This window comes from Hyperolius riggenbachi, chromosome 1 (genome assembly GCF_040937935.1).
Source record: "Hyperolius riggenbachi isolate aHypRig1 chromosome 1, aHypRig1.pri, whole genome shotgun sequence".
Classification (NCBI taxonomy): Eukaryota; Metazoa; Chordata; class Amphibia; order Anura; family Hyperoliidae; genus Hyperolius; species Hyperolius riggenbachi.
In genome coordinates, this window is record NC_090646.1 from 493757619 (window position 1) to 494045976 (window position 288358).

At 45.5% G+C, this 288358-nt stretch overlaps 3 protein-coding genes across 9 annotated transcripts in view; all 3 read left to right on the top strand.

Moving 5' to 3' along the window:
• Positions 1–9094, top strand: part of LOC137522986 (septin-2A) — a 186784-nt gene extending 177690 nt beyond the window's left edge. For both annotated transcript variants that reach the window (XM_068243170.1, XM_068243163.1), the window contains one exon: positions 7332–9094. The gene's annotated coding sequence lies outside the window, so the exon portion shown is untranslated. The remainder of the gene's footprint in view (positions 1–7331) is intronic.
• Positions 9095–64359: 55265 nt separating this feature from the next.
• SEPTIN5 (septin 5) lies at positions 64360–144453 on the top strand. Of its 6 annotated transcripts, XM_068243181.1 has the most exons (14): positions 64360–64528; positions 64650–64660; positions 106729–106803; positions 120450–120546; positions 120962–121048; positions 124374–124497; positions 124577–124711; positions 126008–126125; positions 128438–128539; positions 130131–130227; positions 132863–132998; positions 136181–136210; positions 137236–137338; positions 141638–144453. In XM_068243181.1, exons 1-14 carry the CDS (start codon positions 64486–64488, stop codon positions 141692–141694), a joined length of 1215 nt encoding a protein of 404 aa, XP_068099282.1. In that variant the 5' UTR covers positions 64360–64485; the 3' UTR covers positions 141695–144453. The 6 variants fall into 6 exon arrangements, with proteins under 6 accessions (XP_068099282.1, XP_068099315.1, XP_068099290.1 ...); XM_068243214.1 differs by lacking the exon at positions 106729–106803 and having other exon boundaries at positions 64361–64528; XM_068243189.1 differs by lacking the exon at positions 136181–136210 and having other exon boundaries at positions 64363–64528.
• Positions 144454–153293: 8840 nt separating this feature from the next.
• GP1BB (glycoprotein Ib platelet subunit beta) lies at positions 153294–187050 on the top strand. Its single transcript, XM_068271574.1, has 2 exons — positions 153294–153457; positions 186417–187050. Exon 2 carries the CDS (start codon positions 186425–186427, stop codon positions 187043–187045), a length of 621 nt encoding a protein of 206 aa, XP_068127675.1. The 5' UTR covers positions 153294–153457; positions 186417–186424; the 3' UTR covers positions 187046–187050.
• The last annotated feature ends 101308 nt before the right edge of the window (positions 187051–288358 follow it).

Genomic DNA, 288358 nt, shown 5'->3' on the forward strand with positions numbered 1-288358 from the left:
CAGTAAATCGCAGATTGTTGAGGTTTTCAATACGGTCCATTTTCATTACATGCGATTTTGCGTGCAGTTTCCGCACTGTGGCAAAACACGTGCGATTCATACCAGTGTGCTTCTAGCCTTAGGCTATTAGTTTATAGCATGCTTGGTGGAAGCCCATTTGAATGTGGAACTCTAGCATTGAAAGGAAGAAATAACAACTTACTCATTCCACTCTGGCCATTGTCATGAACGCCCATTTACAGTTGCAGGTCTGGGATTTATAATAAATAGAGCAGTTTGTATACTTGTTACCACAGATCGATACATTGTCTTGTTTTGTGATGTTATCTCGGTGTTAACTAGAGCAGGATCATCCAGAAGGCAACCTAGGCAGGTGCCTGGGGCCCAGTGAGTGTCAGGGAGCCCAACTGTCACTTTCTCTGACCCTTCTCCCATCTTAGAACCATAAGAACCGAAAGGAGGAGCCAAAGCTACTACCTTGCCTGGGGACCCATTTCATATTAATATGTCTCTGGTGTTAATTCCTTACAAGTGACAAGAGCTGCTTGCAATTTATAATAATAATAATAATAATAATCCGAACATTTATATAGCGCTTTTCTCCTATCGGACTCAAAGCGCTCAAGAGCTACAGCCACTGGGACGCGCTCAGGAGGCCACCCTGCAGTGTTAGGGAGTCTTGCCTTGAACTCCTTACTGAATAGGTACTGACCCTAGCCAGGATTCGAACCCTGGTCTCCCATGCCAAAGGCAGTGCCCTTAACCAGTACTCTATTCAGCCATCTCCCTACCCATAGCTACTTAGAACGTTCTGTTTTGGATGGAGATGGTCAATGAGGAAATCATTCTGTGTTGAAGCCAATTTGATGTTGTTTTATTTTTTAAATGTAGGCAGCTTGGAATTGGACCAGTCAGAATCATCAGCAACTGAAGTTGATTGGTCCAGTTTCAAGCTGCATATATTTGCATATAATTAACATAAAGACTGCATCAGCTAGAAATGATCAGTATCTCATTGAGTATGTCTAGTGTAGGAATGCTGAATTGGGGCAGACTTCTGGTCCTCATCACTGATGTAAGGGATGGCAGTAGATTACTATTCTTCATACACTGTGTACATGAAGCCTCTGTATAGGAGAAGTGTCTGCATAACGGTTTCATGACATAAAAATATGATTATGCTTGTGATGAGCGTTGTACATTGGAGAAGTCCCAGAATAGTCTCAGCATTATTCCTTTCCAGCTCAGTCTACAGCTGATGGTTCTTTTGTTCTGCTCAGACAAGTTAGTAAACTCTCCTGCACTTCATGGCAGGCACAGAGAGTGTATGGCTGCTGTTTGTATACCTTGTTTCCATGTCCTCTAATTTATGTTATAAATTTAACCCAAATATTGACTTAACCATGATGGATCAGCGGCTGCTCATTTGGTCCCGAAACCATATGGGGATTAAGGCGAGCATGAAAGGTATGCGCATTCTGTGAGCTGCATATAGTGACTAATAGTATGCAGACCTCGGGCTGCAGGGCTGACAGTCTATCCAGCTGTACATTGTGCAGGTTTTTGAAGTATAGTAAGTGGCTTGTGAAAAACCCATTAGACCAATATAGACACAACAAGTGTGTTTATCTGCCCTTTCACCACAGCTGGGGAGTTTAACCCTGAAGTGCCCTGCAGGCTACTGTGCACGATACAGAAGGTAGATTCATCATGCAAGCCTGCACAGCTGTATTGGGTGACTCACTAGCATGACTGGTGTCTCCGCTAGATTACTGGCTTTATAAACTTCCATTAGATCTACAAATAACAAGTAACACGTGGGTTGTTTTCCCCTGCAGTCTTACCAATGAAGAGAGAGTTGTATTTGGCAGTGCTGCCTGTTTTGTTTTTCAGACATCCTTATGTAGATGCCAGTATATTGTAGGATTGGCTAATTCGCAGAAAAGTGTTCCTGCTAACTCCTCTAATTCCTTCTCTTCCTCTTCTTATCCTGCAGCTTAGCTTCTCTTCAAGTGAACCCAAGGTGAGAATGATATGGAGGCTGCCATATTTATTTCCCCTTAAAAAATACCAGTTGCCTGCCAGTCCTGTGGATCTATTTGGTTTTAGTAGTGTTTGAATCACACCAGAAACAAGCATGCAGCTTGTGAGACCTGACAATATTATCCGAAACAACTGATCTGCTGCATGCTTGTTCAGGGTCACTGGCTAAAAGTATCAGAGGCAGAGGTTCAGCAGGACTGCCAGGCAATTTGTATTGCTTAACCCTCTGGGGGATAATCCCGAGCTGAGCTCGGGGTAAGCCGCCACAGAGGATTTCTCAGGCCCTGGTGGGCCGATTTGCATAATTTTTTTTGTTGCACGCAGCTAGCACTTTGCTAGCTGTGTGTATATACCGATCGCCGCCGCTCCGCGCTGATTCGCCGCTACCCGCCGTGCCGCGCCGCTCCCCCCCCCCCCCCAAGACCCCGTGCGCAGCCTGGCCAATCAGTGCAAGGCAGCGCTGAGGGGTGGATCGGGACTCCCTCTGACGTCACGACGTCGTTGACGTCGATGACGTCATCCCGATCGTCGCCGTGGCGACGGGGGAAGCCAAACAGGAAATCCCGTTCTGAACGGGATTTCCTGTTTGCTTTGATTGCCGGAGGCGATCGGAGGGGGTGGGGGGATGCCGCTGCACAGCGGCTATCATGTAGCGAGCCCTGGGCTCGCTACATGATTTAAAAAATAAAAAAATTTAAAAAATAGTGCTGAGCCACCTCCTGGGCGATATAATTGTAGCCCCCAGGAGGTTAAAAGGAAATAATTAAATAATCACTCCTTATCACTCTCACGTCGGGTTCACCTTAAAGAGAAACTGTGACCGAGGATTGAACTTAATCCCAGTGACCCAGTCAGTAGCTGATACCCCATTTCCCATGAGAAATATATTCCTTTTCTCAAACGGATCATCAGGGGGCTCTGTATGGCTGATTTTGTGGTGAAACCCCTCTCACAGTGTGATGTCAGCGCCTCACAACTCTGAGGTCCTGACATCACACTGTGGGAGCCTTGTTGCATTGTTGCAATAACAGCTATTTCCAACTGCCAAAATTCCCCCCCAAAAAACAAGCAGCATCTCCTTCCATTGACATCACCTGCCAGCAATACAATTGTCACCATGTGATAAATGTCTGATTGTAAATCAGGGAGAGGAAAGATTTTACAATGAACAAACACTGACTAAATCATTTATACATGATTATTGTAAAAATTAAACACTTTTTTTTATTACATTGTCACTGGAGTTCCTCTTTAATGCCAGGCTCTGGACACACCAGCTATTGGAAGATGTCCAGGCCTCATACATCACAGCACACACTGTCCTTCCCCTGGCACGCTGTGGATTGGATTAGACTCTTGTGATGTCACAGCTACTGAACACTGGTATAGACAGGAAGAGAGGACATTCTTTTTTGCAATTTTATGGTCAGATCGACGGGTCATCATTTTTGGCATGTCCTATCTGCTCCTGAACGAGAGAGGTTTCAAATCAGTACTGCACAAAATCGATGCCTTTCCAGATCGGGAGCAGGTGAGACATGCCAGAAATTATCGTTCAAACCGTCGATCACATAGTAAAATTGCATTGTGTGTATCTAGTGTTAGGTAGGCTTTCAGTAGAGCCGATTGTCCCTCTCCAAGTGCCACACGGGACCTGTGATTATGCGAATCCACATCCAAAGGTTGCATTAGGCTGCGATTCCGCTTCAGAATACACATACGGCTTTACAGAGGGGATGGAGGCCACTGGAAACAGGCTGTAGTGTTTTCCTGGACTTTAGCTACTGTATCATGGCTTTTCATGCTTGTGCCCAGAGGCAACTACATGTTAATGCTGAGCAGACATCTGAATACACAATCGTAACACTTGAACTATTTAACCTGTCTAAGGACTAGCGAGTTCTGTTTTGCTAACACCTCAGCAACGCAAAACAGCAGATCAGATGACAGTCACAGTTTGCCTTTCATTATTTGTAATCTGCATCTATACAGCACTTCAAATTCTTTGGAAGAGCAAAACAATTGTTTTGATTAGTGTGCTTAGCTGTTGGCTCAGCTTTTTCCTAACTCTAATATCCACAAAAGAACTTTCTTTCTTTCCTTCCCCGCCACAGCTGAAGACTTTAAAGATCCACCCCACAAAGTGTCAGCAGTGATGTTCTGTGTTGCTTCTTGCCAGTATACCAATAGATTCTTAAGGAGAGCAAACAACATCTTGTGTCAGTACCTACCACTAGGTGGCATGGATTTCGTGCCCTCTTCCCCTTCAAAATACCATTGTTGATATTGAAAAGGGGAGTGGCATTAATATCATAGCATCCCTCTTGGTTGAGGTTTAATCAATAGGAACAAAATGGTAGGCACCAGTAAATTCATGTCCATTTATTAAAGAGACACTGAGGTGAAAAAAAAATTGATATAATGATTTGTATGTGTAGTACAGCTAAGAAATAAAACATTAGCAACAGATATGAGTCTAATATTGTTTCTAGTACAGGAGGAGTTAAGAAACTCCAGTTGTTATCTATGCAATGAGCTCCACGACTTTCAAAGTCGAAGAGAGCTCTGTCTTCTGAAGCTTATTTCAACTGTCAGTCACTGTATTTTGTTTTTCTATCCAGATGACCGGTAAATAGTTCACTGGCCTGCTCTGTAAAAACATTTGGAATGCTGAGTAGTGTGTAAACTGCAAATATAAGAGAATGATGCAATTAAAAACACTATAAAACTGAAAATAAAAATATGATCTTTTCTTTGCTACTAATCTTCTAGTAAATATGCATACTACACAACCAATTCATTATATCATAATATTTTTTTCGCTTCAGTGTCTCTTTAAGCAGAATTATGCAGAGATGTCTCCTGGGCAGTTAGCACTACCCCTATCTTCCATTATTCCAGGGATAACCTCCCTGCATCATCAGAGGTCTGATGGGAGGATGCAGGTAGGGAGGCCAGATGCCTAGGTGGAGGTGTCTGTGGTTGATTTGAGAACATACTTCTCTACTCAAGGCAGCAGTTATATTTGTGAGGTACTGTCTTAGACCCATATTCACTGCACCTATACAAACTACTAAAGAACTAAAATACAATTTCATGTCCTAAAGTAAACCTGAGAGGAAGGGAACAAGAGGATTTTTACTTACCTGGGGCTTGTGCCCTTTGTAGCCTGCCAGCTCCTTTGATGTCCTTTTGGTGCGATCCACTGTGCTGATGTCAAGTCCGCTATCCAGCTAGGTTGCAAGCCTCTGTGCTGTTCCAGGCTGCGTGCCTCCTCCATTGCGCTCCAGTGGTCAGGAGCCTTCTGTGCAAGCGCAGTTCCAAGTCTTATGCACTGTGCATGCGCAGAGCACTCCCGCCAATGGTAGTGCAACCGGGGAGGCACATGGACAGGACTACGCATGCGCAGTAGTACATGATTGAGCCTAGTTGCAGGCTTTAAATGGGGTTGATAGTACATCTTGGGTGCACTGTTAAATTGTCAAAGTACAACTGTAGTGAGAGGTATATGGAGACTGCCATATTTATTTCCCTTTAAACAATACTAGTTGCCTGGCTATCATGTTTATTCTCTGCCTCTAATGCTTTTAGCCTTAGACACTGAACAAGCATATGCAGATCAGGTGGTACTTATCCGTTAGCCTGGCGCATCTGGCAGGTGGCGCTAATTACTATTCCCCCTCCAGGCCGACATGGATAGTAGGGAAAGATGTAACTCTGGTGGAGTTTTGTCGCCACCTGCTGGATGCGCCCGGCTAACGGATAAGTACCGATCAGGTGTTTCTGACATTTTTGTCAGATCTGACAAGATTAGCTGCATGCTTGTTTATGGTGTAATTAACCACCTGGGCGTTATGGAAGAGCTCAGCTCATCCAGTAACGCCGCGGTGCATTTCTCAGGCCCTGGTGGGCTGATTTGCATAATTTTTTTTTTTAATACACGCAGATAGTACTTTGCTAGCTGCGTGTCTTACCCGATCGCCGCCGATCCACCGCGAAAGAGGGCCTCCCCCGTAGACCCCTTGTGCAGCCTGGCCAATCACCGCCATGCTGCGCTATGGGGTGGATCGGGACTCGATGACGTCACTCCGTTCATCGCCATGGCGACAGGGGAAGCCCTGCAGGAAATCCCGTTCAGAACGGGATTTTCTGATAGGTATTCACGCCGGCGGCGATCGGAAGGGTGGGAGGGAGGGAGCAATCATGTAGCTAGCGATAGTCTAGCTACATGAAAAAAAAAAATCTGGTAAAAAAAAAAAAAAACTCCTGTGGCCGTGCACTGCTCGGAATCAAAACGCCAGGGAGGTTAAGACACTGCTGCAGCCAAATAGATCAGTAGGGCTACCAGGCAACTGGTATTGTTTAAAAGAAAATAAATATGGCAGCCTCCATATTCTTCTCACTTCAGTTGTCCTTTAAAATCAGTGGAAGACTTTGGTTACTGCAGGTAACACAGACATATTTCATGCATTCCAGTTGTCCTTTTTGCTTCAGTTGTCCTTTAAAGGGCAATGGAAGCGTGAGAGATATGAAGGCTGCCATATTTATTTCCTCTTAATGCTGGGCATACACGGCTCGATTTTGCTGCTCGATTCTCCCGCTCGATCGATTCCCCGCTCAATTCCGCAGCCGATTATATTATCTTCCGCTCGTTTTTTTTTTTAATCTTTTTGCATCGACCTCAATGCGGGATCAAGCAGCAAAACGATCGGGTCGGAGATCAGACATGTCGGAAATTATCTATCGAGCAATCTAAATGGCTCAGAATCGAGCCGTGTATTCCCAGCATAAGAAATACCAGTTGCCTGGCTATCGTGCTAATCCTTTGCCTCTAATACTTTTAGCCATAAACCCTGAACAAGCATGCAGTAGATCAGGTGTTTCTGACATTGTCAGATCTGAAACTTCATGCTTGTTTATGACATTATTCAGACACTACTGAATCTTAAGAGACCTGCAGGACTGCCAGGCAACTGGTATTGTATAAAAGGAAATAAATATGGCAGCCTCCATATATTTCTCACTTCAGTTGTCCTTTAAATGAGGGATATTTATAAAACCCTTCCATGTGAGTGGTATTCACAGGTTGGAAAGACCTGAGTGACCTGTAAAGGTAGTGAGCAGGAAATGGTTGTTTTCCTAGGATTCCCAGTACCTCTTTGGAAACTTTTGCTGCGGTTTGGTGTTTGCACAAATTGCCTGTAATATTTTCTGTAACTGCTGCTCAGCCAGAGACACTGTGTACCTGTTCTTCTCTCACATGTGCTTTTATGTCTCTCTTTGCACAGGTTCCTGGAGCAGCAAGGAGCCTCCTGCCACAGATGGAAAGCTGGTCCCAAATGCTGTGCAGCTGGTCCGGCCCTTCACCCGTTTCCCTTCACTTTTTTCTATCTTTGCTTATTACTTTGATAACCATGTAACTTGTCTGTGTATTTTTATATTTACCTATTTGATATTAATCCCCAGCATGTGCAGAGAGGCCTGTGCTTGCAGTGTTTGTTAGAGACAGGAAGATGGAAGTCTAGCTGCCAGCTGTGTGTATTTGCACTGTCATTATCGCTAGGTCTATAAATGTGCACTTTCTTTGCACTTTTCTTCTTCAAGATCACCTCTTACTACCTTTTTGTGCCAGAGACCCTGACTAGGCTATTCAGGAGGGCTGTTTAAAAGCAACAGTATGCTGCAAACTATATCACAGACATAAAAGCATGCCAGCAGTGCATGTAAGGTACGAGAACAGTTTAGCTCAGGTCTTCCCTTATTGACTGTTGCAAAGGTCCTTATATTAACGGTACTCCACCCATCAGATGTGCCTTCAGCAGCTCCTGGATGTGACACGCCACAAGAATGTGTATGACATTAACAAGCTATTCCTGTTAAACCAACTTGTGCCTTAATTACGTTGGGACTGGTTAAGTTTATCTCCTTTAAACAGAGGAAGGTTTGCTACCTTTTCCTGTTCTTGTGTACAACAGTTAATGTAATCACTGAGGATTATCTACAAAAGAGAAGCTTCTAGCCACAGGCACTGAATGATTACAGCGAGGGCAGTATGTGCTGAGCTGAGAAATAACCCAACAGGCCGGTCTCATGCTGCATTTAGAATAGAAGCTGCAGACTGGTTATGACTGAAGATATGGATCAGACATGCCACTGAGATGCTGCAGGTTCCTAGAAGCTGGATAGAGAGTAGGTAGCGAGCCTTGATCAGGACTTTTCCTCTAGATGGATTTCTGCAAGCTTAAAGCGGACCTGAACTCAGGACCTCCTCTCTGCTCTAAAAGATAAGCAACAGCATAAAAACCTTTAAAGAAAAACATTTCTTTATTACAGCTTACAGAACTCGTGCAAGAAATGTGCAGTGTGTCTACTTCCTGCCTTCATGGAAGCAGACACAGGGTTAACATCCTGTGTTTATATAAGCTGTGTCTGCCCAGGACTGCCACATTTCTGTGCTGGCACAGCTGAAAGATTAAATTACCTTTGGGATTACTTGAAGATGAGAGGGATTAGGCTTTTCTCTCTAAAAACACACAGGTGCATTTCTCTCTGTTTTCCTCGTGTTCTGTGTAAGAGTTCACGTCCACTTCACCATTTAGCTGGAATGTGAAGTATTAAATAGAGCAACTGGCAGTAAGAGACACACATGAAAGTGCTGCACTTTGTTATGTAAAGAGTTGGCAAAGAATTGCAGTTTGGACAGATATGCTGAAAAGGGTCATTTAGTTCTGTTTTTCTAATAGGGCAAGCCTCAGTCTAGCTTTCTACACACTCCATAACTGAATGTGAAGATTTTCCAGCCATCTACTCTGGGTTTCACTAATAACTTGATATTTTGGAAGAAGGATCGGCTACTCTCCTAGTAGTCTCGCATCTTGAGAGGAGAGGGTTAAACCTGGCGAGCTCGGACTTGCTGTATATTAAGTTATGTAGAGCACATTCCATCTACGTAGATTTTTTTTTTAACAGGTGCAATACCTTTATGCATGACCTCTCTGCTGTCCTATTTTAAACCCCAACAGAATACTAATAAACTGTACAGATGATCCAATCTCTGTGTGGTGCATGTATTTTGATGCTGACTCTTGGAGTGTAATGGAATGTAGACTGACTGAGACAACATTATCCCAGGAACATTTCCCTGTTTGGTCAGCTTGAACCAGCTCTTTAGTACATTTGGCTATCTTCACTTAATCAAAATATAAAAAATAAAACAAAGCGCTCGCTATAATTCACATATACAAAGTGTATGAACAAATAAAAGTGTATCCTATAGTAGTCTCTTAAGATATATCTTAAACACCTGTTAAGACAATGCACCAACTTGTATGCAAAATTATTGTAAGAAAGAATCCAAGTTCAGCAAACACAGTCCAGGGTTTTGCTGGTAATTAACAATGCATATTCAAGGTTTGCGCTTTCGGACTCTTCAATCTGTCTATGCAGAACACAATGCAGGCCCCCTTCAGGGTATGACCGACCAAATCACTCCTCCGGGGTGTGTGGCCACCACGTCGCTTCTCTGGCAAGCTGCTTTCTTCCTCTGTATTTCCTCGTTTTCCCAGTTTAGATCACCACCATGTACATCCGCATGTGAATCAAAAAGAAGGAAGGGAAAGGGGGAAACCGCTTCCAATTGTGCAGATCGTTTATTATAAGATTTTAAAAATCTTCAATAAAAACTTTACAGCAAGTTTGGCAAGCATCTCATAGGCGTACAAAAAGGTGCACAGTCCCCGAGTGGCCGCTCTATAACCATCTGCTGCCTAAATCGCTGCTGTCAGCCAAAACATTAAAACCAGCAAGGTATGCTGGCACGCTGGACGCTGCTCGTTCGCTCTTTAACTCCTTAAACAGTGACGTCACTCTGCTGGCTCTGCCCTATGCATTTCGTTGCTTAGCAACTCATCAGGGGCTATCATCAGTTAGGATGATGGCCCCTGATGAACGAGCAGCATGCCAGCATATCTTACTATCATCAGATAGTAAGGTATGCTTACTATAGAGCGGCCACTCAGGGACTGGGCACCTTTTTTTACGCCTATGAGACTCTTGCCAAACTTGCTATAAAGTTTTTATTGAAGATTTTTTAAATTTTATAATAAAATATCTGCACAATTGGAAGCGGTTTCCCCCTTTACCTTCCTTCTTTTTGATTCACATTTGGATGTACATGGTTGTGATCTGAACTGGGAAATACAGAGGAAGAAAGCAGCCTGCCAGAGAGGCGACACATGGGGTTGGGGGTCGCGGGGGGGAGGGGGGGGGGGCATACACCCCAGAGGCGTGATTTGGTCAGTCAGACCAGAGGATCTGGTGAGTCATACCCTGAAGGGGGGGCTGCATTGTGTTGTGCATAGAAAGATTGAAGAGTCCAAGAGCGCAAACCTTGAATATGTATCTTCACGTACTTCTATTAAATATATGTATTCTCCTGTCATTCCATGACCACCTAAGCCCAGGTTTTCAGATTGTAACTCCAACTAATGCATAGAGATTACTGTCACCTAAACAGGTGAGTTGTCTACACAGATGCATATCTTGTTCTGTTCAGCTGATCCAGCTTGGAGAAGTAGTAGTTTGCCATGTTATATTCTTGTTTTCTGCTAATATAAAGTATAATTTCCCCTGCATGGGGAATTGCTGTTCAACCCCCTTCCCCCCTCACCGCCACCTTTCCCCAGTACAGTACATCAGTACATTACATACCATTCATTCAAGCCAAGCATTTATTTCTGCACAGACAGCGGTGAGGCTACATTAATCAGAATGCTGAATGTACCTGTAACTGTAGTAACACATAGCATTATTAGATGATGTATACGGTATGTATGTGTGTGTATAAACAAACCAAGGTGAGATAGAAAAATGAGGTGGGTATGACCTGGGCAAACAAAAAATCCAATAGTCACCAATATAATCAAAATACAAAAACTTTATTATTAATCCAAAAAAAACATAGCATCAATTAAAAGTCTGCCGCCCTGCCACCCCCACAGCCCCCTCCCCCCTGCCTCAGATGTTACCACAAACCAGTCAAACCCAGCGTGCACATACAAACTCAGCAACATACATACCGATCTGTATGGCCATACAGTCAAAAACAGAACCAAGTTGTGTAAGTATCTAAATAACGAAATCCAGCAAAAATGCATGCATGCAGGCCAGTCCTGGGTATATTGTAATAGGCAGAGTCTGATTGTTGTAAGAAAAAAGATGATCCGTCCGGAAACATGCACTATAGCACAGCAAGAAGTTAGTCAAGCCACTGGTTATATGTCATACTCCGATGCAGCATGCAGGCAGAGCTCGGCCAAACATTTAATATAGATTGTCATAAGCAGAAGTTCAAGCCTCAGCAAAGCATTGATCACCTTCCAGCAGTAAAATCCAGATTCAAAACATCCTGTATACACTATATAGTTAGGACCAATGCTCACAGCATCAGCTCGATGTAACAGTCCACATACACAAACAAAAGTCATGCCCGTGGGGCTGCTTACGTATCCGGGATGAAGATGATGGATAGCAGTATAGCCATGCAGGCTGAGCGTGGTGTGGCCAGGGCTGCTGTCTGCGATGGATGGATTGTCCAGATGGGAGGTAAAAGCCAGGGGCTTGATGCGTGCTCAGTAGTGTCCAGATTTGTTCACGCCTGGTTGGCTGGAGAGAAGGGAGCGAACTCCCGAACGGGCTGGAGAGGAGACGGTGTGGCGGCAGGGACGCAGTCAAGGCGTCCTCTACCGGTTTCGCCGGACTTCCGGCTTCCTCTGGAGGTTCGTCAGCTTCCTGTGTCCCGCTGATTTTATTCCCCCATCAGCGAGACGCACCCAGCCGGCCGGCCACGCCCACCCCCACCAGAGGCCAATGCCGGGCAAGGGGGCGGGGCGGGCGGACACAGCGGACAGGCGCAAAGGCAACCTGTCCGATACGTCCGCCAAGCCCCGCCCCACCGCCCGCCGCGCCGCCGGAGGGGGCAGGCGAGGCCAGAGCCCACAGCAAAGCGCATCAGCGGAGGGGGGAACAAAAGTATAAACCAGAGGGAAAATACATAAAATATCTAACCACTTTTTATTACCACAATACTTAAACACACCATACTCCCAAAAAAAAAAAAAAATTATATATGTATACTCAAATACGATGTGGTAAATAATAAACAAAAACCAAAGCAACCAACATGGGGAAGATAGCCTAACCCCATGTGAGAGTGTATATAATACCTCCTCATCAAATATATTAATGGGTATAACAGGCATTGGCAATGAGCGGCGGGGTCACCGCCATGGGAACAGAAAAAGCACAGGTAGTGCAGCATCACCAAGAAGGCAGGGAAAAAGTCAGCCAGACATCAGAGGGGCAGAAAAGAAGCATAGCTGGTATTCTCATTCAAACCTGGGGGCTCCGTTGCCCTCAGGTCAAAGATCCAACGGGATTCTTTCTGTAGCAACAGCCGATCCATGTCCCCACCTCTGGCGGAGGCATGGATACGGTCCAAGCCCACAAAACGCATCTTATTGGGGCTGCCAGCATGTGCTGTCTTAAAGTGCCTGGCCACGGGTGTCAGGTTAGATGTGTTAGTACTCTTAATGTTGGTGACATGGTCAGATATACGTGCTCGAAATTCACGTTTAGTCTTACCGACATAAAACGCCCCACAAGGGCATAAAAGTAAGTACACGACTAGAACAGTACTGCAATTAACGTAGTGTCCCAGTTCCCAATTCCTGCCATCGGGCAGTCTGACCTGTCTCCCCACTTGTACGTACCTGCACATTGTGCAGCCACCGCAGGTGTAAGTACCCATAACCTTGCAATGCCTACCACTTGTGGAGACATCAACAAAGTGGCTACTCACAAGTTTATCCCTTAAGGATGGAGCTTTCCGAAAAGAGAACAAAGGTTTGTTGGTAATATGTCTATTTAGTTTGGAATCATTGGCAAGAATATGCCAATGTTTTTCAATAATATTTTTAACCCTCCTATGCTGCGCCGAGTAGCGAGTGCAGAAACGCACCGAGCCCTCCTCACTGCGATCATGGTGAGGGCCAGTGGCCAACAAAGACGTACGGCCACTCCCATCCGCTCTTCTGTATGCACGTCTAAGTACCCCCTCGGTGTATCCCCTCTCCTTGAATCTCTTTCTTAAATGACCGGCTTCGGTTCTGAATAAAGTATCATCCGAACAATTTCGTCTTACACGTAAATATTGGCCCACCGGTATCCCCCTCACAGTATGTGCGGGGTGAAAGCTGTCTGCTCTCAATAGGGAGTTGGTGGATGTCTCCTTTCTATATAGACTGGTCGATAATTGACCATCTTCGTCCAAATAGATTGAGATATCAAGGAAGGGGATCACAGAAGGACTGCAGTGCATAGTGAACCTGAGGTTAATAGAGTTTCCGTTGATGCACTTGACAAATCCCTCAAGTAGGGTCCGTCCACCTGTCCAAAAAATGATGATGTCATCGATGTACCTGTGCCACGCCAGTATGTGGCAGAGGTACATCGAGAGACCATCACTTGAAAATAGTTTGCGTTCCCACTCCCCCAGGAACAGGTTGGCATAGGAGGGGGCACATGTGGTCCCCATCGCCGCCCCCTGCACCTGGAGGTAGTGGGAACCCTCAAAGATAAAAATGTTGTTCACCAACAGAAACTCGAGCAGAGTGAGGAGAAACCCATTGTGCGCAATGCACTGTACACCTAGCTCACCAAGGAACGTACCAACCGCTCGGATGCCAAGGTCGTGCGGAATGCTTGAATACAGGGCCTCCACGTCCAGAGCCACCAACAGAGTGCCAGATGGTAACTGCAGCCCATCAAGGATACGCAAGAGATGCGATGTATCCTTGATGTATGAAGGTAACGCTTGTACATGGGGTTGTAAAAACCTATCCACATAAATACTGATTTTTTCTGTCAGCGAGCCCCGTCCCGAAACAATTGGACGGCCAGGTGGCCTATCCAGTTTCTTATGTACCTTCGGTAAGGCATAAAAAGTCGGGAGGATGGGCTTATTCACTTTCAAAAATTTCGCAGTGTCCTCATCTATCACCGACCTGGTGGTCGCATCGTCAATGATAGTGAACAGGTCCCGTTGGCATCGGGTGGCCCTAGACGCGGAGACCCTCACGTAGCACTCCCGCCTCTGCAAAATATCCAAACACATTCTCCTATAATTCTCCGTCGACATGATGACCACATTGCCCCCCTTATCGGAGGGCTTGATAACCCACCTCTTGGTCTCTACCAATTTATGCATTGTCTCACGTTCATCACGACTGAGATTGTCTGTAGAAGTTTTCTGGCCTCGCAGTTTAATCAAATCCCTTTCAACCACGTCGATAAATGTTTTCAAATTTGGACACAGGGAAAAAGGAGGAAATTTAATCGATTTATTTCGCAAGCCAATTTCATCCAGTCGAGGAAGAAAGAAACGGGGTCCCGAACCAAAGGATTCCATAGTGGTGTCTGTCTCATCCTGGGGCGAGTTTTCCAACGCCAGGGCCTGTAAATCATGTAACGCCGACATATCCTCTTCCGACCAGGGTCTATCATTAGACATTGTCTTCGGCCAGTTGGGAGAATCCGCACATAAAGATCGCAAGAGAATCTTGCGACCAAACAAATGCAGATCTACCACTGTTTCAAAGATGTCGGCGTTATGGGTAGGGCAAAAGCCCAAACCCTTAGATAACAAGGTTAGATACGGTTGAGGGATGGACTCTCCTGTGAGATTAATTACCCTAAGGTTCTCATCAATCATATGTTCAGTGGCCGTCTGTTGCCCGTTCCCTATCTCCCCGACTGGGTGTTGGCTAAAAAAGAAGAGGACAAAGAGGAAGAGGAGGACGCGGCAGTGGGTCCCAAGGTGGATGACACCATGGGACCCATAGGAGGCTGCGGGCCTTGGCCCGAAGCTCCTGGTGCCGCGCCCGTCCCCATACCCGTCGCGTCCGATTCGTCTGAACATGATTGTATTTGTTTTTTAGTTTTTTTATCCTTATCTCTTTGTTTTATTTGTTTGGAGGGATCACGTCCTGAACGTGTATCGTGTCTCCTAGGGCCCTCACCTGCAGACAGGGAGCTGTCTGAGATGGAACTTACAGGTACCACCGACGAATCCGATTCCTCGGTATCGGGTGGTTGAGGTTTATTCTCCACTGGCAACTTGGGTCTAGGCTTATTTCTTGGAAATTTAGGAGGGGGATTGTCCCACCTATAGGCAGTACCAACTTTATAAGCTGTCCTGTCCCTTAATACCTTCTGGTCTCTCTGAATTACCAAATTCTTATTAAATTGAGTAATATGTTTCTCCAATTCTTCACTCCTAACTTTAAAGAGGGCCTCACCTTTGAATGCATCCAAGGACTCAGATATCTTAGTGATCTCCTTATCTAAACTGGCCAGATCCTCCGTATCCAACTCACTCATGAGTGTGAGACAAATTTTAGCACAACATTCGAAGTTTTTCTCCCAACGCTTCTTAAAGTCCTCACTGAGGTTGCGTCTGTGTGGAAACACTTGAAAGCGCAACCAAAGGGGGGCAAACTGGTCATCAAGATAAACTTTGTTGTATTTTAAATTCCACCATAATCTAGATTTCCTTTCGTATAATTTAGTCAATTTCCTGAACCCCCCGTTTATGAGCTGCCGAGCATCCCTGCCTCCCTGAGTCTGCAAACACTCCCGCTCCACCTGCTCCAGGAGGGTATCCCACCGCAACATTGCCAACCACCAACCACATCAAAAGAAAGGGTAACCAAATATTAAACCCCTGACTCTAAGAGTCACCCTTAACCCACCAAACTGGGTATTAATCTCCGTGAGGTTTTGGTTTACCCTTGATAATTTTGTTATAAACACCAGGTCATCCCACCTCCTGAAATTATAAACAAACCAAGGTGAGATAGAAAAATGAGGTGGGTATGACCTGGGCAAACAAAAAATCCAATAGTCACCAATATAATCAAAATACAAAAACTTTATTATTAATCCAAAAAAAACATAGCATCAATTAAAAGTCTGCCACCCCCACAGCCCCCTCCCCCCTGCCTCAGATGTTACCACAAACCAGTCAAACCCAGCGTGCACATACAAACTCAGCAACATACATACCGATCTGTATGGCCATACAGTCAAAAACAGAACCAAGTTGTGTAAGTATCTAAATAACGAAATCCAGCAAAAATGCATGCATGCAGGCCAGTCCTGGGTATATTGTAATAGGCAGAGTCTGATTGTTGTAAGAAAAAAGATGATCCGTCCGGAAACATGCACTATAGCACAGCAAGAAGTTAGTCAAGCCACTGGTTATATGTCATACTCCGATGCAGCATGCAGGCAGAGCTCGGCCAAACATTTAATATAGATTGTCATAAGCAGAAGTTCAAGCCTCAGCAAAGCATTGATCACCTTCCAGCAGTAAAATCCAGATTCAAAACATCCTGTATACACTATATAGTTAGGACCAATGCTCACAGCATCAGCTCGATGTAACAGTCCACATACACAAACAAAAGTCATGCCCGTGGGGCTGCTTACGTATCCGGGATGAAGATGATGGATAGCAGTATAGCCATGCAGGCTGAGCGTGGTGTGGCCAGGGCTGCTGTCTGCGATGGATGGATTGTCCAGATGGGAGGTAAAAGCCAGGGGCTTGATGCGTGCTCAGTAGTGTCCAGATTTGTTCACGCCTGGTTGGCTGGAGAGAAGGGAGCGAACTCCCGAACGGGCTGGAGAGGAGACGGTGTGGCGGCAGGGACGCAGTCAAGGCGTCCTCTACCGGTTTCGCCGGACTTCCGGCTTCCTCTGGAGGTTCGTCAGCTTCCTGTGTCCCGCTGATTTTATTCCCCCATCAGCGAGACGCACCCAGCCGGCCGGCCACGCCCACCCCCACCAGAGGCCAATGCCGGGCAAGGGGGCGGGGCGGGCGGACACAGCGGACAGGCGCAAAGGCAACCTGTCCGATACGTCCGCCAAGCCCCGCCCCACCGCCCGCCGCGCCGCCGGAGGGGGCAGGCGAGGCCAGAGCCCACAGCAAAGCGCATCAGCGGAGGGGGGAACAAAAGTATAAACCAGAGGGAAAATACATAAAATATCTAACCACTTTTTATTACCACAATACTTAAACACACCATACTCCCAAAAAAAAAAAAAAATTATATATGTATACTCAAATACGATGTGGTAAATAATAAACAAAAACCAAAGCAACCAACATGGGGAAGATAGCCTAACCCCATGTGAGAGTGTATATAATACCTCCTCATCAAATATATTAATGGGTATAACAGGCATTGGCAATGAGCGGCGGGGTCACCGCCATGGGAACAGAAAAAGCACAGGTAGTGCAGCATCACCAAGAAGGCAGGGAAAAAGTCAGCCAGACATCAGAGGGGCAGAAAAGAAGCATAGCTGGTATTCTCATTCAAACCTGGGGGCTCCGTTGCCCTCAGGTCAAAGATCCAACGGGATTCTTTCTGTAGCAACAGCCGATCCATGTCCCCACCTCTGGCGGAGGCATGGATACGGTCCAAGCCCACAAAACGCATCTTATTGGGGCTGCCAGCATGTGCTGTCTTAAAGTGCCTGGCCACGGGTGTCAGGTTAGATGTGTTAGTACTCTTAATGTTGGTGACATGGTCAGATATACGTGCTCGAAATTCACGTTTAGTCTTACCGACATAAAACGCCCCACAAGGGCATAAAAGTAAGTACACGACTAGAACAGTACTGCAATTAACGTAGTGTCCCAGTTCCCAATTCCTGCCATCGGGCAGTCTGACCTGTCTCCCCACTTGTACGTACCTGCACATTGTGCAGCCACCGCAGGTGTAAGTACCCATAACCTTGCAATGCCTACCACTTGTGGAGACATCAACAAAGTGGCTACTCACAAGTTTATCCCTTAAGGATGGAGCTTTCCGAAAAGAGAACAAAGGTTTGTTGGTAATATGTCTATTTAGTTTGGAATCATTGGCAAGAATATGCCAATGTTTTTCAATAATATTTTTAACCCTCCTATGCTGCGCCGAGTAGCGAGTGCAGAAACGCACCGAGCCCTCCTCACTGCGATCATGGTGAGGGCCAGTGGCCAACAAAGACGTACGGCCACTCCCATCCGCTCTTCTGTATGCACGTCTAAGTACCCCCTCGGTGTATCCCCTCTCCTTGAATCTCTTTCTTAAATGACCGGCTTCGGTTCTGAATAAAGTATCATCCGAACAATTTCGTCTTACACGTAAATATTGGCCCACCGGTATCCCCCTCACAGTATGTGCGGGGTGAAAGCTGTCTGCTCTCAATAGGGAGTTGGTGGAAGTCTCCTTTCTATATAGACTGGTCGATAATTGACCATCTTCGTCCAAATAGATTGAGATATCAAGGAAGGGGATCACAGAAGGACTGCAGTGCATAGTGAACCTGAGGTTAATAGAGTTTCCGTTGATGCACTTGACAAATCCCTCAAGTAGGGTCCGTCCACCTGTCCAAAAAATGATGATGTCATCGATGTACCTGTGCCACGCCAGTATGTGGCAGAGGTACATCGAGAGACCATCACTTGAAAATAGTTTGCGTTCCCACTCCCCCAGGAACAGGTTGGCATAGGAGGGGGCACATGTGGTCCCCATCGCCGCCCCCTGCACCTGGAGGTAGTGGGAACCCTCAAAGATAAAAATGTTGTTCACCAACAGAAACTCGAGCAGAGTGAGGAGAAACCCATTGTGCGCAATGCACTGTACACCTAGCTCACCAAGGAACGTACCAACCGCTCGGATGCCAAGGTCGTGCGGAATGCTTGAATACAGGGCCTCCACGTCCAGAGCCACCAACAGAGTGCCAGATGGTAACTGCAGCCCATCAAGGATACGCAAGAGATGCGATGTATCCTTGATGTATGAAGGTAACGCTTGTACATGGGGTTGTAAAAACCTATCCACATAAATACTGATTTTTTCTGTCAGCGAGCCCCGTCCCGAAACAATTGGACGGCCAGGTGGCCTATCCAGTTTCTTATGTACCTTCGGTAAGGCATAAAAAGTCGGGAGGATGGGCTTATTCACTTTCAAAAATTTCGCAGTGTCCTCATCTATCACCGACCTGGTGGTCGCATCGTCAATGATAGTGAACAGGTCCCGTTGGCATCGGGTGGCCCTAGACGCGGAGACCCTCACGTAGCACTCCCGCCTCTGCAAAATATCCAAACACATTCTCCTATAATTCTCCGTCGACATGATGACCACATTGCCCCCCTTATCGGAGGGCTTGATAACCCACCTCTTGGTCTCTACCAATTTATGCATTGTCTCACGTTCATCACGACTGAGATTGTCTGTAGAAGTTTTCTGGCCTCGCAGTTTAATCAAATCCCTTTCAACCACGTCGATAAATGTTTTCAAATTTGGACACAGGGAAAAAGGAGGAAATTTAATCGATTTATTTCGCAAGCCAATTTCATCCAGTCGAGGAAGAAAGAAACGGGGTCCCGAACCAAAGGATTCCATAGTGGTGTCTGTCTCATCCTGGGGCGAGTTTTCCAACGCCAGGGCCTGTAAATCATGTAACGCCGACATATCCTCTTCCGACCAGGGTCTATCATTAGACATTGTCTTCGGCCAGTTGGGAGAATCCGCACATAAAGATCGCAAGAGAATCTTGCGACCAAACAAATGCAGATCTACCACTGTTTCAAAGATGTCGGCGTTATGGGTAGGGCAAAAGCCCAAACCCTTAGATAACAAGGTTAGATACGGTTGAGGGATGGACTCTCCTGTGAGATTAATTACCCTAAGGTTCTCATCAATCATATGTTCAGTGGCCGTCTGTTGCCCGTTCCCTATCTCCCCGACTGGGTGTTGGCTAAAAAAGAAGAGGACAAAGAGGAAGAGGAGGACGCGGCAGTGGGTCCCAAGGTGGATGACACCATGGGACCCATAGGAGGCTGCGGGCCTTGGCCCGAAGCTCCTGGTGCCGCGCCCGTCCCCATACCCGTCGCGTCCGATTCGTCTGAACATGATTGTATTTGTTTTTTAGTTTTTTTATCCTTATCTCTTTGTTTTATTTGTTTGGAGGGATCACGTCCTGAACGTGTATCGTGTCTCCTAGGGCCCTCACCTGCAGACAGGGAGCTGTCTGAGATGGAACTTACAGGTACCACCGACGAATCCGATTCCTCGGTATCGGGTGGTTGAGGTTTATTCTCCACTGGCAACTTGGGTCTAGGCTTATTTCTTGGAAATTTAGGAGGGGGATTGTCCCACCTATAGGCAGTACCAACTTTATAAGCTGTCCTGTCCCTTAATACCTTCTGGTCTCTCTGAATTACCAAATTCTTATTAAATTGAGTAATATGTTTCTCCAATTCTTCACTCCTAACTTTAAAGAGGGCCTCACCTTTGAATGCATCCAAGGACTCAGATATCTTAGTGATCTCCTTATCTAAACTGGCCAGATCCTCCGTATCCAACTCACTCATGAGTGTGAGACAAATTTTAGCACAACATTCGAAGTTTTTCTCCCAACGCTTCTTAAAGTCCTCACTGAGGTTGCGTCTGTGTGGAAACACTTGAAAGCGCAACCAAAGGGGGGCAAACTGGTCATCAAGATAAACTTTGTTGTATTTTAAATTCCACCATAATCTAGATTTCCTTTCGTATAATTTAGTCAATTTCCTGAACCCCCCGTTTATGAGCTGCCGAGCATCCCTGCCTCCCTGAGTCTGCAAACACTCCCGCTCCACCTGCTCCAGGAGGGTATCCCACCGCAACATTGCCAACCACCAACCACATCAAAAGAAAGGGTAACCAAATATTAAACCCCTGACTCTAAGAGTCACCCTTAACCCACCAAACTGGGTATTAATCTCCGTGAGGTTTTGGTTTACCCTTGATAATTTTGTTATAAACACCAGGTCATCCCACCTCCTGAAATTATAAACAAACCAAGGTGAGATAGAAAAATGAGGTGGGTATGACCTGGGCAAACAAAAAATCCAATAGTCACCAATATAATCAAAATACAAAAACTTTATTATTAATCCAAAAAAAACATAGCATCAATTAAAAGTCTGCCGCCCTGCCACCCCCACAGCCCCCTCCCCCCTGCCTCAGATGTTACCACAAACCAGTCAAACCCAGCGTGCACATACAAACTCAGCAACATACATACCGATCTGTATGGCCATACAGTCAAAAACAGAACCAAGTTGTGTAAGTATCTAAATAACGAAATCCAGCAAAAATGCATGCATGCAGGCCAGTCCTGGGTATATTGTAATAGGCAGAGTCTGATTGTTGTAAGAAAAAAGATGATCCGTCCGGAAACATGCACTATAGCACAGCAAGAAGTTAGTCAAGCCACTGGTTATATGTCATACTCCGATGCAGCATGCAGGCAGAGCTCGGCCAAACATTTAATATAGATTGTCATAAGCAGAAGTTCAAGCCTCAGCAAAGCATTGATCACCTTCCAGCAGTAAAATCCAGATTCAAAACATCCTGTATACACTATATAGTTAGGACCAATGCTCACAGCATCAGCTCGATGTAACAGTCCACATACACAAACAAAAGTCATGCCCGTGGGGCTGCTTACGTATCCGGGATGAAGATGATGGATAGCAGTATAGCCATGCAGGCTGAGCGTGGTGTGGCCAGGGCTGCTGTCTGCGATGGATGGATTGTCCAGATGGGAGGTAAAAGCCAGGGGCTTGATGCGTGCTCAGTAGTGTCCAGATTTGTTCACGCCTGGTTGGCTGGAGAGAAGGGAGCGAACTCCCGAACGGGCTGGAGAGGAGACGGTGTGGCGGCAGGGACGCAGTCAAGGCGTCCTCTACCGGTTTCGCCGGACTTCCGGCTTCCTCTGGAGGTTCGTCAGCTTCCTGTGTCCCGCTGATTTTATTCCCCCATCAGCGAGACGCACCCAGCCGGCCGGCCACGCCCACCCCCACCAGAGGCCAATGCCGGGCAAGGGGGCGGGGCGGGCGGACACAGCGGACAGGCGCAAAGGCAACCTGTCCGATACGTCCGCCAAGCCCCGCCCCACCGCCCGCCGCGCCGCCGGAGGGGGCAGGCGAGGCCAGAGCCCACAGCAAAGCGCATCAGCGGAGGGGGGAACAAAAGTATAAACCAGAGGGAAAATACATAAAATATCTAACCACTTTTTATTACCACAATACTTAAACACACCATACTCCCAAAAAAAAAAAAAAATTATATATGTATACTCAAATACGATGTGGTAAATAATAAACAAAAACCAAAGCAACCAACATGGGGAAGATAGCCTAACCCCATGTGAGAGTGTATATAATACCTCCTCATCAAATATATTAATGGGTATAACAGGCATTGGCAATGAGCGGCGGGGTCACCGCCATGGGAACAGAAAAAGCACAGGTAGTGCAGCATCACCAAGAAGGCAGGGAAAAAGTCAGCCAGACATCAGAGGGGCAGAAAAGAAGCATAGCTGGTATTCTCATTCAAACCTGGGGGCTCCGTTGCCCTCAGGTCAAAGATCCAACGGGATTCTTTCTGTAGCAACAGCCGATCCATGTCCCCACCTCTGGCGGAGGCATGGATACGGTCCAAGCCCACAAAACGCATCTTATTGGGGCTGCCAGCATGTGCTGTCTTAAAGTGCCTGGCCACGGGTGTCAGGTTAGATGTGTTAGTACTCTTAATGTTGGTGACATGGTCAGATATACGTGCTCGAAATTCACGTTTAGTCTTACCGACATAAAACGCCCCACAAGGGCATAAAAGTAAGTACACGACTAGAACAGTACTGCAATTAACGTAGTGTCCCAGTTCCCAATTCCTGCCATCGGGCAGTCTGACCTGTCTCCCCACTTGTACGTACCTGCACATTGTGCAGCCACCGCAGGTGTAAGTACCCATAACCTTGCAATGCCTACCACTTGTGGAGACATCAACAAAGTGGCTACTCACAAGTTTATCCCTTAAGGATGGAGCTTTCCGAAAAGAGAACAAAGGTTTGTTGGTAATATGTCTATTTAGTTTGGAATCATTGGCAAGAATATGCCAATGTTTTTCAATAATATTTTTAACCCTCCTATGCTGCGCCGAGTAGCGAGTGCAGAAACGCACCGAGCCCTCCTCACTGCGATCATGGTGAGGGCCAGTGGCCAACAAAGACGTACGGCCACTCCCATCCGCTCTTCTGTATGCACGTCTAAGTACCCCCTCGGTGTATCCCCTCTCCTTGAATCTCTTTCTTAAATGACCGGCTTCGGTTCTGAATAAAGTATCATCCGAACAATTTCGTCTTACACGTAAATATTGGCCCACCGGTATCCCCCTCACAGTATGTGCGGGGTGAAAGCTGTCTGCTCTCAATAGGGAGTTGGTGGATGTCTCCTTTCTATATAGACTGGTCGATAATTGACCATCTTCGTCCAAATAGATTGAGATATCAAGGAAGGGGATCACAGAAGGACTGCAGTGCATAGTGAACCTGAGGTTAATAGAGTTTCCGTTGATGCACTTGACAAATCCCTCAAGTAGGGTCCGTCCACCTGTCCAAAAAATGATGATGTCATCGATGTACCTGTGCCACGCCAGTATGTGGCAGAGGTACATCGAGAGACCATCACTTGAAAATAGTTTGCGTTCCCACTCCCCCAGGAACAGGTTGGCATAGGAGGGGGCACATGTGGTCCCCATCGCCGCCCCCTGCACCTGGAGGTAGTGGGAACCCTCAAAGATAAAAATGTTGTTCACCAACAGAAACTCGAGCAGAGTGAGGAGAAACCCATTGTGCGCAATGCACTGTACACCTAGCTCACCAAGGAACGTACCAACCGCTCGGATGCCAAGGTCGTGCGGAATGCTTGAATACAGGGCCTCCACGTCCAGAGCCACCAACAGAGTGCCAGATGGTAACTGCAGCCCATCAAGGATACGCAAGAGATGCGATGTATCCTTGATGTATGAAGGTAACGCTTGTACATGGGGTTGTAAAAACCTATCCACATAAATACTGATTTTTTCTGTCAGCGAGCCCCGTCCCGAAACAATTGGACGGCCAGGTGGCCTATCCAGTTTCTTATGTACCTTCGGTAAGGCATAAAAAGTCGGGAGGATGGGCTTATTCACTTTCAAAAATTTCGCAGTGTCCTCATCTATCACCGACCTGGTGGTCGCATCGTCAATGATAGTGAACAGGTCCCGTTGGCATCGGGTGGCCCTAGACGCGGAGACCCTCACGTAGCACTCCCGCCTCTGCAAAATATCCAAACACATTCTCCTATAATTCTCCGTCGACATGATGACCACATTGCCCCCCTTATCGGAGGGCTTGATAACCCACCTCTTGGTCTCTACCAATTTATGCATTGTCTCACGTTCATCACGACTGAGATTGTCTGTAGAAGTTTTCTGGCCTCGCAGTTTAATCAAATCCCTTTCAACCACGTCGATAAATGTTTTCAAATTTGGACACAGGGAAAAAGGAGGAAATTTAATCGATTTATTTCGCAAGCCAATTTCATCCAGTCGAGGAAGAAAGAAACGGGGTCCCGAACCAAAGGATTCCATAGTGGTGTCTGTCTCATCCTGGGGCGAGTTTTCCAACGCCAGGGCCTGTAAATCATGTAACGCCGACATATCCTCTTCCGACCAGGGTCTATCATTAGACATTGTCTTCGGCCAGTTGGGAGAATCCGCACATAAAGATCGCAAGAGAATCTTGCGACCAAACAAATGCAGATCTACCACTGTTTCAAAGATGTCGGCGTTATGGGTAGGGCAAAAGCCCAAACCCTTAGATAACAAGGTTAGATACGGTTGAGGGATGGACTCTCCTGTGAGATTAATTACCCTAAGGTTCTCATCAATCATATGTTCAGTGGCCGTCTGTTGCCCGTTCCCTATCTCCCCGACTGGGTGTTGGCTAAAAAAGAAGAGGACAAAGAGGAAGAGGAGGACGCGGCAGTGGGTCCCAAGGTGGATGACACCATGGGACCCATAGGAGGCTGCGGGCCTTGGCCCGAAGCTCCTGGTGCCGCGCCCGTCCCCATACCCGTCGCGTCCGATTCGTCTGAACATGATTGTATTTGTTTTTTAGTTTTTTTATCCTTATCTCTTTGTTTTATTTGTTTGGAGGGATCACGTCCTGAACGTGTATCGTGTCTCCTAGGGCCCTCACCTGCAGACAGGGAGCTGTCTGAGATGGAACTTACAGGTACCACCGACGAATCCGATTCCTCGGTATCGGGTGGTTGAGGTTTATTCTCCACTGGCAACTTGGGTCTAGGCTTATTTCTTGGAAATTTAGGAGGGGGATTGTCCCACCTATAGGCAGTACCAACTTTATAAGCTGTCCTGTCCCTTAATACCTTCTGGTCTCTCTGAATTACCAAATTCTTATTAAATTGAGTAATATGTTTCTCCAATTCTGTGTGTGTATATATGTATGTGTGTGTATATATGTGTGTGTGTGTATATATATATATATATATATATATATATATATATTTATATATATATTTATATATATTTATATATATATATACACACACACACACACACACACACACACACACACACACACACACACACACACACACACACACACACACACACACACACACACACACACACACACACACACACACTGGGTTGCAAAAGTATTCAGCCCCCTTGAAGTTTTCCACATTTTGTCACATTACTGACACAAACATGCATCAATTTTATTGGAATTCCACAAGAAAGACCAACACAAACTGGTGTACACGTGAGAAGTGGAACGAAAATCATACATGATTCCAAACAATTTTTACAAATCAATAACTGCAAAGTGGTGTGTGCATAATTGTTCGGCCCCTTTGATCTGAGTGCAGTCAGTTGCCTATAGACATTGCCTGATCAGTGCTAATGACTAAATAGAGTGCACCTGTGTGTAATCTAATGTCAGTACAAATACAGCTGCTCTGTGAGGGCCTCAGAGGTTGCCTAAGAGAATATTGGGAGCAACAACACCGTGAAGTCCAAAGAACACACAAGACAGGTCAGGGATTAATTTATTGAGAAATTTAAAGCAGGCTTAGGCTACAAAAAGATTTCTAAAGCCTTGAACATCCCACTGAGCACTGTTCAAGCGATCATTCAGAAATGGAAGGAGTATGGCACAACTGTAAACCTACCAAGACAAGGCTATCCACCTAAACTCACAGGCCGAACAAGGAGAGCAATGATCAGAAATGCAGTCAAGAGGCCCATGGTGACTCTAGGTGAGCTGCAGAGATCTACTGCTCAGGTGGGAGACTCTGTCCATAGGACAACTATTAGTCATGCACTGTACAAAGTTGGCCTTTATGGAAGAGTGGCAAGAAGAAAGGCATTGTTATTAACAGAAAGCATAAGAAGTCCCATTTGCAGTTTGCCACAAGCCATGTGGGGGACACAGCAACCATGTGGAAGAAGTTGCTCTGGTCAGATGAGACTAAAATGGAACTTTTTGGCCAAAATGCAAAACGCTATGTGTGGCGGAAAACTAACACTGCACATCACTCTGAACACACAATCCCCACTGTCAAATATGGTGGTGGCAGCATCATGCTCGGAGGGTGCATCTCTTCAGCAGGGACAGGGAAGCTGGTCAGAGTTGATGGGAAGATGGATGGAGCTAAATACAGGGCAAACTTGGACGAAAACCTCTTGGAGACTGCAAAAGGACTTGAGACTGGGGTGGAGGTTCACCTTCCAGCAGGACAATGACCCTAAACATAAAGCCAGGGCAACAATGGAATGGTTTAAAACAAAAACATCTATGTGTTAGAATGGCCCAGTCAAAGTCCAGATCTTCGATCCGCTTCTCACGTGGAATTCCAATAAAACTGATGCATGTTTGTGGCAGTAATGTGACAAAATGTGGAAACCGTCAAGGGGGCCGAATACTTTTGCAACCCACTGTATATATACATATATATATACATATATATTGCACAGTGGCTTGCAAAAGTATTCGGCCCCCTTGAAGTTTTCCACATTTTGTCACACTAGTGCCACAAACATGAATCAATTTTTATTGGAATTTCACGTGAAAGACCAATACAAAGTGGTGTACACGTGAGAAGTGGAACGAAAATCATACATGATTCCAAACATTTTTTACAAATAAATAACTGCAAAGTGGGGTGTGCGTAATTATTCAGCCCCCTGAGTCAATACTTTGTAGAACCACCTTTTTCTGCAATTACAGCTGCCAGTCTTTTAGGGGATGTCTCTACCAGCTTTATACATCTAGAGACTGAAATCCTTGCCCATTCTTCTTTGCAGAACAGCTCCAGCTGAGTCAGATTAGATAGTCAGCGTTTGTGAACAGCAGTTTTCAGATCTTGCCACAGATTCTCGATTGGATTTAGATCTGGACTTTGATTGGGCCATTCTAACACATGGATATGTTTTGTTTTAAACTATTCCATTGTTGCCCTGGCTTTATGTTTAGGGTCATTGTCCTGCTGGAAGGTGAACCTCCGCCCCAGTCTCAAGTCTTTTGCAGACTCCAAGAGGTTTTCTTTCAAGATTGCCCTGTATTTGGCTCCATTCGTCTTCCAGTCAACTCTGACCAGCTTCCCTGTCCCTGCTGGAGAGAAGCACCCCCAGAGCATAATGCTGCCTCCACTATATTTGACAGTGGGGATGGATTGTTCAGAGTGATGTGCAGTGTTAGCTTTCCGCCACACACGCATTTTGGCCAAAAAGTTCCATTTTGGTCTCATCTGACCAGAGCACATTCTTCCACATGTTTGCTGTGTCCCCCCACATGGCTTGTGGCAAACTGCAAACGGGACTTCTTATGCTTTTCTGTTAACAATGGCTTTCTTCTTGCCACTCTTCCATAAAGGCCAACTTTGTGCAGTGCTTGACTAATAGTTGTCCTATGGATAGATTCCCCCACCTGAGCTGTAGATCTCTGCAGCCCGTCCAGAGTCACCATGGGCCACTTGACTGCATTTCTAATCCGCGTTCTCCTTGTTTGGAATCATGTATGATTTTCGTTCCACTTCTCACGTGTGCACCACTTTGTATTGGACTTTTACGTGGAATTCCAATATATATATATTCGGTGCATTTACCATTTTTGAGGCGATTTTGCCTCAATGGAAGGTATAGGAAAAAACGCTAAACGCTCACAAAATCGTTTTGTGCAGCGATTGTGTTTGGGTTTTTAAGAATAAATACAATGGCCTCAATTCACTAAGATCATGCTGGAGATAATAAGGCAAGAGAAAACTTACCTCCACACAGTGAGAGAGTTATTTTATCTCTTCATTCCTTAAGTTACCTCCTCTGTAGTGAATTTACCTCCTCTGTAGTTAATTTACCTCCTCTGTAGTTATTTTCACACACAGTTAATTAACAGCCTGTCTTTAACTTTAGAGTTATTTTAAGGATTGGAGAGTTAACTTAAAGACATAAGAGTTAACTTTAGGCTTGCCTGAGGTAAAATGTTTCCTGAATACTACATGCCTTATCACCATGGTAACAACTCTAGAAGAGTTATTAAAGACAGGAGATAAGCTTAGTGAACTGAGGCCATTATATTTATTCTTTTCCGGGTCAAAAAGTGAACTTCCTGACTTGTGGAACGCAATGTGAACAAGGCCTAAAACTCATAGAAACGTGTAAAAATGCATGGAATCGCTCAATGCAATGCACAAAAAAACTTATTGACAAAAACATGCAATGTATTGCAGCTCAGATGAGTGGCAGGAGATGCCCATGGAATGGTTACATTTTCAGAACTGGATTTTCAACCCAACCTCCCTAGCGGTATTGACGGTTATAAATGTCAATACAAAAGATGCTGTAAACAATATTGTCATGCATACACACCAATACTCTCCTGCACTGTATACTAGACCAGTGTTTCTCAACATTTTATTGGTATGTACCCCTTTTAAAACCCGTGTACTCACCAAGTACCCCCAAGCATAGTAACCATTATGACAAGTACCCCTTAAATATATATTGAATCGTAGTGCATGATAATAGTTCTAAACAACTTCCAAGAATTTACTATTGCTTTTAATTAGCTAAAATACTAATTTGGTGTTTAAACAAGATTCATAATTTTCTAAAACTCTAAATTTGTTATTCCAAGCCCGAGTACCCCCTAGAACCATCAGAAGTACCCCCTGGGGTACGCATACCGCATGTTGAGAACCTAGGTACTAGACCCTTGCTTGACACATTTTGGCAAGTTACAGAAAAAAAAGGTTATGAAAATTAATGTGCCACCTTTTACACAGAAATCCTGGGGAAATTGAACGCCAGGGAGGTTAAAAAAACAAAATAAGAATATGGGTTCCCTGGAAAGTCCTTTTTAGGATAATATACTGTATATATACTAGCTGAAGACCCAGGGTTGCCCGGGTATGTATATGGTTGTTGTTGGTTCCAGCCACTTTTTGTAACCTTGACACACAGTCAAGTTTGAAAGCTTTGAGGTCCTTGGCACCAATAATGTGAATATGGAAGCAGTTTAACAACTGAAGTGTGAAAGGCGGGAGTGCAGTGCAAAGCGCATGCATGCGCAGACTGAGGGGAATCCCGGTGAGATACTTTCTGCTCAGCAGGGATATGTCATGAGGGGAGGGGGGGGGGGGGGGCTATGCATATGACGGCTTTGCTGCACTGTAGCGCAGGGTCATATGGATATGGATTTCTGCAGTCCGGTGATGTGGTGGCAGGCTCAACCAGCCTGAAGGTTTGCATATGATTTATGGTAGTATTTAGCTTAATCTCCTAATTGCACTTTACCAAACTCCATCTCTTACATGGTTATTGTTAGCCAGCCTTTGAACCATCTAGACTAGAGTAACAGTCCTCCTTTTACCCAGTTATACACAGTTGCTGCATATTACTGACCCCCAAGTACATGCATTTTAGTTGTATATTGCTGACTCCTCTTTCTTGTTACGCATTGTGAAGTCACTCCTGCCTGGCACAGGGGCCGGTTCTCTCATGAAGCTAGGTGAAACATTTGCATCAGGCGCAGAGATTTCTGGGGCAGCATTTTTGTACTGTGTGTACCTTCCTGAGGAGGAATGGAGTGGCTGAGGGTGAGCAGCTTGTTTGTCACAGACTCACAGCCAGCCAGTGTGCTATTGTGTTGAGCTGCAGCATGTCATGTGAGAACATTGAATGAAGCCGAGTAACTTGTGGGTTGCTGTACGATTGTTCCAATTCGGGGTGGGGGTGCGCATCCTCACATGTTTGCCTCGGGCACAAAACGTCTAGAACTGGCCCTGTCTTGCACCAGGAACATGTTTGTTTTTAAATAATTCAGTTATGTTTCCAACTTTTTGTTATGTCACTTATTTTAATGTCAGCTTGCCAGTATGCTATGCACACCTTCCCTATGGATTCTTGAAGATTGTATTGCAACACCTTCATATGCATCAAGCCCTATATTGCACGTTCTGTTATACTTGCTCAGAAGTAACCATGTTCACACTCTTCACTACTCTGTGTGGGAATATTCAATCTGACAGTAAATCTGTCAGAAAATTGCATTGTGGGTACCTAGCATAACAGTTTGCTGTCTGTGAATCTTGTTGCATTGTGGAAAATAACGTTTTTTTCCAACTGCCAAGCAAGCAATATCTCCCTCTGTGCATAAAACTCTCAGTAACAAACATTCTGCACAGATCACCTGGCAGGACTAAAGATGATGCCACCTTTCAATGTAAATCGGGGAGAGGAGAGATTTTACAATGGGCTAACACTGGCACTGGCCATTGCAAGAGGCTCCCTCCAGTGGGGTCCTAGCATGACATTGTTGGAAATCGTCTGGCTTAAAGAGACTCTGTAACAAAAATTTCATCCTTTTTTGTACCATTGTACGAGTTCCTAAACCTATTGTAATGTGCTCTGGCTTACTGCAGCACTTTATACCAGAGCACCCAACCGCCCCATTTTTGGCGGGACGGTCCCAATTTTGGGGGGCCGTCCCGCGCTGCCCCCCCCCCCCCCCCCCCCTTGTCCCGGCCACTGGGGAGAGAGGGGGGAAAAATCCGATCAAGGCACCAGCCCGGGATGCGTACACGGCATCGATGGCCGCCACCATTAAACTTCTCCCTCCCTCCTAATGTGCCACCAGTGTCTCCTCCCCCCCGCAGAGTAAAATGCGCTGCGGAGCGGGCTGTAACTCCATTGCCTCTCCGCTGCCTACCGGGATCCCATCTGGTCTTCTCGCTTCCTGTGACAGGAAGCTGAGAAGACCAGATGGGCTCCCGGTACGTAGTGGAGAGGCAATGAAGAGTTACAGCCCGCTGCGCATTTTTTACTTTGCGGGGGGGAAGGGGACCCTGGGGGCACATTGGTGGGTGTGACTAGGGGGTTGGGGGTGTGGCCAGGGTTGTGGCCTAAGTGTCCCGCTTTCAACACTTAAAATGTTGGGAGGTATGCTTTATACTATCACTGTCTCTGTAATAAATCAATGTATCTTTCCCCTGTCAGACTTGTCAAGTCCCCCTGTGTCTGGAAGGCTGCCAACTCTTCCGTGCTGATCTGTTATGCACACCCCTCTCCAGGCCCCTCTATGCACACTCCAGTGTGTGTGTTATTTACATAAGCCAGCAGCGTCTCTGCTCTCTTATCAGTGAGAGAACAGAGAGAGCTGGATGTGAAAGGAGCTGGCTGACACATACTGAGGAATTACAGACACCAGCAGAGCTGTCTGCAGGCAGAAACAATCAGCCTGTCACTCTTTAGTGGGTGAGAGCTGCAGGGGGAAGAAGGTAAACACACAAATGACCTCTTGAGATTCAAAAGGAAAGCTGTATACAGCCTGCTTGTGTATGGATGTATTTTCTATGTGTGGACATACTGTACATCAACCTACTTCCTGTTTTGGTGGCCATTTTGTTTGTTTATAAACAAACTTTTTAAAACTGTTTTTGACCACTTTTAATGCGGCGGGACCAGCAAAATTGTGACAAATGGTAATAGGAGATGTCCCCTAACACACTGGTATCTTTACTTTTGTGCGATTTTAACAATACAGATTCTCTTTAAAGGCATGCCCATGAGAGGTGCTCGGAGTCCCTTTAAAGAACAAGCGACACCCATGTTAACCTAGAAATAGAAAAACGTATTTATAAGTAGATAAATACTACTTCTACTTACATAACAGATGTATTGTGCGATCCACGTAATGATTCCTCTGAATTTTATAAAGAAAAAGCAGAAAATCCTATTCTAGGTAGTGGCCATTTTGCCAAGCTAATGCTAACATCATATCCTCCCTGACTCTTGTTTCCCCCCCCTCCCTTCTCTTGCTCATTCTGTATTCATTAGCTGCCCTCCTCCCAAAGTCTTCAGACACTCCCACTGAGGTGTATACTAGGAACTGCCTTTGTCTTTTTTTAATTTACACATCCAATCGCTGAGTCACCTCAGCCTTGCTTGTAAACTTAAGTAATCAGAGGGTGTTTCTGATAAGGAGCTAGGTAGGGAAATAAATGGAAGAGGAGGAATATATTATAGATAAAAAGAACTCCCAGCATTCAACTCTTTGGCACTGACTACTAAAGGGCCAGTGCTCCTAAAGTATTTGATAACTCCAAACCATAACAGCAGAAAAAGTTTTGCAAGTTTTAAATGCAGGATTAGCATCTTTATCACTTAATACACTCAGACCAGTTGCTGTTGAAATTTGATTTTTATGGTGACAATACCGCTTTAAAGGATATAAAGGGGTAGCCAGTGATTAAGCTTGCCAGATAGAAATAAAAAATAAGAATAAGTTGGGTCACAGCAATCCGGTTAGCACAAACAGCAGATTTTTTTTTGCGAAGGATTATCTCTGTAAGTAATTTTTTTTTCTACTGAGCTGTATTGCACTAATTATGGCAGGCGGTTGGCAGCAATACATTTTCACAGTCAGCTGTTTACAATGTGTGCAATCATTTTAAATGTTATTCACTTGCAAACTCTGCGCTCACTGTGCAAGCTGCTCACACACATTCCGCAATATCGTTATATAATTTCTAAGAGTGCTTGAACTCACATCTGCTAATTCTGTGGTCTGCGGCTCTCACCACTAGAAGACATGGGTGCATACTCTGTGCTCATTCTGCCAGTACTTGTTAATAATGAACTTCTGCAAAAGTAAAGATCCTGTCTGTTTTGTTTCAGTGCTAAACAAGATACTTAGTTTGGTGAACTGAATCCGTGTGAATGTAATTCTATCCTCCACCAGCCACAGAGCAGAGGGACGTAACAGTGTTTGGTGCACCGGTTTAAGGCAGAAATACACCAAGCTGTCTGTTAATTACACTTCATCAAAAAGAGTTTTGTGTAAATAATTTAAAGAGTAGCAACGTAGTGGTTAAAGACAACACTGACTGTACTAGTCATAGCAGCCAACTTGACCACATCTCCCCTGTGTATAATGTCTAATGTGTATATCCTACAGATGGAACATTGAGGATTCAATTCACAGAATGAAGTGCAGTAGAAAAACTAGGTATTTTACTGAATGCTGTATTTTTACATTTCTTTATTTTGTTTGGTAAACGTTCGGTAGTTACGTGATAGTTATGCGGTAATCCTGAATTTATATATACAAACACACGTGTGTGTGTATGTATGTATATACTTTTTTCCCTCTGTGAATTGCATTTGTGTCAAAATTTACCCATTCCGTTCCGCATTTCTACCTCACATTTACCAAACATTTATCAACCATTCCCCGAATGGTCGTAAACTTGTTTGATACTTTTCTGTGAATTCTGCTTTTGAAATACAGAACTGAAATTATTACCGAACGTGCGGTAATACGTTCGGTAACATTCTGTGAATTGAATCCTGAGGGCTTGATTCACAAAGCTCTTTCACCTGTTTTCATCTTATCTGTTACTTTTTTAAGCTCCCAAAGAGCAAAAATATAATATAATATAATTAAGGTAAGAAAAGTAATATTGAAATGAAGTTAATCAGGAACAACTTACTTGTGAATAGAGCCCTGTGACTAAATAATATGCCTTAATTCTATACTTTTTTGCCTCCCAACCCCAATGGGAGATTTTTTTTTGCAGCTTTTCAACACTTAGAGCTCAGACACACTCACTATAAGCGCTTTTCTGAGCGTTTTCGATTGTTGAGTGCTTTTAAAAAATCTCTCCCATTCACTTGCATTAAAATTGCGTATAAATAGCCACGTTCGTGTAAAATCACGGACGTGTAAAAATGGTGATTTTTACTGCAATTTTAATGCTAGTGAATGTGAGCAATTTTTTTTTTTAAGTCGCTCAGTATTGAAAACGCTCAGAAAAGTACTTGTAGTGTGTCTGAGCAAGCAAGAAAAGTGTTCATAATAAATTGGTACAAATTAAAGCTTGATAACACTGTAAAGTGTTCATGCTCGTGCATTGTCCACTGCCGGAACATCAGTCTTTAATCGTGTCAGTCAAGAATAAGGTCTTAAAGAACAACTGTAATTAGTGGAATATGGAGGTTGCCATATTTATTTCCTTTAAACCAATACCAGTTGCCTGACTTTCCTGATTATTCTCTGTCTCTAATACTTTTAGCCATAGACCCTAAACAAGCATGCAGCATATCAGGTCAGTGTTTCCAACATTATTGTCACATCTGCCAAGATTAGCTGCTTGCTTGTTTCTGGTGGTGTTCTAACACTACTGTAGGCAAATAGATCAGCAGGGCTGCCAGGCAACTTGTATTGTTTAAAAGGAAATAAATATGGCAGCCTGAATATTCATCTCAGTCTAGTTGTCCTTTTAAGTGGGTGCACTCTCACTAAGACTGGATTGGAAAATGAAGCATGGTTTGTATGATGTCCATTTCTGCAAAAACATATCTAAGGACTCGTTCACAGTTATCTAAGGGCTCGTTCACAGTAGAGGTGTTTTTGGCCAATTTTAAGCATGGGCATTTTTTCAAAATGCTCTGAAAGCAGTTACACCATGCTTCTCTATGGTGTAGTTCAGATTGGAGCGTTCAGGTAAAAAAAAGCGGTGCCTGAGCCATTTTTTAGGTGATTTTGCCTCAATGGAAGGTATAGGAAAAATGCAAATGCTCACAAAATCGGTTTGTGCAGCGATTGCGTTCGTGATTTTAAGCATAAATACATTGTATGTATTATTTTCCGGGTAAGAGAGTTCACTTCCTGACGTCAGGAAGTGAAAAACCGCAATCGCTCGGCAAAACCGCTTAGAAAAGCTTTTAAAAAAAAATCGGAAAAAAAGCTTTAAAAATCGGCCAACGCAGAAGGAACGCAATGTGAACAAGGCCTAAAGGAGGTATGAAGACACCTGAGGCTTAAAACTAATGTATACAATTAAAATAATTAAAAAAGGAAGGTAAGTGGTATACTTGCCTACTGTGATGAGCATGGTAATAGTGTATATGGCTCTAAGTTTTACTGGCACATAATGCATTTTGCTGAACTTTGCTGCCACTTCCTCAGGTACTGTCAACTGGCTGACTTAAGCAAGTATCTGCCTCTGAATTAAGGTAGCCATTAACGATACAATTCTTTGAACATTCAATTCTCCAATTTTATCGTAATATCGATCAAATGTATCTAATTTTCAGATGGATTCCATTAATCTGATGAAATTGGATTGCAGCTTTACTTCTGGTAGTGGGCCCAAACAATCGATATTCTGATCGAATCGGAGAATTGAAAGTCCTAAGACTCATATTGTTAATGGCCACCTTTACTCAGATTGATTGTACTACTTGACTACATTGTATATTGCCAGCCTAATGCTGGGAATACACGGTTAGGTAGTTGCGCCGGATCGAGCCGCTGGCTCGATCACGGCGCATCCCCGCCGACGCCTGGATTTATCGCCGCTCGTCCCCGCGGGCACTCCTTATCTTCTGCTCGTTTTCTGCCCATTGTCCGCTCGCGGGGAAACGAGCTCCTAGCTGATAGGACCTGTTGGAAATTATCAATCGAGCCGTCAGCGGCTCGATTGATAAGAAACTATCTGACCGTGTATTCCCAGCATAATGCCTAGTACACACCATACAATTTTCTGTTAGATTTACCTGCCAGATAGATCATTTCCAACATGTTGGAAATTATCTATCTAACCATCTATCTATCTGCCTAACAATTAAGCATTGTTCTACTCAACAGGAGATAACCAGAAGACAATGCACCAGAGATAATGACCAGTCTCTACCAGTACTTTGCAGATCATAATCTAATTACAGAAAATCTAACAGAAACATCTAAAGGGGCCCATACACTCAGCCAATTTTTGGCCGGTCGATTGCAAATAGATTGACCAATCGACCGATTTGCGGCCGATTTTAATCGATCTGGCAGGCTGGAAAATCTAGGTCGATCTGTTGAGATTGTTTATCATTTTGCATTGGCCCTAATGGAATTCTGATGGCAAAAAAATGCCATCAGATCGATTTTCAAAAGATTTCGAACTGAAATCTATTGGAAATCTGTTCCTAGTAAAAAATGTTCCTAAACACATCAGATAGATCAGAAATCTATCTGATGATCTATCTGCTGCTAATCTAACGAGTGTATGGCCACCTTAACAGAAAATAGTATGATGTGTACTAGGCATAAGATCTTGTACGCCTGTTAAGGTGCGTACACACGCACTACAAAAGGAAACGACGGGACTGCTGGACCCTCCCGCTGGCGGTCTTTAGCCGACGCACCTTAAGACTGAACTCAGCCAAGGCGAACGTTTGGAACCATCTTGACCAAGAATCTTGTATGTACAGGTGTCCCCAATGGTGCTTAAAGATCTGGCACAATGGATGGCAACAACTGAGCACACTGTTCCTCTTATTACCAACTTGCTGGAAGCCACACCATCATCTGTCATTCCTCCTTACCTCCTGTTTGCATAGTAACAGTATGTGTTATTCAGCTGTAGCCAAGGGATGCGTCTGTATGAGCTAACTGCCAAACTGTTGCTTTTATGGATCAAGTCCTAGTTATGTTTGTGTGTGTGTGTGTGTGTGTGTGTGTATATTCACCTCTATACTGATCACTGATAGGGGGACACAGGAAAAAAACAATAATTCCACTCACCCCATAGGGGAACACAGGCAGGCGACATGGGAGCAGCCAGTCCATACACTGACCACATAGGGGGACACATGTAGTCCGTATGCCTTATGTCATCATCTGACATACTGTACTGTGCAGAGTGTACAAAACTGTAGTGGTATTTGAGCTCAGCTGTAGAATTTAGGAATATACCATTTAGATGAGATCATCACAGCCACTGCTGAAATAGAACATTAGGGTGTGAGCAATTTCTGAAGTGTCCCTTAACAAAGAGATTGATTCATTATTGTAAAGTAAGGATGTCATAACCTGTGTGCAAATTACTGCAGTGTGCTGTGACTGGATATAAACATGAGTCTCCTAACATTCTAATAAGCTTTCCATGTGGCTGCCTCCTTATTACAAACATCTAATGAGGCAGAGCAGAAGCTTTCCAAGGTGCTGAAGATGGGATGGTCAATAAGATGCAAATCATTTTCAGTTGGTGCAGGTTTATGCAAATGTGTGCAACTTCATATCATAAGTAAAGATGGCCCGAACGGTTCCCGGCGAACTTCCGGGGTTCGCGATCGCGGAGAACCGCGAACTTTACCGGAAGTTCGATTTGCCCCTATAGTGCATCATGAGGGTCCACTTTGACCCTTTACATCACAGTCAGCAGGCACATTTTAGCCAATCAGGCTACACTCCCTCCTGGAGGCCCTCCCCCCCCTTATAAAAGGCAGGCAGAGTCAGGCTTTTCACTCACTCGAGTGCCTGCAGTAATTAGAGAAGGGAAAGCTGCTGCAGACTCTCATAGGGAAAGATTAGTTAGGCTCTTGTAGGCTTCTTAGCTTGATCCTTGCTGATTCTTATTGCTAAAAAAGCACCCCTCAACAGCTCTTTTAAAAGCTAATCTCGTTCTTGTGATCTATTTGTGTGTGTGTGTGTGTGTGTGTGTGTGTGTGTGTGTGTGTGTGTGTGTGTGTGTCCCACTGACACTTGTGTTGCATAGACAGCCTTGGTAATTCATACTGTGTGTGCCACTGCCAGGCCCAGCACATTCAGTGACTACCTGTGTGTGTGCCAGGTGCACATTGTAATACCCATCACTGCATATACCTACCTACCTGTTGTTCACAGTGCACCCACCTACCTACGTGAGCTGAGCACACGCAGTGTCACTGCCTGTCCGGTATCTGTCTGTGTGTGACAGGTGCACATTGTAATACCCACTGCATATACCTACCTGTTGTTCACTGTGCACCCACCCACCTACGTGAGCGCACGCAGTGTCACTGTGCCAGTCCGGTACCTGTCTGTGTGTGACAGGTGCACATTGTAATGCCCACTGCATATACCTATGTGTTGTTCACTGTGCACCCACCCACCTATGTGAGCGCACGCAGTGTGATATACCACTTTGTGCATACCTGTTAACTGCACCTGTGTGACTGCACATTGTATTAGTCAAGTCAGTGCATACCTTTCACTTCATCCCCCCCCGATATGGACAAAACAGGTAGAGGTAGAGGCAGACCCAGAGGAAGGCCACCCGGCAGGTCTATATGAGGTTGTGTTGATGTGATTTCGTGCAGCCCTGGCCCAAAGTATAGTGCTCAGAAGAAGGCACGTCCCATCAACTCCCAAGATTGTCAGGACGTGGTTGACTATGTAACACAGAACACCTCATCTTTCGCAGCCACCAGCGCTACTACAAGCACCACAGCCGCTGCATTTGACACTTCGCAGGAGTTAAGTGGTGGAGAATTAACCGATTCACAGCCATTATTGTTACAACCAGATGAAGGCGCTAGGCAAGTTACAACACCTCATATGTCTAAGTTAGGCGGCGACACTATGGACATAACGTGTGAGGAGGAGGATGATGAAGTACCTGCTGTTGGTGCAGTTTTGGAGGTGTCTGAGGCAAGCGAAGCTGGGCAGGATGATTTTGATGATGACGATGATACCATGTGGGATCCTAAGAGACAAGATGACCAAGGGGACAGTTCAGAGGGGGAGCCATAGAGGAGTAGGAGGACACGAGTTGCTGAAAGAAGCAGGGGGAGCTCGTCGTCAGAAACAGCTGCTGGCAGTGTCCGGCGCCAGCCAACATGCCCTTCGTCAGCTGCTGATGCCACCATAGTGCCATCACCCCAGGGGGGCTCAGCGGTTTGGAAATTTTTTAGTGTGTCGTCCGTAGATCAGAGCAATGCCATCTGTTCTCTCTGCCTCCAAAAATTCAGCCGTGGAAAGGCCAACACCCACGTAGGGACAACTGCCTTACGAAGGCACCTGCAGAAAAGGCACAAACTGCAATCGGAAGAGCAGCTGAGCAAAAGCAGCACACAAAAGCAAAGCCACCCTCCTTCTCCTCTTCCTCCTTCAGGTGCAGCATCTTCAGCCGCTTTCTCCCTTGAACCTTCACAGCCACCCTCCTTCACTCCGCCTCTGCCCTTGAGCGGTTCCTGCTCCTCTGCCCACAGCAGCCAGGTGTCCGTGAAGGTAATCTTTGAGCGGAAGAAGCCAATTTCTGCCAGTCACCCCCTTGCCCGGTGTCTGACAGCTGGCTTGGCAGGACTGTTAGCTCGCCAGCTGTTACCATACCAGCTGGTGGACTCTGAGGCCTTCTGTAAATTTGTGGCCATTGGGACACCGCAGTGGAAGATACCAGGCCGCAATTATTTCTCTAAAAAGGCGATACCCAAACTGTACCGTGAAGTTGAGAGGCAAGTGGTGTCATCTCTGGCACACAACGTTGGGTCAAGGGTCCACCTGACCACGGATGCCTGGTCTGCCAAGCACGGTCAGGGCAGGTACATTACTTGCACAGCCCATTGGGTCAACCTGGTGACCGATGGCAAGCAGGGAGTACAGGGCTGTGCAGCGGACCAACTTGTGACACCTCCACGGCTTGCAGGCAGGCCTCCTGCCACCTCCTCTCCATCTCCTCCTCCTGCTACATTCTCTTCGCTATCGTCCTCCTCCTTGGCTGAGTGGCAGTTCAAATCTACTGGTGCTGTGATCTCCTCTCCAACTACACAGCCCCATCTCCCTAGGGCCTATGCTGCATGCCAGGTACGACGGTGTCACACCATCTTAGACATGTCTTGCCTCAGAGGAGAGTCACACTGGACCAGCTCTTCTGGCTGCTCTTAAAAAACAGGTGGATCAGTGGCTAACCCCGCACCAGCTGGAGATCAGCAACGTGGTGTGTGACAACGGCAGCAATCTCATTTTCGCTTTGAATTTTGGAAAGTTGACACATGTACCCTGCATGGCACATGTGCTGAATCTAGTCATTCAAAGATTTGTGTCAAAGTACCCAGGCTTAGAGGACGTCCTGAAGCAAGCCAGGAAGTTGTGTGGGCATTTCAGGCGGTCTTACACGGCCATGGCACACTTTGCGGACATTGAGAAGAAACAACTTGTTGGTGAGACGCTTGATATGTGAGCCCGACTCACTGGAATTCGACCCTGGTCATGTTCTTTCGCCTGCTAGAACAGGAGAAAGCCGTCACCCAGTACCTGTACAATTATAGTAAAAGGACACAATCTGGGGAGATGGGGATGTTCTGGCCCAACAACTGGACACTGATGCAAAATGCATGCAGGCTCATGTGGCCGTTTGAGGAGGTGACCAACCTGGTGAGTTGCAGTGAAGGCACCATCAGCGACTTGATCCCGTATGCTTACTTCCTGGAGCATGCCGTGCGTAGAGTGGTGGATCAAGCTGTGGAGGAGCGTGAACAGGAACAGTTACGGAGGAACAGTTGTGGGAGCAATTTTCATCAGAACCAGTTGTTTCCTCAACACCTGCGGCAGCACAGAGGGGAGAAGGAAGAAGAGTCGTGTGGGGAAGAGGAGTCAGACTCGGATGATGAGGAAGGTGTTTCTTTGGAGGAGGAGGAGGCGGCGGCAGAAGAACAACCACAGCAGGCGTCGCAGGGGGCCTTTGCTGCTCGACGTTCCCGTGGTATTGTTCGTGGCTGGGGGGAGGAGGAGGACTTACCTGACGTCACTGAGGAAGAGCAAGAGGAGATAGTACTTCTGGATCCAACTTTGTGCAGATGGCATCTTTCATGCTGTCCAGCCTGTTGAGGGACCCCCGTATAAAAAAACTCAAGGGGAATGAGCTGTACTGGGTGGCCACGCTACTAGACCCTCGGTATAGGCACAAAGTGGCGGACATGTTACCAACTCACCAGAAGGCAGAAAGGATGCAGCACATGCAGAACAAGCTGGCAACTATGCTTTACAATGTGTTTAAGGGTGATGTCACAGCACCACGGAATAAAGATACCACTGCCAGTAATCCTCCTCCCATGTCCATGCAGGCAAGGACAGGACGCTCCAGCGATCTCATGGTGATGTCGGACATGCGGACATTCTTTAGTCTAAAGCCTCGCCTTAGCCCTTCCGGATCCCCCCTCCACCAACGCCTGGACCGGCAGGTAGCCGACTACCTGGCCTTAAGTGTGGATGTAGACACTGTGAGCAGCGGTGAACCCTTGGACTACTGTGTGCGCAGGCTTGACCTGTGGCGAGAGCTGTCCCAATTTGCCATCCAACTTCTGTCTTGCCCTGCCTCAAGCGTCCTGTCAGAAAGGACCTTCAGCGCAGCTGGAGGCATTGTCACTGAGAAGAGAAGTCACCTAAGTCACAAAAGTGTTCAGTACCTCACCTTTAGCAAAATGAATGAGGCATGGATCCCAGAGGGCTACTGCCCACCCGAAGACCCCACACACTGCATCTCTGCCTGCACGCCATGTGACTGCCTGCCCCAAGACTAAGTCACTCCCCACACAGCACCTCTGCCCGCAGGCCGCTTGACTGCCTTCTCTGCCACCACCAACAGGGTCCAGGACTCAAGGTGAATTCCTAAATTTTTAAGGCCGCTGCTAGCAGCAGCCGCTATACAAATTTTTCTGGTGCGTGTACATGCCTGCCTAATTTTTCTGGCTGCACTGCTGCTGCAACAACAAAACAAAGGCATGTACATGTGCCAATTCCTCTTCGTTATCATTACCTTGCCGCAGTGAAGGGGCTTGCGTATCACAATGAAGCAATGACAGACGGCTATATGAGTGTCTCGGGGGGGGGGGGGGGCGGCACACCCAAGATGCGAAGGTCGTTGCTTCATTGTGGACAGACCAAATTTGATCAGCTGGACAGTCACTGTTGTTCTATCATTGAGCTACCACAGCCCGGCGACCATATGGGCTTGAAAACCGACACAGCCTGCACTCTGACCATGGTGCGCACCAGTCCAGCACGACCGTCACTACACAAACAGCTGTTTGCGGTGCGTTACACAGTGAGTTTGGTGTGTCAGTGTGAAGCAGTACCTTAATTACACTCCCTGATTGATGTATACACGTGCAAGATGTTTTAAAGCACTTTTGGCCTTCAATTTAGCATTCAATGTGATTTCTGCCCTTAAAATGCTGCTTTGCGTCGAATCCAGATTTTTCCCCGGGACTTTTGGCGGCAATCCCACCCCGCCATGCCCCCCTCCAGGTGTTAGACCCCTTGATGAAACATCTTTTCCATCACTTTTGTGGCCAGCATAAATGTTTCTAGTTTTCAAAGTTCGCCTTCCCATTGAAGTCTATTGCGGTTCGCAAAAGTTCGCGCGAATCGAACGTTTGGCGAAGGTTTGCGAACCTAAAATCGGAGGTTTGGGCCATCTCTAATCATAATAGGTTCTCAAGTATATCAAAAGATATTTTCAGCGAGCTCCACACTACAACCTAAGGTTATCCATGGGTATGCTGCAAAGTCAGTGTTACACCAACATATAGTAAAATGAAATAAATAAGACCTTGCGCTGCCTCACAGTCCACTACAATACATATAAAGTCCCAGCAGTTCACTTTGCGAGCTATACTCTGCTTCAGTCTTTCCGTTCGGCAACCTCAGAAGGGAGACATAAAACAGAAAAAAAACCGATCCTCATCGCATAGACTGTCAGACCAAATAATCTTCCACCAATTCTAACCCGTGCAGCATCCTACTCTATATCACCACCTTCTTATGCTCCACCACCCGTAGGGGTTGCTCTCACCTTTTATAATGGCTGCCTAGACCCCACAGACAGCTCAAATAGCATGAGATTCCATATGGCAGTTTTCAGCTTCCTTGTACATTCCACTTACAGTGTGTCCCCAAACACCTGTCAGGACCGTACTCACCTGTAAGCAAGGCTGCCCAAATCACTGACAGCGCCACAGTATATGTTTGCATGATCCCTTTTACTTCCTCTATCACTGTTAGGCAGTTCCACCACAGCAACAAACAAAGAAAAAAATGCATAATCCTGCATCAACTCTGAATTATTTGCATCTCATTGACTATCCCTACTGAAGATGTTCAGCTCAGGAAAAAAATCAAGCAAAAACAAACAAACAAAAAACTAAAAAGCACAAGAGTTTACTGCAGAGCTTATTCAGTCCCACCCCCATTGTATTAAAATGGACCAATCAAATTCTGCTTCTGCATCATCTGGATCATTTTCAACCTGCACATACTTATAGATTAGAATAAGCATTTACATCAACTTAATTATTTGTTATCTCACTCATTGAGATGGTATTTGGGATACTAATAATTCTGGTTTTCATGCACAATACTGATGTGGGAAACCCCTCTGCACTCTACTTGTTAGCCAGCTGTGCTTGTATTACAGCACATAGACACACTACGCACATCCCCGGTAATGCACTGCAGTCGGGACTCGTGTTACATGTGCAGCACATTTCGACGTGATCATTTTGTCCGTTGTATTGCAGCGTCAGGAGTTAAAGTGAGTCAGTGAATCAGACAGGTTGCTATATTTTTTTTGTTTATACTGACAATGGCCTTCAGTAGGTATAGTCAATTTGATGCAAATTGTTCCAAGGTCATACACGATTATGCAAATTGTGTATGGAAATGTATGCACTGAACTCGCCCTCGGCAGAATTCGATAGGGACATTTTTAAGCCACATACATTTGCAAACAAGATCTGCATAATCCTGCATCAACCCGGAATTATTTGCATCTCATTAACCATCCCTAGTCTTCAGGGAACTTTTTTTGTTTCTTTATCTGCTCCTTCTCCATTGGAATGTTGCTAGAAGTTGTCTTCTGTGTTGCTTGAAGAATCTTTGCTTCTTGGTTGTAGCCACTGTCCTTGTGTTGCTTATATTTGTGACAACTTGCCTATATTTATAGACTTGCCAAGATGATGGGACTGGTCAGACTTATTTGAATTCTCCGACACAACTTACATAACCCAGCTGCATTATCATGCTGCATCATCCAACTAAACCTATTAACATAGGTGGGCCCAGTGGGATTACATTAGTTGAGTGTTGGAGTTTGAAAACGTAACCTAAACCTAACCCGTCCTAACCTAGCCTTATTCTTTATTTTCTAATAGAGTTGCAATGTACGCAAATCAACTGCTTTGACCCAACAGGGTTTGAAGCTCTAACTGCAACAAAGACTGGGAGAAATGTGTCAACTATTGGTTGAAGTTCTATGGTCCCCCTTAGATGGAGAACACTGAAACATTTAAAGAGGAACTATAGTAAAGAAAAAAACAACAACATTAATACAAATGCTTATTTTTTACAATGTGGAATCCAACACACCCAGTTACATGGCTATTTGGGTAGCTGGACCAACATTCCACTCCAAAAATTAGCAGCAGAAACCATGCTCGCAGGACATGAGGACAATTTAGGTAGTGCCAAATGAAACTTGGAATGGAAAAGCCAAAGGACAAGACAAGGGATGTGCAGATTGCAATAACTCACTGCACAGAAAACTGAGATATCAGCAGGGATTACTCCAGATGATGGACATCAGTGAAGGAGAGGCCTAGAAAGATTCATCCACAGTTCAATGCTGCAATAGGCAATTTCATGCATAATGTATGAGCACATTTCCATTAGTAATATGTGTAGTACTACATTATTATTATTTTTTTACTTAAATTAGTCTATATAAAGCTATAGACCATTGCATCCAGTTGCAAGGGAAGACATGAGAATGTAGACTTTAAAGGACACCTGAAGTGAGAGGGATATGGAGGCTCCCATATTGATTTCCTTTTAAACCATGCAAATTGCCTGGCTATCCTGTTGATCATCTGTCTCTAATACCTTTAGCCATGTGCTTGGTTCAGGTGTGTGATTCAGACGCTACTGCAGAGATCAGCAGGGTGCCAGGGAAGTTCAGGTGTCCTTTCATACTAGTCACTACAGGGACTTGGATAAGTACTAAGCTTTTTTCTGTATCTGGCTTTTCTCTCTGCTTTAAAGAGAATCTGTACTCTAATATTCTTACACAAAAGCATACCATTCTATTCATTATGTTCTCCTGGGCCCCTCTGTGCTGTTCCTGCCACTATCTGCTGCAATTCTGGCTTGTAATTGCCAGTTTTAGGCAGTGTTTACAAACAAACTAACCAGCTTGTGATAGGCTCACATAAACAGTGTGTGTGAGTCATACAGAGTGTGCAGGGAGCCTGCAGAGGGTGTGTATCGCTTCTATCCAATCACAAGCAGCCCTGCACATTCCACACATTCAAGCCTTAAGGTGGCCACACACCATACAATTTTAAAAATATCTGTTCAATTTAAGAATTGCAATCAATTTTTCTGACTGATTGTAACAAATTAAAAAATATGACCAATGTACCACACACCTATGTAAAACTTTTCCCCAATTATGATAAAAATGATTGGAAACTCTGAGAAAATTGCTAGGGTATGTATATTAATAAACTTACAATCCAACACACACCATACAATCTTTAGAGAAATTGAACAGAAATATCTGGCATTCCGGATCGATTTAAATCGAAAAAAACGGGAATTCCGATCGGATTTTTCAGTCGAATGAAAAAAAAAGCTTTCGATTTTTCCGAGAGATACGATCGTTTTCATCGAATTGCTGTAAAATCGGATCATTTTATTGTATCGTGTGTGGCCACCTTTAGCTGGACAGACACGACAGAGGAAAGGAGATACAATTTATTGTGTGTTAAGATAATTGGCTGAGCATTAATGATCTTTTTATAGGTGTTAAGTCATTTGCATTGCTTTTGCCTAGCTACGTTAAGCACAATGCATCACTTCTCGCTTGTTTCTTTACTATCTCTGTAACCGTTTTTGTTTATGGTTCAAAATATTCATTTTTTTTTTTTTAAGCAGTTTGATTAAAATATTTTTTTTTCAAGAATCAGCATGCCTCTCTCCTCCCATGCGTCCATGCCTCTTATTGGTCTGTATTACCAGAATGACTGAACCAGCCAAAGTGTGGGTACTCTGCAACAGGGGGACTGAAATCTCTCGCCTTTTGCAAAGCAACTCTGTCCATGTTAAGGACAAGGAGCTGATCCCCATCTCAGTTCCCAGGAGAGGTAGGAGTAACTACCCCCACATACATGCCTCTGGGGGGTAACTTATGGTGGTATTTGTGTTTTGCAAAGTGATACATATATTGTTTTTTTGGGGGGGATAATCTAGGCTTTCTTTAGGTAATATTTTTTTCCAAGGATGGTTAAAGGCATTTCTCAGAGGGGAAAAAAGCGCAAATGCAGAAAATTTTTTTTTTTATTTGCCACAATTATAAAACACCTTTAAATACATTTTTCTGTTGCTTGGCCAGCAGGTGGATTTCCTTAGTTTTTCCACAACCCACTCAGATACGGGTAGCATACCATTATAGGCAGCCTGTGCATCTGTAGCAAAACAAGAAATGTGGATGTTCAGAGGCAGTTGTGTTGTATCTCAGGGACAGATAGACAGGGCTGTGTGGCGATGTAAAATTTGGTGTTCATTCTTTCTGCTGTGGTTAGCTAATCTGTGGCAGGACAGGAGGAGTGCATTCAGTGGCATAGCTAAGGAGCTGTGGGCCCCAATGCAAGTTTTACAATGGGGCCCCCCAAGCAGGGCCGCCATCAGAAATTTTGGGGCCCCTCACAAATCATCAGTCCGGACCCCCCCACAAACTGAGAAATGTGCGTAGCCTTTACATGTTGGCAGAGCTAGTTGGAGGCTTGCTGTCCACAGATTAATCACGAATAACCTCGGTGGATACTCGTCATTCAAATTAGCTCTAATTGCCACAGCTGAGCGGCTAGATGCGGCGGGGTTCATTACCCAGAACGCCGCTCTCCGCCCAGCGTTTCAATGAGGTGCAAGTGTCCGAATGGACGCGTTGCAAGCCTCGATATCGAGCACTTCCTCCTAGCCGGAAGGAGGAAGTGCTCCATCATTTTTTTTATAACCTCCCAGTTTTATTTTCGGTTTAAAAAAGCTAAAAAAGTAGGTTTAATGCTATTGTCTCATATGGTAATGATTCAGCTTTTCCCATAGTCTCGCAGTTAGCAATCATGTGACCCCCAACAAGACAAATTTAGCAATCATGAGGCCCCCAACAATCCATGAGGCCCCCAACAAGACAATTTCAGCAATCATGAGGCCCCCAACAAGACAAATTCAGCAATCATGAGGCCCTTAACAAATCATGAGGCCCCCAACAAGACAAATTCAGCAATCTTAAGGCTCCCAACAAGTCATGAGGCCCCCAACAAGTAAAAATTCAATCATTAGGCCCCCAACAAGACAAATTCAGCAGTCATGAGGCACATAAATAGACAGCATTTCACATAAATAGGCAGAATGTCCCCTTATTATGGTAGACACCTCTCACCTGAATTCTCACAGGGACCCCCAGATTAGGTAGTGAGTGACATGGAGCCCTTTAGGCAGTGAGCGACAGGGAGCCCTTTAGGTAGTGAGTGAGTGACAGGGAGCCCCTTTAGGTAGTGAGTGAGTGACAGGGAGCCCCTTTAGGTAGTGAGTGAGTGACAGGGAGCCCCTTTAGGTAGTGAGTGAGCGACAGGGAGCCCCTTTAAGTAGTGAGTGAGTGACAGGGAGCCCCTTTAGGTAGTGAGTGAGCGACAGGGAGCCCCTTTAGGTAGTGAGTGAGCGACAGGGAGCCCCTTTAGGTAGTGAGTGAGCGACAGGGAGTCCCTTTAGGTAGTGAGTGAGCGACAGGAAGTCCCTTTAGGTAGTGAGTGAGCGACAGGGAGCCCCTTTAGGTAGTGAGTGAGTGACAGGGAGCCCCTTTAGGTAGTGAGTGAGCGACAGGGAGCCCCTTTAGGTAGTGAGTGAGTGACAGGGAGGCCCTTTAGCTAGTGAGTGAGTGACAGGGAGCCCCTTTAGGGAGTGAGTGAGTGAGTGAGTGAGTGACAGGGAGGCCCTTTAGCTAGTAAGTGAGTGACAGGGAGCCCCTTTAGGTAGTGAGTGAGTGACAGGGAGGCCCTTTAGCTAGTGAGTGAGTGACAGGGAGGCCCTTTTGCTAGTGAGTGACAGGGAGCCCTTTAGGCAGTGAGAGACAGGGAGCCCCTTTAGGCAGTGAGAGACAGGGAGCCCCTTTAGCTAGTGAGTGACAGGGAGCCCCCCCAGCCGCCGCCGCTTCCCCTACCTTGCAGCCAGCTGCCCAGCGTCAGACCTCAAGATCAGCGGCGACCCGACCAGTAAGAGCGGGCGCCGGACGCACCCGCTCTATATGCGGAAGTGATGTCACTTCCGCATATCAGTGCGGGCGCTGGGTCCTAGCGCCCGCATTATTGTCGCCGCCTGATCGAGATCTGATGCGGCGTAGGCGGCGGCTAGAGGGATGGAGGGAGGGAGCAGCGGCCAGAGGGGTTGAGCGGCGGCCGGGCGGCGCCTGCATGCACCCGCAGCACCCGCCAGGGCCATGCCTGGGTGGCGGGGATGGGGCCCCCCTGCAGGCCCCGGGCCCGTGACGGGACTCATGGATGTCCCCCCCTGATGGCGGGCCTGCCCCCAAGCACTCTATACATAGCAATTGATACGGCACACCAAAACCTGCCAATGGCAACTACAGTGTCAGAGGTGCAAGAAGGGGATGGGGAGCAGTTTGTTTGTTTGTCTGGGAACAGAGGCGCTATTCGTGCTACTGACGCGCTACTGTTTGTCCCCTATCTTATTGCCTGATGAAGCGGGCTGTGCCTGCGAAACGCGTTGCATCTACTGGGGTACCAAAAATAAATTTATTTGTTTAATTCAGACAGTATTTTGAGTCTGCTTTCCGGAGGTAAGTCCACCACTGCCTCCCAGCAAATTTTAAAATTTTTATTACCTTTTATCCTGCTGGCGCCTCTGTTCTCTTACGATAATTTGTAATTCGATGTCCAACTATCATCAGGAGGTGTGCAATAATTAGATGCCCTTCCTCACTCAGGGCTCAGCCACACTTAAAGGACTTCCGAGGCCAAAATCTGCGACCAAAATGTAAAAAAAGTTAACTACCTGCATGACTTTCTATGGCACGAGGACGCCGTCCGCGCCCTCCGTGCCGTTCCGCCGGGTCCCCGCCTCTCAATATGACCCCGAATGGCTCCCAACCCCACGGGTCGGGCTCTGCTGCCTCTATAAAGATGGCCGCCGGCCCTGGCCGCGGCTGCGCAGCACTAGGGCCAACCCCACAATCCACGCAGCAGGCTGTTTCCTGTTGCGTGGATTGGGGGGTTGGCCCTAGTGCTGCGCAGCCACAGTAGCGCCCATGCGGAGTGCGCAGCCGCGGCCAGGGCCGGCGGCCATCTTTATACAGGCAGCAAAGCCCGACCCTGGCCGTGGGGTCGGGAGCCATTCGGGGTCATATTGAGAGGCGGGGACCCGGCGGAACGGCACGGAGGGCGCGGATGGCGTCCTCCGTGCCATAGAAAGTCATGCAGGTAGTTAACTTTTTTTACATTTTGGGGGCAGATTTTCTGAGCGCTTGTGATTGATTAAAAGTGAAATCGCTCCCATTCACTTTTATTAAAATCGCGGTAAAAATCGTTGCAATTGCGTACGTGAAAAATTTCAGTGATTTTTCTGCGATTTTAATGAAAGTGTATGGGAGCTAATCAATTGCAAGCGCTTATAGTGTGGCTGAGCCTTAAGGGCATAAAAATAGATATATCTGCCTGCATGACGTCTCTGATGTGTGAAGAAGTCTAACTTTAAAGCGAAGCATTCCACATTATGATAAACTCATTATTGTGAGATATCTGGTGTGTTTAACGGGAAGGTCCAGGATAAATAAAAAGTAAAAATCTACTTACCTGGAGCTTCCTCCAGCCACTGGCAGCCGTCCTGTGCCCTCGCTGCAGCTCCGGTGGCTCCCGTTCCCCTCCGGGGCAGATGCCAACCTCCCCAGGTCAGCATCTGCTTGCGCTTCACCATATAATTTTCTCTGTTCTGTGAACGTGAAAAGTGTGCTCGCCTTCGTCACTTCTCTGCTGGGGTACACACCTTGCAATTACCACACAGTGCTTGGGGTAATGGAACTCTATTGCCAACAAATATTTGTAAACAATGGAGCGCAGAGCGTCATGGCGCACATGCGTGGACCAACAGGAATCCCGGTGATGTAATTCCTGCCCAGCTGGGAGTAAGTCACTGAGCAGGGGGCGGCGCTCTGCATACAACCCTGTTGGCACACTCTGCCGCAGGGACATATATTTCTCATTTTGTACGATGTGGCGGAGCACCATTACATCCCACCACAATGCAAAAAAAAAAAAAACTGGTGTAAAACTGGCCTAAAACAGCCACTCACCAATTTTCGCCTGCTCTATTGACTGGCATTGCATTTGCTAAACATTCTATTAAAAAAATTGCAAATCGGGTATTCACTATTTCATGTTTACCAAGGCAAACCCAGTTTATTCAGTCATGTTTTCAGACTGGTTTATTTTTATTGTCTAGGGCAAGTCTATTTAAATAGTAGTGGAAGCTGTAAAGATTATAGTCACATCACGTTAAGCATTTACTGTAAACAAAAGTACAAATTGTTTCAGACTTGGCGGAGGAGTCCGTGCTGTGTGACAGGCTTCAAGATTGCCCAGAGAAGTCTGGAAAATGTATTTTACTTCTTGAGGTCCTGAGGGCCTTACCAGTCAGCAGTGTACAGTGTGAGGCTGGAGAGCAGCAAATGCTAAAAGGTTTTGCTAAGAGCATGATTGGCCTTGCCCTATTGTGGGAATACAGGAGCGCATACTTACTGTATGGAATATATTACTCATTTCAGGCTGATGATATTAGGATGCTTGTGGTTTCGCAGTTTGTGAGCAGCAGCTCAGTCGTAGCTACAAACGCTTCCACAGGATATATATACTTTATGCAGGCAGGCATATGTTATTGCAATAGACATAAACCAAATTCATTTTTTACTGTCTGCAGCTTGATACATTTTTGTGTGAATACTGACATAATGATGAAGATTAATAGACCTTTATCTGTATATGCTATAAAACTTTGGCACGACGACTCTGTAGACCACAAACAAGGGAAAAAGAAAAAGCAGGAAAGGCCAGTGTTAAATAAGAGCTCCAGTCAGGATGTATAATGTGAGCAGCGGTTTGACTAGAAAACACTGGCCCCACAGCATAAAGGGCCTCCAAAACTATGCTTTTGTGGTTGTCAGTTATATATACTGTATTACATAATTTTGTATTATAATTTGTTTTAACTAATGTGGAGTTTTCCTCTAGAGAGAACTTACCTGAATAGTGGAACTGTTCGTAAAGGACAACTGTAGTGAGAGGTACCATATTTTTCGGACAATAAGACGCTCCTGACCATTAGACACACCTAGGTTTAGGGGAAAAATATATATACTAAACATGGTGCATCCATGGTGAAGGGGCATCTTGTGGATTATGCCCCCCCCCTTTGTACCTCGTGTCTCCCTGTGTCATCCTCTGTCCCCCTTCTGTCCCCCTTCTGTCCTCCTTTGTCCTCTTTGTGTCCTTCTCTTTGCCCCTTTGTGTCCTCCTCTATGCCCCTGTTTTGTCCCTTTGTGTCCTTTGTTTGTCCTCGTGTCCTCCTCTGCATGGGCACAGTACAGGAAGTTCCCGACAGGAGGTTCGTATTGGTAGGCGTTCACAAGTCAGGAACTCCCTGCATTTGCACTATAAGACGCAGTGACATTTTTTCCCCACTTTTGGGGGGGAAAAAGTGAGTCTTCTAGTCCAAAAAATACAGTATATGGAGGTATATGGAGGCTGCCATATTTCTTTCCTCTCAAACAATACCAGTTGCCTGGCAGCCTTACCGGTTGGCTGCAGTAGTGTCTGAATCACACCACAAACAACCATGCAGCTTATCCTCTCAGATCTGACAATAATATCAGAAACACAAACACTGGTTCGCACGGCAGCCGGGGGCCCCAGTCTCTCTCACTTACCGGGGCCCCCAAACCACCATGTGATACCTAGAGGGAAATGTGGACGAGCCCTGGCTCTCTCACTTCCAGGGACTTCACCCCCATCACCTCTAAACTGAATGCAAATTGCAACACACAAAATTGCTCACTACCAGTTCAGGCAATTTCCTACCTTTATCTGGCCAGCAGGCGCCAGTCAGCCAATCAGGTGTACGGTCATACACCCTTTGCCTGCCATACCAATCTAGCAGGATCTGCATAAATTAGCATTCAGGTGGGAGGCTCAGTTGGACGGAATCGTTGATTACATCTTTTACAGGGACCGCCGCGTGTAGGCATCTCCCACACAGTCCCCTCCCTAACCACTCACCTGTCAACCGCATCCTGGAAGCTGCAAAACAAAAATTTAAAATCACAAACACTGGTTCGCACGACAGCCGTGGGCACCAGTCTCTCTCACTTACTGGGGCCCACAAACCACCATGCGATACCCAGAGGGAAATGTGGACGAGCCCTGGCTCTCCCACTTCCAGGGACTTCACCCCCATCACCTCTAAACTGAATGCAAACTGCAACACACAAAATTGCTCAATACCAGTTCAGGCAATTTCCTACCTCTATCTGGCCAGCAGGCGCCAGTCAGCCAATCAGGTGTACGGTCATACACCCTTTGCCTGCCATACCGATCTAGCAGGATCTGCATAAATTAGCATTCAGGTGGGAGGCTCGGTTGGACGTAATCGTTGATTACATCTTTTACAGGGACCGCCGCGTGTAGGCATCTCCCACACAGTCCCCCAATAATATCAGAAACACCTGATCTGCTGCATGCTTGTTCGGGGTTTATGGCTAAAAGTGATAGAGGCAGAGGAACAGCAGGACAGCCAGGCAACTTTTATTGTTTAAAAGGAAATAAATATAGCAGTCTCAATATGTTTCTCATTGCAGTTATCCTTTAAAAAGGTATTGCCTGCATATTGTGGCTGGATAGTGTAATGTCAGTTCAGTAAACCAGCATCTATTCAGTGAGGAAACCTTGGGCAAGACTCCCTAACACTGCTACTGCCTATAGAGTGCGTCATAGTGGCTGCAGCTCTGGTGCTTTCAGTCCTCCAGGAGAAAAGAGAAACATAAATGTTTTACCGGTATGTTTTGTCTTGCAGTTGTTCTGCCTGCACTCTTCCTTAGTGTACCTGGGTATGTAAAGACATACTTATCTGAGAAGAGGGAAGTATCTGGACCCTAGAGAGGCTTCCCAAATTGTCCTCTGGATTCTCCATCACTGAGTGCAAACCCCTTGAAAATTACCAACAAGGGCTTGTCCGTAATCACATTGGGGCCACGCTCCTCTTGAGGCACTAGCGCGGATGTACTACACCTGTGCGACTAGTACTACAGCTGCGCCTGCGCAGTAAGCCAGAGCCGCTCATGCATTGACAGAACATTTGGATTGATGGAGCAATTAATAGAATGGTCGTTCGTTGCTGATCGGCACCATTAGCAGTACTCAATCTGATCGTACGGTCGATCGCTTGGGAGATTTTACCAGTAATGGGCACCTTTCCAGGCTCATTCTCACTGAGAAATTGATGAAATGCCATGCATAAGAAAGGCCTGGCTTATAAAGCATTGGTGATGGGAGCACTCATAGGATTAAATAGACGCAATAACAAAAGCTTCAGAATACTGGTAAGAGTTGACCATTTTTCAATACGTATAAGTGAATAGGTTTATTGTGTAATGCTTAGCATTTTTTAAATGCCTAGGTATGAGCGAGCCCTTAACTTTGTCTAAATTAACTGCATGCTTGTTCCAGGTGTGTCACCCAGGAAATACTGATGTTTTAAAGGTCATCATGACAGCCATAATCCCTCAGTATATAGGAAGTTCGCTGTGACAAGTCACTTCTGTCATTTCTGTCCAGAAAAATGTGGCATTATAACCAACTGGCCCTAGCTGATGTCACACTACACTGGTGGATCTCTATATATTGCAGACAGTGGCGTAGCTAGAGATAATTGAGCCCCTTAGCAAAACTTTCATGTGGCCCTCAGATGTAGCCATTCATGAGCAATGCCACCTGGTGACCTGCCCCTACCCTATGGATAAGGATTAACTGGGAAATTTACATTCTCATGTAATCAACACTTCAAATAGTTCATGGGCACTGAGAAAAAGTCAGACGGTGGAGAAACAAAATAATAGTCAATGGTGAATACATGAAGTACCATCTGAGCCCCCTATGCTCCAGGGCCCATAGCAACTGCTATGGCTATTGCTACACCTCTAAATGCAGACAACAAATTCTAGCTTAAAGAGACTCTGTAACAAAATGTTCAGCCTTATTTATTTTATCCTATAAGTTCCTATACATGTTCTAATGTGGTCTGGCTTACTGCAGCCTTTCCTAGTTGCACAGTGGCTGTATTATCTCTGTTATATGATCTAATCTTCTTTCCTCTGACGGCTTTGTTGGGCTTAGGCACTCAGGCTGGAATGTGCAGCTCTGCTTGTGATAGGATAGAAGCTATACACACCCTCTCCACGCCTCCTGCAGGCTCTGTGTAACAGCTATGTCTTTTGTTTGTAAACACTGCCTAAAACTGGCAATTACAAGCCAGGATTGCAGCAGGAAGTGGCAGAAACAGCACAGAAGGGCCCAGGAGAACATAGTGAATAGAATGGTATGCTTTTTATTGTAAGAATATTAGAGTACAGATTCTCTTTAAATTACGGCTATAGAAATACATGAAAATGGGTGGTGAAAAGTGTTTCTACACATGATCATTGATGACTTGGTGGAAATGTTAAGTGATGAACAACAACCTCTGGCTACTTTCACAGTGATGCATTGCGATGGACAAAATCATTGTGTAGCAAACATGATGCAATTATATTGTAATGGTGCGTTCGCATGGTCAGAAAGACAAGCAACGTGCTGTGCGTTAGCAGGTGATGTGCATGTTTACAGTTGCAGTGGAGCATACTTTTATGTACTATATGCTTCACTGTATGTGCCACAACCAGGGATGTAGCAATAGTCATAGAAGCTGCTATACCCTGGAGCAGAGGGAGCCCAGGTGGTACTATGAACTTCCTGTTGTTCTTTCACCCTTTATCAGTGTCCATAGATTGCACGAGAATGTAGATTGCCAATTAAATCATTTCCATAGGGTAGGGGCAGGTGGCATAACTAGAAAGTGCCTACATTGGAGGGCTCCATGAAAGTTTTGCTATGGGGCCCCATATTCTCTAGCCACAATGCACACATTCTGCACAATGCTTTTTTTCTCAGTTGGGTTGCGATCCTGTTGTGGTACGCAACACCTTAGTGTGACGCTAACCTTCAAACCTTTTGTGTACCATCATAGCTAAAAACAAATAATGCTAGAATAGATTCCATAGCATGAATATACCAATGTAATAATGAAATGATGAGGAATGGGACAGTGGTTCTTGATCACTTTTCATTGTGTAGGAATGACGATCCTGACACAAGTGAAGCGTTGCCTTGCTGACAAGGACTCGGTGGCACTGCGAGATTTGCCATCTAATGAGGCGCCTACATGTCATTGGTGGTTAGCTTCTCCCAAACACAGAGAGCTGATGTGTCCAGACAGAACTTAAAACATCTTACATAACACTTACACATCTCAATAATCTTTATCCAATAGGGTTGTTAAAATGTAACATTACAGCTCAGCTGCATGTACTTTTACAAGAAACACAACAAATTCAAGCTGCACTTGTGATCCAGTAATGTGCTGGTGGCGACAGTCTATGACTAATAAAATCTATTAGAGATACTTGCATAAAACCCTGAACACTCTTCTTATGTTGTAATGTTATTTTGAGCAATAGCATTCAGGTTGCAGCAGTTTTGTTGAGTAGGGGTGAGCTCTGCTGAGAGTGTGACCCATCCTACGTCTGCCGAAAGGACCTTCTTTAAGGATTTCTTCTCTTGCTATGTGGTTTATGATCAAGTCCCCCTGCGACCTGGTTTAGCTGGAACTCAATGGCAGTGCTTTTCTACGCCTTTCAAAAAAATCACATCCCTCAAGTGGGATCACACACATAGCATTACATCGACAAGAGCTTTTCAAATCACAAGTGCTTAGAAAAGTGCTGCTAGTGGGTCCCAGGCCTTATGTAGGGTGCTGCTAGTGGGTCCCCAGCCATATGTAGGTCAGACTGTGAGGAAAGCCAAGATCAATATTAGCAAGCATAAGTAATCAAGTACATCACCAGTATGTGTCATGAATGGTAAATGTCTGAACAGTGATACACTCACATTGCATCAAACTGTCGCGATGTACAATATACAGTGGGATGCAAAAGTTTGGGCAACCTTGTTAATTGTCTTTATTTTCCTGTATAAATCGTTGGTTGTTACAATAAAAAATGTCAGTTAAATATATCATATAGGAAACACACACAGTGATATTTGAGAAGTGAAATTAAGTTTATTAGATTTACAGAAAATAATTGTTTAAATAAAATTAGGCAGGTGCATAAATGTTGGCACTGTTGTCAATTTTTTGATTCCAAAACCTTTAGAACTAATTATTGGAACTCAAATTGGCTTGGTAAGCTCAGTGACCCCTGACCTACATACACAGGTGAATCAAATTATGAAAAAGAATATTTAAGGGGGTCAATTGTAAGTTTCCTTCCTCTTTTAACTTTCTCTGAAGAGTAGCAACATGGGAGTCTCAAAACAACTCTCAAATGACCTGAAGACAAAGATTGGTCACCATCATGGTTTAGGGGAAGGATACAGAAAGCTGTCTGAGATTTAAGCTGTCGGTTTCCACAGTTAGGAACATATTGAGGAAATGGAAGACCACAGGCTCCGTTCAAGTTAAGGCTCGAAGTGGCAGACCAAGAAAAATCTTGAATAGACAGACCAACACCAATAACCTACAATATCATCTTGCTGCAGATGGAGTCACTGTGCACCATTCAACCATTCTGCACACTTTACACAAGGAGATGCTGTATGCAAGAGTGATGCAGAGGAAGCCTTTTCTCCGCCCACAGCACAAACAGAGCCGCTTGAGGTATGCTAAAGCACATTTGGACAAGCCAGCTTCAGTTTGGAATAAGGTGCTGTGGACTATTTGGGCACAACAAGGGGCGTTATGCATGGAGAAAAAAGAACATAGCTTTCCAAGAAAAACACCTGCTACCTACAGTAAGATATGATGGTGGTTCCATCATGCTGTGGGGCTGTGTGGCCAGTGCAGGGACTGGGAATCTTGTCAAAGTTGGACACATGGATTACACTCAGTATCAGCAGATTCTGGAGACCAATGTTCAGGAATCAGTGACAAATCTGAAGCTGCGCCGGAGCTGGATCTTTGAACAAGACAACGACCCTAAACACTGCTCAAAATCCACTAAGGCATTCATGCAGAGGAACAAGTACAACGTTCTGGAATGGGCATCTCAGTCCCCAGAGGTGAATATAATTGAAAATCTGTGGTGTGAGTTAAAAAGAGCTGTCCATGCTCGGAAGCCATCAAACCTGAATGAACTAGAGATGTTTTGTAAAGAGGAATGGTCCAAAATACCTTCAACCAGAATCCAGACTCTCATTGGAACCTACAGGAATTGTTTAGAGGCTGTAATTTCTGCAAAAGGAGGAGCTACTAAATATTGATTGATTCATTTCACTTCTCAAATATCACTTTGTGTGTCTCCTATTAGATATAGTTAACTGACATTTTTTATCGTAACAACCAACGATTTATACAGGAAAATCATGATGATTAACAAAGTTGCCCAAACTTTCGCATCCCACTGTATTACATAGGAGAGTGTGTCACTGCTCAGACATTTACCATTCATGATACACACTGATGTACTTGATTTCCTCATAATAATTATTGGTTTCTATTTTTTGGTATCTCTGATGGTTTTAACCACCTGTGAAGAAGTGGATGCGTGTTAGGCCTTGTTTCAATACAACACTAGATATAAGGATTCTCTAATTAATGAGGACTATTGGATTGGATTTTTTATTCGTGTATATTGTAATTAAAAGTTATGTTTTACATCAGTGTATGGCTGTTAAAACCCTCACTTTCTGTTTTCTTTCTTCTCTAAATATACTGCTCAATATAAATATACTACTTTTAGCCATAGACCTGACCAAGCATGCAGACCAGATGCTCTGACTGAAGTCTGACTAGATTAGCCATATGCTTGTTTCAGGTGTGATTCAGACACTACACCAGCCAAAGTGATCAGTAGGGTGCCAGTCAACTGGTATTGTTTAAAAGGAAATATATATGGCAGCCATCATATCCCTCTCACTTCAGGTTCCCTTTCAGCTGCCAACTCAGAATCAAAATCAGCTTTATTCGACAAGTTTGACAGTTGTCACGCTGGGAATTATTAGTTGTACACATGGCATTGGTAATAGTAGAATTTACAGACGCTAAGTGGGGGATAGGTTCAGTGGTGGCAGTCAATAACCTGGTCATCCTTTTCCAGTGACACCCCCAACTTCCTCAGTTGTCTCAAGAAGAACAACCTTTGCTGAGCCTTCTTCTGGGCATAGGTGATATTTTCTAACCACCTCAAATCGTTAGTGATGGTGCTGCCTAAGAACCAAATACTTGACACCCTGGAGACGTCAGTGCCTTTGATGGAGACCAGGTTGAGAGTGGAAGGGCGCCTTCTGAAGTCCACTATCAATTCAACTGTTTTTGCTGCATTAAGTACAATTGTGTTGTCCTAGCGCCATTTGTGAATTGGGGACAGCACACACCCTTGCAAGGCGCCTGTGTTGGTGGTTCTCTGCTGGGAGGAGCAGCTGCCAAGCTTGACTAGTTGTGTCTGTTGGTAAGAAAGTCCTTGGTCCATGCATATGAAGTGAGGTTGAGACCAAGTTGTGCAAGGTTGTCATGCAGGTTGTTATGCCGGATGTTCAGACTAATGGTATTGATGGTGTCTTCTATGGACCTGTTTGCCCTGCATTCAAATTGGAGTGAGTCCAGGAGGGGATTGGTGGAGCACTTTAATTGGGTGAAAACCGGTCTTTCAAAGATCTTCATGATGGTGGGAGTTAGATCTGTCATCCCTGACTTTTTGGGGATTGGAATGATTGTGGACTTTGTAAGGTAGGAAAGTACTTTGCCCTACCCCAGAGATTTGTTCAGTTACTGCTCACTATCATAGCTTTATGTTCTCCGTGGGGCATATTTTACTACATTACTACATTAGTGTTAGCGTTCCTGCAGGGTCTTTTTTGTTAAAGCATTTCTGAGCCGAGGACAAAAATCTATGTTTACTCACCTGGGGCTTTTTTCAGCCCCTAGCAGCTGTTTCAGTCTCTCACTGCAGCCCCAGTCCTCCTCTGTGTCCCGCTGGCTGCCAACAATGATTGGCGACCCACCGGCAGGTTGACTCTTCTGCACCTTTGTGGGAACTCGTGCCCGCGCATCCATGTAATCTGGCGCGTACTGCGTCTGGGCACAACTACTGCGCAGGTGCAGGACGCCCCAGATGACATGGACGTGCAGGCATGAGTGCCCATGCAGGTGCCGATCATTACGAGTGGCCAGCGGGACACCAAGGAGGACTGGAGCTCCGGCAAGGGATTGAAATGGCTGCTAGGGCTGGAAGAAGCCCCAGTTGATTAAACATAGATTTTTGTCCTCTCCTTGGAAATCCTTTAAGTATGAAATATTACAGCATATATAAATATATGAGAAAATATTGTGGGAAAGTGAATATTTGTGCTTTCCCCATTTACTAACATTTTCAACACTTGCTGTTATTTATTAGGAAACAATTTGTGCCATATAACAGTAAGCAAAACCTTCCTGCACCCCATTTCCTTGTGGAAACTGAAATACACTGAGGTCTATTTTCCACTAGGGACTGCAATGAAAATTACTAAAAGGCTGCGCCAACCTAAATAATCACCAATTAATGCCTCCAAAGTCCCAATACACTTATCAGGTTCCCCAGTTCGTATGACAGATCGTGGGTGTGCTGTTCCAGTTCAAACTTCCAAATGCCAATATTCAGACTGGGCTCTCCACCTGCTACCACTAAGGACTACCAGGATTTTTGTGTGATCTGATGGGTGTACAGTGGTATTTCAGTGCATTTGTGATTTGAGCTGGGAGAACGGGCGGGGGAAAAGTTGTTGAATTTTTATAGAAACTCAAGCGCAGGAAAAATCAGCAGGACCAATGTTTGTAATGGTTATGGGTAAAATCCCATCACAAACGCATCGCACAAATGGAAATGTTCCTGGGTGATTTTAGTCTGGAAAGTACCTGGCGTTTTGCATCTGCAAACAATCAGAATCGGATTCAAAACGCTTCTAGTGGAAAAGAACCCTGATGTTTATGAGATATCATTTCTGCAATTAGGCCCTTATGAAGGGCAGTTGGGGCATATTGATCAAGAGCCTGTTTACCTGTGGTTCTGAGCCCTGATTGTTCTTCCTTCTGCCTTGGCAATTGTGAGATACTGCTACAGTGGCTAAGGCTAAAGTGGGGCTCTAACTGCATACCTCATAGGATAGGTATGAGGAGACCACAAGAAGCCCCATTGCCAGTTAAGCACTTCTGGTGCCTATTTCATTTGGATAGTGAAGAGTCCTGGCATGATAAAACACATCTGTATAATGGATTGTTTGCACAGATTGTGCCTTTTGGGGGGTAGCAAAGCATTTCTGAGGGAAATCACTGGTGCCCTTATGTTTGTCTTAGCTAACCCTGTCTTTCAAAGGCCAAGGAGCCACAGATTAGACAGCCATTCGACATCTGGCCAACACTCCAGCAACATGCGGTAATCTTCTACATGTAGCTGGGGTTTGTACTAGTCAGGGTTTTATTTTTCTGCCTTCAAGTAGCTATATAGGACTGAGTTAGTGATTTGTTATGTAGAGCTTTCTATCACTTATTCTGACCAGTGTAAAGCACTGAACTGATCATGCATCAGGTCCAAAATGAAAGCAGAATAGGCTAATGGTGCAAACACAACTGCAACTTTGTTTGATTGACATGATTGTTTGTGACTGAAATGAGGACAGGATTGCAGGATTTGTATCAACTGTAACAAAGAAATGTTTTTCTTTAAAGGTTATTACGCTGTTACTCATCTGAGCAGAGAGGAAGTTCTGCGTTCAGGTCCGCTTTAAAGGATACCCCAACTGAAATGTGACATAATGAGACAGACCTGTGTATGTACAGTGCCTAGCACACAGATAACTATGCTGTGTTCCTTTTTTTCTTTCTCTGCCTGAAAGAGTTAAATATCAGGTATGTGAGTGGCTGACTCAGTCCTGACTCAGACAGGAAGTGACTACAGTGTGACCCTCACTGATAAGAAATTCCCCTTTTTTACCTCTTTCTTGCTCTCAGAAGCCATTTTCTGCTAGTAGAGTGTTTTATAGTTGGAATTTCTTATCAGTGAGGGTCACACTGTAGTCACTTCCTGTCTGAGTCAGGACTGAGTCAGCCACTTGCATACCTTATATTCAACTCTTTCAGGCAGAAAAATAAAAAAAGGAACACAGCATAGTTATCTGTGTGCTAGGCACTGTACATACACATGTCTATCTCATCATGTCACATTTCAGTTGGGGTATCCTTTAAGACTACGTTCACAGTGGCCGCTTTGTAACGCGCCTTGGCTAACTGCAATACACCATCTCTGTGATGTTCACTGTGCAGTGGGCAGGCCTGGATTTACCTTGCAGGAGCCTATAGGCAGATATCATGGCACCTTAGACTTTGCCCTACAGGAACCCACAAACCCCCACCAACCTGCACCACAAGTGTGCTGGCTGGCCCAGATGTCACTTCTCCTTTACTTCCCTTGCCCTTAATAGATAGCTACGGGTGCCCCTTAATATTAGGTAGCCCTCAGTATTAAGTGGCTAGTGGTGCCACCAAGTATTAGGTAGCTAGAAGAACCTCAGTATTAAGTAGTTAGAGGTGTGCCTGACTGAAGGGAGATCTCATCAATGGAATGCTGAGACCCAGGTGAGTAACCTCTCATTTACACTCATCAGGACTCTGTATAGGGAAGGAGGGAGGGAGGTGCTTGAGGAGGGGACTGAGCCACCTTTCCATCATCATGTGTCTGTAGGCGTGTGCCTATAGTCAGTGGCGTAGCTAAGGAGCTGTGGGCCCCAATGCAAGTTTTACAATGGGGCCCCCCATGCACTCTATACATAACAATTTATACGGCGCACCAAAACTTGCCAATGGCAACTACAGTGTCAGAGGTGCAAGAAGGGGATGTGGAACAGTTTCTTAATGATTATCACTATTCAAAGTATCTATGGAAGTCATTATTATGAGCACAGGACCAATGTAGAGCTAATACTGTAGTTGAGGGAGGGCCCCTCTGGTCCAAGGGCCCCGATGCGGTCGCTACCTCTGCACCCCCTATTGCTACGCCCCTGCCTATAGTGCCTTATGGTAAATCCGGCCCTGGCAGTGGGTGTGTTGCGACATAATGATGTGCACCATGGTAACACACTGCATTCATGTGTTAACGCAAAACATGTGCGCCAACAGGCACAGTAAAGCATACTTTTCATTGACTGTATTATTCACTGTATACTCCACAACCTGCGGATAATGTGGAGCGTACTTTTCCGATCCGTTGCGTTCCTGCTGTCACAGTAAACGCAGCATTAATAAACTTTACAATTGCACACCAGGACCCTTGCCTATGGCACAACTAGAGGGGAGCAGGCATTGCACCCATGGGGAGAGCTGTAAGGGGGTCCCAACCACTACTTCACAACATTTGATAAAGGGGTCCTGTCTTCAGATCCGGGTGTTTTTGTGGCTACACTTGTTATGGGTGTGAAGATAATGACATCCACACTTGTTTTATGTACCTTGCAAGATGGGCCCCAGGCTGTGTGGGCCACCTCTGGAAAGAATGTGAACATTGGGGCCCCCATCAAAGGTTTGTAGGGGACCCGATGATTGGTAGTTACACCACTGCCAGTGGCCTTTAGCTTCCTAAACCTATTTGGTTGGAGGTGTGGATCATGTTTCCTGCAGGGTCACCTATTTCCTCCAAATTAGTGGTTGCAACCAAATTGCTGCGACTGCAAGCAGGGTTAGTCTATGACAGTGATCGGAGCAGTGCTTTTCAGCGCTAGTAGATTTGGGCGCATCCAGCGCCGCCATAGACTGTAACGGTAATCAGTCTATAGCGGCGCTCAGTGAGTAACGACGGCTCCGTCAGAAGACTGAGCTGTAGTTGCTTAAAAAACACAATAATTCGGCCTCCAGCAATCGCTGGAAGCCGAATTATTTTATTCCCCCACTATCCATGGCGGCCTGGAGGGGGAATAGTAATTAATACGGCCCGGACTTGTGCAGAAGCAAGATCAGCCATATACCGGCTGTATCCTGCGCCGATTTCAAATGTACGCGACAGTGATGGCTAACCTTGGCACTCCAGCTGTGACAAAACTCCTAATCCCATCATGCCTCTGCCTCCCCAAATTATGCTTAGAGCTGTCAGAGTGTTGCAATGCCTCATGGGACTTGTAGTTCCGCCACAGCTGGAGTGCCAAGGTTAGCCTTTACTGGTCTATGAGGTTTCCAGCTGTATCACCTTAATGGCCAAAAGACTGTTAAATTAGTAAATCACCGCCATACATTTGATACCAAAGATTACTCCTACTCTAAAGTGCTCCAAAAATAGTCTGATAGCAGCCTAGCAGGTGTATGAAAGACGTGCCACCAGCTGTGTGTGTGTGTGTCCCTATGGAAACAGAGCAGTGACATGACGAGATCATTGCTGAAGCACACATGCTAGTGGGGCACATGCACTGCTTAATGTAGTGCATGCATGGATAGTGCCTGTGTGTATGTAGGTATGTGTACGGTGGGATATAAGCAGCATGTGACAGGACAGGCAGTGCGGACACTGACACAACCCCGTACAATAAAGGCAGAGACAGCGAGGGGCGGTCTCAGGCAGTGTACTAGCTCCATCTCATTGGCTGCACTCTGTAGGCTGGAAAAGGCGCTGCCAATGGTAGCTGTCCGTGGGCTGTGTAATGCAGCAGAGCCTAGTCTCCCCATCCCTAGGAGTGTATTGTAAGGGAGCAGCACAAAGGACAGCCTGCACTGCTCCGCACACTGCCCGGTCCCTGCTCGTCACACTGCTGCACCATGAGCACCAGCATCAGGTACAAGAGCAAGCTGCTGAAAACAGGTGAGAGAGGGGGTGCCCCGGCTGTCTGTGGGGGGGACCATTGCATCATCACATGCCTGACCTGTCTCTTTCCTCTCTCCCCTCCTCCTGGATTCCGTGCGGCCTCTGGGGACCCCCACAGACGAGAAGGAGGTAAGGAGCCCATCATCTCTGCTCTGTGCATGCAGGTTATTGTAGTGATCGCAGGCCTCTGGCTCCTTCATGTATACCGTATACCTGGAGGATAGCCATTATACCACATTAATACAGGCAGCTACCCTCACACCACATTGCAGTATGCATGTCACTGATGGCTGTTATTTTCCTACTAGATCCTCACCTTGCAGCCTGACACCATCATTAGGGTACGATGCATCATGCAAAATGTATCTGTTCCCCCATTTGTGTATTGCTCCAGCCATCCCTGCAAGAACAACATAGGCACGTCTCTAGGCGATTAGACACAGTGACCCGCACAGCACTGCAAAATAGAGCAGAATATTGCAAGTGGTGACATCAGTGTATCCATCATGTGGGTTATGTAGGGTTATGTGACCTCATTCCGGTTTTGCATGGCTTTCCTAATAACAAGCTGTATAGGTGGAAGCAAGATGCCATCTGTATAAGGGTTTAACTAGTTCTCTGCCTGTAGGAGAGATGGTATCAGCCTAGGAGGATTTAGAAGCACAGAAGCCAGGTATTGCTTCATGTAATTGCAATGTGCAATACTACAACAACACTCCTTGCTGAAAGCAAGAGCTACATTTCTTCAAGCATGTGGACTTTGTTGTCCTTATATGGGTTGATAATGGCCTGATATGGCAAGGGATCAATCACCCCCAAAGTCAGAGATCAATTGGGTACTAGTGATCAGTGCTACCACCTTGTTCGCCTGATCTCTATTAGATTGCGACAGAAATCGAATTGGCTGAATAGTTAGTTTTGTATTGCTAGATCAACGCTTTGTGGCCAATTATCATCTGTCATTCTGGTCTGCTTGAAGCTTTTACATCATGCCTGATCGGTCTTTCGATCTATTTCTCGCCCCAAAATCAACTGAAACTCCATTGACCTGGCATATTGATGACAATAGATTCCATGCTGACAAAATTGATCAAAGTGTTTAGATTGGCCAGAAAAGTCGATACGTTTATTAGGGTTGTTTTATTTTACATGCAATTTCGTATGCAAATAGAAAAATGCAACATCTGCAAAATAGTGAAATCACAGGCACCATTTTTTATATTAGTGCGATGCAATTTTGCCTGATGGCAAAAATCCTGCATGCTGCATTTTTATACCTTTTTATCCTTGTGTTTATCATCCAGTGAATATTGCAGCAAAATTGTATCATTGTAAAATTGCAACAAAATCGCATTGAAATTGCATTGCGATTTGCCATGTCAGCTCCTTTTTACTAGAAGCGATTCAATCGGCATTACAAAACGCATGCAATTTGCATATTGCAAACGTATTCATTCTAAAATTGAAATCGCGAATAACATATTCCATTATTACAATTTTATTTTTGTAGAAATGCAAACGCATCTTTGCGCACTTCTGATCACGATTCCGATTGTACTAGCCTTTCTAAATTCCTGAATCGCAAGCGGAAATTCTTTCAAAAACGCAATTGCATTGCATGCATTTGCGATTAGCAGTGGAAAAGGGCCCTCAAGTTGCCCATAATGTATAGAGCACCTTTAGGGTCCATTCACACCTAAAATCGCTAACCACTAGCGATTTGCGGTAGTGTTTTCTTTAGGTGGTTATTTCCCCGATTTAACGCAGAAAAATCACTGTACAAATTCACGTTTTTGGAGCGATCGCGATTAGCTTTTCTATATATGCTAATGGCAATCGCTCCTGAATCGCCAGAAAAATGCTACATGCAACACGTTTGCGATTAGCGATAATTGCGTAACACCCGCGATTATCGCTAATTGCTCAAATGTGAACACTGCCATAGACTAATAAAGCACTAGCGTTTTTGAAAAACGCTAGCGCTTTAGCGGGAATCGCACGATTCCCGCTTAGGTGTAAAAGGGCCCTTAGTGTAAATTATACATTCAATCAATCATCTCATAAAAAGTCATAACTGCCTGCTGTGTCTTTTTCTTCCGAATCTCCCCTGAAGCCCCATGTCTGCCGCCTTCCGCTGCGTAGCCCCGCCCCTTGCAGAAAAGTTCCTTGGCGCTTTCTGTAGCCGGTGGACACGGGGCTGTGGGAGGGATTTGGAAGAAAAAGACCCTGCAGGTAGTTATAACTTTATATTAGAAGAAGATCAATTGAATGTTTAATTTACATTGATGGTCCTCTCTAAACAGCTTCTGCATAGGAGTATTTTGAAATAAATACAGTTTGCAGAACATACACAGCAAATTTCATGACAGTTACACAGGGCTGTCATCAAAGCGTTTTTAGCTGAGCAGATGAGTTTGCCTGTTGGTTATAGTGGTCAGTTCTGTTTAGAGATTCTATCATTTGAATTAAAATGTGCGGAGAATTCATCTCAAATCACATGTTTGAAAAAAAATGCTAGACAATTTATCATGTGGTGGAATGCAGGCCCTTTAGCCAAATCACTCATAGCTTTTCTGAATGGAGAAGGGGATGTCTGGTAGTAAACCCCCAACAGCAAAAGCACACACTGGAGTTTTACCTCAGAGGTTCCTTATCACAAAAATAAGCCTGGGAGGCCCTATTGTACAAATTCTTCATTATTTATTATTATTGCTGTCCCTGTAATATGTAACAAGATGTATTCTTAAGTGGTAATAATTAACAGTGCGTGTGTGAGAACCCATTTCATGCTGGAATGAGTGGGCGGCTGAATAAATGAATGTGAATGTAATGTAAGTTATTTATTTTCAAAATTGGGTAGATATTGGCTAGGCTGTCACTTTCCCTTGTTGGGAATGGTGATTGATATTGGTTGCACGGGGCTGCTGTAAGATACACCATCACTTTCCTCTGAATGGCTTGGGTTGGTGTTGGATATTGCTTTTTTGGCAGTTGTTGTAGATTTGTTCCACTGTCATTTGTATCTGTGTGGGCTAGTGATGAATATTGGTTGTGCTGTCACTTTTTGCTGCCTGAGTTAGTAAGCTGGATATTGGTTACATACACTGTCACTTTCTCTGTTTGGGTTAGTGATGAATATTGGCTCTGTTGTCAGTTTTCTCTGTTTGGGTTGGTGATAAATATTGTCTCTGCTGTCATTTTTATCTATGTGGGTCGGTGATGCATATCGGCTGTGCTGTCACTTTTTGCTGCTATAGTTATTGTTGGATATTGGTTACACTCTCACTTTTTCTTTGTTTGGGTTGGTGATGGATATTTGCTCCACTGTCACAGTTCTCTGATGGATATTGGCTAAACTCACTTCTCTGTTTGTCTTGGCTTTGGATTTTGCACCACTGTCACTTTTCTCTGTTTGGGATGGTGATGATATTTGGTACAGTGTCACTTTTCTCTGTTTGGGATGGTGATGGATATTTGGTACAGTGTCACTTTTCTCTGTTTGGGATGGTGATGGATATTTGGTACAGTGTCACTTTTCTCTGTTTGGGATGGTGATGGATATTTGGTACAGTGTCACTTTTCTCTGTTTGTGCTAGAGTTGGATAATGGATACACTGTTACTTTCTGTGTTTGTGTTGGGTAAACTTTCATATTTAGGCAGCACGGTGGTATAGTGGTTAGCGCTCTCACCTTGCATCGCTGGGTCCCCGGTTCGAATCCCAGCCAGGTCAACATCTGCAAGGAGTTTGTATGTTCTCCTCGTGTCTGCGTGGGTTTCCTCCGGGCACTCCGGGCTCCTCCCACATCCCAAAAACATACAGATAAGTTAATTGGCTTCCCCCTAAATTGGCCCTAGACTACAATACATACACTACACAATACATTCATAGACATATGACTATGGTAGAGACTAGATTGTGAGCTCCCCCGAGGGACAGTTAGTGACAAGATTATATATACTCTGTACAGCGCTGCGGAAGATGTCGGTGCTATATAAATACTAAATAATAATAATATTTTGTCATTTGTATCATTGTTAGATATTGAATACACTATCATTCTTTTGTTGTTTGTTAGTTGGGGATAATGGTTATGGTGCCCATACATGGTACAATTTTTTTCATCCAATCTTACCATTTCTATATAGTATAAGTGCAAATTAAGTGAATATACTGAAAGGATAATTTAGGCATTTCTCTTATATTACATAGAAATGGTAAGATTGGAGGAAAACATTTGTACCATGTATGGGCACCATTACACTTTAACTCTCTGCTGTTGTCTGGTGTGTTAGGACAGATGCCTGAATACATAAAGCAGAATTCGAATGATGTGGCATTTGACTCCAGGCTGGGCCCACTATAAATTGTGAAATGCAATTGCTAAGTGGTTTTTGTAGTGATTTTAGCAATGTGTTCCAGAGCAATTTCTGGTGATTTGTAAGCACTTTTGAATTTTATGCTATTGATTTCCTTTTTTTTTGATTTTGAGTGATTGAAAAACAATTTTGCATTGATCCTGTATTTCATATTGAAGCGCAGCCACCCCAAAAATACCACTGGATCTGCAATTGAGATTTGGAGAAATTGCAATCACTCCTTTGGAATCCCCTCCATTGACCTTAATTAGCCCAACGCTTTTGGAATCGCCGGCGATTCTAGCTGAAACAACTCCTGCGGGTCTAACGTTTGTAATTCATACCTTTTAACTGTTTTTGTCCTTCAAAAGTTATCAGCTACAAGACCTCTGTAGACAGTTTATTTTCTCTTTAGACACTTATCTGACTAAAGCTTGTAAATTAGTTGGAGGAATAATTAGAGGAACACATAGCTTAACTGACAGATCCAACAAATACAGAGTCACCTGGAGGAACAATAGACTGTGCCTGGGAGGAGAACCGCAAGAGCTATAGAAATGTATTATTGCAGATCATTTAGGCTTGGGAGGAGGACACATTACCTTATAAAGGACAGAAAAGTGATTTCATTGAGCTTTCAAAGCAGATTATGAGTTAGGGGGAAAAACCTTTTTGAAAATAAATTGCCACTGGTGTAAAGGTGCCCATACACTCGTCAGATTGGCAGCAGATAGATAAGAAATGCATCTGATGATCTATCTGATGCGTTTTTTGGACCATTTTTTACCAGGATAGAATTCCAATAGATTTCAGTTTGAAATCTATTGAAATTTGATCTGATGGCATTTTTTTTTGCCATCAGATTTCCATTAAGGCCAATGCAAACTGATAAGCAATCTCATCAGATCGACCTGAATTTTCCACCCTGCCAGTTCGATGGAAATCCATCGAAATCGATCGAAATCGGCCATCGATTGGTCGATTGGCCAACCGATTTGCAAACGATCGATCGATCGATTGGGATCGATCGGTCGGCCAGAAAATCGGCTGAGTGTATGGGCCCCTTAAGTTGGAGTCTGGGCTGTGTTTACTTATCAGAAACCTATAGACCCCCCCAAAAAAAGTCTTGCAACTTAATCCCACCTGTAAGTGCATGCCACAAACAAGACATGCCCCATTACACAGCAGCCAAACTAGACACTAGCTCATATTTGTGATCCTTTCTTTATTAAAATGTAGTAGCACACCAATGAACAAGTATAAAGATCCACATGTGTGAATTATAGAATGTCGCACAACAACCGGTACCCCTCCAGCAATGGTACCACTGGGCATGTGCCTAATGGGAAAACTGGCCCTGTTCGGTAGCCTGATTACTTTTCCTGCCTGTGTTATTTTCCAGCATACAGGATGACAATCTTATGAGGGATGACAGTGTTTTTATGCAGTTGCCAGTGATTGAATGTTGTGTCTACTTGTCAATAACAAAGAGCTGTTATTATTGGACTGCTTACTGTATATTTTCCAGAGATTCCAAGTGGCTTTTCCTGATTTTCCAGCCAATGATTGTTGTCTGACACACCTGATTGCATTTCTCTTATGTTTCTCACATTATAGCACCATGACATCATCTGGGAAAGGGTCGTGTCACACGGGTGACACAACTAATGTGACATGTTCCATAATATGTCTTCAGAGGCTGCACAATGTCGCAGGGAAATTAAGTTAACTTATTTTGCATCGTTTTTGTAGCAATTTCATCTCCAGTTGCTGAACATCTGAAGTTTGGCATATTTTTGTGAAGCAACACTATTTCCTAAAGGGAGTCTCTTCCTAGCCACGTGTCACAGACTCCAGAGACATATTACGGTGACATACCAGAGCAGAGGAGACATCTGTGTAACAAGGTGTAAAGCAGGATGTCATATGAGGTCTCTCCTGTTGCAGGGACGTGTGGCTATAACACTTTTTATTATCATTTTAGCAAATACTGTCCCTCTGGCATGTTTGTTGCTGGCTACATGTCACAGCTGCTGGAAACACGTCGCTGTAGCAGTGTCTCCTGAATGGGACTTAGCCCTAACTTAAGTGAAAGAAAATGGCTGCAGTGTGTCTAAAATTATACTGCAAACTGTGACTCAAAATCTTAAAGTTAAGGTTGCAAGTTGTCATTGGTGGCAGCTCCCTGACTTCCCTCCAGGACTTCCTGGCATCTGTAAGTTCATCTGTTTTTGGCAATGATGTGTGTGACATCACAGAGGGGTGGGGCTAACTGTTGTAGCCAAAGAAGCCACAGCTCCCTAGTGCTGCCTGTAAGTTGGCCTGTTTCTGGCAATGATGTGTGTGACATCACAGAGGAGTGGGGCTACCTGTTGTAGCCAAAGAAGCCACCGCTCCCTAGTGCTGCCTGTAAGTTCACCTGTTTCTGGCAATGATGTGTGTGACATCACAGAGGGGTGGGGCTAACTGTTGTAGCCAAAGAAGCCACAGCTCCCTAGTGCTGCCTGTAAGTTGGCCTGTTTCTGGCAATGATGTGTGTGACATCACAGAGGAGTGGGGCTACCTGTTGTAGCCAAAGAAGCCACCGCTCCCTAGTGCTGCCTGTAAGTTCACCTGTTTCTGGCAATGATGTGTGTGACATCACAGAGGGGTGGGGCTAACTGTTGTAGCCAAAGAAGCCACCGCTCCCTAGTGCTGCCTGTAAGTTCACCTGTTTCTGGCAATGATGTGTGTGACATCACAGAGGGGTGGGGCTAACTGTTGTAGCCAAAGAAGCCACAGCTCCCTAGTGCTGCCTGTAAGTTCACCTGTTTCTGGCAAATTAACAGAACAATTGTTCATCTCCACTGTCATCTGATCAATCATACAGTTGATCGGGAAATTGGATCATTAGTTGTCACCTTTAGTTTTTTGTTTGTACAAGGCAGGCCAAAGCTTCTCCTGATAAATTATATGTGGTTATCCACGTGCAGAGCCTGAACTATTGTAAAGCTGTTGTTTCGTGTATTTTGTTTTCTATGATTCTTTGTTGTTCTGTATCAAGGTGTACTGTAATGTATAGGTCTTCTTGAGGCATCAGATAGCCCACTCCCGTAATGTAGGGGCAGATGTGATTGGATTTGTAACCTCTGAACATGCTTGCTCTGTCTGAAGTCAGAAATAAGAAACAGTCATTGATACATTATTATTATGATGAGAGAGAAGATGTGTCGCACTGTCGCTACATCACTGCTAACACCCTCTGCTCCACATGAGTAGATACAAGCCCTGTCTATATTCAACTAATGAACTAACGTTAAGAATAGTTCATGTTAAAAGGATTATTGTTTCACACTTCTCTGCTGCTCAGCCAATCAACAGATAAACACAGACTGGTTTAACAGGTGACTGTTCTATAAAAACGAATGTATGGGCATGCTGGAGACTGCTGATAAAACAGTAGAATCCCTTTCACAGGTGATTGTGTGCTGCATATTGAGGCCTGGGCCTTCTGCCATTGGTGCGCCCATGGTTTGTACAATGCCTTCGGTGACAACTACAGGGTGCTTTCAGCAGGACAGCCAGGTAACTGGTATCACTTAAAAGGAAATACATATGGCAGATCTGACAATATTGTATTAAATACCTGATCTGCTGCATGCTTGTTCAGAGTCTATGGCTAAAAGTATTAGGGGCAGAGGATCAACAGGACAGCCAGGTAACTGGTATTGCTTAAAAGGAAATACATATGGCAGCCTCTCACTTCAGCTAAATTAACACCTAATTAATTGTACCAGTCATTGTAACTAACTTTAGAATATATTTTTTTCATGTGCTTATAATTTAATTTGAAAGGCTGGAAGCTCTATAGAAAGAAAGCTGAGCTGAGTTTTAAGTGGTGCTGTTACACGTGTACCTCTCAGCAGTTCCACTAAGCTCTCCTCCAGCAGCAGCTGCCCTGTTACATGTGTACCCCTCAGCAGCTCGACTAAACTCTCCTTCAGCAGCAGCTGCCCTGTTACATGTGTACCTCTCAGCAGTTCCACTAAGCTCTCCTCCAGCAGCAGCTGCCCTGTTACATGTGTACCCCTCAGCAGCTCGACTAAGCTCTCCTCCAGCAGCAGCTGCCCTGTTACATGTGTACCTCTCAGCAGTTCCACTAAGCTCTCCTCCAGCAGCAGCTGCCCTGTTACATGTGTACCCCTCAGCAGCTCGACTAAACTCTCCTCCAGCAGCAGCTGCCCTGTTACACGTGTACCTCTCAGCAGTTCCACTAAGCTCTCCTCCAGCAGCAGCTGCCCTGTTACATGTGTACCCCTCAGCAGCTCGACTAAGCTCTCCTCCAGCAGCAGCTGCCCTGTTACACGTGTACCTCTCAGCAGTTCAACTAAGCTCTCCTCCAGCAGCAGCTGCCCTGTTACATGTGTACCCCTCAGCAGCTCCACTAAGCTCTCCTCCAGCAGCAGCTGCCCTGTTACATGTGTACCCCTCAGCAGCTCCACTAAGCTCTCCTCCAGCAGCAGCTGCCCTGTTACATGTGTACCCCTCAGCAGTTCCACTAAGCTCTCCTCCAGCAGCAGCTGCCCTGTTGCATGTGTACCCCTCAACAGCTCGACTAAACTCTCCTCCAGCAGCAGCTGCCCTGTTACATGTGTATCCCTCAACAGCTCCACTAAGCTCTCCTCCAGCAGCAGCTTCCCTGTTACGTGTGTACCCCTCAGCAGTTCCACTAAGCTCTCCTCCAGCAGCAGCTGCTCTGTTACATGTGTACCCCTCAGCAGCTTCACTAAGCTCTCCTCCAGCAGAAGCTGCCCTGTTACATGTGTACCCCTCAACAGCTCCACTAAGCTCTCCTCCAGCAGCAGCTGCCCTGTTACATGTGTACCCCTCAGCAGTTCCACTAAGCTCTCCTCCAGCAGCAGCTGCCCTGTTACATGTGTACCCCTCAGCAGCTCCACTAAGCTCTCCTCCAGCAGCAGCTGCCCTGTTACATGTGTACCCCTCAGCAGTTCCACTAAGCTCTCCTCCAGCAGCAGCTGCCCTGTTACATGTGTATCCCTCAGCAGCTCGACTAAACTCTCCTCCAGCAGCAGCTGCCCTGTTACATGTGTAACTCTCAGCAGTTCCACTAAGCTCTCCTCCAGCAGCAGCTGCCCTGTTACACGTGTACCTCTCAGCAGTTCCACTAAGCTCTCCTCCAGCAGCAGCTGCCCTGTTACATGTGTACCCCTCAGAAGCGCCACTAAGCTCTCCTCCAGCAGCAGCTGCTCTGTTACATGTGTACCCCTCAGCAGCTTCACTAAGCTCTCCTCCAGCAGCAGCTGCCCTGTAACATGGGTACACCTCAGCAGCTCCACTAAGCTCTCACCAAGCAGCATCTGCCCTGTTACATGTGTATCCCTCAGCAGCTCCACTAAGCTCTCCTCCAGCAGCAGCTGCCCTGTTACATGTGTACCCCTCAGCAGCTCCACTAAGCTCTCCTCCAGCAGCAGCTGCCCTGTTACATGTGTATCCCTCAGCAGCTCCACTAAGCTCTCCTCCAGCAGCAGCTGCCCTGTTAAGTGTGTACCCCTCAGCAGCTTCACTAAGCTCTCCTCCAGCAGCAGCTGCCCTGTTACATGTGTACCCCTCAGCAGCTTCACTAAGCTCTCCTCCAGCAGAAGCTGCCCTGTTACATGTGTACCCCTCAGCAGCTCCACTAAGCTCTCCTCCAGCAGCAGCTGCCCTGTTAAGTGTGTACCCCTCAGCAGCTCGACTAAGCTCTCTTCCAGCAGCAGCTGCCCTGTTACATGTGTACCCCTCAGCAGCTCCACTAAGCTCTCCTCCAGCAGCAGCTGCCCTGTTACATGTGTACCCCTCAGCAGCTCCACTAAGCTCTCCTCCAGCAGAAGCTGCCCTGTTACAGGTGTACCCCTCAGCAGCTTCACTAAGCTCTACTCCAGCAGCAGCTGCCCTGTTACACATGTAATCCTCAGCAGCTCCACTAAGCTCTCCTCCAGCAGAAGCTGCCCTGTTACATGTGTACCCCTCAGCAGCTTCACTAAGCTCTACTCCAGCAGCAGCTGCCCTGTTACACATGTACCCCTCAGCAGCTTCACTAAGCAGTAATACTGTTTGTTACATATTGTACCCCTCAGCAGCTCCACTAAGCTCTCCTACAGCAGCAGTAATACTGTGACATGTGTACCCCTCAGTCAGCAGCTCCACTAAGCTCTCCTCCAGCAGCAGCTGCCCTGTTACATGTGTACCCCTTAGCAGCCCAATCAGCCTTTCTCCAAAAGCAGCTTCCCTGATACTATAAGTGTGAACCCCTAGCAGCAAGTCTGTACACATCTGGTGATGTACAGTTAATATGGCTGCAAATGCACTTATGTTCCACAGTCACACTAAATGGAGATAAAAATTGTGAGTACAGTAGGATCCCTTTATAGTAAACTCCAAGGGACCTGGAAAAGTAGTTTAATATATCAGAATTGGTCATACATTGTCTGTTCATACAGATGTTTTTGCTGGGACCTGAGGAGTGAGTTTACTATAGCCAGAGGTTTACTATATCAGAGTTTACTATAACGAGATTCTACTTCACTACTATTATGCATAAATAGATCTGGCTTCATTTTGTTCCAAAGAAGTCAGTACAAATGACATAGTAGCAACAGTATTTTTAAAATCTAATTTTAGCACATTTGCTGAAGTTTCGTGATATTAAAAAAAATAAATATTGATGTCTGGGTAGGAGGCCCTAAATATGTTTTCCCTGGACAAGGTCCCTGCTGAGCAGTTATGTTCCCTGACAGCCATTTCCCATTACTTGTGTAAACATCTTCGTGTGATTTAGAACTTGCCATTTTCCAAAGATACAGTCCCCAACACACATGCATCAATTTTATAGATGTAGAACCTTCAGAGCACAAGCTGCAGTGTGTTAGAAAAATGATGTTGCTATATATAGAAGCAACGTATCACCACGATTTGGTGGCTTTTAACTTTGGAAGGTTGACATTGCTCCAAAATTGGCTTATCTAGCTATAGAGGGGCTACATATATTCCAGCCCCCCCCCCCCCCCCCCTCCCCAATGGCTGATGGCGCAACCATAATTTATCGTTCCACTTCCATTGTGGCTGTTACATTTGGCTAGCTCAAGAGGTGACCATCAGATGTACTGTAATGCTTCAGCTGTTATAGCTCCTGGCATAAATGGCTGCCATGCCTGGTGTGGACACTCCAGGGTTGAGCATGTTTTTCTTATCAGGCCATTTACTTCAGCACAGGCTTTCACAGATGCAGACCGCATTTTTCTCTGTCTGTACCCCACCGTCCCCACTGTCTGAATAATGAGGTGCTGAGTCCAGAAACTCTTCCTGCAGAGCTTGCTGCTAACTCCTGCTCATGTGCTGCTTTCAATCACACTACAGGATTTTTAGCTGCAAAAGCCTCTTTTTTTCTGAACAAGAAATAACACTTAGTGCATTTTGCGGGTCAGCCAGGAGAAGGGAGGACACATCTACAGCAATACGTGTATTACGTTTTAAGCATATAATAACAAACAATTTCTAAAAATACCTGAGATATACTATAACTAAACCCTATTAAATCCACCTATGTATTCATTAAATAAACATTAAGTACATTTTTAGGTACAGCTGGTATAATTATACAAGTTTTTTTTTTTTATTAGACTCCTGTAATCCCCAAGTCAGCAGCGCTCACACTGGAGACGGAGGGACCAGCCTTGTGAGCCAATCATGCTTTCCTGCATTGCATGTGCCACGCTAGAAGCTTTCTTTACAGGGATAGAAGCCATAGTGTTGGCCTCACTGCTACTCGTAGTCCAGTCAGTAGACTGGGTGTGTCTCTGACCTGTCTGTATTTACTGAAGCGCAGTGGGAAAAAACGTGGTCAGAGAGACAACTGTGAGAGAGCAACTATCTCAAACACAGCATTTGAAAGCATTCGGGGAGGTAATGCCATGCACCCACATGCTAGGTTACGGTTGCCTGGTGACAGTTTAATAACAGTTGTGATACAGACCCATTGCTTCGATCAGCCTTTTGCATTTTATGGAGGGGGTAGGACCAGCAGGAAGGGCCCTGTTATGGCAACTATAATATTTATCATGGTGGGTCCCTGGAGTGGAGGCCAGCGATGTAGGTTAGACACCTGAACTCATGCTAGATTTTCACCCGATTTCACCCGAAATTATTGCTCTAGCATGTGTATGTAGTTGTAGATGTTTTCCTGTACACTGTGTTTCAGATGTCCAAGTATTCTTATGTAAAGTGTGTAAATAGCCAGGGCTGGAGTCGGTACAAAAATCATCCGACTCCTCAATTTATGAAACTACCAACTCCAGGTACCCAAAATTGCTCCGACCCAACACCCCTTGCAGGGCTATGGAGTGGATACAAAAATACTCTGATTCCAACTCCTCAGCTTATGAAGCCATTAATCCCGACTCCAAGTACCCAAAATTTGCTCCGACTCCAACTCTTTAATTAACTAAGGTGACATACAAACAAATTCTTTACTATTCTGCTGAATTTCTTACTTTGGTGAAATGTCTCCAAATGACTCCAAATCATCAGTCTTGTACACACATACGAGCACTAGGAATCACTCAGGACTCAACCCCTCAAGTGACAGTTTGGTTCCAAGGGCAGTCTAGCAAACCGTTCTGTTGCTGTGGAGGGAGGAGGAGGGGTCATTGAAGCTGCACATGACAGAGTGGGTAAGGTGAACTGGAGAGCAGTGCCCTTGGCCTGCGGGCATCCATGATAATCTGCCAGGCTAATCATTCGCCGATGCATCTAGGGGTATCGAGGGTCACTGTACACACACTAGATTATCAGCTGAGGTGGCCCTGACCAGCTGCCGTGACCAAGATCATCTAATATGTATACAAAACTTAAATCCAATAAACCTAAAACTTAAAGTGGTGTTTGGCAGTTCAAATGCTATTCCAGCCGTTTTCGTTGTTCCTTTCATTGTCATACCAGTCACTGGTTCTAGATATATTTGGCCTATTGCTTGTGTCATCCATCTAACAGAGGATTCCAGGGTTTAACTGGTGTAAAAGTAAAACTATTCTATGTATGCAGTACCGATGTTCATTTTAAAGGATATCAGAGGATCCAAACTGAAGAGAGTTGTAAGCACATATAAGACTTTTTTAAACATTAGCAGGGAAAAAAAAGGCTGGTCTACAGAATAATTCTGAATCATAGTATATTTTTTGGGATAAAGTGCATATCTGTTAATGCCAGATGCTTGATCTCAGGTCCAACTTCTGGTTCTGGGGTCCAGCTTTAGTCTGGTCTGGGCTCTTCTGCATTATTAATAGCTAGGTTTGCTGTAGCTCTGCCAGTGCCTCCCCCCCCCCCCCCCCCCGTTTCCTTCGCCCCCATGCAGCTAGATCCCTGGCATCCGTCTCCAGCCATTCTAGCTTACAAGCCAGAGAACACTGCAAACATACAGGATGAACTTCAGCATGTAAGTTTATCCAACATCTGTATTGTAGTCACGTTTCATGGTTGAATCATCTCCTTTTTTTGTTTGAAGAATTTAATGAGTAAACAAATTGATGGACAACGTTGCAAACAGATGTATTACAGTGCGTTGCATTCAGTATTTATGTGTTCAGTCACATCCACTTGGGGTACAGGGACAGTAAGAGAGTTTGTGGAGCTATAGAGGACAGGGGTTCAAGAAATGCTGGAGGTAAGCGTGTGCTAGCTTTAAGTATACATGCGGTGACATTTGACATGATGAGACAGACATATGTACGGTGTTTCCCCGACAATACGAGAGTGTCTTATATTAATTTTTGCACCAAAAGATGTGCTAAGACTTATTTTCAGAGGATGTCTTATATTTCTATTAACACACTAGTTTCTGTGCTGTGTGTCCTCCTGCCTTCCCTATTATGCCGACTCTTTCTCTGCTGGATCCACCTCTGGTGTGTCCCTGTGTTCCCCTCGTGCCTTTAGTGTTCTCTTCCATCCCCTGTCCTCCTGTGTCTGTTGTGTCTTCCACTTTCCCCCGTGTCCTCTGATATCTCCCTGCATCCTCTTTCCCCTAGCTCCATGCCGCTGTGTCCCCCGAGCTTCAGCCTATGGTGAAGAAGTATGACAACTTGTGTTTCTGGGCTCCAGTAATAACACCAGTTGCCATACTTTTTTCCCTTACTGCAGCTAGGGCTTACTTTCGGGGTAGGGCTTATATTTTAAGCCTGCTCGAAATTCTTGCTAGGGCTTACTTTCTAGGGATGTCTTAATTTCAGGGAAAGAGGGTATATGTACAGTGCCAAGCACACAAATAACTGTTGTGTTCCTTTTTTTAATTTCTCTGTCTGAAAGAGTTAAAAATCATATATGCAAGGGACAATTTCTGTCCAGGGTGGAACCTGGTTGGACTATAATGTAACCCTCATTGATAAGGAATTACAACCACAATACGCTTTCCTAGCAAAAAAAGCTTCTGGGAGCAGGAAAGAGATAAAAAGGGTCAATAGTGCATAGATTTTAGCTCTGGCATACCTCAGTGAACATATCATTGAGCAAGGATGATGAATCAGTAGAAACTTAAAAAGTAGATTTAAATATAAAATAAAACTGTTGGTTATCTAAAAAAATAAATACCGGTAAATCATTTTTAGGAGCATGAGGATTGAACATTGGACTGAAGAGTTTTGGGTGACAGGCTATGGTGGTTGAAGTGCTGTAGAGAAATAAACGTGGAGGTTGAAGTGTCATGTTATACTACAGAGTGGGTAGTAAAAAGGGTTTTTGGGTAGCGAGAGAAAAGCAAGAACGCACTAAAAATATATTTGTGTTTCATCATCTGGTGAATTTTCCTAGGCAATAGTTTCAAGGCCTGCCTCACAGGAACTGGGAGAGGCATATACCGGTAATCTGTAACATGTATGCAGAGACAAGGAACCTGGGTGCATGGGCGGTGTATATCACCTGGAGGAGTATGTGGTCCAGTATGAGCTATAAAACTGTTATGGCTGTTCCTGTCATTGATTAGAAGTAAGCAGTATATTTTGGTGTGTGCAGGGCTCAATGGAGGTTATTTAATGGACTCATAGGATATTTTGTATGAATGTGTTTGTAACAGAATAGTGGAGTTGGTACAAAAATCATTTGACTCCGACTCCTCAGTTTATGAAACCTCTGACTCCGACTCCAGGTACTCAAAATTGCTCCGACTCTTCGACTCCGTCTCCTTAGTCTCATACTTACCAGCAGGGCTGTGGAGTCAGAGTCGGAGCAATTTTGGGTAGTTGGAGTCGGAGGTTTCATAAACTGAGGAGTCTGAGTCGGATGATTTTTGTGCCAAAGCCCTGGTAAGTATTAGACTAAGGAGTCTGAGCAATTTTGGGTACCTGGAGTCGGTAGTTTCATAAACTGAGGGGTCGGAGTCGGATGATATTTGTACCAAAGCCCTGGTTAGTATTAAGGTGGCCACACATCATACAATTTTTTAAATATCTGTTCAATTTAAGAATTGCAATCAATTTTTCTGACGGATTGTAACATTTCAAAAATGACCAATGTACCACACACCTATGTTTAATGATTCCCCAATTATGATAAAATGATTGGAATCTCTGAGAAAATTGCTATGGTGTGTATATTAATAAACTGACAATCTAACACACACCATACAATCTTTAGAGAAATTAAAGAGAAATATCTGGCATTCCGGATAGATAAAAATCGAAAAACCGGGAAATCCGATCGGATTTTTGAGTCGAATGAAAAAGCTTTTGATTTTTTGGGGAGATCCGATCGTTTTTATCGAATTGCCGTAAAATCGGATCATTTTATTGTATCGTGTGTGGCCACCTTTAGGCTAGTTACACACCAGGACTTTGCGTTTAGGGGACGTTGTAGGGCACATAACGTGCCCCTAATGCAACGCCTGGTGCTCTCTGATGTGGACGTCAGAGTGAGCCGCGTTGTGCAGCTCACTCTGGCGTCCGTGATGCGTACTCTTGGACGCATGCGGCATCACGTGGTCCCACCCAGCCAATCGTCGCACAGAGCGGCCGCTCCAGGAAGTAAACACTGCACGTCACTGAGTGCAGTGAATATTAATTAGCCATGTGCCCAGCCGCTCTCCCCTCCTCCCCAACATGACTGAGCATGTGAAAACAGTCTAACGTAGAATGCACAGCATGCTGCACTTTCACTACAACCTGCAGCGTTACATGTAACGCAACGTGGGCAGTGTGAACAGCCCACTTGTGTTACATTTCTGTGCGTTGGGGGAGCGTTACAGGCTGCACTAACGTGCGCCTGTAACGTCCCTGTGTGGAAGCAGCCTTAGACTAAGGAGTCAGAGCCATTTTAGGTGCCTGGAGTCGGACTCGGTAGTTTCATAAACTGAGGAGTTGTGGAGTTGGTACAAAAATCATACAGCTCTGACTCCTGTTAATGAAACCTCTGACTCAGGCTCCAGGTACCCAAAAATTGTTCTGACTCTTCAACTGGCTTTTAAGTTTACCTGATACTATACAGTAAATGCCTACTTTAAGTTGGTGGCCATCACGCAGAGTTAAGTCAGTATGGTGCTGTGCTGTTCATGCAGTACATCCGGGAACTGACTACAAGTATTGGTAGGAGAGTTGGGAACTGAATCTAGAGCCTGGGAAATCCTAACTGGCTGTCAGTTTGATCAATGATATTTGATATTCATATTTCCCTTTTTATCTGCACCCCCACCCCAGGCTTGTTTCACAGTGGAAAGCACAGTCGGCATGCCGTCATTTCACAGTTGAAAGCACAGTCGGCATGGCAATCGCATTGCGATGGGATTGTGTTTTTTTTTTACTTACAGCTGGGCACTGCCTGCCAGGCCCCCCCATGTCTACCCATCTCTCCATGTAGAGTGTAGGCAGCAGAGCTTACACTCCTGTCCGCTGGCGCGTGGGTTTTCTCCTCTCCATTGCTGCAGGTACTCCTCCCTGTCTCTTCTCTCCCAGGGTGTCTGTGGCACGTGACAATCTCTAGAGAAGGGGTCCTCAAACATTTTGGGTCGAGGGCCAAGTCAACATACTTTAGACTGCTAGGGGCCGGAGTATACATAAACTGTTTGCGGGCCAGACAGTAAAGCATATCCAGGTGACAACCTGCAGTCCAATTGGTCACCTGATGTAGAATTTGATTGGAAACCAGCAAAATTACTGCTTTGTGGCTTCCATGTGGATGGGTGGTGCCAGCACTGCTATTGTATATGCGAACCAACAATATTTAAAGATGTAGCTGACCGCGTCTATAAGTAATACATTTTGCGAGTGGGCCACCTTAAGGGGAGAACCGTGCTTTTGCTTTTTCGTGTTGCTTAAAGTGTACCTGAGGTGCCATGTGACATGCTCAGATGAACGTGTGTATGTACAGTGCAAAAGATATTAATAACCAGGCTTTTGTTATATTGATGCCTGAAAGAGTTAATTTTTAGCCATGCAAGTGACAGCTTTTGTCTTGTTGGGAATATGGTACTCATTACTGATAAGCAAATTACAGCCATAAAAGTTTTCCTAGCTGAGTAAACCTTCTCAGGGCAGGGGAGAGATAGAAAAATGTTTTAATTGTAGGACTCTTAATAGACTGTCATTGAGCAGAGACAACAAAACATTAAATCTACTTTGTAAATGTTTAAATATAAAAAAAGCCACGAGATTGAATGCTAGATCTTTAAGGGACCTATTCAGCCACCTATACAAATGCTGAATTCTTGGCTAAGATGGCCCTGAATCTCCACCTTGGCTGAATTCTGTCTAGCGTGCATAAGAAGCTTTAACCAAAGGTTCTGGATGTGTGCCTGGTTTACAAGAGCAAAAAGGAATACATTGCATGGCTCTGCCTACTGGATTATTTGTTTCTGCGTTTTAGACACATGGATAGAGCATTTGTCAGAAACTTCTAGTTAGAGATGGCAGTGCAGTCTTTTCACTTATAAATGCTTTCCATTCTGTAATAGGAGCAAAGGACAGCTGTAATGTAGGACTTTGAATGTATTTGTGTGTAAAGTGTAAAAATCTTGTTGTGTCTTTGCGTGCAGAGTAATATAATCCTATGAAGATGATGCGTAAGGGTTCACATGAAGGTCCTATTTCCCCCACACAACCTGCACAGGATTCCTGTGTATGAATATGAGAAGTATTTTGCCATGTCATGGTGTTACAGTGCAGATGTTCACACAAAATCATGTGCATTTATTATCACCGTTCTGACAGTCATTTGCTTGGGGCTGCCAGGGATGCCAGCAGGGACATGCAAGAGGGGGCTGAAGACCGTCTGAGCTCAGCTGCAAACCAAATCTGACAGCTCAGCAATAAATGTTTCTGAAATTTTACTTCAAAGGATCTTTTTGATTAACTGGAAAATGTTACTGAGTTATGTTGTTTTCATTGAAAGTCTAATTATTATTAGTTCTTTGCAGCGATATGCAATATTTTATAGGCATAGCCAATGTCTAGTCCATTTCATGGCAATTGGGGGTGAGGTAAATTTGAACTGAAAGTAGGAATGCTTCACTGTATGAAAAGTGTGTGTTTGAGTGAGTGACTGTGTGTGGATGTTTGTGGCGTGTGTGTATGTGTCTGAGTGTGTGTTTGTATATGTGTGTGTGTGAGTGACTGACTGTGTATGTGTGTATGTATGTGTCTGAGTGAGTGAGGTGTGTGTGTCTGAGTGAGTGAGTGGCTGTGGTGTGTGTGTATGTGTCTGAGTAAGTGACTGTGTGTATGTATAATGTGTATGTGTCTGAGTGAGTGACTGTGTGTGTGTGTGTGTATGTGTGTGTTGACTCTCTTCAAGCGATTATGGCTGCCTTGTACACTGAACGCAAATCTCGATAATGTGCTGGGATCTAAACTGTAATGGAGACCCAAATATAATAGTTACCGGTACTCCTTGTTTTTATTTCTACTTCTTAAAATGAAAGTCTAGCTTGGTTAAGATATAAGACATGCTTTCAGTCCAGCTTGACAGATTGGTGGGATTTTTTGGCATATATTATTTGAAATTTCTTACTTTGAATTCAGGTGGCCAGTTACACCACACTGCTCATATGGGATATGTCAAGAATGGGAGTGTCAGAGCTTTCTGATCTTGTCACTCAGTTTTGTGCAAGTGTGGAAAACAAGCAACAATTGGTGCTGGATTGTGCATCTATTTACTCCTGCAGGAAGGAGGATATAGTTGGTCTGTCTGTACTGAAAATGAATGCAACTCAAAGTTAAGATTCCACACTAGAAATGTAGCACCACCTGGGGTTACTGTCAGTTTTGGACGTTCATAGCAGGCTGCAAACTAAAATAAACATTACATTACTGAAACCTTTGTGCAATACTGTTTATAGAAACAACTTTATAGAAACCACTTAGCACATTAACCCTTGGTTATAATATAAATAGGTAGAAGGGCATCTAGAGTACTCTTTATTATGAAAGGGTGAGCTCAGATTCTGCTATAAGTTCCCCTCCAGGCCTACTGCCGCATGGATGGGGTTGTCACCCACACCTTACTGAGAAAGAGGGGGGGGGGGGGCATTATTTGTCTATAACATTAGGCAAAGGTGTTTTTTGTCAATGGCAGGTGAGGCTTTGTCCCCCTACCCTCCTTTTATCAACTATGTAGACTGGTATTGTTTAGGGGTTGGAGCCCCACACTTGTGGCCTCATTATTCAGTGAAGGCTGCTTGAGGACAAGGGGTCCTCAAACTGGGATTACCAAATTGGGAAAAATGTATAATTGGCATTTCTAAAAGAAGTGCTAGAATTTCAGCATAATTGGCATTCTGAAAGAAGCCACAAAACACAGCAGCATTTGGCCACATGCACGACATTGCTGGGTATTTTGATTCATACTTACAATGTACAGGGCTGGATCAGCGACACACTCTTGTAAGAGTGTTAGCTCATAAGAGCAGGGCCCTCTAAGTTCTATTGTAACTGTTGTATCTTGTGTTTTCTGTACTGGTGCTATCAAAACAACATGTGCTTGTATTGTTGTATTTTCTTATTGTAGTAGCCATGAATTATTACGTATTACTATTCTCTATGTATTAGTTACCTAGTATTGTCTGTATTGAATTGGGTACAGTGTTATAGAAGATGATTTCACTAAATAAATGAATAACAATGAAAATATTGATAATTTCAGTAAATCAATCCAACCAAAACTAATATGTGGAAGAATTAGAATTACCTTATATAGTCGCGTATAAGCCTAATTTTTCAGCACAAAAAAAGTGCTGAAAAGTTACCTTCCTCGGCTTATATGCGAGTTATTGGAGCAGAAGGGATGGTGGAGCAGGTTTTGTTACTGGCAGAGGAGCGTAAGGATCTTGCACTATAGGCCTGAACGATTTTAGGAAAAAATTGAATTGAGCGATTTCTGTCCAAAATCACAATTTCGATTTGATTCAGGATTTCCTTCAAATCAAGCATTGTTCCCCTCCTCTGTACGCCTCTGTCCCCCTCTCTCTTTGTGCACAATCTGGGTCTCTCTTTGTGCCCACTCTGGGTCTCTTTCTTACCCCCTTTGTGTCTTTGTGCCCCTTTTGTGTCTCTGTGCTTGCCCTGTGCCCCTCTCCCTGCCCCCAAGCTGCGGCAGTGCTGGACATACCTTCCATCAATGCTAGTCTATCCACTTCGCCTCCTGCAGGCTCTAATGCACGGCATACTTCTTGTATGTCATGTGACATACAGGAACCAGGAAATATGCACAAGAGTCGGCAAATGGCAAGAGAGGACGGACAGCGTTGGTTTTGTGTGGAAGGTATGTCCAACACTGCCGATGATGTGGGCCGCACGCGCCCGGACTTTGGGTAATTTTGAAGCTGCTTCTTCAAACCTCCCCATGCGGAAATGACGTCATTGCGAAACTCGCCGCTTTGACGATTCCGAAATTGTGATCTTGGTGATCGCGATTTCGGTTTAAATTCGATTTATCTTTCAGGCCTATTGCACTAGTCGTGATCTCTTGCCAGCTGGCGTTCTGCTCTGTCTATGTCCCCCATCCCCTGCAACATGGTGTGCAGAGTGCTCTGCTCAAGACTACCTGTGCCCCCTAGCTTGTGGTGCAGAGCCTGAAAGCAACGTGTCAGAGGTGCAATGGGGGAATCAAGGATTCTTCCTGTCTGGCAATCGCTGTGTCTCATATCTATGACACCATCTAGTGGCATCTTGAGACACTGTTGTATCATCCTTGGGGCACATGTGGCTATGGGGAGGGTGGCTGATTTATACTGGGAGCACATCTGGCTACTGTGGAGGGGGCTATACTGGGGAGGGGGCTTACACAGGTGCGAATCATTTTTTCCTGGTTTCTGAGGGAAGAGTGGGTACCTCGGCTTATACGCGGGTAGGTTTATATGCTAGTATATACGGGTAGCTCAGGGAACAGCAGTATTCAGGTTGTGGGTGAGTAATGCCAAACATCCAAGTTGTCTCAGGTGACCACAGGTTTGGTTATCTACCCCATCCAAATGGGACCATAAGTTGTCTTGTCACTATAAGTTGTATTTATACCCATAAGCCCCATAATCCCATGCATGTGGAATTGCATATTCCTGTAACACTTTCCTGATGTGTTGTGTAAAGTATTGCAGAAAACATGTCATTGTTATCTGGGGTACACCAAGCTTATCTGGGGTAAATACCCAGTGATGAAAAATAATAATCAACTCCTCTCACACAGGCATGAGGTCAAGAGTTGTTCCTAAATTTTCTTAACAAGCTAACTAATCATAAAAAGCCAAATGATTCAAGTTAGCATATGTGCTGAATTACCCTGTACTGGGCATACAAACAAACCTGGAAGGAAGATAAACTAATTAGATAGTTGTATCTGTAGTCTTTCTCCTAAGGAGAACTTTTTTTTCTAGAATCCCATAGGGGTTTTTGTGTGTTTAAAAGCAAAAAAGTGTTGATATTTTTAGTCTCTTAGCTGAATTAATGTCATATAGCTTCCATTGTGAACTACTGATCTTCTTGTATATATTCCCTGCACACAGAACTGTTTCTCAGTCATGCAAGAGGTTTTTTTTTGGGCTAACTAGTTATCAACGAAACTCTAGACTGAAGAGCTTTTATTTGCATACCGTTTTTTTTAACCCTTACAGTAAGGAAAAAGGAACACCGCCTACTTCAATGTAGACTTGGGACTGTACATACACATGTTTATCTCATCATGACACGTCAGTCCAGGTACCCTTTAAAATGTACCCAAATCACATGCATCATGATGAGATAAACGTGTATGTACAGTCCCAATCCTACATAGAACTATTACATAGAACTAGACTAGTTACTTTTTTTTTTACAAGCTAAGCATATAGGGCTGCAAATTACACTTTCTTTGCAGTCAGACTAAAATCAGGCTACTCTCATTAGTTAATTTTTCACTTCAGATTTACTTTAAACATTGCATTAACTGCATGAGCCTGTGAATCAAAAGTCTGTATTGTCTGGAAATCACATGGTGTGTGGCTAGGAACGTCACAACTGCATACTCTGTTGTTCACATAGGATTCTGCCTTGAGAAAAAAAAATGTGTTGCTGAGAAGTAGGTTGTCTGTGGTATTAGTATTACAGCAAGGTGAAACGTGGGCTGCGCTCATCATGGGCGGTAGAGAGCGCAGGCCAGGAAAGTACATGTGGGAGAGGAGTCTGGTTCCAGCCAGTGCATGTATTGCAGATAAAGATGTCTTCATTGTGTAATTTTAAATATTTGTTCTAAAAAAAAAAAAAAAAAAATAGGTTTGCACTGCCAGATACAGTGTAGCAGACAGTTTAGAGAAGTATTCATTGGTCTTAAATACATCCAATATACAGTATAGTGTACACATACAGTATATATTGACAGACATTACTTTGTTTCTCACTTTTATTCAATTCACTTTTTCTCTTGGGTAATAATATTTTATTTCATCTTCTTTTTAAAATAACTTTTCAGCACTTTGCAATTGAAAAGTCACCCAAAAGTAGCATATATGGTTGCCCGTGTCACTGTTTCCCTGATTTGAAAAAGATGTATACAGTATCGCTAACACCTGTGCAGCTTTTGTTCACATTTTTCACACATATTCTAGCAAGCACTATTAGGTCATGTGACTTGTGTTTGTGTTGTGGTATGTGTCCCTCTCTCAGCTCTGCAGTAGCACAGGAGACTAGACACTGGGAAAGTGGGAAGTGGGTGTGTCTGTAAACAGTCGGCCAAAATCTGGAATTCTGACAACCTTCTAGATGTGGATACTCCCCATAAGCTGAACAGTCACTGCATAAACCCTAGGATTGTTTTGCTTGGGATGCTACATGTTTTCTTTTAAGTAAAAGCACACCTGAACTGGGACAAAAAAGATGACCTTTATTTACCCGAGGCTTCTTCTAGCCCCTCAGTATCTTTGGGGTCCTATCTATTGTGCTTTTGTTACCCTCCAAACTTCTGACCTGGCTTGGTTGTGGGCTGCTGGCCAATCGTAGTCCCGGCCACGTTCCTCCATCAATCCCGTCACTTGCGTTCTATGCATGCGTGGTATTATTATTATTGAGTTATAATGCACCAACAAATTCTGTGTATTGCCAATAACCACAGGGTTAAAAGGTTGCACTTCTAGCACACCAGTCGATAGGGAAATCAGTTACAAAGTAAGGGGACAATGTCACCGTAATTCCAAGAAGGGGTGTGCTTGCTCAAAAAGATCACATATATCTTCTCTCCCACTTGTTTCCAACAAAGCAGCGCTCCAATCCAGCGTCCTTATATCCAATAGATAAGGAAATGGATCACCCTATAGAGAAAAACAACTAATAGTGCAATACTGTACGGATACGCAACACCCTAGTGACCACTGCAGGACAAAAGCAATAGTGCCTTCACCATGGAAACAGTGGGGTTACACTCCCCCAAGTGGGTTACACTCACTGTGTGCCCACTTGCTATTTCAGCAAGTGATGAGTCATTCTGACAAAACGCATAGGGCGGAGCTTGGAGCCACGCAGGACGCTAACTAGGAATGCAGGACGCTGACTAGGAAGTGAGACGAGCGGAGGCTAGTGGCTGAAGGCGTGCAGCGGGATCCGACCGCGGCGGATGCTGCCAATATCCGATAAGCTCTCTGACTCTTTTATATTTGGTACACACAATGATTATGGATTTTAGCGATTAAATGTATCTACAGTTTTACACCATGGAGGCTTTTGAATCCTTCTTTTAAAGGCTAATTTTTAAGGTCCATTGCCCAGATCACAGGAGGGCTAAAACGCAGAACTAGCAAGTGGGCACACAGTGAGTGTAACCCACTTGGGGGAGTGTTACCCCACTAAGTGTTTCCATGGTGAAGGCACTATTGCTTTACAATTTTTTTTGTTGGAAACAAATTCCGTGTATTACAATTTTTTTTTGTGTGACGGGAATGCAATTGATGGAGTCGCACAGACAGGACTGTACATGCACAGTAGGTGGCTACCAAGCCAGGTCAGGAGATTTTTCTGAAGGGCACAGTGGAAGGGACCCTGAAGACACTGAGGGGCCTTAAAGACCACAGGGGCCTGGAAGATGCCCCAGGTAAGGGCATCTTTTTTTGGCCCAGTGCTTTAAATCACACCTGGAATGAGAGTAATATGCAGCCTGACATATTTATTTCCTTTTAAACATTGCAGATTGCCTAGCTGTCTTGCTTATCTTCCTCTAATACTTTTAGCCATATACCCTGAACAAGCATTCAGAACTGATATTTCTGACTGAAGATTGACTGGATTAGTTGCATGCTTGTTTCATTTGTGTGATTCGGACACTTTTACAGCCAAATAAATCAGCAGAACCAACAGGTAAGTCATTTGATTTAAAAGGAAATACATATGGCAGTCACTGTGTGCTTCTCAGTTCAGGTGCACTTTAAATAGTCAATCACAGAAAAAGAGGAATTAATAGACGGCTCTTTGGTCCACCAAATGATGACGGTCTGTTGCCATGGTTACAGTTCTGAATCATACAGCATGTCTGCAAAGTTGTGTCAGGTTGCTGAATGAAATGGAAATGTGATCTTTATAACATTAAACAAAAGTGGAATTACACTTTACAGAAAATTAGTTGCAGTGGTCCTCTGAGAAGAGCAGCACTGTGCAGTATGCTTAGGCATCCAGCTTCACTACCCTGAAAATAAAACGCAGCTTTCAGTCAGGGATCGCTTGTCTCCCATGGAAGTTCTGCTGAGTTCCTTTGCAGTGTGTGATATTAGATTTAGTTTTTTCATTGGCACATACAGGATCTTCTCAAAAAAATAGCATATTGTGATAAAGTTCATTATTTTCTGTAATGTACTGATAAACTTTAGACTTTCATTTTTTGAGAAGATCCTGTAAATGCATTGACTAAGCAAAGGCAGCGCCCCTTCTAATGCTGGCCGTCAGAAAGTCTATTAGGATGGATTCTTCCAACAACTAAAAGATAATCAGGAGCAATAGAAGAAATGCCAGGCATCACATACATTTTGCACATTGCATTCCACAGATATAATATTTCAGTAAACAATTTAAAGCAGAACAAAGAAATATCCTACCAAGCCCTCTTCAGTGCACACCAATGTTTATTGTGCCTGCAGATTGCTAGCTCAGAGTATACCATCCAATGAGAGAAGTGCTAATCTATGGCAATCTAGCCATGTGACTCTCCACAGTCATCTGCTCCTCAATGGTGGTTTGAGCTGCATATCCTGGCAGCTTCCCTTTGTTCATAATTCACAAAGTTAAAGGGCCACTATCACAAAAAATTGTAAAAGTTAAAACACGTGTTTACATATTTATAAACACTTGTCGCTTACAGTGGGCAATAAAACTTGGATGGGTCTGACAGGTTTTGGACTAGACCATCTCCTCTTAGGGTTTCTCAGTATTTCCTTTATTCTTTACAAAAGTAATCCCTGGAAATGATCAGATGCTGGCCAGCTTCCCTACTCATTTGCTCAATAATTTGGCAGTTGGACTGAGCAACTGCTGATCAATAAGTGCTTTTGAAAATTAAGAAAACCCTGAGAATTCCCCGTAAGGAGATGAATTAGTCCAAAACCTGTCAGAATTTTTACTGCTTCCTGTAAGCGACAGGATCTATGGAGAAAAGTAATTTATAGAGCATTTAATCTGGGAGAAATGTTCTTCTTGTACACAAGTACGTATTTTACTTGTTACTTTTTTTTTTTTTTTTGCAATAGTGGACCTTTAATGCAAGTTGTCTGCAGGTTTAAGAGGAATGGTTTGCATAATCACTCACTGACCAGGGGTGTTTTTGGGAAGACAGTGTTGTACTTCTCATGTGGAATCAGGTATTCTGCTGAAGGAATCAGTGATTGGCCAGTGATTGGTGGATTGAATCAAATGTGAGGAGGAGGAACTGCAGCCAATACCAGGAAAGCAGCGTGTAGCTATAGATATGGAGTGTTCTCCCCAGGCTCTTTTAGCCGGGTCCTCCACCTGGCTAATTTTGGTGAGCACCTGGCTGTCATCAGCGTGCTTCCTCCTATGCTGTAAGCAGACTTGCACCAGCCCTGCATACCTACCGTGGCGCACCACCCGGCTACTTTTTCATGCCACCCGGCTGGAAACAATTTCTGCGGAGAACACTGGATATGTATAGATATTAGAGAAGGATGTAGCAGATTACTCTCATAATAAAAATGTATGGGATGCCAACCCTAGTGGTTGTTTCATGATATGGCAGTTATGGTATTTTCCAGCCATTTGATAGTGCTTATTAGGAGACATATTGAGGCGCATAAGCAAAGGCCTTAGGCAGTGATTTTATTGCTCATTTAATGCAACCCAGCATTTAGTTTGACTTTTGACAGTAATTACTGTTGTTCAGTTTCTGCTTACAGGCACACACAGATCCTTACCCATTTCAGGTTCACCTGTCGTTATTTCATGAGATTGCCTCTAGAATGAGTAGTAAATGTCTTTGGTTATAGTGAACAATTATGACCAGTGGAGCTGGGTTGAAAGTCTGACCTAAGCACCAGTTAATCATGCCACTTTGCTATAGTGCCCTTCAGTGATGATGCCCTCTAATTCCACCAAATTCAACAGAATGACAACTGGCTACCCCCCCCCCCCCCCCCCCAGCATTGCATCCTCCCCTCCAAAGATATGCCATCCCTGGCACCGGCCTCTAAATGCCTATTGGTAAATATTGCCTCTAGCCGAGCACCATATATATAAAACGATTTGGGATAAACTTTCACCCGAAACAATCGGGAATGATTACTTTGGTCTGCAGAAACGTAACTTTAGGCCCTGAAGACATTAGGATTTTGCCTGCACCTCCATCTGTTTTCTGTCAATGTCAAGCTTTTGTATCCATCTAATGCCTTGTGCACACGCTAGAATACTGTCATCCTTAGCAATCATTAATCGATCATTTTAGGGTGGCAAATCTGGGAAAGAGCACAGTACAGACACACAGCTATACCCAAGCAGTGTGTGCTGTTCAATAGAAGGCGAGAAGAAATGACAGGCAATGAATGAGTGAGCGGTGTCCTGCGGCTGAAAAGACAATAGGAGATAATAGGACTGTTTGTTGTTGCGGCAACTGTACACACACTAGATTCCTGGGTGAGAATGAACTAGTAAGTGTTTTAGTCAAACTTAGACTAAGTAATGTACCAAGGATGAGAGGCTTGTTACCTGCTATATTGGGAAATCCCTATATCTAATAATGAGTATGTGCTACATCCATTATCTTACCCATGTAGAAGAACACTATTAGGCCTAGTTCACATTGGTACCAAAAACGGTCAGCTAAACTGACTGGATCCTAACCAAGGTGAATGGATCCTATGTTAATCAGTAGGATCCGTCACATGGCTCCATTAGAACGTATTCGTTCTGCACAACGGACTGCAGGTTTGGGGAGGCTGCGATAATTCTGGAGTGACGTACGCAATGCATTGACTGCACACAGGAAAGAGCAGAAACTGATGCCAAATAACAACTGATCTGTTTTATCAATCAGATTTTACACATATCAGTTTTTGATCCCTCCAGTGTGAACCAGGCCTTATGCATGGTAAGCACTTAAGAACACACATCTATTAGTGTAAATAGAGAGGCTCAGGGAACAAATGGAGCGCTTATCGAGGAGAGTTTTAACTATGCAGATAATTGCTAGGAGACTGAATCTCTAATAGTTTCACAGAAGGAAGCACTCCTGTTAAACAAAAATACCTAAAATACCTCTTTTATGTGGCAGAAGACCCAACCAGACACAGCTTACCACAAGACTTGTTTCCCTCCTGATCTTATATTTTAAGCCTGACAGCAGATTCTGGTGTGAGGAGAACTTGCTGCTGTAGTGCCGTACCTGCGTGGAGGGTCACATGATCACCTGAGCAGCCACACTGTAGGGGGAAGGGACAGGCACCCCAGAATTTTCGATTACATCTGTTGGTTGAATTTGGAATTGGAGTCTCTGAGATTTTGGTGCAGAGAAGAAATCGTTTAACCGAATTAAGTTAGTCCCAGGATATGGTTGTTGTGATGGTCAGAGTTGGTTAGGTGTAGGCAGGCTGTAGGTGTAAAAGTGAACCCGAGGTGATGGGGAAAAAAGTTAGAAAGTTACAGAGATGGAGGGATGACACTAGAGGTATGACTCTGGATAGTCCAGAAGATTCCCATGTCCTCCTGGATACCACTATTGCCAGGGACCCTCTAAACCAGGGGTCAGGAACCTTTTTGGCTGAGAGAGCCATAAATGCCACATATTTTAAAATGTAATTCGGTGAGAGCCACACAATATGTTTCAAACTCGGACAGTAGGGCTCACGTCCCTGTTGCCATGGTGATGTGTATACAGTTGATCCACCGGGCTCTGGAAGTGTCAGACACGTCTTCAGCTTCTCTTGGGTTTTAGAAAGATTAGCAATTTCCCTGAGAGCCAGACAGGAGAAATACTGACTAACAGCTTGTACAATTAGCCAGCTGACTTGGGGGTTGATTCACTTTGTAGCACGAGATCCCCACGCTTTGGCCCAATAGGCTGCCTGTCATGTGACAGGCAGCCTATTAGGCCAATCAAGGTGCGGGGATCTCGTTCTACAAAGTCACAGGACCTGACAGGGTCCAGAGTGGGACAATTGGAGCAGCTGTTCGTTTTGACGTAGTGCGAGTAAGTTAGTAGTGCATGCTACAGCAGTATTGTGCACTACTTTGAAAATTTTACTTGCGGTGCCACATTAAAGGAAAACTTAAGTCAATATAGCGTATATATAGACGCTATAGCAGCATAGAGGGTGATAGCAGCGGCTGGGAACGCGGTGAAATCAGCCGCGTTCCCAGCCTGTCGGCGGCTGTCGCCGAACCGGAAGTAGCCGCCGGCGGGGACAGGACGATCGGAGCGGGGCTGCGAGGGCACCATCCAGCTTCGGGGTGCTGAGGGATGCCCCAGGTGAGTAAATGTCATTTTTTTTATTTGACTTAAGTTTTCCTTTAAGGTGTGCTGCTTGAGCAGTGTACTTTAGTGAATCAACCCATACTGATTTGTCTGTGAGCCAGATGTAGCCATCAAAAGAGCCACATCTGGCTCCCGAGCCACAGGTTCCATATCCCTGCTCTAAACATATCTGACAAGAGCTTGTCTGACATATTCTCGTGGCCTCACTCCACATTGTACATGAGCATGGCCCTACTGCGCCTGTGCAAGTACAAATGTTCCTGCGCAGTAAGCCGAGCGGCTGCTTGCTGCTGTGCAGGCCGGACCGTAATTGCACAGGCGCAGTATGACTGTGCTCATGCACAACTTTTTCATACAATCTTACCATTTTTATGTAATATAAGGGAACTGCATAAATTATCCTTTCAGTATATTCACTTAATTTACCCTAATACTACATAGAAATTGTAAGATTGTTTGAAAATATTGTACCATGTATGGCCACCATTACTTTTGCTTTTTTAGCCGACTCTAACAATCACAACCACCTTACCCTGAGACTAAAGCCTCATACACACTCTTGACTAAAGTTGGCTGAGGCAGCCGATAACGATCGCTTCAGCCAATAGTTGCTATGCCATATAACACTATAGCCCGCCCACGGCTTAGTGCCGCAGTAGAGGAAATCTTGCATGATTATGCCGCGGCTTCAGAGCTGGGGGTAAGCTACAGAGCTGGAGGCTGGGCTGTGGATGAGGTAACCCAACCTCCAGACAAAACACCACGGCATTATTCTGTAATGGGGCGGGACCTTATATGGTGTAGCATTTGTGGAACGAGTGAGTAAATAGACTTGCGGCTATCGTAATTCATGATAACATATCGAGTTAGTGTCCCTGACACTTACGTTAAATTACACTGGATTTCCGCTTTAACCCCTTGGGACATAGAGATCACTCCTTCAGCTTGCTTGAAATTAAGAGATTTGGCTCCTTGTTTACCCAATAATAATTGGGGTAAGGCTGAGGCTTGAGCTTCGGCACACTTTAGGAGGACTGCCAGCTGACAGCAGGTGACTGTCGGCAATAGGGAATCGCATACAGTGTGCAAAAAACCCCAAGATGGCTGGTATTTTTTTTCTCCTGCAGTGGGAAAACCCACATTACCTCCACTTCCTTGTGATTCTTCATAGGGAACCTTGCGCATTTTCAAGTGTGTTTTTTTTTTGTAGTGCGAAAAACACATGCAAATTTGTGTAAGTGTGACTCCCTGCCTAAATGAAGCAAATGCCGAAAAGGTGTTAAGTCTGTTGATCTCAAGCCAATTATTTTGGTCATGTAGACATAGCCCAGCCTTAACCCTAACATTAACCTAAGCCGCCTTGGCCTACTCCTTAAGCTAGTGATTACTTGCCTGGCAGCCTGGGAAGGTATCAGCAGAGGAAATCATAGTCCTCAAATCATACAGCGCTGTGGTGACCTCATTCACTGTGTAGATGCCTTTCATGTGTCCCTGTTATTTCCTTCACCAGTACAAAGAAATGTCTGAGTAACACAGAGAGCCTGATTTATGTGGGATCACGAGAAACCATAACTGTCCCTGTAATACTTCCCTACTTCTCCTGCAATATTTGTCTGGAAAGAATTGCAATTGCCTGTATTGGTGGCAAATGTTTGGAAACCTTGCCCATGCTATAGTGAGGGATCCTGAAAAGTAAGTAGAGGAGCCATTGTATGATAGCAGCCACCTGCTGACCCACTGCGACAACTTGTTGTTTTTTTAAATTATAAGTTTTCAAATGATCTCTAGTCTGGAGAGCCTCAGTAAATCAAGGCTGGTGTATAATTACTGTAGGTGTGATTCTTATTTACCTAGCACTGACCAGTGGTGAGGTATTTGTGGAAAGTAATCTGTCTGTCCTACTTTTTCAACAAATGACTGTTAAACCTGACCTCTGAGATGAAGCTTCCTGACCTTACAGCCTAGCGTTGGCCAACTGCAGTCCTCAAGGGTTGAGATCCTCACTTTTGGTACAACTCAAATGAATTGATGGGAATAAATCAGGAAAGGCGTGGTTCATCGAGTAGATCGAGTCTCCATTTCTCGATCCACCCTAAACACTGGCATGGATATGGTCCTCAAAGACTTGAGTTGCACAACCGTGTTATATCCTGGATCTGCACTCAGTTGACAGAGTTTGGGATGGTCAGCGGGAGAGCCAGTCCTGAGTTGTAAGTTATGCCTGCCCCTTCCCCTTTTCACTAATCTGCTCCCATTAGTCAGTTGTCACCATCTTTAGTCATGTTATATTTATAACAGGATAAGTGGGTAGCAGTCTAACTACAGATGGCCTATAAGCGCAGCATAGTGTAAACAGTTGGACACAGGTTAAAGTTAAAGCCTCGGGAGTAGTGATTGAGTCTAATCAATCAGTGTATGTTAATTAAATTGTCTATATGTATTTACGTCAATAGGTCATTGGCTTGGAGGCTTTTTGCTGATCACTTTTTGCAGTTAAATCCTCCTGTGTATGGTATGCTTGTGGATGGACACATGCCTCAGCATCCATCTTTGGGAGAGAAAAGTCCTCTACCACATGTAATACCACAATCTATTGCTGAGCATTGCATTGTGAATTTTTCCCTTTCCCCTAATTACTTTGCCATTGTTTTAAGCTTTGCAGTTGTCACTCTTCTCTCAGTGTCTATTTGTTGTCAAGGTCAAGTTTAATATTACAGAGGTTGCACAGGAAAGCTTCTGTAAGAGTCCAGGAATTTGCATTTAAAGGGACTTGCTCTAAGTAACAGAGAGTAGGATTTCCTGTCTTTTGTCCTGGCATTGTGTGTTACTATGTCTGCTGTGCATTAACTGAACCAAGGCTTCCGTGACATCATCTACCCTAAAGAAGCTATTTCCCGACAGACAGCGTAGGCACGTATGGGTGTATAGGATTAGAGTGGACTTCTAGCCAAAAATCAGCCATTATTTGGAGTTTAAATTTCCTCTTTATTTTTATCAGTAAAACATGGCTTCCATACTCCTGCTACATTTATATTTGCTTCAGAATAGAAAGTAGAGGTGGGAGCAGTGATAGCTTTAGATGGTTCTTGACTGAGGTGAGCAGACTGACGCGAATCTAGTATCCGATGCTTTGCCGAGGTCTGAACTGGCCACCTGGTGGATTTGTGTGCAGGCCAAGTCTATTGTTCTCCTGCTCCATGCCTTCCACCATTCCCCCCCCTCCATAGCAACAGTGTGTGTCACTAGCCTAGATATAGAAGTATTATTCAGGTAGTAGCTTATCTCCTGACTCATTGGCCCAATATGCAATTAACTTTTTCTCCTTAGTTTTCTCCTAGGTGATATTTTCAAAATTGGCAATAAAATGCTTTTTAAACCACCAGCAAGCTAGAAAATACTCAAAATAATTTTGATAGTACTTTCTCACCTACTTTTTGGCACTTTTTCAATTGAAAAGTGCTGGAAAGATATTTTAAATCCAAAATGAAAAATTATCTCCTAGGAGAAAACTCAGGTGAAAAAGTGGATTGCATATGGCCCTTTGACTTAGAAGCTTATCTCCTGATTCATTCAGGTAATAGGGTATCTACTCACTCATTGAGGCAGTAGCTAATCTCCTGACTCGTTCAGGCAGTAGCTTATTTCCTACTCATTCCGGTCATAGCTTTTCTCCTGACTCATTCAGGTATTAGCTTATCTCCTGACTCATTCAGGTAATAGCATATCTCCTGACTCATTCAGGTAATAGCATATCTCCTGACTCATTCAGGTAATAGCATATCTCCTGACTCATTCAGGTCATAGCTTTTCTCTGGACTCATTCAGGCAGTAGCTTATCTCCTGACTTATTCAGGTAGTAGCTTATCTCCTGACTCATTCAGGTAATAGCATATCTCCTGACTCATTCAGGTAATAGCATATCTCCTGACTCATTCAGGTAATAGCTTATCTCCTGACTCATTCAGGTAATAGCTTATCTCCTGACTCATTCAGGTAATAGCTTATCTCCTGACTCATTCAGGTAATAGCTTATCTCTTGACTCATTCAGGTAATAGCATATCTCCTGACTCATTCAGGTAATAGCTTATCTCCTGACTCATTCAGGTAATAGCTTATCTCCTGACTCATTCAGGCAGTAGCTTATCTCCTGACTCATTCAGGTAATAGCATATCTCCTGACTCATTCAGGTAATAGCTTATCTCCTGACTCATTCAGGTAATAGCATATCTTCTGACTCATTCAGGTAATAGCATATCTCCTGACTCATTCAGGTAATAGCATATCTCCTGACTCATTCAGGTAATAGCTTATCTACTGACTCATTCAGGTAATAGCATATTTCCTGACTCATTCAGGTAGTAGCTTATCTCCTGACTCATTCAGGTAATAGCTTATCTCCTGACTCATTCAGGTAATAGCTTATCTCCTGACTCATTCAGGTAATAGCTTATCTCCTGACTCATTCAGGTAATAGCTTATCTCTTGACTCATTCAGGTAATAGCATATCTCCTGACTCATTCAGGTAATAGCTTATCTCCTGACTCATTCAGGTAATAGCTTATCTCCTGACTCATTCAGGCAGTAGCTTATCTCCTGACTCATTCAGGTAATAGCATATCTCCTGACTCATTCAGGTAATAGCTTATCTCCTGACTCATTCAGGTAATAGCATATCTTCTGACTCATTCAGGTAATAGCATATCTCCTGACTCATTCAGGTAATAGCATATCTCCTGACTCATTCAGGTAATAGCATATCTCCTGACTCATTCAGGTAATAGCTTATCTCCTGACTCATTCAGGTAATAGCTTATCTACTGACTCATTCAGGTAATAGCATATCTCCTGACTCATCCAGGTAATAGCTTATCTCCTGACTCATTCAGGTAATAGCTTATCTCCTGACTCATTCAGGTAATAGCTTATCTCCTGACTCATTCAGGTAATAGCATATCTCCTGACTCATCCAGGTAATCGCTTATCTCCTGACTCATTCAGGCAGTAGCTTATCTCCTGACTCATTCAGGTAATAGCATATCTCCTGACTCATTCAGGTAATAGCTTATCTCCTGACTCATTCAGGTAATAGCGTATCTCCTGACTCATTCAGGCAGTAGCTTATCTCCTGACTCATTCAGGTAATAGCATATCTCCTGACTCATTCAGGTAATAGCTTATCTCCTGACTTATTCAGGTAGTAGCTTATCTCCTGACTCATTCAGGTGATAGTTTTATCTCCTGACTCATTCAGGTAATAGCATATCTCCTGACTCATTCAGGTAATAGCATATCTCCTGACTCATTCAGGTAGTAGCTTATCTCCTGACTCATTCAGGTAATAGCTTATCTCCTGACTCATTCAGGCAGTAGCTTATCTCCTGACTCATTCAGGTAATAGCATATCTCCTGACTCATCCAGGTAATAGCATATTTCCTGACTCTTTCAGGTAATAGCTTATCTCCTGACTCATTCAGGTAATAGCTTATTTCCTGACTCATTCAGGTAATAGCATATTTCCTGACTCATTCAGGTAATAGCATATTTCCTGACTCATCCAGGTAATAGCTCATCTTCTGACTCTTTCAGGTAATAGCATATCTCCTGACTCATCCAGGTAATAGCTTATCTCCTGACTCTTTCAGGTAATAGCTTATCTCCTGACTCATTCAGGTAATAGCTTATTTCCTGACTCATTCAGGTAATAGCATATTTCCTGACTCATTCAGATAGGTGAGTTCACCCACTTGCCATAGAGATTGTTGAAAACTTCTACCGCTATCTTTTGAAGGACACACATTTTTAAAAGCTATAGATCACAGGTGTCAAACACAAGGCCCGCGGGCCAAATGTGGCCCTCCTTGTCACTTTGTGTTGTCCTCGAGAGCTTCAAACGTGCATCATTGTGAGCAGCAAAAGAACAACAGTGCACTGCCTTCCCCACCAAGAGGATGACAGTGTCTCTGGTGAAAACATTGTCAGTTTAAGCCCGGGGCAGCAACAACCTTCAGGACCCCTCCTTGGATACCAAGTCCCCACCTCAGTGTGTATTAAAACGCACACCTTTACCCCCTTGACACCATCCACCCACATAGCAGAGTAGAGCAGCAGAACAGTGCAATATTTAGACAGATAAGATTTCCACAGAAACAGCTCCCAGGTGTACACTACTAGGAATAAGCCGGTGCCAAGCCTCGACCAGATTGCTCTGACGGTCCAGGTACAACCAAAGTAAAAAAGGAGGCGGCACACCACTGGCTGCAAAAGGTGCTTGTATTGTGAAACAGGCACTACAGGTTACGGACACACAGGTCCTTAATCAGGTGCATGCACCTCATGAAGGATCTGTGTGTCCATAACATGTAGTGTTTGTTCCGCAATACAAGCACCTTTTGCAGCCAGTGCAGTGTTCTCCCCAGAATTTTTTTTCCAGCTGGGTGGCATGAAAAAGTAGCCGGGTGGCAAGAAAAAGTAGCCGGGTGGGGCGTGATAACAGAATGCAGGGCCAGCTCTTCTCTGCATACAGCAGAGGAGAAGATGAGCCGATGACAGCCGGGTGGCCACCAAAACTAGCCGGGTGGAGCACCCGGCTAAAAGAGCCTGGGGAGAACACAGCAGTGGTGTGCCGCCTCCTTTTTTACTTTGGTAGTGCAATATTTACCTTCTCCAGCGCTGCATCGTGTCTCTTCTATTCTTCCTGGCAGCTGCACGCTCTATGCTTTCTCAACCTCTAGCTTCTGATCACATGACATACATTCGGAGCCAGAGGTATGCAGTATAGAGCATGTGTCTGCCAGGAAGGTTAGAAAAGACCCCAACCAGCACTGCCACAGGTAAATATTAAACTGCAAATTTAAAAAAGGGGAGATTCAATAAATGTTAAATATTAATAAACAATTTGGCCAATGACTTAGTTCTGTGCAGCGAGTGTGAGGAACTAGGAATATTTCCCACCTAGGACCAGTCTGTTATGGGACAGTCCCTGGACGTGAGAGGGCATGGAGAGCGAAGTCCCTCATTGAAAAGCATGTGCTGTATGCATGTGCATTCCTATTATACTCCGTCATTGTTTATATGACAGGACTTTGGTGGAATAAGCATTGGACTGGAGTGACTGAGGTGGTGCTGCTCTCCAGTCTCTTGCTGACCCTGGCTGGGCCTATTATTTCCTTTGTACATTCTGCAGCCAACTCCCAGGCTTTTCTCTCTCTCTGCTTGCTGTTGATACCGTGATTAGTGGCTGCAGTCTGCCTATCAGTGCTGAACCTCTTCCTAAAATATCAGATCACACCCACTAATTAATGCAGCCACATGACTTCAGCACATTCTGCTTTGAAGATTTTCTGTGTTATTAATTTTTGGAAGCCATTGTTTTTCTGTCTGTGGAGGAAATGAGAAATAACTGTGCTCTCATCTCACAAGTAATACTGCCCTGAAGGGGAGGTAAGGCCTGAATTCTGCAGGTTCGGCAGATCTATTGTCCTGCCTTAGGAGATCATCTTTTTCTCTGTCAGACAGAGCCTTCGTGGCAGCTCTGCACTGGGGTATGTGTGCATGTCTAGGAAAGAAAACATTACATGGGAACGTCAAATGGTGGGAAAATGAAGAGCTGCACTCAGATCTGGACCCACAGAGACATTCATATTTCTCTTCTCACAGTCAGTAATTAACAGACCACTTATGAAAACTGCTCTCTAAACTGCTTCTCTAAAAGAGAAAAACACACACACACCCACACACCCACACACTATACACACACTCAAGCACACACTCAAGCACTCACACTGCACATGTACACACACACACACACACACACACACATACTATTCACACACAATATGCACACACACCGTGTGTGCAGAGTCTGCAGACACACATGTACACACTCACATACAGACAAAAACACATTGTAATGTACATACATGCGCACACACAAACTGCACTCGCACACACACACACACACACACACACACACACACACACACACACACACACACACACACACACACACACACACACACACACACACACACACACACACACACACACACACACACACACACACACACACACACACATTTACAGTCTGATGATGTTTGCTTAGAACCGTCTACTGTAATTAACATCATCTCAAGTACCCCTTGACATTGTTGGAAGTATGTCATAATCATCTAGAAATGCTTTGCAAACATTTCTTTATTCTTTTAATGAAATCAAAATACATTTTTCAGGCTTGATTTTAAATGATTCATCATTTTAATCTCAAAACATAATGAATTTTTGACAAGTTCAATTACCAACATAAATACCCCCTGCGATCCATGTACCGTGTGTTGAAACCTTGGCAGTGGTGTATAGCATGACCTAACTTAGGAATAATACCATGCTCTGATCTCAGAATGTAAAATGCAATGGCCTTGCCAAAATGTGCTATACAGCCCTCTTGGCCTTTATACGAAGCATGCACGAATGTGATTTTGTGTGCGCTTTTCCTGAACATGGCATGCACAGGAAGGAACTTTATAATGCGGACATTAGCGGGTGGAATACAATACAGCCGGACAGGAAAGAATGTGTGCCATCCACTAAAATGTTCCCAGATGCCTTACATCACAATGCATGTGAACACGCTCTGTACTGTGAATGGTAATATGAAAGTATATGGACCTTTATGTTACCATGCAGACAGCACTGCACATAGTGGGAATGAGTCCTTAGGCCCCTTTTGCACTTAATCAGTTGCTCTCAGTTATAACTGAAAGAGAACTGATTATTAAAATAATGCCCATGTTTTCCTATGGCTCAGTTCCCACTGTACGCGTTTTAACTGAAAGCTTTTTCACAATGCACTGCTATGGAAAAAATACATACTAATGCATACCAACGCATTAAGTGTAAAAGGACCCTTAGTGTTAAATGTTTGTATTTTTATATTTGATAATACATTATGATTTTATTTAATACGAGTGATCTGTATGTGTAGGCGGTACTAAGTGACAGTGCTGTTTGCTCTTTGCTTCTAAATGAGGGCTTAAAAATAATTAAAGCCCTGCTTGAGTTGAGTACAAGATGGTTGGTCAGGTGCACGCCTATGGCTGGATGCTAGACTGTAGGGCGGAGGATCTCATTCAAATGGAAACAGGCAGTAGTTGTTGCAGACCGCACATCAGAAGCTTACCGTATATCCAGTTCCGTTATCCAGAAGTCAGGTAACTATTGAGTCAGGCACCATCTTTAACATTTGTCTCAGGGCCACAATGGGTCAAACTATGATGAACCAAACAGAACTCTACTGGATATACAAAGATACTGCAGTCCTGAAGGTTTGTTCATTTCAATTGATATCACTACAAAAATCACTCCTGAAAGAGTCTTTATGCATTTTTAGTACAATATGTAGTGAAATAAGAGCCCCTTGTATGACATGTGTAAGAACTTTGTTCCATAGTAACTCAGTACTGATATCACGGCAATAAACTTTTCCTGTAAGTGCAGATTATCCATTAGACTGTTACTGCTGTCTTTCTCACTTGTTGCTGAGATTTTGCTTCACTTCCTGTTCCTGGGACAACCAAGTTAATAGTCTGAGCCCACGGTGTCACCTGGACAGGAAGTGTGTGACAGCAATATAAATGTGTGTATGCGTATATATAAAATATGTAAGTACTACCATGCTTTACGTTAGTGATGGTCAAGTAGGCGCAAATAACTTCGAGTTGATGCAATTTTTTTATGCAAATTTATGCAGCTTGAAAATGAACCAATCAAATCCTGCAGAGGTAAAATTCGATTGGTTCATTTTCAAGCTGCATAAATGTGCATTAAATTTGCATACATTTACATCAACTCTAAGTTATTTGCATCTACTTGACAATCACTGTTTTAAACGACACAGCGCTCACCACCTCACACAAAGTCCAGTCCACTGCTTGCTGTTATAAAATCAGAGATAATTCTCCTCACATACAATTCAAGTGTTTACAGCTGCGCCTCTGGAAATTCTTCTTAATTTAAACATACAGTAATTCCATGTCCTAAAGAAAGCAATTGTACAACATAGCGGGTAATCTTCCAACAACAGTACACCCAATGCACTTTTTACACACACTGTGCAGGAATATTCCACCACATGCAGGACGGGGATCAGCTTCCCCCCCTTAGTTTTCCAAGCTCACCATAGTTTCTTGATAGTAAGTGTATCAGCTGTAAGCTTTTCACTCCAGCTCTAAGAATAAAGCATAAGAAACGCTTCTCATAGCGTAAACAACGTCTTTTAATATGGCTAGTAGCCCCAATAAAAACATGCGTACAGATAAAATCAGTAAAACAGCATATCTCACATCTCCATATAGATGGCGTCCAGGTCTCTCCGCATCAGCGCCGGCAAACCCGACCGTCTGGTTCAAGTCGGGAAGCGTACGTATCTACTACAAGTCAGGAAGCGTACTTGACCACCACTACTTTACGCATCCTTAGGGCCCGTACACACTGATAATCGCCAATAACAATGCCATCTTGTTTTTTTAATCAAAATGCTACTTGCGATTTTTGTGCGTTTGCGATTGTGATTTTGCTGAGTCTATCTTTTCCTGTTGCTAGGTCTCCGGAGTCCTAGGATTGTTGACCTAAAAACGCAATGTAAATCGCATACATTGTGTTTTTACTGCTCTTCATAAACACAAACCTACAATATGTGCTTCAATCACTGCAATTGTGATTTCCTAAAATAGCACCGCACCACTGTGTAGGGCGCCTGGCGATTTGCATTATTTTTTCAGAGACCTTGTACATGCGATTGTAAAATCACAGCTCAGCCAGCATGTACAGTCCCATTTATGTTACGTATCTACTGTAACTAGTGGAAAGTTTACCCCATCTAAAATAGCATTAGCCAGAAATTTGCTGCATTTCATGTACTGTTATTATATGCATGCCTACACTAAAAAGTAATGTCTTTTTAAGAGTATCTACAGCAGTGAGTACTGCCCCATAGGGTACTGCAGTGCACCTGGGCTGGGCTGTGAAGCTGCTTTGTATTTGGTTTCTGTGTGTCAATGACTGCAGCTGCTCTCTTGTCACACGCAGTGCCTGTCACCCCTTTCCCCAACCCCATAATGCTCCAGTGTTACAGTCTCTGGCATTTGTTGTGCAGACACATTTGATTTATATGTTCCCTTTAAGTCAGTATAATTTTAGCATTGTGGTACAGCAGAAAAAAAAAAGATCTGTGGAAATACACAATTAACTCTATAAACAAATACAAGCAATAGCGGTTCATAAAACTAGCACATTGGTCCTAAAGCTGTAATAGTATGAGCTGTATAATCATCACAATCTAGCCACACGTTCTTCATTTTGCTGCTGAAAATTGTCAGAGGAATGTTGTTTTTGTCTCTAGGCTTTGGGATTCTGGTGCATGTGGAGTAATAGGATTAGGAAGGATATATTCCTTGGCGTTTTACTGGTAAACAATTCAAAGTATAATGAGCACCCTGTGTTTCAGAACTAAGCAAGGAGTAAATGCATGATGCTACCACTCTCCAGGTATATAATATATATTTATACACCAACAATGGCCTTCTTTATCAGAGCTCCCCAACACATTATTAGCACATAGCTGTACCCCACTTTCCACACACAAAGTGCATGCTTGTCTGCCTGTCACCTCTGTATCACCTGAAGCCAGCTATGATTTACTACTCATGCCTTGCCCATACTCCCATTTCTGTGACGGAGGCCACAAGCCTTCATTTAGGTGTGCCCAGATGCCTGAGGTCAGGGAGGCAATTGTTCCGCACTGAGTAACAACATCACTGGGTTCAGGTCTGTGGGTGACATTCATAGAAAAAACAAAGTGCTGCGGCACGATTGAGAAAGTCAGAGCATTACTATTAAGTAAAGGTGTGCTCAGAAATAAAGCCTGTAGAGCCTGCTGGAGTACTATTACAGCACAGGAATTTCACATGGTGCGCTGGCCCACAGATTTGCCTATGGAACACATTTGCAGAGCATGGGTGCTCATTGCCTCTTCATGAATGGAAAACAGAACGTGTGCCTCATCCCACATACATGAAAGGCATCCAGCCCTGAGCCTCATTCTTTGCATATGGCATACACTTACAAACACCATATATTTCTTGTTTATTGCCTAGGTCTGCAGAGATCTCTTCCCTTTGTAATCCAGCCCTGGCCTCAATAATCTCCTGAAATATTTCACTACTCTATTTTTTATTGCTGAGAGTTAAGCACGGTTGTATTGTAGTCCAGGCTTACTGTGATGGATAGTCGTGTGCACTATTGTTCAGCTAAACATATTTTTATAGCCTGCTTTTTAAGGTGGATGCCTTGCATCACTTTTACTTTGTCTGCAGTCCATGAAAAGTTATGTCATTTTATCTCTTCCAGACAGCAGGGTTTGATGGCTTCAGAAGTGGTTTGACATTGGGCCCCCATGAGGGCCGCCCTCAGTCCCTAGCCACGGTAAGAAGACCTGTCTGCTCCTGCTCCCTGCCTATGGCTTGTTGTAGAGAACCCCTTCTTTGTAGCACCTAGCACCCTGTCCTGCCTGTTTCTCTCTCCTCTTCTACCCTTTATTGCAACCACTCCCTATAGATGGCCTTGCTGTAGACCCCACATATCTCATCTTTTACCTTGTATTGCAACCACTCCCTCTAGATTACCTTGTAGTAGACCATCATAGTCTCTCCCTCATCAACCCTGTACTGTAACCACTACCTCTAGATCACCCTGTAGTAGACTATCATAGTCTGTCCCTCTTCTACCCTGTATTGCAACCACTCCCTCTAGATTACCTTGTAGTAGACTATTATATTCTTTCCCTTTTCTACCCTGTATTGTAACCACTTCCTATAGATGGCCTTGCTGTAGACCACCAGATCTCTCCCTTTTTTCACCCTGTATTGTAACCACTCCCCATAGATGTCCTTGAAGTAGACCACCGCAGTCTTTCCCTCTTCTACCCTGTATTGTAACCACTCTTTATAGATGGCCTTGCTGTTGTCCACTATAATCTCTCCCTCTTCTACCCTGAATTATTACCACTTCCTATAGATGGCCTTGCTGTAGACCGCCACATCTCTCCCTTTTTTACCCTGTATTGTAACCACTCCCTATAGATTCAGTACACACCATGGGCTCGATTCACAAAAGGGTGCTAACTCAGTTTGGGCATGCTAACTACGGTGCTAAGCAGTTATCACGCCCAAAGCTTTTATTGATCGCGCGCAAAGTTTAGCGCTGCACGGTGTGCATGAAATGTTGCACCGAGTGAGAACCAAAATGTTGCACCGGGTGCCCCTAAAACGTCGCACCGGGTGCACCCAAAACGGCGCACTGAGTGACATTTCGGGCGCACCCGGTGCAACGTTTTAGGGGCACTCGGTGCAACGTTTTAGCTGCACCTGGTGCGACGTTTCACGCGCAGCGCTTAAACTTTGCTTAAAGGAGAACTGTAGTGAGAGGTATATGGATGCTGCCATATTTATTTCCTTTTAAGCAAAACCAGTTGCCTGGCTGCCCTGCTGGTCTATTTGGCTTCAGTAGTGTTTGAATAAGAAACAAGCATGCAGCTAATCTTGTCATATTTGTCAAAATTGTCAGAAACACCTGATCTGCTGCATGCTTGTTCAGGGTCTATGTCTGAAAGTATTAGAGGCAGAGGACTAGCAGGATAGCCAGGCAACTGGTATTGCTTAAATGGAAACAAATATGGCAGCCTCCATATCCCTCTCACTACAGTTCTCCTTTAAGGGCGTGCTAAGGGGCTTTTAGGCGTGCTAAGTAAGTTAGCACCCTTTTGTGAATCAAGCCCCATATTTCTCTCTCTTTTACCCTGTATTATAATTGCTCCCTATAGGTGGTCTTTCTGTAGACCACCATAGTCTTTTCCTTTCCTATCCTGTTTTGTAACCTTGTCCTATAGTTGATGACCTTGTATTAGATCACCATACTCTATCTCTCTTCTACCTTGTGTTATAACCACTTCCTATAGATGACCTTGCAGTAGACCAGCACAGTTTCTTCCTCCTTTGGCCTGGTCTAAATCTCACAACCTCCATGACCCTTGTTGACCTTCCTATATTTAAACTTTGTTTTGCAATTCTTGCCCTCTGTAACTGTACAATCCCCCCACTGTCCTTTTCATAGGTGCAAGTAAAGTTGTCTGTTGCAAGTACTGATTTTAGTGCTAAGTCTGCACCTCCTATTTTCAGCTGTTGCTTGTGAATGTATTCTTCTCTCTAGGATGCTAACATTCCAATCACCTCCGCTCTAGCAACTGTGCTTCCAGACCTTTCATTTTCTCACACACTGTGATCAATGAGATTATGTGATGGTGGTAACATGTATGGCATTATGCAACTATTCAAATAGGTGGTGGCAAATATTTTTTTTATTATTTTCCATGCTTCTGTTACCATTTTTGTCTCTGCATTTTCCACCACTTTTTTTCAGCACTGAGGCCTCTTTTCCATGACTGCACTGTGGGCGATGCAGGTGGCCGTCACAACACAAGGCACTGCATTGCTCTGCAACTTTCTCCAATGCCATTGTGAGCCTATTCAATTATAATGAATGGAATGGCACTGCGAAGGAACAGAAATGCATGCTGGGGACATCAGACAGTGCAATCTATGCACTTCAGATGTCAACCAAACTGGTTGATTAACTTTACCGGGGCCCAGTGGTGGAACAAGGGGTGGATAGAAGACCGAGAAGGCTCCATGGGATCCAAAGCATTCCCTTGCCATGGGAAACGATCTTATTTTTTTTTTTTTTTGATTGCTTCAGTTTTGCTTTAGCCTCGCACAGAAAATGGAGACTTGGGAACATAGCACATTCTTATTTTCCACATAAAAACAAACCACAAATACTAGGCACACATTAAAAATAACAAACAACACCACCCCAGTTAAAGAACACTCCTTCCGTGTTGTGGTTTGGATTTTGTTGCCACCTCCTATACGCTTGTGTTTTCTCACCAGGGCACAGAGCGTGGGTGCCAGTACTGGAAATATGGCTACAGGGGGCATACATACCACACATCTCACCTTCCACCCACTCTCAACAACCACAGGATCACTTCTACCAGGGCTTGAATGCTTTAGAGGGCCACACTGTTTCAAATCAAACAGAACTTGGTGCTGCAAAAACACATTCAACTCAGCAGAGCAAATTCATGTGAAAGAACAAGCTGCTGTACCTAGCCTCTCACAGCTCTCTGCATTGCATTCATCAGCCTGTAAATGTAGCACTGATACACCTAGTGATTGCTAACCAACCAACCACCATGACAAGGGTGCACTGGTGCTGCACAGGTGGTTAACTAGATAAAATGCAAACTAGATTTGTGCTGACCAAAACAATTATTGTGATTATTTTGAGTGAATATTTAGTATTATAGTACATATATAGTATGTACTATATATACGGTAGTACAGGTGTTCCCAGAAATTGTTGACATGATGAGTGATCAATTGTGATGTCACCCCCTTCCCACCATCCACCCTTCATGACACAGAAAGGGACACTCTGCAAAGAGCTAAGCAGAGTGTCTGATCACTAGTTGCTTCTAAAGACCACTGCTTACCACTTTAAATGACAGTTATTGCAAGTGTGTCAGAAGTTTTAAAGTGCCCCATTATCAGTAAAATATTTGTCTCAGATGCAATCGTTCTATCAGATTTTGCGGGATCTTAAGCAATCAGAATGTAATTATTGATTGTTCCCAGGTCGATTAGGGAACTTTAGATACAATTGTAAAATCTAACATTCCAGTCAACAAAATTCTATATTTCAATGGACTATAGAATTGTTTTACGTCGATTTCCGCCCCATATTGCATTTGATCATAAAAGTCTGATTGAATGATTGAATTTGCGGAAAATATTGGCCCATAATTGGGCACCTTTAGTCCCAGAATCTCTCCAGTAGCTGAAGGCTATCAACAGGTAGTAGGTGCCAAAGAAATGCAACTTACTGGCTTTGGGCAGTTCTTGGACTATTGGTACAGAAGCTTGGACTATTAAAGTACCCCTAACCTCAGATTCAAATAAAAATACTTGCCGCCCCCCGTTCTGCTTAGCCAAAATCTTCAACTGGAGCAGAGCGTCGATGATGGGCAGGGTGGAAGTGTCAGTACTTCCTCCTCTTTGCCCGTCATCAGGAACGCCCCCTCCACTTACCGCTATTAGTTTCTGTCTGCACAGCGTGCTGTGGAGCTGCGCTGTGTGCGGTCTCGAGGTAATTTAGCTCAGAATGATTGTGTACTAATACAGCTATTAGTTCACTATCGTTCTGAGCTAAATTAGCTCAAGACCGCACACAGCGCAGTTCCCCCGCAACCAAACCTGTTGATTCTGTAATATTTTAACTTCTTACTGTTTTCGCTGGAGTGGTTCTTTAATCGTAACTATGGAAAGGTTTCTATAAGCTGCAGCAGAATGGCCATATGGACCATTAGATGTAAACACAGCAACATGCGCTAAATCTGTCCTCAGTACTGGGTCTATAAGCATAACTCTAGATGAATTGAAATAGATAGCAATAACTTCAAGCTTCAAATTACACAGCCCAAAAAGGCCTTAAAAATTAATATTTATATAAATTATAGCCATGTATGCTTTTTAATTGCAAGTATAAATCAGCATTCAAACTGTATGCGGCAATAGTGGTACTTTATCGATTCATAAAGGATTTATGGTCTAAGGGCTGGTTCAGACGGATGCTTGCAGAGCGTTTACAGCGCAGCGTTCGGGGCTTGGCGTTAAACGCTCCCATTCAAGTGAATGGGAGCGTTTGTACCAAGCTTTCACGCGCGTTTGTACGAACGCGGCGTTCGGGTCCCGATTTTCCCTGGCGTTCGAGGAGCCCCTGGAAGCTACATGTAGCTTCCAGGGGCGGTTAACCGCGACGGGTAATGTCCCCCTAGGGCAAGAAAAAACACGACCGCATCCGAACGCAACGTAAACGCTGCTGAAAGCCCGAACGCATTGCCGCCGCGACGCCAACGAACGCAACGCCTCCAAACGTCCGTCTGAACCAGCCCTTACTGTAACAGCTGTGAAAGAAGGTAACCACATCCTAAAAGCACCCTTTTCACATAAATGTTTTATATATGTGCTCAAATATACCAGAAAAATATGACGCTTGGTACAAGTGTATGATGTAAATGAACAGATTGTTTTTCAGCCTGTTCAATTTACAGACTACTGCTGCCCTCTGGTGTTCGAATACATTCGCTGCATATGACAATTCTATTTTGCTTGTTATTTAGACCACAGATAGGAAAGCTTGACGTGGGGTTATTCAGGCAGTTATTTGCCTGGTGAGGTCTTTGTCAGACCATCACTTGAACATCTCCTGCACAGGCATTTTTTCAATGTCCTAACGGGGGAAGTTACTGCAAGAACTGCAGCATGCTTTGCCTCGCAGGTGGCTTCTCAGGTCACCTGTTACGGGTGCAGCTAGAAATCATTACGCCCCATAGCAAGGCTTTGATTGCCCCCCCCCCCCCCCCTTCCACCTCCAAAATAATTACAACATTTTCGTCACAATTCTGCTCCGTTACCTTGGCAAAGGGGACAGCCGTGGCCCCATAACGGTCATTAGTTGATTGATTGTTCTGTTGTTACAATTAGTAAATATACAAGGATTTATTTTACTATTGAGTGTGTGGACCCTCTGGATTGTTCTATTTACTTTAATGGTCTGCACCTTGCGGATGGTATGCGACTTCAAATCTGCCATTCAAAAAAATGTTAAGGCTTCACCCACACACACCACTTTTATGAAGCCAGAGAGGGACGTCCATTATTATGTAGCTCTCCAGTAAAAGGCATTATATATTATTATTATTAGTATTAGATAGCCCCAGGTAGTCCTTAGTATAGGTAGCCAGAAGGAGCCCCCAGTAGCAAGATGTAGCATAGCAATCCCCGCATTCTCAGATCCACAGGTTCTAATAATCTAGTCATACCCAGAGTCCACTTGGAAACTTTTGGTTCCAAAGCCTTCTGTCATGCTGCCCCTACGTTTTGGAACTCCTTACCTCAACAGATCAGGACAGCTCCATCCCTGGACGTATTTAAATCCAGACTGAAAACCCACCTGTTCTGTTTGGCATTTCCAGAAATATAACTTTTCCTGTGTGAATACTTCATCCTACTACCTATTACTGAATCTGAGAGAGCCTAAGCGCTTTGAGTCCTATGAAAGAAAAACACTATAGAAATGTTATTGTATTATTGTATCCCCCTCACTGTCATGCAGAGTATTGGCATAGAGGAAGTGACTCTCCTCTCTGGACTCCACCAAAGATCTATCCAGGCATCCTCGTAACGTGACAGTGAGGGCGCTGTTGTTATGGAGACAGTGATGCCTGGAGCATGGTGAAGCCTGGAGAGGCGTGCCACTTCTCCTATGCTCCGCTGCCAATAGGTCTCCATGAGGCCTTCCATGTACCTCCATTTCACCGCGGACACCGAGCTCCCAGTGGCTACAAGCCCCATAGGAGACACTATGGATGCCATGGTGATCTCTATGTCATCCATCATTACAGACTTGTTTGGGGACACTACCTACATCCTTCTAAAATGTGCCTGCTTGCTTTTCCTTTTTTTGTGCTGCTGAGGTTTTTGCTTGCTTTACATTACATACAAACTTTCTGGATGCTTTAAAAGACACCTGTAATGAGAGATATATGGAGGCTGCCAGAGACTCTCTGGAGAGAGTGAGTAGATCCCTGTAGCTTTGATGTGGGTGGGTGGGTGTTAGGGAAGTGGGTAGATCCTAGTAGCTCTTGTGTAGGGGAGCAGGGAGATCCCTGTAGTTCTGACATCCGTGAGTGCAAGGAGAGCATGTAGATCTATGTTGCTCTGATGTGGGTGCGTTTAGGGGGAGTTGGTAAACCTCTGTAGCTTTGATGTGTTTGGGTGTAAGGAGAGTGGGTGGATCCCTGTAGATTTGACATGGGTGGGTGTAGGGGGAGTGGGTAGATCCCTGTTGCTCTGATGTGGGTGGATGTAGAGGGAGTGGGTAGATCCCTATAGCTATGATGTGGGTGGATTTAGGGGGAGTGGGTAGATCCCTGTAGCTCTGATGTGGGTCGGTCTAGGGAGAGCAGGTAGATCCCTGTAGATCCTGGGTGTAGAGGATGCGGGTAGATCCCTGTAGCTCTGATGTGTGTGGGTTTTAGGGGAGTGGATAGATCCCTGTAGCTCTGATGTGGGTGGGTGTTGGGGGAGTGGGTAAATCCCCATAGCTCTGATGTGGGTGGGTGGGTGTAGAGGGAGTGGGTAGATCCCTGTAGCTGTGATGTGAGTGGGTTTAGAGGGAATGGGTAGATCCTGGTAGCTCTGATGTGGGTGGGTGTAGGGGGAGTGGGTTGGTCCCTTTACCTCTGATTTAGAGGAGTGTAGGGGGAGTAGGTAGATCCCTGTAGATCTAATGTGGGTTGGTGCAACGAGAGCAGGTAGATCCTTGTAGCTCTGTTGTGAGTGAGTGTAGGGAAAGTGGGTAGACCTTTGTAGCTCTGATATGGGTGGATTTAGTGGCAGTGCGTAGATCCCTGTAGTTTTATTGTGTATTGGTGTAGGGGGGGAGCGAGAAGATCCCTGTAGCACTGATGTGAGTGGATGTAGGGGGGGGCAGGTACATCCCTGTAGATCAAACATGGGTGGGTTTAGGGGGAGTGGGTAGATCCCTGTAGCTCTGATGTGGGTGGGTGTAGGGAGAGCAGTTGATCCATGAAGCTCTGACATGGGTTTTGGGGAGCAGGTAGATCCCTGAAGCTCTGACGTGGGTGGGTGTTGGGGAGCAAGTAGATCCCTGAAGCTCTGACGTGGGTGGGTGTTGGGGAGCAAGTAGATCCCTGTAGCACTGATGTGGGTGGGTGTAGGGAGAGCAGGTAGATCTATGTAGCACTGACATGGGTAGGTGTTGGGCAGCGGGTAGATTCCTGTAGATCTGACATGGGTGGTGTAGGTGGAGTGGGTAGTTCTCTGTAACTTTGTACTGCTTGATGCGAGTGGTGACACTAGTAAGATCAGCATTGCTTTCATCTGATGTAATATCGTGTGCCTGGCAGTATCCTGGTAATCTACTGATATCAGTCAGATGTACCGGTAGATAGTTTACCTAATAAGAGGCCACATCTAATATAGCCGAAGTAGCCGATGGAAACCCACACAGACATGGGGAGAGCATACAAACTCTGTGCAAAGAGTGTCCTGGCTGATGTTTGAACCTGAGCCTGGAAGGCCGGACTCCTAATCCCTTGGCCAATATGTTGTCCAAGTATATGGGAATGCCTGCCAAGCACTTAAAAAGCTGCCAAACGTTTATGACGAAAAAAAATGAAAGAAAATAGAGTGTGTTAATCCCCATAACCACCAGTCAGACTCATACTGCATTGTTTCTAGTCAGTTAAGAAGAAACATGAGTTGTTGCTGTGAACCAGTCTCATTCTTTTTGCTAAACTTGAGGTCGCCATACATCTAGCGATTTTGATTCATTCGACTTAGCAATCGACTTTCTTAGGCATACAACTTCAGTGGGGTTGATCGAAAGTTGATTGAGAAGTGGCCCACACACTACAAGCAATATCCTGTGATTTAGCTTCACTAACTGATCTGATCTGATCAATGTTGTGCCTCCATGCTCTGTATGCTAAAAATTGATTCAGTATTGATCGAATGATATGTGAACAGTAGCTGATTTCTGTGCAATTGACCGATAACTTCCATCTTCCTCAGTTGACTAGGTCGGTCCTTTTCGACATGATATCGGCCACTTTTAATCTATCGCGCATACTAGAATCTCTCAATTCGATAAAATGATTAAATTGAATGGTCAATCGTACAGCCAAATTGCTAGATCTATGGCCACCTTTAAGATGTTGCCTACAGGGATACATTTTAATTTTCTTCTTCAGTGTATATTAAGTACACTGACATACAAGAGTGTTGGCTGTCCGCAGCTGAAGAACACTTCTTTTGTTGCTTGCAGCTATCAGATGAAGGCAATGAAAGACACTGGGCAGAGTACTGAATGCCTGGCTTCCTGCAGCTGTTTAACTCATGTACTGCTGTGATTTGTTTGTCTGATTATACAGGGTTAACGGTCCTTCCTTCCCTATCTCTCCCCTTATCCTCCTCCCTTGCTCTTAAACATAATCTTCTTTCCAATGGGAAGCTACAGGAAATTCCAGGGCAGTGGCTGGGGAGGGCAGTCACACATTCTCTCCGTTTAGCACACATACACACACATATGGATGTGGTCAGTGGTGGGAGGGGATGGATGGATGGGTGTGTGTGCTTGGCGAGGTAACACTGTGCTAGCGGCTGTTGCTTTGTGGGTATGGATGCCATCATAATTCAGGAACTTCTGGCCGAGAGATTATTGTCTCCTAGAACTCTGACACAGAGAACCTATCCTATGAAGCTGAAGGTAACTTGGTATGGAACCTAACTAGCAGAAGCGGGGCAGTGGGGGAAAGAGGAAATGGGAGACTGGGATACTTTATAGGCATGCTTGTGAGTTCATGTGTATACTCATACTTGTGAGAAATATCCTGCAAGCGTCATTCGGCCTACAGGTCACATAAGTACTGAGTCTTTCTGTGCTCATCTGTGAGGGAATGCAGAAAATACAATTACACGTTTCAGTTTGCTGTTTGAGTTTGTTAATGGTTAACCCTGTGAAAGAGAAGGATTGTTAAAGCAATGCACAGGAAGAAGTGGTGGGAGTAATTGCAGATGTATAGCAACTGAAATAAGAGGAACAAAAGAAGAATATGATGCAGTAAATGAATGATGAGACAGAATGTATTTATAGACACATATGTGGGAGATAGTAGGCAATAATTGCCTGTAGTTGTGTGTAAATCCTTATATTGGGCCTAGCTCACTATTAAAACGGTGGGCCATGAATACTTAGTGCACATATGTGCCTCTGCTTCTGCTTATACATGTCTTCTGTGCTGTGTGGTGGTCCTGTGGCTGTGACAGAACAAAGTCATTGCTGAGATTGTGCATGTGAAACTAACTGGTCAGCACAGTGCCTGACAATGAACAAATAGATGTCACACAACAAATGATTATAGGTCAGAGTCCAGTCCACTAAGCAATCTGGCTGGTGTTTCCACGACCACTATAAACTGTGATTTTTAAGGTACATACATATTTTCCGAAGTACTGGGCCCACATATTTCGAAGGCTGTAGTTCTAGCGCCCCTCATACTATTAATGAACTCTGAAATTACTGACAGGATGTGTGTGTCTCACAGTCCTGCTGGTGCTTTAGGGCACTCACAGAAGTGCTGGTAAGAGCTGCTCTTGAAACACATTAAACACTTATCTCAAGTCTGTTGTTATTACACTCTGAAGCAGATTCATCAAAGCCAGGGGAAGGGAAATAGATGCCAACTGCATCATATGCCACATTAATTAGTTGCAGATTTATAAAAAAAAATGTGAAAAGAAAATTAGAGCAAAATTGATGCCGTTGCTTCTAGCAACCTGAATTCTTCACCTGGGAATCTGCTTTCATTTATGTACTTGTTTTGCTCTGACTTTCCTTGCATTGTTTTTGATAAATCTTCCCCCTCCCCATGTGGTAAGCTATTCTTTGTTCTGTGGTGTGGAGTAGACACTGCAGGTCAATGAGATTGCATGATAATAATTCCAGTCTGCATCCAATTTCATTGGCCAAATTCCAAGCTGCATGCACTTTGCATGCAACCTGGAATTATTAGCATATGATTAAAGAACAACTGAAGCGAGAGGGATATGGAGGCTGCCATATTTATTCCCTTTTTAAGCAATACCTGTTGCTTGGCTGCCTTGCCGATCCTCTGCCTCTAATACTTTTAGCCGTAGCTCCTGAACAAGCATGCAGCAGATCAGGTGTTTCTGACATTATTGTCAGATCTGACAAGATTGGCTGCATGCTTGTTTCTGGTGTTATTCAGACACTACTGCAACCAATAGATCAGCAGGGCTACCAGGAAACTGGTATTGTTTAAAAGGAAATAAACATGGCAGACTCCATATGCCTTTATTTATTTATTATTATTTATTATTATTTATTTGTTGTATTTATAAAGCGCCAACATATTACGCAGCGCTGGACATTAATTTAGGTTACAGACAATATTTAGGGGTGACAAACCGCAATATGACAATACAGGAATACAAGAAAACCAGATCACACAGCACAGTATGAGTACAAGGTAATGCTTAGTCAGTAACTGGAGGGGAGCATGGAGATTAGGCAAGTTAGGTTCACTCAAATGCATAGCATGGGTGCACAGTAATGGAGGTGCATGATCAGGTAGGACACAAAAGGAGTGAGGACCCTGCCCAAAGGCTTACAATCTAGAGCCTTTCACTTCAGTTGTCCTTTAAATCTACACATCTGCCTGGTCCAGTTAAATAAATGGCACAGACTTGAAAACCGGGGCATGGAAAACTGTTGGAAACCTGGTACAGATTGGAACAGATACCCAGGGCAAGGATTCTGCTTGCCCTGAGCAACTGCTCCACTTTTTCCCCAGCTTTCCTTTCACTGTTATAGATAAAACTACCTCAATGTCCTTTAACAATTGTAATGCTACAGAAAGCCATTATTCTTCTAGATTAAACGGCTCACTCCTTGTGTTGTCAACCTAAAGAGTAGACAATGCACAGTTTTTATGCCAACTCATGCAGAGTGGACATGGACCAATGAAATGCAATCATTATCATATTGTCCACGTAGATAGGTGCCTGGCTCACCTTTGCTGCATGCTCAGACCTGTGGGGTTGGAGAGGGTAGGAGGAGGGGGATACCATAGCAATAAAGTGGTAAAATCTAAAAATTCTTCAAGCAAAGATGAAATCAGACATAGAGTTAGAGGGTACAGACATAAAACTGTCACCTGATGCAACTACAAATCGTTATATTGGACAACAACCATATAAAGTCTGTACTTAGCAGAAAATTGAACTTTATATACTTGATTGCCTTTGCAAACCTCGGCACGGTGTCAAGCTAAAGGGCCCTAATCGGGTTGTCTAATATGATGCTTTACTGGAGCCTGGATGGGTGTTAGTGGAAGCAATGCGTTATTTACCACTGCAACAATGGCTGCCTTCCAGTCAGTAGTCAGAATCTGCTGATACTCTGATCAGCATGAGATTGTGCTAGGCAGTACAATCATTGATATTCGGCAATTGATTTTTGATTGGAAATATTGATCATTTGTTAGATCGGGTTTGAGTCCCATAGTATAAGTCTAGTTTTAGGTGTCAATAATAGATGCTCATCTTGGCTGTCCTTAATAAAAATGATAGTTTAAAAATATTTGATTAACGTATGAATGGTCAGTGAGATGCTAATAAGTTTGAGTTGATCAAAAGTTTACTCTAATTTTATGCACTTTTATGCACCTTGGTAATGCTCCAGTCAAATGTAGCAAACTCTGGTCAGCTGTACTGCTGCAGTGCAGGCTATGGAGAGTTTATCTCTAAGCAGTGTAAGGATGTGGGGTGGATGATGGGAGATCTAGGCTCACAAGGACAGACTGGCTTCTGCCCCCTCCCAGAAAATGTGGGACATGCAGGTGATGATGGGATAGGGGGAGACGTATGGACAGCTGTGTGTCCATTAGAATTTCACTGTCATCTAAACAGCCAATGGAACCATCATTGGGCCCAGCAACCATGTATTATTAATACACGTACAGGCAAGCAATGCATAAAATTACATGTGTTGCAAAATAATGCAAATAAGCGAACGCATGCATTAAAAATGGAAGACTCAACCAATTGATTATTTTTTTTATATGTTGCTAAACATTTAAACATGTTTTACTGAAGCAGACTTTAGAATTGTAGATGAACACAATACAGACTTCGCTCAAGAGTTCATTAACAATCACAATAAACCGATATAACATTAACAATTAGGAAATCAGCTGTGGTTACAAAACAGGACTTATTATTACTTAGAATGGTCCAATATGTCCTAATAAAATAAACAGTTCAGTATAGAGCTAATATGGTTTGATAGAGCAGCTAATATGTGAGCATTGCTTCTTCTGCTGGTTTCCTGTTGTGACCCATCTAGTTACTGACTCTCCTTATCCACTGCCTGCCCTGAGCTGCAGCTTGTGTCCTGACGCCGATTGTTAGCTGCCTGTCCTGCCATTTAGCTTGTATCATGATTTGTTTCCTGTCCACTGCCTGCCCTGATCTCAGCTAGTTCCCGATTACATCTCGTCCATACACCAGTCTGCACCTTGGTCAGTCCTCCAACATGGAGAGAAACGGCTCTTTCTGTCTCCATGGGGTGGGATAACTGGAGTTACAGAAAAGTAGTCCATCACCCACTAGTGGTCATCCCTTGGTGTGCTCTGGTGAAGTCCCGTGGCCACTCCGTGCCCTGAAAGAGCCTAGGTTAACCACTGGTGGCAGGATCAACAGTGCCCTACTGTAACATCAACATGTCCCCTTCCATAGCACTTCTTAAGCATTTGTAAATCTGGCAGACTAGATTAGATTTATTTTTTATTGCAAAAAGGTGAGTTCTGTCTATTTCTCTAACGCAGCCTGGAATTTTGTCAGGTGGGCTCTTTGTGGTAATCGTTGGTAATGTTTGATTTACTTTGGATCCAGTCCTGTCTTGATGGTAGGTGGTTCTGTCCATTTCCCCTGCACAACCTGGAGTTTTGTCAGGTGGGCTCTTTGTAGGTAAACCATTGTAATCAATGGTAATGTTTTATTTACATTGGATCCAGTCCTGTCTTGTTGGAGATGGGGATGGCATATATAGTTTTCCTGATTAACAGAAGACCCTCTCTAAACGTAGTTTTCTTGTAATTTGTATATTGAGGAACATGCACGATCCCCACTAGAGACATTCTGAGCAAACATACGATCCTTTTATCAAGCATTTCAGAAAATTTGGACTACCTGTTCCCAGAAGCCCTCATTTTCTTACACTTCACTGTCAGGGTTGGCTTGCATATGATTTCAATCTAGCAATTTTGACTGACATTGTAGTATGGTATGTGTACTTATCTTTGTGAACATTCTTCATTAATTATAGCTAATTATTTTCTTCCACAGGACCAAGAAAAACAATATGTTGGGTTTGCAACGTTACCCAACCAAGTGCATCGGAAATCTGTGAAGAAAGGATTTGACTTCACCCTCATGGTTGCAGGTGAGGGAGAATACAGTATATATTTCAGATTTATGTTCTGGGTACCGCTGACTGGCCTAGTGGTGTCTGTTAAAGCCAGGCTCCAGTCAAAAATTATTTTTTTTTAACTTTTTAAGGCAGTGGGTTTGGTTTTGTAGTTGTTTTAGGCCACTTCTGTCTGTATCCCCATTGAGGTTAACAATCTACAGTTGCAATCACTATGATATCCAGGGTTCTACTCATTATTTGTTTTTATCCCTAGCTCTGTGTTGAGGTTTACCTCATTGTTTCTCTGTGACATGTGTCCATCTGAATTTGTAGAATGTGAACCATAGGATCTGCCTAGGTCTTTTAGCAAGAAAGCCTTCAGGGCTTTCCCACTCTGGTCCCGTTGAGTTATGTTAGTTGGATTACACTTGTCCTTTCATCCTTACAGGAGAGTCGGGCCTAGGAAAGTCCACCCTGGTAAACAGCCTTTTTCTGACAGATCTCTACAAGGACAGAAAGTTGTTAAACGCAGAAGGTAAAGGGTTTATTTTTTTTTAATTTGTGATTATGTGGTTTATTTTATGTAATATGTGAAAATTAAATTCATATTAAATCATCATATTTAAGAAATGTTTGTCTTGAGTATACAGCAGATCAGGGTTGCCAACCCAATTTCTAATTTTTCCTGGACAAAACGGTCAAAAAATCTGGACACCCCAAGTTTTGGACGGACAGAGGGCGGAGTTATGGGTGGAGTCAATAGCGGGCTTTTTAGGGAACTTCTTGTGAATTTCAGGGAGGAAAGAAACATTGCTGAAGCCGTTGATTACTGTATAAGGCTCATGTAAAACAGAGCTCCTGAACTGAGAAGACTTGTTTCCCCATAAAAATAAACAATGTCAGTGCTATATAAATACATCATAATAATATGGTAGGACATTAGACTATGGCTATGGTAGGATTAGATTGTGAGCTCCTCTGAGGACAGTCAGTGACATGACTATGTACTCTGTAAAGTGCTGCAGAATATGTCAGTGCTATATGAATACATAATAATAATATGGTAGGACATTAGACTATGGCTATGGTAGGATTAGATTGTGAGCTCCTCTGAGGACAGTCAGTGACATGACTATGTACTCTGTAAAGTGCTGCAGGAGATGTCAGTGCTATATAAAAGCATAATAATAATATGGTAGGACATTAGACTATGACTATGGTGGTACTAGGATTAGATTGTGAGCTCCTCAGTGACATGACTATGCACTCTGTAAAATGATGCAGAGGGTGTCAGTGCTACCATAAGCAACAGCATAATAACCTTTTAAGAAATACATTTCTCTCAGAGTCTGTCAGAATCACTTAACACTCACCCCTCACTAGGCCTTGGCTTGGAATGCTGTTGCCTGTGCGGCTGTGGTGTGCCTGGCCTTGTCTCTCTCTGGCTGGCCTGGAGTCTGGTGGTCGGATGGATGGCGGCAGCTGGCCTGGCCCCTGTTCGTTGTTTCTCTCGCTGCCTGGCTGCTGGAGCTGGCAGGGCCTATGGCTTGCCGACGCTGCTCGTCCGAGTCTCCGACTCTGTCTCCCTCCTCCTCGCTAGGCATCGCGGTGGACAGGGTTTCCCTTGGTGGCTCGTGGCTGCTGGGCTGGCCTGGGCTGCTTGGTTTGCTGGCGCTGCTCGTCCTCTCTGTGTCTTCCTCGCTCGTGACTGGCTGCTGAGCCGGGCTGCTCAGCCCTCTTATTGGGCAGCAGAGAAAGGCGATCAGTCATTGGGCCGGAGGGGGAGAGGAGGGAGGCTGAGGGAGGGGGGAACGAAGCGCAGCATGGCGCGGCACACATGCGCAAAAGAGATTATTTAAATTTATGACTTTTTTGACGGACACGTGCCCAGGAAATAAATACGGATGCTTGGCAACCCTGCAGCAGATTTGGCTTGGAATTATTATTATATAATAAATTATGGGCATAATTAACTATAGGTGCTATTAGGAATAGTGATACCAAACAGATTGCAAGCAACAAACAAAATACAAAGGATTAGGTATGGACGCCCAAAATCCCCTATAATTCAGCATTTCAAGGGTTAAGCCCCCCCCCCCCCCCCCCCTTGCAATGGAGTACCAGTAGCATCCATCTCAAGCTTCTAATCTACAACAAGGATGTTGGGTAGCAGCACCATAGTCTTAGGTTCATTTCCCAACCAGGACACAGTCTGCATGGAGTTTGCATATTTACCCCAGGTTTGTGCAGGTTTCCTGTAGGTACTCCAGGTTTCCTCCACCCGCATTCTTAAAGTATTCCTGTTTTTGCAGTCATCATTCAGGTTATTTGGAAGTGACAATATGCTAGGCTAGGGAATTATTCTGCCATCTAGTGGCTGGTGTCTAACACAAACTACTAAACCAACCTGGCAGCTAATAATGAGTAAAAATAAAATCTTTTGTCAAGCAAATCTTCACTGATTAAGAGAAGTAATTAAATCTAGCCAATGAATGCCTCTATCTGCTGGCTAGTTAACAAACTGGCTGCTAATGTTTGGCCACGTCTGTGTTCCCCTTCTTGAGTCAGTGGAAATTTACATACATGTAAAAATGTTTGGTCATCAGTACTAGCAACTTGAACACCTCAGATACAGATAATACCTGCTGCAGAACACTCCCAGTTTTATGAATGCTATACCTCTTGCAGTATGCTGTTGTTGGACTTATTTCAGATAAATAATGCTAACAACTCTGCCAATCACAAGAATAAGTGTGGCATTAAAGCAAATTTGAAGTGAAAATAAACTTATGATATAATGAATTGTATGTGTAGTACAGCTAAGAAATAGCACATTAGTAGCAAAGAAACACGTATCCTGTTGTTTTCCAGTACAGGAAGAGTTCAAAAACTTCAGATATCTATGCAAAAGAGCTTCTCTGAGCTATTTGAGTCCTGTTTTCTGTGAAGCACGTAAACCGTCACGAAACGGTGAGAGGCAGATTGAGATACTGCAGGACAGTTCAAAGGGTAATTATTTCTGCTCTGTTTTATAGCTTAAAAGACAGGGGGCTTGATTCACTAACTGGCGCTAAGCCGGTTACTGAGCCCTAACAGTTAATGGGCGCAAACCTGGGCGTTAGGTGGTTTGCGCCTAAACCTTGAATAAAGTCCTGCTCAGTGCGCACGCAGCTTGCATCGCGGGTAATAGTGCGCAATAACGTTGCACCCGCTGCTCTGATAAAGTCGCACCCGCTGTGACGAAAACGGCACATTGGGTGCCCCGTTTCGAGGGCACCCGATGCGCCGTTTTCGGGCAGCGGGTGCGACGTTACTGACGCACCGCGCACTATTACCCACGCTGCACACGCACTGAGCTGAGCTGTGCGCGAAGTAGCTTTGCACGTCTCTTAGTACACGCAAAGCTGCTTAGGGGGCACAAAGTGGCTTTTCACACCGGCGCTAACACTTAGTGCCGGTTAGTGAATCAAACCCAGAGTGTGGTTTTAAATCTGCGACTGTGACCGTATGATGCAATGTTATAAAAAGAAAAAAGATGTATAGCTGAAAATAAAAACATGAGACTTTTCTTTGCTACTAATGTTCTATTAATTATCCGTACTACACATACAATTCATTATATCATACGTTTTTTTCTCTTCAGGTTTGTTTTAAATGTATTTGTTTATAAATTCTGACATGCCACATGGCTCTATTCAAGTATAATGCAGTGAAAGGCAGTTACTTTTTGGTGATGAATACAATATAGTTCATGTAAAATTACAAAATTCACAGAACTGCTTTTGCTTTGCCTACAGTGGCTGATAATGTATCACATACAGTTCTATGTTATGACTGTTGTGCTGTTTGTTCCACCTCAGAACGGATCAGTCAGACAGTGGAGATTTTAAAGCACACGGTGGACATAGAGGAGAAGGGAGTGAAGCTGAAGCTGACTATAGTGGACACGCCAGGCTTTGGAGATGCTGTGAATAACACAGAATGGTAAGTGCCATTCTCACACCAGTGCACATCACGTGCTGCTAAGCGTGGCTCTGTTCACTGACTCCTATCCCTGCTGCAGCTGGAAGCCCATTACTGACTATGTAGACCAGCAGTTTGAGCAGTATTTCCGGGATGAGAGCGGACTGAACCGGAAAAACATTCAGGATAACAGAGTACACTGCTGCTTGTACTTCATCTCACCATTTGGGCACGGGTGAGTATAATACACCGTGACTGTCTGTTTAGTCATTACGCTGGCTTGTCTGTGTTTCAGATCTGTTTTTACACCTAATATGTGGCATAGAGCATGAAAACATCGGGATCCATATCTGCAGTTATTAATATTTGCTTGATAGGTAGGTAGGAATATGTGATATACATAGGGTCTGATGCCGTAAACACCAGCAAAGTTGTCGTGCGCAGGGAGTGCACAACTATTTTACAGTTACTAGATATACCGGCCGTTAACCCTTAGTGCCACATCGCTAGCATTTTAGCGCACATGTTGCTATGGTAATGCACTGCATAATGCGCATTACCATAGCAACATGCATATAATCGCACGTGGCACTAACGTTTAACGGCTGGTGCCCCCCGCATTAGTCACAGTACGATTGGCGTGCACTCCCTGCACACGGCAACGCTACCAGTGTTTACGGCATCAGGCTCGGTTTATTTTAGGTAATCCACTCTAAGGCTAGGTCCACACTATACCGGATCGGAATTATGGATGGTCACAGCAGATCTGATGTACAGTATATTGGTATCTGTTGGTATCCTTCAGGCAGAAAGGGAGACCATAATGGACATGGTTGTTTTCTGTACGATGTCCAGAAACGTGCTGCAGACAGGACTTGGCGTTTTCAGAGACAACAGATACATTGAAAACAGACATATATGAACAAAACCTATAGGTAACATAGCATCTGTGGACATGTCTGTTTCTCCATTGGTCTCCATTGTGGAAAGTAGTCCGAATTTGGCCCTAATGTGAACTCAGTCTAATAAACCATTTGCTGTTGCGCCTTATTGAGACAGAGGACCTGATGCAATTCACTTTTTCTCCTGAGTTTTCTCCTATGAGATCATTTTTTTATCTTCTCTTTAAATAACTTTGAAGCACTTTGCAATTGAAAAAGTACCAAAAATACGGTAGGTGAAAAAGTACTGTCAAGAGTATTTTTTTGCTTGTTGGTGGCTTAAAAGTCATTTTATTAACAAGGTGTGAAAATATCACCTAGGAGAAAGCTCAGGAGAAAAAGTGAATTGCCTATAGGCCAGAGGGAGAAAAAAGTAAGAGTCACAATAATGAAACTTATAAATGACATGCAACTCAGTTAGAGGCTGGATCAGGTTATCAGAGACCTTTATCTGGATCACAAAGTTCTCCATAAAGAGTTAATACAGTTGTCCGCCTGTATTTTGTGTTTGTCTTCTATACTGTGAATATTCTGACTGGTCATATTTCAGCTTATTGTATCCATCCTCTTTTCTTTTATGCTGGTGTTAGGCTGCGGCCGGTGGATGTGGCATTTATGAAAGCTCTGCATGAGAAGGTTAACATAGTTCCTTTGATTGCGAAGGCTGACTGCTTGGTACCAAGCGAAATTCGCAAGCTGAAAGATCGGGTGAGTCTAATAGGAACAAAATACAGCTATATCACTCCAAAACTGAACCACCTACCCAGAAATCGTATCTGTATTACGTTTAAATGTGCTCCAGTGTTTTAGTACGGGTACTGGTAACTTATTTGGCCTCTTCTCCCCCCCCCCCCCCCCCCCAATTAGATTGTGAACCTCATTACGGGACGATGAGGGAATTCAATTGTACAATGCTTTCTGTAAAGCATTGCAGAAAAAGTTTCAACTTTCAAATTTGTATAAAATGAATGAATAAATAAAACCACTCAATTATCTGAATAAAAGTAGCAATATGGTGGTATATTTTCTTCATCTGTAGCAACTCTGGAAGGAGTAAGGCCTGGGTCCCACCAGAGAGTTTTCAGTTGTGCTTTGGGTTCACTGACGGTTGCTTGCGATCCCAAAAAAGCGATATGCTTATGCATGTCAATGTTGATGAACCCACAACCGTGATTGCAATTTGGCCAAATCGCAATCTTGGTGCATGCAGCATGTTAGGAGCAAAGACATAGGGCCAGATTTATCAAGAGTTTCTGAGACAAAATATTAGTAGGTTTTTAGAACTCCGTGCAGAACTGTCTCAGGCACCCTAAGAAATCACTAGATAGTGCAGATTCCTTCTTACTGTAAGGAATAGAAGGAGCTAGGAAGGTCTCTCAGACAGTGCAGTGTGTGAGGGGAATTGCTGTTGCTGAAGTAACCAACACACCTGCTGTCAGCAAGCTCTGAGTGAGGGGGGAGGAGCCCTTCACAAATCACATCTAGCCTGCACTATCTGTAGAACTGCTAATGAGCACTTCTTAATCTGGAGCAGTGTAGGGATGGATTTGCACTTTTCTGTCTTGTAGCTATAGAAATCCACGCTAAACTGCTGCTATTACATAGGCTTTGGGAAGTTTCTTACTATCATGCAGAACTGTTCCCCTGCTGGTTAGAACAGTTTTAGAAGAAAAAACTGTCGGTAATGCTTTGATAAATCTGGCCCTATAGACTCCGTATTTGGTGATAGAGAAGAGCCTGTGGCCCCTAAGGGGAGGAGCTCCACATTATAAGCCACTGCAAATGAACCTTGGGAGGCCCAGTAAGTATTTTAAACTTTATGTTCGTATTATACAAACAAGCAAACACCCCCCCCCCCCCCACACACACCCCAGCAAATTAGGAAGCGCTGTACAATCGTTGGCAGTAGATTGTACAGCGATTTGAATCCCCTTACAAATCGCATTGGTAATCGCTGTAGCAAACGCTAGCATAAACACTGAGCATTTGCTGTAGTGATTGGCGATCTGTAGTGGATTCTAGGGCTAACCTTGGCACTCCAGCTGTGACAAAACTACAAACCCCATCATGCCACTGCCTCCCCGAGTTATGCTTAGAGCTGTCAGAGTATTGCAATGCCTCATGGGACTTGTAGTTCCACCACATCTGGAGTGCCAAGGTTAGCCATCACTGGTGTAGAAAGGAAAAGGAGCTGTCACACATTTTAAATTTAATTTAAATTCTAAGGCAACTTTGAAAAAACAGGATTGAAACGCAACACAGGGGAAAAGTCGCATTGTGCACTACACATGCGATGCGGCACACACAGTGAAGCATACGATACAAAGTATGCTTCCCTTCAACTGTATACATGCATGTTGCCCAGTACACAGCAGACCTTGGGCTCGACTCACAAAAGGGTGCTAACTCAGCACGCCTAAAAGGTTTGGGCGTGCTAACTACAGTGCTAAGCAGTTAGCATGCCCAAAGCGTTTGTTGATCACGTGCAAAGTTTTGCAGTGCGTGCGAAGCGTTGCACCGGGTGCGATCAAAACATTGCACCGGGAGCGCCTAAAACGTCGCACGTGGTGGGCCCGAAACATTGCACTGTGCGACGTCTCGGGTGCACCCTGTGCGACGTGTTAGGCGCACCCGGTGCAGTGTTTCACGCGCACCGCACATCGCTAAACTTTGCGCGTCCTAAAGGGCTTTTAGGCGTGCTAAGTAAGTTGGCACCCTTTTGTGAATTAAGCCCCTTGTGTTATTCCAATGGATTCCACTGCACTGCTCATATAATTGCATGGCATTTGCTTTGTGAACATATTGTGTGACACACCAGGTCCGCGTGAAAGTGCCTAAAGCCATTGTACTGGTCCTCAAGCTTGTGCTTAACAGTGACACTAAATAAATTGCTTAGTCAAATTAACAATAACAAAAAATTCCTTTTCATTGGGTTGGCTTTGCTTTTACCAGCATGACCTTCGGAAGCATTTTTTATTTAGCTAACTTTTCCATGATGTTTTTCCATACTTCTCTCACAGGTCAGAGAGGAAATTGAAAAGTTTGGAATAAAAGTTTATCAGTTTCCAGAATGTGACTCAGATGAAGACGATGAGTTTAAACAGCAGGACAAGGAACTGAAGGTAATGCAGTAAATGGTTATGTGGGAATAATAAATGAAAGGCCAATAATTTTGAGTTGATGCAAAGTTTATGTAATGTTATTAAAGTTGGAATCAGAAGTTAAACAATCAGATGCAGTAGCTGATTACTTTCCAATTCCAAGCTGGGTAAATTTGTGTAAAAGTAACATAACATTTACATCAAATTTATAAATGATCAGCATCTGTTTGGTTTGACCATTTTCTTTTTTCTTTGTTGGCTTCTATATACACTGTATGTGTTTGAAGATAGTCATCTTCTAGAGCAGGGGTGGGCAAACTTTTTTCTGATCAAGGCTCACTGCTACTCTCCACCTCTCTCCCTCCCTCCAGACTTCCAGCCATGATTTGCTTGTAACTCACCCAATCACTCGTTCTAGCGGTGATTGCCATGGCAACATCAGCGTCATGTGACATGCTGTTACGTAATGATGGCGTGCCACATGGCGCCGTCCTTACCATGGCAATCGCCTCTGGAACAAGTGATTGGGTGAGTTACGTCTTGTACCTGTCTTTTTAGAAGAAGGGAGGGAGAAGAAGAGAGGAGGGGAATGCAGCCCTCTGTTGGCGGGACATAGGCCTCGATTCATCATTCTCTTTGAGATAACTTTTTCCAGTTTGTTAAATTACCGAATTCGAAGTTTAGCGATTTCTAGTTGTATTCATCAAGGTTTTTCCTCATTCGGTGTGAATTCGATAACAATTCGATAACAATTCGGTAACCATTCGGTAACATGTCGATATTTCCATTTTACAGTGGTACTTTAACACAAGGCCATAAGATTCCCATGGAATTGTGGGTAAAAGGCAGTCCTTTGAGCACTACGTAGCAACATTCTGAATAGGGCTTTACACCTGGACCAGGATTCTGAAAGTGGTTGGGACAATCCCACAATTTGATAGGAGCCTTTTCTAAAAAAATATAGTGCAGCTAGCAAATTAGTTAACCCTGACACTGCCTGTGTTCTCTTACAAGATAATTCAAGAAAAATGCAGATGTCGTGTTATAGCAAATAAATCTATTCTCTTACAAATTTATATGGTTGCAGACCTTATTCTTGCCCTTCTGCGCCTTTGAATCACTCTCAGCTGATACATAACCACTTCAAATGGCTCCATCTTCTCTGTCAGCAATGATCTGACAGGAATAACGACAGAGCAGTGAAGGAGATAACTAATCCTAAATGTAACGCTAAACCACGCCCACTTTCTTTTTCATGAATTGCACTTTATTCCGTTTTAGCGAATCGTTACCGAATGTTCGCTAACAGCTGTAGATAACTTTGATGAATCCTGAAATGAAGTTAACAAATTCGGTATTTTACCAAACTGTTGTTAACAAATTTGCTAAATGTTGATGAATCGAGGCCATAGTTTGCCCACGCCTGTCCTAGAGTAAACTATGAGTTAGGTTGAAATAATCTTACCTTTACCAGGGGTTACTTTGTAAACACAGGCTTTTATAAGAGAGTACATACCAAGCTAATATTGGGGAACCTGCCATATAGATACTGTATATAGATAATATTTTTTTTTCTTCCTAATGAATAAACCTACCCAATTCTGTACTACAGGAGAGTGCACCTTTTGCTGTAATTGGCAGCAATACAGTGGTAGAGGCCAAAGGTCAGAGGGTACGAGGTCGTCTCTATCCATGGGGCATTGTGGAAGGTAAGCTATATTATAAAGTCTGTGTAGAAGAATGGGGAAAAGGCCAGCACTGTGTCGTTAAAGGTGAAAGTGGTTTCATTCTAAATGCATCAGTTATAACAGCATGGAGCAATACTGCAGCGGTGGGTGTGACCTGTTGGCTGACACACACTGCTGCACTCCTGCTCCATACTATTGTGATTGAAAAAAGAATAAAGGCTTGGACCCACTAGAGCAATTTTGCCTGTATTTTTGGATCACTGACAATCCTAGGAAGTTTCAAAAAACACTTTGCCAATGTACTGCAATGGTGGTGAACCTACTAGTGCGATTGTGATTAGGGTTAATCGCAATCACAGGACATGCAGCATTTTGGGTGCGTTTGTGCTCAATGCAGTGTATAGAAGCGCTACAAAATCGCTTTGTAAAATGATTTTGTAGCGATTTGGGTGTCAAACGTTTTGTTTTTTTAAATAAAGTTTGTTATACCGGTACTTGCTGAGTGTCCTGATATCCCATTTCTGCCTGTAGCAAAAAGACACCATGGCCCATAGCAAAAGAGGTCGCAGGCTATTCTCTGATTGGTGCTAGGGGGCGGGGCATTGGACGGAAGCCAGATATTGGGACATTTGGTAAGTATAATAAAGTATATTTAATTTGAAAAAAAACCCAAAACACCAGTACAGCACCTCAAAACACCGGGAAATGCAATCACAATCGTCCTAGGAATTGTTGCACACAGCCCTTGTGGGTCCCCAATCTAAAACTGCTTTTACACTTTTAAAGGTACAGTGCAGGGCTTTTCCTTATTGATAATCCTTTATACCTTTGTTACACTGATCATTTCCTGGCGATTTTTTTTTTTTACTCCAATTAGTAGCAGTTGTTTTTGGTCATATAGGGCTTGATTCACTAAGACAAATAGCATGCCTTATCAAAGTTAACACGGTTTATCAAAGTTCACACCTTATCAGAGTAGCATAGCGAGCACTACGAACCCGCAGGGGCTCTGGGCAGGACGAGTGGAGTGCCAATTAGCAGGCATAAGTTTGTAGCGCTCGCTATGCTACTCTGATAAGGTGTGTTATCTCTGATAAGGCATGCTATTTGTCTTAGTGAATCAAGCCCCTAGTGTGGGTCCAGTCTTAACTTACAATTATTATAAAAGAGTACCTAACCCAGCTGAATCAGATGAAGATTTAGATCTAGAGCCTATAGTTGAAGATAGTTACAGTAATGTGAAAACATATGTACACTGTCCCTGACTTACTGTTACTATGTATTTTTCACGCTGCCTAGCATGACCTCTGTAAAGGCATTATAGCTTTGCACACAGATAAGGCATTAAATACTACAGACAATGCTTGTAAGCAGCAGAATGGTGAAGTCTGCAGGGGCTTTCTCAGTGCATGTTTGACATGATAAAAGATGTCTATCTGTTGGCAGCTGTCACTGTTGTGTTGGGAAATATTTGCACAGTGCCAATACATTACTGAGGTGTAGGTTAATAACTTGCTATGTTGTGTACAGAGACCCTCCAAAAGGGAATTGTTGCAGACGGTGTCATTATTACTTTACTTTCTGTCCCTGGTAGTAAAGTGGACCTGAACTCTTGCACAGGACAGAAGGAAAACATAGAGAAATGCACCCTGTATGTATTTAGATAGTTTAGCCCAGCCTTTCTCAACCTTTTTACCCTGGAGGAACCCTGCAAATAACTTTTGGATCTCAAGGAACCCCTGCAAACTAATTTTTTGATCTCGAGGAACCCCTGCATTTGTTTTGCAGGAGGCATGGACTTTAAAAGTATGTGTGGCTGTTTATTTCACTACCCCCATTACATTGCCACTCATTATACTGTCTCCTGAGCCCTCAATTTAGTGCTTCTTGTTACAGTACCACCTATTATAGTGTGCTCTATTATACTTCCCCCACGATGGGGGAAAATGCCAAGGAACCCCTGCAGAGTGCTCAAGGAACCCTGGGGTTCCAGGTTGAGAAAGCCTGGTTTAGCCTGTCTAATTCACCCTCATCTGTGATTAATCATAAATATAATTTGATCTCTCAGCTGTGTCAGCAGGCTGCCTCGGCAGAGCTGCTAATTTGTAAATACAGGAAGTTAACTATATGTCTTCTTCCATGAAAGCAGGAGGTAGACACACTGCAGATGTATTGCAGGATTTGTATCAGTTATAACAAAGACATTTACAATTAAAATATTGTGCTGCCTTTCAATTTAAAGTCTCACCTGCATTCAAACACATGAGATCATAAAAGTTAATAATTCATCAAACCAGGTGTGATCTTCTAAGAATGGCTCTTCATCGAATCCCACCTCAAAAAAACAGAACACTTAATCGGGCAGCCTGCCATACAAATATACAAGATCCTGGGGTACACATGACATGGGAGGAATAGAATTGCACATAATGGACATTGCTTCTCTGTTCATATGTTGGTTCACATCTCTATAGAGTACACATGCTTTGCATGAATCAGCTGAATAACAACACATTTTGGTATAACTATAGCATCATGCATGCTGTAATACTGAGCTATCTGCCGCATTGTGTTCCCAGTTTGCAGCCAATATAACAGTATAGGCGAGTTGTCTCATTATTACCGCTATTCACATATGTCCTCTGTCTGTCTGCAGTGGAGAACCAGGCACATTGTGACTTTGTGAAGCTGCGAAACATGCTGATCCGGACACACATGCATGATCTTAAGGATGTAACGTGCGATGTGCATTATGAGAACTACAGGGCACAGTGTATACAGCAGATGACGAGGTATGTCATGTGATCACAATGTGTATCGTGTGTAGAGAAAATGTGGTGTTTACAGATTTCCTTTAAAGCTATCATAGACAAGTGGCTCCCATAACATACATTAGCGGTATAATCACATAATGATATTCAGGCTAACCAGCTCCATAAAATGACTCACCCACAATAACTCCTTATAGCCGTGTAACATCCTGCTAGAAATCGTGGCTTGTAAATCTGGCTTGTCAAGTGAGAGATGTGACAAATTATAATGATGTCATTGCTTTGTATTGCCAACAGAGTAATACATGCTATGCAATACATGTGTCCATCCCTGTCATTTACCGCTAGGACCCACTGCACCCTGCATTGAAATGAATGGGAGCGTTCATCTGAATGCGATTACCAATGATGCCCACTAATGAAACAACCTTGATTGTAGTTTTACCAAATCTATTTAGTAGAAGGATTAACAGAGTGGATATACTTTGGCTGGATACTTTAGGCAGTCCCTTATTTGACATAAAAGTGGTAAGCTTGTATTATTAGTGGCACCTTAATAAAGTTGTGATCATTTGGATGGATCGGATTGCAAATGATTTAGTTGCATGATGCCGTTGACTAGAAAAACTCTTATAGAGAGTTGGTAGTAAGAGATTTGCATGTTGTACTTTGATTTGCCCCCAGCTCAATATATTCATTGGAAAGTCCTTCCAGGCATATTGTAGGACTTTTGAATTGATTCTCAGAATGTATCTAATGAATTATCTCATCATATCTGTATATATATTTTAAACACATAGCAAGCACAAATAAAAAGTAATCACTGGCAAATTTCCTAGCAGATCACCCTGCAAATGTTTACTAGAATATTCTAAACAACCTATATGGGCTTTCTGATGATGCTGTTTGCAATAGAAGTCTGATCATCTTGATAAATAATTCCGTCCATGGCCAGCAAATACACAGTATCCTGTGATGCTTGCCACAGAGGAGGCTATGTATGAATAGGCAAGCAGAAGTCGAGATGGACCATCTTGATTTTTGATTGGATATACACAGTTTCCCACTCCATTATATGCTTACTGATAAATACGCTTGAGAATGGATCCATCCGTTGCACCTAGTAGTTTGACGTTTTGAGTGGCCAGTGAATATATTGCACTTTTTTTCTGGTGGACTCGAAGCGTCGGAGCTGCAGTCACTAGGGCGCGCTCCATAGGCAGTAGCAGTGTAAGGGAGTCTTGCCCAAGGCGCATGTGGATACTCGCCACCCTTCATTTATGACGCAGGGTGAGTCAAATGACGACTCCGCACAAATTCCTGGCGGCGTTAATTACTATTCTCCCTCTGAGTCGTAACAACAAGGAGGAAGAAGTAATTCAGGGCACAGCTTGCCGGCACCCGAATTACACGGCTGGCCGGCCATAGACATGATAGCATTATGTCTATGGCTGCCTAAGACATAGGGCTCGATTCACAAAGCGGTGATAACTCAGTTATCACGCCTAAAAGACTTTAGGCGTGATAACCTTTGCACCAGCAAAGTTATCACCGCTTTGCGCTCTAACTCGCGCGAAGTTCCCGCGCGTACGCACGTATGCGCGTGCGCAAAGTCCCATAGGGCTTAATGGGCACTTCGCGCGAAGCACGGCAAAACTTTGCGTGCGGGAGTTCGCGCGAATTCCTTCAGATCACGCCTAAACTAAGTTTAGGCGTGATAAAGGGCTTTTCACAGGCGTGCAAAGTGTTTGCACCGCTTTGTGAATCAGGCCCCTAATGTTATTATGTTTATGGCCGCCCAGCAGTGTATTATGTCTTTGGCCGCCCAGCAGTGTTTTCCCCGCGTTGCGCTTGTAAGTTAGGCACAGCTCGGGGAAGAGTGTGTCCCGAAAGGACCTGCTTCGTCGCCCAAGGATTCTTCACTATAGGTACTGGCTTACTGAACAGGCAGAGCCGAGATTTGAACCCAGGTCACCTGTATCAGATGCAAAGCCCACACTATCCAGCCACCACATTACACTATCCAGACAAAGCTGCTGCAATTATGATGTTCTGAATTCTAGATCAATAAAACTGCCATTGTAGATGTACTCCAGGGTGTACCAGTTTCTTAAAGAGGAACTGTAACCAAGGATTGAACTTCATCCCATTCAGTAGCTGATGCTCCCTTTCCCACAAGAAATCTCTACCTTTTCTCAAAAGAATCATCAGGGGGCTCTGTATGGCTGATGTGGTGGTGGAACCCCTCCCACAGTGTGATGTCAGCACCTAGGTACTGACATCACACTGTGGGAGCCTTGTTGCATTGTGGGAAATAACAGCTGTTTCCAACAGTTAAAAAAAAAGCAGCATCTCCTTCCACTGACATCACCTGCCAGCAGTAAAGCTGTCTCCTATGATAAATTTCAGAATATAAATTGGAGAGAGGAAAGATTGCACAATGGGTGAACATTCACTAAATAATTTATAAATAATTATTGTAAAAATTAAGCACTTTTTTCATTACGTTATTTTCGCTGCAGTTCCTCTTTAAGTTTTTAGTAGTCAATATGGAGACATGCAAAATATGTAAATACGTGTTTGGCAAAAATGCTTACACCTGCAGGACTTACTGCTGCCCTCCCCTTCATTAGCTTCCTTACAGTGCCTTTCATGTGCTGTTCAACAATCCAAGAGGGCACTCATAGGGAACACACTCTACTTATTCCTGTGTTCAGCCCAATACATAATTGCTTACAAATTGTATGGTTCACAAGTTGTCAACAGCACAACATCCTCTCACCTGTGCCCTGTATGATTTGTAAGCAGTATTGTATTGAGTTGTGAGCTGAACACAGCAATACATGGAATCTTTTTCCTGTGAATGTTTTGATTGGCCCAGTTTCAAACTGTGTACAATTTGTATTACATTTGCATGAAAGGCAGAATCCTTAGCATCATGTTGACTGTCTCTAGAGACAACCATCTTTCATATGTCTGTAGGTTGCTAAATGTCATACTAGTGACATGGAGACCTTGCACAATGCTACACAATCTCTCCCTTGACCAGACTGAGTGCTATAGATAATTCATCTCTAAAAGGTTATAATAATTTTTACTTGAAAGAATACTTAATGCAATTTTCTAATTTCTAACATGATAAACTTTAGTGTATCTAATTAAGCAGTTCTGAATAATTCAGTATCACATTTTGTCTTTTCAAGGCAAGAAGAAACTCAGAACACAGCAGAAAGGTTAGGGTTAAAGTTTAATCATATTTTTGATCACTTATATATGACTAAGTTTCCTAGTGCAGAGTAAACTATTTCTTACTAACCATAGTCTATGTGCAGAATAACACTGATGATATTGTTAGATCAGTTACACATAAAGTATGAATCTTTTCGGTGATTCCATAGCTGATCTTCTAAGTAGGTAGTGACTGTGTGTGTACGCCTTCTGTGTAGAATGTATAGTATAACTGGGGCTGTGGGGTCACTGTAGCCTGTTTTATAAAATAATGTTTGTAATTCATAGCAGCCAGTACTGGGGTTTAGTACCTTATTTGCATCTAAGTTATTAAAGGATACCTTCGCGCTAAATATTTTTCAAAAAAGACACCTACTGTGTGTGTGGGGACTTGTACAGATGCTTACCGCATCTCCCATGCCCCGATGTCTACCTTTGTTCTCGGGTAATTTTTAAAGTTCTTTACTTCCTGGTCAGTGCCCTCCGACCCGGACATACTACGCTGCACATGCCTACCACATATGTCCTTCCGTGGTGTCTCCTTCCGTTCTCGGGTAATTCTCCAAGTTCTTTACTTCCTGGTCAGCGCCATCTGTGCCCTCCAACCATGACATACTATGTTGTGCCTGCTTACCGCACCTCCCCTGCTCTGGCGTCTCCCTTCGTTCTCAGGTAATTGTCCAAGTTATTTTCTTCCTGGTCAGCACAGTAGGTGGACATGCACAGTATAACCACTTGGGCGCCTTACGAGGTGCTGTAAGCATCTGCACAACTTCCCACACACACAGAAGGCATCCTTTTTGAAAAATATTTAGCGCTAAGCTATCGGTTAAGTTGAGAAGGATAAAATTAAGAGTACATATATGAAAACACACCATTTACAAAAGACTTCAGCCCCAATGGATATGAAGAGGATCTGGAAGCAGTCGGTACCAAGTCATGCAAGAAAAAAGTTTTCCCTATTAGCATGGCTTGTCCTCCTAAACCTAAACATACATTCTTCTAATACTGCCATTTGTCTTTCTTACAGTAAACTGACTCAGGATAACAGGATAGAGAGCCCAATTCCCATTCTTCCTCTGCCAACGCCTGATGCTGAAACAGAGAAACTCATCAAAATGAAAGATGAAGAGGTATGTTTTGCCCTGAAATGTGCTGTTGTTACAAAAGTGCTGTTTTCTAAGTGTAATGCACATTTTGTGATCATTAGTATTGATTTAGGGTCTGATGCAATTTTTTTTTATAGTTTAGGAGTGAGACCCCCCTTGCAGTTTTTTCCCTTTTTCTGTGTATGTCTTTTTTTTAATGAATCTCAAAACTCTTGATATGTGGAAACTTAGCTAGTAAGTACAGTTGGTGATCATGAAAAAGGTGCAATAATATGGTAGTTGTCATCACATCTGCTGAAATGTGAGAGAAATTTCATATTAGAATAGTGAATGACGTGTCTTAGAAAGTGCAGCACCCAGTGGTAATTTATGGGTACCCCATCCTTTAGGTTTGGTCACATCTAAAATCGAAATCGCTGACGCCAGCGATTTTCGAGTTTCGTGAGTGATTTTTTCCCCCTCCTGGCGCTTACCTGCGTGCTTCCTTTTTTTGTAAAGCGCTTTTCAAAGCGCTTTAGCAGAACGATTTGTTTTTTCACTTCCAGACTTCTCAGGAAGTGAACTCTTTGACCCGGAAAATAATGAATACAATGCATTTATTCTTACAAGCGCTTGGGAAATCGCTATACCAAGCGCTTTTTCAAGCATTTTGTGATTTCCCTATACCTTCCATTATAGGCAAATCCCCCCCCCCCCCAACATGGTACAGGCAGCGCTTTGTTGAGTGGATCGGAAACAAACCGCTCAGATGTGAACGCTCTCTTAGGGAATTATTGCACAAGCGCTTTAAAGGAATACTGTAGGAGGGTTGGGGGAAAATGAGTTGAACTTACCCTGGGCTTATAATGGTCCCCCGCATCATGTCCTGTGCCCGCGCAGCCACTCACCGATGCTCCGGCCCCGCCACCATTTCACTTCCATAATTTCACACTTTAAAGTCTGAAAACCACTGCACCTGTGCAGCAGCGCCCTCCCTCCCACTGACGTCACCAGAAGTGTATTGCACAGGCCCAGTATGGTCTGTGCCTGCGCAGTACGCTCCTGGTGACATCAGCGGGAGCGAGGACACGGCAATGCAGGCACAGTGGTTTTCAGACTTTGAAGTCTGAAATTCCAGAAGTGAGCCGGAGGCGGGGCTGGAGTATCGGTGAGCGGCTGCGCGGGCACAGGATGTCTGCGGGGGACCATTAGAAGCCCCGGGTAAGTTCAACTCATTTTCCCCCGACCCCCCTACAGTATTCCTTTAAAGTGATCCTTAAAGAGAACCCGAGGTGTGTTTAAAGAATGTTATCTGCATACAGAGACTGGATCTGCCTATATAGCCCAGCCTCTGTTGCTATCCCAAACCCCACTAAGGTCCCTCTGCACTCTGCAATCCCTCATAAATCACAGCCGTGCTGTGAGGCTGTGTTTACATCTGTAGTGTCAGTCTCAGCTGCTCCCCCGCCTCCTGCATAGCTCCGGTCCCTGCCCCCGTCCCTTCCCTCCAATCAGCAGGGAGGGAAGGGATGCAGGCGGGGACTGGAGTTCTGCAGGAGGCGGGGAGAGCAGCAGACTGACACTATAGAGATAAACACAGCCAGCTCTGACAAGCTGTTTGTCAGCAGCATGGCTGTGATTTATGAGGGATTGCAGAGTGCAGGGGGACCTTAGGGGGGTTTGGGATAGCAACAGAGGCTGGGCTGTATAGGCAGATCCAGCCTCTGTATGCAGATAATATTCTTCAAACCCACCTCGGGTTCTCTTTAAGTCTATTAAAAAAAATGAGATTTACTCGCCTGGGGCTTCCCTCAGCCCCCTGCAGCTGATCGGTGCCCTCGCAGCCCCGCTCCGATGCTCCAGGACACACCGGCGAACACTTCCGGTATGGCCGTCACCGGCCGACAGGCATGGGAAAGCGAGTGATTCTTTGGCCTTCTGGCCGCAATAGCAGCATAGGGGGCGATATTATGGCTGGGAACATGAAGAATCACTCGCGTTCCCATGCCTGTCGGCCGGTGACGGCGAACCCGGAAGTGTTCGCCGGCGTGTCCTGGAGCATCGGAGCGGGGCTGCGAGGGCACCGATCAGCTGCAGGGGGCTGAGGGAAGCCCCAGGTGAGTAAATCTCATTTTTTTTTTTATAGACTTAAGGTTCACTTTAACCACTTTCCCCCCGCCCGTACGAATTTCTCAGTCCCTTTTTCCATCCTTTAACCCCCAGGGACGGAGAAACACATACTTTCCGCGTTCCCGCCGCTGTCCGCGCTCCCGCTCGTAAACACGCCGCCCGCCGCTAGTAAACACGCCGCCACCCGCTCGCCCGGAGATCAATGAACGGGAAAATCCATTCCCGTTCGTTGATCTAAGCCTCGCAATGATCCGCTGCTCTCCGATGAGCAGCGCGATCATTGTGAAAAGTAAACACTTACCCAGCCTCCAAGTACTTCCTCCAAGCTTCCGGAAGGACGCTTGGAGGTCGCATTAAAACAAAAAGTTACTGTGGCCAAATAGTAAAACTACACCCTACACATTTTTCACATGCAAATAAATTACTTTTACACAAAAAATTAACTCATTACCTCCCACACTCCCAAATTTTTTTTTGTAATTAAAAAAAAATAAAAAAATGTACAATAAAAAAAAAATACATAAATAGTTACCTTAGGGACTGAACTTTTTAAATATTTATGTCAGGAGGGTACAACACTGTTACTTTATAAACTATGGGCTTGTAATTAGGGATGGACGCAAAACTGAAAAAAATGCACCTTTATTTCCAAATAAAATATTGGCGCCAAACATTGTGATAGGGACATAATTTAAACGGTTTTATAACCGGGACAAAAGGGCAAATACATTTCATGGGTTTTAATTACAGTAGCATGCATTAATTAAAAACTATAATGGCCGAAAACTGAAAAATAATTAATTTTTTTCCCAGATTTTTCCAATTTTCCCATTAAATCACATTTAGAATAAAATAATTCTTGGCATAATGTCCCACCTAAAGAAAGCCTTATAAGTGGTGGAAAAAACAAGATATAGATCGTTTAATTGTGATAAGTAATGATAAAGTTATAGACGAATGAATGGAAGGAGCGCTGAAAGGTGAAAATTGCTCTGGTGGTCAGGGGGTAAAACCCCTCAGTGGTGAAGTGGTTAAGGAAGATTTTGAAAATCGCTGGCGCTTAAAAAAAACACAAAGAAACCCTAGGTGTGAACAAGGACTTTACTGAACTTTAAAGTGGACCTAAACTCTTGCGCAGGACAGAAGGCAAACAGAGAAATGCACGACTTTAGACAGTCTAATTCTCCCTCATCTGTGACTAATCACCCCGTAATTTGATCTCAGTGTCAGCTCAGGAATCTCCTTTGCCGTGGCAGAGGAGCTCATTTGTAATCACAGGATGTTAACAATATTCCTGCTTCCATGAAAGCAGGAAGTAGACACCCTGCAGATTTATTGCCGTATTTGTATCAGCTGTAAGAAACAGATGTTTTTTTGAAAGGTTATTATGCTGTTGCCTATCTTTTAGAGCAGAGAGGAAGTTCTAAGTCCAGGTCCACTTTAATGCATCAGGCAATGCTATATTGGAGGCAGCATAACAAACATTACTAAAGTCAGTGGGAACTGTTAAAAAAAAAAAAAAATCAGGGAGATAATTACCTAAGGAGAGAGAAGGCTCTGGGTCCTATAGAGTCTTCCTGCGTCTCTCCCGGGCCCCTCGTTCAAGCGGCAGCTCTCCCGTTTGGATCCCCCACCTTGGTCAGGAGCCGAGTCCTCCCAAAGACAAGCGGCTCAATACTGTGCATGCATGAGTAAGAGAGGGTGCTCACCCGTGCGCAGTATGGCACTTGGGCTCCCGAAGACTTCTGAAGCCTTCTATGGCGGCATAGAAGCAGTATTTGACCAATGTAAACAAATACTGCAACCGGGAAAGCCAGCGCTGGAATGCAGGGACCATGAGCTTTTCCTCTTCCTAGGCTCTGTAGGACCCAGAGCCTTTCCTCTCCCTAGGTAAGTATCTGGCTGATTTTTTTATTTTTTTTCAGTTCCCATTGACTTTAACCTCTGCAACAGACATGACCTCTAATAACTTCTGCAAGCAATTATCCCAAGTCACATGACCCTTTTTGACAGTAGCACCATTTCTAATGCAATGAACCAAGGATAGATCCTGCTGGGAATGATGTATGTACAGTATGTCCTGAGGTAGAGGAGAGTGAAGAGAGACAGTACTCTCTCAGTGGAGAGGAGAGCCTAGAGAGATGCAATATATTTACAGCGCATCTCATTGCAAATGTGGTTGTATTATTCTAATCTGATCTTGTTCTTTTTCAGCTGCGGAGAATGCAGGAAATGTTGCAGAAAATGCAGCAGCAGATACAAGAACAATGAGCATCCACAACAAAGGCACTTAACTCTTACATTTCCTGATCCCAAAACCCGTCGCTTCAAAGACCAGTTTGGAGATGGATGTGGTACCCACGGACTCATTACAGTATCTTATTTATTGTTCTCAAACACCCGTCCGGTATGAACTCCTTCCCTGGTTGGCTTTCCTCGTTTCAAGGAACTTCTCTAAAGTGGAGCTTAGCACTTCCCAAACATGTACCTGTTCTCTGTTCAAATACGCCGCAAGGAGATGCATCTCGGATGACAGCTGGAAACTGCTATGGCAAACTGCTGGACTGGCCATACTGGAGGATGTGCTATCAGGTTTTCCACAGACATATAAACAGGGCGGCTCTGGGAAGGGAGGGACTGCCCAATCATTGTTTTTACCTACACCATATTCCTGCTCTAAGAGAAGCTTGTGTTATTTTTTGTTTGTACAGTGTTGCAGTATCTTGGACTCAGGACTTGTTTTTGTTTTTGCTGTATCGATGTTTACTCACAGTAATCGTTACTCCAGGAGTAACACACTAATCCATGAGAGCACCAGAGAGGAGGTAACGAGCCTCCAACAACAGTGCAAAGGGATACACAAAACTGACAAAGCTTATCTAATGATTCGCCATGCTCTGTTCCATTATATACATTACTAGTGAGAAGCCAACAGTTACCAAACTATCCATTTATTTATATATATATTAGGTCTGTTGGTGCCAGGATCATGTATTACTATCCAGTACATAGCCCAGTGTTTGCCTTATGTGACTACATGCAGAACGCAGAGGAACACTATCTGCAATGCCTTCGCCACGGACCCCCTTCACTCCTTCAGTGAAAGTAAATTGTACTTTGCCAGGTAGATGAAACATTCAATGCTGTGGCAAGCAAGGGACCAAACATATCACATGTATACTGTATCTCTAGGTCTTGGATCTGATCTAGTTAATTAGGACTTTCAGCTGGGGTGTCTATGTTTTGTCACGATATAAACACGCATCACGTAAAAAAAATGTGTTTTGGGCTTGAGTACCATTATTATGAAAAGATAAAAAGAAAATGCCTCACTAGTTTGTTTTTCTTAATATATTCTTATGGAAACTGGTGAAGGTATTTAAGTTATGCCCATGGTGGGAAAACTGACTCTGCTTCGTCAGAATACCGCTGAGGTCAGGGCTGTGTGGTTTGGAACGTCATGTGACAGAAGCATCTTCCAGGATAGGCCCATCACGCAGTGTAGATATCTGACTACGCCCAAAACATCATCCTCTCACAGTCTGGGACACAGTCTGTTCACAGTACTCACCTCATCTGGAGCTGAATCTGAGCTCCGTCAGAGAAATAGTCGAGATCCATATTTAAGTTATATTATCTGCAATAGCTGCTGTCTTCCCCATGTTACAAATTGCACAGGCTTTGTCTTCAATGGAAAATGTTAAACAGGAAAGTCAATAGAAAATTAGCTTGCGTTGAAAAGAGATCACAAGTTCAACAAAACACGATTAATATCTTCCATCTACCTTTCCAATATGCTCACTACTTGCCGCCTACATCTACTATAGTGAAATAACAAGTGCATAATTAGTTATCCTGTATGTATTATATACAGTGGAAGCTTTGTGCATCTAGCTCTCCAGTCACTGTGTGGTTTCGTGGACTATATTAATGAATACAAGTCAAGGAAGTCAGGACGAGGTACACAATACGCTAGACGATACATAGCCGTTAGATTTCTGTTTGCTATAGAGAGGTGGAGAGACCATTTTTGAGTAGTTACAGTGTCTTATTGCACTTATCTGATATAATCTCTGTTGTTTTCTGAATAAGCTCGTGAGTGTCCCTCGCTGGAAAGGCATTCCACAGTAGACAGATGGCATTAGCTTTGTGAACACATATTAATGCACATAGACGTTCTCTCTTTACTATGCAGTTACAGATCTCACTTATACCCTGCTGTGTGCACTATACACATACTGCTCTGCCATGCACCACTACTCTATTATTCTATTTATTTTACTTTTTCAAGGGGGCTACATAATCTTACGACAAATTCTGCTTCAGCATCTTTAGAGTAGGTAACACAGACACATTGCATATCAATAACAATCGTTTCTTGCATTTGCTCTTATTGCAACTCCAGTTAAATGTTTTATTTAATCTTTTTGAAATGATGCCTAATTTTGGATAGTCTGAGAAAGGGTTTGAATCTCTGTCAGGTTTTTACGCCTGTTTTTTTCATTATTGGTGAGCTTTCATGTCTCTTCTTGTACCGTGAACATAAATCTCCATAGTGAGAGAAATTACAAGGATACAACCTGATATGGGATTTAGTCCTTTTTCAACAACTGAAAACCAGTTGGTCCTCAATGAGACAGAGGTCAATGTACAACGTGTGGTTTCCATAGCAATCAGTCAGACACTGCTGGTCATCGTTGTGATTCCAAAATGATGGAGTGGTCCTGGTTGGTATAGGTGACTCCACATCATTGCTCTTTGCTCGTATTGAGAAAGCCTTTATGCCTTGGTTAATGTATCACCCCTGGCTTCACCTCCTAGGCCTGTAGGAAGTAGAGGTTAAGTAAACCCACTGCCTGTTTATACGGTGCTTCTGACACCTCACTTTCAAGGTGGAACCCTTTGCCCCACTGTCTTACCATAAGTCACCTCCTAAAGTGCATATCCACCCAGTGATTATTTTGTTATACTTATTGTTGCTGTAATTAATGTTTACAACCTGAGAATCCTAATAAACCCTGACATAATGACTCTGCTCTATCTGTCATGTGATTCTTATGCCTTGGACTGCATTTCTATTTTGTAGTGTGTACAGACACACACACACACACGCACGCACGCACGCACGCACACACACACACACACGCCAAAAACAGTCATTCATGGTTGCTTTCACCGATAGCTGAGTTGTCTGTTCTGCTCTATTGAGAGTGGGAGGACAAGTAGGAGGTGCTTTGGTGTGGTTGATTAAGATTAATTCAGTGCAGAGGATCACTAATGGGGGAGGCCAAAAACATAGGCTGAAATCTGTATACCTTCTGGATTTATACCTAAGTCAATCACCAAGAAACCGTTCTAAAGAAACAACGCACTCCACTGTCTGTGTGAGGACTTCACAGCTAATTGTAGACAACTGTAAAATGATCCTCATGTATTGAAACCAAGGACATTTTAACAATGTAGGAAAAGAATGATGGATACTTCAAGAGGGCCTGTACAGCATACATGAAATGTGGAAAGGTGAAGTATGTTTTATAAAGATAATGATTTCATTGGCTTATACGTTAAAGCCCAACTGCAGAAATCATTGTCATGCTAGTTTTGGGTAGTGAAGGAATTGTGTGGGGATTTGTTTAGATTTTATTGCAGTTTGTGTCCTGATCTAGGAGGATTTCCTTATTTTTCTTACCTCATAAGAAGTAAGCAAATCTCTCCAGTAGAGGTGGTCAATGAGATGAAGATTTGAATTTTAGTCCTGTTTTTATTGCTGTCCCTTATTTCTTGTCCTCTGGAGGTTCCTTTCAAAGGGAATATCTCTGCAGTGAGGACATAAACTGCAAAACTCAGAGGGATGGTAACCTCTTTTCACACTTTCCATGAAGAATGATGTTAAAGCTTCGTACACATGCTACACTGCGGTCTCGAGAACGAGCAATAATTGACGGGTCGGCTGGGAAGAATAAAAAGTGTCCCAAAACAGTAAAAGACAGCGAATATCTTATATATAGACCGATCCGTCCTGGCGGACCAGTTCAGAGGCTAATCGACCTTAATCATTCCTACCACACAATGGTCGAACGATTGATCTATTCCAAATATTTCTTAAGAATATCCGTCTTCCAGGTCCTTATTTGTGTGCTTTCGGTAATGATCTGATCAGGAGACTGTAGTTGTGTCATCACTGAATTAAAACGTGCACTGATGTGGCTAAGCATCGGAGTTTGCTTGTTTTCCCACAACCGTTGCTAAGTGAGTATACAGAGCTTTACAGCTCATGCTCAGGGTGTAAATTGTTTTCCTTTTTAGTTCTGCATAAACTAAAGCGAGACGGGTCATTTCGGCGCACCCTTACAGCTGCGTAGTGCTTGACATAGGTGCCACCATAGACATAATGTTATTACGCCTATAGCAGAACACTGGGGGGTTGGAGCAGCACTCATGTAAATTGTGGGTGACGTGTGTAATTATCTACCTCTTGTACCAACGAGGTTGACAACCAGTAGAGAAAAGCTTGATCCATACCACGTCTTCATAAAACACAAAATTTATATCAAAATAATTAAAAGATCACGCTGTAAGGCAGCTACAGCCCGTTGTTTCAGGTATTGTGCCCTTTTACGATATTGCTGGGTGGCTCATGGTAGGGACTAGATTGTGAGCTCCTTAGAAGGGCAGTTAGTGACAAGACTATATATACTCTGTACAGCGCTGCGGAAGATGTTGGCGCTATATAAATACGAAATAATAATAATACCTGAAACAACAGGCTGTAGCTGCCTTACAACATGACCTTCTGATTATTTTGCAATACATTTTGTGTTTTATGTGGTGCGGATCAAGCTTTTCATTATGGCTATAGCAGCACAGGGGGATTTTCAATTTAATTCGGGTAGCGGTGATAGCCAGACCCCAAATTACTTACGTGGACTCGAAGCAAAGGGGGAAATTATTTGCAGCAGCAGGGAGAGCCATCGTTCAGGCAACAATCTAATATGTACACAAATAGAGAATGGTTAGAACCAAACTCCCCCCAAAATATTTGTGTTTAAGTCCCTGTTGAGTAGATCTCCCTTGACTTCCTATCAGTTTGTGACAGCTGTATGAAAAACATATATAAAATTCTTCCCAAGCAACAGAAATAAAAATCTGGCAGCAAGTAATTGGACTTAAAGAAAAATGTGTGTTTTCAATGAAATAATTGAATAATAATAAGATTAGTTACAACAGAAAATTCTTGTTGCTCATAAATTCACGTGTGGACTATTGGTCTGCCTGCTGTGGTGAAACAACAATGCAGCAATTCTTGTGATATGCCCATAGCTGTAGTTTCCATGAGCTTGTGTAAATATGAAGGTTTCAAGAGTCAGGAAAGTTTAGGATTCTGAACATTAAAGTGAAGTTTTCAAGGAGTGTTCGAGAGGCTACGAGTAAAATAGAAGCTTAGCCTAGGGATACATTGGGCGCTATGTTAGGGTTGACGATATTATGGGAAAGGAGACAGGGCTACTGTAGATATCACAAGCTGTAGATTTGGATTAGATGAATGTCAAGGATTAAGTTATGCACTTGGGGGTGAATTATGTGCTAAGTTAGAGTGGCGGTATACTTATAATTAAGTCACTTATTCCATGTGAATTCAATTATTGTAAGCTGCTCCCCTGCATCAGCTGGGTGCGTTATAGTGCTCTGCATGGGCGACCAGAAGATGCCCCCCCCCCCCCATGGTGTTGCATCTGAGTGTGGCAATTGCACTCCTTAGACGCAACAAGTCGTACTTTTTGTTGCCCCTGGGTAACATCACTATGTGTCAAACCAGGCTTTCTCAACCAGGAACTCCTGGGTTCCTTGAGTACTCTGCAGGGGTTCCTTGGCATTTTCCTCCATCGTGGGGGGGGGGGGGGGGGGGGGTGTAACTATAATAAAGCACATTATAATAGGGGTACTGTAAAAATAAGCACTAAATTGGGGGTCAGAATAATAATGAGCTCATCAACAGCCTAACCTACTTTTAAAGACCATGCTTCTGGAAGAATAATTGCAGGGGTTCCTCGGGATCAAAAAATTGTTTGCAGGGGTTCCTTGAGATCCAAAAGTTATTTCTAGGGTTCCTCCAGGGTAAAAAGGTTGAGAAAGGCTGTGTCAAACAATGGAGTTGATACACTAACCGCCTGTAATATTACTACCGCCAGCAGTGTACAACACATTATGCAACTAGCGCAACCCACTGTACATGGGTATTACGAACGTTGCGACCATTATGGTACTTGCGTAATGATCATTACCATAGTAACATTCACTTAATCATGTACTAATTGTGTAAAGTTTGGTACACTGCTGGTGGCAGTAATGGTAACATTGCCATGTACTGCTTACACACAGTGTTTTATGTGTTTATTTACTACTTGGGCTGACTAGCTAAGTAGGAGATTATGGTGCTATGTTTAATAAACTTAATTTAAAGTTAATCCCAAATAATTAAGATGTTGTCGCTATAAACCTGACAATTTAAATCTATGTGGGGGTCAGTTTATTTAGTAGTGTATGTCTAACTGGTTGTTATTTTAAACAGTAGTGAAATAGAATCCCATGTAGAGGCCCGTTTCAGTGGTTAGCTGTTTTTCTAACTACATCTGAATATTGTTTTGTTGCTCTTTACATATTTGACCCTGGTACTGAGGATATATACTGGTTTAGACCAGTGGGAGGTTTCCATAGAAAATTTACAGATAAAGAAAAGTTGAAGATACATGGAGAAAAGAAGATGATGTTCTGGAAAATAAATTTGAGGTTGTAAGTATATGGTTATATAAAAATTATATGCACACCATGTAAAAGTTGATGCTCAATAATGTGTATTTGGAAATAGTAATCAAAGCATATTTACAGTCAGACTGTAAATTATTAAATGTATACATGAAGAAATACAATGTTATCTCAACATATGATATAATTGCAGCTTTGCAATATCAATGACCTCACTGGAAAAATGCTCTTATGAAAATATGCTGATATAAGTTCCTGCAGATCAGGTCATCTTGGCATCAGATTCGCACTGCACCTCAGTTGGGCTCCACCATAGACCGTAATGTTAAATGGTCTATAGCGGCACAGGGGGATTTCTTAAGATATCCCTGTAATTCGGGTGCTGGCAATAGCTGAACACCAAATTAAATGTCTCCCCCCCAAGTTGCTACAACTTGGAGGGGGAATAGTATTTAACTGATAGGGAGGTTCTAAACTGATCAAGCCGTTGGGGGTTTGTGGGAGCACTGTTAATTACCTACAGGGTGCTGCGCCTCTGGTCCCCGCCTCCATTTGGGATGCGCCATCTTCTCTTCAGACTGGCCACAGCAACCGCAGTTTGTATCTCCCGGAAGTGTTGAGAGCATGCAGGGATGGGCGTGTGCCTCAATTCATGCTGAGAGATGTTGTTCATGTATGTGTGTACATTATCTGTGTGCATACTCACAACACTGCTGGGAGATACAAACTGTGGTCTGAAGAGAAGATGGGGCATTCCAATAGCACACTCAGTTTTGAACCTACCTTATGGGGAGTTCCATTTCCAATTTTTTTACATAGATGCTCCTGTTATTTTAAATTTGGCAATGGGCATAGTGGGCAATTCATTGAGTGTCTGTCCTCATAAAACGTTAAGAATTCATGTCCTGGACAGTTTAAAAAGAGGCAATGGTTGCACATTTCTTGTTCCTCTTAATACATTGGTGATAAAACCATGTATATTCGAAGAAAAGTTACACAGAGGATTCAATTGTGTGCATGAGGCAGATTACATATATTTAGAAATAGTGAATCCATCACTGGAAAAGAAATGGCTTTTGGGTACAAGTAGTGACTGCTGTCGGATGTGGTCAGTATATAAGTGATTAGTCACAGTTCATAGACTATCAGCAGAGACCTGAACAGTTTATGGTTTCCTTTCAGCAACCACATATATGAAAAGTGATGTCAATGGCTTGTTTCTTCCCTAAGACTGATAATAATCTCTACAGTGACAAGATACAAGGCACACTACATCCTTATGCTGGATACACACCATGAGTTTCCGCGTCGAATGCGTCCGTCGATACGCGTCGATTTGATTATTTCCGAGCATTTCCGAACGAATTTCGATAATTTTTAGGTCGATTGCCATGTAAAGTATGGCAAATCGACCTAACGATCCATCGAAGCTTAAATCGGACATGTCGGAAATAATCGAATCGACGCGCATCGACGGACGCATCGAACACGGAAATGCATGGTGTGTATCCAGCATTACATAGACCATGAAGGGAACTTCATAGAGTAAAATAATAGGCTTCTGGAGGCTATTTAAAAAAAAAATTCAAAAGCTGAAAAAATTACAGTTTCTGTTCTCAAATAACTATTTACATTGCCATATCTTAAAACTAGATCTAAAGATTTTTATAAAAATAGATCAGGTACATTTGGAGATCACATAAGTTAGCAAATCTTGTTCCTACAACTGTGTCATGGGCCATGGCTACTAGCCAAGTAGAAATCAACATTACATTGTATTATAAATAGTTGGAGAACTAAAAGAGGGTAAACTCCTGGTGAGGAGACCAGGGTCATGCTACTTTATATAGTCTGATCTACTCCTATATACAAGGAGAATAGTCCATAGACAGCTGTATACTGTTGATTATAAGATACAAGTTAGTATTTTTGCCTTATATCACTAACTGTGACACCTGCATTTCTTACAGTGCCAGCACCTGAATTTTCTCAGGCAGAGCGTCAGCTACTGAGACGTGAGTACTGGTTGGACACTGTGGACCTCCACCCAAAAATTTTTGTAAAAAATAAATGTTTTCCCTTTTCCCATCTCTAATTCCCGGCATTCTATATATGTGGGTCATCTGGCAAGTACAGTAAGAGCCGTTTTCATTTAATCAATTTCAGAAATATTAAATATTTTTTATTTTAGACACACAGTTTCTTCTGATTATTTCTCCACATAATCACCTTCTTTATTTAAATGGAAGGTCTGAGGTTAAAAAAAAAAAACAAGAACTAATTACCTGGGGCTTCCTCCAGCCCCTGGCAGCCTATCTGTCCCTCTCTGCAGCTCCGCTCCCAGCCGGTGGTCTCCGACCTCGCCAGGTTGGCATCTTCTGCAGAAGCGCGCAGGTGCCCTGCTTGTGGTTGTGCTCCCATCACCAGGAGCGTTTTGTGTAGGCGCAATACTTCTGCACCTGCGCAGAACGCTCCAGGCTATGTGAAATATACAAGACTTTAAAATTATTATAAAAGATAATAAAGGACCACTACAACGAAAAAAGTAATAGTTTACAGAACCGACAGGTTTTGGACTAGTCCATTTCCTCATGGGGGATTCTCAGGGTTTTCTTTGTTTTCAAAAGCATTCCCTGAATGGCAGTTGCTACGTATAGCAGCCAAAATAGTGTGCATGCAAGCAGGAAGGCTGGTAACTTACTATCCCCTGATTACACTGCAACTGTAGGTTAGCAGTGTGAAACCATCCTGAGAGTCCCCCATGAGGAGATGGACTAGTCCAAAACCTGTCAGTTCTGCCAGCGTTTAACTGCTTACTTTTTTCTATAGTGGTCCTTTAACCAGTTCCAGATCCTTGGTACATATATATATATATATATATATATATATACGCCCCTGTGTACTTCACTTGTAGAGCAGGGGTGTCTAGATTAGCCTAGTTTGTCCCACAAAAAATAATATATAGATTGTTTCAGTGTGATAAGTAGCGATGAAGTTAATGGCATGTACATGATGCACTCTGAGAATAACTTTCAGTACACTGCAATTTAAAAAGACAAATATAATGTATTTGATCACTGGGATAACCTGGTGGTGGGCATGTCCTGTGCATACTCTGTACACATACTTCTCATTCTGAAGCCAAAAGTAGTGGTGATGGGTTCTACAGGTCTCTCTAGCAGTGTCTATACTGTAGGAAATCAAGAAAACCTTTCAAATTCAGATATTTGAAGTGCATGTGTGAGAACAAAGCTTACCTCAGTAGAGGAAAGCCTCTGGTTAGTCCAGACACTTCCCCCATCCTTCTCAACCACACCAATCCAGTGCTGGGACCTCAGTCAAGAGCATGTTGAATATGTTCTTGCGGCCACTCTACCATCCATGTGCATATCAGGCAGAGACTGAAGCCGCAAGGTGATGGGCTGCTTAGCGCGGGAATGAGCTGGTGTGAAGAGGGAGGACCTATCCTGCCGGGGGTAGCAGGTAATGTATAACGCTCTGCTGCCACTTTGCATTACTTATGTATAGGACTGAGCCCCCAATTGCCATCGGGGTGTCATGGGGCTATTGTTACCCCCCGACAGTGAGTTTATCTCACACTGTGCTAAGTTCACACTGTGGCCCATATGCAATTAACATTTTCTCATAAGTTTTCTCCTACTGATAATTTTTCATTTTCTATATAAAATACCTTTTACACATTTTACAATAGAAAAACTATCCAAAAACTGGTTCACAGTGCTGCGGGGGAACTTTGAACAGCAGTGTTTCATTACTTTGCACCTCAAGTCACCACTGTGAACTTAGCCTTAGACATTGTTTTACCCACTGTCACATTTAGGTTATCACATCTGCTTTATGTGCCATGATGATGATGCACAAATCAGTTATGATAATATAACCTTATTTGTTCTTGTCCTCCTTTCTGACCATTACCCTTCTATAATGTGCGAACTGGATGCCCTGCTGTATGGAATGGGTGTGTCTTGTGCGGGAAAGAGCGATGCATTGTTTCCTGCTTTGGGTTCTTGAACTTTTCTGCCTTCTTATCACTATGTAACACTGTGCTGTTATCATTCAGCTTGGGCTCACCAGCGTCATCAGCAGCGCAGTGACCGGGTCCCTTGGCACAGGGAAATCTTTGCATTAGGGTAAGCTTCATCACTATATCACTATTTACATGTTACTTGTTTATAGTTTTATAATAAATTGTCTTCTGTGGTCGCATTACTTTAAAACTACAAAACGTGAAAAATAGAGACAAATGGCTTGTAGCTGCTGCAGGACTGGGTGGATGGGAACAACAAGAACTGTTGTGTTTGTTTTTCATACCATTATGTTTTTGTGTGTGCAGCAACTTCCCTGGAGGTATCTAACTGTGCAGCAATGCCAATAATATCTAACCTTTCCAAATACGCTAAAGTAGCCCACAGAAAACAATACAGAAAATGACATAGTTTTGTATGTTGCAGACCATGCCAGAAAAACCTCACCTATCTGCATATGTTACACAATTTGCCCATATATTTAATTATTGTTCTAGACATTTTTTTTTATTTTTAGTGGCTATATGCCCTTTTTGTGCTAAACTGCAGCTCCACTCATGTGATTGAAATATTGCGCACAGGGACACAGACAGCAATAAAATGTTGGTGTTTGTAACCTTCTTTATTTCCTTCTTTGTTTTTGTTGAGATTTCCTCTCGCTTTCTACGCCGTGTTTGTTGTTACACCCATGAAAGAAATAGTAATTAGGTGAAACCCCACCTGTTACTCACTTAGAATATAGTAAAAACATGGCAGGCATTGTCATTCTACTCAGTTCAACTTCCCCAAAATATGTGCAAACATAAACAAATAAGAAGTATGTTTTTTCCAGAGTAAAATGAGCCAGAAATTACTTTTCTCCTATGTTGCTGTCACTTACAGTAGGCAGTACAAATCTGACAGAAGTGGCAGGTTTTGGACTAGTCCATCTCTTCATAGGGGATTCTCAGCAAGGCTTTTATTCCTTATAAAGATATTACCTAAAAAGGATTTAAACAATGATGCTGGCCAGCTCCCCTGCTCGCTACACAGTTCTTTGTCGGTTGGACAGAGCAACTGCCATTCACTAAGTGCTTTTGAAAATAAATATATCCCTGAGAATGCCCTATAAAGAGATGGACTAGTCCAAAACATCTTTGTCCTCTGTGCGACTGGCTGCAGTCAGAGCCACAAACAGGTGACAGGACAGCTCAATGGAGAGAAGCCCATCCAAAACAGAGAACAGGTTAGTAGCAAACATCCTCTCAATACCCACTTTGGAGATTTGGTTGTAATTAGAGGGGACCTAAACTCAGAACGTCCTCTCTGCGCTAAAAGATACACAACAACATAATAACCTTTAAAGAAAAACATTTCTTTGTTACAGCTGATACAAATCCTGCAATAAATCGTCAGTGTCTACTTCCTGCTTTCATGGAAGCAGACATATTGTTAACATCCTGTGCTTTCAAATGAGCTTAGATGTTGTGGCAGTCAGGGGGACACAGGGGAGAGATCTATGTATCTCTTTTGAATGTTGAAAGTACATATGGTGATGTGCTCTAACATATTGACAGTATACAGGAACAAAGTCTGAAGAAGGCTTATTAGCAGAAAGATTACTCTTTTTGTTTTAAGTCAATAAATGGTATCATTCTGATTCAAAACTCTCTGCTTTCACTGATGGCTAAGATGGTACAATGCTCTACTGCTACAGGAACGTAGAAGGATGCCAAACCATACACACTAGCATAGAAGTAGTAACAGCTCAGGTGACAGTGACAGTTTAGCAATGAAAGGAAAGCAAGCAGCATTTTTATTCCTGCAGTTCTCATAGATGGTAGGAACTGAAGGACAGAAAATGAGACGGGAAAGAGTTAGCTGAGACCACTGCTGGCTAGGAAGAAAAAAAAAACTAAAGCCATACATTTAGGTAGAGATAAGAAAGTGTAATTTACAGCTGCTGGGGTCAGTCTGACAACTGTAAAGGAGAAAGTGAAGAAACTAGCAGAGCTCACTGATGTTTGTGAATCCCTGCATTAAAACTCAGCAAAACTTAGTTCTATCTGCCTTGTAATGTAAATCCCTGGTATTTCTCACATACACTTGTATGTCCATCATACAGAGGAATGGATCATCAGGAGGTGACAGCAGATGTTGATTGTCATAACACACCAGGAGTTGTGAGAGAGAGACTTGCTACAATTGGGGAACTCTGGAATTCATCTATTAGTGCAGAGCAGGGCACTGGCTGGCTGCTCTGCGGGACAAGAAGATGTGATTAACTTTGACATATGACCTCTTCTGTCTCCAAGTCATGCCGCCCTTCTTATCTTATCTGATTTTAGCGCCCTAGGCCATGGCCTTTGTGGCCTTCCTAGAAATCCGGCCCTGATCATAAAGGAATCGGCTACTGTTCACATGATTTTGATCAACAAAGAATCATTTTTTTTGGATTCAGATCATGGAGGCACAGCACTGTTCAGATCGAATAGTGAAGGTGATCACATAGGATATCGGTATAGTATGTGGGCCACTGTACTTGATTGCCCAATAAAGTTGATCGCTTAATCGTTCAATGCAAAAGCGCTAGATGTATGGCTACCTTTACAGTTTTTTTAGGTGTGATCTGTGTGCAAAACAGCGTCCTTTACAATGCAGCACAGTGTTACTGTGAAAGTACCCTAAAGAAACACTAAAGATAAGTGTGCTTTATGGTTGCTTGAGACTCCATGTTAAAAATAGGTCTAGCTAATAAAGTACTAATACAGTACTATACCCCTCTCTATATACATACCATTAACTCTGTATTAAAATACAGTAATTGAAAGTATATCAACCTTGGGGGTGCTCAGAAACCCAATTGGCCTTTACCACTATGGAACAGCCAGAGAAGTTGGTCTTCACCACTGTGAGTGCTGCCGGCAATTTGTGCTGGTTGGTTGAGACTGCTGGTTAACTGAGTTCTGGATAACCAGGACTTTACTGTACAAGGGTAATAATTTCTGTATATGGCATTGTTCTTTATTGGAGACCCAATACAGGGGTAATTGCTCTTCATGGGGTGCTATTCTCCACAGGAGAGGCCATATAGGGGGCAATGTTGTCTGCATTCTGTGCTGTTCTCTAAAGAACTATACTAGGGTAGTATCACTCTCTACAGGGGGGTCCATGCACAGGGTGTAATACTCCCTATGTATTGTATTCTCTAAAGAGACACTACTCAAGGGTAATAATCTCTGTATGTGCTATACTGGAAATGCTATACATGGGGCTATGCTTGCTGCATGGAGTGCTATTGTTTACAAGAGAGAGCATACATGGGGCAATATTCCCGGTATAGGGTGCTGTTCTACAAAATAGCCACAATACAGGGGCAATATTCTCTGCACTGGGCACCATTCTCTACAGGGAGACACTATACAGGGGGCAATATTCTCTACACTGGGCACCATTCTCTACAGGGAGACACTATACGGGGGCAATATTCTCTGAACTAGACACTATTCTCGACAGTGAGACACTATACAGGGGGCAATATTCTCTGCACTGGGCACAATCCTCTACAGGGAGACACTATACGGGGGCAATATTCTCTGCACTGGGCACTATTCTCTACAGGGAGGCACTATACAGGGGGCAATATTCACTGCACTAGGCACCATCCTATACAGGTAGACACTATACGGGGGCAATATTCTCTGCACTGGGCACCATTCTCTACAGGGAGACACTATACAGGGGGCAATATTCTCTGCACTGGGCACCATTCTCTACAGGGAGACACTATACAGGGGGCAATATTCTCTGCACTGGGCACAATCCTCTACAGGGAGACACTATACAGGGGCAATATTCTCTGCACTGGGCACTATTCTCTACAGGGAGGCACTATACAGGGGGCAATATTCACTGCACTAGGCACCATCCTATACAGGTAGACACTATACGGGGGCAATATTCTCTGCACTGGGCACCATTCTCTACAGGGAGACACTATACGGGGACAAAATTCTCTGCACTGGGCACCATCCTCTACAGGGAGACACGATACGGGGGCAATATTCTCTGCACTGGGCACCATTCTCTACAGGGAGACACTATACGGGGGCAATATTCTCTACACTGGGCACCATTCTCTACAGGGAGACACTATACGGGGGCAATATTCTCTGCACTGGGCACCATTCTCTACAGGGAGACACTATACGTGGACAATATTCTCTGCACTGGGCACCATCCTCTACAGGGAGACACGATACGGGGGCAATATTCTCTGAACTGGGTACCATTCTCTACAGGGAGACACTATACAGGGGGCAATATTCTCTGCACTGGGTACCATTCTCTACAGGGAGACACTATACAGGGGGCAATATTCTCTGCACTGAGCACCATTCTCTACAGGGAGACACTATACAGGGGGCAATATTCTCTGCACTGGGTACCATTCTCTACAGGGAGACACTATACGTGGGCAATATTCTCTGAACTAGACACTATTCTCGACAGTGAGACACTATACAGGGGGCAATATTCTCTGCACTGGGCACCATCCTCTACAGGGAGACACTATACGGGGGCAATATTCTCTGCACTGGGCACCATTCTCTACAGGGAGACACTATACAGGGCGCAATATTCTCTGCACTAGGCACCATCCTATACAGGGAGACACTATACAGGGGGCAATATTCTCTGCACTAGGCGCCATCTTCTACAGGGAGACACTATACGGGGGCAATATTCTCTGCACTGGGCACCATTCTCTACAGGGAGACATTATACAGGGGGCAATATTCTCTGCACTGGGCACCATTCTCTACAGGGAGACACTATACAGGGGCAATATTCTCTGCACTGGGCACTATTCTCTACAGGGAGACACTATACGGGGGCAATATTCTCTGCACTGGGCACCATTCTCTACAGGGAGACATTATACAGGGAGCAATATTCTCTGCACTGGCCACTATTCTCTACAGGGAGACACTATACAGGGGGCAATATTCTCTGCACTGGGCACTATTCTCTACAGGGAGACACTATACGGGGGCAATATTCTCTGCACTGGGCACCATTCTCTACAGGGAGACATTATACAGGGGGCAATATTCTCTGCACTGGGCACCATTCTCTACAGGGAGACACTATACAGGGGGCAATATTCTCTGCACTAGGCTCCATTCTCTACAGGGAGACACTATACAGGGGGCAATATTCTCTGCACTAGGCACCATTCTCTACAGGGAGACACTATACAGGGGGCAATATTCTTTGCACTAGGCACCATCCTCTACAGGGAGACACTATACGGGGGCAATATTCTCTGCACTGTACACCATTCTCTACAGGGAGACACTATACAGGGGGCAATAGTCTCTGCACTGGGCACCATTCTCTACAGGGAGACACTATACAGGGGCAATATTCTCTGCACTGGGCACCATTCTCTACAGGGAGACACTATACAGGGGGCAATATTCTCTGCACTAGGCTCCATTCTCTACAGGGAGACACTATACGGGGGCAATATTCTCTGCACTGGGCACCATTCTCTACAGGGAGACACTATACAGGGGGCAATATTCTTTGCACTAGGCACCATCCTCTACAGGGAGACACTATACGGGGGCAATATTCTCTGCACTGTACACCATTCTCTACAGGGAGACACTATACAGGGGGCAATATTCTCTGCACTGGGCACCAATCTCTACAGGGAGACACTATACAGGGGCAATATTCTCTGCACTGGGCACTATTCTCTACAGGGAGACACTATACGGGGGCAATATTCTCTGCACTGGGCACTATTCTCTACAGGGAGACACTATACGGGGGCAATATTCTCTGCACTGGGCACCATTCTCTACAGGGAGACATTATACAGGGGGCAATATTCTCTGCACTGGGCACCATTCTCTACAGGGAGACACTATACAGGGGGCAATATTCTCTGCACTAGGCTCCATTCTCTACAGGGAGACACTATACAGGGGGCAATATTCTCTGCACTAGGCACCATTCTCTACAGGGAGACACTATACAGGGGGCAATATTCTTTGCACTAGGCACCATCCTCTACAGGGAGACACTATACGGGGGCAATATTCTCTGCACTGTACACCATTCTCTACAGGGAGACACTATACAGGGGGCAATAGTCTCTGCACTGGGCACCATTCTCTACAGGGAGACACTATACAGGGGCAATATTCTCTGCACTGGGCACCATTCTCTACAGGGAGACACTATACAGGGAGCAATATTCTCTGCACTGGGCACCATTCTCTACAGGGAGACACTATACAGGGGGCAATATTCTCTGCACTAGGCACCATCCTATACAGGTAGACACTATACGGGGGCAATATTCTCTGCACTGGGCGCCATTCTCTACAGGGAGACACTATACAGGGGGCAATATTCTCTGCACTGGGCACCATTCTCTACAGGGAGACACTATACAGGGGCAATATTCTCTGCACTGGGCACTATTCTCTACAGGGAGACACTATATGGGGCAATATTCTCTGCACTGGGCACCATTCTCTACAGGGAGACACTATACAGGGGCAATATTCTCTGCACTGGGCGCCATTCTCTACAGGGAGACACTATACAGGGGCAATATTCTCTGCACTGGGCACTATTCTCTACAGGGAGACACTATATGGGGCAATATTCTCTGCACTGGGCACCATTCTCTACAGGGAGACACTATACAGGGGGCAATATTCTCTGCACTAGGCACCATTCTCTACAGGGAGACACTATACAGGGGGCAATATTCTTTGCACTAGGCACCATCCTCTACAGGGAGACACTATACGGGGGCAATATTCTCTGCACTGTACACCATTCTCTACAGGGAGACACTATACAGGGGGCAATAGTCTCTGCACTGGGCACCATTCTCTACAGGGAGACACTATACAGGGGCAATATTCTCTGCACTGGGCACCATTCTCTACAGGGAGACACTATACAGGGAGCAATATTCTCTGCACTGGGCACCATTCTCTACAGGGAGACACTATACAGGGGGCAATATTCTCTGCACTAGGCACCATCCTATACAGGGAGACACTATACGGGGGCAATATTCTCTGCACTGGGCGCCATTCTCTACAGGGAGACACTATACAGGGGGCAATATTCTCTGCACTGGGCACCATTCTCTACAGGGAGACACTATACAGGGGCAATATTCTCTGCACTGGGCACCATTCTCTACAGGGAGACACTATACAGGGGCAATATTCTCTGCACTGGGCACTATTCTCTACAGGGAGACACTATATGGGGCAATATTCTCTGCACTGGGCACCATTCTCTACAGGGAGACACTATACAGGGGCAATATTCTCTGCACTGGGCACCATTCTCTACAGGGAGACACTATACAGGGGCAATATTCTCTGCACTGGGCGCCATTCTCTACAGGGAGACACTATACAGGGGCAATATTCTCTGCACTGGGCACTATTCTCTACAGGGAGACACTATATGGGGCAATATTCTCTGCACTGGGCACCATTCTCTACAGGGAGACACTATACAGGGGGCAATATTCTCTGCACTAGGCACCATTCTCTACAGGGAGACACTATACAGGGGGCAATATTCTTTGCACTAGGCACCATTCTCTACAGGGAGACACTATACAGGGGCAATATTCTCTGCACTGGGTACCATTCTCTACAGGGAGACACTATACAGGGGGCAATATTCTCTACACTGGGCACCATTCTCTACAGGGAGACACTATACAGGGGCAATATTCTCTGCACTAGGCACCATTCTCTACAGGGAGACACTATACAGGGGGCAATATTCTCTGCACTGGGGACCATTCTCTACAGGGAGACACTATATTGGGCAATATTCTCTGCACTGGGCACCATTCTCTACAGGGAGACACTATATGGGGCAATATTCTCTGCACTGGGCACCATTCTCTACAGGGAGACACTATACAGGGGGCAATAGTCTCTGCACTGGGCACCATTCTCTACAGGGAGACACTATACGGGGGCAATATTCTCTGCACTAGGCACCATTCTCTACAGGGAGACACTATACAGGGGGCAATATTCTCTGCACTGGGGACCATTCTCTACAGGGAGACACTATACAGGGGGCAATATTCTCTGAACTGGGTACCATTCTCTACAGGGAGACACTATACAGGGGGCAATATTCTCTGCACTGGGCACCATTCTCTACAGGGAGACACTATACAGGGCGCAATATTCTCTGCACTGGGCACCATTCTCTACAGGGAGACACTATACAGGGGGCAATATTCTCTGCACTGGGCACCATTCTCTACAGGGAGACACTGTACAGGGGCAATATTCTCTGCACTAGGCACCATTCTCTACAGGGAGACACTATACAGGGGGCAATATTCTCTGCACTGGGGACCATTCTCTACAGGGAGACACTATACAGGGGGCAATATTCTCTGCACTGGGCACCATTCTCTACAGGGAGACACTATACAGGGGGCAATATTCTCTGCACTGGGGACCATTCTCTACAGGGAGACACTATACGGGGGCAATATTCTCTGCAGTGGGCACCATTCTCTACAGGGAAACACTATACAGGGGGCAATATTCTCTGCACCGGGCGCCATTCTCTACAAGGAGACACTATACAGGGGGCAATATTCACTGCACTGGACATTATTCTCTACAGGGAGACACTATACAGCTGCAATATTCTCTGCACTGGGCACCATTTTCTACAGGGAGACACTATACAGGGGGCAATATTCTTTGCACTAGGCACCATTCTCTACAGGGAGACACTATATGGGGCAATATTCTCTGCACTGGGCACCATTCTCTACAGGGAGACACTATACAGGGGGCAATATTCTCTGCACTAGGCACCATTTTCTACAGGGAGACACTATACAGGGAGCAATATTCTCTGCACTGGGCACCATTCTCTACAGGGAGACACTATACAGGGGGCAATATTCTCTGCACTGGGCACCATCCTATACAGGGAGACACTATACAGGGGGCAATATTCTCTGCACTGGGCACCATTCTCTACAGGGAGACACTATACAGGGGGCAATATTCTCTGCACTAGGCTCCATTCTCTACAGGGAGACACTATACAGGGGGCAATAGTCTCTGCACTAGGCACCATTCTCTACAGGGAGACACTATACAGGGGGCAATATTCTCTGCACTAGGCACCATTCTCTACAGGGAGACACTATACAGGGGGCAATATTCTTTGCACTAGGCACCATTCTCTACAGGGAGACACTATATGGGGCAATATTCTCTGCACTGGGCACCATTCTCTACAGGGAGACACTATACAGGGGGCAATATTCTCTGCACTAGGCACCATTCTCTACAGGGAGACACTATACAGGGGGCAATATTCTCTGCACTGGGCACCATTCTCTACAGGGAGACACTATACAGGGGGCAATATTCTCTGCACTGGGCACCATTCTCTACAGGGAGACACTATACAGGGGGCAATATTCTCTGCACTAGGCACCATTCTCTACAGGGAGACACTATACAGGGGGCAATATTCTCTGCACTGGGCACTATTCTCTACAGGGAGACACTATACGGGGGCAATATTCTCTGCACTGGGCACCATTCTCTACAGGGAGACACTATACAGGGGGCAATATTCTCTGCACTGGGCACCATTCTCTACAGGGAGACACTATACAGGGGGCAATATTCTCTGCACTGGGCACCATTCTCTACAGGGAGACACTATACAGGGGGCAATATTCTCTGCACTAGGCACCATTCTCTACAGGGAGACACTATACAGGGGGCAATATTCTCTGCACTGGGCACTATTCTCTACAGGGAGACACTATACGGGGGCAATATTCTCTGCACTGGGCACCATTCTCTACAGGGAGACACTATACGGGGGCAATATTCTCTGCACTGGGCACTATTCTCTACAGGGAGACACTATATGGGGCAATATTCTCTGCACTGGGCACCATTCTCTACAGGGAGACACTATACAGGGGGCAATATTCTCTGCACTAGGCACCATTCTCTACAGGGAGACACTATACGGGGGCAATATTCTCTGCACTGGGCACCATTCTCTACAGGGAGACACTATACAGGGGGCAATATTCTCTGCACTAGGCACCATTCTCTACAGGGAGACACTATACAGGGGGCAATATTCTTTGCACTAGGCACCATTCTCTACAGGGAGACACTATATGGGGCAATATTCTCTGCACTGGGCACCATTCTCTACAGGGAGACACTATATAGGGGGCAATATTCTCTGCACTAGGCACCATTCTCTACAGGGAGACACTATACAGGGGGCAATATTCTCTGCACTGGGCACCATTCTCTACAGGGAGACACTATACAGGGGGCAATATTCTCTGCACTGGGCACCATTCTCTACAGGGAGACACTATACAGGGGGCAATATTCTCTGCCCCGGGCGCCATTCTCTACAAGGAGACACTATACAGGGGGCAATATTCTCTGCACTAGGCACCATCCTATACAGGGAGACACTATACGGGGGCAATATTCTCTGCACTGGGCACCATTCTCTACAGGGAGACACTATACAGGGGGCAATATTCTCTGCACTAGGCTCCATTCTCTACAGGGAGACACTATACGGGGGCAATATTCTCTGCACTAGGCTCCATTCTCTACAGGGAGGCACTATACAGGGGGCAATATTCTCTGCACTGTACACCATTCTCTACAGGGAGACACTATACGGGGGCAATATTCTCTGCACTGTACACCATTCTCTACAGGGAGACACTATACAGGGGGCAATATTCTCTGCACTGGGCACCATTCTCTACAGGGAGACACTATACAGGGGGCAATATTCTCTGCACTAGGCACCATTCTCTACAGGGAGACACTATACAGGGGGCAATATTCTCTGCACTAGGCACCATTCTCTACAGGGAGACACTATACAGGGGGCAATATTCTTTGCACTAGGCACCATTCTCTACAGGGAGACACTATATGGGGCAATATTCTCTGCACTGGGCACCATTCTCTACAGGGAGACACTATACAGGGGGCAATATTCTCTGCACTAGGCACCATTCTCTACAGGGAGACACTATACAGGGGGCAATATTCTCTGCACTAGGCACCATCCTCTACAGGGAGACACTATACGGGGGCAATATTCTCTGCACTGTACACCATTCTCTACAGGGAGACACTATACAGGGGGCAATAATCTCTGCACTGGGTACCATTCTCTACAGGGAGACATTATACAGGGGGCAATATTCTCTGCACTGGGCACCATCCTCTACAGGGGAACACTATACAGGGGCAATATTCTCTGCACTAGGCACCATTCTCTACAGGGAGACACTATACAGGGGCAATATTCTCTGCACTGGGCACCATCCTCTACAGGGGGACACTATACGGGGGCAATATTCTCTGCACTGGGCACCATTCTTTACAGTGAGACACTATACAGGGGGCAATATTCTCTGCACTAGGCGCCATCTTCTACAGGGAGACACTATACGGGGGCAATATTCTCTGCACTGGGCACCATTCTCTACAGGGAGACATTATACAGGGGGCAATATTCTCTGCACTGGGCACTATTCTCTACAGGGAGACACTATACAGGGGGCAATATTCACTGCACTAGGCACCATCCTATACAGGTAGACACTATACGGGGGCAATATTCTCTGCACTGGGCACCATTCTCTACAGGGAGACACTATACAGGGGGCAATATTCTCTGCACTGGGCACCATTCTCTACAGGGAGACACTATACAGGGGGCAATATTCTCTGCACTGGGCACAATCCTCTACAGGGAGACACTATACGGGGGCAATATTCTCTGCACTGGGCACTATTCTCTACAGGGAGGCACTATACAGGGGGCAATATTCACTGCACTAGGCACCATCCTATACAGGTAGACACTATACGGGGGCAATATTCTCTGCACTGGGCACCATTCTCTACAGGGAGACACTATACGGGGGCAATATTCTCTGCACTGGGCACCATCCTCTACAGGGAGACACGATACGGGGGCAATATTCTCTGCACTGGGCACCATTCTCTACAGGGAGACACTATACGGGGGCAATATTCTCTACACTGGGCACCATTCTCTACAGGGAGACACTATACGGGGGCAATATTCTCTACACTGGGCACCATTCTCTACAGGGAGACACTATACGGGGGCAATATTCTCTACACTGGGCACCATTCTCTACAGGGAGACACTATACGGGGGCAATATTCTCTGCACTGGGCACTATTCTCTACAGGGAGGCACTATACAGGGGGCAATATTCACTGCACTAGGCACCATCCTATACAGGTAGACACTATACGGGGGCAATATTCTCTGCACTGGGCACCATTCTCTACAGGGAGACACTATACGGGGGCAATATTCTCTGCACTGGGCACCATCCTCTACAGGGAGACACGATACGGGGGCAATATTCTCTGCACTGGGCACCATTCTCTACAGGGAGACACTATACGGGGGCAATATTCTCTACACTGGGCACCATTCTCTACAGGGAGACACTATACGGGGGCAATATTCTCTACACTGGGCACCATTCTCTACAGGGAGACACTATACGGGGGCAATATTCTCTGCACTGTACACCATTCTCTACAGGGAGACACTATACAGGGGGCAATAGTCTCTGCACTGGGCACCATTCTCTACAGGGAGACACTATACAGGGGCAATATTCTCTGCACTGGGCACCATTCTCTACAGGGAGACACTATACAGGGAGCAATATTCTCTGCACTGGGCACCATTCTCTACAGGGAGACACTATACAGGGGGCAATATTCTCTGCACTAGGCACCATCCTATACAGGTAGACACTATACGGGGGCAATATTCTCTGCACTGGGCGCCATTCTCTACAGGGAGACACTATACAGGGGCAATATTCTCTGCACTGGGCACTATTCTCTACAGGGAGACACTATATGGGGCAATATTCTCTGCACTGGGCACCATTCTCTACAGGGAGACACTATACAGGGGCAATATTCTCTGCACTGGGCGCCATTCTCTACAGGGAGACACTATACAGGGGCAATATTCTCTGCACTGGGCACTATTCTCTACAGGGAGACACTATATGGGGCAATATTCTCTGCACTGGGCACCATTCTCTACAGGGAGACACTATACAGGGGGCAATATTCTCTGCACTGGGCACCATTCTCTACAGGGAGACACTATACAGGGGGCAATATTCTCTGCACTGGGCACTATTCTCTACAGGGAGACACTATACAGGGGGCAATATTCTCTGCACTGGGCACCATTCTCTACAGGGAGACACTATACGGGGGCAATATTCTCTGCACTAGGCACCATTCTCTACAGGGAGACACTATACAGGGGGCAATATTCTCTGCACTGGGCACCATTCTCTACAGGGAGACACTATACAGGGGGCAATATTCTCTGCACTAGGCACCATTCTCTACAGGGAGACACTATACAGGGGGCAATAGTCTCTGCACTGGGCACCATTCTCTACAGGGAGACACTATACGGGGGCAATATTCTCTGCACTGGGCACCATTCTCTACAGGGAGACACTATACAGGGGGCAATATTCTTTGCACTAGGCACCATTCTCTACAGGGAGACACTATACAGGGGGCAATATTCTCTGCACTAGGCACCATTCTCTACAGGGAGACACTATACAGGGGGCAATATTCTCTGCACTAGGCACCATTCTCTACAGGGAGACACTATACAGGGGGCAATATTCTCTGCACTGGGCACCATTCTCTACAGGGAGACACTATACAGGGGGCAATATTCTCTGCACTAGGCACCATTCTCTACAGGGAGACACTATACAGGGGGCAATAGTCTCTGCACTGGGCACCATTCTCTACAGGGAGACACTATACGGGGGCAATATTCTCTGCACTGGGCACCATTCTCTACAGGGAGACACTATACAGGGGGCAATATTCTCTGCACTGGGTACCATTCTCTACAGGGAGACACTATACAGGGGGCAATATTCTTTGCACTAGGCACCATTCTCTACAGGGAGACACTATACAGGGGGCAATATTCTCTGCACTAGGCACCATTCTCTACAGGGAGACGCTATACAGGGGCAATATTCTCTGCACTGGGCACCATCTTCTACAGGGAGACACTATACAGGGGGCAATATTCTCTGCACTAGGCACCATTCTCGACAGGGAGACACTATACAGGGGCAATAGTCTCTGCACTGGGCACCATTCTCTACAGGGAGACACTATACAGGGGGCAATAGTCTCTGCACTGGGCACCATTCTCTACAGGGAGACACTATACAGGGGCAATATTCTCTGCACTGGGCACTATTCTCTACAGGGAGACACTTTACAGGGGGCAATATTCTCTGCACTAGGCACCATTCTCTACAGGGAGACACTATACAGGGGGCAATAGTCTCTGCACTGGGCACCATTCTCTACAGGGAGACACTATACAGGGGGCAATATTCTCTGCACTGGGCACCATTCTCTACAGGGAGACACTATACAGGGGGCAATATTCTTTGCACTAGGCACCATTCTCTACAGGGAGACACTATATTGGGCAATATTCTCTGCACTGGGCACCATTCTCTACAGGGAGACACTATACAGGGGGCAATATTCTCTGCACTAGGCACCATTCTCTACAGGGAGACACTATACGGGGGCAATATTCTCTGCACTAGGCACCATTCTCTACAGGGAGACACTATACAGGGGGCAATATTCTCTGCACTAGGCACCATTCTCTACAGGGAGACACTATACAGGGGGCAATATTCTCTGCACTAGGCACCATTCTCTACAGGGAGACACTATACGGGGGCAATATTCTCTGCACTGGGCACCATTTTCTACAGGGAGACACTATACAGGGGGCAATATTCTCTGCACTGGGCACCATTCTCTACAGGGAGACACTATACAGGGGGCAATAGTCTCTGCACTGGGCACCATTCTCTACAGGGAGACACTATACGGGGGCAATATTCTCTGCACTGTACACCATTCTCTACAGGGGGACACTATACAGGGGCAATATTCTCTGCACTGGGGACCATTCTCTACAGGGAGACACTATACAGGGGCAATATTCTCTGCACTGGGCACCATTCTCTACAGGGAGACACTATACAGGGGGCAATATTCTCTGCACTAGGCACCATCCTATACAGGTAGACACTATACGGGGGCAATATTCTCTGCACTGGGCACCATTCTCTACAGGGAGACACTATACAGGGGGCAATATTCTCTGCACTGGGGACCATTCTCTACAGGGAGACACTATACAGGGGGCAATATTCTCTGCACTGGGGACCATTCTCTACAGGGAGACACTATACGGGGGCAATATTCTCTGCACTGGGCACCATTCTCTACAGGGAGACACTATACGGGGGCAATATTCTCTGCACTAGGCACCATTCTCTACAGTGAGACACTATACAGGGGGCAATATTCTCTGCACTGGGCACCATTCTCTACAGGGAGACACTATACGGGGGCAATATTCTCTGCACTGGGCACCATTCTCTACAGGGAGACACTATACAGGGGGCAATATTCTCTGCACTGGGCACCATTCTCTACAGGGAGACACTATACAGGGGGCAATATTCTCTGCACTGGGCACCATTCTCTACAGGGAGATACTATACAGGGGGCAATATTCTCTGCACTGGGCACCATTCTCTACAGGGAGACACTGTACAGGGGCAATATTCTCTGCACTGGGCACCATTCTCTACAGGGAGACACTATACGGGGGCAATATTCTCTGCACTAGGCACCATTCTCTACAGGGAGACACTATACAGGGGGCAATATTCTCTGCACTAGGCACCATTCTCTACAGGGAGACACTATACAGGGGGCAATATTCTCTGCACTAGGCACCATTCTCTACAGGGAGACACTATACAGGGGGCAATATTCTCTGCACTGGGCACCATTCTCTACAGGGAGACACTATACAGGGGGCAATATTCTCTGCACTGGGCACCATTCTCTACAGGGAGACACTATACGGGGGCAATATTCTCTGCACTAGGCACCATTCTCTACAGGGAGACACTATACAGGGGCACTATTCTCTGCACTGGGCACCATTCTCTACAGGGAGACACTATACGGGGGCAATATTCTCTGCACTGGGCACCATTTTCTACAGGGAGACACTATACAGGGGGCAATATTCTCTGCACTGGGCACCATTCTCTACAGGGAGACACTATACAGGGGGCAATAGTCTCTGCACTGGGCACCATTCTCTACAGGGAGACACTATACGGGGGCAATATTCTCTGCACTGTACACCATTCTCTACAGGGGGACACTATACAGGGGCAATATTCTCTGCACTGGGCACCATTCTCTACAGGGAGACACTATACAGGGGGCAATATTCTCTGCACTGGGCACCATTCTCTACAGGGAGACACTATACAGGGGGCAATATTCTCTGCACTGGGGACCATTCTCTACAGGGAGACACTATACAGGGGCAATATTCTCTGCACTGGGCACCATTCTCTACAGGGAGACACTATACGGGGGCAATATTCTCTGCACTGGGCACCATTCTCTACAGGGAGACACTATACGGGGGCAATATTCTCTGCACTGGGCACCATTCTCTACAGGGAGATACTATACGGGGGCAATATTCTCTGCACTGGGCACCATTCTCTACAGGGAGGCACTATACGGGGGCAATATTCTCTGCACTGGGCACCATTCTCTACAGGGAGGCACTATACAGGGGGCAATATTCTCTGCACTGGGCACCATTCTCTACAGGGAGACACTATACAGGGGCAATATTCTCTGCACTAGGCTCCATTCTCTACAGGGAGACACTATACAGGGGGCAATATTCTCTGCAGTGGGCACCATTCTCTACAGGGAGACACTATACGGGGGCAATATTCTCTGCAGTGGGCACCATTCTCTACAGGGAGACACTATACGGGGGCAATATTCTCTACAGGGAAACACTATACAGGGGGCAATATTCTCTGCACCGGGCGCCATTCTCTACAAGGAGACACTATACAGGGGGCAATATTCTCTGCACTGGACATTATTCTCTACAGGGAGACACTATACAGCTGCAATATTCTCTGCACTAGGCACCATTTTCTACAGGGAGACACTATACAGGGGGCAATATTCTCTGCACTGGGCACCATTCTCTACAGGGAGACACTATATGGGGCAATATTCTCTGCACTGGGCACCATTCTCTACAGGGAGACACTATACAGGGGGCAATATTCTCTGCACTAGGCACCATTTTCTACAGGGAGACACTATACAGGGAGCAATATTCTCTGCACTGGGCACCATTCTCTACAGGGAGACACTATACAGGGGGCAATATTCTCTGCACTGGGCACCATCCTATACAGGGAGACACTATACAGGGGGCAATATTCTCTGCACTGGGCACCATTCTCTACAGGGAGACACTATACAGGGGGCAATATTCTCTGCACTAGGCTCCATTCTCTACAAGGAGACACTATACAGGGGGCAATATTCTCTGCACTGGACATTATTCTCTACAGGGAGACACTATACAGCTGCAATATTCTCTGCACTAGGCACCATTTTCTACAGGGAGACACTATACAGGGGGCAATATTCTCTGCACTGGGCACCATTCTCTACAGGGAGACACTATATGGGGCAATATTCTCTGCACTGGGCACCATTCTCTACAGGGAGACACTATACAGGGGGCAATATTCTCTGCACTAGGCACCATTTTCTACAGGGAGACACTATACAGGGAGCAATATTCTCTGCACTGGGCACCATTCTCTACAGGGAGACACTATACAGGGGGCAATATTCTCTGCACTGGGCACCATCCTATACAGGGAGACACTATACAGGGGGCAATATTCTCTGCACTGGGCACCATTCTCTACAGGGAGACACTATACAGGGGGCAATATTCTCTGCACTAGGCTCCATTCTCTACAGGGAGACACTATACGGGGGCAATATTCTCTGCACTGGGCACCATTCTCTACAGGGAGACACTATACAGGGGGCAATATTCTCTGCACTAGGCACCATTCTCTACAGGGAGACACTATACAGGGGGCAATATTCTTTGCACTAGGCACCATTCTCTACAGGGAGACACTATATGGGGCAATATTCTCTGCACTGGGCACCATTCTCTACAGGGAGACACTATACAGGGGGCAATATTCTCTGCACTGGGCACCATTCTCTACAGGGAGACACTATACAGGGGGCAATATTCTCTGCACTGGGCACCATTCTCTACAGGGAGACACTATACAGGGGGCAATATTCTCTGCCCCGGGCGCCATTCTCTACAAGGAGACACTATACAGGGGGCAATATTCTCTGCACTAGGCACCATCCTATACAGGGAGACACTATACGGGGGCAATATTCTCTGCACTAGGCTCCATTCTCTACAGGGAGACACTATACGGGGGCAATATTCTCTGCACTAGGCTCCATTCTCTACAGGGAGGCACTATACGGGGGCAATATTCTCTGCACTGTACACCATTCTCTACAGGGAGACACTATACAGGGGGCAATATTCTCTGCACTGGGCACCATTCTCTACAGGGAGACACTATACAGGGGCAATATTCTCTGCACTGTACACCACTCTCTACAGGGAGACACTATACAGGGGGCAATATTCTCTGCACTAGGCACCATTCTCTACAGGGAGACACTATACAGGGGGCAATATTCTCTGCACTAGGCACCATTCTCTACAGGGAGACACTATACAGGGGGCAATATTCTTTGCACTAGGCACCATTCTCTACAGGGAGACACTATATGGGGCAATATTCTCTGCACTGGGCACCATTCTCTACAGGGAGACACTATACAGGGGGCAATATTCTCTGCACTAGGCACCATTCTCTACAGGGAGACACTATACAGGGGGCAATATTCTCTGCACTAGGCACCATCCTCTACAGGGAGACACTATACGGGGGCAATATTCTCTGCACTGTACACCATTCTCTACAGGGAGACACTATACAGGGGGCAATAATCTCTGCACTGGGCACCATTCTCTACAGGGAGACACTATACAGGGGGCAATAATCTCTGCACTGGGTACCATTCTCTACAGGGAGACACTATACAGGGGGCAATAATCTCTGCACTGGGCACCATTCTCTACAGGGAGACACTATACAGGGGGCAATAATCTCTGCACTGGGTACCATTCTCTACAGGGAGACACTATACAGGGGGCAATATTCTCTGCACTGGGCACCATTCTCTACAGGGAGACACTATACAGGGGGCAATATTCTCTGCACTGGGCACCATTCTCTACAGGGAGACACTATACAGGGGGCAATATTCTCTGCCCCGGGCGCCATTCTCTACAAGGAGACACTATACAGGGGGCAATATTCTCTGCACTAGGCACCATCCTATACAGGGAGACACTATACGGGGGCAATATTCTCTGCACTAGGCTCCATTCTCTACAGGGAGACACTATACGGGGGCAATATTCTCTGCACTAGGCTCCATTCTCTACAGGGAGGCACTATACGGGGGCAATATTCTCTGCACTGTACACCATTCTCTACAGGGAGACACTATACAGGGGGCAATATTCTCTGCACTGGGCACCATTCTCTACAGGGAGACACTATACAGGGGCAATATTCTCTGCACTGTACACCACTCTCTACAGGGAGACACTATACAGGGGGCAATATTCTCTGCACTAGGCACCATTCTCTACAGGGAGACACTATACAGGGGGCAATATTCTCTGCACTAGGCACCATTCTCTACAGGGAGACACTATACAGGGGGCAATATTCTTTGCACTAGGCACCATTCTCTACAGGGAGACACTATATGGGGCAATATTCTCTGCACTGGGCACCATTCTCTACAGGGAGACACTATACAGGGGGCAATATTCTCTGCACTAGGCACCATTCTCTACAGGGAGACACTATACAGGGGGCAATATTCTCTGCACTAGGCACCATCCTCTACAGGGAGACACTATACGGGGGCAATATTCTCTGCACTGTACACCATTCTCTACAGGGAGACACTATACAGGGGGCAATAATCTCTGCACTGGGTACCATTCTCTACAGGGAGACACTATACAGGGGGCAATAATCTCTGCACTGGGCACCATTCTCTACAGGGAGACACTATACAGGGGGCAATAATCTCTGCACTGGGTACCATTCTCTACAGGGAGACACTATACAGGGGGCAATATTCTCTGCACTGGGCACCATCCTCTACAGGGGAACACTATACAGGGGCAATATTCTCTGCACTAGGCACCATTCTCTACAGGGAGACACTATACAGGGGCAATATTCTCTGCACTGGGCACCATCCTCTACAGGGGGACACTATACAGGGGCAATATTCTCTGCACTGGGCACCATTCTCTACAGGGAGACACTATACAGGGGGCAATATTCTCTGCACTGGGCACCATTCTCTACAGGGAGACACTATACAGGGGCACTATTCTCTGCACTGGGCACCATTCTCTACAGGGAGACACTATACGGGGGCAATATTCTCTGCACTGGGCACCATTCTCTACAGGGAGACACTATACAGGGGGCAATATTCTCTGCACTGGGCGCCATTCTCTACAGGGAGACACTATACAGGGGCAATATTCTCTGCACTGGGCACTATTCTCTACAGGGAGACACTATACAGGGGGCAATATTCTCTGCACTGGGCACCATTCTCTACAGGGAGACACTGTACAGGGGCAATATTCTCTGCACTAGGCACCATTCTCTACAGGGAGACACTATACGGGGGCAATATTCTCTGCACTGGGCACCATTCTCTACAGGGAGACACTATACGGGGGCAATATTCTCTGCAGTGGGCACCATTCTCTACAGGGAAACACTATACAGGGGGCAATATTCTCTGCACTGGGCACCATTCTCTACAGGGAGACACTATACAGGGGGCAATAGTCTCTGCACTGGGCACCATTCTCTACAGGGAGACACTATACGGGGGCAATATTCTCTGCACTGTACACCATTCTCTACAGGGGGACACTATACAGGGGCAATAATCTCTGCACTGGGCACCATTCTCTACAGGGAGACACTATACAGGGGGCAATATTCTCTGCACTGGGCACCATTCTCTACAGGGAGACACTATACAGGGGGCAATATTCTCTGCACTGGGGACCATTCTCTACAGGGAGACACTATACGGGGGCAATATTCTCTGCACTGGGCACCATTCTCTACAGGGAGACACTATACGGGGGCAATATTCTCTGCACTGGGCACCATTCTCTACAGGGAGACACTATACGGGGGCAATATTCTCTGCACTGGGCACCATTCTCTACAGGGAGATACTATACGGGGGCAATATTCTCTGCACTGGGCACCATTCTCTACAGGGAGGCACTATACGGGGGCAATATTCTCTGCACTGGGCACCATTCTCTACAGGGAGGCACTATACGGGGGCAATATTCTCTGCAGTGGGCACCATTCTCTACAGGGAGACACTATACGGGGGCAATATTCTCTGCACTGTACACCATTCTCTACAGGGAAACACTATACAGGGGGCAATATTCTCTGCACCGGGCGCCATTCTCTACAAGGAGACACTATACAGGGGGCAATATTCTCTGCACTGGACATTATTCTCTACAGGGAGACACTATACAGCTGCAATATTCTCTGCACTAGGCACCATTTTCTACAGGGAGACACTATACAGGGGGCAATATTCTCTGCACTGGGCACCATTCTCTACAGGGAGACACTATATGGGGCAATATTCTCTGCACTGGGCACCATTCTCTACAGGGAGACACTATACAGGGGGCAATATTCTCTGCACTAGGCACCATTTTCTACAGGGAGACACTATACAGGGAGCAATATTCTCTGCACTGGGCACCATTCTCTACAGGGAGACACTATACAGGGGGCAATATTCTCTGCACTGGGCACCATCCTATACAGGGAGACACTATACAGGGGGCAATATTCTCTGCACTGGGCACCATTCTCTACAGGGAGACACTATACAGGGGGCAATATTCTCTGCACTAGGCTCCATTCTCTACAGGGAGACACTATACGGGGGCAATATTCTCTGCACTGGGCACCATTCTCTACAGGGAGACACTATACAGGGGGCAATATTCTCTGCACTAGGCACCATTCTCTACAGGGAGACACTATACAGGGGGCAATATTCTTTGCACTAGGCACCATTCTCTACAGGGAGACACTATATGGGGCAATATTCTCTGCACTGGGCACCATTCTCTACAGGGAGACACTATACAGGGGGCAATATTCTCTGCACTGGGCACCATTCTCTACAGGGAGACACTATACAGGGGGCAATATTCTCTGCACTGGGCACCATTCTCTACAGGGAGACACTATACAGGGGGCAATATTCTCTGCCCCGGGCGCCATTCTCTACAAGGAGACACTATACAGGGGGCAATATTCTCTGCACTAGGCACCATCCTATACAGGGAGACACTATACGGGGGCAATATTCTCTGCACTAGGCTCCATTCTCTACAGGGAGACACTATACGGGGGCAATATTCTCTGCACTAGGCTCCATTCTCTACAGGGAGGCACTATACGGGGGCAATATTCTCTGCACTGTACACCATTCTCTACAGGGAGACACTATACAGGGGGCAATATTCTCTGCACTGGGCACCATTCTCTACAGGGAGACACTATACAGGGGCAATATTCTCTGCACTGTACACCACTCTCTACAGGGAGACACTATACAGGGGGCAATATTCTCTGCACTAGGCACCATTCTCTACAGGGAGACACTATACAGGGGGCAATATTCTCTGCACTAGGCACCATTCTCTACAGGGAGACACTATACAGGGGGCAATATTCTTTGCACTAGGCACCATTCTCTACAGGGAGACACTATATGGGGCAATATTCTCTGCACTGGGCACCATTCTCTACAGGGAGACACTATACAGGGGGCAATATTCTCTGCACTAGGCACCATTCTCTACAGGGAGACACTATACAGGGGGCAATATTCTCTGCACTGGGCACCATCCTCTACAGGGAGACACTATACGGGGGCAATATTCTCTGCACTGTACACCATTCTCTACAGGGAGACACTATACAGGGGGCAATAATCTCTGCACTGGGTACCATTCTCTACAGGGAGACACTATACAGGGGGCAATAATCTCTGCACTGGGCACCATTCTCTACAGGGAGACACTATACAGGGGGCAATAATCTCTGCACTGGGTACCATTCTCTACAGGGAGACACTATACAGGGGGCAATATTCTCTGCACTGGGCACCATCCTCTACAGGGGAACACTATACAGGGGCAATATTCTCTGCACTAGGCACCATTCTCTACAGGGAGACACTATACAGGGGCAATATTCTCTGCACTGGGCACCATCCTCTACAGGGGGACACTATACAGGGGCAATATTCTCTGCACTGGGCACCATTCTCTACAGGGAGACACTATACAGGGGGCAATATTCTCTGCACTGGGCACCATTCTCTACAGGGAGACACTATACAGGGGCACTATTCTCTGCACTGGGCACCATTCTCTACAGGGAGACACTATACGGGGGCAATATTCTCTGCACTGGGCACCATTCTCTACAGGGAGACACTATACAGGGGGCAATATTCTCTGCACTGGGCGCCATTCTCTACAGGGAGACACTATACAGGGGCAATATTCTCTGCACTGGGCACTATTCTCTACAGGGAGACACTATACAGGGGGCAATATTCTCTGCACTGGGCACCATTCTCTACAGGGAGACACTGTACAGGGGCAATATTCTCTGCACTAGGCACCATTCTCTACAGGGAGACACTATACGGGGGCAATATTCTCTGCACTGGGCACCATTCTCTACAGGGAGACACTATACGGGGGCAATATTCTCTGCAGTGGGCACCATTCTCTACAGGGAAACACTATACAGGGGGCAATATTCTCTGCACTGGGCACCATTCTCTACAGGGAGACACTATACAGGGGGCAATATTCTCTGCACTGGGCACCATTCTCTACAGGGAGACACTATACAGGGAGCAATATTCTCTGCACTGGGCACCATTCTCTACAGGGAGACACTATACAGGGGGCAATATTCTCTGCACTGGACATTATTCTCTACAGGGAGACACTATACAGCTGCAATATTCTCTGCACTGGGCACCATTCTCTACAGGGAGACACTATATTGGGCAATATTCTCTGCACCGGGCGCCATTCTCTACAAGGAGACACTATACAGGGGGCAATATTCTCTGCACTGGACATTATTCTCTACAGGGAGACACTATACAGCTGCAATATTCTCTGCACTGGGCACCATTCTCTACAGGGAGACACTATACAGGGAGCAATATTCTCTGCACTGGGCACCATCCTATACAGGGAGACACTATACAGGGGGCAATATTCTCTGCACTGGGCACCATTCTCTACAGGGAGACACTATACAGGGGGCAATATTCTCTGCACTAGGCTCCATTCTCTACAGGGAGACACTATACGGGGGCAATATTCTCTGCACTGGGCACCATTCTCTACAGGGAGATACTATACGGGGGCAATATTCTCTGCACTGGGCACCATTCTCTACAGGGAGACACTATACAGGGGGCAATATTCTCTGCACTAGGCTCCATTCTCTACAGGGAGACACTATACGGGGGCAATATTCTCTGCACTGGGTACCATTCTCTACAGGGAGACGCTATACAGGGGGCAATATTCTCTGCACTGGGCACCATTCTCTTCAGGGAGACACTATACAGGGGGCAATATTCTCTGCACTAGGCACCATTCTCTACAGGGAGACACTATACAGGGGGCAATATTCTCTGCACCGGGCGCCATTCTCTACAAGGAGACACTATACAGGGGGCAATATTCTCTGCACTGGACATTATTCTCTACAGGGAGACACTATACAGCTGCAATATTCTCTGCACTAGGCACCATTTTCTACAGGGAGACACTATACAGGGAGCAATATTCTCTGCACTGGGCACCATTCTCTACAGGGAGACACTATACAGGGGGCAATATTCTCTGCACTGGGCACCATCCTATACAGGGAGACACTATACAGGGGGCAATATTCTCTGCACTGGACATTATTCTCTACAGGGAGACACTATACAGGGGGCAATATTCTCTGCACTGGGCACCATTCTCTACAGGGAGACACTATACAGGGGGCAATATTCTCTGCACTGGACATTATTCTCTACAGGGAGACACTATACAGCTGCAATATTCTCTGCACTAGGCACCATTCTCTTCAGGGAGACACTATACAGGGGGCAATATTCTCTGCACTAGGCACCATTTTCTACAGGGAGACACTATACAGGGACAATATTCTCTGCACTGGGCACCATTCTCTACAGGGAGACACTATACAGGGGGCAATATTCTCTGCACTGGGCACCATCCTATACAGGGAGACACTATACAGGGGGCAATATTCTCTGCACTGGGCACCATTCTCTACAGGGAGATACTATACAGGGGGCAATATTTTCTGCACTGGGCACCATCCTCTACAGGGAGATACTTTACAGGGGGCAATATGGGTGTATTCTTTATAGGAGACACTGTTCTGGGTACAATATTCTCTGCATGTGGTGCTGTTCCCTAAAAGAGACACGGTAGGAGGGTAGTATTATTTCCGTGGTACTTTATACTCTTCAGGTGACACTATACAGGACGGCAATATTCGCTGTCAATGGCAATAGACATGATGTGTGGAACCTGGTAATCATCTCCTGCAAAGTGTTATTTTTTTTTAAAGCTAAGATCTTTCTGGGTAAAGCTTAGGCATGACATGGGTGGAACTTGGGGCATGACATGGGTGGAACTTGGGGCATGACATGGGTGGAGCTTTTGGCATGACATGGGTGGAGCTTGGGGCATGACATAAATGTGTAAACAATTTCCATGCTCTATCTTTGTCACCTCCACTTTATCAACCTTTGCTACCCCCTTCAGTCTTATTATTTTTATTGTAATACTGGGGAATGTAGTCTGGCTCAGTGATGCTCGGATACCCCTTTTTATTATTCGAGTTTGGTCGAATTCGAATAGTAAATTATTCGAATTCGGTCGAATATTCGAGTCGAATATTTTTCACTATTCGATTCGACCTCGGACTTCGAGCTCACTATTCGAGTCGGTATTCGAGCTCATTATTCGAGCTGACTATTCGAATTGGCCTTAAATAGCTTCCAACACTTGTTTTGAGGGTGACTGATGCAAGAAACATCTTTTTTTCCAAGTAACAACAGCAAGTGATTATGTGGGGATGTTCCTTTAAAAAAAAAAAAAAAAAGGTGGAAAGAGAAGAAAAGGTGTGTCCAAAATTCTGTTCAGTAGTGTATATACTTCTTCTTCTTCTTCTTTATCTTCTATATTTTCTTCATCTTCTTCTTCTTTATTATCTTCTTCTTCTTCTATATCTTCTTCTTCTATATCTTCTATATCTTCTTCTTCTTCTTCTTCTTCATCTTCTTCATCTTCTTCTTCATCTTCTTCTTCTTCATCTTCATCTTCTTCATCATCTTCTTCTTCATCTTCTTCATCATCTTCTTCTTCATCTTCTTCATCTTCTTCATCTTCTTCATCTTTTTCATCTTCTTTTTCTTCATCTTCTTCATCTTCTTCTTCTTCTTCTTCATCTTCTTTTTCATCTTCTTTTTCTTCATCTTCTTCTTCTTCATCTTCTTCTTCTATATCTTCTTCTTCTATATCTTCTTTTTCTATATCCTCTTCTTCTTATTATTATTTTTCTATTTCGTCTTCTTCTTTTTCTATATCTTCTTCTTCTTCTCCTTCTTCTACTTCTTTTTCTATATCCTCTTCTTCTTCTATATCGCCTTCTTCTTCTTCACTTATTTCTCTTTTATATATATATATTTTTTTTTAAAGAAATGCAGCTATTTTTGAGCGTAATAAATAGCTGGTGGCGCACGCAAGTTGGAAGCGCCATTGTATGTGCTCCCTGGCAGTGGAAACACACAGACAGCAGGAGGTAAATTCAGCAGCAGCAGCAGGAGGAGGAGGATGATTGTGTGGCAGCAGGCAGTCAATGAGGCAGGCAGCGAGACATAATAGACTGTGTGGTACCTAGCGGTGGTACCAGGCCGTAAATACACAGCATGAGGTTCCAGACAGCGGTCGTGAAGCCCACATCATGTCCAATACACAACTGGGACAACACAGTTTTCAACCCGGACACCTCTAAAAATAATATCACAAAGTATTAATAAAAAGTATATATATTTTTTTTGTTTTTTTAAAGAAATGCAGCTATTTTTGAGCGTAACAAATAGCTGGTGGCGCATGGTGGAAGCGCCATTGTATGTGCTCCCTGGCAGTGGAAACACACAGACAGCAGAAGGTAAATTCAGCAGCAGGAGGAGGAGGATGAGTGTGTGGCAGCAGGCAGTCAATGAGGCAGGCAACGTGACATAATAGCCCTGGTACCTAGCGGTGATACCTGGGCTGTAAATAAACACAACAGGAGGTCCCAGACAGCGGTCGTGCAGCCCACATCGTGTCCAATACACAACTGGGACAACACAGTTTTCAACCCGGGCACCTCAGAAAAATTAAACCTTTTTTTTTTTAAATGGTTTTTTTGTTTTGTTTTCACAGCAAATTACACAGATATAGCTATTGTTTGACGTAATAGCTGGTGGCAGAGTGGCAGCAGAAGGTAATTCTGTGTACCCTGGCAGTGGGAAACACAGACAGACAGCAGCAGCAGCAGGAGGAATGGAGGAGTAATGAGAGTAGCTATTGTTGGACGTAATAGCTGGTGGCAGAGTGGCAGCAGAAGGTAATTCTGTGTACCCTAGCAGTGGGAAACACAGACAGACAGCAGCAGCAGCAGGAGGAATGGAGGAGTAATGAGAGTAGCTATTGTTTGACGTAATAGCTGGTGGCAGAGTGGCAGCAGAAGGTAAATCTGTGTACCCTGGCAGTGGGAAACACAGACAGGCGGCAGCAGCAGCAGGAGGAATGGAGGAGTAGTGTGAGTGTGGCAGCAGGTAGGTAGGCAGCGTGACATAATAGCCCTGGTACCTAGCGGTGATACCAGGACTGTAAATAAACACAACAGGAGGTCCCAGACAGCAGTCGTGCAGCCCACATCGTGTCCAATACACAACTGGGACAACACAGTTTTCAACCCGGGCACCTCAGAAAAATTAAACCTTTTTTTTTTTAAATGTTTTTTTTGTTTGGTTTTCACAGCAAATTACACAGATATAGCTATTGTTGGACGTAATAGCTGGTGGCAGAGTGGCAGCAGAAGGTAAATCTGTGTACCCTGGCAGTGGGAAACACAGAGAGGCAGCAGCAGCAGCAGGAGGAATGGAGGAGTAGTGTGAGTGTGGCAGCAGGTAGGTAGGCAGCGTGACATAATAGCCCTGGTACCTAGCGTTGATACCAGGGCTTTAAATAAATACAACAGGAGGTCCCAGACAGCGGTCGTGCAGCCCACATCGTGTCCAATACACAACTGGGACAACACAGTTTTCAACCCGGGCACCTCAAAAAAATTAAAAATTGTTTTTTTTTTTAATGGTTTACTTTTTTTTTTTTTTTACAGCAAATTACACAGATATAGCTATTGTTTGACGTAATAGCTAGTGGCAGAGTGGCAGCAGAAGGTAAATCTGTGTACCCTGGCAGTGGGAAACACAGACAGACAGCAGAAGGGCAGTACACAGCAGCCCACTGTAGATGTAAAATGTGTGGCTGCAGGCGACGTAATAGTCAAAGTGAACCAGGCTGGCTTAGTGAGCAGGAGCCAGGAGGTGGTAAAGGGTGGTAAGGCACATTAACGATGGTTCTTCCGGCAGCCAGTTCATGTCCCCCTCTCGCCGACAACAGGGGCCAGGAACTCGCCTTCCACCCACGCCTGGTTCATCTTGAGAAACGTCAGTCTGTCCACAGACTTGTGAGACAGACGTGAGCGTTTCTCGGTGACCACGCCACCAGCTGCACTGAAGCAGCACTCGGACAGCACGCTGGAAGGGGGGCAGGACAGCACTTCCAGGGCGTACTGCGCCAGCTCGCTCCAGATCTCCAGGCGCTTGACCCAATACTCCATGGGATCAACAGGGGCATCGCTGTCAAGCCCGCTGTAGGACCCCATGTAGTCAGCCACCATGCGGGTCAGGCGCTGGCTGTGACCGGAGGAGGATGCTGCTGCATGCACCTCCTCTCTAGTCACTGCTGCCGGAGCCTCTACAGTCCTGTAGAGCTCGTTGCTGAGAGACAGCAGGTCTGTGGGGTGCTTGCTGCTGGATGCAGGCACCTGCTGCTGCCTCTGTGCTGGCTGGACAGTGGGGGTGAAAGGCTGGGGGAAGGCCAGATGTCCTCCCTCTGCTTCATCTGGATCACCCTGGGGTCCTTGCGCAGGCACGTCAGCGTGTGCGCTGCCATTGGGAAGAGGCGGGCCACGTGTGCTGGGACATCGACGGCAGTGCTGTCCTCATCCTCCTCCTCTGCTGCCTCATCCTCTCTCCACCCCCGCACCAACTCAGCTGCGCTGTGCTGATCCCCCTCATCAGCAGCAAGGTCAGGGACCTCCACCAAGTCCTCCTCCTCCTCCCCCTCAGAGGTGGACTGTGCAGCTGCTTGCCGCTCCTGCTGGTCCAAGGCTGCCGCTCCCTGTTCCAGCAAAGCATCGAAAGCCCTGTTCAGCAGACAAACCAGGGGCACCCACTCGCAGACCATAGCATGGTCCCTGCTTACCATGTTAGTGGCCTGCAGAAAGGGAGCCAGCACTAAGCACACCTGCTGCATGTGCCTCCAGTCGTCATCGGGGACGATGGACGGGATGTTGCTGGTCTTGTCCCTTCTCTGAGCGGCGGAAACAGTGGCCAGGGCAAGGTACTGGTTGACAGCGTGCTTCTGTTCAACCAGACGCTCCAACATCGCCAGGGTGGAGTTCCAGCAAGTTGGAACATCAAGGATCAGCCGATGGCGTGGCAGCTCCAGCTCCTTTTGCACAGCTTCCAGGCTCGCACAGGCTGCAGCCGAGCGCCGGAAGTGACGCACAACGTTCCTTGCCGTTTCCAGCAGTTCGCCCATCCCCTGGTAGGTGCGCAAGAACTTCTGCACCACCAGGTTCAGCACGTGGGCAAGACAGGGGATGTGGGTCAGGTTTCCCCTGTCAATTGCGGCAACCAGATTGGCCCCATTGTCGGCCACCACCTCTCCGACTCTGAGGCCTCTGGGGGTCAGCCAAATCCTCTCCTGCTCCTGGAGTTTGGCCAACACATGGGTTGCCGTCAGTTTGGTCTTCCCAAGGCTGACCAACTGCAGCAGCGCTTGGCAGTGGCGGGCCTTCACGCTGCTGCTGAGGCGGGGGGTTTGGCCAGGTGTGCCGGAGGATGGCAGAGGATCGGAGGAACCTGCTGCAGTTCCCCTGACCCTACGGGGTGGCACCACCCACTGTGTTGCTGCTGCTGCTGTGCCCGCTGCTGCTCTCCCATCCTCACCCCCTTCCACCAAGCTGACCCAGTGGACAGTGAAGGACAGGTAGCGGCCTGTCCCGAAGCGGCTGCTCCAGGAGTCCATGGTGACGTGGACCCTTTCACCAACCGCGTGCTCCAGCCCTCGCTCCACATTGGCCATCACAAAGCGGTGCAGTGCAGGAATGGCCTTGCGGGCAAAGTAGTGTCTGCTGGGGAGCTGCCAGTCTGGGGCTGCACAAGCAAGCAGCGCACGCATGTCGCTCCCCTCCTGCACGAGCATGTACGGCAGGAGTTGGGAGCACATGGCCCGTGCCAGCAAGCCGTTCAGCTGACGCACGCGACGGCTGCTGGGAGGCAGAGCCCTAACCACCCCCTGGAAGGACTCGCTCAAAAGGCTCTGGCGTGGCCTTTTGCTAGCACGGGAATCAGCGGACACAGCAGAAGAGGCCACTGAGGACTGGCTGCCAGAACAGGCCTCAGTGTCGGCGGCAGGAGTTGCAGAGAGGGGAGGAGCAGTGCGTTGCCGCACTCCTGCTGGTGCTGCTGGAGGAGCAGGAGGGCGGGTGGCTGCTGTTGCTGCTGCTGCTGCTGAAGGCTGTGCAGTGATGGGTGTGGTGCCACTGCCAGCACCAGATGCCTTCAGCCTCTGGAACTCCTCATGCTGGTGGAAATGTTTAGCAGCAAGCTGGTGCTGAACTTTAAGGGGTCTGCACCTCGGCTCAACTTCCGCTGACAGTGGTTGCACTGTGGGCATTGTGAAAAATCGCCAGATTGGTGACAAGAACAACCCCCTACGGCCTGGAGCCGCTGCTGCCTGTCTCCCTGTGGTGGTTGGGGGGGGGCTTGGGTGCGGCTGGTGGTGGTACTGGCAGATGCTGCTGCTGCTGCTGAGCCTGAGACACCAGCAGGCTGTGGGACCTGCCTACTGCTGCCAATAAGTGCAATGATGCGCCTCCTTGCAAGGCCCACAAGCGCATCCTCCTCCTCCTCCTCAGAGCTGCTGACGACGACATCCCCAGGAGCTGGTGGCACCCAGTCTTTGTCTGTCACCGTGTCATCATCATCCTCCCCCTCCTGAAACATGTCCTGCTGGGATGATGACCCCCCAAACTCCTCTCCTGATGCATGGATGGGCTGCTTGACTGTCGCCACAGTCTTGCTGTCCAATCCCTCCTCCCCCAAAGTGCCCATCAGCATCTCCTCCTCAAAATCGCCAACAACAGCAGACAATTTACTCATGATGCCTGGGGTCAAAAGACTGCTGAATGACAGATCGCCAAGTGACGGTGAACTGGCCTCCTCCCCAGGCCCTGCTGGGCGGCTGCTGCGAACAGGGGTGGTGGTGGTGGTGAGGGTGGAGGCCTCGGATGCAGAGCTGATGGCGGGCTGCTCTTCCTCCGTCATCAGTTGCACCACAGTGGCTGCATCCTTTTCCTCAATGGGACGTTTCCGACCCGGCTGGAGGAAAATAGGAGCAGGTACTACACGCTGCTGCTGCTGTGTCTCTGCAGCGTGAGTGGCAGATGCTCCTGCTGGGCGGCGCCCAAGGCGTCCACGGCCAGTGGCTAGAGGCGGAATGTTAGCCACTGACGCAGCTGCTGCTGCTGTGGAACTGTGCATGGTGGCGCGGCCGCGGCTTGCCACAATGCTGCTCCCTCTCCTGATTCCCTTGCTGCCCTTCCCCTTGCCCAAACCGCGCTGGCTGCCACTTCCAGACATCTTTGATGTTTTGGGCGTAAACAAAAAAGTTTTTTAAAAGGGCGGGTGAAAAAGTGGGGTACTTTAATGGAGTGGGTTGGTGGGTGAGGTGACACTAATCACTAAGTGATTAGATCGCTAAGTGATTACTAGTACAGTACTAATACAAAATACAATAATTCAGTAATCAGTAAGTGTGAACAGTGAACAGTGAGTGTGTCCCCTAGTACACTAACTAGAAAATACAATAATCAGTAGTAATCAGATTCAGTAGAAGGAAATAGAGTGTGTGTAGTACACTACAGACAGTGCACGCACACACACACGCAGGAGCTAGCCTATGAACAGTGACTGAGTGTCCCTAGTACAGTAAGTAGTAACAGTAAGTACAACTAGAAATTACAATAATCAGTAGTAATCAGAAGGAAATAGAGTGTCTGTACTGTACAGACAGTGCACGCACGCACACACACACGCAGGAGCTAGCCTATGAACAGTGACTGAGTGTCCCTAGTACAGTAAGTAGTAACAGTAAGTACAACTAGAAATTACAATAATCAGTAGTAATCAGAAGGAAATAGAGTGTGTGTACTGTACAGACAGTGCACGCACGCACACACGCAGGAGCTAGCCTATGAACAGTGACTGAGTGTCCCTAGTACAGTAAGTAGTAACAGTAAGTACAACTAAAAATTATAATAATCAGTAGTAATCAGAAGGAAATAGAGTGTGTGTACTGTACAGACAGTGCACACACACACGCAGGAGCTATGAACGAACAAACAGTGACAGTGAGTGTCCTAGTACAGTTACAGTATACTACAAAATACAATCACTCAGTAGTAAAGGACAGCAGAAACACTGGTATAGATGAGAAATAAACTAACAGAGGACAGGAGGACAGCTGTGCCCACACAGACAAGGCCCTGAGGCCTAAAACTGTGTAAGCTTGCCTGCAGCAGCTGGCTGTCTCTATGTAACACACAAGCTACTAACTAAAATACAATGTCTATCTAACTAACAACAATATAGGTGTATATAGGAGGTGTATGTGAGCAAAAACGCTAGGTGATTGACCACAATAAAGCTCTTGCTAAGCCAAAGCACAAAGGAGCAGATCTCTCTCTGTACAAAGTCAGGCAAGGACGGAAAAACCTAAAATGGCGGCCGCTATTTATAGGGTAGGGGCTAGCCAGGGTCCCCCTCTGTGATTGGCTGCCGTCAGAGGGCCTGGGAGCCCTCTGATTGGCTCTAAGGACATCAATCTGGGCTATGACGCTATTCGAGCTCGGTATACGAGCTCGAATAGCGCTGTTTGCTCGAATAGCGCGAATAGTGAATGGGCTATTCGAATTAACTCGTATAGCCCATTCGAATAGCTGCAGCTATTCGAGCTCGGTATTCGAGCTCGAATAGCTGAAAAAGAGCTCGAATATTCGAGCTACTCAAATATTCGAGCTCTGCTGAGCACCACTGGTCTGGCTGGCCTCTAATGTTCTTTCTGCGTTGGGAGTCACATGGTCCCTACTGATTGGCCTACCCACCAGCTAATCCAAACATGGCAGGAGACAAGCAGCATGGGAGTTCTAAGCACATTTCTTCCATGAAAAAGGTACTTGGCCCACCATTTCATTCTATACACTGTTTATATTCACTTATCATCTTATGCTATCAGAATCTCCTTTTTTAGTTCTAGATTTTGTTGTCTTTCAGAATAGGTTTGCCATGATGTAATAATTAAAAGGCTATTAATGATATAGTAAGTAACGGTAGGTATAAGTAACGGATATCTCATTCTTTCAGGCACAACAATGAAGACCCGATCCTGTCTCTTGCTAGTGTTCACCTTCATTTCTCATGCAATGGCTGGATGCCCTTCTCCGTGCCGCTGTAGCTCTGGCATTGTGGATTGCAGCTACAATGACCTTACCGCCAGCTCCCTTCCAGAGTCATTTCCTCCATCTGCACAGGTGATCCGTCTCGACCAGAACAGCCTAACCTCAATCCCCAATGGCCTCCTGGACCGTCTGCCAGAGCTTCGGGAGGTTCACTTGCAGCATAATCCCTGGCATTGTGACTGTGAAATCCTGTACCTGCGCAGCTGGCTGCAAGGGCAGCAGAAGAGATCTTTTTACCGGGATGTCACATGTACCTCCCCAGAGCAAATGAAGGGACGTGTCATTATGTACTTGTCAGAGGATGAACTTGTGACCACCTGTCAGTACTGGTACTGTAATCTTGCTTTGGTTTCCCAGCTCTGTCTCCTTATTTTCATTGTAGTTCAAGGACTCTTACTCATCTTTGTCATCCTCTCCCTGCGCCGCTTCCAGAGGATTGCCAGGGAGGCACGACGCACGGCCAAAGAGCTGCAGCAGAACTCTGAGACCTATGCCTATGACAATATACCACTATGCAACTATGACCGGACATAATAAGATAGAACATGTTATTTACAATCTGTATCACATCATGTAAATGGACTCACACACATCTTCTCTTATCTTCTGGTTTGGACTCTGCATCCTACCATGGTTATATTCAGCTGGTGAAGTAACAGTAACTCACCTACTGTTGTGCTGAGTCCGTTCCACACAATTCATCTGAACACGCGTTCAGAGATGGTTTATGGTGAAATGGGGCTCTAGGCAAGCTAGTGGGTTTGGCATTCCCTGCTTGGCACATGACATTCTTGGTAAGGTAATATGGTGATAGAATAAGAGCCCCCACCAAGAGCTTGGCACCCACCAGGCCCTAGATAGCTGGTGAGTTTGCCTGATTGATGACCCAGCTCAGAATGCTTGGCTCCAACCAACTCCAGAGCAATAACAACATAAACAGAAAAATAACACATATAGCAGGAAATTGGTGATACCATTTCACCAGACTAGAGTATGGAATGAGCAGGCTACAGAGGACTGAGCTTGCAATACCAAAGTATTGAAGAATTGCTGGTACATTTCACTGCAGCCCGTCAGCCACTCCACAGGGAGTGATATGCAGCACATTAGACACCATTGTGATTTATGAACTCTGAATGCAGGACTAATTTTGAATTACTTTGCCAGTACTATATGGGATGTTTAATCAAAGTGATTTCTGATTATTGTAAAAAAAACAATGTTGCCCTTTCAGTTATGAGATTTTGAAATAGTTTAGTGTTAGTTGCAGCTGCCTCCTGGCCGCTAACTAACCTGTCGCCATTAATATCTGGATGTGGCCCTGTGTTTACATTAGAGCTGGCCAGTCAGTGGTTTAAATAAAAGACCACTATTGCAAAAAATTCTAAATTTTTAAAAGCATATTATAAACATTTTATCCAGAGTAAGATGCACCATACATTCTTTTTTTTACCTATATTTCCTACGGTAGTTTGTATAAATCTGACATGGTTTTTGACTAGTCTATCTTCTCATAAGGATTCACAGGGTTTTCTTTATTTTCAAAAGCACTTACTGAAAGGCAGTTACTTGCTCAGTCCAACTGCCAAAATAGTGTGCAAGTGAATTGGGTGGCCCACCACCATCTTCATATAGATCATTTCCTCCATAGAGTGCTTTTGCAAAAAATTAAGGAAATATTAAGAATCCCACATGAGAAGATTGATTAGTCCAAAACAAGATCTGTCATATTTGAAATGCTTACTGTAAGCAACAGGAACATGGGAAGAAAGTCATTTATAGTGCATTTTACTCTGGGAGACATGCACATCTTATATGTATGTAAATACAATACTAGTGGTCCTTTAATTACTTTAAGCAGCAATCCAAGGTGATGAATATGTGCTAATAAGTTTCAGGAATTGTGGCCTACTGCAATCATGGAAGCCCCTTTAATGGCAACCTACTCTATCCCTATGAGATATCAGAGACCCATTAGAGATACAATTAAACATCTGAATGTTTATAATTTTTTTTCTCAAGCTGGTGTCAGTTGCTGGAAGAAAGCTGCTGAACTGGAAACTGGTATAAAGGGCGGCCACTGCCCAAGCCTGATAGAAATGACTGAAAAATAGGTTTATGCAAGATTTGGGAAATTCACCTTAATTGCAGAACGACTGATGATAAACTGGCATTCTATAAACTGATAATTGAACTCAAAATAATGTACTTTTTTGTTCCTTGTGCAGGTGTATAAAAATTAATATTCAAAAATGAAGATATTCAAATAGTGTAAAAGCAAAGCGAAGCAAAATGTTCCCTAAGACCAAGCCTGGCACAACACATAGGAGATTGAAGTGTAATCTATAGGATGGAGCTAATGGTGGTCTCATACAAGATTTTTGATGTGTGAACTGTGAGTTTAAATACATTAAATACATATTAGCAATATTCATTTTTAGGTAGTAACCAGTCAACTTAATAACGTGATGAGCAGTGTAGGAATATCCAGAACCTGGAGACATACGTATTTCTTGGCCAGAACCCCTTCCCCATAGGCTTTCCAAGTAAGGTGACATTTGGATGGATACACTGGCTATGCAGTACTGCTTATGATAAAAGTAGAGCAGACCAGCACCCAAATGGAGATAGAAAGTGTGCTTCATCAGAACCCTTTAACCTAACGTGGTCTGGAAATAGTGCAAGCAAAGGATTCTACAGCACCACATAATTAAATATAGCTCTTTAACACAGCTTGGGGTGACCCAAAACCGCAAGGAGAGTATAGGGGACTAAAAGAGACGGAAAAGCCCTCCTGCTAAAAAGCAATGCTCAGTTTGGTATGCCTTCTTAAAACAGAAGGAATTTACAATAATTCAGCTTTAAGTGAACATCTGTGGTTACCCACAATGCACCGCTACTGAATATGCAAATGATCTCTTTATGCCCCTGAAAGCCAGGCAAGCATCCAGAACCACTGGTGTCTAGCAAGCCTATAGCTTTAAATTTTACAGTCACAAAACAGGCTGTCTGCATGTGGGGTTGATGTGGCTCTGTAAAATGTAAAGCTATAGGCTTGCTAGACACCAGTGGTTCTGGATGTAAGCCTGGCTTCAGGGGCTGGTAATGTGCTGCATTGTGACTTTAACGTTGCAGTACAATGCACCATCCCACTGTAAATAAGACCTCATTAAGGGGTGAGGGTTACAGCTGCACATATTTACCTAATTTAAGTTGAATCAGTCCTGTACTAATCACTGGAATGTATAGTGCATTGAATACTAATTTATGGTCCAGGAGGGGCCTGATTTGACTACTTTAGATAACTTTTCTCGAGTTTTTTTTTTAATAATCGGTAAAATACCTTTACAGCTTCCAGTAAGAAGACCACTTAAAATAAGCTGTCCTAAATTTACTTCAGTTTGCCATTACTTTTCATTTCTACTTTTTAGTACTTTTTCCTTTGCTAGGTGCAGATTTTGTAGACAATAGGCTTGATTCAAGACAGATAGCATGCCTTATCCGAGTTAACATGCCTAATCAGAGATAACACGCCTTATCAAAATGAACACACCTTATCGAAGATAACATGCCTTATCAGAGTAGCATAGTGAGCTATACGAACTTATGCCCGCTATGTCCTGCCCTAAGCTCCTGCTGGTTTGTAGTGCTCACTAAGTTACTCTGATACGGCATGTTAACTTTGATAAGGCGTGTTATCTCTGATAAGGCGTGATAACTCAGGATAAGGCATGCTATTTGTCTTAAGGGGCCCATACACCTAACGATTTTCCCGCCGATATACAGCAGATTCCATCACTGTGATCGAATCTGCTGTGAAATCGTCGCGCAAACGCTGACAGAACGATCGATTTCCTTCCAAAATCCATCGTTCCCGTTGATCCGTCCATGCGGAAGATTTTTCTCGATCGCCGGCAGGTCGGGAGTGCGTCGATAGCGGCGTTCGAATGCCCGACGACCGATGCAATACAGCGGAGTTACATTACCTGTTCCGGCCGGCACGACTCCCCCGGTCTCTGCTGTCTTCTTCTCCGCTCCAGGGCTGCAGCTTCACTGAACTTCCTGTCCAGGCAGGAAGTTTAAACAGTAGAGCGCCCTCTACTGTTTAAACTTCCCCTGGACAGGAAGTTCAATGAAGCAAGCCAGCCGACCCGGAGACCAGCGCGGAGCAAAAGACAGCGGAGACTGGGGGAGTCACGCCGGCCAGATCAGGTAATGTATAGCTGGCGTGCAGGCGGTGGCGGCAGCTCCACAGATTGTGATCGGTTTCATGCTGAAATCGATTCACAATCTGTTTGCAGTAAAGGCAGCCATACGATCCCTCTCTGATCAGATTCGATCAGAGAGGGATCTATCTGTTGGTCGAATCTGATGGCAAATCGACCAGTGTATGGCTACCTTTAGTGAATCAAGCCCATTATGTGGAAACATCATATGTGAGAAAACTCAAAAGAAGAGTTAATCGGAAAAGAAACTATAGTGCTACATGGTGGTAAATGTATACATTATTAAAGCACTCCTGATCTGAGGCAAAATGAGGCTATCTAAACAGAGGTATGTTCATGCTGGATCCCCATTCCCCTTTGTGTTGTCCATTCCCCTCCTTATTCCTCCTGGATCCTGTAATCACTGTAAATGGGTCTTTTTTTCTTCAGACAGGGGAGTGAATGTGGCAAGGGAGATAGGAGAGAACATCACAGCACCTTCCTCTTCCTGTCAGAGAATTTGACTTTATCAAATAGTCACATTTTTTAACGACTGACTACAGGGACTGAGGGGAATAAGGAAAGGAACCAACAAGGTAAAGAGGTTTGGGAATTCAGCATGAACATACCTCTGTGGTTAGCTCAGGTCAGGGCCGGATTTACCATAAGGCATTGTAGGCACGTGCCTACAGGCTCCTTATGTAGGAGAAGCGGCTCTCCTCCCAAAGTGTCCCCCTACCCATTGGGGGGCTACTTAATACTGAGGTGGGGGCACATCTGGCTGCCTATACTTGGGGTGGGGGACACATTTACTACATAGATTGATGGGGTTACCAAATGGGGAGGAGGAAGGCCTACCTAAGATGGGGGTGTGACCTGAGTTTAGGGGCGGGGATTAGGGCGCCAGAACACCTGTGCCTACAGGCTTCTGAGCTGTAAATCCGGCTCTGGCTCAGGTATATTTGCTTCAAGTCTGGTGTCCTTTAACGGATACCCCAACTGAAATGTGACATAATGAGATAGACATGTGTATGTACAGTGCCTAGCACACAGATAACTATGCTGTGTTCCTTTTTTTCTTTCTCTGCCTGAAAGCGTTAAATATCAGGTATGTAAGTGGCTGACTCAGTCCTGACTCAGACAGGAAGTGACTACAGTGTGACCCTCACTGATAAGAAATTCCCCTTTTTTACCTCTTTCTTGCTCTCAGAAGCCATTTTCTGCTAGGAAAGTGTTTTATAGTTGGAATTTCTTATCAGTGAGGGTCACACTGTAGTCACTTCCTGTCTGAGTCAGGACTGAGTCAGCCACTTACATACCTGATATTTAACACTTTCAGGCAGAGAAAGAAAAAAAGGAACACAGCATAGTTATCTGTGTGCTAGGCACTGTACATACACATGTCTATCTCATTATGTCACATTTCAGTTGAGGTATCCTTTAATTCTGTTTTTTTTGTCATTCTTAGGTCACAGAGTACCATTTGTGGGGTAGGGAATGGTTTTTAAATATCTTCATTATTTGTGTGCAAGCAAATGTTGGTCAATAAAGTTTTTATGTTTTTTTTTTAAATATGTTGTATTATATGAGGAAGATGTTGCATTTTGTCAGAGTAACACTCCTCTCTCAGTTCCAGTATAGGTCACCCCCTCAGGGCACCACAGTTGTGTAGTGCTATCTTCTAACTGCAATAGAAATGAGCATGTTTGGTTTGTGGTTACCACCATAATGCTCAGTGTTGAATGCAGTGTATAGTTTTATATGTTGTCATAGGTAAGTTACAGTGTTATTTGTACTTGGAAAAGACTATTATGTACTCTCAATATCATTTTGCAACTAAATATAAAATTATTTAAAAACATTCTGTTATTGAACTCAGTTGTGCCTAATTTGCACTCTCTTCCTTATTTGCTAATCAGGTTTCCAAGTGCTCCTGCAATCCTGCAGTAATGGCTCCCTGCTATTACAATATAAACGATAAAGCTCTGTACACACGCTAGACCACAGTCATCAGAAACTGAGAGATCCCTGATGGTTAGTGTTGAGTGACAACAACTGCGCACATTTCAATTCAGCGACAGTGCAATGAAGGTCTGCCAATTGGATCGTTGCTGGAAGTGTGATAATGAGGAATGTGAAAATTATTATTGTGCGGTACAAACAACTTTCAGTGATTATCACCTGAACCGATACATCATGTATCACTCATTTCCAGGTCTAGAGTGTGTTCTCAGCTTAAGAGTTTGCAACCATTGCCAGGGCTTCTTAAAAATTGCAGCCCTCACTGAATAGAGGCAGCCATTCACTTCCTGTAAGTGGCTCCGATACCTCCACGGGCAAAAATTGCAGCAAGTGTCTTGCAAAACTTTCTCCTCGCACTTGAGCCAATCATGAAGCTTCTCTTCAAAATGCAGCCAATCATAAGCCACTCGCATCTGTAATGTGAGTGGCTCTGATACCTCCGCTGGCGGGACTTAGCACTCTCCACTTTCCTTAGTTTTGCAGCGAGTAGGCCCGCTCTGATCTGCACTACAAGTGAAAGCAGCCTGTACTGCGCTCCACATGCTACCAAGAGAGTCATCACTAACAAGGGATCCCCTGGGAGGACTGTGATGATACTTTTATCGGTGATTGCAAAGTGGTAAAGCTGCATCCTCTTTTGTATGTTCCCATTATTTCTCATTTTCTCCATGCTGCTTATTTGTACTGTATATTCAGTGCCAGTGCCGTTGTTCTTGTCTTATAAATGTTATCAGGCATCAACTCACTTACAACCAGCCTGAAGAGAGCAGCGACCATGGGTTTCACGCTGACATATGATGCATGCTCCACCCCCTGTTTACTATATCCAGAATCAGCGTCACGTAGGGGCCAAAAAACATGTTTACTATAACAGATTGAACTGTATTTCGTGAGTTAGCTGTTGTGTGGTTGCAGTTGCAGTGAGTATTTGTTTATGTTTTTTTAATCAAGGCTAAAGGTGGCCATACACTGGTCGATTTGCCATCAGATTCGACCAACAGACAGATCCCTATCTGATCGAATCTGATCAGCGAGGGATCGTATGGCTACCTTTACTGCAAACAGATTGTGAACCGATTTCAGCCTGAAACCGTTCACAATCTGTGGTGGTGGTGGTGCTGCCGCCGCTTCCCCCCATCCCGCATACATTACCTGCTCCGCCGGCGCGACTCCCGGATCTCCGCTCTTCTTCTCCGCTCTGGTCTGGTCTGGTCTCCGGCATGCTTCCCTTCTTCCTGTCTGGGGGAAGTTTAAACAGTAGAGCGCCCTCTACTGTTTAAACTTCCTGCCGGGACAGGAAGAAGGGAAGCATGCCGGAGACCAGACCAGACCAGAGCGGAGAATGAAGAGCGATGACCCGGGAGTCGCGCCGGCGGAGCAGGTAATGTATTGCAGCTCTATTGCGTCGGTCGTCGGGCATTCGAACGCCGCTAGCGATGCGCTCTTTACCCGCGGGCTATCGACAGTTATTTTCCGCACGGCGCGATCGACAGGATCGGACGGAATGGATCGAAATTCGGCGTGTAGCGCGAACGATTGGCAGCAGATTCGATCCCAGTGATCGAATCTGCTGTCGAAACGGCGGCAAATCGGGCCAGTGTATGGCCAGCTCAATACATTTTCTTGCAGATTTGAACACCTTGATCTAATCTGTCAGTGATCAACTCTGGCAGGTCATTTAGTCATCTCTACAGTCCTAGTTTTCCACGGTGTAATTGACTCATTGACCTTATGCTGAGGACTGATGGATGATCATGAAACAGCCACCTAAGAAATGGGCCCTGTTTAGAACTGACTCCTCCCCCCCCCCCCCCCCCCCCCACACACACACACTTTGCCTCTTGTAGGTTGTAGTTATCCCTTACCCTAGTAATGCTTTGGTATACACTAAGTCACCCATAACAAGTGTAGCCACAATGCCCCCCCCCCCTCAACTAGTGCAGCCATCATGTCACTCTCCAGTACAGTGTAGCGCCACCATGTCACCTGTATGTGTATTGCTGATTGTCCTGATGGTACAGTGTCTTGAACTTTTCATGTATATATGTTCCTCAATATTTGTTTTGCACTATGTACAGTGCTACAGAAGATATTGGTGCTATATAAAGAAATAATAATACTGTTGATTGTACAATATTGTACAATCTTATCACATCAATGTAATATGAATGACTACCTGAAGTATCCTTTCAAATATATTCTTTCAGTTTACCCCTCTACTACATAGATTTGGTAAAGGCTGCCATACACTGGTCGATTGCCACCAGATCGACCAGCAGATAGATCCCTCTGTGATCGATCTGATCAAAGAGGGATCTATTGGTTGCCTACACTGCAAACAGATTTTGAATCGATTTGATGATGAAACCGATTCACAATCTGTGGAGCTGCCGCTCTACTGTTTAAACTTCCTGTCGGGACAGAAAGTAAGTGAAGCCAGCCGGAGCCCAGCGCGGAGAAGTGACAGTGGGGACACTCGCCGTCGGAACAGGTAATGTATTGCCGCTAGTGTCGGTCGTCGGACATTCGAACGCTGCTATCGACACACTCCCGACCCGCCGCCGATCAAGCAAAATCTTCCGCGCGGACAGATCGACGGGAACGATCGATTTTGGACGGAAATCGATCGTTCGGTCAGCGTTTGTGCAACGATTTCACAGCAGATTCGGTCATATTCGATCACAGTGACCGAATCTGCTGTATATCGGCGGGAAAATCGTTAAGTGTATAAAAAAAATCAGGACTGTATCCTTGATAAAGACCTCTACTGTTCCTACAAAGATACTAAGATTTGGTGCTCTATAATTTTTCAAGAGACTGTTACAATCCATCTTCTTGAGGGAAATTATTGATTTTTAACATTTATGAAGAGAAATCATGCACTTGATTTTTGCAGATGATTCATCTGTATTATTTATAAAGCATGGTGGCATAGTGGTTAGCACTCTCACCTTGTAGCACTGGGGATTTGGTACCTGCATGGAGTTTTGTTTTTCCCCATGTTTGTGTGTTTCTGTCCAGTCTCATGCCAAAAATTTACAAATAAGTTAATTGACACCCCCCCCCCCGAAAAAAAATGGCCTTAGACTAGGATGGACATATGACACTTAAGCTGGCCATACACTGGCCCGATTTGCGGCCGTTTCGACAGCAGATTCGATCACTGGGATCGAATCTTCTGCCAATCGTTCGCGCTAAACACACCAGCCAATCCGATTTCCTCCCGAAATCGGATCGGTCCGTCGATCGCACCGTGCGGAAAAATACCGTCGATCGCCCGCGGGTAGGGAGCGCGTCGCTAGCGGCGGCCGATCCGATCAGGTATACATTACCTGACGCTGGCTCCCTGGCATCTTCTCCGTGCTGCACGGCTCTGCTCCTGCTTCCATCCCAGCGTACATTAACTTCCTGTGTCACTGCAGTGACCAGGAAGTTCAAATAGAGGGCGGAGCCAGCTTTAGGTAATGTATACGGTGGGGAGGGGGGGGGGGGGACAGGCGGCAGGAGCAGCTCAACAGATTGTGATCGGTTTCTGGCTGAAACCGATTCACAATCTGTTTGCAGTAAAGGCAGCCATACGATCCCTCTCTGATCAGATTCGATCAGATAGGGATCTGCCAGCTGGTCGATCTAATGGAAAATCGACCAGTGTATGGCCACCTTAAGGTTGGGATTGCATTGTGAGTCCCTTTGTGGGACAGTTAATGACAAATCTATACTCTGTAAGGCACTGTGGAAGATATCAGCGCCATATAAATAATAATAAAAACACAGTAATTAGCTCCCTATAGACACAGGTTTGGGGATTGGAAAACAATAAAATCCCTATTTGCATTTAAATTTGTCTTTGCAATTGCTAAAGTCTGTCACTAGAGGGAAGCAAAAAGCAAGATTTCATATTCAGTTGCATTGAGGCCCTTTAGTTACAGGTCTATAAAGGCTGCCATATTTATGTTCTTTGATGGCCCTTTCACACTGCATCTGTTGCATTCCATCACAAAGGACAGTATGATGGCATCCCAACACAATGTAATTATTTCTGTGGTACACAGCATGCTATGCGTTTTCTGGATAATGTGCACGTTTACAATGGCAGTGAAGCACAGTAAAAGTAGTCCCCGACTTACAAACAACCTGCCGATACGTATGGCCCAAAACATTTTTATTTCAATAAGACCTTGTAGTTTTTGAGAAAATGGATTTTAAAAATTCAAGGAATTTTTTTTTAATTGGTAAAATTACATTTTTCTGTGGTACACTATACTGTATAGTGAGTTTCCAGTGCTGCATACACAATCTCTACATTTTAAAGAGTACCCGAGGCAGATAGTTATATAGGCTATAGGACACAGAGGCATGTTCTCTGGCCAATGACATGCCTCGGTGTCCTGGTGCCGCTGTCAGTCCCCCCTGAAAGCTAGCGACAATCAGATTGTTGCTAGCCTCCTTTCCCCCCTTCCAGCCATCAATCACCTGCTCCCCCGCCTCCTCCATTGCTTCGCTTCCCCACCTCCATTGCCTCGCTCCCCTGCCTCCATTGTCTCGCTCCCTGGCTCCATTGCCTCGCTCCCCTGCCTCGGTCACCTCGCTCCCTGCCTCCGTTAGCATCCTACAATCAGCAAACAAAGGTATGACCCAGGAAGTACTTCCGGGTCGCGGCCATCTTGGATTTTCTCAGTCGGTGATAGGACATTACACCGGCTGCGGAGGATGAACGGGGCCACGGAGAGCGGCGTGGCGCAAGCGAAATTAGCTCATTACAATCAGCACTAGGATAGGAGGAGGCACAAAATGTGACAACGGGGGCAAAGGTGGCACAGAGGGGGACACTGAGGGAACAGGGGGGCAGAGGTGGCACAGAGGGGGACACTGAGGGAACGGGGCAGAGATGGCACAGAAGGGGACACTGGAGGGCACAGAGGAGGTACAGAGGACCAAGATGGCATAGTGTTCCAACTTAAGAACGGATTCAGGTTAAGAACAAACTCACAGTCCCTATCTAGCTCGTTAACTGGGGGCTACCTGTATAGTCACACCACATGTCTAACATACGAAGTTATTGCAACGCAACCTATTTAGTGTGAAAAGACCCTTAAACTACACCAAGTGCCATGCTAATAGTCTTGTCCTGTGTCTCTGAGACCTAGGATCCACTAGAAAGCGCAAAGCGCTATCGCAATCGCTAGCGATTTGTAATAGCACTTTGCAAGCGATTTTAGGAGCGATTTCCCTGCGTCTATGCAATTAATTACAATGGAAATGCTTCCAAAATGCTGCATGTCCTGCGATTGCGATTTCCCTAATCGTAATCGCTCTAGTGGAATCTGTGCCATCCATTTACATTGGCAGAGCATTTAGAGAAATTGCTAGCGTTTTAAAACGCTCCCTAAACTGTCAAAGCACCCCCGCTGTAGTGGGTTCCAGCCCTAGTGCAGCTTTCTCAACCAGGGTTCCTTGAGTACTTTGAAGGGGTTCCTTGGCATTTTCTCCAATCAGGGGTGGGTGGGGGGGAGTAAAGTATGCTAGGGAACACTATAATAGCGGTACTGTGAAAAGAAGCAATTGAGGGTCAGAATAATAATGAGCACATTAATAAAAAGCACTAGAATAAGGAGACAGTATAATGGGCACTATAATAGGGGTTGGTATAAAAAAAGAGTACTGTTTTAAGGGAGCACTATAATTTTGGGGACTATAGTAAGAAACACAAACTAATGCTACTATAATAGGGAACAGTGTAAAGAAGGATCATTGAATGGGGTCTAGTTCACACTGGGTGGTTTGGCAGCACTTTGCTGATTGCCGGCAAATAGGCAAAGGACTACTGCTAATGCAAGTCAATGGTAGTGTTCACACTGTAACGATCGCCAGTGATTTGCTGAAACCTCAAACATAGTGCATGCAGCATTTCTGGAGCTATTTTGGAGCAATTGCATTTCAATCACAAAGCTCAATCACGCTAAAATCACTTTCCTGCACAGCGAAAAACAGCCTTTTGCTAATCGCCGGCAATCAGCAAAACGCTACCAAAGCATCCAGTGTGAACTAGCCAACAAGGCTGTTACAACAGCCACACCCACTTTTAAAGACCATACCGTCTGCAAAATAAATGCAGGGGTTCCTTGATAGCTCAATTTTTTTTTACAGGGTTCCTCCAGGGTAATAGGGTTGAAAAAGGCTGCTCTAATGCATTCAGCCACTGACCCAGCCAGAATGAGTATGCAGATCATGTGTTGTAAATACAGTCTGCGGCTGCCATATTAGCTGTGTGCTTGTTTCTGATGTGTGATTGAGATTGAAAAGGATCTGCACCACCGCCAACCAGGGGCATAACAATAGACAAACAAGAAAGAAGAGACGGCACACAACTGGCTGCAAAATCACTTGATTTGTATTCAGCGAACACGAACACTACATGTTACGGATGTGAACCATCCTTCATCAGGTGTAAAGCAACATTGAAGCGTACATCACAAGTATAAATACAAATTCAGGTGTGGGCACCCCACCCTTCATTGCTCCGCCCCTGGAACAATTAACCCTTAAGTCCATAGTCCCAAGTAATAATAGACCCTGCAAGGGATGCAGCCGCAGCGGGGCCCATAAGCCACAGGGGGCCATGTCCTGAGAGACTGACAACTAAGGACAAGGAGAGAAAAAATTTCTGCTCTCTGCACAATTGTTGTAATGATTGCATCTGCTCAGCCGCTGATAAGGAATCATACAAAGTTTGCAGACGAAGATTGTAGATTTATTTTGGCGGGAGGGGGCCGAATTGTTTCTAGTAACGTCCCTGCCGCCAACTATTGGCATTTTTTTAATAGGAAAAAAATATGGCCCCAAATCCGTCTCACTATAGTGACCCCATAAGTATCCAAATCTTAATTTATGAATGGTGACAAATATTCAGGTACATAGCACAGCCTCATAACTCTTATCTCCTTGGGCCAATAAAGAGGGTCACCCTAAAGTGACATCTGTCAGACGCATCCATGCTGAAGTCGTGCTCCAGAAAGTGTGTAGGATCAAAAGACATTTTTTTTAGTTTTCAGCTCACACTGATGGTTTATTTCATGACTAATTTTCCATGATATTAGCATTTGAAAATAAACAAGGAAATCCACAAACGTCAGCATGCCATAAACCGTTTTAGAACATAAATATTTATTCTATGTGTACAGATAGTATTTATTTATACACAGCAGATCTAAAAGATGGGCAGCTGAGGAGGAAGGCTGTGCAGGGGAAATTGCTCTGCGGGGCTCATTCCCTCAAGACAGCTGGGAGGTATGCATTGCACATCTGTATAAAGAAACACAAATATCACTCTGGGGCAGATTCTGCACATCATTTTTTGGGAGATATGGTCCAACAAGTAGGTATTGGTGTACACCAACTTATGTGGATAAATCCAAGCCCACCAATTATTTTCAGGGCCAAGTAAAACCTTGGATTGCAAGTAACTTGGTTTAAGGGCGCTTTGCAAGATCAGCAAAACACTTTATGCAATTTTGAATTGATAAGCAAGCAACATCTTGATATACAAGCACAGAATGTATACGGTCACATCATCATCACATTCTCCCTTTGTCGCTGTTAATCTGAGTGTAAAGACTGTACAATGTCACACTTCCATGAAATCCTCAAATTTGCTGATATTTACGCCTAACCTATTCTGACATGAGTCCTCCCTGTACCGATTCCTAACCCTAACTTGACCCCCTTGCTGCAAGATTTGTTGATATTCACACCTAACCCTAACCTATTCTGACATGAATCTTCCCTCTACTGGTGCCTAACCCTAACTGACCCCCTTGCTACAAGATTTGTTAATATTCACACCTAACCCTAACCTATTCTGACATGAATCTTCCCTCTACTGGTGCCTAACCCTAACTGACCCCCTTGCTACAAGATTTGTTGATATTCACACCTAACCCTAACCTTTTCTGACATGAGTTCTCCCTCTACTGGTGCCGAACCCTAACTGACCCCCTTGCTACAAGATTTGTTAATATATACACCTAACCCTAACCTATCATGACATGAGTCCTCCCTCTACTGGTGCCGAACCCTAACTGACCCCCTTGCTACAAGATTTGTTGATATTCACACCTAACCCTAACCTATTCTGACATGAGTCCTCCCTCTACTGGTGCCTAACCCTAACTGACCCCCTTGCTACAAGATTTGTTGATATTCACACCTAACCCTAACCTATCCTGACACGAGTCCTCCCTCTACTGGTGCCGAACCCTAACTGACCCCCTTGCTACAAGATTTGTTGATATTCACACCTAACCCTAACCTATTCTGACATGAGTCCTCCCTCTACTGGTGCCTAACCCTAACTGACCCCCTTGCTACAAGATTTGTTGATATTCACACCTAACCCTAACCTATCCTGACACGAGTCCTCCCTCTACTGGTGCCGAACCCTAACTGACCCCCTTGCTACAAGATTTGTTGATATTCACACCTAACCCTAACCTATTCTGACATGAGTCCTCCCTCTACTGGTGCCTAACCCTAACTGACCCCCTTGCTACAAGATTTGTTGATATTCACACCTAACCCTAACCTATCCTGACACGAGTCCTCCCTCTACTGGTGCCGAACCCTAACTGACCCCCTTGCTACAAGATTTGTTGATATTCACACCTAACCCTAACAACAGTGACAGAAATCCAGTACATGTTCAGAGTAGGTTGTTCCGTGAATTAAAGGTTCTTTTTAATCTGAGGTTGAATAGAATAATTGGAAACATTGGAATAAACGTGGGGAGAACTAAATCGGCCATCATAATACCGTAGATGACTCATGCTGATGATAGTTATGTAAACTAGGAATATTGGAGGGCTGATCCAAAGCCCTTTTGGAAGATCCCCACCAGACTGGATTATGCATTAACGATGGAAAAACAAAATACTTGGTACACTGCAAACCTGTTGCTTCTACTAATGGAGGATATGAAAGAATGGCAAGTTCCGAAATAACTGATATACATTATCACTGAATGAAATGAAGTTAGCAAATAGATATATATTGGGACTCTCTCCTCCCCTTCCCACCCTAAAATTGCCCCAGCCTACAATAAGCCTAATGGTAACTTTAATTTCCACACTATAAGGACCCTTTACTAATGGTGGCAATACATCAAGCTATTTTGCGTCCGATTTGACCACCCAATTCAATAATCTTGTTGAATGGGCAGAAAATCGATGCCACAACAAGCATGCCTGATCAATGATTCGACTGATTTTAGTCCAAAATTGGTTCAATGTATCAGTTGAGCAATCAAGCTGGGAATTCCTGGCCCAATGTGGTTGATCGGGTGCACGGAGGTAACAGTGAGCAATATCATGACGACTGATGAACGCAACAGACCCCTGGCTGCTGTCCCCCCAAGTATAAAATTTCCCCCACGGTGCCCGTGCAGTGTAGAATCTCACCTATCCAGCTGCTGCGACTCCCGCTCTCTGCTGTCTCATGCGTGTGGCACTAGGTGTGTGTGTGATGTCACTACCACATGGTATACATGCCACCACAGTGGGGCTCAGGGGGCGACTGCGGAGGTGACCAGGATTTGCGGCAGTTGGACAGGTGAGATTTACCATGCATGGGTTATGGAGGGACTGACATTTCCATTTGGGGGTTGGCTAAACCGGAAGGATCGGCAGTGTCACAAGTCCAATTCCAAATCTATTGGGAATCATCTGCGGTGCATGGGCAGCCAACAGATCTCTCTCTGATCAGATTCGATCAGAGAGAGATCTGTCTCTTGGTCGATCTGCCCATGCATCGCTAGATGTATGGGCTTCTTGTTGACATGAAATCTGATCAGAATTTGAAAAAGACAATTGCCCGGCATGTACCAGACTTAATGTTACCAGTCTTTTATCATAGCCAAGGTCTTGCTCCAGCATGTTGTGCTAGAGGGAGAAAGCATGCAGAATATAGGGCATATAGAGGGGCGGTAATCCTCCTCTATTAGTTGGAATGTCAAAGGCTTGGGTTAGACATATTGGGCTGGTTCCATACAGTTTCAGTTAAAGGACAACAAACATGGGTGCTATAACAATGGAACTACTCTCTAACAATGTAAAGATAGTCATAAATCTAGTGATGATAGGCAGATTCAACTATGAGACAAATAGGCCTTGTAATGCCGCATCTGCCACCTTGCTGGCCTGACACTGTCCCCCTAATGTGCAGTGCAACTCCCCCGGTGCCCAGTGCACTATACATTATCTGTCCACAGCCACTGCTTGTCTTCAGCTGTCTTCCCCTGCCCTCAAGCACTGTCCTTCGCCCAAACACAGGGGCGTAGCAATAGCAGAAGTTGTGACCGCATCGGGGCCCTTGGGCCAGAGGGGCCCCGAAGGGCCCTCCCTCAAATGCAGTATTTGCTTTCTATTGGTCCTGTGCTAGTAATAATCACTTCTATAGATCCTTTGAATAGTGGTAATCATTAACAAGCTATTCCCCATCCCCTTCTTGCACCTCTGACACTGTAGTTGCCATTGGCAGGTTTTGGTGCGATGTCTCAATTGTTATGTATAGAGTGCTTAGGGGGCCCCATGTAAAACTTGCATCGGTGCCCACAGCTCCTTAGCTAAGCAACTGCCCACACATGCACCCCATGTGGTTTCCAGAGTAACGTGGGCGCGTGTGTATGGACGAAGGACAGCACCCGAAGCCAGCGGAGGGCAAGCAGTGGCCATGGACAGGTAGAAAATAGTGTACTGAGGACCTGGGAGGGTACATTGCACATTAGGTGGGACAGCGTCGGGGGTTTTGTTGCATACGTCACTTGTCCCGATACAGCTTGCTGTTACCGCCATGCACCCGATCAAGCAAGTTGGCCCTACATCTAGCAGCATGTACGACCAATAAATGCTACCAATTTTGGGCTGAAAATGAAATTGGTCGTATTGTACTTGAGAGTACCAATTTTTATTATAATAATCAAATACAATAATAGAATCGGATGGTCGATGGGTCGCCAAGTCGCCTGATGTATGTCCACTTGTATACATCTGTATTGAGTCACTAAAATACCTGTATTTGTTATCTGTGAGCGCCTTCTACATGTTTCTGTTCATTAACAAGGAAAATGAGTGTGAGGACTGCGATATATGTGAACTTACATTATAATTGCATCATGTATCTTGCACTGTGATGTATCTGTGACCATGTAAATGTCCACACTGTGCAAATGTTTATGTACAAAAGCCTTTGGTGTTTCAGAGCAAGTATAAGTGTTTGCATACAATATTTTTGTATATATCTGTATGTGAGCAAGTGTTTGCAGACGATACATATCTGTGTGTACAAAATTGTAAGCTGCCAGTCTCTCTCTGTCACTCTAGCACACTCCTTGGCCTGATGATCTGGCCTGTCCTGTCATCCAGGCCACTCCACAAGTGACATGCCTGCAGGATGCTGCTGTCCCATGTGACAGATGCTTTGTCCCCTGGTGATGAATAGCTTCCCAGCCAGGCTCTGTTCATTGTCCCATGGCCTATGGCTCTCACCTCAGAGATCTATATCACCATGCAACAGCATGGAGGAGAAGCCTACCTGCAAAAGGACACCAGCCTGTGCTTCAACCTTTAGAGGGCGGAGCTAGGCCTGTTTACTGATAATGCTGGCATTCTGCCTTTATCTCTAAGCAAATAGGAAAAGTCAGGAGCCCATTCAGCAAGTGCCATGTAAAGTCTTCCCTATTATTGGTCTAATCAAGTTCTCATCTTGTATATCAACAATCCATCAAAATGAGACAAGCATTGTTTCACCAGCTAAGGGAAGAGAAAAACCCCAAGACAAAGAACACAGGTACATTGCTGCACTTGTTGACTTGTTGCACTTGTATAAATGGTATGGCACAGAGTAAAGTTACTGCTGGAATCCTTAAGGTGCGTACACACCTGTGACTAATGTGGCCCGTTGGGGATGCGATCCCTCTGGGCGACATCGCTGGGCCGGGCTGTACAGATCTGTTGCTATGCAGGGGGGGTTTGACGTCAGAGCGTTGCAATGGTGAATAGGTGGGTAGGGGAGCGGCGTGCACAATGCAGTTGACTGTTACTTGGCCAAGTTGATCCACCTGACAGAATGCTTGTGGGGTGTCAGTGGTTGGGGCCTACAGTACACACGCCTGACTACTGGCTCAGGCGGTTGTTATCAGCAACCTTAGTCAGGCGTGTGTACAGGCCTTTACTGTGACCTTCCCTAACTCCATGTCCCAACAGGTACAAAATGAGACAATGCTCTTCAACAAGAATAGAAACAAGAGTAAAAAGAACAAAACATTGTGGAATAGCGCCATGTATACTCCTTGCCTTGCAGCACTACAATTCTGACTTCAGTTCTAGCCTGGATACTATGGGCTTGATTCACTATGCGGTGCCAACCTAGTTAGCACGCCTAAAGGCTTTGGGCGTGCTAACTAGGGTGCTAAGTACTTAGCACGTACCAGTGAAATTTAGATCGCACGCAAAGTCCCGCGTGCAGACCTTATAGGCGCATTGGGTGCGCCATTTTCGTTGCACCGCGATGCTACGTTTCGCGCGCACCTCTATGTGCGCGCGTAAAGTTTTTGCACTCGGGACTTTGCGAGCGAGTGCTAGTTAGCGCGACCAAACTGACTTTAGGCATGAAGACGGGCTTTTCACAAGCGTGCTAACAGCACCGCTTTATGAATCAAGCCCCATCTGTGAAATTTAAATGCTTGAGGACCACAGGCTTACACTCCCCTAGTGACCAGGCCATTTTTTACAATTGTGCACTCTGCACCTTTAACGGTGAATTACTCAATCATACAACTTAGCACACAAATGAATCTTGCCTCCTTTTCTTGCCACCAACGGAGCTTTCTGTTGGTGGCATCTGATTGCTGCTGCGAGGTCATTTTTTAAAAAATTAATTTAAATAGTATTTATTTATAATACATTTTTATATTTTTTTTAAATGTTCCCTCCCTCCCCCGAGATCTAATAGCGTGATCACCTCTCCTAGGCATCAGCCTATGAGAGGGATCCGCTTGTGAACCACTCCAGGGGACAGCCAAGTGACATGGCTGTCCCCAGTACAGCGCTGCACTAGATTGCAGTGCTGTACAAAAGAAAAAAAAAAGCCGTTGCTGTGTCTAATGGCCCATACTCACGGGCTACAATTGTCGCCGCAACATGCGGCGCGCGCGTGTTGCGGCGACAGGTCGCCCGTGAGTATGCGGCGTTGCACGGGCGCGCACCCCGAACTGTCGCCCGTCGCTGATGTCGCCTGGCGACAGTCGCCGCCGCATCTCCGTCGCAACTGTCGCTAGTCCGCGTGTGTACGCAGACTAGCGACAGCAACATAATAGCAAATAGACGGCGCTTCCGGCGGGGGGAGGGACAACAGCGACAGCTTCTGTCACATTAGTTGCCAGGTCCCTCTGCCGTGTGTATGCGGAGGGACCTGGCTTTTCCTGGATGCTTGCTTTTCCTGGATGCGCTTCTGCGTCCTGGATCTCGTCTAGGAGTGCATTTCTACTGATTCTACAGATTGCGTTGCGATATTGTCGGTGAACCGACAGTTGATATGTGTGTACACTGTATGCCTCTGAGGAAGCGGTTTTTGGCCGTGAAACACGTGTCAGGCAGCCCTTTTTTATGATGTGGAGTCCTGTATTGGTTGTCTATGTACTTGTCCGCAATCTTGAAGATATTTGAAAATTGAAGAATAAAAGACTTTTGGTTCATTTAAAACCCCGACATATAGTTTTTGTGAATTGTATTTGATATTGCATTTGGGGTGGAACTATACTATTGTATTTTAAGTGATCGTGTATTGCTTTGACCTGGAGGTCAGCTGACATTTTAGCCTGCTCTGATTGGTTGCTGCCTGGGGTGGAGACTTCTCTCCCAGGCAGTATATAAGGAAGTGCTTTTCAGTCACACTTCGTCTGTGTTTGCAATACCCTGTGTCAGCACTCAGACCTAGTCAGTTCCCGTGTGATAATCCGGCAGGACCCCGGCTCTTGTCACATCTAGTCAGCCTTGTATTTGATATTGTGTTATATATTGGTTTATCGCCAATATATACACATATCATACTGTCTTGATTTACCGTGTATGATTCTGTGCCTGTCTTGACTACTCCTCTGCTTCCTGATTTTGTACTTCGCCAGCCCGTACCGTTATCGACTATTGGCTTGGTTTCCGACTATTCTCTTGTCTCACGTTTCTGTACTGTTGCCGCCTGATCTGTTGCCGAACCTCATTTTGTCTGACCTTTCTCCCTTCAGTGGAATGTCTCCCACTGTAGGGTTCTATCAGAGGCTTGCCTCTTGAGACGACCGCCTCTAGCAAACCCTTGCTGCTAGAGGCCGAGACTCCTCCATTACGTCCTTTGGAGGATCTCACACACGGGATTCCCATTCAGAGGTAACCACACCTCTGAGGAATTATTGTGTGGTGGACTTTTCCACATTACTTGTGTATTCATACTATATATCATTGTTGTCTGCTGTTCCAGCTTGCTGGAGGTCGTATTCCTGTGCCCTATAGAGATACTCTATTGCACCAAGCACCTTCTTGCATCCGATTGTCTGTGTCACGCTATACTTGCATTATTGGTGATTCTGCAGATCACCATATAATCAGGTATAGCATCTGTATTATTGGAACATGTGCCCTGTGATTTTTCAGTGCTGTGAGTTTAGGCTACTGTTACAAGCTGCTGTAACATGAGCCTGTAACTTCCCACTGTGAAAGCAGCCTTTGGGCGTGATAGGGAAATGAAGGGGAGGACCCAAGGTTGTGCAGTGGGGAGAAGAAGCAGCCCCAGAATGCTTTGCAGTATCTGTTATGTGTCTGCCGGCCTCCTTAGGAGCTTGGGAATAACAGCCTTGCTGTTCAGCACACATCAAAGTAAGAGAGATTTTTAACTTCAGTATTGCCTTTTTGGCTTCCTTCTAAATTGTTTAACACAGGAGAATAGAGGTTTAAATTAGCTTTTGCAGCCCAACAGTTACTCTTTAAAAATCGAATAAAAAGCCTCCTTCACGACCTAAACAAATATGATTCTCTCACTCTCGTTCAGCCTTTCCTGACTCAATTACAGAAAGATGTAGCCAAAGTAGAGCATGACACCATTGAGGCAAAAAAGAAAAAGCTGCAACGAGATCAAGAAGATTACAACCAAAACAAAGCCTATCTAGGGAGACATAGAGGCAATCGAAGAGGAAGAAAATATGGGAAAAATCTGAAAAGATTTCCCAAAGCTAAACCAAAAGAAGGAGCAGTGGGTGGGCAACAACCAGACCACACAGTAACCAATCTTCCGATACATCTGATTTTTTAGATACAGGAAGCGAAAGCAAAGGGGTGGCAGGAGATATCAGAAAAAGATTAACCATCTATGCACAGGCCCTGAAAGACAAAAAGAAAAGACCACTAGGGAGTCCAGAGGACCTGTAGCAGCAGAAGAATTACAAATTATCAATCTGTCAGACCAGCCTCTTATCCATATTGAAGTCCAGGTTCTGAGCAAAGGTCTATCTTTTTCTCCCACTAAGGAATTCGACCTGTTTGAGCTAGTAAAAGATCTCTATCTCTTCTGTCACAAACTGACCCTTAAAGAGAATCTGAAGCCAGATTAAAAATTGCTTTTTACCTTATATACATGTGAGGCATGTTTGCCCCAGCTAAAACGCCGCCATCCGGTGGCATAATGAGGGGTCTTTACCCTCCAAATCTCCTCCATAGTGCCCGGGGAGCACTTCCGTGTGAGGCTGGGCTATGAGCCGCAGCCCTGCCTCACACACGTCTATCAGTGCTGGATCTCCGCCTCTCCCCCGCCTGCCTTCACTGAGAGGGGCGGAGGAGAGGCGGAGATGCGCGCTGACAGACGCGTGTGAGGCAGGGCTGCAGCTCATAGCCCAGCCTCACACGAGGCAAAATCCATGACCAAGAAAGTCGTGGATTTTGCAGGGGTGATTTGGGGAGTAAAGACCCCTCATTATGCCGCGGGATAGCGGCGTTTTAGCTGGGGCAAACATGCCTCACATGTATATAAGGTAAAAAGCCATTTTTAATCTGGCTTCAGATTCTCTTTAAATTCGTGTATCATACTCCACAACTACAAAAACAGACTACTCCTCAACTACAAGATGCGCTGTTTCTCCCGGAAGCCATAGATCGTCAATTCCTACAAGATTTGCTTGATCTGGTAAGCGAAAATGACCCCCCACAGGAAGACCGACCATAGACTGGTTTTAGAGCCCCCTCATACTTTATGCCTTCTCTTGCATTATGTCCATTGTCCACAAGTCTTCTTTGAAATGATGCTCCAAGATCTAAAAAAGATCCAGTGAACTTCTAGTCCACAGAACAATCTGTCAAAGAAAGAAATGAGAGCATTACAGGTATTAAAATCTCGGACTGACATAGTCATAAAAGAGGCGGACAAAGGGGGTATAGTGGTCTGGCCTACCGTCATTTATGAAAAAGAGACTGCTAAACAATTAAACAACAAGAAATTCTATCATAGACTTTATTCTAATCCTACGACCCTTTTTAAAGATAAACTAGATCAGATTTTGAGAGAGGCAAAACATACTGGTCTCATCTCACTTAGAGAATGGCAGTGTCTGACAGTCAAAAATCCTGTCACACCCACTCTATATCTTTTACCTAAGGTACATAAAAATAGAGAAGCTCCACCAGGTAGACCAATAGTGGCGGGTATTGGTAGCCTTCTAGAACGTTGTTGTTCTTTCATCAACTTTTTTCTACAGGACTATGTGACCAGTTTGGACTCTTATGTAAGAGATTCATCAGATCTTATTACTAAATTGGATGATATTGTTTTACCTGCAGGCTCATTACTTATCACCTGTGATGTCGAATCACTCTACACGAACATTGACCACAGAGATGCCCTATCAACCGTCAGATACTTTCTCAAGACAACTTCAACCACAAGAGACGACTTCAATACCTTCCTCCTCCAACTCCTTGACTACGTCCTGAAACATAACTTCTTTACCTTTGATGGTAAATACTACCTGCAAACCCATGGTGTTTCGATGGGAGCTAAGTGCACCCCCTCAATCGCCAACCTTTTCTTAGTTTGGTGGGAAAGGGAAATTATTTGGTCTCAAAAAATGGGAGTATATCATGATAATATCCTTGGTTACTTTAGGTATGTGGATGACATACTTATGCTATGGAATGGCACTATGGAAAAAGCCTAAGAATTTATTTCTCTCCTAAATAATAATAACCATAATATTTTTCTTACGGCCAACTATTTCCAGACTGAAGTTAGTTTTTTGAATTTAAAAATATCATTGAATGTGCAAGGTGCTATCCACACTGCACTGTATCGTAAAGAGACTGCAGTCAACAGTCTCTTACATTTCAGCTCTTTCCACTCAGACACACTCAAGTGTAATATTCTGGTTAGACAATTCCTCCGGCTGAGACAAAACTGCACAAATTCATCTGATTTTGAGAGAGAAGCAGACCAGCTAGCACAACGATTCCTGAATAGAGGCTATCCGAAGAACTCCGTCAAGAGAGACCTACATAGGGCAAGAACAAGCAATAGAGTGGATCTGCTACAAACTAAGGTAAAGAAAAAGGCAGAACTAGTCAGGTTTTGCACAATGTATAACAACCAATGGACCCAGATACGCAACGTACTTAACAATCATTGGTCTGTCATCCGTAGCGATCCAGTGATGTGTGAATACATAACAGAACACAGTGGCGTAGCTATGAATCTCGGGGCCCTGGTGCGAGTTTTACATTGGGGCCCCCCAAGAACTCTATACGTAGCAATTGATACGGCGCAACAAAACCTGCCAAGGTCATCTACAGTGTCAGAGGTGCCAGAAGGGGATGGGGAACAGCTTGTTAATGATTACTACCATTCAAAGCATCTATAGAAGTGATCATTACCAACACAGGACCAATAAACAGCTTATACTTTGGTTTAGGAAGGGCCCCATGGGGCCCCTCTGGCCCAAGGGCCCCGATGCGGTCGCTACCTCTGCAACCCCTATTGCTACGCCCCTGACAGAACATGCTTCATTAACAGCTAAGAGAGCCCCTACCATAAGACATATAATCTGTAGAAGCCACTACAGTAAACAAAGGCACTTCACAAAAGCGAAAGGCAGCTATCCTGCAGCAGCTGCAATATTTGTCCAGCAATCATACCTACAAAACAGGTATGGAACGCTACACATACAAGGTATTTTAATTTGAAACAATGTATTAATTGTCAAACCACGGGTGTGATCTATCTTTTAGAATGCCCTTGTGGCCTTAAATACATTGGTCAGACTAAGAATATGCTAAAATTACGGATACAGAAGCATTTCTCCACGATCAGATTATCAGCCAAAGACCACTCAGAAACAAAAAAGATTACCCCCGTGGCCCACCATGCCCTTATGTACCACAATAGCAGCACAGCTGGCTGGAAAGTGACTGGCCTTCAAAAGATCCCTGTACCAACACGAGGGGGTGACATTACCCAGTCTCTACTCAGAGCGAAAAAACAAAGTTGATTTTCGAAATGGGCACACAAACACCAGGTGGTCTAAACGAGGATTTCTCGTTTAGCAGTTTCTTACATTGACCAAATTGTTGGTCCTTCGTCTATTTCTCCGGTTGTCGGTTCATCGGTTGTTTTTTGACATGATGCATCTCGCGTTTGTGGGCACAACTATCATTGCACATAACAGATGTGAGATGTTCATGTTATACATATATGCATGTGCTATTTACTTGATCTCTATCTTATCGTATGTAGGTGTGTATGTTCCTATCTTGGCCTCTTTATCTGGTCTGATCCCTCTCTTGTTTGTTCAACATCCTTGGTTGGGCACCCTAATGAGTTATTTACAGGTTACAAGGTAAATGTGCTTCCACTTCTACCACTTCCACTTACTTTCTCTTGTATTTTCTTTATCTTTCTCCACGTCCCTACTTTATGGCTCACCAACTGCCTCCTTTTGGCTCATCTGTCGGTTGGAACATGGACTTGTTATACAAATATGCTTCCGCTCTGCATATAATATGATCACTAATTCTTGTTTTTTGTTCCTCCTTTTCCCTACATTTATTATTATTTTCTCATTTCATCTGTAGCTTCAAGATATTTAAACACAGCAAGTGCGACAGAGACAACATATATAGTCAAGAAACATGCTATGTGATGTTATTTTTGTTCACCAGTAGATGTCAGTGTTCATACTGGCTCTGACAGGCCAGCGCAGCTTATTATTACCAGCTGTATTACCTATTATCAATCTATTAGATTGCTTCAATTGTGATTGTTGCTTTTGATAATACATATGTATTCATATTATTGTACCCTTTTTCATCTTTATTTTTCATCTTCCCTGCCCTATCTTTTACATTACACTTTATTTTGCACCTTCGTCCCTCCCTACCTCTTTTCAATTGCCTCATATAGACAGCGCCGCTGCGCCTAGGTTGCTATGGCAACCTGGCGCGGCTGGTGTCCTGACGTGGCCGCGCGAGCGCGTCATGTCCGGGTATAGCACCTACGTCACTTCCTCCTTGGATAGTTCAAAGGGCAGCGTTTTATCCTCAACACTCAGCCTCCTCAGAAGCGGGCGGTTTTCCCGCGAGGTGCACTAAGGTCCTGACCTGGGGTCCCTCTCTCCTCTCTTGCCATCCATCCAGTAAGTCCAGCGGCTGTTCCTATTACCCTCTCCCTTGCCTCGGTGCGCCCTTCGCTTCTTCTTTCACGACTTTCCTTGGGGTATATGTGCCCAGTATATGTAGCCAGGTGTATATATGTCCCCTGTATAAGTAGCCAGGGGTATATGTGCCCAGTATACGTAGTCATGGGTATACAGTGGCTTGCAAAAGTATTCAAGCCCCCTTGAAGTTTTCCACATTTTGTCACATTACTGCCACAAACATGAATCAATTTTATTGGAATTTCACGTGTAAGACCATTACAAAGTGGTGTACACATGAGCAGTGGAATGAAAATTATACATGATTCCAAACATTTTTTACAAATCAATAACTGCAAAGTGGAGTGTGCGTAATTATTCAGCCCGTTTGGTCTGAGTGCAGTCAGATGCCCATAGACATTGCCTGATGAGTGTTAATGACTAAACAGAGTGCCCCTATGTGTAATCTAATGTCAGTACAAATACAGCTGTTCTGTGACGGCCTCAGAGGTTGTCCAAGAGAATCTTGGGAGCAACAACACCATGAAGTCCCACGAACACACCAGACAGGTCAGGGATAACGGTATTGAGAAATTTAAAGCAGGCTTAGGCTACAAAAAGATTTCCAAAGCCTTAAACATCCCACGGAGCACTGTTCAAGCGATCATTCAGAAATGGAAGGAGTATGGCACAACTGTAAACCTACCAAGACATGGCCATCCACCGAAACTCACAGGCCGAACAAGGAGAGCGCTAATCAGAAATGCAGTCAAGAGGCCCGTGGTGACTCTGGACGAGCTGCAGAGATCTACAGTTCAGGTGGGGGAATCTGTCCATAGGACAACTATTAGTCATGCACTGCACAAAGTTGGCTGCTATGGAAGAGTGACAAGAAGAAAGCCATTGTTATCAGAAAAGCATAAGAAGTCCTGTTTGCAGTTTTCCACAAGCCATGTGGGGGACACAGCAAATGTGGAAGAAGGTGCTCTGGTCGGTTGAGACCAAAATGGAACTTTCTGTCCAAAATGCAAAACGCTATGTGTGGCAGAAAACTAACACTGCACATCACTCAAAACACACCATCCCCACTGTCAAATATGGTGGTGGCAGCATCATGCTCTGGGCTTGCGTCTCTTCAGCAGGGACAGGGAAGCTGGTCAAAGTTGATAGGAAGATGGATGGAGCCAAATACAGGGCAATCTTGGAAGAAAACCTCTTGGAGTCTGCAAAAGACTTGAGACTGGGGCGGAGATTCACCTTCCAGCAGGACAACGACCCTAAACATAAAGCAAGGGCAACAATGGAATGGTTTAAAACAAAACATATCCATGTGTTAGAATGGCCCAGTCAAAGTCCAGATCTAAATCCAATCGAGAATCTGTGGCAAGGTCTGAAAACTGCTGTTCACAAGCGCTGTCCATCTAATCTGACTGAGCTGGAGATGTTTTGCAAAAAGGAATGGGCAAGGATTTCAGTCTCTAGATGTGCAAAGCTGGTAGAGACACACCCTAAAAGACTGGCAGCTGTAATAGCAGCAAAAGGTGGTTCTACAAAGTATTGACTCAGGGGGCTGAATAGTTACGCACACCCCACTTTGCAGTTATTGATTTGTAAAAAATGTTTGGAATAATGTATGATTTTCTTACACTTCTCATGTGTACACCACTTTGCATTGATCTTTCACGTGGAATTCCACTAAAATTAATTCATGTTTGTGGCAGTAATGTGACAAAATGTGGAAATCTTCAAGGGGGCCGAATACTTTTGCAAGCCACTGTATGTACCCAGTATAAGTAGCCAGGTTTATATATGTCCCCGTATAAGTAGCCAGGGGTATATGTGCCCAGTATATGCAGTCAGGGGTATATGTCCACAGTATAAGTAGCCAGGTGTATATATGTCCCCTGTATAAGTATCCAGGGGTATATGTGCCCAGTATATGTAGCCAGGGGTATATGTCCCCAGTATAAGTAGCCAGGTGTATATATGTCCCCTGTATAAGTAGACAGGGGTATATGTGCCCAGTATATGTAGCCAGGTGTTATATGTCCCCTGTATAAGTAGCTAGGGTTATATGTCCCCAGTATAAGTAGCCAGGTGTATATATGTCCCCTGTATAAGTAGCTAGGGGTATATGTGCCCAGTATATGTAGTCAGGTGTATATATGTCCCCTGTATAAGTAGCCAGGGGTATATGTGTCCAGTATATGTAGTCAGGGGTATATGTACCCAGTATAAGTAGCCAGGTTTATATATGTCCCCTGTATAAGTAGCCAGGGGGATATGTGCCCAGTATATGTAGTCAGGGGTATATGTCCTATATGTCCACAGTATAAGTAGCCAGGTGTATATATGTCCTCTGTATAAGTAGCCAGGGGTATATATGTCCCCTGTATAAGTAGCCAGGGGTATATGTGTCCCCTGTATAAGTAGCCAGGTGTATACATGTTACATCTGGTCTAGTCTAGACCAGATCAGTGGAGCACAGATCTGTCTTCTCCACGCGAAGGGAGTAAGTCTTCAGCCGCCCGCCCGCCGCTCATATCTGCAGGGGGAGCTAGAGAGAAGGTGAGCCCTAAGGTGAGGGAAGGGGGGGGGGGGAGACTTCCTCCCTTCCCCATTGCTGTGTCCAAAGCTCTCCCTCTTCTTTGCGCTCCCACTGGGGGGGGGGATAAATAATAAATAAAAAAAAACACAGGTCACGGCAGGGCGCTCCTAGGGACCCAGCGCCCGGGGGCACGTGTCCTACCCCACCCACTCCAAGCTACGCCCCTGGGCACTACTGATGTTTGAAAGATCAGCAGGACGCCAGGTAAACAGTATTGTTCAAAAGGAAATAGATATGGCAGCCTCCATATAGCTCTTGCTTCTTAACATTCTCCCAGTATTTCCATGTTTTTTGTCCTAGGCACTCCAGTTTCCTCCAACACCCCATAGGTGGTAAGGGAAGGAACACACTTGCAGGGCCATTTTCACTGCCATTCCCTGTTCTCTGTTGGGTTTTGCAATCACGTTTTCTGTGAATGTTTTGCTGCGATTGTTCCGGATTGTTCCGCAATTTTTTGGTTTGTATATACTGTAATTGCAAATGCGCAGGTCGTGCAGGAAAAAGCCAAAAGCTGTGAGATTTAAAAAATGATCAGCAAATCCCAAACGCAAAATGCGAACAAATGGTCACCGCGAGTGTTTCCAGACCGAGGCTATTGACTTCAATAGCACGTGGAATCATGCACATTTTGCCATCCACGGAAAAACATCCACAATCGCAGCTAGTATATTCCCCTTCTAAATTGAATCCCCTCCAGATTGGTCTAATGACTATGGTAGACTGTGAGCGCCTCTAAGGGGCAGTAAATGACTTGACTATTTACTCTATAAAGCTATGTGCTAAGACTTCAACGCTATATAGACGCATAATGCTAAAAATGGTAATATAAAGAAAAATCAATGCTGCTTCAGAGATCCTGTGGGATTTGTATACTGTTTCTTTCCTGAAGACATTCTGGACTTTCATTAGAGCTGCATGTTGTCATTGAACAGGTACTATGGGTAACTCCCTGCAGCTAGGCACTGGACAGAGGGTCAATTACTTTTCCACGCTACTTGAAAGTAAAAAGATGTTTTGGCTGCAGTACTACTCTAAATGCCAGTTGTAGGCTGAGTTTGTGTTTATCTGCATAGAAGCTATGGACCTTTGAGTCGCTATCTGTAGTCCAGGACAGGTAGATGTCTCATAGCCCACTGTTTATTCTGTTGCCCTTAACCTCCTTTGAGGTATGGACGAGCTCAGCGCGTTCATAACAGCCGCAGGGTACCTCTCAGGCCCTGGTGATTCGATTTTCTCAATTTAAAAAAAAAAAAACGCAGCTAGCACTTTGCTAGCTGCGTTTTGGGGACGATCGTCGCCGCTGATGCGCCGCTACACGCCGCGTTACAGGCCCCCCCCCGAGACCCTGAGCGCAGCCTGGCCAATCAGTGCCAGGCAGTGCTGAGGGGTGGATCGGGACTCCCTGTGACGTCACGACGTTGATTATGTAATTCCGTTTGTCGCCATGGTGACGGGGGAAGCCCTAAAGGAAATCCCGTTCAGAACGGGATTTCCTGGTGGGTTTCTTCGCCGGCGGTGATCGGAAGGGTGGGAGGGATTTGGCAGGGAGGGGGGAATCATGTAGCTGGCGCTAGGCTAGCTACATGATTTAAAAACATTTATTTCAAAAAATACTGCTGCGCAGCCACCCTGGCGATCTTAATAGAACGCCACGGTGGTTTTTAAAGAAAACCAGAGCTGACCTAAAACGAAGATTTGATACTCACCCGCGGCTTCCTCCTGCAGCATAATCCGGTCTCCTTCCACGGTCTGCCGTTCAGCCGCGATCAGCCCCGGTAATGGACTCAGTCGGGTCCAGTCTGGGTCTTCTGTGCATGCGCGGACCTCCCACACATGCGCAGTAGACGCCACTGACGCCACTGAGCCTGTTACCGGGGCTGATCACGGCAGACCGCGGGAGGACGGCATGGCTGGAAGCCGCGGTTGAGTATCAAATTTACGTTTTAGGTCAGCACTGGTACACTTCAATTTTTGTTTCTCAATGTTAGGGTGACATTGTGGAAAATGAGTGCTGTACAGACATGGGCCCATATGCAATTAACGTTTCCTCCTTGGAGATCATTTTTCAACCTATATTTTTAAATAACTTTTCAGCACCTTCCAAATGAAAAAGCACCAAAAGTAGGTGAGAAAGTACTGTAAAAATTATTTTGCGTATTTTCTCATTTGCGGGTGTTTTAACCACTTCCCAACTGAGGGGTTTTACCCCCTGACCACCAGAGCAATTTTCACCTTTCAGCGCTCCTTCCATTCATTCGTCTATAATTTAATCATTACTTATCACAATGAAATGAACTATATCTTGTTTTTTTCGCCACCAATTAGGCTTTCTTTAGGTGGGACATTATGCCAAGAATAATTTTATTCTAAATGTGTTTTAATGGGAAAATAGGAAAAAATGTGGGAAAAATTTTATTATTTTTCAGTTTTCGGCCTTTATAGTTTTTAAATAATGCATGCTACTGTAATTAAAACCCATTAAATGTATATGCCTATTTATCCCGGTTATAAAATGTTTGCCGCCAATATTTTAGTTGGAAATAAAGGTGCATTTTTTTCAGTTTTGCGCCCATCCCTAATTACAAGCCCATAGCTTATAAAGTAACAGTGTTATACCCTCTTGACATAAATATTCAAAAAGTTCAGTCCCTAAGGTAACTATTTATGTATTTTTTTTAAATTGTAAATTTTTTAATTTTTTTTTAGTTACAAAAAAAAATAATTGGGGAGTGTGGGAGGTAAGGAGTTAATTTTTTGTGTAAAACAAGTTTATTTGTGTGTAAAAAATGGTTAGGGTGTAGTTTTACTATTTGGCCACAAGATGGCAACATTACCAATTTGTTTCATGCGACCTGCAAGCGTCCTTCCGGACGCTTGCAGGAAGTAGAAAGAGGCTGGGACTTTGTTATTTTTTCACAATGATCGCGCTGCTCAGCCGAGCGGCAGCAGGTCATTGTGGGGCTTAGATCAACGAACGGGAATGGATTTTCCCGTTCGTTGATCTCTGGGCGAGCGGGCGGCGGCGTGTTTACTAGCGGCGGGCGGCGTGTTTACGAGCGGGAGCGCGGACAGCGGCGGGAGTGCGCAGAGTACGGATTTCTCCGTCCCTGGGGGTGAAAGGATGGAAAAAGGGGCGGAGAAATCCGTACACGCGGGGGTAAAGTGGTTAAACATCACATAGGAGAAGATGCAGGAGAAAAAGTTAATTGCTTATAGGCCATGATGTTCAGCTACAACCAAGCAGCCTGTACTGCCAATGAAGAGGGGAGGAGGGACAACAGGCAGTGGATGTCGGAGTGGCATCCAGGGGCGTAGCAATAGAGGTTGCAGAGGGGCCAGAGGGGCCCCGAAGGGCCCTCCCTCAACTACAGTATTAGCTCTCTATTGGTCCTGTGCTCATAATAATCACTTCTATAGATACTTTGAATAGTGGTAATCATTAACAAACTGTTTCCCATCCCCTGCTAGCACCTCTGACACTGTAGTTGCCATTGGCAGGTTTTGGTGTGCCGTATCAATTGTTATATATAGAGTGCTTGGGGGGCCCCATTGAAAACTTGCATCGGGTCCCACAGCTCCTTAGCTACGCCACTGGTGGCATCCAACATGGGCTGGTGAGTACAAATAGATCGTTTGTAGCTCACCATTTAGCCGTCTACCATGTCAGATTTCTAAATAAATTGTGGGGCAGCTGTGCAAAGTTTAGATTGTTGGCTGAAATGAAGCCTAATGGCTGCCTCAGCTGAAGTTATTTGAACCTGTGTTAGAAGCTATTCAATACTATACTATGTATATCTCATTGATAAACACATAAAATCTAAAGCAGATAAACATTGTGCCTACCAAAATGTACCCTGAAATAAGCAGAACCATGCTTGTTTAATTAGGTGATCATCACCAGAGTTTTTGTCTCAGATGGAATACAAGGGGCTCGATTCACAAAAGGGTGCTAACTCAGTTCGCACGCCTAAAAGCTTTGGGCATGCTAACTACAGTGCTAAGCAGTTAGCACGCCCCAAAGCTTTTATTGAAAGTATAGCGCTGCGCGCGTAACGTCGCACCGGGTGCCCCTAAAACGTTGCACCGGATGCGCTCGAAACATCGCAAAGTGTGACGTTTTGGGTGCACGTGGTGCGACGTTTTAGGGGCACCCAGTGCGCCGTTATAGTCACACCCGGTGCAACGTTTTGCGCACCGCGCGTTGCTTTAAACTTTGCGCACGTATCAGCGTTAGGCCTGCTAAGGGGCTTTTTACAGGCCTGCTAACACTTAGCACCCTTTTGTGAATCAAGCCCAAGGTGCTTGAAGTACATTGTATCTTATTTGGTTATCATAGGCGCTCCATATGCGGCTAATAGCATCCACTGGTACTTTTATTTGGCCTGAGGAAGTGGGCAGAGTCCCACGAAACAGGTTGCCTGTACTAATAAATTCCCATTCATCTAATTTATGAATTGGTCTTCATTGAGATAAGCCACCTCACATTTCTTTGTTTTATTTATTTTTAACATATTTTATCTCTATTGGGTGCCTTTGTCTTTTAACATTGCATCTTGAGTGCATCCCTGGAACTCAGCAACAACTGTAATTGACGTCTCAGATTAGGTAACCTCTGCTTCATATTGCTGCTGGACTAACTACTTCAGCTGAGGAACTACCTGCCGGAACTGTGCATGGACTAATGCCTAAACAGGTGCATCTCTCACTATGCTGAACCCCAACAGACCCATAAATCATCTGTGGTCCATACTCTTGTTCCTGCTATTGGGGAAACTTGGAGGAAACCAGAATGCTCAGTGGAAACACAAGCAAACATGGGGAAACATACCAACTCCATGCAGACAGTTTTCATATCATGGACTCGTGCTGCAATTGAATGCCACTATGCTGCTCATTTACTCTTACCATTCTAGAATAATTCACAATGCAACATTTGTTAATGCCTGATATTTTTTAAACAACTTATATGTGTCTACTGGCCTGAAGTGATGGCAGGTCTGCAGAGAAGAGCACCTCTGATGGATGCATATGGGTAGGTAAATATACACTATTAATGTAGTTCTTGTCCTGAGAGATCTCTGTATTGAGGGGTGGGATCCAGCATTTCTTATATGGGTAAAATGATGGCTGCACATGTGATATGGGGGATGTGATAACTGAATGAAATATGGGGGAAATGAGGGCTGCACATGTGATATGGGCAGTGCAGTTTCTAGGCTAAAATGCACCCAGTGCGAGGGTGTACAAATTGTGCCCCCCCCCCCCTGAAGCAAGGTATGGGTGCCCGCAGTATAGGTTAGCCAGGTCTAGTTGCACTCAGTATAGGTCCCCCCAGTATAGGTAGCCAAGAATAGGTACCCCAGTATAGGTAGCCAGCTATAAGTCCCCTCAGTATAGGTAGCCAGGCATAGGTGAGCCAGTATAGTTGCCCCCGGTATAGGTTAGCCAGGTAGGTGCCTCCAGTATAGGTAGTGTAACACCTCTGAAATGCTTGAACTGTAAAGAACACTTACAGACACCAATCAAGTTCTTTTGATAAATATTTGTATTAAATAGTAAGAATAAAGTTCAGTAACAAAGCACATGAATAAACTTATTTTTCAGTAAAGACAAATTCCTCTCTATCTAACTAAATGTTGCTGGTAACACCTTACTGAAGGCCCGCAGGCCGAATGTGGCCCCTTGAGGCTTTTTTACCAGCCCCCGACACAGAAAATGTATTACTTATAGATGCGGTCAGCTGCATCTTTAAATATTGGCGGTCCACATATAGATTAGCAGTACTGGCACCACCCATCCACATGGAAGCCAGAAAGCAGTAATTCACTGGTTTCCAATCAAATTCCATATCAGGTGACACTGCTGTCCACTGCAGGTTGTCACCTGGGTATGCTTCACTGTCTGGTCCGCAAAGACTTTTATGTATACTCCGGCCCCCCAGCAGTCTGAAGTATGTTGACCCGGCCCTCGACCCAAAACGTTTGGGGACCCCTGCTCTATAGATTCAATCAATTGTTGACAACGCATACTACAGTCTTTAGCTCCGGCAGAATGAGTGTAGGTAGGCCTTATATACACATATTTACATTTTATCCAGCTTCTGTACTCAGAGGGACATATAAACTCTCGGCTTGAATTAGGAACAGTTCATACCCAATTTGTCAGACATATTTCACTGGCCTTCTTCTGTGAATCTGCCAGGGGCGTAACTAGAAATCACTGGGCCCCCCTGCTAAACTTTGGATGGGGCCCCCTCCCTCCAATCCCTCGCTCTCTACACAGGTAAACTGAGAACCGCTGTTATTCAATTGGCTAGTGCACACTTGAATGTGTTTTCCCCATGCAGATGAAAACATACAGAAGTGAATTACATTAGCTTTTGTGATAAAAATGAAGTTTTTCAAACGTATAGACACACATTGTGGGCTGAAAACCAGGGCAGCCATCAGGGGGGTACAAGAGGGACAGTTGTATGGGGCCCAGGAAGGGTCTGGGGCCCAAACAGTGGCAGTACCACTCGAGACTCCCCTGGCAATTCTACCGTGTTATAACAGGAGTTGTGTGGTCATCTCCCTCTTCCCTGCTGCGTGATTGGTGAACACGCATCAATGCAGGGGGGAGGGTGTTATGGGCCCCATGCAAGTTGCTTTGACTGTACCCCACATACCGTGGCTCTGCCCCCACACAATCTAACTATCAGATTGTTATTTCCCGTGGGAAGGGGGGGGGGGGGCTATAGGTTTGCTAAGTATGGGGCCCAGAAAATTCTGATGGCGGCCCTGCAGAAAACGCATACAGAAAACTGACAGATGAGTGTGCGCCCAGCTTCATCTTATTACACTCACTCTGTCCTCTTCATATGGAGCAGAACTGGCTCTGCAGACTCCTCCAGCATCACTACAGTGCAGAGCACTTGGGGAGGGTTAGAGAGGCTGGGGGTAGAGCAGCGTTGTACACAAGAGCCTGCTGAACACTGAATAGGGACTGTCTACAAATCTTTGTCTGCAAAACTTTGCATGATTCGTTATCAGTGGCTGAGCAGATGCAGTCATTAGAACAATTGTGCAGAAAGCTTTTTCCCTCCGTGCCCTTAGTTGTCAGTTTCTCAGAACAGGGAAAATAAACTTCTCCCCCCATTGGGCCCCCTGTGGCTTATGGGTCCCCTTGCAGCTGCATCCCTTGCAGGGTCTATTGTTACGCCCCTGGAATCTGCTATTGTTTACTTCAGTGACAGGTTTATATTTTGCTGTATGCTCCATTCTCATATATGCTGTATTGCTGTACACAGTCCTTCATCTCTCCATTGCTGTACACAGTCCATCATCTCTCCATTCTCATATACAGTATACTGTATTGCTGTACACAGTCCATCATCTCTTCAGCTTTGCTATTTTCCTCTCCCTGACTCTTTCTCCAGGCTCCTGTCAGCTCTATCACTGTGTGATCTCCAGTATTCTCTCTCCTTTCCTTACTGCTTTACTTTTCTTTCTGCCTGTTTATCTCTTTTCCTGTCAGCTGCCACTGATTCCATCTTCTCTCAGCTTCTCACACAGTGCCTCATACCTCACAGCTTCAGCATCTTCACAGCCATCAAAAAACTGCGACACCACAGCTCTAGCCGCCTCAGACCGATTTCTTCAACTGCCACTCCACACTGAGCATGCTCAAAAACAAGCCGAGTCATCCACAGGCTCTCTGTGTCCTCCCCCTGAGGGCGAGTTCTCTTCCCCTCACAGCTCTGGTCCCGCCTCTTCTGCAGGTGGTGACCATTTTGGATACTGGCTGTCCACTTTCTCATGCCAGCAGCATTTTCCAGGCTGCAGCTTCTGGCCAGGCACAATTGCCTGTGTGTGTCTTAGCAGTGACACACACACAGGCTACAGTAGCCAGTATAGTTGCCCCCAGTATAGGGTAGATAGGCAGGCGCCCCGGTATAAGTTAGATAGGTAGGTGCCCCCAGTACAGGTTAGCTAGGTGAGTGCCTCTAATATAAGTAGCCAGAATAGTTGCCCCCAGAATAGGTTAGATAGGTAGATGCCCCCAGTATAGGTTAGTTAGGTAGGTGCCTCCAATATAGGTAGCCAGTATAGTTGTCACCTGTATAGGCTAGCTAGGTAGATAGGTGCCCCCCAATACAGGTTAGATAAGTAAGTGCCCCCACTATAGGTTAAATAGGTAGCTGCCCCCCAGTATAGGTTAGATAGGTAGGTGCCCCCCAGTATAGGTTAGATAGGAAGGTGCCCCCCCCCCAGTATAGGTTAGATAGGAAGGTGCCCCCCCCCCCAGTATAGGTTAGATTAGGTAGCTGCTGCCCCAGTATAGGTTAGATTAGGTAGCTGCCCCCAGTATAGGTTAGATTAGGTAGGTGCCCCCCAGTATAGGTTAGATAGGTAGCTGCCCCTCAGTATAGGTTAGATTAGGTATGTGCCCCCCAGTATAGGTTAGATAGGTAGCTGCTCCCAGTATAGGTTAGATTAGGTAGGTGCCCCCCAGTATATTTTAGATCGGTAGCTGCCCCCCAGTATAGGTTAGATTAGGTAGGTGCCCCCCAGTATAGGTTAGATAGGTAGCTGCCCCTCAGTATAGGTTTAGCAGGAAGCAGCGTCTATGCAGAGAGGAGAAGACCAGCGGCGAGTGAGTGGCGATTGGAACCTGGGAGGTGAGTAGTTGTGTACAGCGCTTCCCTGCGCGCTCACTCTGCACTCGGAGGGGGGAGCACAGAGGGCGGCCCGGGCAGAGGAAGGGAGGGAGAGGTCGGGCTGCCCTCCCCGTGGCTGCGGCTTCGCCCTCCATTACAGCGCCCCCCTCCCAACAGCGCTCAGGGTGGCGGCACGGGTCGCACGGCCCTAGAAACGGGCATGGACATTGGGCTGTGATAACTGCATGTGTTATATGGGGATGTATTAACAGCACATGTGATATGGGGACAGTGATGGCTGCACTTGTGATGTTGGGGATGTTATCAGTGCTGCTCATCAGGATTTCGGATATCCGGGTAACCCGGATGGAAGCAGGAGATTTGGGCGCATGAGACAAGTGGACAAAAAGGGCGCTGCATTCACTCCCATTATAAATATCGTTTAATGGGCGCTGAACAGGGAAAAAAAGGCGCCGGAGATTATTAACGTTTTACAAACGGCGCTCGGAGATTTTTAAGGTTTTATAACTGTGCTTGTGATGATTTAACTTTACAAAATGAGCCCGTGACGAATAACGTTTATAAAGATACTAAATCACTATTTCTAAAACATTTCTAAAACATTATTATCCACCCAAAAAATTATTTACATTTTTTTATTTACATTTTTTATTTATTAATGTTTGTAAAACATTATTATCCATAGGGGGTCTTAGGTTTAGGCACCACCAGGGGGGTCTTAGGTTTAGACACCACCAGGGAGGTCTTAGGTTTAGGCACCGCCAGGGGGGTCCAGGGACGGATCTAGAGCAAGTTGCCCCAAGTTGCGCCTGGGGCAAGGTCAGGTTTTGGCGCCTAAACTGCCATTCCCCATCCAAATTTTTCCGCCTTTTTAAGAATTCAACAAACTGCGCCTGGGGCAAGAGACCCGCTTGCTCCCCCCTAGATCCGTCCCTGGGGGGGTCTTAGGTTTAGGCACCACCAGGGGGGTCTTAGGTTTAGGCACCAACAGGGGGGTCTTAGGTTTAGGCACCAACAGGGGGGTCTTAGGTTTAGGCACCACCAGGGGGGTCTTAGGTTTAGGCACCAACAGGGGGGTCTTAGGTTTAGGCACCAACAGGGGGGTCTTAGGTTTAGGCACCAACAGGGGGGTCTTAGGTTTAGGCACCACCAGGGGGTCTAGGGGTTAGGGATAGGTACAGGGAGGGTTTTTAACAAACGTAAATATAAGTTTCAGTTTTGAAACAGGGAAGATTAACGTTTTAAGAATTGCCGATCTCATACACATTATTTAATGATTTATAAATTCTTAAAACACTATTTGTAAACGAAATTCTACACAATATTTCTATAAACGATAATACTGCTTATCGTTTACACCACGCGCCCTTTTTTCCCGACGCTCTTTTTTGATGTACGCAACCCGGATACCCGAACTTTTTTCAGCTATCCGACTGGATTCGGATTCCAGATACCTGGGCCCGAATTTGGATAGCTATCTGCGGATATTTGGGCGCATGATGCAGATATACGCGGATATTAGCCACTTCCGGATTTCGGGTGGTTTGGCTGATCTGTGCTGCGGGGGCTCTTTAGCCCGCAGCACAGATCAGAAATCAGGCAGGGCGATCAGACCTCCCCCCTTTTTTCCCCACTAGGGGGATGTCCTGCTGGGGGGGTCTGATCGCCGCCGCGCTGCTGTGCCTAGCGGGGGGGGGGATCCTCAAAGCCCCCCTCCGCAGCACTAGTCCTCCCTCTGCCTCCTTCCCTCCCTCTCCCGTCCCCTGTGTGTGGCGCAGGACGGAAAGCCGTCCTGCACCGGATAGGATAGGCTTTAGCCTATCAAATGCCGGCGATCCCCGGCCAATCAGAGGCCGGGGATCGCCGATCTCCTCTACGGCGCTGCTGCTGCGCAGCGCCGTATATATGTAAACACCGGGGAAGATCTTCCCCGCGTGTTTACATTTACCCTGCGAGCTGCGATCGGCGGCTCGCTGGGTGTTCACGGAGACACCCTCCGTGAACTGACATGGAACGGCCGCTCCATGGAAACCACTTCAGGATTCAGGGGCGTAGGTAAGCGTACGCAGAATCCTGAAGTGGTTAGGCGGATATCCGGATCTGAATACTGTAACTAAGAAGATGACATCATTGAGCCAATCAGAGGGCTCCCAGCAGAAGCCCTAGCAACCAATCACAGAAGGAAACCTTGGCCAGCCCCACCTGACCTCATTGAGCCAATCAGAGGTCTCCCAGCCTAAGCCCTGGCACCCGATCACCGAAGGGAACCCTGGCCAGCCTGACTGCTCAGTCACTGAGAGACATGCTGCAGTGCTGCTGGCATAGCAGTCCTGTATACAGTGATAAACCCAAAGCTGTACAGTGATTAACCCCTTCACTACCACTACACTATTGTTATATTGTTAATTCGCTTGATTTCATTGTGTGACAGTCAGAGTGTGTGCTGTGCTGCTGCAGCTGCTATGTGTCTGTGTGTGTGCTGTGCACAGACCAGGCCAGCTGCTGCCTGCTGGTCAGCTATTAGCCTTAGCTAGCTACAGTTTAGGTTAGGTTAGGGATTAGGGAATAGGATTACTGTGTTATTTTGTGTAGTTAGTACTGTAGTACTGCAGTCAGTGCTAGTAGTTGTTAGAGTAGTAGTACTACTGTGTTAGCTTTGTACAGAACTGCTGTGCTGTGAGCAGTGCCAGTGTGACAGTTAGTGTGCACTAGTGTTTTCTCCTCTGCTGTCTGACTGTCATTTGGCAATTGGCACGTGTCACGTGGCAATTGACACGTGTCACGTGGCACTTGGAACGTGTCACTTGGCACGCGTCACATGGCAGGTGTCACTTGGCATGTGTCACGTGGCAATTGGCATGTGTCATGTGGCAATTGTCACGTGGCACTTGGCACGTGTCACTTGGCACGTGCCAAGTGCCACGTGACACGTGCCTAGTGACACATGACACATGCCAAGTGCCATGTGCCAAGTGCCACGTGACACCTGCCAAGTGCCAATTGCCACACGCCACGTAACACGTGCCAAGTGACACGTGCCAAGTGCCACGTGACAAGCAGGGCTGTGGAGTCGGTACAAAAATCCACCGACTCCGACTCCTCAGTTTAGGATTCCACCGACTCCGACTCCTCGACTCCGACTCCTCTAATTTGCATATTAAAATCTTGTTGATTGAAAGTATGTAACATGAAATTCGTCTCTTCACTGCCAACGCTTAGGAATTTTAAAAGACAGCTGAAGTGAGAAGGATATGGAGACTGCCATATTTATTCCCTTTAGTCATAGACTAAAACTAGTCCTTGGTAAGAGTACTTGTAAAGTTGTAAAAGGTACAGACCGGAATAAAGAAGATCTATCAGGCCCTAGGCAATGTAACTGTGGGTACATGTAAGAGTGATGTGCAGGTACTCTGCAGGGGAATAAGGAGATTCTTCCTCTATTACACATTCTTCATGCACAATCTGAACCAGGTTTATGGGTGATAGACAACACCTCTGTGTTCAATGTGCACAACATTCTCAGTGGATTCCCTGCAGCTCTGTGGAGAGTGCATATGTAGAGTATAGTACTACTGTGTAACAAAGTAAACCTGAGACAGATGAAATTAAAGTTGTATACATACCTGGGGCTTCCTCCAGCCCCCTTCAGGCTAATCAGTCCCTTGCTGTCCTCCTCCGCTACCTGGATCTTCTGCTATGAGTCCAGGTACTTGAGCCAGTCTGACATAGTGCGCGTGCACACACTACGCCGCCGGGAGCGTACTACACCTGCGCAGCACTATTGCGCAGGTGCAGAACGCTCCTGGCTGTGGAAGCAGCATGCGGCCGGACTGTGCTGACTGGCTGAATTACCAGGACTCATAGCAGAAGATCCAGGTGGTGCAGGTGGACAGTAAAGGACTGATTAGCCTGAAGAGGGCTGGAATAAGCCCCAGGTATGTATAAAACGTATCTTTTCATTCTTCTCAGGTACTATTTAATTCGTAGTCACCAAACCAAATTTTAACAACATATCAAACTATTTGATTTCAAAAGCATACATTTGCATAAATCAGAATCAACGCAGAATTATTTCCATCTCATTGACCATCTCTATTAGTGACACAGCTACACATCAGGCTTTATACTTACAGCATAGATGTTATTTAGTATATATATAAGAGATTCCTGTATACACATCTTATATACAGTCACAATCAGATGTGTATATCTGACTTTAAAAATACGGGGACTGCTTTATTGAAGCAGCACAAGTAACTAATTTTGATTGGTTTATTTCATTTTTGTGGACTAAGCACAGCTATTACTGTATGTATAAATTATTTATGATGACTAATATCTGAGAAATATAATTTTTTTTCATATTTTTTATTACAGTTTAAATTCATTAGGAGTCAGAGTCGGTGCATTTTTTCCCGACTCCGACTCCAGGCACCCAAAATTGCCCCGACTCCACGACTCCGACTTCACAACCCTGGTGACAAGTGCCATGTGCCAATTGTCACGTGCCAAGTCCCAAGTGACACGTGCCAAGGGCCAAGTGACATGTGACACATGCCAATTGCCACGTGACACGTGCCAATTGCTTCGTGCCACGTGCCAAGTGCCACGTCCAGCATGCTCCTGGCACACGTTACACCTGCTGCTGCTGCATTGCCCTGCTCCTGCTGCCTTTGCAGCTCCCACCGCCAGGGTGCCACAGGCCACTGATACCACCTATATTTAACCCAAAACACAATTGCTGCGTAATTTTTTAGAGATGTGAGTGAGGTCGGATATCCGATTCGGATCGCAAAATTTTGAAATCGGATATCCGACCCGGATCGGATATCTAGGTATCCGGATCCGAATCGGATCCGGATTTTGAAAAGGGGTATCCGAGCAGCACTGGATGTTATAACTGCACATGTGATATGGGGAAAATGATGGCTGCCCATGTGATATGAGGTACATGATGTAGCACTGGCTTCTGCCTCTAATTGGGCTCTTCTGAGCCCTGGTGAGTCCAGTGTTTTGCGAGTTCTTGGTTTGGACACCATCTGCACCCCATCCTGCCTGCCCTCTCCTGTACACCTCTGCCTGTCCCTGCCACACCCTTCTCTTGCCAGCTTCTGCACCAGTACCAAGACCGGGCAGCTGTTAATTAGTCAATTTGTAGTCGTTTGTAGTCGTGTGCGTCGTGTGCGTTTGTAGTCAATTCCACAGACACTCTATGCTCAGTGCATTCCTGTTTTTGACATTAAAGGTAGCCATACACTGGTCGATTTGCCATCAGATTCGACCAACAGATAGATCCCTCTCTGATCGAATCTGATCAGAGAGGGATAGTATTGCTACCTTTACTGCAAACAGATTGTGAACCGATTTCAGCCTGAAACCGTTCACAATCTGTGGTGGTGGTGCTGCCGCCGCTCCCCCCCATACATTACCTGCTCCGCCTGCGCGACTGCCCCCGGTCACCGCTGCTCCATCTCCACGCTGGTCTGGTCTACGGGTTCGGCATGCTTCACTTCTTCCTGCCCGGCAGGAACTTTAAACAGTAGAGCGCCCTCTACTGTTTAAACTTCCTGCCGGGCAGGAGGAAGTGAAGCATGCCGGACCCGGAGACCAGACCAGAGCGGAGACGGAGCAGCGGTGACCGGGGGCAGTCGCGCCGGTCGAGCAGGTAATGTATTGCCGCTCTATTGCGTCGGTCGTCGGGCACTCGAACGCTGCAAGCGACGCGCTCCCTACCCGCGGGCGATCGACGGTAATTTTCCGCACGGAGCGATCGGCGGGATCCGACGAAATAGATCGAAATTTAGCGCGTAGCGGGAACGATGTGACAGCAGATTCGATCCCAGTGATCGAATCTGCTGTCGATCGGCGGGGAATCGGCCTGGTGTATGGCCAGCTTAAAACTCTCTACAGTGCACACGTGTGTATAACTCAAACTTTATGGAGCCAGGAAACTGTGCTTCAATTAAATTGTCCTTAGGCTGACCCCAAGTATAAATTGCACTTTGCTAGAAGTCACTGGTCCCCTGTGTGACCTGGTCACCTGTATAGATACTGGACTTATTGGGCTTCCTCTTGAGGGAGCAATGAAGCAGAAGATCACTGAACCACTTGGACAGAAAGAGCCCTTCCCAGCTCACTACATCTGAATAGGGGAAGTGTGTGTTTATTTTACAGGGCTCCTATTATTGTCTTGATTTATGGCCTCAGGCCAGCAGGACTAATTGAGGACTGGTCAGTTAAAATCCACCTGCAAAGTGGGAGGAAGAATGCCACAGTAGATTGTGTGTGCCATGCTTGAGCGTAGTCTAAATACTGCCGTCTTGTGCCATGCATTGCTGATGGCCACTCCTTACTTGTCCACTCCGTATATGAATGCTTCTTCTGCCTGTGCTTATTTCTGTAGGCATAAAAGTGAAGAGGGAGCTAAGGCCATTGACTGGAAGCTATTTTTTTCCTAATGAGGTTAACTCTTTAGCTGCCACGTAGGAGACAATTGTTGATAGCCAATAGTTAATTGATATCTTAGTGTCAAAGGTCAGAGGCTAATAAAGGGAAGGTGCTTTTCCTCTGCATTCCACACATTAAAGTCCTTTTTTTGTACCTATACTGAAACCTAGTCACCTGTGTGGCAGCTCCTTACATGGAACTGTCATCACCTCTTCTAATGCAGCCTTGCTCCAACCAGCCATTGACTAGTGACACAAGGAGGTTTTCAGCACTAGGATGGGCCAGTTCCCAGCTCATCGTCTCCTCTAGCTTTTAACTCCAGCACCTGGGCTCCGACTTCAAATACAGGCAATTTGCATAAAGGTATAGAGTGAAGGAACACACAAACACTGGACGGGCTGATGGAAACGTGTCTGTCAATATGTCATTGTCATTGTGGGAAAAATGGTCTCCTTGTTCCTGTCTAGGATGGCAATCTGTCAGTGGGATGTTAGGAGAGGGTCCCTGGGAAATGGCAATTCTGCTGTGGGGACCCCCATTCCAGGTTGGCAAGTCGGTCCATGAAAAGCAGTATTTATTTATTGACATTTTGTAATGGTGTTCATGAAAGTAAAGTGGGGTGGCTTTGAGCCCTGAGTAATGATAGCTGCAGTCATGGTAATGAGAATAAGGAACTATGCAGGCTCAATTCACATCAGGTTCACACATTTGCCATGCCACCCAAAGAGGTGGACGACCATACAAAGTGAGTGACGGTGTGAGTATTCTGAGCATAGGAACTATATTAGCAGGAATATTGCAATGTGGCTCAGAGGGGAAGTATTGCTACATTTTTTCATTTATGGATTTGATGGCATTTTGACTTTACCAAAAAGCTATACAACAGAAATGCCATCAAAACTGCCACCAGGACACATGATGACCATATGGAGACTTATGGTCTGCACTGGACAACATCCACACACACAATACAGCAACACTGTTTGCTTCTCATTTGTTATTCCAGGTATGAAAGCCAAGCACAGCACAATATGGCTCAACACAAAACAACACAACACAATACAATGTTACTGTCAGACAGAGGAGTAGTTAAGGAGCTATGGGCCTCGGTGCAAATTTTACATTAGGCCCCCCAACCAATGTTTACATAGTAATTGATGCGGCACACCATTTTTAGGATTGTGAACAGGCACAGCAGTCCTGGTCTGGAGGCCATTATGGTATTGGAATAGTAAGCAATTTTAGCACATTAGTATAAAGATGCCCATTAATGATACAATATTGATTGTACAATTTCACCACTTTTATGTGATATGAGGGACTGCCTAAGATATCCATTCAAGGTATATTCACTCAGTTTACTCTTTTACTACATTGATTTGCTAAGATTGTAAGTCAAGATTGTGTCATTCATGGGCTTCATAAAGGTGCCCTTTAACAGTACAATCTCTCATATGATTGATCAGATCGGGTACCATTAATAGTGCCGATTGACAATGAACTATCATTCTATCGATCATTCTCTCAATCTGAATTTCAGAAAGATTGTTCAAACTACTTAACGACTGCGTCACGCCACAGTGGCAGCGCCAGGACCGCTTAACGCCAATTGGCGTCAAGTCCTGGGGCGGGGTTTTGCAGGAGATCACGCGCACCGATGCGCGCACATCTCTGCTTGGAGATGTGCGATCCCCGCTCGGAGACTGTTAGACGACGAAACTGCCATCTATTAGCATAGCACAGCGCTGCGATCTACGGCAGCTCTTTACTGGGGACAGCCGTGTGACATGGTTGCCCCCTGGGACACAGGAGAGTGATTGGCTCTCATAGGCTGAAGCCGATCGCCGTCATTAGCTGGCTGGGGGGAGGGAGGGAGTTAGGGAAAAAATAAATAAATAAATAGGGAAATGTAAAAAAAAATAACATAAATATTTATAAAAAAAACACTGTGAGAGCAATCAGACCCCACCAACAGAGAGCTCTGTTGGTGGGGAGAAAAGGGAGGAGGAATCACTTGTGTGCTGAGTTGTACGACCCTGCAGCGAGGCCTTAAAGCTGCAGTGGCCAATTTAGCAAAAAATGGCCTGGTCTTTAGGGGGGTTAAACACTGTGGTCGTCAAGTGGTTAATCTGATCGGATTGCTTATGATTCTCCCCTCTATTGGTGGGCCCTAACAATCGTTTCTGATTGATCACAGCCAATTGGACAGGACATTGGATCGTTAAAGTGCACCTTACTCATGAGTTTGAAGTGTGATTGTGTTGGAGCTGCTGTAACTGTGGTCGTGAGGCGTGAGCTGAGAAATTTTCATCCATTATTTCTGGGCAGTGGGGAAGGTTCTGATGACCTCTCACAATACACGATGCAATGATCATTCTTTATACAACCAGCATACATTACACATCAAATGATATTTATACTGCTGTCGCCACTACAATGGCTCTCGTTGGCCATTCAGTCCTGTATCTTTCACAATCAAGAGGCCGAACCTGATAGTGAATACACATCTCCTGAGAAGAGTGCTTGTCCTGCATTATCTTCCTATAGAAGTCAGAGGCTTCATACAAATAGAGAATTCAAAGATGTCCATTCAATGCATCAAATGTGACAGCAAGAGGAAGTCAGTCAGGTCGTTATCACACATACAACCTGGGCCCTTCCCTTTCCAAACTTGTGCATCAACCTTTCTTTACCCACTTGGCTGTAATCAGGTGTCTCTCTTGTTTTTATCAGCCAGCAAATCACAGTTCAAATAGTGTAGCTGCTTTTCACCTTTGCTTGAACATGGTTTGAACTTTTGGTGACAGGGACACTACTAAAAGAGAGGCGTCATCAGATAATCCCAGGATCTCCTCAAGAGCCCTTGGGGCTTGGCTATTGCTCCTGTAGCTGCAGAATTGTTTTTGTATCCGATCAAGAAGGACACACATTAATACAGCCTCCTCTGAGCAGGTTTCTTGGTGACAATAGCATAAGCCTGCTATGTACAAGGTCACACCCTTCACACCTCATGCCATTAACAGGTACTGACTGACAGACACGTGAGAGAACAATAAAATAATCATCTTCCAATCCGCAATTACAATATGACTTGGCTGTAAGTGCTGAAAGGAATACAATCGCTGATGACTTTTCCCTACTGTTCTAAGCATTGCTCTGTGTTTTGTAGAAAGCACTAAAGTGTTGTTCCTTCTGACAAGTTAAAGTGGACTGAAGATTATAAAAGCTGCCATTGCTAACCTTGTGTCAGAAAATACTAATTGCCTGATTGTAAAGGCGATAGTCTCAGTAGTGCCTGAGTAATGCTAGGTAGGTACACACAATACAATTTTATGTCAGATTTACCTGCCAGATCGATTTTTCACAACATGTCCGATCTTAATTTCAATCGATTTTCCATTCACTACTATGGAAACTGATCGGAAAATAAATTGAAATTAAGATCGGCATGTTGGAAAATCGATCTGGCAGGTAAATCTAACAGAAAATTGTATCTTGTGTACCTAGCATTAGATACCTGCAATAAGTATAGAACTAGTTTGAACAGCGGGTGAGAACAACTGATCTGTGGTCTCATGCTCGGTCACACTTCAGATTACTATTGCCCAGCAGTGATCGGTACACAATCCCTTGGTGGCCGAGGCTATACAGACATGTCACTAGCCTGCAGGCTACTAACAGGCTGCTGTTACTCTGGAGGGCATTGGGGCGAGGATGATATGTAGCACACGTCAGAGGGGGCAAAACGAGGGAGAGAATAATAGCGTTGTGTTGTGTTCAGGAACGATGAGCAGGCATGTTTCTCTGATGTATCAGGACCGCCAGACACACACTAGATTCTTACAGGGCTGCCATCAGAAATGTATGGGCCCCATACTGGAAAACCTACTTGGCCCCCTCACCCCCCCCCCCTCCATATTTAAGGTGAAGTCTCTATATTTAAGATGATCGCTGGAGATCAGCAAAGCGCTGTGACACATATTACCCTATGGGATTACTCTCACTGTAGTGCTTCAGCAGCGCTTGCAATTTGAAAAAAACAAAAACGCTCTGCATGCAGCATTTTCTCAGCAATTGCGATGTGATTCTCATTCACTGAAATGAGAATGGCAAAGCACAAGCATGGCAAAATCACAAAAAATTGCAATGCAAAATCAGCAGGCCGAGTCAACCACAGCCACACTCACTGACAGTCTGTAAATTCTGTGACTTGCAGCTGGGACCCATATTGGTGGCATTGTTCCACGGGCCCCAGACTCACTCGGTCCCCATATTGCTGTCCCACCTCTGATGTCTTGAAGGAGGCCCTGGATTCTCGTCACTGTCAGCTTTTACTAAACGATCTCCAATCTACATGTGATAGATATTTTCATCATACTATTGATAGAAAAGCCAATTCATTTCAACAAATTACTATTAGATTCATTGCATCAAATGTTTATATCTAATCTACTATCTTGAAAATATGTAATAGTGTGCGGTACCTTAAAGGACAACTGAAGTTATAGGGATATGGAGGCTGCCATATTTATTTCCTTTTAAGCATAAGCAACACCCGTTTGCTTGGCTGTCCCGCTGATCTCTCTGCCTCTAATACTTTTAGCCATACACCCTGAACAAGCATGCAGCAGATCAGGTGTTTCTAACATTATTGTCAGGCCCGAGAAGATTAGCTGCATGCCGAATAGATCACAGGGCTGCCAGGCAACTGGTATTGGTTAAAAGGAAAGAAATATGGCAGCCCTCATATTGTTCTCTTTTCAGTTGTCCTTTAAATTAGACCCTATATGTGTATTTTTAGCACTTAGATCCTATGACCGTCCACTGTTTTGTGATGTGTTCATGGATTATGTTACTGATTACAACATCAACATGCCAGTCTTAAAGTTAGCCAAAAAATTGTATCATCCTAATTTTATAACTATAGAAATATTATATATATATATATATATATATATATATATATATATATATATATATATTTCTAAAAATCGGCTGGTGTCAGATACAGTATACAGTATAATTGGGAAAGCTCTATTAGTGGCCATACACCATACAATCTTGATTGTCCAGTCTTACCACACCTATTTAGTGTGAGGAACCTTTTACACTTAATGCGTTAGTGCGTGTTGGAACGCGTTTTTTCCATAGCAGTGCAATGTGTAAAAGATTTCAGTTAAAATGCATACAGTGGGAACTGAGCCATAGGAAAACATGGGCAGTACTTTAAAAATCAGTTTGCTTTCAGTTATAACTGAGAACAACTAATTAAGTGTAAAAGGGCCAACGGAGTGAGAATACTTGGAGCAGATTGTTTAGGTAAGCAAGTACAGTAAATCAACTTCTGAAATGCAGTTCTTCCTTCATTATTTTGGAGTGTGACCAGCAGATGGCAATAATTCACCACTTATCTACAGATGTCCTATAAAGTCACTTTCAGGAGGATGGTCCACTGGATTATCTAACCGCACAGTGACCATGGATTTCTAGTAGATAAATTATCATTTAATGAAGTCAGTAAAAAAAAAACCCACTTTTTAAAGTATATTTGTTCAGATTGTTCTGACCGACCCAGTGGTTCTATTTTCGATTCAATGGCATGAAACTAATTTTACCAGTTGAGGATCGCAGTCTTAAACCCCCCTAGTGACCAGGCCTTTTTTTTACAATATAAGCCACTGCAGCTTTAAGGGCTTGCTGCAGGGCCGTACAACTCAGCACACAGGTGATTCCCCCCTTCCTTTTATGCCCACCAATCTAGCTCCCTGTTGGTGGGCTTTGATCGCTCCTTCAGTGTTTATTTATTTTTTTATAAATATTTATTTCATTATTTAAATTTATTTTTTTTTAATGATCCCTGCCTCCCTCCCTCCCCCATCCAGCCAATCAGTGTGATCGGCTGTCATTGTGCTGCCCAGGAAGACAGCCGTGTCCCCAGTGCATCGCTGCCGTAGATCGCAGTGCTGTCTAAAGGCTCATACACACGGGGTACGGCCGTCGCCGCAACCACGTGGCACGCGCATGTTGCGGCGACGGTTCGCCCGTGTGTATGACGCGCGCGCCCCGAACCGTCGCCCGTCGGAGCTGTCGCCAGGCGATTGACATGTTCAATCGCCGGCTACAGCCGTCGCCGCAACCTCGCCGGAACTGTCGCTAGTCCCGCATGTGTATGCGGGCTAGCAACAGCTACCCACACACGGCACACGGAGCTTCCGGCGGGGGGGGGAGGAACCTCGGCGACAGCTTCCGCCGCATCGCTAATCCCTCTGCTGCCGTGTGGATGCAGAAGGACTTGGCGATGAACTGTCGCCGAACTGTCGCGCACACGCTCCCGTGCGCAGCGACAGCTACAATTGTCCCCCCGTGAGTACTTAGCTTAACAGTCTCTGAACAGCGGTCGGCATGGAGCAATCGGCATGGAGCGGTCCTGGGGCTGCTGCGCTCAGTCGCTTAGTAGTTAAAGTTACTAATGATTCACAAGACAGATAAATAATATTTGGCCAAATTGATCAAAATAATGAAACTTGTTAGAAACAGAGCCAAATGATTATTATGTGTGTTGTTAGCTAACACAAACCAGATTTATTGCTTGATATCAAGGTATTTAAAGAGCACCTCCAGCATGCTCAAGAATAAATTACCTGCCTGTCTAATATTTCCAATAAATCAGAAAGGGGGCTTTAAAAAGACCATTTACTCACCTGTAAATTATTAACATTCTGAAAACCCGTACCTACATCTGCCTTTTTGAAGAAGCCAAGAGTTCTGTGGCCACCCCTACCTTTGTTGTCACGGCCTGTCCCCAGATCGGACGCCGTGGCATAATTGGAAAAAAAAACACATTTTCATTTTTTTTTTATAAAACAGAACTGGAATAACACTGTGCTCAAACATTCAGTTAAAGACACTCTGTAATAAAAAAAAAGTTCCCCAGGGGTACTCACCTTGGGAGGGGGAAGCTTCTGGATCCTATCGGGGCTTCCCCTTCCTCCTCCCAGAGGCGTATCTAGAGGGGTGTAGGCGTGGCTTGTGCCATCGGTGCCACAGCACCATGGGGCGCCATACCTGCCCCTGTGCAGCGCCCCCATGCCTCAGATCAGATTAATTGTTATCTGGGGAACATGGCTACTTAATTTCTGTATGGAGGGCTCACTTAGCTTAGTGTTAGAAAAGAGGACAGAGAAGAAATAAGAAGAGATATTTCCCAGAAAGTAACTTCAGCAATATCCCAAGCCAAAAACACCTGAAACCATAACACATGTACATGAGAAAGGATGCTGTTTTCAGAGGGGAAGGGGGTTCTGATTGGGGGGGGGGGGGGGGTACAATTTCAGTGTTTGCCATAGGCTCTATATTACCCAGATACACCCCTGCCTCCTCCATTCCACGGTGGTCTCACTGCAGCAAGTATGTGTTCCATAGCCCTGGAGGAATTTAGGATCCCCAGTTTCCCCATGCCAATTTAGCTGGGGCACCCTTAGCTTGTTGTTACACCACTACCTTAAGCATGCCTGTTTGCTCTGCTTCTAAAACATAACCTTTAACGTGTACCAGAGATGAAAACTAGACTGGCTCTGACTGACGGCAGTGACGGGACCCACTTCTCATAGCTGCAGGCTGCCGGCGTGGGAGCGATTCGTGCGTATGGGGGTGGAGGAAGCCCCAGGCATGTATCATTTTTTTATTTATTTGATCTCTGAGTCCCTTTAAGAATAGACTATTTACTTTGTGCCTGATATATTCTACCCCTAAAACAGTTGCCATTGTAATGTATTTATTGAACTATGTTGCCATGTTGGGTTTCCTTACCAATACCAGTTGGAGGTGTCCATGGGCTTCAGGGTCCTCTGTTCCCCCAGTCCCACATTTTTTCTCCAGATTCTGAACCAGAAGTGCCTGTAAACTCACCCATTCCCAATGAATATGAGCATGCTCACTTCACTGAGACTTCCAATAGACTGGTTCCCAGCTGGAGAGCCAGAGCTCTCCTGCTCTAACTCCCTTTATTTCTCCAGCTGGGAACCAGGGCCTACTCATTGTTTTCAGGGCCCACTTATTCTCCCATGAGTGGGCCCTAAAACCCACCACATACACATAATTGGGTAAAGAGGAGAACAATATATGGGGAGGATTGGGGCCACCATAGAACTTCAAATTGAAAGCCGCGATAGCCAGTCTGGCCACCTCAACTGAGAATTATCTAGTGTGCGGACGAGGCTTAACGACCCTTTCAAATTATGTCTGTTGTGTCAGGAGGCAATGATATTCCTATAGGGTTATCACTTTGAATGCGGTGCGGTGTGTTCCATTGGGGTAACGCACACAACAGGCAGTGCATTTACAGGGCAACGTGCCCGTTTACAGGGGCAGTGATGCATACTTTTATTATACTGTATGCCTCACCATATGGTTGCAACACTGCCACCTGGAGTGCTTTTTTGGCTCCATTGTGCTCCAATCTTATCTCTACCGACAGATCTCTGCAGGGAGAAGGGGAGCTGATCCAATGTGCAGTAGATATACCCCGGGTTTTACTACTGTGCGCAGAAGTGGAAATTACATTTCCCATGACATGTATGCATACATGTTTTGGAACAATTTCATTTGAACACGTTGTACACACTCGGCTGACTACACAATATTTGGCCAATAGATGTCTGAGTTGATCAGCCAGTTGGCTGGTACAGAATAGCCAATATCGGTCACTTGTCATAATCATTTGGCTACATTGTTTACAATGATTGTCCTATGATACCGTGATATCTGTTTTCATTGGATGTTTCAGACAACAATGAACTAGTGTGAGTACATGGATTTAGACTATGGTAGGGAGATAAGGCTAGAGAAGGGCATTCTTTTCACCTACTTATTTAAAGAGAACCCGAGGTGTGTTTAAAGAATGTTATCTGCATACAGAGGCTGGATCTGCCTATACAGCCCAGCCTCTGTTGCTATCCCAAACCCCACTAAGGTCCCCCTGCACTCGGGCAATCCCTCATAAATCACAGCCATGCTGTGAGGCTGTGTTTACATCTGTAGTGTCAGTCTCAGCTGCTCCCTCGCCTCCTGCATAGCTCCGGTCCCTGCCCCGTCCCTTCCCTCCAATCAGCAGGGAGGGAAGGGATGCAGGCGGGGACTGGAGTTCTGCAGGAGGCGGGGAGAGCAGCAGACTGACACTATAGAGATAAACACAGCCAGCTCTGACAAGCTGTTTGTCAGCAGCGTGGCTGTGATTTATGAGGGATTGCAGAGTGCAGGGGGACCTTAGGGGGGTTTGGGATAGCAAAAGAGGCTTGGCTGTATAGGCAGATCCAGCCTCTGTATGCAGATAATATTCTTCAAACCCACCTCGGGTTCTCTTTAAAAGCAGAAGGAATAGTGAGGGATTTCAGATTTTTTTCCATGATAAATGGGCTCCAAAGTTCCATTTATGCTGGAAATCATTTTCAAATGTCAGAAGTTTTATGCTTAGGTTATGTTTATTTATGCCTACAACCATCAATATTTTCTACAAAGATTAAAATAATTAATCCAATGCTGTGTCAAACTATGAATATATTTTATTTCTTTACTTCTCGGATTGAAACATTACATATACAAATGATAAAAAACCCATTCATCCAGTGACCTAGAGGGTTTCAAGTAATAATGGTGCCTACTAAAAAAGGGCATCCCAATCGCGTCAATGCAAATCTTTTCTCTATTAGCACCAACTGTATAAAAGGGCACCGCATAATACTGTATAAACAACTTCCGTAAGACGCTACGCACTATAAAATGCACCTAGGTTTAGAGGACAAAAACTAAGGATAGGGCAGCGGCTGTACTCTGAGACACGCTGTCTCGCTGCATAGGCACCCGTATGCGGACATATGGCCGCATAGGGGTGCTATTTTGGCTGGGAACGCGTAGTATAAGCCGCGTTCCCCAGCCTGACGGGTCCTGACGGCGAAACCGGAAGTGGCCGCCAGCGGGATCCGGAGCATCAGAGCGACTCGTCGTGGGCACCGATCAGCTGCAGGGGGCTGAGGTAAGCCCCAGGTGAGTAAAACTCAATTTTTTTGGGACACTTAAGGTACACTTTAACTTCATTTCCCCACCCGGAGCGTAGATATACGCACCCCTGCTGCTACCGCCACTGTCCGCGCTCCCGCTCGCATGTGCGCGCGCTCCCGCACACTGCCGCCCGCTCGCTTGGAGATCAATGAACGGGAACACCTTGATCTATGTCTCCGCAGCAATGATCGGCTGCTTCTAGGAGAAGCTGCTCAATCATTGTGTAAAAAAAATGTTTCCCATCCACTCTACACTTCCTGTAAGCGTACTTACTACACTTACAAGACCATTCACAAAAAATTACTGTGGCCATCTTGGGCTTGATTCACAAAGCGGTGCTAACTGTTAGCACGCCTGTGAAAACCCCCTTAGCACGTCTTAACGAGGTTTTCGTGTGCAAAACTTTATCCGCGCAAAACTTTATGCGCGTAAAACTTTACGCGCGCACTGCACAGAACGCAGGGCGCTCTGCGCAAAGTGCCCATTAAAGCCTATGGGACTTAGCGCGCGCACAGGACTTTGCGCGCGCAAAACTTTGCGCGCGATCTGATTGAGAAATCCGGTGCTAACCTACTTAGCACCCTGGTTAGCACGTCTAAAGACTTTAGACTTGCTAAGTAGGTTAGCACCGCTTTGTGAATCAAGCCCCTTGTGGCCAAATAGTAAAACTACAGTTAAAAACATTTTTATATACAAATACATATATTTTTACATTTTAAATTACCTCTTTACTCCCCAATTGTTACCAATTTCTTTTGTAAAAAAAAAAAGTAAAAAAATTAAAAATTTACATAAAAAACATAAATAGTTACCTTAGGGATAGAACTCTTTAAATATTTATGTCAAGAGGGTATAACACTGCTATTTTATAAAGTATGGGCCTGTAGTTAGGGATGGACACAAAACTGAAAAAATACACCTTTATTTCCAAATAAAATATTGGCGCCAAACATCGTCATAGGGACATAATTTAAATGGTGTAATAACCAGGACAAATGGGCAAATAAATTACAAGGATTTTAATTATGGTAGCATGTATTATTTAAAACTATAATGGCCAAAAACTGAAAAATATCGATTTTTTTTTCCAAATTGTGTCCTCTTTTCCCATTAAAACACATTTAGAATAAAATAATTTTTGGCATAATGTCCCACCTAAAGAAAGCCTAATTGGTGGCGAAAAAACAAGGTATAGTTCATTTCATTGTGATGAGTAATGATAAAGTTATAGGCGAATGGATGTAAGGAGAGCTGAAAGGTGAAAATTGCTTGGATGCTGAAGGGGTAAAACCCCTCAGTTGTGAAGTGGTTAAATATTGCACAAACATTCTATTTCACCAAATCTGAGAAATTGTCCTTGCATTGGAGACAATCAAATTTATCATCCCTGATGTGAAATTTCAGTTGCTTCAAGGTCAGAGGTCGACTTGTGTTTGACCTGAACCATTTAAGTGTCAAAGGTTATCTTGATCTCATTACAGTTGCAAAAACTCTTCAGTGTTTTAGTATTTTAAGTAGACTGACAAGAGACTGTTTAAGAAAAACTTCCCATGTATTGCAGACATGGGTGTTGTGAATTATATTTCACAGCTGAACTCAGAAAATAATATCAAGATATCTTCATCCTGGACCTGGACATTACTGTGAAAGTGAGTTTTTGTACTATACCAGAGCAGTTCCACAGGAGTGTGTATTTGGGACATCAACAAAACATAAATCAACATAACACATATAAAACATACAGAAGGCAGTGCAAAACAAAACATCCGGACTAAATGGCTTTTGTAGAAAACAGAGGGAATCTTGTTTTATAGAAATCAGATCGTCTTAGGAGCTATTTTTTCAACAATAAATTATTTTTACTGGCCAACCATGTAGCATTTTCTTTTCTTTTAATCAATTCACTGAGGATCTAGAAAATTGTTGTGTAAAACAGCCTGAGGCCTGAAACTCACTACAAAACACTATCGCTAATCTCAATCACTAGCATTTTTAATGAGAGTTTTGTAAGCAATTTCATGAGCGTTTTCTGGCGATTTTGGTAGCGACTTTAAAAAGTGTAATGCTGGGAATACACGGTGCATTTTTGCGGCTGGATTCTGCTGCCCGATCGATTCCCCGCTCGATTTTGTGCCCGATTCTCTTATCTTCCATTCGTTCTTCTCATGTTTTCCCATTTTTCCCTATGCGAAATCGAGCACGGAATCGATCGGGCGGGAGATCGGACATCCAATAAATTTACATTCAGCGCTCACAGTCAGTTACAATTCACAATAGATACAAGTTCAGGGAATGAAGGCATCCTTAGGTGCTAGTGCTTAAAAATAGAGGCACCTTTGGGTGCTAACACTTATGGTCCATATGTTGGGCTGTAACCTATATATTGAAACAGTTCACTAAAATTTCGGGGTGCTGCAGGGTATACCAGGTTACTCTGGCTAAAAAGTCCAAATGAGAATGATCTCTGCGCTCTCCCTCCTCCACAGAAACAATTCACTGAAGCAGTATGTAAACCCCTTACGGGTACAGACTCACCAGATCCAAGGGTCTAATCGACCAAGTCTCGCATTCCTGGTGTGGGCCCCCCGTCGCCTCTCTGGCTCTCAAGTGTCGTCGTCTGCCTCCTCCAACTCGTATGTTCTCCAAGCAGCTTAATGGAAGGGGGTATAAAAAACAAAAAGAGGACCCGCCATTAATCATGCATTACTTCTTTTATTTTAAAAAAGTTTCAATTTTTAAAAACAGATTAGCAGCATAAAGGGCTGGGCGGCATGAGACTACAGTACATATGGCTTGTAAGAGGACTTAGCTCTGGGTGGCCACCTCAATCATTGCCACTGCCGCTCTCTGCGCTGCTGCCGCATATAAAAAAACCTGCGCCGGGCAGGGCTGGCGCTACCATAGAAGCAAAAGGGGCATTTGCCCCGGGGCCCCGACCTCTGCTTGGGCCCCAGCAGCGCCGCAGCCGACCCTGCGATATTTTCTTCCCCCCCGACCCCCCTTCCTGCTCGCACTGCTCCCCGGGGCCCTGCTGCAAGTATATTAGCAGCCATAATCACCTTATCCCAATCGGGTGAGCGGGCGGCAGCAGCTGCACTCGGAGACACTCTGTCTCCCTCCCACTCTATGACCCGGCGTGTGTTTACACATGACGCGCCGGGTCATAAAGTGGGAGGGAGACAAAGTGTCTCCGAGTGCAGCCGCTGTCTGCCTGCTCACCCGACGGAGATAAGGTGATTATGGCTGCTAATATACTTGCAGCAGGGCCCCAGGGAGCAGAGGGGTAATGGGGGGGGGCAACGATGAAGTTTGCCCCAGGGCCCCTTGAACCGGCCCTGGCGCTGGGGATCACATTAGGTGACGCCGCTCAGCTCCAAATGATCACGTACATGTCACACGTTATGCGTGTACGCACGTACGTCACTCAGAGGCTCCACCCTACGCGTTTCGCTGGTAACAGCTCAACAGGGGCTTACCGTAGTGACGTATTTGCTGCCTTTATATTTCCTTAAACCCTCCCGGCTGCCATCCAGGAAGTAACACCCCTTCACAGACTGCATAGATGTTTCGTTACTATGGCAACCATTATGGCAACCACATTAAGGGAAATTAAATAAATTAATTTGACTTCAATTAAGCCGAATTAATTGATTTCATTTCTGATAATGTGGTTGCTATAATGGTTGCCATAATACCGAAACATCTATGCAGTCTGTGAAGGGGGAGTTACTTCCTGTATGGCAGCCGGGAGGGTTTAAGGAAATATAAAGGTAGCACATACTTCGGTACGGTAAGCCCCTGATGAGCTGTTACCAGCGAAACGCGTAGGGTGGAGCCTCTGAGTGACGTACGTGTGTACACGCATAACGTGTGACGTGTACGTGATCAAATGGAGCTGAGCGGCGTCACCTAATGTGATTCCTGGCGCAGGTTTTTTTATAAGCCGCGGCGGCACAGAGAGCGGCAGTGGCAATGATTGAGGCGGCCACCCGGAGCTAAGTCCTCTTACAAGCCATATGTACTGTAGTCTCATGCCGCCCAGCCCTTTATGCTGATAATCTGTTTTAAAAAACTTTTTTAAAATAAAAGAAGTAATGCACGATTAGAGGCGGGTCCTCTTTTTGTTTTTTATACCCCCTTCCATTAAGCTGCTTGGAGAACATACGAGTTGGAGGAGGCAGACGACGACACTTGAGAGCCAGAGAGGCAACGGGGGGGCCCACACCCCGAATGCGAGACTTGGTCGATTAGACCCTTGGATCTGGTGAGTCTGTACCCGTAAGGGGTTTACATACTGCTTCAGTGAATTGTTTCTGTGGAGGAGGGAGAGCGCAGAGATCATTCTCATTGGGAGATCAGATAATCTAAATGGCTCAAGAACTTACCGTGTATTCCCAGCATAAGCGTTTTACCAGCGATTGTGTAGCGATTAGCGATTAGCATTTTTAATTCTGATTGGTCCTTTCAATTAATTTTAATTCTTTTACAATGTGCAGTAATTTAAAAATGCTAGCAAAATTGCTCTGTGTAGGTTTTGACAAGCGATTACGCCAGCGTTTATATACTTTACATTGCAGAAATGCTAACGCTAAACGCTAAAAATGCTGCATGTCCTGCGTATGCGATTTTGGAAATCGCAATCGCTCCAGTGAAATTTGGCCCATCCATTAACATTAGCTGAGTGTTTAGGGAAATTGCTAGCATTGTGAATCGCTCCCTAAACGCTCACAAAATTGGCCTAGTGGGTTCCAGCCCTGAAAGGTAAGAACAAGGGGGAAGTTACATTGATTTTGTTGTTGCTGAGGTTTCAGGCACTTTCTAGGTAAAACAGTTCTTGAGGCTGAAGCCCCAAATATTCCTGCTTTTCTCCATCAGTTTTCTACCTTTAAAGTTTGGTGTAAAAAATCTGCATAAAAAAATGTATTTGTCTAGTAAAAGAGAATTTCTATTGTGCATTATGCATTGTGTACATATTGCCACATCACTCCAGTAGTTTTCAGAATGGCTCATGACGGTCCTACTCTGATACCCTGCATTTGCTGAAGCACAGATAAGATTGGAATAGGGATGATAAGGAGCAGAAAGTGAGAATCACAAGGGAGAAGGCAGCCTTCAGAAGCAGTGGGAACATTTTAGTAGAACTTCACTGATAGCACACAGTTTAGCCAGATTACTATCAGTATAAGCACAGTGCAAGTCTTTCTTTGTACATAATGAGTGGGACAAGCTATAATAATACATGTTTATTGCATATGGATCAGGGCCCCATTTCAGGACATAGAAATTAGAGGTGTACCGAACGGTTCGCCGGCGAACGGTTCCAGGCGAACATTGGGGGTTCGCGTTCGCCTGCGCCAGGCGAACTTTTCCGGAAGTTCGATTCGCCCCATAATGCACTATGAGGGTCAACTTTGACCCTCTGCATCACAGTCAGCAGGCACATTGTAGCCATTCAGGCTACAGTAAGCCCTGGAGCCCCACCCCCCCTTATATAAGGCAGCCTCCGTCGGCCATTACAGTCACTCGTGTGCCTGCTAGAGAGAGGAAAGGGACAGCTGCTGCAGACTTTTTCTCTTAGGGACAGATTCGTTAGGTTCTAGGCTGCTTTGCTTGTTCCTGCCTGATTAATATTGCTTTTAAAGCACCCAGCAACAGCTCTTTTCAGAGCTCAACCTGTACATTTTTTTTTCTGACACTTTTGTTGCATGCACAGCCTTGCTAATTGATAGTGTGTGTGCCACTGCCAGCAGCCCAGCACATTCAGTGACTGACTTCCTGTGTGTGTGACAGGGAGCTGCACATTGTACTACCCAGTACTGCATATACCCCAGTACCTGTTGTGTTTACTTAACCCACCTCATCACTGCATATACCTAGCTTTGTGTTGAGTGAACCCAGCTCACTGCATCTAACTACCCAGTACCTGTTGTGTTTACTTAACCCACCTCATCACTGCATATACCTAGCGTTGTGTTGAGTGAACCCAGCTCACTGCATCTAAGTCTAACTACCTGTTGTGTTGAGTGAGAACCCACCTCACTGCATCTTAAGTACCTTTACTGTATACTGTTCAGTGAACCCAGCTCACTGCATCTAACTACCCAGTACCTGTTGTGTTTACTTAACCCACATCATCACTGCATATACCTAGCCTTGTGTTGAGTGAACACAGCTCACTGCATCTAACTACCTGTTGTGTTGAGTGTGAACCCACCTGGCCACCTCACTGCATCTAACTACCTGTTGTGTTGAGTGAGAACCCACCTCACTGCATCTTAAGTACCTTTACTGTTGAGTGAACCCAGCTCACTGCATCTAACTACCTGTTGTGTTGAGTGTGAACCCACCTGGCCACCTCACTGCATCTAACTACCTGTTGTGTTGAGTGAGAACCCACCTCACTGCATCTTAAGTACCTTTACTGTTGAGTGAACCCAGCTCACTGCATCTAACTACCTGTTGTGTTGAGTGTGAACCCGCCTGGCCACCTCACTGCATCACGGGGCAGCACGGTGGCGTAGTGGTTAGCTCTCTCGCCTTGCAGCGCTGGGTCCCTGGTTCGAATCCCAGCCAGGGCACTATCTGCAAAGAGTTTGTATGTTCTCTCCGTGTCTGCGTGGGTTTCCTCCGGGCAATCCGGTTTCCTCCCACATTCCAAAAACATACAGATAAGTTAATTGACTCCCTCTAAAAAATTGGCCCTAGACTACAGTACTTACACTTCATAAAATAGACATATGGCAATGGTAGGGATTAGATTGTAAGCTCCTTTGAGGGACAGTTAGTGACAAGATATATATATATACACTGTACAGCGCTGCGTAATATGTCGGCGCTATATAAATACTAAATAATAATAATAATAATAATCTAACTACCTGTTGTGTTGAGTGAGAACCCACCTCACTGCATCTTAAGTACCTTTACTGTTGAGTGAACCCAGCTCACTGCATCTAACTACCCAGTACCTGTTGTGTTTACTTAACCCACCTCATCACTGCATATACCTAGCCTTGTGTTGAGTGAACCCAGCTCACTGCATCTAATTACCTGTTGTGTTGAGTGTGAACCCACCTGGCCACCTCACTGCATCTAACTACCTGTTGTGTTGAGTGAGAACCCACCTCACTGCATCTTAAGTACCTTTACTGTTGAGTGAACCCAGCTCACTGCATCTAACTACCTGTTGTGTTGAGTGAGAACCCACCTCACTGCATCCTTAAGTACCTTTACTGTTAAGTGAACCCAGCTCACTGCATCTAACTACCTGTTGTGTTGAGTGTGAACCCACCTGGCCACCTCACTGCATCTAACTACCTGTTGTGTTGAGTGAGAACCCACCTCACTGCATCTTAAGTACCTTTACTGTTGAGTGAACCCAGCTCACTGCATCTAACTACCCAGTACATGTTGTGTTTACTTAACCCACCTCATCACTGCATATACCTAGCCTTGTGTTGAGTGAACCCAGCTCACTGCATCTAACTACCTGTTGTGTTGAGTGTGAACGCACCTGGCCACCTCACTGCATCTAACTACCTGTTGTGTTGAGTGAGAACCCACCTCACTGCATCTTAAGTACCTTTACTGTATACTTTTCAGTGAACCCAGCTCACTGCATCTAACTACCCAGTACCTGTTGTGTTTACTTAACCCACCTCATCACTGCATATACCTAGCCTTGTGTTGAGTGAACACAGCTCACTGCATCTAACTACCTGTTGTGTTGAGTGTGAACGCACCTGGCCACCTCACTGCATCTAACTACCTGTTGTGTTGAGTGAGAACCCACCTCACTGCATCTTAAGTACCTTTACTGTTGAGTGAACCCAGCTCACTGCATCTAACTAACTGTTGTGTTGAGTGCGAACCCACCTGGCCACCTCACTGCATCTAACTACCTGTTGTGTTGAGTGAGAACCCACCTCACTGCATCTTAAGTACCTTTACTGTTGAGTGAACCCAGCTCACTGCATCTAACTACCCAGTACCTGTTGTGTTTACTTAACCCATCTCATCACTGCATATACCTAGCCTTGTGCTGAGTGAACCCAGCTCACTGCATCTAATTACCTGTTGTGTTGAGTGTGAACCCACCTGGCCACCTCACTGCATCTAACTACCTGTTGTGTTGAGTGAGAACCCACCTCACTGCATCTTAAGTACCTTTACTGTTGAGTGAACGCAGCTCACTGCATCTAATTACCTGTTGTGTTGAGTGTGAACCCACCTGGCCACCTCACTGCATCTAACTACCTGTTGTGTTGAGTGAGCACCCACCTCACTGCATCTTAAGTACCTTTACTGTTGAGTGAACCCAGCTCACTGCATCTAACTACCCAGTACCTGTTGTGTTTACTTAACCCACCTCATCACTGCATATACCTAGCCTTGTGTTGAGTGAACCCAGCTCACTGCATCTAATTACCTGTTGTGTTGAGTGTGAACCCACCTGGCCACCTCACTGCATCTAACTACCTGTTGTGTTGAGTGAGAACCCACCTCACTGCATCTTAAGTACCTTTACTGTTGAGTGAGCCCAGCTCACTGCATCTAATTACCTGTTGTGTTGAGTGTGAACCCACCTGGCCACCTCACTGCATCTAACTACCTGTTGTGTTGAGTGAGAACCCACCTCACTGCATCTTAAGTACCTTTACTGTTGAGTGAACCCAGCTCACTGCATCTAACTACCTGTTGTGTTGAGTGTGAACCCACCTGGCCACCTCACTGCATCTAACTACCTGTTGTGTTGAGTGAGAACCCACCTCACTGCATCTTAAGTACCTTTACTGTTGAGTGAACCCAGCTCACTGCATCTAACTACCTGTTGTGTTGAGTGTGAACCCACCTGGCCACCTCACTGCATCTAACTACCTGTTGTGTTGAGTGAGAACCCACCTCACTGCATATAGCTAGCATACCCCCGAGATGGACAAAATGGACAAACCAGTTAGAGGAAGAGGTAGAGGCAGACCCAGAGGAATGCCACCAGGCACCGGCAGGTCTGTGGCTGTGCGAGGTGGTGTTGCTGTGATTTCATGCGGACCTGCCCCAAAATACAGTGCTCAGAAGAAGGCACGTGCCATCACTTCCCAAAATCGTGAGGAGGTGATTGAGTATTTAACACAGAACACCTCATCTCCCGCAGCCACCAGCGCTACAACAAGCACCACATCCGCTGCATTTGACACTTCGCAGGAGTTATTTGGTGGTGGTGGTGAAATCACTGATTCCCAGCCACTACTGCAACAACAACAAGAAAGCGCAGGTACACCACCTCATACGTCTGAGTTAGGTGGCGATAGTATGGACGTAACGTGTGTGGATGGGGATGATGGTGGACCACCTGAAGTTGGTGCACTTGAGGAAGTGTCTGAGGAAAGCGCAGCTGGCCAGGAGGATTATGATGACGATTATACGGATACCACATATGTTCCCGGTAGAGGAGATGACCAGGGGGACAGTTCAGAGGAGGAGTCAGAGAGGAGTAGGAGGAGACGACTCCATGATAGAAGCAGAGGGAGCTCGTCCTCAGAAACAGCTGGGGGCAGTGTCCGGTGCCATGTATCGCCAGCTATGGCCAGGGAGCACACATGCCCTTCAACGTCAGCTGCTGCTGATGCCACCGTAGCGCCATCAGCCCAGGGGGGCTCAGCGGTTTAGAAATTTTTTCACGTGTGTGTCTCAGATCGGAGCAAAGCCATCTGTTGTCTCTGCCAGAAAAAATTGAGCCGTGGAAAGGCCAACTGTCACGTAGGGACAAGTGCTTTACGAAGGCACCTGGAGAGAAGGCACAAACAGCTATGGCAAGAACACCTGAGGAAAAGAAGCACCCCTCAAAAGACAAGCAGCGGAGAACAACCGTGGCAGCCGTCACAGGGGGCTTCTGCTGCTCCACGTTCCCATGGTATTGTTCGTGGCTGGGGGGAGGAAGAATGGATACACTTTTAAACAATTTAAAAATACAACCATCTAAACTTTCCAACAATTTAAAAATACAACCATCTAAACTTTCAAACAATTTAAAAATACAACCATTTAAACTTTCAAACAATTTAAAAATACAACCATCTATCATTTTCAAAAAATTTAAAAAAAGGGCAAAAAAACTTGCCCTCCGTAAAACATTCTTGGCAAATGCTTTCGACTTGGTTTGTCCTCCGCTGGCTCAAGGGTCCATCTGACCACAGATGCCTGGTCTGCAAAGCACGGTCAGGGCAGCTACAGCATGGGTCTCAGCAGGCTCCCACTTCAGGCCGCAATCCAACCTTCATTCCCCGCGGTGACAATGGCAGACTTGCCCTCCATAACGGATTCCCGTTAAAGGATTTAAAGTTAATTCATTTCAAATACACAGCAGGGCCTCGAAAGTCCGCCTCCTGTATTGTTATTTTTGGTCAATACCTCGGGGCGGGTGTGCATGCCTACCTGCTGCCCTCCTTGGATGTGTAGTGGTAGCCGTTTCTCAGGCTCCACACCGGATTCCATCCCTCATTCCCCGGCCATTACCCGGGGTCACAAATGACAGACTTGCCCGCCTCCATATGATTCTCGTGAAAGGAATGTGGTGTCATCTTTGCCCGCCATAACTGGTTCTCGTTAAAGGATTTAAAGTACATTCATTTCAAATACACAGCAGGGCCTCGAAAGTCCGCCTCCTGTATTGTTATTTTTGGTCACTACCTCGGGGCGGGCGTGCATGCCTACCTGCTGCCCTCCTTGGATGTGTAGTGGTAGCCTTTCTCAGGCTCCACACCGGATTCCATCCCTCATTCCCTGGCCATTACCCGGGGTCACAAATGACAGACTTGCCCGCCTCCATATGATTCTCGTGAAAGGAATGTGGTGTCATCTTTGCCCGCCATAACTGGTTCTCGTTAAAGGATTTAAAGTACATTCATTTCAAATACACAGCAGGGCCTCGAAAGTCCTCCTCCTGTATTGTTATTTTTGGTCACTACCTCGGGGCGGGCGGGCGTGCATGCCTGCCCGCTGCCCTCCTTGGATGTGTAGTGGTAGCCGTTGCTCAGGCTCCACACCGGATTCAAACCTCTCATTCCCCGGCCATTACCCAGGGTCACAATGGCAGACTTGCCCGCCTCCACAGGATTCTCATTGTAGCGGTACTGAACAAGTACACAGCAAGTAGAAAATGTAAATTAAAAACAAAACGTAAGCTTTTTAACAATGCCATGGAAGGTTGAGAAGGAAGTCACACATTACCTGACATAACTGAGTGAGGAAGAGCAATCACGCCATGTTGCGCAGTAGTCCAGCATGGCCGTCACTACACAAACAGCTGTTTGCGGTGCGTTACACAGTGAGTTTGGTGTGTCAGTGTGAAGCAGAACTCTAATTACACTCCCTGTTTGATGTATACACATGCAAGATGTTTGAAAGCACGTTAGGCCTGCAATTTAGCATTCAATGTGATTTCTGCCCTTAAAACGCTGCTTTGCGTCACATCCAGATTTTTCACCGGGACTTTTGGCATGTATCCCACTCCGCCATGCCCCCCTCCAGGTGTTAGACCCCTTGAAACATCTTTTCCATCACTTTTGTGGCCAGCATAATTTTTTCTATTTTTCAAAGTTCGCCTCCCCATTGAAGTTTATTGCGGTTCGCGAATTTTTCCGCGAACCGAACCTTCTGCGGAAGTTCGCGAACCCGGTTCGCGAACCGAAAATCGGAGGTTCGCGACATCTCTAATAGAAATACACATTACTATATTTATGCTAAAATACATTACACAAAACTCAGAGTTTCTACATACTTTAGATAGTTATTTAAAGTGGACCTGAACTTCCTCCGCTCTGCTCTCAAAGATAAGCAACTGCATAATAACCTTTAAAGAAAAACATTTCTTTGTAACAGCTGGTACAAATCCTGCAATAAATCTGCAGTGTGTCTTCTTACTGCTTTCATGGAAGCAGACATAAGGTTAACATACTATGTTTACAAACTAGCTGCTCTGCTGATGCAGCCATTAGAGATGTCGCGAACCTCCAAATTTTCGGTTCGCAAACCAGGTTCGCGAACCTTCGCAGAAGGTTCGGTTCGCGGAAAAGTTCGCGAACCGCAATAGACTTCAATGGGGAGGCGAACTTTGAAAAATAGAAAAAATTATGCTGGCCACAAAAGTGAGGGAAAAGATGTTTCAAGGAGTCTAACACCTGGAGGGGGGCATGGCGGAGTGGGATACATGCCAAAAGTCCCGGGGAAAAATCTGGATGTGACGCAAATCAGCGTTTTAAGGGCAGAAATCACATTGAATGCTAAATTGCAGGTCTAATGTGCTTTCAAACATCTTGCATGTGTATACACCAATCAGGGAGTGTAATTAGAGTTCTGCTTCACACTGACACACCAAACTCACTGTGTAACGCACCGCAAACAGCTGTTTGCGTAGTGACGGCCGTGCTGGACTGGTGTGCACCGCGGCCAGAGTGTAGGCCGTGGCGTTTTTCAAGCCCATATGGTCGCCGGGCTGTGGTAGCTCAATGATAGAACATTGAGCCACTAAATATTGTCTGTAACCTAAATTAATGTTCAGCGCTGCGTAATATGTTGGTGCTTTATAAATACAATAAATAAATAAATAAATAAATAAATAAATAACAGTGACTGTCCAGCTGATCAAATTTGGTCTGACCACAATGAAGCAACGACCTTATTATCTTTTGTGTGCCACCCCCACCCGAGACACTCAAATAGCCGGTGGTCATTGCTCGATTGTGATACGCAAGCCCCTTCACCGCGGCAAGGTAATGATCACGAAGGGGGATGGGCACATGTACATGCCTTTTGTTTTTTTGTTGCAGCCGCCCGCAGTGCAGCCAGAAAAATTAGGCAGGCATGTACACGCACCAGAAAAATTAGTGTAGCGGCCGGCCTTAAAAATTCAGAAATCCGCCTAGAGTCCTGGACCCTGTTGGTGGTGGCGGAGAAGGCAAGCGGCCTGCAGGCAGAGATGCTGTGTGTGGGGACTGACTTAGTCTTCGGTCGTGCAGTAGCCCTCCGGGATCCATTCCTCATTCATTTTGATAAAGGTCAGGTACTGAACACTGTCGTGACTTAGGCGACTTCTCTTCTCAGTAACTATGTCTCCAGCTGCACTGAAGGTCCTTTCTGACAGGACGCTTGCGGCAGGGCAAGAGAGAAGTTGTATGGCAAATTGGGACAGCTCTGGCCACAGGTCAAGCCTGCGCAACCAGTAGTCCAAGGGTTCATCGTCGCTTTTCGCAGTGTCTCAAGGCCAGGTAGTCGGCTACCTGCCAATCCAGGTGTTGGTGGAGGGTGGATCCGGAAGGACTATGGCAAGGAGATAGACTAAAGAACGTCCGCATGTCCGACATCACCCTGAGATCGCTGGAGCGTCCTGTCCTTGCCTGCGTGGACTTGGGAGGAGGAGGGTTACTGCCAGTGGTACCTTGATTACGTTGTGCAGGCACATCACCCTTAAACGCATTGTAAAGCATCATCGACAGCTTGTTCTGCAAGTGCTGCATCCTTTCCGCCTTGTGTTGAGTTGTTAACAGGTCCTCCACTTTGTGCCTGTACCGAGGGTCTAGTAGCGTGGCCACCCAGTACAGGTCATTCGACTTGCGTTTTTTGATACGGGGGTCCCTCAACAGGCTGGACAACATGAAAGAGGACATCTGCACAAAGCTGGATGCAGACGTACTCTGCATCTCCTCTTGCTCTTCCTCAGTGACGGGATGCAACTCCTCTTCCTCCCCCCAGCCACGAACAATACCACGGGAACGTGGAGCAGCAGAAGCCCCCTGTGACGGCTGCCGCGGTTGTTCTTCTTCCGCCGCCTCTTCCTCCTCCACAGAAACACCTTTCTCATCATCACCATCATCAGAGTCTGACTCCTCTCCTTCCCCACATGACTCCTCTTCTTCCTCCTCCTCCCCCTCTGTGCTGCCACAGATGTTGTGGGAACATCGGGTTCGGGTGTAAATGGCTCCCACGACTCCTGCTGCCGTAACTCTTCTCGTTCATGCTCCTCCACAGCTGTATCCACCACTCTATGCACGGCACGCTCCAGGAAGTAGGCGTAGGGGATCAAGTCGCTGATAGTGCCCTCACCGCGACTCACCAGTTTGGTCACCTCCTCAAAGGGCTCCATGACCCTGCATGCATTTCGCATCAGTGTCCAGTTGTTGGGCCACAACATCCCCATCCTCCCAGATTGTGTCCTTTGTACTGTAATGATACAGGTACTGGGTGACGGCTTTCTCCTGGTCTAGCAGGCGAGAGAACATCAGCAGGGTGGAATTCCAGCGAGTCGGGCTATCGCAAATCAGGCATCTCACCGGCAAGTTGTTTCTACGCTGAATGTCCGCAAAGCGTGCCATGGCCTTGTAAGAGCGCCTGAAATGCCCACACAACTTCCTGGCCTGCTTCAGGACGTCCTCTAAGCCTGGGTACTTGGACACAAATCTTTGCACGACCAGATTCAGCACATGTGCCATGCAGGGTATGTGTGTCAGCTTTCCCAAATTCAACGCAGCAATGAGATTGCTGCCGTTGTCACACACCACGTTGCCGATCTCAAGCTTGTGCGGGGTCAGCCATTGCTCCACCTGTTTGTTAAGAGCAGCCAGGAGAGCTGCTCCAGTGTGACTCTCCGCTTTCAGGCAAGACATGTCTAACACTGCGTGACACCGTCGTACCTGGCATGCAGCATAGGCCCTGGGGTGCTGGGGCTGTGTAGCTGGAGAGGAGATCGCGGCACCAGCCAAGGAGGAGGAGGAGGATGACGACAGCGAAGCGGTGGCAGCAGGTGGAGAGGAGGTGGCTGGAGGCCTGCCTGCAAGCCGTGGAGGTGTGACAAGTTGGTCCGCTGCGCAGCCACGTACTCCCTGCTTGCTGCCATCGGTCACCAGGTTGACCCAATGGGCTGTGTATGTAATGTAGTGGCCCTGCCCGTGCTTGGCAGACCAGGCATCCATGGTCAGGTGGACCCTTGAGCCAACGCTGTGGGCCTGAGATGACACCACTTGCCTCTCAACTGCACGGTACAGTTTGGGTATGGCCTTTTGTGAAAAATAATTGCGGCCTGGTATCTTCCACTGCGGTGTACCAATGGCCACAAACTTGCGGAAAGCCTCCGACTCCACCTGCTTGTATGGTAATAGCTGGCGAGCTAATAGTTCCGCCACGCCAGCTGTCAGACGCCGGGCAAGAGGGTGACTGGCAGACATTTGCTTCTTACGCTCAAATACTTCCTTCACGGACAGCTGGGTACTGCTGTGGGCAGAGGAGAATGAACCGCTGAAGGGAAGAGGTGGTGTGGAGGAGGGTGGCTGTGAAGGTGCAAGGGAGAAAGTGGATGAAGACGATACACCTGAAGGAGGAAGAGGAGAAGGAGGGGGGCTTGTCTTTTGAGGGGTGCTGCTTTTCCTCAGGTGTTCTTGCCATAGCTGTTTGTGCCTTCTCTCCAGGTGCCTTCGTAAGGCACTTGTCCCTACGTGAGAGTTGGCCTTTCCATGGCTCAATTTTTGCTGGCAGAGACAACAGATGGCTTTGCTCCAATCTGAGACACACACATGAAAAAATTTCCAAACCGCTGAGCCCCCCTGGGGTGATGGCGCTACGGTGGCATCAGCAGCTGACGTTGAAGGGCATGTTGGCTGGCTGGCCATAGCTGGCGATACATGGCGCCGGACACTGCCCCCAGCTGTTTCTGAGGACGAGCTCCCTCTGCTTCTATCATGGAGTCATCTCCTCCTACTCCTCTCTGGCTCCTCCTCTGAACTGTCCCCCTTGTCATCTCCTCTACCAGGAACATATGTGGTATCCGTATAATCATCATCATAATCCTCCTGGCCAGCTGCGCTTTCTTCCGACACCTCCTCAACTGCACCAACTTCAGGTGGTTCATCATCCCCCTCCTCCATACTATCGCCACCTAACTCAGACGTATGAGGTGGTGTACCTGCGCCTTCTTGTTGTTGTTGCAGTAGTGGCTGGGAATCAGTGATTTCACCACCACCACCAAATAACTCCTGCGAAGTGTAAAATGCAACGGATGTGGTGCTTGTTGTAGCGCTGGTGGCTGCGGGAGATGAGGTGTTCTGTGTTAAATACTCAATCACCTCCTCACGATTTTGGGAAGTGATGGCACGTGCCTTCTTCTGAGCACTGTATTTTGGGCCAGGTCCGCACGAAATCACAGCAACACCACCTCGCACAGCCACAGACCTGCCGGTGCCTGGTGGCCTTCCTCTGGGTCTGCGTCTACCTCTTCCTCTACCTGGTTTGTCCATTTTGTCCATCTCGGGGGGATGCTAGGTATATGCAGTGAGGTGGGTTCACTCAACACAAGGTACTTAAGATGCAGTGAGGTGGGTTCTCACTCAACACAACAGGTAGTTAGATGCAGTGAGCTGGGTTCACTGAACAGTAAAGGTACTTAAGATGCAGTGAGGTGGGTTCTCACTCAACACAACAGGTAGTTAGATGCAGTGAGGTGGCCAGGTGGGTTCTCACTCAACACAACAGGTAGTTAGATGCAGTGAGCTGGGTTCACTGAACAGTAAAGGTACTTAAGATGCAGTGAGGTGGGTTCTCACTCAACACAACAGGTAGTTAGATGCAGTGAGCTGGGTTCACTGAACAGTAAAGGTACTTAAGATGCAGTGAGGTGGGTTCTCACTCAACACAACAGGTAGTTAGGTGCAGTGAGCTGGGTTCACGGAACAGTAAAGGTACTTAAGATGCAGTGAGGTGGGTTCTCACTCAACACAACAGGTAGTTAGATGCAGTGAGCTGGGTTCACTGAACAGTAAAGGTACTTAAGATGCAGTGAGGTGGGTTCTCACTCAACACAACAGGTAGTAAGATGCAGTGAGCTGGGTTCACTGAACAGTAAAGGTACTTAAGATGCAGTGAGGTGGGTTCTCACTCAACACAACAGGTAGTTAGATGCAGTGAGGTGGCCAGGTGGGTTCACTCAACACAACAGGTAGTTAGATGCAGTGAGCTGGGTTCACTCAACACAAAGCTAGGTATATGCAGTGATGGGTTAAGTAAACACAACAGGTACTGGGGTATATGCAGTACTGGGTAGTACAATGTACAGCTCCCTGTCACACACACAGGTAGTCACTGAATGTGCTGGGCTGCTGGCAGTGGTACACACACTATCAATTAGCAAGGCTTTGCATGCAACAAAAGTGTCAGTTTGACACACAGAAAAAAAAATATGTACAGGATGAGCTCTGAAAAGAGCTGTTGCTGTTGATGGGTGCTTTAAAAGCAATAATAATCAGTCAGGAGCAAGCAAAGCAGCCTAGAACCTAACTAATCTGTCCCTAGGAGAAAAAGTCTGCAGCAGCTTTCCTCTCTCTAGCAGGCACACGAGTGAGTGTAATGGCCGCCGGACCCTGCCTTATATAAGGGGGGTGGGGCTCCAGGGCTTAGTGTAGCCTGAATGGCTACAATGTGCCTGCTGACTGTGATGCAGAGGGTCAAAGTTGACCCTCATAGTGCATTATGGGGCGAAACGAACTTCCGCAAAAGTTCACCTGGTGCAGGCGAACGCGAACCCTGTTCGCCGGCGAACCGTTCGCTACATCTCTAGCAGCCATCATCTGCCACAGCTGAGAGATTAAATTACACTTGTGATTAGCCACAGATGAGGGGGGAATAAGACAGCCTAAACTCTCTAAATACATGGATGGTGCATTTCTCTCTGTTTTCCTTCTATCCTGTGCAAGAGTTCAGGTCTACTTTAAAATGTCTGCACTGAGATGATGTGACACATTTGGACTGGGCAATGGCTGTTCAATTAGTGTGTACAATTGGGGTGAGAAATATATAAGGTTAGAAAATTAATAAGAAAAGTTATGTGCCTCAGTTCCTTCATCTAAACTGATGATGCCCTCTGGTGGCTGGAAGACATGGAGCATACCAAGAGTAGGGTGTGACCAGGTTCAGACAGGCAGATGATGAGGAGGTTCAGGTGAGGTGAGTATAGCTATCCTCTCTTTTTCCCCCCCAGAGTCACAGACTTATAACGATAAGTTGTACTGCTTTTAAACTCTAGCAGTTGTAGAGGTAAAATTAAATAATAAAGTCATAAAATAAAAAGAAAAAAAATACAATGTTGAAGACATATTAAAAACTTTGTCCAAACATGGGAATATTTCTTCAAAACAGAGACGATGCTAACAGACTTCCATTCGTTAATAGAGATTTATTAGAAAATAATGTAATAGTATACAGAACCAGCAACGCCGGTATTTCTCATTTCTCAAAATCACTTTGCTCTTAAACAGAGCCCTTTCTCTGGTAAACGAAGATGAATGTCATTGTGGCCTGCAGCAAAGAGGAATTCACCCAGCCACATGCCGACTAGCAGCCTTCCCTGTCAGAGGAGCCAGCATGTCCACCATTCTGCAGTATAATATGTGAGCCTGCCAGGCTTGCTCATCTGTCACTCTGGCACCAACAGGATGTAGCATCAGCAGGGAATTAAACATACAGCCCCCATGAGCCTTTGTCAGCAGAGGGGGTGCACAGATAGGAAAAAACAACCTCCAGACCAAGAGCAACTGCAATGGAGAGAAAAGAAAAACATTTACCTCAGGCTTAGGCTGGTGGCAGTGAAACAGTTAGTAGAGTATCAGGGAGTGTAGGCAGGCCTATGGTGAACTGGGCAGCACCCCTCTGCAGAGAGCACCCCTCTATTATTTGTGTTAATGCATTGCAGACTAGCTGTCTGTTATACGCAGCCCAATGTTACCCTTCTCCAATTTCCCCTTGACAGTTATAAATTGATATATTCGGCAGAAACCAGAAATGGCCACAGAACTGAGGACATTGTGACCAATTACTTTCTCCACAGCTGCATTCAGTGTGCACACTCTGTAACTGCTAGAAGCATTCTGTACTCTTATACAAAGAGCAAACATACATAAACCATCGGCTGTGCTATCATTATTCACTCGCAACAATACAGTTGGTTTATATTTTACAGTGTAAACCTTTTTTTTCCCTGCTTCCTATTCATCTTGCTTAACGTGATGGTGAGCAGCTTGTTGCATGGCCTTTTTCTATAATACATTGTACTTACTACTATTTCAACATAAACAATTTTTAGAATCAAGGAATTGGGAAACATTGACTAGTAAGTAATAATTCATGCTGACTGAAGTAGAATGCCTGCCCACGTGGAAACATATAGTTAATATTACCACTTGTCTTTCTTGACTACTTAGATATCTCAGCTCTGCATCAGAGATGTCGAGAACATCAGATTTTAGGTTCGCGAACCTCGAATCCGAACATCCGGTAAAAGTTTGGATTCGCGTGAACTGGGTGAACCTCCATAGACTTCAATGAGCAGGCGAATTTCACAAACTACAAAGACTGTTTCTGGCCACAAAAGTGATGGAAAACTAGTTTCAAAGGCTCTAACACCTGGACAGGGGCATGGCGGAGGGGGATCTTTGCCAAAAGTTTCACCAAAAATTATGTAGTTGACACCGAGTCAGGTTTTAATCCCTAAAGGGCAGAAATCAGAGAATATTCCTACATTTGAGGAATAAAGGACTGCTTTTAAATGTCCAGAGTGGTAATGTAAGGGTTATGCCCGCTTCACACTGACAGACCAAACACTGCGTTTACCAATATTGAGCGCTAACAGGTATCACGCTGATACGTGATGTGGTAATGTGCAGATATGAACACAACAGAAGAGAGTAAAGCGTAGTCAAGATCAAGCCGTGGTCATACACAAAGTCAGAGATAACGAGGTACAAATGCGCTCGACGTCAGACGTAGCTCTGCCCAGACGTCGAGCGCATGACAGGAAGCGGACTGGCCAGTCTACATTGCGGTGCACGGCGGATAACCCTGTGATCTCGGGGAAGGAGCGGAGCGGGACGGCGCGGACAGCTGTGAGCGCGGATTCCCGAGAGGCACTCCGGACGTAGCAGATGGGCATTGGCATGCTGACTTTGTGATATGCTGACAAACACTCTGGACGCGTAAGTGAGATGTATTGAGCGCACAGAGGCAACTTTTATGACAATATTACGCTATGTGGCTTTCTATTGTTTTTTATCTTTTTTACTGAGATTTTATACCGGATTAAAAGGAAAGACCTTTAAAGAGGCATTGTTCGTGGTCTAATTGGAAGTAATTTAAACGCAGTCTCCACCTGAATTTAAAGGTGGGCCGAATCTGGTGAGAAGTGTGGCTTGCAGTTGTGGAGTGACACATTCACTTGATGACACTGTGGTGTTTTGATGGGAGTGATGTACAAGCTGTGTTAATACCTGAACTGTATTACCCTATGTGGAGTTCCTTTCTTCCCCTTACGGAGTTAAGAGAGCTGCCTACCAATTTCTTCTTAAGATCCACCTGAAAGCTGGGGTGGCTCATATCTGGTGAGCATCTAGAGATAGGGTAGGCGGGTACATTATAGCCACTGTCACCTGGGGAGCACAAGCCACTGGTGATGTGGAGGAGTTGGAAGTAATTTTGCACAGACTGAACAGTATTACCCTATGTGGAGCTTATGTGTTATTGCAGGTCTGGAGGGCTCAGCAGTCTTCTTTACAGCGTTATATGCATGGCTGGGGGCTTTGCTGTGCTGGATGCTATGCATGGTGGTGGTGGGGGGGGGGGGGGGGCTTTGCTGGGCTGGGGGCTTTACTGTGTTGGATGCTATGCAACGCTGGGGGCTTTGCTGTGCTAGGTGCTAGGCATAGCTGGGTGCTATGCATGGCTGAGGGCTTTGCTGTGCTGGGTGATATGCAGGGCTGGGGCTTTCCAGGGTGGGAGGGCTGATTGCCATGCTATCTTACCTCATATCAGCGGGGGACAGTATAGGCATAGCTGGCAGAAGCTGGCCTGGTGTGTGCACAGCACACATACAGACACATAGCAGCTGCAGCAGCACTGCAGCACACACTCTAAATGTCACACTATGCCATCAATCAAGCTAATGAACGATTTAACTATAGTGTAGTGATAGTGAAGGGGTTAATCACTGAACAGCTTATCACTGTGTACAGCCCTTGGCCCAGCAGCACATACTCTAAAGGTAGCCATACACTGGTCGATTTGCCATCAGATTCGACCAACAGATAGATCCCTCTCTGATCGAATCTGATCAGAGAGGGATCGTATGGCTACCTTTACAGCAAACAGATTGTGAACCGATTGCAGCCTGAAACCGTTCACAATCTGTGGTGGTGGTGCTCCCCCCGCCCGCATACATTACCTGCTCTGCCGGCACGACTGCCCCTGGTCACCGCTGCTCCGTCTCCGCTCTGGTCTCCGGCCCCAGCATGCTTCACTTCTTCCTGCCCGGCAGGAAGTTTAAACAGTAGAGCGCCCTCTACTGTTTAAACTTCCTGCCGGGCAGGAAGAAGTGAAGACCCGGAGACCAGCGCGGAGACGGAGCAGCGGTGACCGGGGTGAGTCGCGCCGGCGGAGCAGGTAATGTATTGGCGCTCTATTGCGTCGGTCGTCGGGCACTCGAACACCGCTAGCGACGCACACCCTACTCGCGGGTGATCGACGGTAATTTTCCGCACGGAGCGATCGACGGGATCGGACGAAATAGATCGAAATTCGGCGTGTAGCGGGAACGATGTGACAGCAGATTCGATCCCAGTGATCGAATCTGCTGTCGATCTGGCGGGAATCGGCCTAGTGTATGGCCAGCTTAACTGTCACACTATGAGACATCAATCAAGCTAATTAACGATTTAACTATAGAGTAGTGAAGGGGTTCATCAATGAACATGTCTCTCAGTGTGCATTCAGCAAGCCAGGACAATCTGTCTCATCATGGCAGCCCTCCTTATTATACAGGGGGGCTGGCCAGTGTTCCTTTCTGTGATTGGGTGCCAGGGCTTAGGCTGGGAGGCCTCTGATTGGCTCAATGAGGTCAGGTGGTGCCGGCCAGGGTTCCCCTCTGTGATTGTTTGCGAAGGCTTCTGCCTGGAGTCCTCTGATTGGCTCCAGGATGTCATCACCTTAGTTACAGTATTTTGTATCCGGATATCCCCGGATATCCGCATTATGCGGCCAACTATCTGCCGATAGCTATCCGGATTTGACCAACTATCTGGAATCCGAATCCGGTTCGAATAGGCCCAAAAAGTTCGGATATCCAGGTTACCCGGATATCCGGAATCTGGATGAGCACCCCTGCTTTGCAGGGCTGGGTGTTTGCTGTGTTGGGTGCTTTTCAGGGCTGAGTGCTTTGCTGTGCTGGGTGCTATGCAGGACTGGGGGCTTTGCTGGGTGCTTTGTAGGGCTGGGTGCTTTGCTGTACTGGGTGCTATGCATGGCTGGGGGCTTTGCTGTGCTGAATGCTATGCATGGTGGGGGGGCTTTGCTGGGCTGGGGGCTTTACTGTGTTGGATGCTATGCAAAGCTGGGGGCTTTGCTGTGCTAGGTGCTAGGCATAGGTGGGTGCTATGCATGGCTGAGGGATTTGCTGTGCTGGGTGATATGCAGGGCTGGGGCTTTCCAGGGTGGGAGGGCCGATTGCCACGCTATCTTACCTCAGATCAGCGGGGGACAGTATAGGCATAGCAGCAGAAGAGCAGGGCGCACACTACCTGGTAGTGACTAATGACGTTACTTCCGCATTTGCTGTGTACGCATCTGCAGGTAGTGTGCGCCCTGCTCTGCCACTCTGCCTCTACTGTCCCCTGATAATCTGAGGCAGCAGGGAGCAGGAGGGAAGCTGCTTGGAGCAACTGGCACCGGCGCCATTTTTAGAGCACGATAAGGCCCACCAGGGACTTTCCCAGCACCCCGGCGGCCCAGTACGAGCCTGATCCCAGTATAGGAAGCCAGATATATGTGCCCCCAGTAAAGGTAGCCAAATATAGGTGCCCACAGTACAGGAAGACAGGTATAGGTAGCCAAGTATAGGTGCCCCCAGTATAGATAGCCAGGCATAGTTGCCCCCAGTATAGGTCAGCCAGGCATAGGTGCCCCCAGTATAGGTAGGGAGGCATAGGTGCCGCCAGTATGTAGGTAGCCAGGTATAGGTTCCCCCAATATAGGTTAGCCAGGTATAGTTGCCCCCAGTAGGTAGTCAGGTATAGTTGCCCACCAGTATAGGTTAGCAAGGAACAGGTGCCTCCAGTAGATAGCCAGGTATAGTTGCCCCTAGTATAGGTAGCCAGTATAGTTTCTCAAAGTATAGTTAGCCAGGTAGGCGCACCCAGTAGGTAGCCAGTCTGTTCCCCTCTCCCTCCCCGGTCACCAGTCAATTACCTTCCGAGTTAGTGGCCACCTCCTCCCACGACAGACCCTGAATCCCTTAGATCTCAGATCAGCAGCAACCTGCAGCACCGCAGTGAAGAGAGGAGGGCTGTTGCCTGGTAACGGCACATATACGGGAAGTAAGTGCTTCCTGTATATGCGTTGCTATGGGAACCGCTCTCCTGTCACTGCATCGCTGCGGGTCGCCGCTGATATAAGGTCTAAGGGGTCTGGTTTGTGTACCTTCTGCTAGTGGTGCTGGGCAGGACGGGTGGGTGGCAAGCAGCTTCACTCTTCTTCCAGAGTTGGACTTCCGTCTTCTGCCTCCACTTGCCATCCTCATCATTGGCTGCATACAGCAGGGTGGCTGGGCACTGGGCAGGGGTTTCTGCCTGGTGCTGCCTCCAGACTACTGCCGCCTAAGGAAGTCAACTCAGTCCACATCATGGGTGGACCGGTCCTGACTGTACCCGGGAAAGAAAGGGGGCAGCATGGCACACACTGCACGCAGCAGCATGGTACTTTGAGCTGCAGGATGCCTGCAGACATTCTGGTACCTCAACTTGTGCCTGTTCCGAGACATAGCACTGACCCAGTGGCGTAGCTAAAAAGCTTTGGGCCCCGGTGCAAGTTTTACATGGGGCCCCCCCCCAAGCACTCTATACATAACAAAACCTGCCAAGGATAACCATAGTGTCAGAGGTGCAAGAAGGGGTTGGGGAACAGTGTGTTAAGGATTACTACTATTCAAAGCATCTATAGAAGTGATTATTACCAGCACAGGACCAATAGAGAGCTAATACTGTGATAGAGGGTGGACCCTTCAGGGCCCCTCTGGCCCAAGGGCCCCGATGCGGTCGCTACCTCTGCACCCCCTATTGCTACGCCCCTGCACTGACCTAAATCTAAAAATTATTTCAGTTTTTCATTGATGTCACGAGTTTGAGGAAAATCTCCCCAACTCAGGCAGCAACAGCAATTAAAAAAACGAAAAAAAGAGTAGAACTGTGATGTTATTGCAGCCCTTTATTAAGGCCTGATGCTCACTTTGCATTTACAATAGAATCAAAGGTGACATTGCAACTAAAGTGAGATTAAATCTCCTAGACAGTAATAACACAGGCAGTACAAAAATTAGTAGATGCTCTAACCTCTCCTTGATCTTTTCAAGCTTTAAAGCACAACTTACCCGAGAGGGATATGGAGGCTGCCATATTCACTTATTTCCTTTTAAACAAAGCACATTGCTTGGATGTCCTGCTGAACCTGTACCTCTAATACTTTAAGCTATAGTTGCCGAACAAGCATGCAGATCAGATGTTTGACTTAAAGAATACCAGAACCGAATAAAGTAGGATAAACAGGGGGAGCAGGCATGTACTGGCAGCTATCTTGATGCACACCACTCCCCCCGTTCTCCTCTGCCTTTTCCTTACACACCTAAATGCCCCCTGGCAGCCTTCTGGGTCACTGGTGTTGGACATTAGTGACGGCGTCATGTGCATGAGCAGAGCGCTCCTGACCATTTATAGTACAATATAGCCAAATGATCTGCCCCTTCCCCCATTTATATTATAGGTAGCTAGATGACCCCCCCATTTAGGATAGGTAGCCACATGATCCCCTTACATGGTATGTAGCCAGATAACCACCCACCCCATATAGTATATATAGGCTGATCCCTCTTTACTGTGTATAGCCAGATCCTCCTTCAGTGTATATAGGCGGATTCTTCTTTACTGTGTATAGCCAGACTCCCTTCAGTGTATATAGCCAGATCTTTCTTTAGTATATAGCCAGACCCCTCTTTACTGTATATAGCCAGATCCTAAATTAGTATATAGCCAGTGTACATAGCTAGATCTCCCTTGTATATAGCCAGTGTATGTAGCCAGATCCCCCCTGTGTATAACCAGTATATATAGCATGCCCACCAACCGTCCCAGATTCGGCGGGACTGTCCCGATTTGGGGGGCTCTCCCGCTATCCCGGGCCCCCCCCCTCTTGTGTCCCGGCTGCTGGGCAGAATTATTGGAGGCGGAAAAAATGATCAGGCTCCAGCCGCTGTAATGAGCGATGCGGGAGCCAGCTTCACTCCTCCCTCCCTCCCTCTGAATCCCCCCCCCTAATGTGTATGTGTCCCCCCCTGTATGCAGAGTTTGTGCAGCGGAGCGGGCGGTCATCTTACCGCTAATCCATGCTTACCCACATCCGACTTCAATCTGCTTCCTGTTTACTATGACGTCACAGGAAGCAGATTGAACCCGGATGCCGGTACGCATGGATCAGCGGTAAGATGACCTCCCTCTCCGCTACGCAAACTCTGCATACGGGGGTGGGGGGGGCACACATAAACATTAGAGGGGCATTCAGAGGGAGGGAGGGAGGAGTGAAGCCGGCTCCCGCATCGCTCATTACAGCGGCTGGAGCCTGATCATTTTTATAACCTGTTCTCTGGCCAGGCAATCCCCCCCCCCACCTAAAAGTGGCACCCTCCTCCCCACCCATGGGCATTCTCCCCGCCTCCACTGACAACCCCCCTACCCACTAGCACCCTCCTACCCACCAAGTGTCAGTGCACCCTGGCCCCTGCACCCCACCCCGCGGCTGCTGTGATGGAGAGGGAAGAAGCAGGAAAGAGAGAGCGGTTCCCATAGTAACGGCGCGCCGCTACAGGAAGCCGCTCTCTCCTGCTTCCTCCCTCTCTATCACAGCAGCCGCAGGGCGCGCTGCTGTGACTCACACGCTGGCAAGAGAGAGAGAAGGGGAATGTAAGAGACCAAGCGGCCGCCAAAGGTAACAGCAGCGGCGGCCACGGAGGGGGACGGGCGGAGGGGGCAGGCAAGAGGACAGTCCCGCGGCCAACTAAAAACGTCCTGCGGACCACCAGTGGGCCGCGGACCACAGGTTGGGGATTACCGATATAGGAGACACACACGGTGATATTCGAGAAGTGAAATTAAGTTTATTGGATTTACAAAAAAGTGTGCAATATTTGTTTAAACAAAATTAGGCAGGTGCATAAATTTGAGCACCACAAAAAAGAAATGAAATCAATATTTAGTAGATCCTCCTTTTGCAGAAATTACAGCCTCTTAACGCATCCTGTAGGTTCCAATGAGAGTCTGGATTCTGGTTAAAGGTATTGTGGACCATTCCTCTTTACAAAACATCTCTAGTTCATTCAGGTTTGATGGCTTCCGAACTCTCTTTAACTCACACTACAGATTTTCAATTATGTTCAGGTCTGTGGACTGACATGGCCATTCCAGAACATTGTACTTCTGCATGAATGCCTTAGCTGATTTTGAGCAGTGTTTAGGGTAGTTGTCTTGTTGAAAGATCCAGCCCCGGGGCAGCTTCAGGTGTGTCACTGATTCCTGGACTTTGGTCTCCAGAATCTGCTGATACTGAGTGGAATCCATGCGTCCCTCAACTTTGACAAGATTCCCAGTCCCTGCACTGGCCACACAGCCCCACAGCATGATGGAACCACCATCATATTTTACTGCAGGTAGCAGGTGTTTTTCTTGGAATGCTGTGTTTTTCCTCCATGCATAGCGCCCCTTGTTTTGCTCAAATAACTCAATTTTAGTTTTATCAGTCCACAGCACCCTATTCCAAAATGAAGCTGGCTTCTCCAAATGTGCTTTAGCATACCTCTCTGTTTGTGCTGTGGGTGGAGAAAAGGCTTCTTCTGCATCATTCTCGCATACAGCATCTCCTTGTGTAAAGTTCGCCCAATGGTTGAACGATGCACAGTGACTATTTGCAGAAAGATGATGTTGTAGGTCTTTGGTGCTGGTCTGTGGGTTGACTCTGACTGTTCTCACCATTCGTGGCTTCTGTTTCTCCAAGATTTTTCTTGGTCTGCCACTGCGAGCCTTAACTTGAACAGAGCTTGTGGTCTTCCATTTCCTCAATATGTTCCTATCTGTGGAAACGGACAGCTGAAATCACTGAGACAGCTTTCTGTATCCTTCCCCTAAACCATGATGGTGAACAATCTTTGTCTTCAGGTCATTTGAGAGTTGTTTTGAGACCCCTATATTGCTACTCTTCAGAGAAAATTAAAAGAGGAGGGAAACTTACAATTGACCCCCTTAAATACTCTCTCACAACTGGATTCACCTGTGTATGTAGATCAGGGGTCACTGAGCTTACCAAGCCAATTTGAGTTCCAATAATTAGCTCTAAAGGCTTTGGAATCAATAAAATGACAAATTTATGCACCTGCCTAATTTATTTATTGTGAGGCACCTACAGCTTTATTTTTATTGGGCAGTAGTCAATGGCATGCGACTCCTTGATGAATTATCTGATGGCATGTGACTGCTTGATTAATTATCTGATGGCATAAGACTGCTTGATGAATTATCTGATGGTGCCATGTGACTACTTGATGAATTATCTGATGGCATGTGACTCCTTGATGAATTAGCTGATGCCATGCGACGACTTGATGAATTATCTGATGGCATGTGACTACTTGATGAATTATCTGATGGCATGTGACTACTTGATGAATTATCTGATGGCATGTGATTACTTGATGAATTATCTGATGGCATGTGACTACTTGATGAATTATCTGATGGCATGTGATTACTTGATGAATTATCTGATGGCATGGGACTGCTTGATGAATTATCTGATGGCATGTGACTACTTGATGAATTATTTGATGGCATGTGATTACTTGATAAATTATCTGATGGCATGTGACTACTTGATGAATTATCTGATGGCATGTGACTACTTGATTAATTATCTGATGGCACGAGACTGCTTGATGAATTATCTGATGGCATGAGACTGCTTGATGAATTATCTGATGGCATGTGATTACTTGATGAATTATCTGATGGCATGAGACTGCTTGATGAATTATCTGATGGCATGTGATTACTTGATGAATTATCTGATGGCATGGGATTGCTTGATGAATTATCTGATGGCATGTGACTACTTGATGAATTATCTGATGGCATGTGATTACTTGATGAATTATCTGATGCTGATGGCATGTGATTACTTGATGAATTATCTGATGCTGATGGCATGTGACTGTGATGTGTGTATGTGTTGGTGGTGGGGCGCAATTTCAGTGTTTGCCATAGGCGCCGTATTACCCAGATATGTCTCTGAGTGTCACCCTCCTCTCTGCCCACTAGCACTCTCCTCTCTCCCCACTGACACCCTCCTTCTCCCCACTGACACCCTCCTCCTTCCCACAGGCACCTTCCTCCCCCACCCACAGGCACCCTCCTTTCCACCCAGTGTCACCCTCTCCCACCCACTGGCACCCTCCCCCGCACACTCCCTCCCATTGCAAAAGCAGGGGTGTGGCATAAGGCGGCATAGGGGGCATGGCTTAATTGTCCCTCTTTCACATCTTCAAAAGTTGGGAGGTATGTATATAGCGAGATCCTTCTTGTATACAGTGGGGTGCGAAAGTTTGGGCAAATGTTAATTATCATGATTTTCCTGTATAAATCATTGGCTGTTACGATAAAAAATGTCAATTAAATATATCATATAGGAGACACACACGGTGATATTCGAGAAGTGAAATTAAGTTTATTGGATTTACAAAAAAGTGTGCAATATTTGTTTAAACTAAATTAGGCAGGTGCATAAATTTGAGCACCACAAAAAAGAAATGAAATCAATATTTAGTAGATCCTTCTTTTGCAGAAATTACAGCCTCTAAACGCTTCCTGTAGGTTTGTGATGAAACGCGGAAAAGCCGCTGTCTCTCAAGGCGAGGCGGCTGTTTCCGCGTCCAGCATTGCGTCACAACGCGGAAGAAACGCCGCATGCCGCTTAGGCAGAGCGGCGGAATCCGCATTGGAGGCGGCTCCCGCACTCAGTTCACTGGGTACATTGCAAGACAGTACTGGTGTGGCTGGGACTGATAGTCCACCAAGATTCAGACTTACACGCGCGCGAGCACAGAGGCAGAGTTTAAATAGCAGTTAGAAGGGTGTCGGCTGACCAGCTGGGTCAGCTGACAAATTCCACTGCTCTCATTGGACCAGCAATTAGGGAGGTCCTGGAAAGGTCCTAGAGTATATATACTGCTGGTTGTTCACTTGCTCTTTGTCTGGCGTGCGATCACATATGTGGGAGCACCCAGATCCGTAGTCAGATCCGTTAGTGTGCCGGGACCAGCTGGAGCTGTAATCCTACACTAAGATAGATTCTGTTGATAGCTAAAGTACTAGTTTGATTGTGATTATCTGTTATGACTTCCTGCCTGCCTTGACTATCCTCCTGAACTCTGATCTTGTACCTCGATATTTCTGATACTCTGTTGCCGAACCCCGGCTCGTTCCTTGACTCTGCTTCTGCCTCCTGATTTTGTACTCCGATATTTCTGATACCCCGTTGCTGAACCCTGCCTGTACTTTGACTCTGCCTTTGCCTCCTGATCCTGTACTTTATCTGTCCGTGTGTGTACGACCTGGCTTGTCCGACCTCGAGAACCGACCTTACCGTTAGAGGCGGTTCCTCGCTCTGTTAGCGATCCTTCCTCCTGAGGGTCACTTTCAGATATACCTTCCTACTGTCAGTCTGACTCCTCCCGTCTTGGAGAGCTCAGGTCTGTGGAAGGAATCTGTGCAGTACTCCTTGCTGCATTGAGGCCTTGTCCTCTAAGTGTTACAGTTACACCAAACACTACACTCTACTCAGGTGAACAGAGGTTAGTTTGTATATCGGATTATCGGTGAGACTGCAGATCACTTATAATCTGGTATATATCTGTATTTCCGGTGATACTGCAGATCACCGGTAATCAGATACTCTCTGCGCCCACCGATCGTTACAGAACGCCAGACCAAATACAAAATGGACGCAAACACTGATTGTCTGGGTGTACTTGCCACTTCGGTGGACAACATCAATCAAGTACTGGGCACCCACATGACTCTTATTGATGCCCTATCAGGGTCTGTACAAATCCTCCAGACATCAGTGGATCATGTGCGATCCTCTCCTAGCTCTGACATACGTATGCCTGTACCTGAAAGCTTTTCCGGCCACAGATCTGACTTCCGGAATTTTAGGAGTAGAGTATTGTCCTATTTTGAGTTGAGACCCCAATCTTCGGGTACTGAGACCCAGAGGGTCACGTTTATAAAGACTTTGTTGTCCGGCGACTCCCAGTCTTGGGCATATAGCCTGCCCGCCGGAGACAAAGCTCTTATCTCTGTAGAGGAATTCTTTAACGCTATGGCAGTAATTTACGACGATTCGGACCTTGCTTCGACTTCTGAGCGGAAGCTCAAGCTTTTGCGTCAAGGCGAAGGTCCGGTCGAAGATTACGCGGCCGAGTTTAGGAGGTGGTCAGTTACGGCCAGGTGGGACACTTATGCCCTATTAGATCGTTTCTTGTCAGGGCTGTCCGATGAGGTCTCTGATTTGATGTTAAGCCAGCCCGAGCATAGAACAGTCGATGAGGCCATCTCAGCGGCCATCCGAATCGACCGCAGGCTGCGCTACCAAAAACAGACCAGGGGTAGTTCCCGTGTCAGAGGGGTATCTTACACTACGGTCCCAGTGACTCCACCTCCTACTATTGCACCTTCTCCCGTCTTGCCTCCATCCGAGCCAATACAGATTGCTCGGTCAAAATTGACCCAGGTAGAGCGAAGACGGAGAATGACCGAACAGCTGTGTCTGTACTGTGCTGAAGGGGGGCATATGGTACAAAACTGCCCTAACAAGCCGGGAAGATGCTACCGTTTAGGAGTGGTAGGGGGTAGCACCCTAGGTGCCCGGCTCATACCCTTAAACGAAAAACGTTTGCTCCTTCCCTGTATGATTACATGGGGGGACAAATCTGAAGCCACAGAAGCCTTTGTTGATTCAGGCTCCGCGGCTAACTTTATGAGTTCAGAGTTTGCAGAAAAGTTGGGCATTCCGCTCACCTCAGTAAAACCACCTATCCAGGTTACTGCTGTGGACGACTCCCCGCTGCAAAGGGACCGTCCGCTGTCTCAGACACCAGAGGTGGAAGTCACTATTGGGGTTCTGCATAATGAAAGTCTAAGTTTCTTTGTATTACACATGACCACCTCCACAATTGTTTTAGGAATGCCCTGGCTGCAACTCCATTCGCCACAGATTAATTGGGCTACAGGACAATTAACTAGTTGGTCAGACTTCTGTTCCCAACAGTGTCTAGGGAAGGTGACTTTAGGTCAGACCAAGTTGCATGTGGAGGGGGTTCCCGAGCAATACTCCGAGTTCTCGGATGTATTCTGTCCCAAAGCTGCTGACAAGTTACCTCCTCATCGCCCTTTCGATTGCCCCATCGATCTCCGTGTCGGTTGTATGCCCCCTAGGGGTCACTTGTATAATTTGTCTGGACCAGAGAAAATAGCGATGCAGGAGTACATTCGTGACAATTTAGCCAAAGGGTTCATTCGCCCCTCCCGGTCGCCTGCAGGGGCCGGTTTCTTTTTTGTTAAGAAAAAAGACGGAGGGCTGCGACCATGCATCGACTACCGTGGCCTGAATAAAATCACGGTGAAGAATCGTTATCCGTTACCATTGATAGACGATTTATTTACGCAAGTCACGAACGCTAAGATCTTTTCAAAATTAGATCTGAGGGGTGCATACAACCTGGTCCGCATTAGAAAGGGTGATGAATGGAAGACGGCCTTCAACACTCCCGACGGGCATTACGAGTACTTAGTGATGCCCTTCGGGTTGTGCAATGCGCCAGCCGTTTTTCAAGAATTAATCAACGAGGTATTCAGGGAGGTGTTGGGTAGATTTGTACTAGTATACCTTGACGATATACTAATCTATTCCAACAACCTCCCCGAGCACAGGGTCCACGTTAAATTTGTGTTGGACAAATTGAGGCAAAATATGCTGTATGCCAAGGTGGAGAAATGTATTTTCGAGGTGACCACTGTCACATTTTTAGGGTATGTGATCTCCACCTCAGGCCTGTCAATGGATCCTGCCAAGGTCACAGCTGTCCTGGAATGGCCACAGCCAGTGGGGTTGAAGCCCCTGCAAAGATTTTTAGGTTTTGCGAATTACTATAGGAGGTTCATAAAGGGATACTCCACGATAATTGCCCCTCTTACCAGTCTCACAAAAAAGGGGGCAGATACCAACCACTGGTCTCCTGAGGCTGTGGCAGCTTTTTCTCACTTGAAAAAATTGTTTTGCTCTGCACCCATATTGAGACACGTAGACACCTCTTACCCATTCATTGTGGAGGTTGATGCCTCAGAAGTTGGAGTAGGGGCTGTGCTGTCTCAACGCTCTGGGCTGCAGGGGAGGTTGCACCCGTGTGCCTATTTCTCTCGGAGGTTTTCACCGGCAGAGAAAAACTACGACATAGGCAACCGGGAACTTCTGGCCATTAAATTGGCATTTGAAGAATGGCGCCACTGGTTAGAAGGGGCAGAACACACGATCACGGTGTATACTGATCACAAGAATCTGGAATACATCGAGGGGGCTAAGAGACTAAGTCCCCGACAGGCCCGTTGGTCGTTATTTTTTACGAGGTTCAGATTTATTATCACATACACTCCAGGCAGCAAAAACATCAAGGCAGATGCCCTGTCCAGATGTTTCGAATTAGAGACAGCACAGCCCCCCGCTCCTGAGTCCATCATCCCGCAGAGGCTGGTGTTAGCAGCCACAGAGACCTGGGAGGATTGGACAAAGGTTTTGGGTCCCTTTCAGCAGGATGTCCCTGAGGGGAAACCGGAGGGGGTCTTGTTTATCCCACTGTTTTTTCGTCTACAGGTCTTACAAATGTTTCACGCCCATAAGAGTGCTGGTCACCCTGGTGCTGCCAGAACGCAGGATCTGATTGCCAGGTGTGCTTGGTGGCCTTCTATGTCAACAGACTGCAAGGAATATGTCAGGGAATGTGCGGTATGTGCCAAAAGTAAACCCTCCCGGCAGGCACCTGTCGGTACCTTACAGCCTTTGCCCGCCCCGAGTGAACCATGGACCCACTTGTCCATGGATTTTGTGGGTGAGCTACCCAGGTCTGAAGGCATGTCGGTCATTTGGGTGGTAGTCGACCGCTTCAGCAAAATGGCCCATTTCGTGCCTTTGAAAGGACTCCCCTCGGCCCAAGAATTGGCTGACCTATTCATCGTCCACATTTTCCGGCTGCACGGCATTCCGGAGAACATTGTGTCCGATCGGGGAGTCCAATTTATCTCTAAATTCTGGAGGGCATTCTGCCACCAAATGGGCATGAAGCTGTCTTTCTCGTCAGGCTACCACCCACAGACGAATGGGCAGACTGAACGAATTAATCAGTCTTTAGAACAGTTTTTAAGATGTTACGTTGCGGAGGCACAGAATGACTGGGTGAAGTTTCTGGCTTTTGCAGAATTTGCGCAGAATAATTTAAAGAGTTCTTCTTCTGGTTTTTCCCCGTTCCAGATTGTGACAGGGAGGTCGCCCAAGTTCTCCCCTTTGCCAGTTGCCTCTTCTCCATTCCCAGCGCTGGAGGATTGGCAGAGGTCACTCAGGGACAATTGGGGAATTGTTAGAGATAATTTGCAGAAAGCGTTCCAAAGTCAAAAGGGTCAAGCGGACAAGAGACGTTCCATGGAATGGAAGTTTCAGCCAGGGGATTTAGTCTGGGTGTCCACACGTCACTTGACCCTGAAGCAGCCTTCTGCCAAACTAGGCCCCAGGTTTGTGGGTCCGTTTTCTGTGACCAAAAAGATCAACAACGTCACTTATACCGTTGATCTCCCCGCCAGCATGCGTGGGGTGAGGTCATTTCACGTATCCCTGCTCAAACCAGCAGTCCATGTGGGCCCTACTCCTCCTCCTCCTGTCCTGGTGGATAGTCATCCTGAGTTCGAAGTAGAGAAAATTTTGGACTCTCGCATTGTCCAGAACTCGGTACAGTATCTGGTACACTGGAAGGGATATGGCATTGAGGAGAGACAGTGGGTACCGGGGACTCGCATGCATGCGGATGAGTTGAGGAAAGAGTTTCATGCCTTACACCCCGAGAAGCCTGGTAGGAGTTGTCCGGAGTCCACTCCTCGGGGGGGGGGGTACTGTGATGAAACGCGGAAAAGCCGCTGTCTCTCAAGGCGAGGCGGCTGTTTCCGCGTCCAGCATTGCGTCACAACGCGGAAGAAACGCCGCATGCCGCTTAGGCAGAGCGGCGGAATCCGCATTGGAGGCGGCTCCCGCACTCAGTTCACTGGGTACATTGCAAGACAGTACTGGTGTGGCTGGGACTGATAGTCCACCAAGATTCAGACTTACACGCGCGCGAGCACAGAGGCAGAGTTTAAATAGCAGTTAGAAGGGTGTCGGCTGACCAGCTGGGTCAGCTGACAAATTCCACTGCTCTCATTGGACCAGCAATTAGGGAGGTCCTGGAAAGGTCCTAGAGTATATATACTGCTGGTTGTTCACTTGCTCTTTGTCTGGCGTGCGATCACATATGTGGGAGCACCCAGATCCGTAGTCAGATCCGTTAGTGTGCCGGGACCAGCTGGAGCTGTAATCCTACACTAAGATAGATTCTGTTGATAGCTAAAGTACTAGTTTGATTGTGATTATCTGTTATGACTTCCTGCCTGCCTTGACTATCCTCCTGAACTCTGATCTTGTACCTCGATATTTCTGATACTCTGTTGCCGAACCCCGGCTCGTTCCTTGACTCTGCTTCTGCCTCCTGATTTTGTACTCCGATATTTCTGATACCCCGTTGCTGAACCCTGCCTGTACTTTGACTCTGCCTTTGCCTCCTGATCCTGTACTTTATCTGTCCGTGTGTGTACGACCTGGCTTGTCCGACCTCGAGAACCGACCTTACCGTTAGAGGCGGTTCCTCGCTCTATTAGCGATCCTTCCTCCTGAGGGTCACTTTCAGATATACCTTCCTACTGTCAGTCTGACTCCTCCCGTCTTGGAGAGCTCAGGTCTGCGGAAGGAATCTGTGCAGTACTCCTTGCTGCATTGAGGCCTTGTCCTCTAAGTGTTACAGTTACACCAAACACTACACTCTACTCAGGTGAACAGAGGTTAGTTTGTATATCGGATTATCGGTGAGACTGCAGATCACTTATAATCTGGTATATATCTGTATTTCCGGTGATACTGCAGATCACCGGTAATCAGATACTCTCTGCGCCCACCGATCGTTACAAGGTTCCAATGAGAGTCTGGATTCTGGTTGAAGGTATTGTGGACCATTGTGGACAATTGACCCCCTTTAAATACTCTTTCTCACAATTGGATTCACCTGTGTATGTAGATCAGGGGTCACTGAGCTTACCAAGCCAATTTGAGTTCCAATAATTAGTTCTAAAGGCTTTGGAATCAATAAAATGACAAATTTATGAACCTGCCTAATTTATTTATTGTGAGGCACCTGGCTACTTAATTATTTTATCTGGTTGACTGTTACAGCTTTATTTTTTATTGGGCAGTAGTCAATGGCATGTGACTCCTTGATGAATCATCTGATGGCATATGACTGCTTGATTAATTATCTGATTATCAAGCCTATTTGAGTTCCAATAATTAGTTCTAAAGGCTTTGGAATCAATAAAATGACAAATTTATGCACCTGCCTAATTTTATTTAAACAATTATTGTGCACTTTCTGTAAATCCAATAAACTTCATTTCACTTCTCAAATATCACTGTGTGTGTCTCATATAGGATATATTTAACTGACATTTTTTATCGTAACAGCCAACGATTCATACAGGAAAATCATGACGATTAACAAGGTTGCCCAAACTTTCGCATCCCACTGTATAGCCACATCCCCCTTGTATATAGCCACATCCCCCTTGTATGTAGCCAGACCCCCCTTGTTTATGGCCAGATCCCCCTTGTATGTAGTCAGACCCCCTTTTATATAGCCAGATCCCCCTTGTATCCCCCTTGTATATATCCATATCCCCCTTTTATGTAGCCAGACTCCCCTTGTCTATAGCCAGATCCCCTTGTAAATAGCCAGATCCCCCTTGTATATAGCCAGATCTGCCTTGTATATAGCCAGTGTATATAGCCAGATCCCCCTTGTATATAGCCAGATCTCCTTGTATATAGCCATATCCCCCTTGTATATAGCCAGATCTGCCTTGTATATAGCCAGATCCCCCTTGTATATAGCCAGATCTCCTTGTATATAGCCATATCCCCCTTGTATATAGCCAGATCTGCCTTGTATATAGCCAGTGTATATAGCCAGATCCCCCTTGTATATAGCCAGATCTCCTTGTATATAGCCATATCCCCCTTGTATATAGCCATATCCCCCTTGTATATAGCCACTGTATATAGCCAGATCCCCCTTGTATATAGCCAGATCTGCCTTGTATATAGCCAGTGTATATAGCCAGATCCCCCTTGTATATAGCCAGATCTCCTTGTATATAGCCATATCCCCCTTGTATATAGCCACTGTATATAGCCAGATCCCCCTTGTATATAGCCAGACCCCCCTGTATATAGCCAGACCCCCCCTGTATATAGCCAGATTCCTCTGGTTCTGACTGAACCCATCCCCTGCCCTTACAAGCTTACAATCTAGATGGTTGGAGGGGATGAGTTACTGCCGCTGACACCGCCGATGACGATGAGTGCAGGGGGGAGATGGAGCTTTATATTAAAGGTTTTACACATTATAAAATTAGTACTCGTTAATAAAGTGGGGTAGATCTAATATCAATCTATGCAAATGAGAACTTAACATTTTATCTGGAGACTTTTTTTTAAATATTATAATTGTTGAGTATTGCCCTACAAAATACCCTAATGTTAACAGCTCATTAATAAACAGAATACTTCCTCAGCTATCCCAGGTTTCAGGTTGGGTTAAAGGACTCAGGGTCAATATCCTAGAACACAGTCTGCTAATAACTCAATGAAAAGTGAGACGGTCCCTCCAGGATATCAAGTGAATGCTGAGATCTTTTCCTTTTATATATGAGTGCATTTCAGGAGACTGTAGAGGATGTCTGATTTTCTTTCTTAGAGATAAGTCTTGTCCTTGGTGATCATGTGTGAAGTCTTTCCAAGCAAGGGCTCCATTTTGTGGAGTGGAATAGATGCCCTCTGGCAACATAACCGACAGACGACACATTACATGAAAGAGTCATTCCAAATATTTAGAGTCAACATAACAATTAATCACAGCTTGCATGCTGCCACGCCAATGGCTACGTGCCTATGTTTGGTCAAACGCTCAGCATTACCATAATTGTAAACGAGAACATCCTGTCTGAATGTAGATGCCTAACATAGTCACCAAAAAGGAGAGTGACTCCCATGCATCTTATTCTGTGGTCACCTGTCTCCGATGGCCATACTTCATAGCAGGAGCTTTGGGTCACCGACACATGATCCAGTATGGGGTCGCACGTGCTAAGAGTTGAGAGATGACTTGGAAGGATTCTCCTGCCTCGCGCTGTCCAGAATGGAACAAAACAACCTATGTGCTGCTTTCTTTAAAACTCATTCTGCTAACGATGTCTTAATCACCTAATCGCATCCGCGGTATTCCCAAAATCCCACGAACGCAGCATTCCGGCTATAACAGCAAGTTTCTCCTCGCTGGCCTGGGCTGTAATTCTCAAATACTGATTACTCTGTACAAATGGGTAACAGACAACCCGACAAACAAGCAGGGGGTCGGTGGCAGCACACCAAGCATTTCAATTCTCACTAATGTCCTTTTGCTGAAATAAATATCTCATTTGGTAGTCATGTCCATTTGCATCTGTGACTGCATCTGTCTTACTGCAGCACTTTTACAGTGCACCTATTAGTAACATGAAATTACCAGATCACATTACACCCCTCACAGCTACAAACTACTTAGCACTCATAACAGGGAATTTACCAAAAAAAGGTTTGAAAATGAGTGTAGTTTAACCCACCACCAGCTAGTTTTACAGCTGCTTATTAATTTGACACCCTCATCAACATGTTGCAGACAGTTTTACAGACCTTCTGTAGAAAATGATTACAGAGAGAAAATGCTTTAATGCCTAAACAGCCAAGCGATGTTCATTTCAATAGGGCCAAAAGATTTTTTTTCCCATAAAACCAAGCTTTATTTTGTCAGTGTACAAGAAAGTATCAAACACAGACACACCTTTGTAGCATTGAAATAAAGGCTTAAAGCGGACCCAATCCAAACATTTTTTTAATTCAAAATATTTAGTTGCACTGAACCACTCTGACACATACAAAGATAAATAAACACTCCTTCAAGCCTATGAGCATTCAAGTGCATGCATTTCACCCTGCTCTTTTCATAACTAGGGTTATACAGGTGGCAGCCATTAGCAATTCCTCCATTGCCAGACACCACCTACTCCACCAGTTTGCCGGATTCTGTCCGGCAATATGAAAGGAAGGGAGGGGTTCCTCCAATAAATGTAAAATATTTTATATTTGTCATCATGCAGCTGAAAAAATTGATTTTATTTCTGAAATCTTCTATTTTTAATTTGGGTCCACTTTAAGATCATCCAACAATAACAGTAAGAAAAACCAAAATACTGTAGAACGGCCATATTTAAGATCACAACAGAGAACAGGTCATCCATATAAAACTAAGTTATATGAGGATAAGTTGTGTTACTCCAGAATCTAACATATATGAAGATCCATCAGCGGTCAAGGGCTGTGAACAACATGCAGGAGCGTGTCTATCAGGTAAATGATCAATATCATTTGTTTGCCTGATTTACCTAGCATCTCTAAGTTTCTTGCCAGGTTAAACTGTTACACCCGTTGAGAAATAATGAAAACTACATTCAACTTTCCCTTTTAAATACCAGAAAGTCCTAAAGTTTTTTTTTTTTTTTTTTTTTTTAAACTTCAGCTTTGAAAGAATACCCAAGCCAAAGCTCAGGTACGCAACATAGGGGTTGAGTGGCTACTGCGTGGCCCTGCAACAGGAAGAAGAGCTGCGGGGCACCAACATGGAGAGGGGCCGCGCTCAACAACGGGGGACTTTTGCTCAGCCTCAGTAAGATCCGAGGCTATAATAATATTATATTATATTGTTATGTATAATATATGCGTTTTTTTAAATGTAACTCAGCTTTTGTAATAATTCCAGTAACCTAATGACAGGTAACGGTTTCTGGATCATTCCTAGTAAATGTGCAACACCAGAAGAATGAACTTCTAGCTGTGCCAGTCTACTTGGTATGATCCTTGCCTCCATGGCCATTAACCACTCCCCCCCCCCCACCCCTGTGTGCTAAGGGTGTGCCACTATTCATCATCAGTACCTTTAATAGCTATTTAAAGTTTTAACTTTTTCATTATTTTGCAACCCATGTCCTTGAAGTCATGTATGTGAAACACTCTACTTGCAGTTGAATGTAAAATGTTCAGCAATACCACATGAGATTATTTATATGCAAGTTCATGCATATGTGTTAATTCATGTACAAAATTAATTTAAAGTAAACCCGAGGTGAGAGGGATATGGAGGCTGCCATATTTATTTCCTTTTAAACAATACCAGTAGCCTGGCAGCCCTGCTGGTCTATTAGGCTGCGGTAGTGTCTGAATGACACCAAAAACAAGCATGCCACTAATCTTGTCAGATCTTACAATATTGCCAGAAACATCTGTTCTGCTGCATGCTTGTTCTTGGTCTATGGCTGAAAGTATTAGAGGCAGAGGATCAGCATCAGCAGGATAGCCAGGCAACTAAACTAAACTAAAGGAAATAAATATGGCAGCCTCCATATCACTCTCACCTCAGATTCACATTAATGCTCTCCTTATGTATTCGAGCTATAGGAAATGTGTCTACCTAAAAAGTTTGGATGAAACCTGTCGTAACACACGAATGACTATATGTAAAACCACCCAACCTGAGAAAGTGATAAGAGAGACAACTCATGAGAATAGCTACAAGCCGTAGTACTGTGTCTATATTAGTGAGTTGTATGTTCTGTGCTCACTGTAAGCTCACTACATCCATAAGAAAACAGAACTTTGCTTTGTATAGCTTGAGATTAGTGTTGGGCGAACATCTAGATGTTCGGGTTCGGGCCGAACAGGCCGAACATGGCCGCGATGTTCGGGTGTTCGACCCGAACTCCGAACATAATGGAAGTCAATGGGGACCCGAACTTTTGTGGTTTGTAAAGCCTCCTTACATGCTACATACCCCAAATTTACAGGGTATGTGCACCTTGGGAGTGGGTACAAGAGGAAAAAAAAATTTAGCAAAAAGAGCTTATAGTTTTTGAGAAAATCGATTTTAAAGTTTCAAAGGGAAAACTGTCTTTTAAATGCGGGAAATGTCTGTTTTCTTTGCACAGGTAACATGCTTTTTGTCGGCATGCAGTCATAAATGTAATACATATAAGAGGTTCCAGGAAAAGGGACCGGTAATGCTAACCCAGCAGCAGCACACGTGATGGAACAGGAGGAGGGTGGCGCAGGAGGAGAAGGCCACGCTTTGAGACACAACAACCCAGGCCTTGCATGAGGACAAGAAGCGTGCGGATAGCATGCTTTGTACCACCATGCAGTCATAAATGTAATAAAGATAAGTGGTTCAATAAACAGGGACCACGCGGCAACGCTAACCCAGCAGCAGCACACGTGATGGAACAGGAGGAGGCGCAGGAGGAGAAGGCCACGCTTTGTGAGACACAACAACCCAGGCCTTGCATGAGGACAAAAAGCGTGCGGATAGCATGCTTTGTACCGCCATGTAGTCATAAATGTAATAAAGATAAGAGGTTCAATAAACAGGGACCACGCGGCAACGGTAACCCAGCAGCAGCAGCAGCAGCACACGTGATGGAACAGGAGGAGGCGCAGGAGGAGAAGGCCACGCTTTGTGAGACACAACAACCCAGGCCTTGCATGAGGACAAAAAGCGTGCGGATAGCATGCTTTGTACCGCCATGTAGTCATAAATGTAATAAAGATAAGAGGTTCCATAAACAGGGACCACGCGGCAACGGTAACCCAGCAGCAGCAGCAGCAGCAGCAGCACACGTGATGGAACAGGAGGAGGCGCAGGAGGAGAAGGCCACGCTTTGTGAGACACAACAACCCAGGCCTTGCATGAGGACAAAAAGCGTGCGGATAGCATGCTTTGTACCGCCATGTAGTCATAAATGTAATAAAGATAAGAGGTTCCATAAACAGGGACCGGCAACGGTAACCCAGCAGCAGCAGCAGCAGCAGCAGCAGCAGCACACGTGATGGAACAGGAGGAGGCGCAGGAGGAGAAGGCCACGCTTTGTGAGACACAACAACCCAGGCCTTGCATGAGGACAAAAAGCGTGCGGATATAGCAGCAATGCTTTTTGCCGCCATGCAGTCATAAATGTAATACAGATGAGAGGTTCAATAAACAGGGACCGGAAACGCTAAACCATCCCAGATGTTCATCGGTCATGTTACTTGGTTGGGGTCCAGGAGTGTTGCGTAGTCGTTTCCAATCCAGGATTGATTCATTTTAATTTGAGTCAGACGGTCTGCATTTTCTGTGGAGAGGCGGATACGCCGATCTGTGATGATGCCTCCGGCAGCACTGAAACAGCGTTCCGACATAACGCTGGCTGCCGGGCAAGCCAGCACCTCTATTGCGTACATTGCCAGTTCGTGCCAGGTGTCTAGCTTCATGCCCGGTTTCAGGTCCAGCGGTGCCAGCCACAAATCCGTCTGTTCCTTTATTCCCCTCCAAATTTCCTCCCCTGTGTGCTGCTTATCCCCAAGGCAGATCAGCTTCAGCAACGCTTGCTGACGCATGCCAACAGCTGTGCTGCACTGCTTCCACGATCCTACTGCTGCTGGTGCTGGGTTAGCATTTCCGGATGAGGTACAGCTTTGAGATGCGTTGGAGGAGAAGGAGTCAGAGAGGTAGGTGCTGCTGTTGTTATCCAGCTGTTTGCGGCGTGGGCAACACCCGCGCCGTAGCAGGTGAGGAATCGCTGCCAGGCTCCACAAGGTTCACCCAGTGCGCGGTAAGGGAGATGTATCGACCCTGGCCGAACGCACTCGTCCAGGTGTCAGTGGTGAGGTGAACCTTGCAGGCAACGGCATTCTTCAAGCTTCGGGTTATTTAGCTGACCACGTGCTCATGCAACTCAGGCACTGCAGAGCGCGCAAAGTGGTAGCGGCTGGGAACAACGTAACGTGGGATGGCCACTGACATCATGCCCTTGAAGCTGTTTGTCTCCACCACTCGATATGGCAGCATTTCGCAGGCCAGAAGCTTGGCTATGCTGGCTGGCTGTTACTGCCACGGCCCGGGGGTCATTTGCTGGCAATTTCCTCTTGTGCTCAAACATCTCAGAGACAGACAACTCAACCGTAGCGCTGCACACCGAAGGGCTGTTGGTTGTTGTGTTTGATGAACACTGGGAGACCTCAAGAGCACTAGTCCGGAAAGTGACAGTGTCAGCATCGTCTGATGTTTGTGAATGTTGTGAACCACGCAATGGCTGGGCTACTGCTGCTGCTGAGGCGGGTCTGGTGGTGAGTCTGGTGAACCCAAGGGAGGCAGTGTTGCTGGTGGTACCCTGTCCTGCCGCGTTTGCCCACAGAGTGGGATGTTTGGATAGAATGTGGCGGCTCATGCTGGTGGTGGAGAGGTTGTTAATACTTTTCCCCCTGCTCAGGCGGGTCTTGCACACCTTGCAAATCGCCATGGTAACATCCTCAGTGCAGTCTTCAAAGAAAGCCCAGACTTTAACTGGCTGAGGACTCGGACCTCGTGCGTGATGTGCTGGTGCTGCTTAACCCACTGCTGGACGCTTGAGAGGTCATCCAAGTAATTATCTGGTCCTGTTCTTTTGGATCTGTGAGGGTTGTTGTCCTGGACAACATGGGCAGTATTGAGTGGGTTTTCTTGGGTGCTCCCCTGTGGCCTGTACGTGAACCGTCAGGGGAAACACCTCTTCCCTTGCCCCTCCCTCTTTCACCGGATTTCTTCCTCATTTCACTTATCCTTAAAGTACACGCTGACTGGCAGCAGTACAGTGGCAGTACAGAAATGCTATACAGTGGTGGGTGAGCGGTGTACCACTATTGTCAGCAGTGACACAGAGCACAATGCTATACAGTGGCGGGTGAGCGGTGTACTACTGTTCCCAGCAGACACAGAGTGGAAGTAAACACAATGCTATATAGTGTGGCTGAGCCGTGTACACAGAGTGGCATTAAACACAATGCTATATAGTCTGCTATATAGTCACCCCGAACAGGGTGATGTTCTGCAGAACCCGAACAGTGGCAAACACTGTTCGCCCAACACTACTGGGAGGGAACGCAGATTTTAGTACCTAAACACACGATACAACATGTTTTCCGGGGTCGGACTCTGAGGCACATACAGATGGTCCCGATCATCATCCTCATCATACAACTCTTCTCCTGAGTCTGACCCACCCACCACCTCTGCCACCCCAACATCCCCAGACACAGACCCCTCATCGTCCTCAACATTAACTTGGGATGCTGGCCTGAGCCAGACCTCCTCCTCCACATCAGGCCCCATCATCTCCTCAATGGCAGCCCTCATTAATCGCTCTGGCGACGGACTGATGGACACAACGTTCTCCTCCGGGGAGGGCTGCTGCTGACCACTGGCTGCTGGGGTGGATGTTATAGCTTGCGTGGGGCGTTGGCTGTTGCTGTTGTTGGGAGTGCTGCTCACAGCGGAGGTCTCTGGGGAACTCATGTTGAGCTCATATAGTGGTTGACGGTGAGTGGAGTATTACTGATCCCAGCAATATACACACTGACTGGCAGAGTACGCAATGCTATATAGTGTGGCTGAGCGGTGTACACAGAGTGGCAGTAAACACAATGCTATATAGTCTGGCTGAGCGAGCGGTGTACTACTGTTCCCAGCAGAATCAGAGTGGCAGTAAACAATGGTATATAGTCTGGCTGAGCGGTGTACACAGAGTGTCAGTAAACAATGGTATATAGTCTGGCTGAGCGAGCGGTGTACTACTGTTCCCAGCAGAATCAGAGTGGCAGTAAACAATGGTATATAGTCTGGCTGAGCGGTGTACACAGAGTGTCAGTAAACAATGGTATATAGTCTGGCTGAGCGGTGTACACACAATGCTATATAGTCTGCTATATAGTGTCAGTAAACAATGGTATATAGTCTGGCTGAGCGAGCGGTGTACTACTGTTCCCAGCAGAATCAGAGTGGCAGTAAACAATGGTATATAGTCTGGCTGAGCGGTGTACACAGAGTGTCAGTAAACAATGGTATATAGTCTGGCTGAGCGAGCGGTGTACTACTGTTCCCAGCAGAATCAGAGTGGCAGTAAACAATGGTATATAGTCTGGCTGAGCGGTGTACACAGAGTGTCAGTAAACAATGGTATATAGTCTGGCTGAGCGAGCGGTGTACTACTGTTCCCAGCAGAATCAGAGTGGCAGTAAACAATGGTATATAGTCTGGCTGAGCGGTGTACACAGAGTGTCAGTAAACAATGGTATATAGTCTGGCTGAGCGGTGTACACACAATGCTATATAGTCTGCTATATAGTGTCAGTAAACAATGGTATATAGTCTGGCTGAGCGAGCGGTGTACTACTGTTCCCAGCAGAATCAGAGTGGCAGTAAACAATGGTATATAGTCTGGCTGAGCGGTGTACACAGAGTTTCAGTAAACAATGGTATATAGTCTGGCTGAGCGGTGTACACAGAGTGTCAGTAAACAATGGTATATAGTCTGGCTGAGCGGTGTACACAGAGTGGCAGTAAACACAATGCTATATAGTCTGGCTGAGCGAGCGGTGTACTACTGTTCCCAGCAGAATCAGAGTGGCAGTAAACAATGGTATATAGTCTGGCTGAGCGGTGTACACAGAGTGTCAGTAAACAATGGTATATAGTCTGGCTGAGCGGTGTACACAGAGTGTCAGTAAACAATGGTATATAGTCTGGCTGAGCGGTGTACACAGAGTGGCAGTAAACACAATGCTATATACTCTGGCTGAGCGAGCGGTGTACTACTGTTCCCAGCAGACACAGAACAGTGAACAGAATGCTATATAGTGTGGCTGAGCGAGCGGTGTACCACTATTCCCAGCAGACACAGAACAGTGAACAGAATGCTATATAGTGTGGCTGAGCGGGCGGTGTACCACTATTCCCAGCAGACACAGAACAGTGAACAGAATGCTATATAGTGTGGATGAGCGAGCGGTGTACCACTATTCCCAGCAGACACAGAACAGTAAACAGAATGCTATATAGTGTGGCTGAGCGAGCGGTGTACCACTATTCCCAGCAGACACAGAACAGTGAACAGAATGCTATATAGTGTGGCTGAGCGAGCGGTGTACCACTATTCCCAGCAGACACAGAACAGTGCACAGAATGCTATATAGTGTGGCTGAGCGAGCGGTGTACCACTATTCCCAGCAGACACAGAACAGTAAACAGAATGCTATATAGTGTGGCTGAGCGAGCGGTGTACCACTATTCCCAGCAGACACAGAACAGTAAACAGAATGCTATATAGTGTGGCTGAGCGAGCGGTGTACCACTATTCCAAGCAGACACAGAACAGTGAACAGAATGCTATATAGTGTGGCTGAGCGAGCGGTGTACCACTATTCCCAGCAGACACAGAGTGGCAGTAAACAGAATGCTATATAGTGTGGCTGAGCGAGGTACACAGAGTGGCAGTAAACAGAATGCTATATAGTGTGGCTGAGCAAGCGGTGTACTACTATTCCCAGCAGACACAGAGTGGCAGTAAACAGAATGCTATATAGTGTGGCTGAGCGAGGTACACAGAGTGGCAGTAAACAGAATGCTATATAGTGTGGCTGAGCAAGCGGTGTACTACTGTTCCCAGCAGTGACACAATGACAGGGGGGACCCTGGCTAGCGTGGCTGGAGCGCGAACTACCCTGCCTGCCTACCCAAAGCTAAACCCACAGACAAATGGCGGAGATATGACGTGGTTCGGGTATTTATTTACCCGAACCACGTGACCGTTCGGCCAATCAGAGCGCGTTCGGGTCCGAACCACGTGACCCGTTCGGCCAATCACAGCGCTAGCCGAACGTTCGGGGAACGTTCGGCCATGCGCTCTTAGTTCGGCCATATGGCCGAACGGTTTGGCCGAGCACCGTCAGGTGTTCGGCCGAACTCGAACATCACCCGAACAGGGTGATGTTCTGCAGAACCCGAACAGTGGCGAACACTGTTCGCCCAACACTACTTGAGATAAATATTATTAAGTACTCTGTGTTACACATTGCTGTGTCTGTAAATTATTTCTTGATAAGCATCCTGGAAATGTTAAATCCTTCACTAGCGATTACAGACTAATGCTAGTCTTGCACTGTGGGCTTCACAACGTATGTGTGGTTAGCTAATACCTGTAGGTAAGGGTGTGACTTTTTGGTTAAATCAATGAATTAGAACATTCCTGTGTTTGTAGTAGCTCCACCTTGTGATTCTCACGACACAGACAGAGTGACTGTCATCCCAGGGAGCGTAGACAGGAGGGTTATGTGTGAATGTTCAGCATGTGCAGACAGCCCTGAAAAATGACAGCTCTAAAATTGGGACCTGCCACCAACATTCTTGTGTCATGCAGCATAATGGGGGCAAGAGACACAAAAGAACTGCCAGGGCTGTGTTTGTTCACCAGCCACATGATGGATTTTACTTACATGCTACAATGCATTTACAAATGCACAACGGCAAAGACACACAGTACAGTAGACAAAGGTATTTAACTATTAATCCTGCTCAGAATAATGGAGACTGACCCTCTGGATGACTAAACTGGGACTGTATGAAAGTGAATGCACTCACCCATGTGACACTTAGCTGAGACACCATTTTCTTACTTAATCTACCTCTTAGTAGAATTTATCTTGAATGAAAATAATAATATCATGTGTTCATTTGTTGCAGCTGCCTCCGTACACCAGTTAGAAAATGTCTTTATGTCCCATCTCTATTTTAATAACAATGGCTGTATGGAGAATTCTGGGGGGCAGTTGCCTAGGGCTGCAGGTAAGGGTGGGCATCACTAGAGCACAAGGGCTGCAGGTTAGGGTGGGCTTCACCAGAACACGGGCTGCAGGTTATGGTGGGCTTCACCAGAGCACAAGGGCTGCAGGTTAGGGTGGGCATCACTAGAGCACAAGGGCTGCAGGTTAGGGTGGGCTTTACCGGAGCACAAGGGCTGCAGGTTAGGGTGGGTTTCACCAGAACACGGGCTGCAGGTTATGGTGGGCTTCACCAGAGCACAAGGACAGCAGGTTAGGGTGGGCTTCACCAGAACAAAAGGGCTGCAGGTTAGAGTGGGCTTCACCAGAGCACAAGGGCTGCTGATTAGGGTGGATTTCACCAGAGCACAAGGGCTGCAGGTTAGGGTGGGCTTCACCAGAGCACAAGGACTGCAGGTTAGGGTAGGCTTCACCAGAACACAAGGGCTGCAGGTTAGGGTGGGCTTCACCAGAGCACATGTAGGGTGGAGTTCACTATAGCACAAGGGCTGCAGGTTAGGGTGGGCTTCTCCAGAGCACAAGGGCTGCAGGTTAGGGTGGGAATCACCAGAGCACAAGGGCTGTAGGTTAGGGTGGGCATCACCAGAACACAGGGGCTGCAGGTTAGGGTGGGTTTCCCCAGAGCACAAGGGCTGCAGGTTAGAGTGGGAATTACCAGAGCACAAGGACTGTAGGTTAGGGTGGGCATCATTAGAACACAGGGGCTGCAGGTTAGGATGGGCTTCACCAGAGCACAAGGGCTGCAGGTTAGGGTGGGCATCACTAGAGCACAAGGGCTGCAGGTTAGGGTGGGCATCACCAGAGCAGAAGGGCTGCAGGTTAGGGTGGACTTCACCAGAACACAAGGGCTGCAGGT

Bases quoted from the DNA above. Each gene is read 5' to 3' on its own strand.
- SEPTIN5 (XM_068243181.1), top strand. From the start codon at position 64,486: ATGAGCACCAGCATCAGGTACAAGAGCAAGCTGCTGAAAACAG. The intron at 126,126-128,437 runs GTGAGTCTAATA...CTTCTCTCACAG, and splicing joins TTCGCAAGCTGAAAGATCGG to GTCAGAGAGGAAATTGAAAA. The intron at 128,540-130,130 runs GTAATGCAGTAA...TCTGTACTACAG, and splicing joins AGCAGGACAAGGAACTGAAG to GAGAGTGCACCTTTTGCTGT.
- GP1BB (XM_068271574.1), top strand. From the start codon at position 186,425: ATGAAGACCCGATCCTGTCTCTTGCTAGTGTTCACCTTCATTTCTCAT.